Genomic DNA, 266063 nt, shown 5'->3' on the forward strand with positions numbered 1-266063 from the left:
GCAGAGCCTCCTCCTCCTTCTCCTCGCCCTTTGTTTCTGCCAGGATTGCAGGGAAAAAGGGAACGGAGGCTGGCCCCAGCCAGGGGTCCCCTCGCCAAACCCTTCCAGCGGGGCCGCGGAGCAGGGGGGAGCACGCAGAGCCCTGTCCCTGCGGAGCCCCCCAGCCCCTGCTGCCCCACGGGACCCTCGGTGGTCTCGTCGCCAGCCTTGGGACTGGGAAGCACGGAGAGAAAATGCTGAGCTGGGGCTGAGCTCAGAACGGGCGGCCCCGAAACCCGCAGGAAAAAATATTCCCTCCTCTCTCACTGCTTTCCCTGAGGGAGTTGCTTATCCAGCTTTGCAGCTCGAAAAAAAAAAAAAAAAAAAAAAAAAAAAAAGAGAAAAAAAAAGAAAAAAAAAAAGGCCCTGACGCAATCAGGCTGTTGCCATGGCAAGAAACGTTGCTGCTGCATTTCCCTCTGTGATTTACTGCGACTAGGACTTAGCAAGTTGTAGGACAAAGCAGCAGCAAGCGCCGGGATCGGCTCCCCAGCAAGGCTTGCAAAAGCTGCACGAAATCGGGGCTGGCACACATCGCCCCAAGGCAGCCAGGGGGGGTCACAGCAGCGTGGGGGACACCCCAAATGCATTTCCAACCCTCTCTGGGCAGCGAGCGAGCAACCAGCCCCATCCCAGTCCCAGTTCCCCATTGCTCCATCCCCGCTAACACCAGTGGGGAGCGAGCGCAGCGGGCACGGTGCCGTTACCCCCCAGGGGAGCAGGGGGGGCACCCACAGAGTGGATGAGGCCCAGGCTGCTCACAGGGATCTGCAGACCCCGTGCCGAGGGATCCACCCCAAAAGCCCCTTCCCCCTGCACGGGGCTGGCCCAGCACCCTGGGAGGAGGGAGGGACGCGGACCCCGGGAGCCCAAAACCACCAAATCCCTTTTGGGGTGCACCGCAGCAGGCTCACCCGTGCCAAGGACGCAGCCAGACTCTGCCCACGCCCCCCCCAGGTGTGAATTTGGGGGCATTTTGCAAACACTTCCCAGGCTGCAGAGCCACCCGGCAGCGGGGTGTGACGCCAGGGATTTGCAGTGAGCCGGGAGCAGTCGTGGTTTGGGTTTTTTTTTTTTTTTTTCCATCCTAGCTGCAAGGGCGGATCAGATCTCACGCCCGGAGCAGCTCCGCGCTGCAGCCTCGGCTCTGCCATCACCTCGGGGGCCACAAGGCTCAGCCCCCCCCCTAATTCTGACCCCGGGTTTTCAGAGGGCTGAACCGCCCCGGCTCTTGTTCGCCCGCGTGGTGGCTGCAGGTTTGGGGTCCCTTTAGGGCTCTCGGGAACATCCGACAGCGCCAGGCTCCCCGCAGAGCCCGTGCCTCCGCACCAACCGTGCTCTGCTTCCCTCATGGGGCTGGGGAGACCCCAGGGAGCCCCCCCTGGGCTGAGGCCGGGCGCCCCTCGCCCCCCACAGCCCCGTCCCACCCCTGAATCCGCACCAGGAGCGCTTCCAGGGGCCCCTGCGCCAGCTGCGGCTCCTTCTGGCGTGGAAAAAGCAGCAGCAGCAGCGCGGTTCTCTCCCACCTTCGCTCCTGTCAGCCTACCAGCTGTATCAGGGACTCATCCCGGTTATATAAGCTCCCATTAATCATCATCTAAGAGTATTTGCAGCCTCGTAGTTCTTCAGGTCAGGAGATGCTGCCTGAGGACACCGCAAAAAAAAAACTTCCAGCGGGCAAACGCCGGGTGACCTTGCGGGACGGAGGCGTGGGGATGCAGGGGGATTTTCATCTCGGTCTGTAGGGGGAAAAAAAAAAAGCTGCCAGGGTGCCAGGGACAGCATTTCGCACCCCATCAGGAGGTGAAACGGGCACTGGGTGAGCCATAGGGGTGCAGGAGGGAAGCGGGGCTCTCCCACCCCAGTCCCTTCCTCACCGCCACTCGCCCCAGGGGCTGGAGCGGTGCTGCTGCGGTGCTTGGGGCGGGGGGCTCATCCCCTCCTGCCCCCACGTATGGGGACCCTCAGTTTCCCTGCAGGAGGGCCCCAGGGCCCCGTTTTCCCCCTGCCTTCTCCTTGCTGGCCACGAGGATGCCGCCTGCGCTCCCGTTCTGCCGCCTGCAAGGGCGCGTGAACGACCCGGAGCTGCGCAGCCGAGCGGGTTTGGTGCTCCCAACTCCAGGCACGGCGACACAAACCGGGATAACCGGGACTCTGCGGGGGCAGCCACAGCCTTGGAACCCCCCCCCCCGAGCTGCAGCATCACCCCGAACACCGTGCCGGGAGCTCATCTCCGTCCCCCTTCGGAGCCCCCCTGCGCGGTGCCGGGCTGTAACCCAACCTCTCCCCAGGCAGGAATGAGACCCGACAGCCCAGCGGATTCCTGGCCGTCTGGGTCACTTTCTCCCCGCAGCTCCTGCTCCTTTTTTTTTTATTTATTTTTTTATTTTTCCCCCTTTTAGGCAGGGGAAACGGGTCGGGGAGGTCCCCCCAGGCAGGGCAGGCAGAGGCAAGGTCCCTGCCTCGAGCGGCACCGCGCCTGCCCGGGGAGCTGCGGCCTCACAGGGGAGGCCCCGATCCCGGCACGCACCGAGCCATCGGGGCTGCACGAGGACGAGGGGAGCGAGGACCCCCTGACATCCCCAATTTTTTGGGGGTTCATCCCCAAAAAGCACCCTTTGCCCCTGCGGTGCCGCCCCGTCACGCTGCGCCCTGAGCGGGGCCTTCGAGGGGACCCCAAACCGGGTGGGCTCCGCTCCCCGTCCTGCAGCTGGGCCGGGGCAGCGCCGTGGGGGTGTCCTCGCCCCCCCAGCCCCTCGCCCGCTCGTGCCCCTCGCCCCGCTGAGCCGTTACCTTGGTGCTAAAGCCGGCGCTTTGTGGAGCCGTCCTCCCGCAGCTGGCGCTTGGCAGGAGGGGAGTTCTGCTTCAAAGAGCCAATTCACGGGGGCCTCCCCGCCCCACGGGCAAGGTGGGGGCTTTCTCACGAGGGGGGGGGGTTGAGAAGAACGGGGCTGGGGCCCCACCGTAGGGCTGGGGGTGATCCCGGCCCCCGGGGCTGAGCTCGCCCCGAAATGGGGCACCGAGCATCGCACCGCATCCTGCGCGGGGCCACGGCCCCAGCAGCGCCCTGCAGCCCCCCAGGGCCACCAAAAGCTGCCACCCCCCCCAAAAAAAAACAAACCCAGGAGCCCCCCATGGACCTGAGAGCACCAGGGAAGGCAGCACCAGCCGCAGGTTCCCACCACGGCTAGCTGAAGGGGGGGGCGAGAGGATGCAGCCCCCCAGGCACAAAGCCCCGCTCTGGGCTGGAAATCCCCCCCCCCCCAAGAGCCCAACCCCGCTGCCGGAGCCCCCAAAAACCCTGGGAAGCCCCCCCTGCACCCCTGAGAGCAGCAGGACCTGAGGAACCCCCCCCCAGGGGGAGACCCAGCCCCCCCCCGGGGCTGCAGCCCCCTCCCCAGCTGCTTTTAAAGCCCTGCTGATGCCGCTTAAATCCCCTCCCCAGCTGCTGGGATCCCACTCCAGCTGGGCAGGGGGGGTGTCAGCAGAGGGGGGGGGGGCTCCTCCATGCCTGCAAGCATTCCTGCAGCTCCCCCCCCCCCACCCCCTTGAAGCCCCCCCCCCCGGCTCCGTGCGTGCCGCGGGCCTGCCCCTATAAGGATCCGAGCGGGGCGCTGGGGGGGGGCGCGGGGCTGGCGCTCAGCACCCCCTTGGCAGGGGCTGGGAAGGGCCGGGGGGGTCCGGGGGGGGCCGCTATTGTTCAGTGCAGGAGGCTCTGCAGATAAAGGGGGGGGCACAGGGGGCCAGGAGCCTGCTGGGGGGGGCACACGGTGGGATCTCCGCAAACCAGGGCCCCCCCCAGGGGCTGAGGGGCTGCAGAAAGGCCTGGGATGGGGGGGGGGGGGGGGCACGGTGCTGGGGGGGTCACGGTGCTGGGGGGGGGGGGGGTTAAAGGCTTGGCCCCAGTTTTGGCAAAGTTTTGACAGCTCCATCCTGCAGCCCTGGTGCAGTCCGAGCCCCACAGACGGTGCTTGCTGGGGGGGGGCTGCTCGTCCCCTGGGCCCCCCACCCTCTCCAGCTGGGGGGGGGGGGCACCTATGGGCACCCCAGCAGCATCCAGAGCTATGGGCACGGCTCAGCAGCCGGAGGGGGCCCTGGGGACCCGCTGCTGCCCTTCCTCCACCCCCCTCCTTCCCCCCCCCCCCCCCATAACCCCCCCCCGGCACAGTTCATGTTTTGGAAAAAAAAAAAAAAAGAAAAAAAAAGAATAATAATAAAAAAAAAGAGCGAGATCCGGGAAGCGGGGGCGCGGTTCCTGTTTTAACGCCCACGGCTCCTGAGCTCGGCCCCCCCCCCCCCCGCACCGCACGGGGCCCCCTTTGGGCGCTGCCTTTTTTTGGGGGGGGGGGGGGGGGGGTGGCAGGCAGCAGGGGGGGGGCACAGCCCTGTGGGGAGGCTCCGCACAGCCCCCCCCGAGCCCCCACCCTGGGGTGTCTGCGTGGGTGGGTGCTCGTGGGGGGGGGTGAGTGGGAGGGGTGGGCATGGGGGGGGGGGGGGGGGGCGTTCACCCGCTGCAGCTTGGGTGGCTCCCGTGCGGGCACCCAGCCCTGCCCCACCGCACCCACGGGTGCTCCCTGCCCCACGGCACCCACCAGACGTGGCACGGCACGGCTGCACCCCCCCCGGCACGGCTCAGCCCCCCCCCCCAAAATCCGAAAGGGAGGAGAGCCCCCCCCAACTCCCCATATCAGCCCGTTGGAGGCTGCCCCGTGTCCCTGCGTGGGTCCCCCCCCCCCCGGCCCCGCTGTCCCGCGGGACCCTGCACCCATGGGTGCCGCGCGGTGCCGCTGGGTGCTGAGCGCGGCCGTGGCAGCAGAGGGCAGCCACGCTACGTGCACGGCACCGATCCTGCCCCCCCCCCACACACCCCCCCTGCACGCGTGGGCCACGGCCACGCTCAGCCCCCCCCCACCCCCCCCCAGTGCCACCCCTGCGCATCCCCTTCCCTTCCCCACCCGGCTCCTGGGTGAGACCCCCAGCTCCTGGCTGCACAAGGGGCTGACCCCAGCACCCCCAGGACCCCCTGACACCCCCCAGGACCCCCCAGCACTCCCCAGTACCCCCCAGTACCCCCCAGTATCCCCCAGCACCCCCGTCCCCGCTGCAGGGCGCCTCGGGGCTCTGCACAACCCGAGCGCCGTGGCCGTGGGTGGCGTGGGAGGGGGTCCAAGGGGGGGCTGTGAGGCTGCAGGAGCCAACCCTGAGCCCCCTCCCAACCCCCAGAACCCCCCCCCCGGCCCCACGCAGAGGGTGGTCGCGGTGCGAGCGCTGGGGGTCTGCAGCCGCCCGGCGGTGCTGCAGGCAGTGGGTGGTCCCGGGGCCTCCCCAGTGTGGGGTCCAGCTCCAGACACCCCCCTCCCAACCCCCCTGCATGCAGCAGAGCCCAGCCCGAGCCCCCCCACGCCGCCAGCCCCCCACAGCCCCCCCAGCGGGCTCCATTCCCCCGGGAGGGGGCTGCCTCCCCCTGCACGGTGCCGGTGACCAGCACCACGCCAACCCCCCCGAGGCAGCCAGGAGGGTCCCGGCACCCAGCGTGGGACCCCCTGGATGGGCGCACACCCCCCGTGGAGGTGCCCACGGGAACACACACGCGTGTGCACAGGGAGGTGGGAGCACACGCCTGGCCCCGCTCACCCCCAGCTGGGCACCGGGGCTGCAGCCGGGCGCACGAGGACGCGCGGGGGGCAGCCGGGTGGGCGTGCGAGCGAGCCCCCAGCCCCACGCGTGGCACCGCGCGGCCGTGCCGCCGTGCCGCGGCGCTGACGCTCTCCCTGTCCCCGAGTGACTGTCTGCTCCGCCGTGAATCACGCCTCTGCGCCCTGCCTCAGTTTCCCCACAGGGGCCGGTGGCCCTGGGCTCCTCACGGTGCCGCAGAGGAGCCAGACGGCGCCGGGGGCCACGTCTGCGCGCTCTGCCCCGGGGTGCAGCTCCCCGAGCCCCCGCGGCCCTGTGCCCCCAGCTCACACCACCCCGTGCACCCCCGGTTCACACGTGTGCCAGGTCCTGCACGCTTGCACACAGCCGGACACGCGTGCACGTGTGCACCCCCACCTGGGCTGCGGCCGTTGCACACACGCGTGTGTGCAGCCGCTGTGCCCCCCTCACCCCCCCCCCCTCCGTTGCAGCACCCGGGCCCCTCGGCGGCGCTGCACCCACGCTGCGCCCGCTGCAGCCGTCACCGTGGCAACGCTCCGGATTTATCAATGGAGACGAATTTCGGGAAGGCTCCCGGAGAGGCGGGAGGAGGAGGAGGAGTTGCGCTGGGACGTGGCGGGCGGCCGTGGGAGCTCACGGGGACGCTGCACACGCGTGTGCGAGGGGAGCCCGGCCAGGCTGCGGGCGGGGGGCTCGGGGGGGAGCATCCTTCCCCAAAGGAAGCCGCTCCCTGCCTGGCGGCGGGCAGCTTTTCCTCTTCCTGCAGGGAGGGGAGAGCCCGGGCAGGGCGCTGGGTGCTCTGCCTCGCAGGGGGGGTGGAAAGGGGGTGCGCGAGGGGGAGGCCGGGGCTGCTGAGCCCTGTCTGGGGGGGGGGGGGAAGTGCCGCCCAGTGCTCAGCACGCAGGACAGTGAGTCAGGACGCCGGGCTCTATTCTTGGCCTGCCACTGACTCAGCGCGTGGCCCCAGGCACGGCACGCCGAGCCCCACGCTGCCACTGCGCTTCCCCTGCGCTTCCCCAGCCCGGCGGTGATGGGGAAGGGGAGCTGGGACCCCCAAAGCTGCAGCCCCGGGGTGCTGAGACCCTGCCCCGCTTGGGACTGGCCCTCATTGGGGTCCCGCTGCAGACCCCCCAGCCCCAACCCGGGGACACGGCCAGGGCGCAGCCTGGTTTTCCTCCTTCCCCTTCTCCATGGGGACCAAAGGCTCAGGGAGCTGCTGCATCAGCACAAATCCCGGGGGCACTGGTGGCACACGTGGGCACCCCCACAGCTCACGCATGAACCAAATCGGCGCTGGCAGGGAGGGAGGCGCAGTCAGTCCGCGCAGGGCTGGCCGTGACTTCGGGCATGAGCGCGCCATGCACGCATGCGTGAGCACACGAGCCACCCGTGCACGAGCACACGGTTAATCCACGTGCAGGCGCGCACTCGGCGCATGCACGGCTGTGTGATCAGTGCACGGACGAGAGCCCGATGGATCCGTGCATGAGCGCACAATTAGCTCGCAGACGAACACCCGACTGCTCACGCCTGAGCACCCAGTTTGTGCCCGCGGGAGCACCCAGCTCTGTGCCGCAGCAGGGACACCCGCAAGGCCGTGGCCTCAGGAGGAGCTGGGCAGGAGCAGAGCAAGCACGGGGCTGCAGCGTGAAACCCAGCAGCAGCCAGGCCCCCCCCCTGTTCTGCTGCCACCCCCCAGGAACGAGAGGGACTGAGCACGACCCACCGTGAGGATGCAGGAAGCTGAGACAGGGACAAAGCCTGGGGAAAGGCGAGGAGCAGGAGCTCGCTGCGGCGTTCATTGTTTGTGTTTTCTCCTTCCCTGATCCCCAAATCAGCGCTGAGAAGTTTGAGTTAATTGGCAATAAATTAAATTAAGCACGAATTCCTGAGCAGAGACTGCTCTGCCAGCAGCACCTGGTGCCTTCGCACCTCGGCTCGTGCCGCAGCGGCAGCCCCAGGTGGCCGCGTGTCACCGGGTCCCGTGCCCCAGCCAGGACGGGGACAGGGCTGGGGCCGAGGCAGCGGGGAGGAAGCGAGGCCGGCGGGGGCCATTTCCCAGCTGCTTGCTCCAGGAAACAAAACCACTGCGACCGCACGTGCAGGGCAGGCGGACGCGCTGCGTGCCCGAACGCCTCTTCCTGAGCCTCCCCTGCTCCCCGGCACAGCGGGGTGTGCCCCCCACCAGCACAGCCCCTTGAACGGGGTGGGGGGCACGAGTGGGAATTATCCTGCCCGCCCCCATGAACCGCACGAGTCCTGGCATCTCCTGCCCGTGCCCGCAGCCCCGCAGCGGGGCCGTGCCTCCAGCGCCAAGACCCCGCGGGGACAGGCACCGCTGCCCCCGGAGCGCACCCGGCGGGGACGCTCCCCGCTGCCGCTTCCAGGAAGGGCTGAAGAGGAGGCGATGGGATCTCGGGTTCACACCAGCTCAGCACTTTCGCAGCCCTCCCCGGCCCCGTCACACCCGGCTCATCGCACGCCTGCTCACACACACACACACACACACACACACACACACAGACGCACGCACCCGCTGCCGGGCCCCCGGCCAAAGCCACAACACACACACAGCGAATAAAAGAGCGAAAAGGAAGGAGGGGGGAAAAAAAAATCCAGTAAGTGAATGACCCTTTTTCCAGCCTCACCACAAAACATTCCTGACATTTTGGGCTGAGCCAGCGAGGGCGCGTGCATGCGCACGGGGCCGTGGTGTGCGCGCTCGGGGGCTCGCTGGGGGTGCTGGTGGCGGTGCAGCCCCCCGGGGCGAGGGACGTGGCGCTTGGTGCTGTGCCACTCGCAGCCCCCACCCAGCTCCGGCCATGCTGCTGGCTCTGCCCAGCCACAGAAGGATCCCGGAGAAGCTGCTTTGGGCTGAGAACCGACAAAATTAGGAGCAAGGATGAGCCACGGGGGCCAGGGGCTCAAAGGCTGCCCCGCGGTGGGCATAGGACCGGGGGCAGCTTGGCCACCACCCAGCTCGCTGCCAGCCCGGCACGGAGCCAAGCCGCAGGGTGTCCGGGCAGGCTGCGGCCGTGGCAATCACAGCCAGTTGGGATTTACAGCCCAACGGCCCAGGGAGAGGCCGGCAGCCCCAGCCCAGGTGAGCTCGGACACGGGAAATCCCCGGCGGCTGGAGCCAGGCACCCACAGTTCCTGCTCCAGCCCAGCCCAGCTGCACGGGGAAGGCACGAAGGCACCTTTGTCCTAGGGCGAAACACTGGGGTTTGGGGCTCCTGCCAAGGTCTAGTTGCCACCCAGCACCACGGACGGGTGCTTGGCCCCAGGCAGCATCCCACCGGCCACGGGGCCTCCTGGCCGCACTCCTCCTCCCCATCTGCCGGCCCAGGAAAGATCTGCGCTGTGCCCGGAAACTTGCTGACTTCTGAAAAATGGGTATTGGAAATAAAACCTCATCCGAAGTCCTGGGGAAAGCGGGCTGGCGGCCGTGCCGCGGCCGTGCCGAGCGCAGGCGGCTGGCGGCCGCGAGCAGCAGCCGTGCCGTTGCGCTCTAACGCGTTATTAATCACGGCCTGGATCAGCTCTTCCATTATTTTGCCTGGGATCGATGCTGGGCTGGCAGCCCTATAATTAACTGACTCAGCCTGTTTACCCTTCACAAAATCCTGGCAAAGCGCTGCATTTTCCCCTGCCCTGAAGTCCCCCGGTGCTGCGGCCGGCAGCCCGTGCAGCGCTCCACGCCGAGCTCCTCGCAGTTGCTTCATGGCCAAGCGGCTCCGGCAGCCACCGCTTGCTGTCCCCAAGCCCCTCGGTCCCTGGCAGTGGCTTTGCTGCCCCTTTGGTGCCGCTCAGCAGCGAGGGCAGATCCTCGCCGGGTTGACCCCACACCGCCGTGGGGCTGTGACGTCCCGGCGCTGACGCAGAACCTCTTTCTCTCGAGGCTTTTTCCCGGGGCTGCTACCTGCGTGTGGTGCCGGGGGCGGATTTGCCGTTTTGCTCTCACACCTCCACCACTTTCCCCTGAACGCCAGCCCGGCCTCGCGCCTCCGTAGCGCTGCCACCGTGAAAGCTGAGAAATGTCCCCATGCTCCGGGAGGTGACACACGTCTGAAACCAGAACGGCTCCGGCCCCCGCTCGGGCTGCAGCTCCCCGTGCTCCCCGTCACGCTGCCGGCGCTGCAGGGAGCTGCTGGGACAAGCGGTGCTGCGGGAGCGTGCACAACCCCAAAACGCAGCTGCTCCTCTGCGGCGGCTCCCAAAGCCGCGGCCGCTGGCACATTTTGGGGTCTGGGTGGCCGGGGCACACCAGAGGCTCCCCCGGGGCGAGCGAAGGAAGCGCAGCTTCACACCAGCTCGCTGTTTGTTTGTTTTACAGATGAGTCATTCCTAAAGCGCTGCGCGTCCCCATGCCTCCCCACCTGCCTGCGGGTGACTCACTGCCAGCTCCGCGCTGCTCGCCGCGACCCCCAGGTGCCACCTGCAGTGACCCCGTCCCCAGAAAGGGACCGCGGCCACGCGGGGACACGCGTGGGTCTGCTCGAGAGGACAAAAGCCGCAGCGCCCGGGCAGGAGCTCGCAGGGGGCAGAGTTCAGGGGATTTGGCTGGGTGCAGCCGGCGGAGCCGCACCGGGGCACGGGCAGCGCTGCGCGGCCGTGGGCAGCGCGGGGCCGGGACAACCTGCGGGGCACGGGGCCAGGGAGAGCTCAGCAGAAGCGGTGCCGGAGGGCAGGGCCGGGGTGGCTGTCCCAGTCATTGCGAAAGTGATTCTGGCGAGCGGGGCCTGGGAACGGGCTGCGGAGCCAAGCGCCAAGGGGGCAGCGGCTCCACCTCGCTCTGACTCAGGGAGGCCGCCCCGTGCCACCGCGCAGCACCCAACCCGCACCGCCCCGCTGGCCACTGGTGTGGGGTGGCCAGGATCACCCAGCCGGCCCCTGCCCGCTCCCCGTCCCTTCCTGATCCCACCAGGGAGCTGGGCACAGAAGCGCAGGGCACCGGTGAGACCCCGTCTGCTCCGGCCACTGGTGCTGGTGACCGGAGCCAGCAGTATGAGCCCCTCTCCCCTCTGCAGCCACCAGCGCCCACTCCCTGCCCGTGCCCAGGTGCCCCGCACCTCCTGCAGGACACTGCGGCACCCTGGCCCCAAACCTGAGCCTGTGAAGCAGCCTTGGCACGGAGCCGTGTGCCCGTGCTGCACTGGGGAGCCCAGGGCAGTGCTCAGCATCGCTGCCCGGGGGCAGCACGCCGGTTGGGCCGGCGCTGCACAGCTGGCACCACCCGAAACACCCCGGGAAACGTGCCCGAGCCTGAAGCCGGTGCTCAGGCGTGAGTCAGGGCGTGCGCGGTGCCACCCCGAGCGCCCGGAGCTGCCTCCTCCCGCGCACCCGGCCTGGCACTGCCAGAGCTACCAGGCCCCCGGGGGCTGCAAGGGACCCTGCAGGGGGGAGGCAGCAGCCCAGGGTAGGGGGCCCAAAGCCCATCCCTGCTCCCCGCAGCTTGGTGCCCGGCTCCGCTGCGGTGCGGCCACGGGCTCCACGTGGCTGCACGATGGCAGGGGCCGGCCGGGGGGTGGGGAGAGGCAGGAATCCAGGACTGAGTCACGGCTTCCTCTGCGCGCCGTGAGTCACCCCCGGCAGGCAGCGGGGAGACGCGGGGCCGGCGTGCAGAGCCCGCCGGGGAGAGGAGCGCGCACGGCTGCGTGCGAGGGCAACCCCTGGCGTGTGCGTGTGCGCGGCCCCGCTGCGCCGCCCGCGTGTGCACCCGCGCCTTGACGTCAGCAGGCGCTGGGGGTGCGTGTGTGCCTTCCCCCCCCATCCCCCCCCGGGTGCAGGCAAGCCCGGGAGTGCAAGCAGGCGCTGGCACGTGTGTGTGCGTGCGTGCACACGTGTGCGCTCACCTGCCCGGGTCCTCAGCGTGCACGAACCCAAGGTGCAGGAGAAGCTGCGTGTGCACGATGCACCGAAAGCAGCCGTGCAAGCAGCCGCACGCGGCCCCGGTGGCACACCCCCGCCGTGCCCGTGCCTTGCACGCCGGCCAGAGCCCATCTGCGGGGCTGGGGTGCGGTGCAGGGACCCCCCGGCACCCCGAGGCCATGGCTCCTCGCTCCTGACACCCCGGGAAGCTTCGCCCAGCTCCGGCTCCCCCCGTGCCCATGCTGCAGCCCTGAGCTTTCCTCCACCACGCACACAGCCCCTGCACAACCGGTGCCCCCCCCCCCAAAAAAAAATCACCTCGGCACCCCGGTGGGTGCCCGTCTTCCCCGCACAGCCAGCCCCAGCACCCGGTTGCAGCACAGACGCACCCCAAATCCTGCCCCCCCCGCCCCCCCCAGCAGCGGGTGCGCAGCCTGCGCCCACCCCTATACGTGGGGGGGGGCCTCCTGGGGGGGGGCACCCCTGCCGACGTGGCATCCACCCTGGAGGGGGGGCAAAGGCGGGGAGCAGGGCCCGGGGGGGGCTGCACCGGGAGGAGCCCCCGCACCCTGCAAACAGCGGGACCCCCCCCAGCAAAACGCGCCCCCCCCCGCGGGCACACTGCCCCCCCCCCGGGGCCTCGCCCCTTCCACGGGGGGGGGAGGGAGGGGGGCTGGGAGGGGGCTGGGACCCCCCCGAGGCTCCCCCCCCCGCTGCCGGGGATGATGTTGGGGGGGGGGGGGGGGGGGGGGGGGCGCTGCCCACGCCGCGGGAGCCTGGGCGGTTGCCACGGCAACGGCCTCCCTCGCGCCGCCGGGATGAATGGGCCGGGAGCGCGCGCGGCGGCTGTGAATGAATGAGCGCGCGGAGCCCCGCGGGACGCCGCAAAACACGGAGCGGATCCGGAGCACGGAGCGGAGCGGAGCGAAGTCCGGCCCCACGCCTGCCCGCCCCTGAGCCCCGCCCGGAGCCCGGCTGGGAACACCCGGCCTGGAGCCAGGGGGGGGCTCGGATTGGAGCTGAGCCCCCGGCACTGCGGCAGCCGGGGCTGCTCCCCCCGCACGGCCTGGGGGGAGTCCCCATTTCTGCACGCTGGGTCCAGATGCAGGGCGGCCGTGCTGGCCCCCTTATACCCCATCAGACCCCTTGCACGCCCACCAGACCCCTTACACCCACACTGCCCCCTTACGCCCCCACCAGACCCCTTACACCCACAGCAGGCACCCCCAGGACATGCAGGAAGGACCCAGAGCCCCCAGCCCCGAGCTTCCCACCCCTCCTGCACCACCCCATGGGTCCAACAGGACCCTGCCCCTCCTGGGCACCACGGGCACAGTGGGGGCTTCCTGCTCCTGCAGCACCCCCAGCCCCATCCCACACTGGGGAGGGCACCCAGGTCCCCACCCTGGTCCTGGAGTGGGGCCAAGGCTCCCCGCTCCCCTCACAGCTCGGGGCCAACGTGGGGCCCTGTGATTAACCAGGGGGGGCCCTGCTTGACTCCGAGCAGGCTGCGGGGGGCACTGGTTTGGGTGGGGGGCTCCACGGTGAGCCCTCACCCTGCTGGGTCCCTTCCTCACTGCCCGGCCCCCCCCTGCGCTCGCCCCGGTTCCCAGAAGGCAGGATGGAGGCAGGGTGGCACCGCCTTATCTTCCCAGCAGGGCCGGGGTCAGCCCCGGCTGTCCCTGTCCCCGTCCCCAGCACAGCCCGTTCCCAGTTCCCAGCACAGCCGGCGCAGGAAGCGGCGTTGCGACACGCGGGCCGGTTCCCCACGCGGGGAGGGGGCATTCCGGGGCTGCCTGGGGGCTGAGTCAGCCCCGGCCACCGCGGCCACGCACACGGAGACGTGCCACGGCCACACACGCGGTGCTTGCACGGGACGCACACGCGGGTGGGAGCGGGCACACGCAGGACACGCAGGACACGCAGGACATGCAGGACATGCAAACACTTGGGGACACAAGCATGGCACATACGGTGACAGAGCCATGACCATGCAGAGATATTGCACAGCTCCTCGGGAGCCACAAGCTCACGCACACACACACATGCACACACATGGGGGGGACACAAGCCCCCAGCAGACGCCACCCTGCAGCACAGCAGCACGCTCAGCACCCTGCAGCTGCGGCCACCACGCGCAGGGACCGCCAGCAGCCTGCAGGTCCCCAGCTCCTGTGCATGTTGGGGACATTTCGGGGGGGGGGGGGGGGCAGAGCCACCACGGCCCCCAGGGACCAGCAGCAGGGGCGTGTGCGGGGCATGCGGCCGAGCGTCGCTTGCTCGCCGGGGCTGCGTCACCCGCGCTGACGCATCGCTACCTGTGGGTCCCGCCGCTATATATAGCCCCGCGCACGCCCCATCTGCTCTCTCAGCGCGGCGGCTGACGGCTCGGGGAGGGCGAAGAGGAGGGGGGGGGGCAGCTCAACACCCCCCCCCCCCCTTCCGTGACACCGGGGCCCGGAGGCTGGGTGGCCCTGCGCCAGCCCCGAAAATCGCAGCAGCGAAGGAGGCAGCCGGGGGGGAGCGCGGCGCGGTGGCACGGTGCCACCTGGCAGGGCTGCGGCTGGCAGGGCCGGCGCGGACGTCACGCGGGCTCCTCGAGGTCCTCGTAAACACGGTGACGCACCGGCGCTGCCCTCCGGCCCCGCTCCCTGCCACGCCGCCGGGGCCACGCTGTGCATGGTGCAGGGTGACACCGGGAGACCCCCACCCACTGCCCCGCTGCTGTCACCCAGGCCATTAAGCACCATCCCCGTGGGTCCCCACTGGGGACTGAGCCTGGGTCCCACTCCCAGCACCCTGCAGGACACACTGGGGGGGTCCCCAGGTGTTGGGACACCGGGGGCTGGAGGTTTTGCTGCTGGTAGCGGCCCCTTTCCAAGAGCAAGTAGCCGAACTGGGGCTCCCAGTATGACCAGTGCTGGCTCGCAGCGCAGTGCTGTGGCCGTGGGGGTGGCTGCTGCAGCACCACGGGCCCCTGCTGCGGCTCCATCCTGGCTCCAGCACGGGGCCTCCGGAGGAGGAGGAGGCGCGTGGCCGTCCCCTGGGAGCGGGCTGGGCGGCGTGCCCCTGGCTGCGCGTCCCCCGTGATATCACCGCCCAGGCACGCCAGGCTGCCTCCGCCGGCCGCGGCCCAGGGCCAGGCTGCTGGGGGGGGCCGGGGAGGCCCCGTGGCCACGGGGGGGACCCTCTGCACCCCAGCGCGGTGCTCGGGGACACAGTGCGAGGGGACCAGCGTGCACACTCGGCACCCACGCGTGCACAGCTGTGTGCACATGCGTGTCGTGACGGCACAGCCACGTGCACGCCACTGCTTGCACGCCTGCACTGCAGCACCCCCCCCCTGCTGTGCGCACACGCGGCTGCACTGCACCCGTTGCACACATATTTGTGCACGCTGGCTGCGTGTTGTGCATGCACACCCGTGCACGGGGGCCCCGGGACACGTGTGGGGCGGAGGGCGGCTGAGGGCGGTTTGGGCGAGCGCCGTGGGGCTGGGCTGGGAGCGGTGTGGGGCTGGGACGGGACGGAGGCCGCCGGCCGGCCGGGGGGGTGGGGTGAGACATTCCTTGCGGCGCTTGTTATTTTATCTGGTTCAAAGTCAGTTCCTGGAATGTTTTTAATTCCAGGATCCCGTCTCTGTGCCGGCAGCTCCCGCCCCGGCCCCCCCTTCGCCGCCTCCGCGCCCCACGCCGGGGCTGCCTGCCCGCAGCCCAGCCCCTCGCCGTGCCCTGCGGGACCGCAGCCGTGGGGGCCCCATGAGGGGCCGTGCCTGCAGCTGCACTGGGACCTGCGTGGGCACTGGGGGGGGCCCTGCACCCCAAAGCCATGCCCGGGGCAAGGCGCCTCGGGCTGCACCCATGGGTGCCCTGGTGGTGGGAGGCCACCCACAGCCCCCCGTGCGGGGGCTGGGACTCGCCCCCGCGAGTGCGCTGGGACCCCAGCTGCCGGCAGACGCCGTGTTCCCGGCTCCTGCCAGGGACATGCCGGCAGCTCGTCGCCCACCCGGCGTCTGGCACAGCCGCGCCAGCGCCGTCTCTCGCCAGCAGCCACCAGCGGGTGCCCAGCGCAGCAGCGGGTGGCACCCATGGGGGCTGCGGGCCGGGGGCTCAGCCCGAAGCAGATAATCGGCCCCAGACGTGTGCTCGGCAGTGGGGTGTGCACACACGTGTGCGTGTGCACAAAGGTTTGCACGCAGCGTGCCGCCTGCATGCACGCACAAGACGTGGCAAAGCAGCTTGCGGGTCTGGGGGGGATGAGGAGCAGCGGGTGGGTGTGCAAGGGGCTGGGTGTGCACGGGGCTGGGTGTGCAAGGGGCTGGGTGTGCACGGGGCTGGGTGTGCACAGGGCTGGTGTGCAGCAGGGCTGCGGCCGTGGGTGTGCGCCGGCCCCAGGGGTGTGACGGGAGGCCCGTGGGAGCCGCGGCTCTCACCACCGTGGGTGTTGCCCGACGCACCCTCTGCTGCGGGGGCCGGGCTGACGGGGCTGGGGGGCACCCGGTCCAAACCTCCGGCACCCACTGGCCCCGCGTGGGTGGGGGCCTCGCTGCCCCTCCGAGGGTGCCCGGCGGACAGGGGGGCCCCCACCGTCCCCAGCCCTCTCCCATCAGCACCGCAGCCGGTGCAGGGGCTGGCGCAGGTCAGGGTCACCCCGTGGTGCTCTGAGCTTTAGGACTGAAGGCAAATATTTGCCCCAGGCCGGCGGCTGAGGCCTGGCGAGGTGTGTGCTGTGCGCACCGAGCTGTGGGCTGCACCCTGGGGGGCTGGGGAGGGGGCACCCCCTCTGCCTGGGCAGCTGCTGCTGTGGGTGTCCCACGGGAGGCACGGTTCCCCCTCAGGGGGCTGAAATACGGTGGGGGTGCAAGGGGAATGTGCACTGCTTGTATGCACGCTCATCTCTGCATGACCCTGCAGGCACAGCCCCCTCCCCTTGCATGTCCCCCCCCACCAGTGCATGCACTTGCACCCTGTGTGCACCCCCCCCCCCCGCAAGCACCCCACCGTGTGCGCACACACACGTGTGAGGCCGCACACACACACACACGGGCGCCCGCCAGCCGGTGACACCCGTCTCCCCCCCAGCAGGCACCACACCAAAGCGGCGACGCTGGTGCTGCTGCATTGCCTCATACTGGGAGGACTGGGACGAGCGCGGCCGCGCCAGCGTGGGCCTGGCCCTGCAGGGCGGGGAGCGGGGACGCGGGACGGGGCGGGGGGCGGCGAGGAGGCGTCGGGCAGGACGGGGCGCAGGGCTGCGACGAGCACCTGGACACGGGCTCCCGCCCGGCCTCACCCACCCACCTCCCCCCCCCCCCCCAGGACCACCCCCACACCCCCCGTTATCACCAGCATCTGCCGGCCCCGGGCGCGGTGATGTCACCCGGCGGCGGCGCGATGCGGCGCCCGTGTCCCAGCTTGCCTCCTGCCGCGCTGCAGACACCTCCCGTGGGTGCCGGCGGTGCAGCGAGGCTGGAGGCTGCCTGAGCCGGGCTGTGCCACGCCGTGCTGCACTGTGCCACGCCGTGCCGTGCCATGCCACATTGTGCTGTGCCATACAGTGCTGTGCCGTGTCGTGCCGTGCCGTGCCACCCTGTGCTGTGCCATGCCTTGCTGTGTTCTGCCACGCCGTGCTGTGCCACACCGTGCTGTGCCATGCAATTCTGTGCCATACTGTGTTGTGCCATGCCATGCTGTGCCATAGTGCACTGTGCCATAGCGCACTGTGTCATAGTGCACTGTGCCATATCGTGCTGTGCCATACTGCCCTGTGCCGTGCCACACCGTGCCGTACCGCACTGTGCCTCTGCTGTGCTTCGGGGCCAGGCCCTTCCCACACCCACCCCGCACCCCGTGCCACCAGCCCAGCAGCACCCTCAGCTCCCCCAGCCCCCCCAAACTCAGTGAGCTGGGACAAGGCCACGGGGAGGGGGCCAGAAGGAGGAACCCCCCCTTGCAGGGCCAGAGGTGTGGGGGATCCTGGGGGCCGCCAGGAGCGCAGCTGCTTGCACACGCGTGGGTGCTGCCGCCCTGCAGAGCCGCCTGCTGCATCCCCTGCGCACACGCGTGTGCACGCAAAGAGGCAGGCGTGAGCGTGCACACGTGCGCGTGTCCCCGCGCGTGCCCGGCCGGGCAGGGATTGCCTTAAAAGGCCTCCGCCATTTGCTCGGCGCGGCGAGCGGCTCCTCTTCCCCTTGCCAAATTTGGCGCGAGTGGCGCGGGCCGGGGGTGTCGGGGAGGGGGGGGGGGGGGGCAGCCCAGGGCTCGCACTACCCGAAATGACGTCAAAGCCGGGCGCTGGCAGCGGGCCGCCCGGTGCGGCACAAGCCACCGCAGGAACCGGAGCCACTTCCTCACCCGGCCTCGGCTTCCTCCGCAGCTCGGCCCCGGGATGCCGGCTGCCCTGAGGGGGTGGGGGGGGCTCTGGGGCTCAGTGAGCCCCCCCCCGGCCCCCTGAGTGTTCCTGCAGGGAGAAGGCACCGGCCCCAGCTGGGAAATCCCATCCGTAGGGTGCTGGTGGCCCCGTGGGGCTCTGGATTGCTCCATCCCCTGGTTTCCTCCCCCGGTTCCCTGGGGTGCGAGGATGCAGCTGGATGGGGACATGGAGGGGAGGGGGGGACAGCCCCAGGCTGCAGGGGATGCAACTTTATGGGGACCATGGCCTGAGGGGACTCCCACCCCCTCCCCAAATAACAGCCCCACAGGTCAGCCCCCGCTTCCCTGGGGTCAGGCTTTGCCCACGCACCCAGCGGTGCCCCCGCTGTGCCCCCTGGTGCTGGGGACCTTGGAGTGCCCCCGCTGCGCCCCCACACTGGGTGCAGAAGCTCAGGGGGCGGCAGGGAGCAGCGCAGCTTCACCCCGCAGCCCCCCAGGGTGGGCTCACAGCGGGCTGGGGATGGACACACCACAGGGCCGCTCCTGCCCACGGTGTCCCCAGCTGCGACACCGCAGCCACCGTCACCTGGAGCCGTGCTGCCCTGCAGCCCCGCTGTCCGTCCACAGCCCCACACGGCACCGGGGCGCACGCGGGTGCTCGGCTCACCCGGCCGTGGGACCGCAGCAGCGCTCACCACCCCCGGCTTCCTGCCCGCTACCCGGAACGGAGCCGCCGGCCCCGCGCCCCGGCACTTTCCACCCGGGGACCCAAAGGGCCTCTCCCTGCAGGAGCCAGCAGCGGGGCCGGGGGAAGCCGTGGCAGAGCCAGAGCTGACGCGCAGCCCCAGGGCCTTCCCCTCCCCGTCACCTTCCCCGGGGCGGGGGAAAGCCGCGGGGAAACGAAGCTGCTGCAGGTGGGGAAACTGAGGCAGGGCCGCGCCGAGCCCTAGGGATGGAAGCCGGGCGGCAGGGCTGGGGTTCGGTGGCTGCGGGTTCGTGGCCACCCCGCCGCCGTGACGCAGGAGGGCGGCGAGCAGGGCTGGTGGAACCGGCCGGGCTCCTGGGGCAGCAGCCCAGCACGTCGGCGGGACGGGGCCGTGCGCGAGCGGGTTGGCCCAGTCGGGTGAGCACCACGCAGTTGGGTGAGCGCCGCACAGCCCCGGGGGCCGGCCAGCCGCCAGCGCCGGGAACACCGGCCCCGACACGTCCCCATGGCAAGCAGGGAATCAGCCCGGGGACCCCGACAGCACGGCCGCACCGAGCCCGTTCCCCCTTTGCAGGAGGAAGGTGGGGAGCCGCTGCTTTGCTTCCCCCTCCGTTTTCGGGTTTCCCTTCCTCCTGCAGGGCACGGTGTTGTGTGCAAAGGGCAAAGCTTGGCACGGCTGTGCACACGCGTGTGCACCGCACAGACAGGTGAGGTGGTGGAGGTGTGCATGGGATATTGCACGCTGATGGGGGGTGTGCATGGCTGTGCAAGGAGGGAGCTGCAGGGGGCTGCACGCAGGCACGGCCCCAAACACGTGAAGGACACGGGACGCCCCCCCCCACCAGCCCCAACAGCAAGAGCAGGCGCGGTTGCATCCAGACTGCCCAAATTTATTTCAAAAATAAAAAATAAAATATTAAAGACCGAAAGCCTCGCTCTCCCCCCCGCCCCCCCCCCTCCCCGAAACACACAAAAAAGACTTTTACAGACAAAAAACACATCACATGGGTTCTCTATTTGCACAGATCTCCTGACGAAAAAATCAAAGTCGGACAAGAAAAAGGATTTCTACGGCCTATGCAAGACTATGTCAGTATTGGCTCAGTCGGGTAATTAATGTCTATAAATATTAGCCCCACGGCTTGCAGACAGCCATGACCAAGTACTGGGTTTGTTTATTCATTATTTTTTTTTTTAACTCTTTTTTTTTTTTCCTCTTTTCCTCCTTTAAGTTAAAAAAAAAATCCAACCAACCAACAGGCGGGTGGGAAAGAGCCCAGCGACTCGGCCGTTGGTCTCCGCCGCGGAGGGAAGGCGCCATTTCTTCTCCCTCCGAAAAATAAAAATAATAAAAAAAACACCCCAAAACAAAGCCCCCCCTCACCCTCGCTGCGGCAGCGGGGCCGGTGGCGCCCAGGCACACGCGTGTCCCCCCCCCCGCCGCCCGCGCGGACCGGTAAAGTGCACGCGGGGCCGAGGAGGGGGGGGCCGGGAAGGGGGGGGGCCCAGCCCCGCAGCCGAGCAATGCTACATATAGAAGGGAAGGAAAACAAACGGCCCCCAGGCTGGTGGGGGCCCCCAGCACCTCCGAAAGAGACTTCGTCTCCTCCTGCCCGCGCTGGGGGGGCTGGGCCACCCCCGCTGCGCCCCTCGTCACAGCCAAAGCAGCAGCTTGGAGCCCCCCCGGGCAGCACCGGGAGCCAGGCGCCCCCCAGTTGGGGCAGGGGAGGAGGCTGGGGGGGGAGGGGGCAGCTCCTGCCCTGGACCCTCCCCAAAACAGGGGGGTGGCTGCCCCAGCTGCCCACCCCTCCCTCAGACCCCCCCTCCCCATTGAAACGGTCCCCCCGGCGCAGCCACATCCGCAGGAGCCGGCAAATCTAGAGGAGATCTGGCCCACGAAAACAGAAAGGAGACCCCCAAGGGGGATGGTGGGGGGGGGGCAGGGGGCACAGGGGGCACCCCCTCCCGGCAGAGTCCGCGGCCCCCGGGGCTCCGGCCCGGCTCTATGCTACGACGAACTCGGACTTGATGTCCGCCTTGACCTCCGGCTTCCAGACCGAGTCCTCGAAGTCCAGGTCGAGGCTGCCCTCGCTGGAGACGCTGCTGTTGCTGTTGGTGCGGCTGGACTTGCGGTTGGGCAGCCAGTGGTAGGGGGCGCGGGCGTCCCGGCGCGCCTTCCTGCGCAGCCGCTTCTGCTGCATCAGCAGCTGCAGCCGCTCCACCTTGCAGCGCGTCGCCCGGTTCTCCGTCTGCCGCAAGCGGTCGCCTGCGGGGGCAAAAGGGGGGCACGGGGTCACCGAGGGTCGTGGTCGTGGTGTGCAGTACCCTCAGCGACCCGAAATCGGTCCTAGTAGGGCGCGGGGTGCGGGACTCCATCCCTTTTCCACCCCCCGAAAAAAGGGTTTGAGGAGCGCGGGGTCACCGAGGGTCGTGGTGTGCAGTACCCGCAGTGACCCGAAATTGGTCCTAGTAGGGCACGGGGTGCAGGACTCCATCCCTTTTCCACCCCAAAAAAAAAAAGGGTTTAAGGAGCGCGTTGTGCGGTGCTGACCCTGCTGCGGCATGCAGGAGGATGAAGATGCAGAGGAGGAGGAAAAAAGGAACCAAAGGGAACCAAGGGGAACCCGCTCGGTGACAAACACGGCTGGGGGAGTGCCAAACCCCCAGCCACAACCACAGGGACGGGGTCTTGGGATGGAAAGGGGATGGAGCAGCTCCACTGGGCCTCCTGCCTCAGTTTCCCCAACACGGGGACGTGGCTGAACCCTCAGCACCAAACCTCGTCACCCCACCAGCCCCACATGAACACAGTGGGTAAAAACCCCATTCGATGCCACCTCCAAGCAGGGCGCATCCCACCGGTCCCCAGTGCCACCTGACTGGGGCAACTGGGACCCGAGCTGGTCCCTGGGGATGGGGACAGAGCCCAGGCAGCGGGGCAGCCCCACGCAACAGCCCAAAACTGAGGGTTTTGGCATCGCCAGCTGGAGCACGGGTGGAAAACACACCAGAAATGGGGGGGGCACAGAGCAGGTGCCACCAGGTCGGGGACAGGAACTGCCCCTGCATCCCCGACCCACAGCACCTTGCTGGGAATTCCAGCACCCCAAAAGGTGCCCCGGGGCTGGGGGTGGCTTTGGCCACACAGGGTGAGCCCAGCCTGGCTCGTCAGGCACTGGGGGGGGGGGGGGGACACAGGTTCCCCCCCACCAACGCATCCCAGTGCAAGGCACAGGTGGCCCTGGGAAGCCCCGGGATGGCGGTGGCACAGGGGGGCCCCGGCCACGTCACCGAGGGCTGGGACCAGGCATGGAGCCACCCCCAGCTGGGGGGGGGACACACCCCCTAAAGGGCCAGGAGAGAAGGAAGAGAAAAAAGCAAGGGGAAAGCAAGGACCCCCCCCCCCGGTTTCAGTTCTTTTCTCTACGCAAATCGTGAGGGGGGGGGCAGGGTGCACCATTCGGGCACCTTCCGGCCTCGGGGCGCGCAGGTGTGCATGGGGGGGGCTGCGGGAGCCAGCCTGTCTGTGTCCCCCCCGCCCGGGGAAACCCACCATCACCCCCATGCTGTGACCAGGGGGGTGGGCAAGGAGTGGGAGCTGTCATTGTCACCCCCCCCCCCCAGCACTGCCTACACAGAGGGACACGGGGACAAGGATGGGGACACCGCAGCCGCCAGCGCTTGGGGTTGCGAAAAAAGCAGCACTGAGAAGGGGGCAACGGGGAGGGGGGTGCTGGGGGGGGCAGCACGAGGTGTGGGGGCGCTGCCTCAATGTCCCCACCATGGGACGTGTCCCCACAGCTGTCCCCAGGGCTGGGACGGATCTGGGGCAGCGCCGCGGTGGCAGCTGCTGGGAAAGGAGGAAGAAGAGGAGGAGGAGGAAGAAGGAAAAAACCCCGGGGGAGGAGAGGAGGCGGCGCAGAGCCCGCAGGCAGGAGGCTGCTCCCTTGGGGCAGGCGACAACCTTGGCCCCCCAGCACCGTGTCCCCAAATCCTGAGCACCCAGGGGGGCTCCGCAGGGGACCCCCAAGGCCAGGGGTGCAGGATGGGGCAAATCTGCCCTCCAGGGGAGGGTGCCCCCTGGAAACATCCCCTAATTACCACAGCTCGTTACCCAGAGCACTGCAGGGAGTTAACCCTTTATGGAAAAACGGGGAGAGGGAGCGGGGCCAGCTCCGGGCTCTGCAGGGACCCCCCCAGCCAGGGACCCAGATGGGATGGGAGGGGTCTGAGCGCGGATCCCAAATCCCCGGCGCGTCCCCATGCTCACCGCTGGGCTTGCACATCCGGATCTGGCTTTGGCACTGGACGACGGGGTGCAGGGGCGGGGAGGCCGCGGCCGCCGGCAGCGGCTCTGAGGTAGTTTTGGTGGCGAGGTCCGGGGACGAAGGGGGCGAGGAGGAAGAGGAGGAGGAGGAGGAGAACTGCGTCTGGCAGCGGAGCTGCGCCAGGGACTGGGGCATGCCCTGGTAGTGTCGCGTGGCGCTGAGGAGGTCGTTCAGGATCTGCAGGATGGTGCCGATGTCCCGCCGCGGCCGCCCGCTGCTGTCCTGGCAGTTGGGGTGCAAAGTGCCTGCAGGGAGGGGGCAAAGAGGATATGAGGACCCCCTCCCATGGGAACCCGCAGCCCCCTGCCGCCCCCAGCCCCCCGGCACTGCCCGGCACGTACCGGAGAAGGTCCCTGAGAAGACCCCAGGCGCGTGGTTGACGAAGCTCTCGATGACGGCCCCGGGTTTGCGGGAGCGGGCGCTCGGGGCAGGGCTGCTGCCCGGGGGGGAGCCGCTGCGCGTGCTGCAGTCCACCTGCAGGCGGGGAGAGATGTGGGATCAACATCCAGAGCCACACAGGACCACGTATCGCCCTGACCCCAGCCCCTCTGCACCCCCCCAAACACCCAGGAGACCCCCCCAGGCAGGGAGCAGGGCCAGCAGCCACCACCAGCGCTTGGCCAGGGGGGACGCGCAGCACCCAGCTTTGCTCCCCTACCCCAAACCTACAAACCCAGGCACCCCAACACCCCCCAAACACATGGCGGCACCCTGACCCCCCCCCTCAAAACACAACCCACGGGACCCCCTCACCCCGACCCACCTCTGAGCAGGAGGACACCACGCTGCTGTTCACCGTCTGCGTGCTGGCCCCGTGCGAGCGGAACATCCCAGCGGTGACGGGAGCGGGGTGGGGGGCGTTACAGTACACGGGGGGGGCTGGCGTGGCGGGCGTGGGGCTGGGGGCCGGGCTCTGCTGGCACGCAGGCACCACGGGGATGCGGGCGAAGCCGGTGCCGGCGCCTCCGTGCAGCGTCCGGCAGTGGGGGCTGGCGGCGGCCCCCGCCTCGCCGCGGCTGGCGATGACGTGCCGGTGCTGGAGCTGCCCGCTGCTCTGCTGGGCCGCCAGCTGGAGCTGCACGAACATCATATGGTCGCCCACGCGCAGGGCCAGGGTGAGCGGCGAGCGTCCCGACAAGAAGTCGTTGACCTGGGGAGGAGAAGGAGCACCGTCAGCACCGGCAGGAGCTGACGCACCGCGTGCGGCCACCCCGGGCACCCCGTCCCCTCCCCAGGGACCCGCGGGGCAGGAGGCGAAGGGGCGACCCCTTCCCGTGCCAGGCTGGCAGGAAGGCGAGCGCAAACCGCGTCCCCGCGCGACCCCAGCCCGGTGCCAGCTCCCTCAGCTGACAGCGCCAGGTTATTTTCCTTCCCCCCCCCCCACTCCTCATCCCGGTCCTCACCCCCCCCCCGCCCTTTATCTCCCAGCACAAAGCCGCCGTGCCCGCCCTCCGCGGCACCGATCCCGCTGCTGCCGCCAGCGCCGCCGGGCAGGGACGGGGCCGCGGCTGCCGCCCACCCCCAGAGCCGGCGGCGCAGCTGCAGCACCCCCACCCTGCCCACCCCCGGGGGGGGGGGCGCATAGGGGGGGGCTGCTTTGCCACAAGGACGGGGAGGGGGGCAGGTGAGGACATGCCGGGTCCTTGCCGTGCTCATTGCCACGGCTTCGGGCTAGCAGGCAGGGGGTGGACTCCCCCCCCAGCCCCCACTATCCCCTCCCCATAAAGCCTAATGGGGGGGGGGGGGGGGGGGGGCCAGCCCGGCTGCAGGCTCGGCCCCTGCCCACCCCGGAGGCCCCCGCCACAGGCAGGTGATGGAGCAGCTGCAGCGCGGAGCCGAGACAAGAGCAGGGCCTGACCCTGCCCAGATCACAGCGCTGGAGGAGGGGGGGGGGGGCAATCCCCACCATCTGCTGCCCCCCCACACACACTTCAACTCAGCCCCCCAGGAGGCATAAATCACCCCAGACCGCAGCCACAGCAAAACAGGGGCACCCCTCCAGCACCCCGGGGGGGGGGGGGGATGAAAGGACTGTGACCCCTCCCCAAATGCTGCCCCATCTCCCTGTGCTTTCGCGAGCACTGCTGGGGGGGGGGGGGGGTGACACCTCTCACCCCCACCACCCAGAGAGCAGAAGGGCAGAGGCTCTGACCCAGGCTGGCCGTGGGCAGGACACGGGGTCACAGCTCACGGGGATGACGCCGCCACCGCCCCCCCGGCTTCCCCAGCCCAGCACGTGCGGCACCGTGCCCAGCTCCCGGCAGACGTCACCCACCCACACCCCTCCCCATCAACATCACCCAAGGCATGGAGGGGACCCTAGGACCCTCAATCCCCCCCCCCCCCCCTCACCACCACGACCCCAACCCGAGGGCCGGTGCCTCGGGCAGAGCGCAGCCCCCAGCACCCTGCGCCGGCCCCGTCCCGGCTCCCCCGCGCCCCGCTGGCGCGGAGGCCGCTTCTGAGAAGCCGTGGGAAAAGCAGCTTTAAAAATACCAGCAGCAAAGCCCTGAGCATGTCAGGCGGAGGCTGCAGAGGAAGAGGTGGGCGTGAAGGAGACACTGCAGCTCTGGACACGGAGGTTACGGGGCGAGGGGGCGGGAGAGGACGGCGCTTGTGCACGGGGACGGGCTCAGGCACACGTGTGCGTGCACGGCACCTGGCCCTGGGAAAGGGGCCCCAGGCAGCCCCCCCCGCCTGCCCCACAGACCCCAAATCCCCTCTTATGAGGGGTTTAGGATGGAGCACGCGGGGCCAGCAGCTCCAACCCCTGAACGCTGTCCCCAGCCATCGGCCACCGCTGCCCCTGCTTGGCCACCGAAACCTCCCCGGCCCCATGGCGACCCCCAGGGAGCGGGGTCTGCTCGCAGCCCTCCCGCAAGCAGGGAGCACGCAGAGAGCCCCCCCTTCCTGATCCCAGCACCACCACCGCCCTCTCTCCATCCCGTTCCCCCCCCCCCCTCTAAGCACAGCGAGGGCTCGCTCAGCCCGTGGGGAGCCCCGCGCGCCTCCTGGGGGCCCCCTGACGTCAGCGGGCGCCCGAGGCGGCCTCACGGCTCCATCTGACTCACACCTGCCTCGGCGCCCTGCCTGACCCCTCGCCGGCGCTGGGAGAAACCAGAGAGCCCCAAACCCACGCCGAGCCCAGCGCCGGGCACTTCCCGCAGCACCCACAACAACCCCTTCCTCCCCGGGGGGTGGTGGTGGTGGGGGTCCCGCCAACCCCACAGCTCCCCCCTGCAACCTAGGCAGGGCGGCTGGAAGCTGCAGGAACGCAGCTCTGGGGCTCCCAGCACCCGCCCCCACGCCGCTGCCACCCCCCCCCGGCAAAACCAGGCCGCTCCAATGCAAACACGTCCCACCCAGCCGCCTGCTCGGCCGCCCACGGCCGGCCGGGGAGGACCCTGTCCCTCCCAACCCGCTGCGCCGCAGGGGCTGGGAACGGGGACAGCCCTGCCAGGAGGGGGGGGGCTGGGGGCAGCCGGTCCCCAAACCCCAGTGCCCGGGGGTCCCCCCGGACCCCGCCACGTCCCCGCAGGGGAACCGGCCGCGTTGTGCCGGGCTCCGGGCCCGCAGGGATGGGGCAAGTGTCTCCCGGCTGCTTCTGAGAAATGCCGATGACTCAGAGAACGCCGCATTCCCGCCTCGCTCCAACGCCTGGCCCCGCATAACCCCGGCCCCCAGCCCCAAACCACCCCCCCATGGGGCACCGGGAGCTGCCCCCCACCCAGGGGGAGCCACACCGGCCCCTGTCACCACCTCTCCTGGGCAGGGATGCCCGGCACCCCCCCAGAAACGCAGGCAAGCCGAGCTGCCGTGCTCCCTGGCAGCTCCAGAAGGTAAAGGCCAGCCCAGACCACGAAAGACCCGGGGGGGGAGGGAGCAGGAAATAAGCCCCCCCAGCCCCTGCAGGCTTCCAGGCGAGCTCTCCAGCCGGGCGCAGCTGCAGCCGACAGCTGGGACCCCGCCGCCTGCTCCTGCGCTCGCCCCGCCGCTGCTTGGGGTTTTTTCCATGCCAAGCAGGGCAGGGGGCCAGAGCCCCTCGGCCACCGTTGAGAAATCGCATTCCTCCGGCCACAGCCCCCAGCAGGGCAGGATGCAACCCCCCCCCCCCCCCATGGGACCCCAGCACGGCCACACTGGGACAGGGACGGGGCTGCGGGGACGAGAGCCGCCTGCCCGCACGGGGGCTGCGGGCACAAGCTCCCTGGAAAGTGGGGGCAGCCACCACCCCCCCCCCTTCCACATCCTTCCAGGAAGACCCCGCAGCGCCCGGCGTCACCTCCTGCCCGGCCACCACTTCCCGATGGCACCTGGGCAGGGGGTGGCAGCGCCCGGCCCCCCCACCACCCCCAGAGGAAGTCGGCGCAGCGCTCCCTGCGCTGCCGGAGGATGCGTGACGCAGGCAGCGCCGAGCAAAGCATGAATGAGAGGAGTGGTTTCCTGCCCCCCCCCCCCCCCCCCTCCCCTCCGCCCCCCCAGGTGCTGGCGGTTCCTCCTGCGCAGCCCCAGCTTCCTGAATCACCGACCCTGGAGGAACCTGCAGCGGGCAGGGAGGCGCGGAGCCGCTTCCCCCCCCGCCCGACAGGAGCCGTGCAGGGTGGTACAAGGCCAGGAGCAGCACTGCTCCCCCCCCCCCAGGGGCAAAGCACATCCTGAGCCCCCCCCCCAGCTCCAGGCACTTCCCTGGCCCCCAGCACCTCCCTGGGGTGCTGCACAGCCATACCCAACACCACCACACCCTGATGCTGGCACCCACATGGGGTCCCCCCCACCCAAAAAACAGCTCCAAGTGTGGGGGGGGAAGGAGCCAGCCCCCACTGCGGGACCCCACGTCCAAGCTCACCCTGCCCACACAGGGTTAAAAGCAGCTGCAGAAAGTCAAGGTCACCCCGGGCAGCCAAGGGCACCGCGGGTCACCAAAGGATCCCCCTGGCAGGGGTGTCCCCAAATGGGGGGGGGGGGGGGGGGGGGGCAAAGCCATGCCCTCGCCGAGCCCCCTGCGCTCAGCCCCCTCCTCCAAACCCAGCGAGGCAGCCTTAAAAAAAATATATAAAAATAAAAAAAACACAAAACCCAAAAAAAAAACAAAAAACAAAAAACAACCTTTTAAAAGCGAGCTGCGGCGCTGGCCGGAAGGGAAGGAAGGAGCTGAGCAGCAATAAGAAAGGGGCTGAAAACAAAGGAGCGGGGCCTGCGCGGCTGGGGGTAAATTCCACCTTCGCGGCAGGCAGGCGGCTGCGCGCGCACCCGCGGCGGCTCCCCCGGCCCTGGGAACGCTTCCTCCCCCGGGACCCCCCCCCCTCCTCCTTGCTGCCACCACCGCCACCCCCCCCGCCACCTCCCTCCCGCGCTCGAGGCCGCCCCAGCCAAGCAACTTCGCAGCTCTCCCCAACGCGGCCCCCGCCGGCGCCACCCCCGTGCCCCCTCCTCAGCGCAAGGCCAGCGCCGGGGCTCGGCACCGCAACGCCAGGGTGCAAGAATTTCCCCCCCCCACCCTCCACACGCCTTCAAGGCCGGGTCCAAGGGGATGGGGAGAGCGCTCCGGGAGGGGACACCGAGCTCTACAGCCCGCAGTGTGTGTGTATGGGGGGGGCTCAGCCCCATGTCCCCCCCCCCCCCCCAGGCTGGGCTCGCCGCCGACCTGCTGCGTGACCTTGGGTGAGTCACGGCACCTCCCAGGCTCTGCCCTCCCGGCCCTGCGGTGTTTGGGCTGCGAGCGGCAGCGTGGGACCTCCCCGCCCGGGTGCTGGGCACGATGACGGAGCCAGCCCCGGGCACCACCCTCAGCGCCCCCACCCCTGCCGGGGGTGCAGCCGGAGCGGGCGCCTCTGCTCGGGGAGGGGAAGAGGAGCGAGGCCGCGGCCGGCCCTCCCCACCCACCCACCCCCCCCCAGCACCCCGCAGAGCCCTTTGTCTCCCGCAGCCAGCCTCTCACCTGAGTTTCAGTCAAGCTTTCCAGGGCTTGCATCACCGACTGCTCTGGCCTGGACGCCTGGGACTGGGGAGGAGGTGGTGGTGGTGGGGGGGGGGGGAAAAAGGGGAAGAAAGAAAAAAAAAAAAAAAAAGAGGGGGGGTTATTAACATTACAAACGCGGAGAAGGAGGGGGCGGCTGTGCGGCAGGGCTGACATGTCACTTCCACTATTTCTACAGCAGCCCTGAGAAAGCTCTGAAATATTCAAGCCGGCGCCCAGCCCAACCTCCCCCGGGGCTGGGGGCTGCCGGCACCTCCCGGCCCGGGGCTTTAATAACACAGGGGGACGAGTGGGAGGGAGAAAGGAGGGGGGGGGGGGACACACACACACAGCGGGGGGCTGCTTACCATCAGGCCGGCCTCCACGGTGGGCACCAGCGTCAGCTTGCTGCCTTCCACGACCCCCAGGTCCTGCAGCTTCCCGGAGCTCAGGCGGCTGCGGGGGGAGAGCGGCCGGGGGTGGGTGCCACGGGCAAGGGCAGCGCGGCCCCGCGGGTAGCAGATAGCACGGGGGGGGGGGGGGGCACACAGCGACCCCAAACCCTGCTTGTTCCAGGGGCTGAGCCCCCTCCAGCACCCCCACCCCGAGCACTCCCAGCACCCGTCTGCCCCCCCCATGCACCCTGGGTGCAGCCACCCCCCCCCATGCATGCAGGGTGCTGGGACCCCCCCTTCCCTGCGGGGTGCAGGCGGTGGTTGGCTGGGGGGGGCTCAGCAGCCACGAGCACACCGGGCTCCCCCCCCCACCCCCTTCAAGTTGCTTGGGGCCGGCTGCGGGCAGGGGGGGGGGCGCAGAGCCCCCAAGCTGGCGGCTGCGCTCCGGAGGCGGCCGCAGGAGGTGGGGGGGGGGACGCGCTGCTGCCATCCCCCCCCCCAAACCTTTGTCAGACAAAGGACTCCCCCTCCCCTCACCCCCCAGCAACCGCCCCCGGGCTGGAGGGGGGGGGGGGGGGGACAGGACCGGAGCCGCGCCACCGCCACCGAAGTTGAGCCCAGAACAAAGGGCAGGGCCCGGCCCCGGGCCCCTCGGGGGGGGCACAGCCGGGAGCCTCCCCCCCCCCCCCCGCCCCGCTCCGCTCCCCCCCGGGGCCCCCTCGGCTCGGGGCCGAGGCGGGGGCGAGGGGACGCCCCCGCGGCCGGGGGAAGGGGCCGTGCCGTGCCGAGCCGAGCCGTGCCGTGCCCTACCTCTCTTTGTGCAGCAGAGCCAGCCGCTCCTTCGGCACCTTGAGGCGCTGGGACAGGCGGCGCTTCAGCCCCTCCACCGTCTCCTCGGCGGGCACGGCGAGCTCATAGCGGGTGCCGGTGGTGGTGTTGATGCACAGGTTCATGGGGGGCTCTCCGGGGAGCCCCTCGCAGGCGGCAGCCCCCCGGCTGCAGCTCCTGGCGCCGGGCTGCGGGTCCATCCGCCGACCTGCGGGGGCAGCGGTGCTCGGTGCCGGCGGCGGACAAAGGAGGGGCCGGGGCCGCTCCGCCGAGACCCGCGGAGGGAGAGGAGGTGGTGGGGGCGCTCGGGGCCCGAGCGGAGCCTCGCGGGCAAGGAACCGGGAGGGTGCGGGAAAGGGGGGGGGGGGGGGGGCGCGCGGGGACCCTCCCGGGAGCGAAATAAGCCAAAAATTAAATAATTAAAAAAATTAAAAAAAATATAAAAGCGGGTCCCCGGGGCCTGCTCGGTGCCTCCGCGGCTGCCTGCCTGCCCGCTCGGGCCGGGGCCGGGCCCGGGGCTCGGAGGCGCTGGGGCTGTGCCCGCGGCCGGACCCGAACCGGCAGCGCCGCCGCCGCCGCGCGGAGCCGTGGAAGCGGCGGGCGGGGGGCGGGGGCGGCGCAAAGTAGCAGCGGCCCCGGGGCGGGGCCTCGCCCTCATTCACTCCGGCTCCGCCGGCGGCCGCGACCAATGGGAGCTCGCCCAGCGCCCGGCCGCCCGCGGTCGCGGCCAATAGCGGCCGAGCTCTTGCTCCCCACGTGGCCCGGCGGGAGGGCGGCCCCGGCCGGATTCCTCCCGCCCACGCGGCCGCGAGGCCCCGCCCCCCGCCGCCCCCCGCGCGCCCTCGCGCCTCGCGGCCATTCATAAGCCCGGGGCCGCACAACAAAGGGCCCGGCACGGCCCCGCCACCGCCACCGGGCCTGGGGGGGGGGGACACGGGACAACGGCCCCGCCGGAACGGGCTCCGGGAGAAGGGCCCGGGGGCGGAGGGGTTGGAGCGGGACGCGGGAGAGCGGCGGCTGCGAGGGGGAACCGGGGGGGGGGGGGGGGAGACCGGTACCGGGGGAGGGGCCGGGTGGGACCCGGAGCCCCCGGGGACACCGAGGCGGAAAGGGCGGGGGGGGCCGCGTAGAGTCACCCGCGCCCGGTCACGCCCGCCCGGTCACACGCACCCGCCCGGTCACCCTCCCGGTGACGCCGTTAGGGCCGAGGGGAGCTGCCCCGGCGGGGCTGGGGCCCGTCCCCGTCCCCGTCCCCGCCTCCTTCCCGGGCACGGTCCCGCTGCGCCCCCCCCGGTGCAACGAGCCCCAGCCCCGCAGTGCCCCGGGCCCGGCAGCGCGGGGGGAGCCGGCCCGGGGGGCGCGGGGGGGGGGGCTATGAGTCAGCAAAGCGCGGGCGCCCTCTGCCGGCCCCGCCGCGCCTCCAACGCCCCGGGGGGGCCCACAGCGGGGGGGGGCCCCGCCGGGACACCGGGAGCCCCCGGCCGCGCTGTGCCCCGGGGCCGCTGCTCACCCGCCCGCCCCGAGCGCCCCCGGCCCGGCTGCTCCGCGCCCCCCCGCACACCGGGGCTGGGGGCCAGGGGCCGTTCGCCGGCCGGGGGGGGCACAACCGGGCGCCCCCTCCCCGGGCAGCCCGAGCTCGGGCCACCGGCCGCTGTTCCCGGTCGTCGGAGGCAAACCGCGAGTGGCCGCGGGCACCGACGGCGGGGCGGGGGGGGGGCCCGGACACCCCCAGCGGGGGGGGGGGGCTCCGCCGCCTTCACCCCCTCCCCAGAACAGCCGCTCCCAGGCAAGCGCCCCCCCGACCCCCAGCACAGCGCCGGTCAACGGAAACCGCCCGAGCCCCGGCTCCCCCCCACCCCCGACCCCCCCCTCCAAACCCAGCCCGGCCCCGACGGCCTCCCCCCACCCCCCCCCGACGGCGCTGCCCTCCCCACTCACCGTGCCCGGAGCGCGGCCCCGCGGTTCCCCGGCGCGGCTGGAGCTCGGCTGCCTCCGGCGGGGGGGGAAGAAAAAAGGAAGAAAGCAAGCGAGAAGCGTCCCGGGGGGGGGCCGGTGGCGGAGGGCTCGGGCCCCACTGCGCTTCCCCCTGCGAGCGCTGGAGCCGGCCCGAGCGCAGCCCTGACGCGGAGCTGCCGGGGAGGTGCCCCAAGTTTTATCCCGCACCGCCCGGGGTGGAGCCTGCGGGGGGGGTTGGGGGGGGCAGGGACCGGCCTGGCCCCGGCACCGGCCCCGGCCACGGCGCGGCCGCACCTGCTCCCGGGGAGGGTCCCGGCGGCGCCCCCCCCGCCGGTGCCGGGAGCTGCCCTCGGGGACCCGGCGGCGCCCCCCCCCCAGCTCCCAGCCCTTGGGGTCCCGGCTCTTGCTGCGGGTCCGGTTCTGCCCCCCCCGGGGGGGCGCCCGGTGCTGCCCCCGGTGCTCCCGGGCCGGGTGCTCGGCGCTGCCCCCGGTGCCGCTGCAGCCCCGCCTGCGGGGGGGGCCCCGCCTCCCGCGGGCGCTGGGGAGGGGACGGGACCGGGACCGGCCGGGGTGCGGAGAGACCCCCGGGGGGGGGGAGTCCGGGAAGGATCCGGGGTGGGGCTCGGGGCGGCCGGGGCTGGAGCTTGGCCCGCAGCGCCCTGGGGAGCGGAGCCGGGGGTGATGCCGCCCCCCCCCCCCCGGGGCTGCAGCACAAAGCCGGAATCCCCTGGGACCGGGGGTCGTGGCAGGCAGCCCCCCCCCCCCGGTGGGACGGGGCCCGGGCCGCTGTGTGACCCCGGGGGGGCTGCGGTGGGCCGCTCCTCGCAGACAATGCCCTGGCACCACGGGGAGACAAAGCTGGGAGAGCTGGCGGCCACCCCGCAGCACCCAGGGGGCTCCGCAGCCCCGGCCCCCCAGGCAGCAGCGCGGGGGGAGCCCGGGGGGAGCCCCCAAATCCTGCGGCCGTTCAGCTCCCGCACGCTCCCGTCCCGTTGCCCCCGGAGCTGAGCCGTGGTGGGGCCGGGAGCGAGGCCCCTCGGTGCGCACAGAGCCGCGAGGGAGGGCGTTTGGGAGCCTTTGTGGCTCAGCCCCGCGGCCCCCCGGCCGCCAGCCCCGGCCCCCGCGGGCTCTCGGGGGGGAGATGAGCTCAGGCAGCTCCGGCTCCGGCTCCCTCCATTGTTGTCCCTGGGAGAGGGGCCGAGGCAAGGCCGTGCCATTGTTCTCCCCGGGAGCGGCGGCGCCCCGGGCCCACGCTGCCGCCCCTCCTGGGGTCACGGCGCAGCTCGCTGCGTGGGCAAGGCCCCCGGGGGGCACGGGGAGAGGGGGCCCCCCTGCCACGGCTGGGCCTCGTGCTCCACGAGGGGCTGCGCTGGGGACAAGGCTTTGCCCCAGAGCCACCTCCGTGGGGAGAGGGGCCTCGCTGCCAGCCCCGTGGGGCTGCAGGGGGTCTTGGAGACCTCGCAGCCACGGGGCGGGTGCTGCAGCACCCATGGGTCCCATTGGGGGATCGCCCCCGTGCCCCCAGGGCAGGGCTTCAGCCGCCAGCTCCCGGCTGCCTCCGGCACGGCTCCGGCTCCTGCCCCGGGGTTCGTTGCCCGCCCGGTGACTCGGAGCCGGTGCTGCAGGGAGCACGTGGCGCGGCTTCGAGGATGGGTGCAGCTCTCCTCAGCCTCCAGAGACAAAAGCCGGGAGATCCCAGGATTCCCAGCAGCCCAGATTTTGTGTGTTTAGTTTATTGTGTTGCCCTGGGAATAAATCGTTAAAGATTACCGTCAGACTCGGGTATAATTGCTGTGCGGCATCGGAGGCTCCTGTCGTCTCCAGGGGGAGCGTTCCCCAAACCCCGCACGGCTGAGCAGCTTGGGGAGAGACGATCTGACGAGCAAATACCTACACAAATCCCGCTGCAGGCCACACGCAGCTCCTGCAATCCGCTTAGCTAACCTGGGCCCCGCGGATTAGTCCCCGCAGCGGCTCGCGGCCACGGAGCAGGCGGCTCGCACCACGCGGGGCACCGCGGCCACCAGGGCTGGGGGGACCCGGGGTCCCGTGGGGACACTTCCAACGAGGACCTGGCCGCTGTGCATGGCCCTGCTGGATGGGCCAACGCAGGGCAGGGCGCGGTGACGACTTCTCCACGCCCCTCGGTGCTGCTGAGCCTCCCCTGGTTTTAACTGGGAGCCCTGAACCTTTTGGGGCCGGTTCTTGGAAGTCCTGTCCCTCGAAGGAAGGGAATTCCCAGGCCTCCTTCTTTGGGGAAATCCCCCACCAGCCCCGGGCAGCAGCTTTCCTCTCTTTCATTTTTCCTCTCTCTCTCTTTTTTTTTTTTTTTTTTTTTTTTTTTTCTTTTGGAGTGAATTCCTGTCTGATTTTGCAGCTTTGGCAAACGGGGAATTTATCGCAAGTCTCTGCATTCCCCTCGCAGGCGCGGGGTCATGGGATTAGGGCAGAGCTGCAGCCTCGCTGAGGCAGGGAAAGGGGAAAGGGGGAAGGAGGGAAGCAGGGAGCTCCTCGCTCCTCGCTCCTGCGGCCGCAGAACAAAGCAGGACTCGATGTGGGATGGGGACCCTCTTCCTCCATGCTTTTGGGGAGCCCCCAGCGTGGAGCAGGGCCCTTCCCGTGGGGCCACGGCGGGGCCGGTGCAGGGTGCGTGGTGCTGAGCTCCCAGCAGCGAGTGGGAGCGTTCCCACGGGCGCAGGGCCAGCGGCAGGGCTCGCGCGGACACACCCCGGCAGCAGGGTGCAGCCGAACCGCTTCACCCCTGCCCGCCCGGTCCCGCCGGGGGGGTGGTGTGGGGCTGCCAGCTGGGGGTCCCGCTTCCCCCTCCTGGCCCCCCGAGCCCCTCGAGGCCGAGCGGCTCAGCCTTAGTCACGGCGCTGAGCGTGACTCAGGGTACCCCTTGTGCTCAGGTGAGCCACCGCTGTGAGTAAGGAGCTGCAATCCCCACCCTCCCGGCGCTGATCCGGGAAGGAGCCCCCCCGCCCACCACGGACTGAGCCCCCCCACCCATTCGGGCTGGGGGCTGCCCCAGGGCAGGCGGCTCGGGGAGGGCAGCGGGGTGTCCTTGGGCAGGACAACGGTGCTGTGTCGGTGACGCTGGTGGGGCTGTAAACACCCAGGCGTGTCCTTAGGAACACACAATCGGCTCCGTGTGCTTCCCGGCTCTCGGGGACGTGTCCTGGTGGCCCTTGGCAGCGCGTCCACGCATCGCCGCCTGGGGACACCTTGGCAGCTGGCCCAGCCTGGCCTCACGGCCGGGCCCCATCTCTGGGGCACCCCACAGCTCTGTGGGGCCCCGGTGCCTGGTGAGCTGAGCCCCGAGGTGAAGCCACCAAAAGGGGGTGACCTGGGCAGCACCCGCTGCGGGGTGCGGGAGCCTGGAGCCACCCACGGGCAGCGGTGACCCCGGCGCAGCGGGGGGCTGCCCGTCTGCTGCTGGACCCCAGCTGCCGAGCTCGTGAGCCGCAGCCACGCGGCCTGGCCCCGGCCCCGGGAAGGATGGCGAATCCCTCTGGATATAGCAGCAGCCGAGCCCAGGTGCGGGGCCATACTTGGCCGTGCCGCGGCCCCGTTGCCTGCGCTGAGGGCACGACTATTCTGGGTGCCCTGAGCTCACGGCCCCCTCCGGGACGCCGCGCTCCCCGGCCCCGCTGACGCAGGGCGAGCAGCTCCCTGCCAGCCCTGGCGCGCTGCCGGTCCCGTGGCCGGCACCACCCCCTTGGCCCGGGCTGGGATTTGATTCCTTCCCCTCGCCGGCCGCAGCACGCGGGCTTGGCCCGGGTGCAGCCTGGCTCCGCTTGGGGCCAGGCAGGGGCAGCCAGCTGGCCCCAGCGCCAGCACCGCAGGGCCGGGACGTGTCCCCACCTCGCCCCCCGCCCACAGCCAGCACAGGGCAGGGGAAAAACCTGAAGCCCCCCGAAATGTGGGCACGGGGTGGGAAGGGGCTCCTGGGTGAGGGACTCCTGCCTGCTGCAGCTGAGAGCACGGAGGGGCCCCGGCACCCCCCGGCCCCTGGAAAGCCCCCGGCAGCCTCCGCAGCGCCCAGGCTGGATGCGGCCCCGTCTGCGCTCAGCACCGCGTGGCGGCTTCTCAGCCACCGCGACATTTGTTGGTCTGCTTTAAATCACCGGCTCCAGGAGTCAGATGACAACTCAGCCTGTTGTTGTTGTTGTTGTTATTATTATTATTATTATCATTATTATTATTACAAATGCTTGAGCAAGTTGCCAGCCCAGGGGAGGGGAAGGACCTGGGATTTCGGCAGCTGAACCTGGCTCCTCGGCTGACCCGGGCTCCTAAATCAGAGGGAAATGCAACCCCCTCCGCCCAGCCCTCAGCTCCAGCTCGGGCGTTTTGTGGTCCAGCCCGGGCAAGAGCGAAGCTGAGCAAGCTCCGGCCGCGAGCCAGCACCGCCCGCGCTGCACCGCGCCTCCGCCACCATCCCAGGGCTGCTCCCCAACCCCCCTTCGCCCAGGGGCTCCCCCAAATCCCCCCAGCCTGCCCCTGCCCTTGCCTCGCCCTCGCTGACCCCAGGATGATGGGCACAGGGGTGCCCCTGGGGCATCGAGCGGGGTCACCTCGGGCAGGGCTTGCATCAGGCACCACCGCCGGCCCCGCCACCCCATCCTGCTCCTGCCCCACAGCCTGCCCCCCACCCCTGGGACTACCCATCCCATAATGCCCCGTGCCACCCCACAGTGGGTGGGGTCAGTGGGTTCCCACAGTGCATTATGGGGGGTGTAGTTTGCTGCCCCACTTTGGGGCACAGCGTTGGGGCGCAGCATCCCCCGCGGCCATCCCTCAGCCCCACGCCTCCTGCCCCATGGCCGGGGGGGAGCTCAGTGTGGCTGCCTGGGGGGTGTCCGGCTGGAGGGGGGGGGCACCATCAGGCAGTGAGCGCACCCCCAGGGCTCAAACCAAGGGTGTCTGCCCCATCCTGCCTGCACGGAGGGTGGGGACAGAGCTGGCACCCAGCTGGGGTCCTGCAGAACCCAAGCCTGTGCCAAGGGCCGGGGGCGATGCCGGTGTGGGGTCCTGCAGGGGGGGCGTGGGGCAGCCTTGGGGGGCGGGGGGTGTGGGACGGTGTGTCCCACGGGTGCCCCAACGCGCTGACACACGGGCGCACACTCAGCGCGGCGGCATCCCCACCCCTCGCGCCTGCCCACTGCTCCACTTGGAGCCGCACCAAGAATGCGGGGACCTCACCCGCGCGGGGGGCACGGTGCCAGCCCCGGGGCTGCAGGCACCCCGTCCTCCCTGCTGCTGCCTCGGGGGGGCCGGGGCTGCTCCCAAAGGGACGGGGACCCTGCGGGGTGTCTGGGCACCCCACTCACCATGGGCTCTGGCACAGCGTGGGGTGCAGGAGGGCGCAGACACGAGCACCCGTGCAGGCTCCCCAGCACCATCCCTGCCCTCTGCCGGGGCCGGCACCCACCTAAACAGTGAGGCCGGGAGGAGGAAAACAAGCCCCGAGGGCGGGTGGTGCCACAGGAAACCCCAGCCCAGCGGGGCTGAGGACAGGAGGAGGCGCTTCCTCCCGGCCTCGGCACTTCACGCGCTTGTGCACCCTCTCCGTGGCACCTCGCAGCACACTGCACTTGTGCGCGCACACACACGTGCTCACTGCATGCACAGACACCAGCACGCACTCCTGGACGTGTGCTCGTGTCCATGCACGCTCGCCCAGGCCCCCCCTGCACGCTCACCCTGCTGCTGCACCCCCTGGCCTGGCTGGACGCTGGCTCACGCCACTCACACACATCCCGTCATGGGCACACGCACCCCCTCGCTTCCCGGCCGGGCCGCGCTCTCCCCCCGGCCACAGTTCCTGTTTATGGTGATGGAGCCGCCTGCCCGGCCCCCCCTGCACCAGGAGGGCTGGCCGGGGTGGGGGGCACCGCCGTGTCCCGCTGCATGGCCCCGGTGCTGCCCCTGCGCCCTGTGCTGGATCCCGGATCCCGGTGCCACTTGGGGCGGTGGAGCTCGTTCCTGGCCGGTGGCCACGTGGGGCTGCGTGCTCCCCCCACGGATGTGGGGCCACGGCTTTATTCTGGGAAGAGCGGCAGGAAATCCTGGTGGGAATGCGAGCCGGACCCCGTGTGTCACCGGTGCTGTCACCACAAAGGAGCTGCCGGGCACGGTGCGCCGGGAGGTCCCCGCAGCTCCCCGAGCATCGCCCGAGCCGGCTCCATCTTTCCGCGGGCCCTGCCCCGTCTGCCCGCAGCGGGACCGTGCTGTGCCCATTTCCCAGCTCGGGGGAATCGAGGCCGAGGGGGAAGTGACGTGTACAGGGTCGGGGTGAGTCAGTGGGAGCTAAGAATAGATGGAGGAATCCAGCCCTGGGCCGGACCCACTGCGCCGCATTCCCCAGCACCGAGCCGCGCTGCAGGGCTCAGCTCCCCTGTGCTACCTGTGGGGAAACTGAGGCAGCGGCGGGGGAAGTGACTCACCCCACACCGTGGCCTGCTAAACACCCTGCTCTGATTAGATAATGGGCGGAAGGATCAGAGAGAGCCGAACAGCTCCTCATTAAACCTTTGTCTCCCCATTGCGCCTTCAGCTCCCAACGGAGACCTTGGGCCACGCTGCGTGGCGCGGGGGCAGCCCTGCCCCGAAACGCCGCTCACACCCACCGCGTGCTGCAGCGCGTGGGCAGGAGCACGCCCCAACACCCCAGGAACCCGCGGAGGCAGAGGCTGTCCCGGCCATAAACGGGGCTGTGGGGGCCAAACCTGAGCCCTCCCTGCCCACAGAGCCCGGAGCCAGGCGCTTCTCCCCCTCCTCGGCGCACGTGGCTGCTGAGAGCACCCATGGGACACCGAGAGCCCCCTCGGGTGTGCACGGATCGTGGGAATCCGGCATCCACAGCCCCCTGCTGGGCTGGGGGGGGTGGCGGGCAGGAAACGAGCTCCTCGATCGCTTTGGCAGCGATGGTGAAAGAGGCACCCGGGGCGGAGGGGCTCAGGAAGGCAGGAGGTGCCGTGCCACGGCTCTCCCTGCTCCCCTCCTGCCTTTTGCTCTTTTCTTTCTCCTCTGCCCTGCGCACGGTGCAACGAGTGCCCAGAACTCGGCCCCGTGGGGTGTTTACTGTAGCGAGATTCAACCCAAGGCCGAGATAGGCCTCCAGATAAGGCCAGCATCTCGGGGAGGCCAGCGGCTCCCGGGCAGCCCTCCCGCTCCTGGGGCCGGGGTCAGGCAGGCAGAAGATCTCTGCAGGCGGCTGAGTTCGGGTCAGACCGGCTGCACCGGCCCCGCCGCCACCCGGGCTGGAAAAGCCCCCCCAGGGAAGGGGAGGCCGGTCCTGGTCCCACTCCCCCCCTCTCAGCACAGCCCTGCAGGTCGCCCGTGGGTGCTCCCCGCATGGGTGCTGCCAACAGGACCGGCCTGTGGGGCCCCGGTGACGTGGGGCGCTCTGCAGGATTAGGTTTTGAGGGGAAATGCGATACGGCAGCGATAGGTTAGGCTGCAGGAGATTAGATCATCTGTGGTTTTGGGAGCACCAGCAGAGCGGGGTTCTGCTGCAACCTCTGCAGCGCCTGCCCCGCGTTGCCCATCGGCGCCGATCGGCCAAAAACGCAGCGGCACCGACCCCGCTCCCCCCGGCACCGGGAGAGCCTCGGGAGCCTGCCTGCACGCGGGGCATGCCCAGGAAAACAAGAACCAAATAAAAGCAAAAGAGAAACTTGAGAGCAGCGCAGGAGACCTCCGTGGAGCGGAGACCAAGCGTTGCCTCTCGCCTTTGGCTGCTCCTGAGAGCCAACAGAGCAAAAAGCCTCAGCTTCGGGTTATCACTGAGGTGAATTGCCAAGGGAAGGTGCTGCTGCTGCAGCCCCCGGCACAGTTCCCTTCTTCTTCCTCCAGCCACAGCCCTTGGCTGGTGCCGAGGTGTGCACAGAAAGTTTTGAGCCCCTCTTGGAGCCGCAGGGACCAGGCTGCAGCACGGGGCACGGCATCACCGGGCAGCAAACAGAGCCTGGGCACTGTGGCTCACCGGGGTCACGGCCCCTATCCTGGCACCATGGAGCTGCCCACGGCCCCCGGGGCGCAGGGTGCTCGTGCTCCTCGTGCCGTGCTGGGACCCTGCACCCCTGGGTGCCCACACCAGCTCGGGATGCTGCGGGTGCTGCAGCCGGCTGGGGCTCACATCGGGGTCAGGGCCCATCTGCCGGGGCAGGATGTGGGGCCGGACGGGGGACACAATGCGGGGAAGCGGCGAGGGGCGAGCAGGGACAGGGACATCCCGCAGCAGCGTGCACGGCCTCGCTCCCGGCACACCCAAAAACCTCAGCGGAGCCCGGCCAGGGGCGAGCGCGGTGCCAGCGGTGGCCATGCCCCGGCGGGCGCAGCGTGGCCGGAGGCATCCCCGTGCCCCGCATCCCCACACCGGGTGCTCCTGCACCTGCCTGGCCCCGGGGGGGGACGGGACCGGCCTGCAGCAGCCTGTCCGTGGGGAGCCGGGACGCGAAGGAGCTGGTCGGGGCGGCAGCGGGGTCCGCTCAGCCCACACAGGTGTGGCCGCGCCGGCGGCAGGCAGCGAAGCTCCGCGCCCGGCTGGCCCCGTCTTGCTGGGTGGCAGCAGCCGCCCTCCCCGCGCTCTCCTCCCCGGGGCAGGCACACCCTGTCATTACGCCCCACAGCAGCTGCCGGCGCTGCCCGGGAAGGGAGGGGGCGGCGGGGATGGGGCAGAGCCGGCCCGATGGGGACCAGGATGGGGACGGGAGGATGGGGATGGGAAGATGGGGAGCCCTCGCCCCAGCGGGGCAGGGAGTGGGCACGCAGCCTCACCTGCCGGGGCAGGAGGGTGCTGGGGACCCGCGTCCCCTCCCCGCCGGGGCACCCCGTAGTCTCGCGGCCCCGCCGTGGCCTTGGCACGAGGGGGGAAGCAGCCGGGGTCACGGCGAGCAGCTGCCGGGGACGTGCCCGCGGGGCCGCGGGTGCACAATGCCCCCATTGAGGTCCCGCGGGGAGGGGGGGGGCACCCAAGGTGGCGGTGGCAGAAGGGACTCCAGTGTCACGCCAGGCCTCAATCCCGGCTATTTATACCCGGCCGGGGGGCGGCCGCTCCTGCACACAGGCGGCCTTTGAGGCAGCGGGGATGAAAGCGCGGCGCGGGGGCATTCCTGAGGGCAGCCTCCCCGGCTCCCCCCGGTTTCCCTTCCCCACCCCGGGCCCCAGCCGGCGCCAGCCCCGCCAGGAAGAGCCCCACCGGCACAGGCAGCTGCGGCCGCTTCCTCCCCGCGGCCCGGCGAGGAGCGGGGGGCTCGGGGACGGAGGCGAGGGTGGCCCCGTGGTGGAGCGGGTGGTGGGGAGGCTTTGGGGACACCGGCTCCGTGCTCGCCCCGCTCGGCGGTGCTGGGTGCCAGGACCTCGGCGGTGCTGGGACCTCGTTAGGCTGCAGCCTGGAGCTGCTCAGGAGCCTCCCAGCTTTACCAAGGGCGAAGTCCCGGCACATCAAAGCTGGCGGGGGCAGCAGGAGGCAGGGCAGGAGCCTTTGGTCCCCACCAGTGCCCGGTTCCACTGCCCAGCCCTTCACAGCCCACATCGGGGTCCCAGTTGTGCACACCTGGGTCCGGCCGTGCCCCCCCCCCCCGTGGCACAGCACCCGGCCCGTCACTGCGGCAACCGCCACCAGCTCCGGGTGTATTTTCTTAACCGGGGCCGCCGTGGGAACCTGGCCGGGCGCCACCTCATTCCGCTCGGGCTTTCTGGGCCGCCTTTGTAGCCGGCGTCGAGCCCAGCTGGCAGCCGCTTCCTCCCGGCCTCCCCCTGCCCCGCACGGGTCGCAGCCCCGGGCAGGGGGTGGCGGAGCCGGGGGGGGACTTTGCCAGGACCCCCACCACGGGGCCGCATGCCCCAGCTGAGCCGGTGGCCCCCGTGCACCCCGCAGCGTTGGGCTGGCTCCGGTGAAGCCAAGCGCCAGCGGCCGCCAAAACTGCCCTGAGCGAGGGCTGCGCCCGCAGCCCCCGGGGTCCCCAAGCTCTGCCAAGGCACCTGGGAGCCCAGGGGGGCCGTGCCACCCCCGCTGCCCCGCTCCCGGCTCCGTAACTCCCCGGGGCGAAGCTCCCCGTGCCTGGCGGGGGCACCCACAGCACCCCGGGGTGCTCTCGGGAAGAGCGAGACGCCCGCTCCCATCCCGGCTTTCCCCACCGGTGCCTCGGTTTCCCCCAGGGTGCACCCGCCGCGGGCCAAGGGTTTGCTGCACTCGGCAGCGCGGCGCTGGGAGGCTGCTGGCCCGCGAGCTGCGCCGGGACAAGCAGCGTCCTGCCGGCTGCAGCGCCCGCCGGCGCTTGCACCCGCGCCCACATTTCGGGGTGAAGCTGGCGGGGAGACGGGCGAGGGCACCCCACTGCCATCTGCCGGCACAGCGCCCCGGGATGGGGCTGGGGGGCTGCTGTCAGCCCCTTGCTGCAGGGATTTTTCCCCCCACCCCGTGCTCCCACCGCCGGGACAGGGCAGCGCGCGTGGGAGGCGTGCGGAAGAGGAGCATTTTCCAGAGCTGGAAACCCAGAGGAAAAAGGCTGCAGGACGGAACGGCTGCGGCAGCGCGGGTTAATCATTACAGCAGCGCTCCCCCCGGAGAAGGAAGTGCGAGGATACGGCCTTCGAGCCACCCAAGGGCGACGTGGCCCAAGGACGCAGCCGGGCTCATGCTGGCAGAGCCTCTGCTGACCTTCCCACGCCGGGGCGCCCATGGCCACGGCCTTGGGGGGGCCACGAAGCCCCGGCAAGGGCAGGGGGGTGCTGTCGGCCCCCAGGGGGGAGCCCAGCTCCATGCTCAGCACCCGTTTCTCCCAGCAGGAGCAGGGGCGCCGGGCAGCCCCCGCACCCCGATGTTGCAACGCGGGGCACGAGGCTGCGAGAGGCCGGGCAGGATCCGAAGCACCGCGGGTTTGGGCAGGGAAAGGGGCGGCTCTGCCAGATGAGTCAGTGCCGCCGGGAGCCAGGGGAATCCTGGGGCTGCGGCGGGCTTTGGGTTGGGGTTTTTTTTTGTTGTTTTTTTTTTGTTTTTCCTGTGGAGAGCTCAAACCTTTCCCCTGCATTTTGGGATCCGGGTGGGACCGTGGAAACACCGTGTGGCCAAGCGCTGGGAGGGGACGGCAGCGGCGCCCAGCTCCTCTCGGAAATCGTCCCCCACGAGCAGAGCCGAAGCAGCGCCGCCGCTGAGGCTTCACTTTCCGAGCCGCCCCGGCCCCGCTCCCCACCCTCCAGCTGGCAGCAGGAGATGCAAGTCATGGGCGAAAGCGCCGGGTGGAAAGGGAGGACGCGGGCGTCGTGGCCCCGCTCGCGCCGTTTTCCAGCCCTGCTGCCCACCCGGGGCAGACAGAGCCTGGGCCCCGTGACGCCAACGCCGCTGCTGACCCCAAATTTCCCAGCCCACGGCCCCGCAGCCCCACCGCTCCTGACAGTAAGGTGCAGGGATGGGGAAGTGCCTCGGTTCCTGCTGTGGGGTCTCTGACACCTCTCGGACCCCAAAATGCAGCAGGGACGGGGCTGATTTTGGGCTGTGACTGGCGGCAGCTCACGGCGTGGGCAGCGGGAGCACGGGGAGCTGGGGCAGGAGGAGAGGCTGGAAGAGGCCGGGTGGAAGCCCCCTGCCCGCAGCAAGGAGCAGCCCCCGAGGTGCGGGGGGGACACGGCCGCCCCCAGGGGCTCTCAGCCATGGGGCAGGACGGAGGAGCCCCCACCGCTCGCCCCAAAATCAGACTACAAATCCCAGCAGGCGCCACGCTGGGGAGGGCCCCGGCAGGGCCGGATCCGTGCTTGACCCCCCCGCCGGGTACCCCCCAAAAGTCTCCGCTGGAGCTGGCAGGAGGCAGTGGGAAGAGCTGGTGAGCGGCCGCTGACGGAGACACTTTTTTTTTTTTTTTTCCCATCCTAAAAATAGCAGCTGGCCGCTTCCCCAGCTTCCCGGCCTCGCCAACGCTCTTCCATTAGATGTGAAAAAAAAAAATAAAAAAAAAATCAGAAATCAGCCACCTTCCGTCGGAAAGAGAGCGGCTGCGTGTGTCAGGGGAGGCTCACGCACGCCGCAAATAGAAACCGGGGACAGAGGAGAGCGAGAGGGAGCGGAAGAGGGAGCAGGGGGAGCAGGGCCGCCCGGCCCCAGTTATTCCCGAGACGTTTTAATTAGCACTCGTCCTGACTTTGAGGCTTCGCTTCTGCACGGCGCAACGCGTGACCTTTAAAAAAAAAAAAAATAAAAAGGGCGAAGAGAGGGAAAGGGAAGAAAAAGGCACTGGAGCAGCTCAGGAGCTGGGGAGCCGGCTGAGCTTCAAATAGGCTCAGCGTCAGGCACTCAGAGGCTTTTAATAAGCTCCAGAGTGAGAAATTTAACACCACAGGCCTATTTTTGATCGCTTGTGGAGGGGGGGGGGGAGAGAAAGACAAGAGAGATCGAGAGGAGGGGGAGGAGGTGGCGGGGAGAGGAGGAGGCAGCCGAGATTACATCCTGGGTGGCAGCGCCGAAAATAGCCGAGCCCCCCCCCGGGCTGCGGGAGGGCAGGCGGGGGGCGAGGGGAAAGGGGAACGGAGCAAGGGGGGGGGGGACGGTCACGCCGCACGCCTGTGCCAGGAGGGTTTGAGCAGCAGCAGGAACCCGAAATCCCCCTCGGGAGGACGGCACCGAGCGCGGAGCCTGGCGGTGGATGGTGCCGGGGGCATCCTCGGGCCCCTCGCCCCAGCCTGCTCCTTCCTGGCAGCGCCACGTTTTGTGATGCATGGGGGGAGGAAAACGAGCTCGCTGCGGACAGGGGAGCAGCTCGGGGGGGTTCCTCCTGGCATTGGGGACGCCAGCGTTGCTCTGGGGAGCCCCAAAGCAGCCGGCAGCTCCAGCAGAGCGCTGCCAGCCCCCCCCCCCCAGCCGCCCAGGCTGCGGACAGGCTCCCACCCAGCACAGCATCTGCTTCCCTCCCGCACCCAGAGACTTCCCCCGGCTCCGCACGCCACCCGCGCGTGCAAACAGCCCAGAGCAGCAGCGGGGGGGAAGGGGGCAGAGCCGGGCAGCTGCCGTCCAGCTGCAGGAAGGACCGCGAGGAACCAGCAGAGCCGACGCGATTCCTGCGGCGACGGAGCCGGGAGGCTGAGCAGAAACAGGGCGGGGGAGGCACGGCAGGAAGCCTCTGGCACAGACCTGCGCTGCCCTGCGGACGCCTCCTCCCGTGCTGCCCTAATCCCGCCGTCCAGGTGGATTACCGGCACTGGAGGTGGCTGACGGCGCAGGGAGGGAGCTATAAAACCTGCCCGAGAAGCCCGGGCTGAGATCTCCCACGGGAAGGCGCAGCACAAAGCTGGAGCTGCACCTCGGCACGGCGCCCGCACCCCCAGCTGACCCTGCCCCACGCACCCAGCCGCCGGCGCAGCTCGAGCTGCAGTTTGACGCCTCAGAAGAAGGTGACGCGCCACAAGCCAGGACTGCGTTTCCTTTTAATTGATCAGGGCGGCTTCTCCGCCTCCATTTGTCCCGCACCATCTGTACAAACGGGGAAGCCAGAACAAGTAGGACAGTCTGGGGTTTCTCTGCAGCGACAGTGGGATTCCTGCAACACACAGAGGCGGAGCTGCTTTGAACACAGAGGGGGGGCTCGGCGGAGCAGGATCCCCACCCGAGGCCTCGCTCCTGCTGCTAAACGGCTGCGAGCGACCTCAGACCTGACCTCAAGGGCCACAGAGCAGAGGGAGCAGAGACCAGAGAGACACGGGGGAGCTGCTGCCCTGCTGTACCTGCTCCGGAGAGGCCGTCTGAGGCTCCGTGACTCACCTGCCAGGCACAGCGCTGCCGCACAGAAAGCCTCCCGACTGCCAGCACGTGGGAAGAAAAAGAGATGAGGCAGAGACTTAGCAGGGCGCAGAGAAAAATGGGCCACGAGGAAAGCGGCCTCGCCTCGCCTCCCCCGAGACAGAAGCTGTTTGTTTGCAGTGGAAGGGAGTTGTACGAGGAGCAGAGGCCGCACCGCTCCCCGAGGGGCCCCAGGCTGCTCGCACGGCCGGCCCCGGGCTGCCCGGCCCAGCGGGGACCCGGAGGCAGCGGCGAGGCCCCGCTCGTGACCGCAGAGCTGCCGCCCGCTCCCGGAGGCAGCGCCGGGCCCTGCTGCCATCTAGCGGCCCCGGGACGGCTCCGAGCAGGGCCCCGCCGCGGCCCCTGGTGCTGACGGAGGGGCCGAGAGGGGCAGCCCTCTTGTCACCGCTCCCAGAACGTGTCACCGCTCCCAGAACGTGTCACCGCTCCCAAAACGCCAGGCACAAGCCCTCAGGCCCCCCTCACAGCCCGGCCGGCCTGGCTATGGCGAGGGGAAGCTCCCCGTGGGCAGCAGGGAGCAAGGACTCTTCTGCAGAGCGGGTCTGGAAGTCTCAGTGAGGACGTTGGTGACGCTTACCAGATTACTCCAGGGCTTTCACAAGGGCTTCGTTGGCTTCTACTTTAATCTGAGCTTCTGCTTTAGCAGCTTCGTCGGACGCAGCAGCCACCTCGGAAATGGCCTTCTCCAGGTTTGATTTAGCAGTCTGAGCACCAGAACACAAGGAATGTGTCACCCAGAGACCATCACAAAGCGGGTGGCTGGCCCACAGCCCTCGAGTCACCCCCCCCACCACCATTCTGCAGTTGTCAGCCCCACGCATGGGGCCCCACAGGGGCTGCAGGAGGCTGTTTAGGTGCCGGACTGGCAGCAGGCACATCATCCCCAGGCCCTGCTGGGGAAAAGCTGTTCCCAAGATGAAGAGGGGTGGGGAGGGGCCCGATCAGCATCTGTCCGAGGGCAGGGATGCGGCCTGGGGAGGGGTTCACGACTGCACGGCTTCCTCTCCCCACAGCCTGCCGGGGAGGAGCAGCCTTTGATCCCGATCAGGGGGGGAAGCTGGGGGTGAAGGCGCAGCCCCGGGTCTCTGTGCGTGCTCCGCAGGCACAGGAAGCTCCGGAGACAAGGAGAGAAGCGAGGAGTAAAACCTCCCAGCTGCGGGGATGTGCTACTCACGGCCAGGTCCAGCATGTCCATCGTCACCGCCTCTTCCGCCAGCACCTGCACCGTGGAGTCCGCGTTGACCGTGACGGAGCCGCTGCTCACTGCCAAGCACAGCGGTGTCAGGGGGGGCTGCCAGGGGGGTCAGCATGCGGGGCAGCTCTGGCAAGGAGACCCCAGGGAGCCCCAAGCTCCCTTTGCCAGAGTAAAACCTCAAAGCCCAACCTGTGACCTTCCCCGAGCCCCACAGCGGCGTTAGCCTCGTGTTAATTAAGAGAGAGGTAGAGCAGGGAAAGTTCTGCGAGGGCAGGGTGGGACGTGGTGCTGGGGGACAGGGGTGAGCATGTGATGCTGGCAGCAGGGCAACGCTTGGACCAGTGACCCTGAAGGTCTTTTCTGCCCTTTTTTATGATTCTTTGACCGAGTGGCCTCTGAGCAAAAGAAAACCTGAGCCCCAAACTGCCTCGTGCTGAGCCCCCTCTCCTGCAGCACACCCCCAGCCAGCAGGACACCCTCTGGCAGCCACCGGCCGGGAAGGGAGAGACCCCTTGAGCCAAATGGGGCCCTCCTGGTCCCACAGAGCCCTGTGACAGCCCCCCAACCCCATCCCATGCCCCACAGAGCCCCCTGACAGCCCCCCAACCCCATCTCCATCCCTCCCAACCCCACAGAGCCCTGTGACAGCCCCCCCAACCCTATCCCTGTCCCCACAGAGCCCCTATCAGCCCCCCAACCCCATCCCCATCCCTCCAGGCCCCACAAAGCCCCCTGACAACCCCCCCAACCCCATCCCCATCCCCATCCCTCCCCCCGTCCCCTCAGGGCCCGTTCGCGGCCCCCCCCCCCCCATCCCTCACCGAAGTACTTGGTGGCCGCCCCGTCCTCGCCGTACACCGTCACCACGCCGGGCTTGAGGACCTGCAGCGTGGGGACGTGAGCCGCCAGGATGCCGAAGGAGCCGGTGAGGGTGGGCACGTCCACCTGCCTCACGGCCGCGCCGTTATAGAACACCTGAGGGGGGGAGAGACACAGGGAGAGAGAGAGCACCGGGAGGGCACCGCCGCCGCCCCGGGCCCCGCCGCCCTCCGCCTCCTACCTGCGTGGGGGAGGCGAAGGTGAAGGCCATGGCGGCCGGGCCGGCCGCGGGCTCGGCGTAGGAGCGGGCCCGGGGCGGCGGCAGCGCGGCGAGGCGCAGGAGGCGGCGGGCGCTCAACATGGCGGCGGCGGCGGGCACGGGCCGGGCCGGCCAAGGGCGAGCTGAGGTGGGGGGGGGGGACGGCGCGGGGCACGCCGGGAGTTGTAGTCCGCCCCCTGCGCCTCCCCGCGCCGCGAGACTACAAGGCCCGTGGGGCGCCGGGAGGGTGACGTCACCGGGAGGGCCGCTGGGGCGTGTGGGAGATGTAGTTCTCCTGTGGAGTGTAGTCTGGGCCCCCCCCCCCCCCCCTTCACGGTGTTTGTTTTGTTTGTGGTGTTTGTTGTAGGGTCGGAGTCAGGTTGGGGAGGGAGGGGGAGGTGGGGGGGGTGCAGGTAGTGGGCTGGGCTGGGGGGGGGGGGGGGGAGGGGCTGTGGTGCTTGGGGGGTGGGCAGGGGGCTGGGGGCTATGGGGTGACCAGGGGGCTATGGGGTAAGGATAGGGTGGGTAGGGGGCTATAGGGTACGAGGCTATGGGGCTATGGAGGTATGGGGTAGGGGGCTGTGGGGTAGAGGACTATAGGGTAAGGGATTATAGGGTAGAGGGCTATGAGGGAGACAGGGTATGGGGCAGGGGGCTATATGGGAAGGGGGCTATGGGGCAGGGGGCTATGGGGCTGTTGGGTAGGGGGCTGTGGGGTAGAGGGCTATAGGGCAGGGGACTATAGGGTAAGGGACTGTAGGATAAGGGACTGTAGGATAAGGGACTATAGGGTAAGGAACTACAGGGCATGGGGCTATAGGGTAAGTGACTATAGGGTAGGGGGCTGTGGGGCTGGGGGCTATAGAGCAGGGGTCTATAGGGCAGGGGCTGCGGGGCTGGGGGCTGCGGGGCGGGCAGTGCGGGTGCGGGCAGGGCCGGGGCAGCCCCGTCCCCACGTGACGGCCGCGCCGCGCGGGGGCGGCCCCGCTTCATTCATAAATCCGGGGCCGCACCGAGCGCGGCGGCGGCGATGGAGCCCCGGCCCCGGCTCTAGGTGAGTGCCCGGCCCCGCCGCTATCGCGACAGACGGAGCTCGGCGCGATACGGGGGGGAGCCCGGCCCGACCCAGCCCCCCCCCCCCCCCGCTGCTCTCGGGGTTCCCGGGGGCTCCGTCCCGTTCCCCCCGGCGCCTCCCGCAGCCCCCCGCCCGCAGCCCCCCCCCCCCGGTGCTGCCCGCAGCCCCCTCCCCAGGCCGGGTGCAGCCCCCGGGGGGGGTCCCGGGGGTGCCGCAGCCTTGGGGGGGGGGCTCAGCGGGGCAGGATCCGTCCCGCCCCCGCCCGATGCCCAGCGAGGGGTGGGGGGGGCTGAGCCCTGCCCGGTGCCCCCGGGCGTGGGGACAGCCCGGGGGGGGGGGGGGCCCGGCCGCTGCCCCCCCCCGCCGCTGCCCAGACAATGGCCGTGCTGTTCCCGCCGGGTCGCCATGGAGACCGAATTCCTCCGTGATGGGGGGGGGAACAGCGGGGGCATTCTTCACCCCCCCCCCCTCCCCACACACCCCCTCCCCAACGGGGTTAGGGGGCCCCCAGCCCGGTCTCACCCGGGGGGGGCCGCCCCACGCGGGACCGCGGCCCCTCGGACTCCACGGGCCCAGCCGGGGGCGTGGGGGAGCCCCCGGGGGTCTCGTGGGGGGGGGGGGGGGGGGCTGGGGGATGCCCGGGGCCGGTGCGGGCTCGGGGCTCTCCCCGCCCCCCCGGTGCCCCCCGGTAACCCCTCCCCGTGTTGCCCCCCCCCCCCCCCGGCTCCATTCACATTTTTCCTTGCCCCGATTTTGGGCGGTTTTGCCGCGCCCCCCCCCCAGCCCCCCCCCCCCGGAGCACGCGGCTCCCCACGGCCACAGCATCCCCGGCACCCTGGGGGGGGGGGGGGCTCCGGACGGGGGGGGCCCAGCCCCGGTTCCCAAAGGCCGCTGCTTTCCGTGCCGGCTGCTTGAGGGGGGGGGGGGCTCGGCCCTTCCCGGCCCCTTCCCCTCCCTCGGCGGTCCCGGTGCCCCCCCCCCCGGTGGTGGCGGAGCCGCTGCGGGGCTGACTCAGCCCCCCCCCACCCCCAGCACCGCCCCCCCCCCCCCGCCCACCCCCGTTTTCGTTGCGCGGGGGGCAGCGGCTGCGGGGGAGCTGTTGGGGGGGGGGGGGGAGGAGGGGGTGGCAGAGCCCGGGCAGGATCCGTCCCCCCCCCCCGGTGTCCCCCCCCCCCGGTGTCCCCCCCCCCGGGGCCCGGCCTCCATCCTCCATCCGTGCTGACCACACCCTCCTCCAGCCCTTCATCCCCATCCCTCCCGGCAGCTCCACACCGCGGTGCGGGGCAGGGCCCGGGTGTCCCCCCCCCCACCCCATACCCGGTGCCCCCCCCCCCCATCCCATCGTGGACCCCCCCCCGTTTGTCTCGCAGCGGCCCAGGACGCGCTCGGGCTGGCTCGGACCATGAGCGATGAGCCGACCCCCTGGGACAACGCGACCGAGAGCGCCACGGTGAGCGGCACGGGCTGGGGGGGCTGGGGGGGGGTCCTGGGGGGGGGGTCCTGGGGTCTGCGTGGGGCTGGGGGGGGCCGGGGACAGGGGTGGGAGCCGAGCCCAGGGTGAGGCTGTAGGGACTGGGGTGGGACACGAGCACGGGGCGTGGGGACAGGGAGGGTCAGGATGTGGCCACGGGGATGGGGATGGGGCTGTGGGGGGGTGGTTTTGGGGGCAGCATCCTCCCGCCCCCCCCCTCCTGTCCTGCCCTCACCCCCCAGGATCTTGGCGGCACCCCCCCACACCCCATTCAGCCCCCGCAGGCACCGAGCTCTGGGCTCTCAGCACCGGGGGGGGCGGGTGTCCAAAAAAGCAGGGTCGGGGGGGTCCTGTCCCCATTCCCGCTGGGCGCGGGGGCCGCTGGCGGCTCGGCCCCCCCCCGGCTGCGGTTGCCTTGGTGAAGGCAGCTCCCCGCAGCCGGCAGCAGGCCCGGGGGCGGCGGGGGAGCCGCGAGCATCTCGGGGGAGCAGCGCTCGGCACCAGCCTCGGCAGGGCCCCCCCCTCCCACCCCCAACCCCCAGCCCCCAGCCCCAAGCACGTGTTGGTGTCCCCAAGCCCCCCCCCTCCCCCGTGTGTGTGTGTGTCCCCGCGCAGGCGGTGCCGGGCGAGGTGTCCCCGCAGGATGGCTACGTGCTGCTCCTCGCCCTGCTCTCCATCTTCATCGGGGGCACCCTGGTCCTGCTCTCCGGCATCCTGATCATCTGCCGCCGCTGCTGCGAGGCCGACCGCCGCCACTCCAGGTCGGTGGGGACGGCTGCTGCCACCCCCCCCACCCCCCGGGGCGTTGTGGCACCGCTGGGGGTCCCGCGTGAAGCCCCCGCACCCCCTCGCGGTGCCGACGCGGGGCACCTCGCAGCATCCTCTCCATCCCCGCAGGGCCAGCGATGACCCCGAGAAGACCAACACCACCTACCTGGACGACTCGCAGCCGGCCCAGGGTGAGCGCAGGGCTGGGGCTGGGGGCTCACCCCGGGGGGGGCACAGCGGGTCCTGGTCGTGGCGCGGCGCCCCAGAGCTGGGGTATGGCTGGCAGCGCACCCCCTGCGCCCCCCGGTCAGGACGCAGCCATGCAGCAAGTTTGCCCGGCCTCAGCTGGGAAGCCAGCAAGCCCCACAGAGGTGGGGAGGGGGCTGGTTGGTGGCTCTGACCCCCCCCCTCGCTCCTCTCCGTAGACATCACCATCAAAGTGGAGGACCCCGACTGCCTCTCGGCCTCCAGCTACCGGGATGTGGAGACCGAGCGCTTTCTGTCCTCCAGCTCCTCCACCGCCCGCCGCGTCTCCTTCAACGAGGCCGCGCTGTTCGACCAGGGCAAGAAGACCCAGGAGAAGGGGAGGAGGTGAAGGGCCGGGCCGGATTGGGGGGGGTTAAGGGTGGTGGGCAGGGGGCTGGGGGCGCCCCCTGACCCAGCGTGCCCGCAGGTACACGCTGACGGAGGGGGATTTCCACCACCTGAAGAACGCCCGCCTGACCCACCTGCACCTCCCGCCGCCCGCCCTCAAGATCGTCACCATCCACGAGTGCGAGTCCAGCGAGAACAGCCTGGCCATGACCCCCCGCCTGCCCCCCCCCAAGCCCGGCCTCGCCATCTTCCAGGTGAGCCCCCCCCTGGGGAGCGGGCACGGAGCTGGGATGCACCTGGGGGGGAGTGGAAGGGTCGTGGGGGCTCGGGTCGTGGGGCGCAGCGGACCCCGACCCCGGTGCAAACCCCCCCCTGAGCGAGCTGTGCCCTGCAGCCCCCCGGGGGGGCCCTGCCGCAGCCGGCGCTGCCCAGCCACACCGTGTGCCCCAGCTCGGCGCTGCCCGGGGACACCTACAACTCCACCGTGGACACCAGCTTCGCCGAGGCCAGCCCCTCCGCCTCCTCTGACTCCGGGGAGGGCCCCTCAGTGAGTGCGGGCTGGGGGCCGGGGGCTGGGGTGGGCAGGGGAAGGGGGCTCAGTGGGCTCAGCACCATCCTGCTCCCCCTGCTCTGACGGCGTGGGGATGGCCCCGTGCCCGGAGGGGGTGCTGGGCCCCCCTGCTCCGTGCTTTCAGGCCTGATGGGGGGGGTATCCAGCTAGAAATAGGCTCTGCCCCCCCCCCCGCCACATCCCCTGCCCCAGGGGCCATTTGTGCATCACGCAGCCGAGCTGCAGGAGGAGGACAAAGGAGCGGGGCTGGGGGGGGCCGGGGGCCTGTGCCTGGCTGCTCCCGGAGCCGGCACTCACAGACCCCCCCCCCCCCCCCAATGCCCCCAGTTTGCCGCAGCGCCCAGGAGTGGGAAGGGGGCTGGTGTGGGCAGTGCCAGCCCCGGGGACGCCCCCCCGGCCCCCTCCCAGGGCACCGTCCTGCAGTTCTTCACCCGCCTGCGCCGCCACGCCAGCCTGGACGGGGCCAGCCCCTACTTCAAGATCAAGAAGTGGAAGCTGGAGAGCACCCAGCGGGCGTCCAGCCTGGACACCAGAGGTGGGAGCTGGGGGGCGGCGGGGGAGCCCCCCGCAGGGATGCGACCGTGCCCCCACCCCTGCCCTGCACCCCCCCAGGGTCCCCCAAGCGGCGCCAGTTCCAGCGGCAGCGGGCGGCGAGCGAGAGCATGGACCAGGAGGACCGGGACCCCCACGCCACCGACATCATCCAGTACATCGCCCGCACCGACGACGTCGCCTTCCACCCCGCGGGCGGCCCCTTCCTGCCCTCCCCCGCCAGCCCCCCACCCTCTCTCGGCAGGTATTTTTCAGTAGATAGAGGGGACGGGGAGGGTGCATGGGGGGACCCTGCCTTTGGGGGGGCGGCGGGGTTTGGGGTGATGGGGGCAGGAGCTGGGATGGGGGCTCGGGGTGCGGGCAGGAGGCCTGGGGACCACGGGGTGCCGAGGTGCCACCACCAAGGTTGTGGGTGCTGGGCTGGCGCCTCCTCTGCGTGCGGGGCCGTCCCCGTCCCTGTCCCCGTCCCCATCCCTGCCGTGACGCCCGGTGGTGCCCGCAGGCTAGAGCCGGGCGAGGGGGGCGCGAGCGAGGCCGGTGCCCCGGAGCAGCCCAGCGCCTACCACGACATCTGGAGCCTGCGCGCCTCGCTGGAGCTCTACGCCTCCTCCGAGCGGAGCAACGACCAGGACTCGGTGCGCAGTGACGGCGGGGACAGCGTCTCCTCCGCCGGCGGCGTGGCCCCCTGCCCCTCCTCCTCCCTGGACGAGGCCGAAGGCCCCGAGGAGAAGCTCTGGGGTCGGCCCAAGCAGGAGGAGTCGGAGCCCGGCACGCGCAAGCTGTTGCAGATGGACAGCGGCTACGCCTCCATCGAGGCGCCCAGCCGGGGGGGCGAGGAGGGGCACCCCAAGGACCAGACGGCCTCGGAGAAGCGCATTTGCTTCACCAGCGCGGGGCGGAAAGGCACCATCTTCGAGAGCTTCGAGGGCCGGGAGCCGGAGGAGGAGGAAGAGGAGGAAGAAGAGGAGGAGGAGGAGGAGGAAGAGGAGGGGAGCGCAGCCCGGGGCGCGGTGGGCGGGGGTCCCCTCCGTCCCCACAGCCCCCTGGCCTGGTCCCCGTACGGGCAGATGTTGGCGGGGCGGGAGGCGGCGCCGCCCCGGCGGGACTACAGCATCGACGAGAAGACGGACGCGCTCTTCAACGCCTTCGTGCGCCACGACCCGCAGTTCGACGAGTCGCCGCTGCGGGGGAAGCACCGCTCGCGCGCCCACCTGCGCAAGCAGTGGCAGCACGCCAAGCAGTACAGCGACCCCGGCGTGCGCTACCCCGCGCTGGAGCGGCACCGCACGCCCCTGCGCCGCGGGGACAGCGCCAACTACCCCCTGGACGCCCGCTTCCACAGCCCCCTGCCCCGCATCGTCAGCGCCGGCGACGAGGAGGCGGCGGAGGCGGCCGAGGGGGGCCCCAGCGCCTCGCCGCTGCCCGACCCCGAGATCCAGGTGATCGTGGAGGAGCCCGGCGAGGTGGCCCCCCGAGCCCAAGGCCAGCCCCGAGCCCGGCGGGGACGACTGCCCCGGCCCCGGGCAGTGCCTGGGGCTGGGCCCCGGCTCGGAGCTGATGGACAAAATCACCGGCGGCCTCGAGGAGCGGCTCTACGGCCACCTGAGGAAGGCGGCCGAGAGCACGGAGCGCGCGGTGGCCGTGGCGGCCAGCGACGCCCCCCCCCGACCACGGCCCCGTCTAAGCCTGGCACCGAGGGGGCAGAGACCCCGGCAAGGGGCGCGGGGGGAGCAGCCGGTGCGCGGCACGCGGGGCGCCACGGGACGGGCGGCCCCGGCGCGGGGAAGGCCAGGCGGGCGCGTGGGGGCCCCTGGCCGTGCCCACCCCGCCGCGGGGGGCCGGCAGCGCGGGGTGGCCGAGCCCCGGTGCTCGCGGGAGCGAGGAGCCGCCGGGTGCCGGCAGGGCGCAGAGGTGGAGCAGAGCGCGTGCCAGGAGGCTGGCGCCGAGGGACTTGGCTAATAAACCCCCGAACCGAGCTGAGGCCTAATCCTTACCTCGCAGCAGAGCTGTGTAGCAGCTACGCTCTCCCCTCTCGCTGGTTTTTGGGTTTTGTTTTGGCTTTTTTTTTTTTTTTTTTATAAGCAATAAGGCCGCTCCGTCCAGCTGGGGACTCGTCGTGGGGGGAGCAGGGACGGTGCCCGCGAGCAGCCCCAGCACCGCGGGGAGCCTGAACTGGAAGCGGGGCCTGGGGCTGCTGTGCTGGGGCAGGAGGATGCTGGGGGGGGGGCTTGTGCATCCCCTGGGGGGGGTCCAGGCAAGCTGCGGCCCCCAGAGCAGCAGCATCCTGGGGGCTGGGGAGGATGGAGCCCCCCGGGGCCACACTTTGCCTGTCCCCGGTGCTGTCCCTTCCCAGCACTCGGTGACGTGAGGGGGGGGCCGGGCTGGTGCATGCCATGGGTGCCCCCCCAGCACCCCCCCGGGGGCTCAGCGCACTCAGAGGTTATTTATTGGTTTTTACAGAGGGGGATGCTGCTGCTCCTGGGGTTAGCTTTTTATTGTGTTTGTTTTGTTTTTAATTTATTTATGTTTCAATGGATGGGTGAAAAATGAAAAAAAAAAGAGAAAAAAAGCCCAAGCTGTGTTACTGGGGGGGGGGGGCTCGGCAGCGGGGCGGGAGGGGGCACAGCCGAGGGCCCCCCCCAGCACCGCGGTCCTGCCCCGCGCCCCCTTTGCATGCGAGTAAAGAGCCCAGGTCCCTCCTTCCCCTCTGCAAGTCTGTGTCCAAAGCACTAACTCCGACTCCAACTCAGCGTTTTTAAGTCTATGAACAAAGGAGAAAAAGAAGAAAAAAAAAAGAAAAAAAAGAACAACAAAAAAAAAGCTGTGACTTTGAGCTTGGTTCTCGCCTTCCTGCCCCCGCCGGGCCGTTTCCTCCCCTGCTCGCCCACCGTGGCTCCGGGCAGGGCGCGTTTCCCCAGCACCCGCCTGCGGCAGGAGGAAGGACAGCATGAAACCCACCTCTCTCTTTTCACTTTATTTCTTTTTTTCTTTAAAAAAAAAAAAAAAAGGGAAAAAAAAAAAAAAGGAAAAAAAAATACGCTGAACGCACCCATTCCCTTTTCCGAGCCCTTTTACAGCATGCAGGTTTAATAGAGTTTTGCTTTGTCTTAATACCTGTTTTTTTGTTTTTTGTTTTTTTTTTTTCCTCATCTGGTTTATTTTAAACACATCACGATGTGTAGGAATCTCTAAATATACCGCAAATATAAACAAAAAAAAAAAAAAAGAGGAAAATATATAATATATAACAGTAGTCTAAAACATAAAGTGCACGGCAATGGCTTTGCACGACTTCTACACAGCCAGGGCGGGGAGAGGGGCACAGGTCCCCCCGCCCCCCGGCCCCGTCCCACCCTTCCCATCGCGAAATTAAAAACAGAATCAGTGTCTTGATTGGCAAAGAGTGATTGGGGCGGGGGGGCAGCATCTTCGCAGCCGGAGGTTTCTCCGTCCGGGGTGGTCGGGGGGGGGGTCTCGCCCCATCAGCTCCTGGCGCTGTCCGTAGCGAGGGGGCCGCGGGGAGGGTGGGGGCGTTTTCCTCGGTTGGTTTCCTCGGTTTTTGGGTCGCAAGCACAGTCCGCTCCCAGGAGAGACGCCGGGGTGGGCGAGGACGAGGGGCGCGGGCGGCCCAGGCCCTGGGATGCTGCGTGGAGGAGAAACGAGAGGAGGGTGGGGAGGGGAGGGCAGCGGGGCCCGAACCCGGCTCTGCCCCTGGCACCTCGGGGACCCCCCCCCAGCCCCTGGTGCTGGGGAGGGGGCGAGCACTTGCCCAGCGCCCAGCCCTTCGGTGGGGGAGCCCCAAACCCGGCCCTGAAGCTGGGAAGGGAAAATCCAGAGGGGAGAGAGTGGAGCCCACGGGCAGCGTCCCTACGGGGAAGGGGCACGGCTGCCAACCTGCCCGTCCCCGCAATTCACCCGGGAAGGAATCAGAGGAAATGACCTGAGCGGGCTCTTGGGACCCCCAAAACCCCTCTAAGCTGAGCCCCCAGGGCTGTGGTCACCGAGCGGGAAGGGGCGCGAGGAGCAGCAGCTCCCCGGGGAGACCCGGAGCCGAGGCATTTGCTGGCAGCGCAGTAACTCCCCGTGCAGGTGACTCACTCCCAGCCATGAATTAAAGATGAAAGCTGCCACCCGGGCTGAGCGCGGGTCTGACAGCTGCAGGGGGAGGAACGGGCTTTTATTTCTGGCTTTTTTTTCACACCACAAAGCTGGTCGTGATCCAAACAGATAACAGAGCCTCAGCCCCACGGAGCGCCGGTGACGAGCGCGAGCGTGAGGACGGGGGTGGATGAGCGCTGAGCGTGAGTCATCGCTGGCTCACTTATGAATGAGGGGTGGGAAGAAGGGGACAGGGCTGCAGAGCGGAGGAACGAGCCGGAAAAAGGAGAGGGGGGGAGCAGGGAGGGCTCTCAGCTTCCCTGAGCACTCGAGCAGGGCGAGGATGGGGCTTGGGCATGGTCGGTGCACTCTGGTGGGTGACCTGGGCACCTCCCGGCCCCGGGGAGGGACCCCAGAAGCCCCCCCAGGAGGCTCTGCCCCACGCTGCAGCCTGGGGGCTTCACCCCCCACGGGCAGGAGGGCGGCGATGCCAGGAATAACACGGGGGGGCTCTGGTGCCGAGGAGAGGGGCGCCCCCAGACCTCCCCCTCTCCCCAGTTGGGGCCGCAAACCCCTCTGCACCCAAGGGTGCCCACCCGCCGTGGCCGTACCTGTGCGGGGCGCTCCCGGCTCACTGCTGCTTGCAGGTGGAGAGCTTGCGGATCTTGCTGCTGGCCGAGCAGGCCTTGCGCGAGGGGTTGGAGGAGGCGCTGGCTCGCCGCTCCGCCTTGGATTTGGTGCTCAGCTGCCCCGGCTCCGTCCCGTTCATGCAGACGGCCTTGGGCAGCCCCCGGCTGCGGCTCTGCCCGTTCTGCCCGGCCTCCTCCTCAGGCACCTGTCCTGCAAGGGGAGCCAGGCGTCAGGCCGGCAGCCGCCTTCCCCCCCCCCCCACACACACCACAAGGCATCGCTTCTGCTCTTGCCCCGTGCCTCCCGTCACCCAAAGCCAAGCCAGGGCTGGCTGCAGAGCCCTCGAGAACATCCCCAAGACCTCGTCTCCCTCCCAGGGGCTGCCTTTGCCCCGTTTCTCCACCCCGCAGCAGCCGGCGGTGCCCAGCAGTGGGTGCACGAGGAACCAGAGGCACCCAGGGCACGGCCGGCACAGGGCCCCAGGGCAGGAGCACCCCGTGCCCACAGCCCCAGAGGCTGCTCTCCTCTCCCCCCGGTGTCCTTCTCCCTCGAGGGGACAAGTCACAGCCCCGTGCACCCCCCTGCAGGGCTCGCAGGGGCTTGGTGGGGCTGGAGGGCACAGACCTGGTTTTTACACCGCACCAAACGATCGGCTTCACCCCCAGAGGTGCAAAACCACCCTGAACAGCACACAGGAGCTCAGGTAACCCCCCCAGGAGCTCAGGTACCCCCCAGCCCCTGGAGGGGACGTCCAGCAGGAGCACAGCTCGCGCTCCTCTGCTCAGAGCAGCCCCATCTCCCCTCCAGGAGCAGCTCGGTGCCACTCAGCACAGCAGCTGCGGGGCCGTTCCCAGAGGGATCCCCCTGCCACCACAGCCAGACGGGGCTCAGGTCACAGCCCCGGGGGCAGGGAGCGACACAGGACCCCCCCCAGCACAGCCCTGGCTGGAGCAGGAGGGGATGAGGGGGACGAGGGGACGCCACCGCGCACATCGGCCCCAAGGCCCCATGGCACCGCTGCGCATCCCCTGGATGGGGGCTGAGGGAGGGATTGGGGTTGAGGGAGGAAGGATCGGGGCTGAGGGAAGGATTCGTCAGGTTCCCAGCTCCCCCCACCGGATCCAGCCGAGGCAATTTCCTTCCAGCAGGAACGTCACGCTCCAGGGCCCTTCAGTTATGACTCAGAGGGCTGAGTGGAAGCTGAAGGCTGTAAGACGATTATGGATAATTTTCTTTAAAGGATGCTCGATCCTTTCTCCGCCAAGGCCGAGCGGCACGTCATCTCGCCACTTGCGCCAGCGATCACCCCACCGCGTGGGGAGGAGGGGGACACGGGGGGGGGAGGTGCCCGAGGGACGCAGCGGGGTCCCAGCGGGGTCCCCCTCGGACCCCCTCTCCCCTCGGTGCTGCTGCAGTGGGGCTGCACGGGTTCCCCTTGCTCTGCTCCCTGCCTGTGCCTCTGAGTGGCTGCTACAGCCCCTGGCCATGTGCAGGGAGTCCTCCTCCTCCTCCTCCTCATCATCATCCTCGGGAGGAAGAAGAAATGAGAGCCACGAGGGGCCATGGAGGGCTGTGGGGTCAGTGGCCCTCAGCACCCACCTTCCTCGCTTCTGCCTCGCCCGGCACCAGCTGCTCCCAGAGGTGCTGCTGGGCACCCATCGCACTCCTCGGGGAGGGGGGACCAGCCCCGTGCCCCCCAAAACGCAGCTCCTGCTCCTCCCGGGGCTGCAGGAGCAGAGGTGCCCGGCTGGTGTGGCCCCGAGCTGCCTGGGGGGGGGCTGCTAAGGGCTGAGAGGGGCTGAGGAGCCCCAGCCATAGCCACGGGGCCAGGAGGGAGCTGCCCCCCAGTTTTCAGCTTCCACCTCCCGACCCCCTAAAGGCTGGGGTGACTCGCCAGGAAAGGGCCAAAGCCCCCCCAGAGGGTGAGGACACGCCGGAGCCCCCCAGTTCCTCCAGCCCCCGACCCGCAGAGCTCGGCCGTGCCCCCACCGAGCCCAGGGTCCGTCCTCTCCCCCCCGACCCCAATTTCACATCTGCAGAGACTCCAATAACCCCCTTCGAAGCTCAACACTTATCCTTCCCCTCCTTCGGCTGAACTCGGGCCAAATCAATTAACATTTCTGACTGGGGAGGGAAGAAAAAAAAACCCACCCTAAACAGTTCATTTGTCTTCTGGGTGACTGCTCCCTCCTCCCCCTCCCACCCTGCCTGAAAAGAACAATCCCCCGAGTCTATTACGGCCACCGAGGAGGGAGGGGGAATTGCAGGCTAATTTTACCTCCTTCACCAATGACAGTTGCTGACGTTCAGATTAATGAAAATAAAAATTCGCCATCGGATGGAGTCTTGGCAACTGCCTGCCCCCGCGGAAGCCGGTGACCCAGCGCTGTGTCTGCTCACAGCCCCCTCCCAGCGCAGCATCAGCGGCTGAACGGGGCTAAAAATAAAATAAATAAAAAGGAAAAGGAGGGACGAGGCTTTGAGAACGCGCGTGCTCGTCCTTGCCACCTCTCCCGTTTCTTAATGGCTCCATCCAGCTCATTCAGGCGCAAAAAAAAAGGGTTCAGAATAAAACCGGAGAGCTTTGGACTCGCTGCGTTGGCCAGGCACAAACACGCAGACACGATGCGCTGCGGGGAGCGCGCCTCCTCCCGTGCCAGGCAGCACTCAAAGGCTCCAGCCCTGCCTTCATTTTCCTATTTTCCAGCCTCAGACCGAAGGAAAAAAAAAAAAAACAAAAAAAACCAGCATCGAGCTCTGCAGCCATTTGCCTCCACCCGAGGAGCGGGCTGCAGCTGAGCGAGGGGTTAATGGGAGGGGAGGAAAAAAGCAGAGCACGGCACCAAGCAGCAGCTGTGAGGGGCTCGGTGCTCCTCTCTCCAAGCAGGAGGGCAGCACTGGTGGGCAGGAGGCTTTGTGGTGTGCTCAGCACCACCACCTCCCTCCTCAGCGCTTCCCGGGCTGAGACGTTTCACACCCATCGAGGCAGGGGCACGGGACGGTCGAGGCTCTCCACAGGGCTGCACAGATCTTTAAATAGCCCCTTAAAAATAAAAGCCCTTTCTCACAGCCCCTTCTTCCCCCGAGGAAGGGGAGATTTAACGAGGTTCCCTCTTGTCCCTCCCAACCTGAGCACCTCGGAGGCGCCTGCACTGCCCCTGCTGCCCAGCAGAGCCCCGGCTGAATGGATCACTGTTTCTGCATTGATCAGCCACTTACAAGGTGGATTTTCTTTCCTTTTTTTTTTTTTTTTTTGTCTTTATTTTAATATGGCATCGCTGCTAGCAATGGAACGCTTGCGTGGAGCTGGGCACCTTCAAGGAATCCTGCAGGAAGACTCGGGGAAGGCAGATTAGGAGCTGTGCTCTGTGCAGGCTGCCCCCAGACTTCTTTAATCATACAAACCCAGGGAGCCTGCTCCTGCTCAGCCCTGTTCCTCCTTGGAGCTTCTTGGGAGCGGTGTTGCACTTTGGATGGGGGGAGTCCCACCCACTGAAGCCCCTAACCTGTAAATCACACCGATCACACCAGCCCCTTTTTTTGTCAGCCCTCCTTTAAGAGGCCTCGAGGAGTCCCGTGAGCAGCCTGACCGTCAGAGAGAGCCCTGGGTTGGGGAACGGGAGCTCAGGCGTGGTCAGGCTCCCTCCGAGCTGCAAGAGAGGGCTGCTGAGGAGAGCAGCACAGGGACATCCCGCCTGGAGAAATCCTCCTCCTGCTCCTCTGGGTCCCAGGGGCTGCACCCGGACTGTGGGGTTGGGCAGAGCCCAGGGATCCCCGTCCTGGACACATCCAGCTCAGCACATCGCCACCAGGAGAGCAGAACGCCCACGTGCTGGGTAGGGGACCTTCGGGACCCTCATAGGGGCTGGAAACGCTGCTTTACTCCTCTAGGCACCTGAGCAAGGCATGCAGCAAGCCCTGAAGTGATGGAGAGGCTAAAACCCATCACCACTCACCAGTGCAGTGAAACCAAATCACGTTCAGCCCACCCAGGCTACCGGTAACAATGGGAAATGCTGACCTAGGGGGCCACCACTAAGCCTACTGAGGGTCAGGTCTCTAATCCCTCTGAAACAGCACAAATCACACACAAGAACTTCAGACATCTTCAAACATTTTCCAGCAGCGTGCCGGTCATCTTCTGAGGAGACAGCTCTTATTTGGGATCGCTCCAAAGGAGCAAACTCCCCTGGTTTGCCCGAAGGAGCTGCAGAGCGCAGCGGTTCCCCAGGCAGGCTGACACCAGGCGCTGCCCAGCTGCAGCCCAGGTGGCTCTCCTGGGCCTGCTGGGCACACATCCACTCCAATTTTGCAAGTCTTCCTAAAGTTTCCGCTTTTTAATCATAAAGAAGTGCAAAAACCAGGCAGCAACGGGCTAACCATCACTAGAGAAGTTAAAGCATCACTAGAAAAGTCAAAGAAACCCAACTGGAACTAGAGTGAGAACAGACAGGAACACTTCTGCAGGCATGGGCTGCACTGCACAGAGTAACCCCCTCTGGAAGGGGTCACAAACTGCTCTCCTTGGCAGCACGCTGCGCCTCTCGGCTGGCCTTTGGTTCAAACACAGAGCCAAAAACTGGGGAACGACTCCCCTGCAGAACAGAGTTATCTGCTTTTGGAATAAGGCAGCTTTCTCAGGGACAGGAGGGATCCTGCTGAAGCGTGGGGGACGTGAGGAGATGAGAGGAGCTGGTCCTGCACTCCCCAGCCTCTGCCACGGCCACGGGAAGCCCACGAGGGCAGCGCTTTGGGGCCTAGGCTAAGCTCCGTGCTCCTCTTCTGTGCCCGTGGCCGACGGGAGCACAGCTTCCTCTGCAAACAGCTCCTCACAGCTTCTGCTCTCTGCTCCAAGCCCTGCCTCAGCTTCCTCCTCTGCAGCTGGGAACGCACAGGGAAGCAATGGTGCTGTTAGAGACACGCACAGCTCGCTTTCTACACCACCACCAAAAGCAGCAGGACTGTCCCGGGGGCTCTCAGGTTTGGTCGCTCGCTGCCTGCAACAGCTCCGATCCCCCCGAGCCTCTCAGCTGGGAAGCCTGGCCCGGGGCTCGCTGTGTGCCCAGCAGCCAGCCCTACCTTGTGTTCATCTCCTGAAGCTGGTTCAGAAAGGACAGTGTCAAGTTGGAAAGGGATGTAAGTGGTGCTGGCTGTGGATTTGTCAGGCCTGAATGCTTTTTCCACACCCAGACCACTTACATGTGGGCTGTTGCTGGCAGGAGCCCTTGCACAGGGAAATGGGCAACCTCTGGCCATGCAGAAGGCGTCTGGCAGGTCCTCTTCCCCCCTGCTTCTCTGCCTAGCAAGGCCCTAGCAGTCAAGTACATGCTTCAGTGAGCCCAGCACATTTTTCAAAGGATGCCTCATTCCAAAAAGCCTCCGCTAGGCTCAGAGGAAAGGTCTGGCCCCGGTCAGACTCCGGTAGCAAGTCTGTGGGATGTAAGAGAGCAAAGGACGGAGCTCTGCAGGTCACCCAGCTGGCACTGGGACATCAGCTCGATTAGAAGAGGTTATAAATCACCCGACTGCCTCCAGTGAATCAGCACTTGGAAACAGATCCTTCACTTTGATGAGACTCCCTTCATCTTGGCAGGCTCCACCTCCGACCCACCTACGTATCCGCTGGACCCTGCTGGGGATGGGACGGGGATGTCCTGGAGCACAGCGCCCCGAGGCACAGCCCTGGAGAGCCTGGCTTGAAGCAGCCTCAGCCCTTCTGCCCTTGGAAAGCTCTGCCTGGGAGGCAGATCTGGATTCAAGCTGTTGCCCCAAGGAATTTTGGGTGCAATTTGAGGCTTATTACAACTCAGGGCCTGACGCTTTGCTCTTCTGTGCTGGTGATTCAAAGAAAAGAAAAAAAAAGTAGTTTCCACCTAACCAGGAAACCAGGAGAAAAGCAAGGTCTTCAGGAATGAGACCTCTGCACAGGTCAAAACCAGACCTGGCTTTTACTTAGATCCACAGAAATCCACCAAGCCATGGTTAAGGAAAAAACTGCAGCAGTTTGGTTAGTCTTGAAGCGCAGGAACTGGGGCTGTCCTCACCACAAGGGCAGGTCAGTCCCAGCCACCTGCAGCCGTTCCCATCCCTACACCCCGTCCTTGAAGCCTTCCCTCCAAAACAGCAATTAAAGTGGGCCAGGGCACAGAGAGCACTTCTCAGGGAACTCGCAGGGTGTTGATTTCGGCACCAAGAGCAGAGGCAGGAGACCAGAACTGCTGCCTCACGCAGCACAAGCAGCACAGCCACAGGGGCCAGCAGCCTTGGTCTGCAGTCTCACCAGGTGCAGAGGAGGGACAAGGCCGAGCTCTCGATCACCATCGCTTTGTGAGAACCACACAGGAGAAGCCAGACACACCCCTCTGCTCACACACCCCTCTGCTTGCTGCTTGGCTTACCTTAAAACATTGGGAAATCCCCAATAAAAGGGCAACTCTGCAACCACGCTCCCAAGGCTGGAGCAGAAAGGAGCATCAGCACAAGGCCTGCAGCACCCTTCTCCCCCAGATGTGCCATCTCCTCTGAACACTGAGTCACGCCGGGGCTGTGCTCCAAAATAACTCCGTGAGGCTAGCAAAGCCGGCCAAAAGAATTAAGTGTGCTCGAGCAACAGCGTCCAGCAGGAGCAAGCTATTACTGGAGGAGGAAGGAGCTCAGCAGATGGGAAGCACACAGGAAGGGGCATCCTGGTGATCAAATAAAGGACCAAGGCATCCGGAGCATCGCGGCTCGCTCGCTGTGCGTCACTCTCACCACTTAATAATCAATACTCTCCTCCAGTGCTGGAAGGACGCGCTCAGACCTCACGGCCCTTCCTATAAAAAGGCTCTAGATGGACAGGAGGACAGTCGCTTCCGCCCTTCTCATCCCGGCATCGCTCCCTCCTACCTGGTACTGTGAAATCCTGAGTGTAGATGATATCATCTTCAATGTCATACAAGTCATCATCTTCATCCTCGTTGTAGCCATGCAGATCTTCCAGATAAGGCACCGCCGTCATACTTCTCCACTTGTCCTTTGTTTCTGGGCTGGGAGGTATGGGCACCAGAGTCTCTGCCTGAGCATGTTTCTTACGAAACCAACTGCAAAGAGTCCAAGAGCAGAGTTTCATCAGCACAGCTTCACTTTTCGGAAGGCACAGAGAAATCCTCGACAGTACGAGTTGGCCCCGTTCCACCCCAACACTCAAAGGTGCGTGGAGTCTGCTTAAAGAGAGCTTCCCAGCTGGTTTTACACCACTGCATTTTTTTAATTGTGTAATAATCAAGTGGAAGGTGTCAAGAAAGGCAAGTGCAAGGACAGCAGCAGCCGTGTAGCTGCTCCATCCACTGGTCCCTGGTCAGCCATGGAGGGAGCCCAGCAGGCCTGCCCTGCTGTTGGCACGTTGCTGCCCACTGCAAGGCACCCCGGGGTGCACGACATCCCCAGAAGGGCACAGACAGAGCACAGAACATTTTCTCCATCACCAACTCAGCCACAGCAAGGCACAAAACGCAAGCTGCTGCTCCCTCCCCGTAGGTCAGGGCACATTAGCGGAGCAGCCCGAGCTCCTGTCCGAGCTGTATCGCCAAAGCAACAGCAGAGAAACTTCTTTATGCTAAAGATGAGGCTAATCCAGCATGACAAGGCAAAAGGGTTTGCAGGACGCAATTCTGAGGAGTGCTGTTTGCTCCCAAGCTCCCTTTAACAGGCAGTTCTCAAGATCAGAGCGAAGATGCTCCACTCTTTATCTTTTCATCCCTCTGTCTCAAGGGACTCCCATTACCATTAAACCCAGTAGGCACAGTGCTACCGCCTGCCCACTGAAGGTATCAGCCCTAATTAAACGAGGAGCCCAGCAGGCTTGCGTCACGTCAGCACCTCCGCAGCCAGGTGGGAGGCCTTTCACAGCTTTTGTCCTCCCATAGCAGGGTCCCAGCACCCCCACAGGCGCCCTCCCCTCCTGTCCTGGGGTTTTGTTCTGCTGCCCCTGGAGGCTGCCACACGGAGGCACCTGAGGCTGCTTCTTACGCCTTGCCCCGTGGGTCCTCTGCAGGAAGGATGGGACAGGAGGCACCTGCCAGATCTGCCCTCTGGTTCCTGCAGTGGCCTTCCAGGAGTGAAACAAGAGGTCAGCCCAGCTCCCGGCCTAGCAGGAAGCGAGCAGGTCCAGCCTAACTTGATTTGGGCCAAGAGCTTCAGCAAATCCTGCGGCTGGCTTCCTCGGAGCTGCGCATGGCACACCACGCTCCTAATTCGATCATTTGATTTCCTTTACTTGGGAGACTGCTTTCATCAAGGCAGCGACTGCCAAGACAGCAAACGCAGCCGAGGCTGCTCCAGCCTGGCAGGATCATCTCGCACAGGAACAGAAGACCCAACACAATCAGCAGCTATTTTTTGCCAGGGGCACTGGAGCTAGAGGGAAGCGAGCTAAATGCCAGGGACCTGAGGAGAAAGGAACACGCAGGACAAATGAGATCAGAACGCCTGCCAGGGAAGGGAAGGTTTTAAAGGGAGAAAGCCTACAAGTCTCTAGCAGCGTGTTTTTATTTTGCTGTATTTCAGCTCTGCCTTTCTTTCCTTCTGTCCTACTTACCAGGAGAGTAAAAATAGGTTTTTATTAACAGCTGAAACCTGAATCACTGTACTCCAGTCATCACGCTCCCATCCTCTGGGAGGTGATTTCAAATACTTGCATATGCAGACATGGTAATGAGGCTATAGAGTGAGCGGTGAAATTCATTGAAGTTCTGAGAAAATCAAAGACCTCTTGGAAGGAGCCTGAAGCAATTCTTTCTGGAGTAGCAGAGTATTTCCTGGCAAGCAATTTTCCAGCAGGGGCAGGGATGCTGCTTTCTATACCGGCGCTAAATGTGATTAGTGGAGATTTGCTGTTCAGCTGAGGACCACTGGCTCCACCAAACGCCCTGATCTGGCTCGAGATGCTGCTGCCCACTGCCTAAGCCAAGCAGCAGCCGCAGAGATGAGGTCCCTCCCTCACCCTGCCTTCCCCACCGACACTAAAACACGGGCTGGATTCACGTGCTGCTGCCTGAGCAACCCCTTTATTCCCAAGCAGTTCCACTGATGTGTAGTGAGCCCATGAAGCACAAACAGGAATCGTGATCCCTCCCGTTAAGCAGCAGTGGCCTGAGTTGCTCTAATCTACGGGGAGCTAAACAGCAAGGGTCAAGGGCTGAATGAAAAAAGGGACCTGGGCTGACCGAAGCACAGTGATCCTGTCTGGTTTGCAGCTCCCAAGCCCAAATTTTGCATCAGAAGTCACCACTCAACGCTGTCCAAGTTCTGGTAGAAGCACAGTTAAAATAAGACTGGGTAAGCACAGCTGCAGCTTCCACACTTGCAGCTAATTCCCTTCCCATTCTAGGCCACCAGCACTGCAGTTTGCTTGTTTGGGGTACGGACAATTCTCTCTGAAACCAGATGCCAAGCTGCAGCTCACCATTCTGCCAGCGAGGACCTGCTATGAGCCGTTTGTCACCTCCCGTGGCACCGTGGAGGTCACGGGCACTGCCAGCCCTGTGCAGGCAGACGCAGAAGGCCCAGGGCAGGAGGTCCCCGCAGCCACTGCTCAGCTCCTGGGACATCAGGAGGCGTTCAGGTTCTCAAGCCAGGTCCGTTAAGAGCCAGCAGCAGGTAAGAGGAGCAGTGCCAGGTAAGAGGAGCCGTTTTCCCCAGCTGATGCCAGACCCAGAGGGCACGGCTCAGAGTCCTACAAACAGGCGAGGTGCTGGGTGCACAGATGGAGACCGGCGTTGCTTCCACACCAGACAGCCACGTTACGAAACTGATCTGCAAGACGTGGGCAGAGGAACCAGAGACTCCCTCCCATGCGCCTGCCACAGGGAAGTGAGACAGACCCAGATGCCTGAGCAGGAAGGGAAAGGAGAAGAGCTTGTGTCCCCCCACAGGGAGGGCAGTTACGGCGTGACACCGCAGATGAGGGATGGGAAAAGCCCCTCGGTACCCACGCTGCAGCACAGGGTAAGGGAAACCCCTCTCCCTCCCTAAAACCAGACATTGAAGTCCAGGAGATGCTCAGCACCTGCGAAGGAATCCCCAGTGGCACCAAAGGTGGGTTCCCAAGGGTTTGAAGAGCACAAAGCATCCAGCAGCCTCGCTGCAGCTCCACGGGAGGACCTTGGGTGAGCCCAGGACGGTGCCACCACCGCCTGGGGGTCAGGAGGCAGCTCCAGCCCCGTGAGTTCGTTTGCACCTCTGCTAATGAGAGGTGGAAGCGCCTTCCCTTTCCTGCTGTAAGCTCTTGCAAACGTATCTATGACTGAACAAATTAAGTGTGACACTTCTGGAGAAGGAAGGCAAGATGGTTGCCTTGGAAACTAGGGACAGAGGTAGAATTCTGCATCCACTTCATCACTTTAAGTGCTGCAGCAGGGTCAGTGAATTAGTTAGGAAATGCAGTGTACGAGCATTAAGCCCTTCAGCAAAAGCACAAGGTAGAGAGGAGACGGTGAATAATCTGTAGGGAGCAGGCTGCTCACTCCCCGGCTCTTGGCAGCATTTCTTCACCGCCCTGCACCCCCGCCCGGGAGCACAAAATACTCACGGAGGTGAGCTCAAAGTGTCAGCTTTCATTGAGCATCATCCTACCCAGATCCTTCTGGGAAGAGCGGGCGTCAAGGCTCTTCCATTGTTATTCGGGGGCAGCTTCTGGCAGTTCATAAACTCAGATGTCAGGCTGAGGGAGGTTTAATGCATTTCCATTTACCACTCCTGGCTCTGCACTGCACACGTTGCTTCCAAAGGCTTTGCAAACCTCGTCATAGACCGGGCTAAGTTAGCATGGTCCAGCTCAATTAAAACAGTGCTGAGGTGGGAATTTGATGCAAGAGTTCACTACAGAAGTGAGGAGATGAGAAAAGCATGAAGATAGAGAACGAAGCAGGTTCTTCCTGCAGAGTGCTTCAGGTCGGGCTGTCACTACAAGGGAAAGGCATCTGGAGTAGCTACAGGAACAAGGGGAGGAGTGGCAGGACTGCAAGCTATCGGTGACATCAGCTCAAACACAAAAGGAGACTTCAAGCAGCACGGGAAGGCACCAGGTAACCCTGCCTTGAGCCAGCTCCCACCTCAGCAGGGCAGCCCAGGTAGGTTGCTTTGCCTCTAGCCTAGTTCCTGCACCCCAACGCACGCTGTCCTTGTAGGAGCGCAGAGGAACCCCGGGTCACCAATGACCATAACTCCCCCTCCCCGACCAGAAAGCTAAGGACTCTAGAAATCAAGTCTCTTCCCACTAAAATGCTTTGGAAAAACCCTCTGACGACCCCTGACAGGCTACCTGCTGGCCCTCCGCTCGCTTTGTTCACTGACATAAACCAGGGGCAGGCCAAGCACAAGGGCCACGCTTCTCATCTATTTAGAGAAAAGCGAGGAGAACCAAGCGCTGCGTTCTTTAGCACGATGCTCTTCCACAAAAAGCAGAGGGACAGACACGTCCAAAGCCCAAGGCTGCAAGCTCTGCTGTGCTTGATGTAATTATTAGGATGCCACAGCAGGAGGAAGGAGGCAATTACTAATAGGGGAGCAAAGCCTGTTAAGAAGCACTGGCTAAGCTCACAGAAAACTAATAAGAGACTAAGCCTTGGAAACGCTCCTGTGTTTGCAGGTAGAGCCTCTCCTCAGCCCCTCTCCGTGCTCGGAGATTAAAGCCTCCCCAGCAGCAGCCGGGCCCAATTAGAGGGCGGCTGTGCCTCTGCAGCGCGGGGAAGCAGCTGCCCTCCGTGCCAGAGGCACGCTCCAGTTTCTCCTGCTCTCCCACTACAGGCAGAGCCTCTGGAGAAACCTCCCTGCTTCCAGCTGGGCAAAGCTGACGCAAAAGCTCCCTGCCACAAGGGAGAGGTGTAAAACCAAGTACAGAGCTGGAGAAGCAGCTCAAACAGCCGGCAGACAGCGGCACACGAGAACCACAGCGCTGAGCTGCACCTAGGGGCAGCTCACAGCACGCTTTGGACCCACGGCGTTGATAGGAAAGAAACTGCTGTCAGTGATTTGAAGTGCTTTCAGTGATTTCCTCGATACCTACTAACCTGCTCCACGGAGTTAATTCTTACCACGCTTCTCCAGTGCTCTCTGACAAAGCAGGGTTGGCCGTGTGGCAGGCTGATCACCCTGCCACCAGCTGCAATGAACAGAACCACTTCATACCAGTACGACAGCACACAGTGCTTCGCTGTATCACAGTGCTTCACTGTGCATCTTGAAGCCTCCAGTCCTCAGTGGGAGATGGGAGAAGGAAGTCAGCAACAGCAGGAGCTCTTGTTTCGAGGATCAGCTCCATTCGGGGTCCCAAATGCTACGCAGCATTTGAGAGGCCAGCCCCCAGCAGCCCCCTTCACAGCCCACTCTTACTGGGAAGCATATGCACGGGGAAGGGCACCCTCAAAAAGCAAACGCCTGCTCCTATCACCTCCCACAGCCGCTGAAACAACCAATGCACGGCGCTTGGCTGCTATTAAAAGAGCCTGCCTGCTTAATTAATTGACCAGGCAGCTACATCAGACCTGCCCCCAGCCCCTTTGATCTTAGTCAGGGGTAGCCGCAGCTGCTCCTCGGCACCACACCAGCGCAGTTCGAGCCTGGCTGGTTTTGTTCTGGGGCTCCTGCAGATGCCTCCCGTGCCATAACATCTCCCAGGGATCACCATCTGACAGCACACAGCTACCGCTGCTGCTTTTTTCAGAGAAACAGGAGGAAAATAGCGCTCGTGCTGACTGCGGGCAGCACAAAGCAGGCCCGCTGCCTTCTAGGATCAGAGCCTTGTTTTTACAAGGTTCCCAAAAGCTTTCTGGGCAGGCTTGGAGGCAGGACCTCTGCCGAGCAGCTGCGGTCCAGCAGGCAGCTCTGCATGTCCTCAGAAGCACTTCCTAGTCAAATAGCAGATAAGCTAATGCAGCCTCCGCGCTGAAGCATCCTTATGATGCTTTTTGTTCTTGTACTTTTATCCGCCCAGGAAATCTCTGCTTAGAGGCAGCATGTTCAAACAGATCCTTTAAAAAAAAAAAAAAAAAAAACCTCCTCAGAGATAACGGGGCCTCCCCCCCCCGCTCAGACAATGGCAAGGATAAAGGGGGAGGATATGGGGGAAGGAGGAGTATGACATTAAAGAGAAAAATAAAAAAAAACAAAACAACATTGTCCTGGAACAGTTTTCCACATACTGCTTCCATCTGGAGCTAAGACCAAGGGATATTTCTGTCACCAGACTGTCCAGAAGCCCAGAACTAACACACGCTCCTCAACAGCCCTCGTTCAATAACCCAGCTGTAAGGAGCCCCTGCTCCTCCGCTCCATTAGTACTAGCTGGCCTCTGAAACAAATTATCCAGAACCCTCAATTATCAAGAACCAGTCGCACTAGAAACATATTTTCAACATATTCATTATTCGCCGGTTAGCAATTCAAATGCTTTAACCGGATGCTCTAATAGGAGGGAAAAAAAAAGCCAAGGAGAGGTTGCCAGAGCACCAGCAGAGCTGGAGGAAGGATATCTAGTGACTTCCATGTGTCTGCTGTCAAAAGGAAAAATGAGTTGAGAGCAATAGCACAGGTACATTAGCATAAGAAGCAGAAAGAGAATGACTAATAGGAAGAAGCTGAACACTCACTTGTGCTGCCTTATCTGCTGTATTGAAAATCTCTTGGCTGGGTCGTATTCAAGCATCCCTGAAAAGAAGGAAAAAAAAGTCCAGGTGTGATCACAGATGCTCTCAGCCAAGTTGAAGACAGGAGGCGTAAAGCTCTGCCCTTCCCTCCCACCACCCTGCCCCAACAGCAGGCGATGTGTCCGGCCCTCCTGGCAGCTCCAGGAGCCTCTACCTTGCTCCACTGGTCACAGGGAGGGCAGCACAAAGGCCCGACTCCACCGCTGGCTGCCTGCTCCATCTGTTCCTCATTTTCCCCACCTGTGGTGCAGACATGACCTTTCCCTCCCTCACACTGTGGGGCAGACTCGTACAGCCCCAGATCGTACGCCCAAGCACGTCTCTAGGCAAAGAGCAGCAGGGTTTGCATTTCAGGGGTAACACTACTGAACTTTCTGGGGAAGAGGCACGGCATATGCAAAGCTGCTTGGCACCCCAGAAACTCCACAGTGAAGTGAAATCCTGTTCTGGAAGTACAGCTGCGAGAAGTAACAAGCAATCCTACTGTCCATCCTATCAGCCGTCTTTTTGTCCTAGCCAGAAGTTTGATTCCTGGCATCAGCTGCTGAAATAACTGGGATTAGGGTGAAGAGAGTGGAGGGTGGAAAAAAAAATAGCTCATCTGTATTCGCCCTACAAAAGAAGGGGGTGGATTACTTAAGCAGACTCATGAGATGCCCACTCTGCTCCACTATCTTTAAAAAGCACAACTCAACGGAAGGAAATAAAGGAAGTTTTGCTGTATTTGTCAGAGACGAGCCAGTGGGACCCAACAAGGCTCATCCAAGCACCCAAGATCCCTCCAATGAAGCTCCCAAGACCACATTCATCTGGTGGACGTTGAACTCCTGCTGCCACACATTACAAGCGGTTCTGCGTGTGTTGGATGAACCCATCAGTGAGCCCTGCGAGGCAGCACGAAGAGGAAGGTTTGGGGAAGAGGTAGTAACAGGAGCAGCCCATCTCCAGCAACCAGAAGAAAGGCCAGGAAGCAGAGCAGAGCTGGCAGAGCGAACGGCGGGGCAAGGGGCACTCAAAGAAGTTGCGAGGACCTTGCAGATGGTTTTCTGCAGTACTCTTGAACAATGATATTAGAAGAAAGCAGCCAACAGCGCACGCGATCAAGGCTGACTCAGAAGATCTTCCCTGTCAGCTCTGTTTGTGTCGTGTTACTACCAGTAACGATTCTACCGTAAAAAAGACAGAAAGCCACTGTGTGTGTCCCCATGGGCACTTGTGCAAGGCTCGGTCACCCAACAAGCACACGCTTCGGAAATAAGCTTTTGAGAATAATTTCTTATCTTTAAAAAGAAGGAGATTTTTCAGCAGATAAGGGTTTATTTAGATCGATTGTAGCCTATAGAGGATGGGCAGGAAAAGATGGTGCAAAAGCACTGAAGTCACCTTGCCCTCAGAAACCAGCACCGTTTCCCATGGCAATTTGAGAAGATTTATCAGTGCTGCTGACGGCACTACTAGCCTTAAGCAGGTGGCATCGCTACTGCTCAGCAGTATGAAGTAGGTTCAAAAACAAAAACAAGCCCTGGGAAGACTTCCCCAGGTTAGAGAAGGCCGGGTGCATCGCAAGCATGTGGCCACCTGAACTCCAGGCACTGGAGCCTTCAGCATTCAAAGCTTTGGACTGAGCACACCAGGAACGTGTCACTTGCCTTGCTGAGACCATAAAACCACCTCGTGGCTGAGCTGATGGGAGCTCCCTGCTCAGGAGCAGCTCCTCATTCTGGGTATTTTCTCCCCCTGAACAGAAGAAAGCCCTGCAAACAAGCAGCAGCCCAGGCTGCAGCTCCAGACCAGAACTGGGATTAAGTGGCAGGAGGTGATTAATGCTAGTGGCAGTGCCAAGAGCTGAACAGCTCGGCTGCTAGCGAGAACCACCACCAGGAGAGTATTTTGAGCTGGCCTTACGGTAAGGGTGAGAGACAGGGGAGATGCATTTGAGCCATCTTCAGCAGAGAAAGGATTGATCCTGAATGCTGCTGGCCCGCAAAGTGCTGCAACACCTGTAGTACAGCAGCAGAGTGCTTTCACTGGGCAAGTTCCAAGTTCTTCTCTATTCCAGCCTGTCTGTAGGAGTCCCTGCAGCCTTCTCAGTCCCAGGACAGCTGAGGCTGGCACGATCCTCTGGGGGTGATCCTGTGCAACCCCTTACTCAGAGCAGGGTCCACTAGAGCAGGTCACCCAGGACCATTTCCAGCTGGAGCACCCTCATCACAGCAGCTTGCTTTGGCTAAAGAAAAAATAAATATGCATCCCTCCAAAGGCTGTTTAAAGAATGACAGGACTAACAGAAATTTAAGGCATTTACCAGATGAAACCGGTGCAAGCAGAGGATAAGGCTCTAAGGTGAATTATTAAGAGGGGCCTGGCAGCACTGGTTACCACTAGCTATGGTGCAGAGCTGTATTGTTCTCAAACAAGCAATTAAAAAGGCATGAAGAAGGTAATCGAGCAAAAAAATATTTCCTTAAAGGAAAAGGGCTGCATTTCAGGCAGCGTTCAAACGAAAACAGAACATCCAATCCCTGAAAATGTACATTCGTGTGTTCGGCGTGACTCACTCATGGCAGGCCTGTGGCTGAAGTCCTGCACTGAAGAGACTCGAAGACAAAACATCATGTACTATTCACCAGGCAAGTCATCTCAGAGCGTCTGCCCACAGCAGCCACACATCTCTACCATTTACGGTAAAGATTTCCATGCAGTTTATCTGCGAGCAAAGAGACGCTGCAACGGGGAGATTCTTCAGGAGGATGCCTGACTCGCAAACCTCTGCTCCCCTGGTATTTCGGGAGGAGTCGCTGTGCCCATACATGGGAGATGATGCCCATTACAGCATCCCGGCAGCCTCAAAACCCTTTCAAATTACATCAAGCGGTAATGCGAACACTGGAGACCACAAACCTGTCTTGAGCTCCTCGTCACAGACTCCAGCCCACACGTTTTAATAATCCTGAACGAGCACAGCATTGGCTCACATGGTAGAATATATTTTTTAAGCAGACAGCACGATCTGAGGTATGTTTTTTGAGAGGCAGGAAGAAATCTAACAGCTATACTTTGAATTCAACCTGGGTTTTATTTCAGAGCAACATTTTAAGCCATCAATATAAAGCAGAAAACATCCAATTTGTAAAATGAGACGGGGATTTTTCCCTCTCCTCCATCCTCCACAAACACAACCAAGTGCTCTGACCAGAAACTCCCTCTGCAGGCAGACCTGGGAGCTTTGATGATGCACATGCAGAAGCCTTGCCGCTGGCTGAGTTATAGCCACCAGCCTGCCTGACTGCTGGCCCTGGGGACTCCCTGCTACTACAGGATTAAATCATCCCAGTCAGCAGGGTACACATCCTCTTATCCCTGTGAGGTGAGGTCACGGCAACTACACAGAAACCAGAAAAAACGCTGAGAAACCAACCCAAACCAAGCCACTTGTCCCCAGCCACAGCCTGGAAACGACCCCAGGTGCCTAACGCAGAGGCTGCAGCCTCAGAACTTCCCTTTGGTAAAAGCGGATTGCAAGAGGCAGAGCTGACCCTGCTCATTTTTCCTGCTCAGAAGCAAGCTGCATGGAGTTGGTAAGTCACATGCAGATGTTGTCAGAACCTTAGTGCTGAGCACTTCCACTTCGACACATCTCTTCTGACTGTGCACACAGAAGGCAGAGCCGTACCAGCCCTTCCCATCGGTGAGATGTATAAATAAAGCTTCATTCCTGATCAGGGAGGCAAAAAGAAGGGCAGCATCCCAAGTAACCAGCTGAAGCACACTGCCATGCAAGTCTCTTCACAAGCCAAGTGAAACAGAAGCTTTTTGGCCCTCTACATTCTGCTTTTACTAGAAAGTAGAACACACAAATAAAAATAAGCCCGAGGGGAAAAAAAGTAAAAACACCACTTTGAGGTTTCTGTTCTTTGGTGGACTGCTTCTGAAGCAAGTTCTAGTTTGTTTCCCAGCCAGCCTGGCACTCTGGTTAACGCAGCTTATAGCCACAGAGGAAACAAGCACTTTGCAGCACGCTGAACTCTGCCTCACAATAAGAAGGCAGCAAACGCTTGCAGCACTGCAGAGTGCTTTGAGCCTTTCAGAAGCACTGCAAAGGTTAAAGGCTCCAGCAAGACAGAGCTGAGCTGTGGGTGTCTGTGCAGCTCGTAGAACAGCATCAGCCAGCCATTGACAGCATCTGATCCGTAGGCTTTGAATCAGTTTCAACCTGCTGCAGCAGCAGCAGGCACCTACCAGGAAATGCAGATGTTCTGGAGGAAAAGCATGAACCAAATAAAGCACCCTGGTTTTGTCACCATAGCTACGTAGGATCGCCACCACAAGGCCTCAGCCCACGCCTTGCTGCCGGCCAGGCTGTGGGGCTGCTCAGCACCCCGCAGAGTGGAGGGCACTGGGCATCTCTACAGGGTCCAAAGACAAAAGGGGTGAGGACATGGCTAGGATGAAGGAAGCAACTACAACAAGTTGGCAGAGATGAACAGTTTTGGACAAAGGGCATCAGCTGTGAGGCGCCTTGTTTGAAGTGAGGCAGAAGGAAAAGAGATTCTGACTCCAGGTCTCACCCAGGGGATGGAGAAGGAACAGGAGGGAGTTGATCTGCTAATGAAGCATAAGGTTTGGAGCTATCAATATCCTCAGGACAAGAAAAGAAAGAACAACTGCCACGCTCATTCTCCCTGGGGGGCAAAGCTAAGTGCAGCAGAGAGGCCGATGGCAAACCCCCAACGATTTCTGCAGGCTGCTGTAGCAGACTGGCTGCCAGCCTCGACGGGCTGCTGGACTACAGGGGCAATTCCCAAGCTGAAAAAAAAACAGAAAAACGCTGCGTTTTGAGCCAGCATTCACAAGTCAAGCACCACACGTAGATCAGGACATTGTTCCCTGGGGCACAGGGCACAAACCATCAGTCAGAAGTGCCGGGCAGCCGGCAGCAGCCTCGTTAGGCTGAGCAGAGCAGCCGCGGCAGCAGCTGCAGCTTGTAGCTGTGCCTTACGTAATGCTCTGAAAGCTGCTGGGGCTGGGTACTGCTCCTTGGAACACCTGGAAAGGAGACATTTCATAACGCTGCGGGGCAGGAGAAGCTAAGACGGCCTCAAAGGACGAGGCTTGCAGGGGGTCTGCCAACCCCTGGGAGGTGGGGGGCTGGAGAGGAGCCCCCGCAGCCCGCCGGCAGCAGGCAGACGGACAGACAGCACCACCTGCTGCCACAGCCCGGCACACAGCGCCGCAGTACAGGGCTCTGCGGGTCCGGGCTGCAGCCCCTCACAGCCCCACAGCAGGTGCTACTTGTAGGGGAAAGCGCAGTCATAAATGCCTCGAAACTCTGAACCTTTTGGCTAGCCACAAAGCACGAGAGCGCCGTCCCCCTGCAGAGGACGCAGCGCAGCACACAGCCCCCGTGGAGCAGCAAACAGCCGCGTTCCGAGCAGACCCGATGACACTGCTGACGGACAGGAGGAAGCAGAGCTGACTCAGTTTCCTCACGGTGCCCCATAGCCCTTCGCCCACGCTTACCCCGAACTGCTCGCCTAGCACGAGAACCAGAAAAATAAACTTGAAACGAGGCGGCCTCATTTCATGTCTGAAGGCAGGTCTCAAGCAGCTGAGGACAAAGGGAAGGGAGCAAGCCCACGCTGAGGGCTGGGAGCATCCCTGCACCTGACTGCTTTAGAGAGGCAGCAGGAGCTCCGATCGGGATCTCCCATGTGCTAGAAGCGCGCCCAAGTGCTGCCAACCAGGCACCAAGCTGGCTGCTAAACACAGCACAACTGCTGCTTGAAGCATTCAGCTTTTAAAAGAAGCTGAGAGACTGCTCAACACTGAACCTGAAACTATTTCAACAAGTGACTAGAACAAAAGCACAAAAACCCACCCCTTTCTTCCACCCAAAAGGTGCTGTTCCCGTTTCTGCCACAATGTCTGTAATGAAAAGGGGCACTCTGCTCCACCACCCTCACTGCTGGAAATTTAGGGGAAGGGATGAGACAACTGGGACTAAAGCACACTGAGGGTAGAGGCTGATGAGGAAGGACAGCAGAACCTGAGTACTCAGTATTTCTTGTTACAGAAAGCTTGGGCAAGGAATTTAATCGAGTGTTCTCACTTGCCATTTTAAATTTAACCTTGTGGGCTTCGTCTTCAGGTTTAAAAGCTGCTGAGAGCAGGAGAAAAATAATGCAAGAACCAACTGTTTATGGAGTAGTGTCTGCAACAACTGCAACCCATCGAGGGTTTTGCATATCTCAGGAAAGTGCCAGTGTTCGAGACCTTCCAGAGTCTTACCCTAAGATAAATAATCCTACCTCCTTCCTAATAGGATCCCATGCTGTCACAGGATACTTGGAATGAAGCTCTCCCCTGGTCTATACAAGCTGAGCACTCCACGTTTTACCCATTCCTCTTAGAGTCAGCTGAGAGACTCACCTCTCAATAAGTCTGAGAGTGGAGGACCACAATCCTCTGGAATTGTGAAGTCGCCTTTCCCGATGTTTTCAAATAACTTATATATATTGTCCCCTTCGAAGGGGTATAGACCCGTTGTAATGTTGTATCTGTAAAGAAGGAGAAGCTGTGTGAGAAGAAGCACACAGAACAGGAACTTAATTCTTACGTGGCTAGGTAAATCAAGAGCAGACAAGAGTAAACTAAAGGATGAATATTTGGAATGCTTCTTCTAACTTTGTCTTCCTTTATCGCAGCCTCTTCATTCACATGAGTCAAAACCACTAAGACATCTCCCTGACAGGCTGGGACGGAAGAAACTTTTAAAAATAAATACTAGAGATACCAGCGCTTTGTGGTTTCTATTATTATAGTCGCTGCGTATCTCAGATGCCGAGAAGTGGCTGGCAGAGACTTACTCAGAGTGGAGATTGCTTTATTCAGAACTGCAAGCACTTTGGATGGGTGTCTGCTCCCCAAAGGAAGGGCCACACCGCATACACCCACTCCCCAACACCATGCAGAAGAGCAGTGACGACAGCAGGTTGCACAAGACCGAGCTGTTTGGAGGCTTGCAATTTACTGCGACTCCTGGATGCTGCACAGGCACTTACAGCGTGACCCCTGCGGACCAGATGTCTACTTTAAAGCCTGAAAAGGTATCAAGGCCATTGGCGATTTCTGGTGGCTGGAATGCTGGCGACCCTTGGCTCGTTCTGCACGTGTCATCCTCTGCAAACGGATGCAATGCCTGCAGCAGAAGAGAGCCATTAGTTTCAGATTCCAAGGCACACGAACCGTAACTGGTAGAACATTTCACACACAGGGAACACTCTGCTACTGAACATCTACTTACACATCACGAGAACGTGCTACTATAACAATTGCATGCCACTGGTGATGCTTCCTGAGCTATTCCTACGTAGCTGAGGCACTCTTGGTATACAGCTAAGTGTAAGGGGATGTAGCTTGTCACCAGACTTCAGGGTTGTCTAAAATTGATGTCTTTACCTATGAGCCTCCGGGATGGAGGTTTTGTGCTGTTACCCGCAGCGAGATAACAACGTTGTGAGAGTTACAATAAAGATTCAGCAGAGTCACTCTAGAGCACTCTGCAAGTGTAACAGAACAGAAGCCTAAACACACAATAAATCAATGGATACCACAAAGGTGACCTGAATCTAGAATGTTGTGCTTCCCACACTCCTGACTTCACTGCGGTTCTCACATACCTCTGCTACGCCTAAATCAGATATTTTCAGTGTCCCATTGGTTGTTAGCAGGAGGTTTCCCGGTTTTATATCCTTGTGGACAATCCCTTGGCTGTGCAAGTATTCTAAGCCATCTATAAGCTGACAAAAGTACCTGCGGAAATTGTTAAAGAAAAAAAAAAAAGTCAAGCACTTCCAGAGACTAAGACTGTGAATTACCAATAATGCTTAAAGCAAAGACTAATGTTATTGGATAAAGGTAGGTACACGAACACTTGACGCTGAGGAACTTGAGAGTGAGGTGTTGTGTGTTAAAAAAGAACTTTTACAGGCAGGCAGAAGTCACCTGCCAGAGCTCCGCACCAGTGCGTTAACCAGCTCAGGCTCTGCTGAGGCCCTCCTCACAAGTCCGTGCATTTTCAAAGTGTGGGCACCACGAGGCACAAACGGGCCAGTTAATTCTGACACCTGACCTGGCCTAGGCTAAATTAAGCTAGCAAAAGATGCTCTTTCAGTGGCTTAGCTGTCTCTGCTACAGGATGGGGAAAAAGAGGTTTCCTTCAGTCGGCAGAAGGTTTATGTTTCTGTTACTGGCTGGGCAAAGGTAACAGATGGTCAGAGACTGTTAGCATGGCATTACTGTAATGTAAGAAGCATTGTGCATCGACAATTGTTCATTCACTTTTTATCTCATAATATCCAGGAAACAATACCCATCTGAACGCATCGATCGCTCACTTAGACCCTCTATGATCTCAGACACCATTTAAGAACCTGAAAATAGTGACTACAAACTTGCTGGTCTGCACTGATTTTATGTAGATATAGATATTTATATAATCTCCTTCCTATACCCATTTCCAGAACTTTAAGGTTCCTTTACTTGCATGCTAAAACGGGCTTCAGATTAGCCTAACTAAACAAGCTCAGAGATCATGCTGGATGTTGCCAATTCTTAACCCAAAGACCTTTAACCTTTTTTCCTGACGCTGAACTGTTCAGCTTGCCCCATTTAGATAGGCCAAATCCTCACAGAATCCCCCACCGCACCCACCTTAGCTGAAGGACAGCTACAGCAGAGGCCAGGGAAGGCTGCTGTGCATCTCTTGCAGCAAAACAAAACAAAAGCAACAGAAGATTCAATAGCAAGATGCTTTTTCTTCCCAGAACCAAAGGGTTCTCCCTGGCAGCATTTCATTATTCTTTTTTTTGGTTTTTATCCCCATGGATGTAAAAGATGTAGTTATTAAACAAAGTTAGTTTGACTTTAAAGTGCAGGCAGCAGTCTAATGGAGAGTTGAACACGTTCAAGAGATAGCAGCAAGGAGAGGCTGATGCAGGCTAAGGAACAAAACTGCACTTACCCATGAGCCTGAAAAACTGGAAACCTCTTTTCTGGGACACTGTCCAGCATCTCCTGCATCCCACACACACAGTACTCCATCACCATATACGTGAAGGCAGAGTTAAGGAAGCTTCAAGGTTAAATACTTCCCAGGCAAAGGCTGCGCGAGGACTGCAGCTGGGGAGCTGCTGGTACCTGGTGCACACACACTTCAGAAGCAGGGCCCGAGCTGTGCCTTATGAACATGACAGAAGTCAGGCAATTCTCTGAAGTGGCTGAAAAAAAAAAGTTACCCCCCCCTCCCCAGAAGAGCTGCAGGCTGCAGCACATTCTCCCCAGCCCCTGGCTGTTCCACACCTGGCAGAAGCAAGCTCTCGTGCCCTCCTCCAGAGGCTGTTCTTCCTTTCCTGTAGGCACTACCTAATAGCTCCTGCTTACCCCGTCCCCACAGCCGTGTAGTAGGAAAAGGATCCCTGGACAGCTGGGAAGCTTTTTTTGAAACCATATGGACAAAAAAAAAAAAAAATTACAATCAAGTGCCAAGAGCTGGTGGCACTTCATAGTATTTATTCCCTTCCAGCACATTCCTTTTTTCATCTCCTCAAGTTTTAATGTTGGGGCCAAACAAAGGAAACGACACAACCGCCTGGAGCAGGAACTGCCTCTGCTCCCCTCCTCTCCCAGGGCTTTTACAGGCAGTGCTCAGAGGGGCTCAGGAACAGACCCTGAGACATCTGCTGGCTTTGTCAAGGGAGTGCACCTCCGAGGTGAAGAGCAGAGCGAAGCAGGGCTGTGGGGCAGCCCCTTCTCCAGCAACACAAAGCACTTGGTTGGTCACTAATTATTCCTGGCAGCTGCCTTCTTAACCTAAGCCTAAAATAAGTTGCTTATCTCCCAAGATACTGCCTTAACTCTTGAGGCAAGAGAGGCTGAAGAGATGGCCTGCATTTTAAGTGGGATCTGGGCTAAAGGCTGGTGCCCTTGTATAGAAGATTCCATCCCAGAGCTCAAAGCACTGCCCAGACTCACTGATTTAGCACTACGCCCCCCATACGAGCTGCTCTTCAGAGGGATGCTGAAGTACTGCGAGACTTTGTGACGGGCACGATGCCACCTGCAAATCAGCAGACACAAGAGCAGCAGGAGGAGCCCAGGTTTCATTCCTATCATTCCTTACCATGGAAGAAAGCTACGGGCTACTCGTATGGCAGTGACGTGAGAGCAGCGCTCCCAAATTCACGAAAACAACACTAATTGGAGATTTCGTAGGGTAGCTGTTGGGAAGCCAAAGCCAGCTCTCGTTCTCATCTACAAAGAACGACCTGATTTTGGTCTCGTTAACTGCCAGGCTGGTTTTTCACCCCTTCTTTTGTGACCAATCCACCTCTGGCCGGTCAGCCAGATTACAGCACGAACTTCCAGGCTGGAGCAGATCTGTTACCGGTGCCCCGAGACGACTGAAGCTCTCATCCCTGCTAATCAATAGGGTTCTGCTCCCACGCACGCTGCACACACTGGTAACAGAAGCTGTCGAGGGAGGGTGCCAGCTGGGATGCTGCTTATTGAACTGGGTTTATTTTCTGCCTGGATTAGCTCTCCATTCATCACCAGCTCCACATTCCCAGCCACAGCAGGTCAGCAGAGCAGCCCATTAAATACTAAAGGTAGTTGATATTTTTAATCCAGTCATCGCAGCTTTCCTATTAACAAAAAGATCATTGAAGGCTTTGACTCGACTTGTTAAAACACTGTCTGCCGAATAAGTACAGGACTGCAGGCTTCAGCCACGTTTATCAGCAACAGAAAACTCAGGTGAAAACACAACCCTCCCTTCTGAAGCATTTGAAACTGGGCCTGTAATGTTCATCCTGGACATTAAGACTTATTTTTAATGAGTAACAGGGAAGGAAGCGACAATTAGAAGTTGAGTGAGGTACAGGGGAGGGATGTTGCCTTGCACAGCTTCCTGCAAGGCACCAATCCAAGCGTTTGCACGACTACACAGCAAAACGAGGAAGGGAACTGACCTGCAGAGAACAGCCTAATGAAAGGGAAAGTTACCGTTCAGCTGGATCTGCTCCCAAACCCATTTGCCACGCAGCTGCACAAGTGCTTGTACTGCCGCATCCGAAAACATGCTGCACAGGCACTGCCAGTGCCAACAAGAAGCTGGAGAGAGGTTAAAGCACAATCACGGACAAATTCCCTCTCCCAGCCCCAATTCCTCCAGTTACTGCCAGAATAGAGGTGCAGAAGCAGATAAAAAACAGAAGTCAGCCTATAAAAACTATGAAAAACCAACTAGTTCCTTTTCAAACACATCTGTTAGTAAAGCAAGAAACATCCCCACGGGCTCAGAGAGGCCAAAACCCATTTCTGAATGACCACTTCGGGTTGTCATCACCTGTTACCAACACACGAGGTCTCTCTCGGGCTCTTTTTCAACACGCCTCTCCTTCAGCATCCCAGCTTCCTATTAATTAAATGCTATCTTTCTACAGGCAGTAATTGAATTACAGTCCCTTCAGTCTGTTAAGGCCACAAAACACAAGTGAAAGTTGTCATGCTTTTCATATCAATGATTTGGTGGCAGAGCATTTGATCTAATTAAAGCACACAATTAAGTTACCCGTTTTCTGAAGTACTGTAATTGGAAGGCAGTATTTAGAAAACACTGCCAAAAATAAAAGTGGCTATTTATAAGGCGCTACAACAGATCAGCTCAGGGAGCTCAGGAGCTGGCCCAAGCCAAAGGGTGCTCCCCAGAAGCGCCCAGCTGCCCACCCGCACGTCGAGGCACAGCGTACAGCAGAGGGGGGCTCAGAATACTTGCAGGACCGCGTGCTGCAGTCACACGTTGCAGCCTGAGCAATGCACCCAGATCTCAAGGCCCAGCTTAGCTTCCAGAGCTGGCGTTCTGTCTCTGCACCGTGCATAGGAGCAGTGTGCTTCCTCTCTCTCATAGCTACCACAAGCTTCCCGTCTCTCCCAGCAGTACCACGAGAGACCTTCGCACGAAGAACACAGCAGGAGGCTCTGGAGCTCATCTATCTTGGTGGGGCTGCCTGGCAGCAGAGTGCTCCAACTGCCCGTGGAGGAGGCACGCTGCTGGAGCGCGCAGCCCCTCCGCACGAAGGGAGCGAGCTGCAGGCAGCCGTGTGCCAGAGAACAAGTGATTTCCCTCCCCTCCCCTTTCTTTTGAGGGAAAGAATAAGAATGCCTAAACCATTGCCAAGAACCTAAAGGAAAAAACGTTACAGGAATTGATTTCACATAGCCTCAATCAAAACAGAGCCATCTTCAGGGAAAGGAAGCACTGCCATACAGCGCCAGCCAGGACAGGAGGCTCAGCAGAACAGATCCGCGGCTTTATTTTCATCTCTGAGCTGCTGAAGGTCACACAACGAAGCACAGGATTTCAGTGGTGGTTCCCCCCTGCTCCAGCCCCACACACATAATCTGGGGACAATATTTTTATTTCCCAACTGAGAAGCTGGGAAACTTAAGAAAGCACACTTAGTGGAAAGTATTCCAGCCATGCAATACGTTTAATACTAGGGGAAGTAATTTTAAGCTTAAGAAACATTCAGCAGGGCCTTAAAAGCAGAACTAAAATGATTCAGCACTGCAGCAGAAAACGACAAGAATTCAAACCTTCCAGCACTGTGTTGAAAAGGATATATTTTCTGCTTCTCTTCGTTGTATAATACATCTACCAACTGGATAACGTTTTTGTGCCGTAATCGTCGCAGGAGCTGAATTTCCCTGCAGGAAAAGAAAGGGGAAGAACATTAAATTTAGAAGGCTATTTCCTTACTATGGAACGCAGCGAACATTTTCTAATGGATTTTTACACCTCAAACTGCATTAGCCCCGGCTGCTTCTCCTAAGGTTACCTGCACACGCTGCCTGACAGGTCTTGTGCGTTCTTGAATTCATTAGCCCATGGTTAGCCCACGAAGATACTCACTGGGCACTGCCCAGGAATAAACCAAGAACCCTTCCAGTTAACACTACACAGCCCCTTGGCTTTCCCCGGACAGGGATCCCAGCTGGGATACACCCAGCAGCAGGAGCCCGCTGTGCTCAGCAGCACCACGCCGTGAACTTGGGAACAAAGACAGGAACAGCGCCTTCTTCCAAGCTCTAACTCGACCGAACTGCTCAAAGATTTAAATTGAATCCTTTTTTTGTGCTCAGCGTGTACTGCGAGGCTGAGCAGACGCAAAGGGAACTTTGCCACGGAACGGGCCCTCGGGTGGCTCTCCTATCAGCCGCCTCGATCTTTGTCTCTCGAGATCTTGCACTCGGCCCCAAACCACCACATTTCAGTATCTTTTTACATTAAACTCAGCCTGCAAAATCCTGCCGGCCGGCTGCGAAGAGGAGGAACAGGAGGATCAGGCCGGTCAGGTCGGGGTGGTTCTGCTCCGCGGGGCTGGGAGGCGCAGACGCTTCGCTGCCGCTCGGCCGCGGGCTGGCGCTGAGCTGCTCGCAGGCTCCTTTCGCGCTTCCCTCCTGCCACCTGGGGAGCAGCTTGGAGAAGCCTGGCTGCGTCCCAGCAGCTGGGGCTCTTGGAAGCAGAATTAGAAGGGACTCGGAGCACAGCTTCAGAAGGGGCAGCCTCTGCCCGAGCCCACGGCACACCCTCGCCCCTCGGCTCCAGCACAGCGGCGTGGGGACGCCTCGTGTCCGGTCAAAGCAGCAGCTGCTCCTTCAGAGAGCTCATAAAGTGCAGGAACATGAGCAGTTTGTTTTTTTTTTTTTTTTAAAAAAGATCTTTTAGGAACTCCTGAGCAGCGTGGTATTGTCTCGCTGCCAAAGGTCGGCCCCGGCGCTCCTCCTGTATCACACGGGGTTTTAAAAATTGGGGCACCTGCACGGAAAGGTGGGGTGGCGAGGCAGAGCTCCGCGGGGTGGTGAGTTGAAATGGCAGGCAGATTTGCAAAGTGATGCAACTGCTCTAATTATAGGAATGACCAAAAGGCTGAAGTGGATTAAATTAGCATGGAAACCTCAGCCAGCACCAGCGTGGCTCTGAGAACTTTGTGAATAACGAGGGGGGCGGCCGAGGCCTTGGGGCAGGCCAGCAGCGAGCAGGGACACCCCGTGAGGGTTACTCTGCTGCGAAGAGAAAGCTCCCAACACCGGGGAGCTTCAAACCACCCATCCCAGCAGCTCGTTGCCTGTAACACAGCTTGGAAACACCACACGGACTCCTTCCACCTTTCAGAGAAAAATAACCGTCGGTATTTCCGCGGTGCCCGTTTCCAGGAGGAGGCCGGGGGCGGCGCTGGGAGCCTCCCAGCCCAAATGCCACCCACCTCCGGGGCAGAGGCCAGGCAGCCCGCTGGGTGGAGGGCAGGACTCCTATTTTTAGCTCCTCTCGCATTCTGAAGCGCCCGAGGAATGGAGGCAGCCACACACCAGTCACCTCCAGCTCCGCTCCCAGCCTTCGCCACGCCAGGCAACGCGGGCCTCACCCCGTCAGGAGGTGCCTGCATTGCCTTCCCCCCTCCCCAGTTAACACCAGGAGGCCTCCTTTCCCTGTCACTCCTCAGACACTGCACAGCTTTTTAGGAGTGGAGCTGTCCCCAGCAGAGGGGAAGGGAGAACTGCCAGGTCCCTTAGGGGGGAGCTGTCAGACCCAGGCTCACCCGGACCCACCCAGACCCAGCAGCTCTTTTTTTTTGGGTCCCTAACAAAGCCCCCTGCCTGTCCCACACGGCTCTGGGGGTGCCAAGGAAAGCGGATGCTCTTTCCTGGACCACTCCAGTGAGGGCAGGCTCTCAGGAAGGATCCTCACCCCTGAGATCACATCCCAGCCCCTTCCTCAGACTCCTGTGGGTCCTCCGCAGGCCCAGGCTTGTAGAGTTTGGCTGCAGGTGATGCTGGATCTTTTCCATATTACCTCCAGGCCAAACCAGGCCAGGGCTGAGGGCCTGCAGCACCAATCCCAGCCAGGGAAACACTCACCCCCATCCCAAACACTCCTTTACTTGTCCACAGGCAGCTGTGCCCCCCTCAAGCCCCACTTGCAGGGCCCAGGAGCTGGTGGCACCGCACAGGGATCGGTGCCACGCCGCACGCCAGCCCTGGCACGTGCCCTAAATCCGCCGGCACCGCTCCTGCTAATTGCTACAAGGGCCCGGAGAATCACCCGCTCGGTCTTTACGCAACCCAGCTGCTGCATTATGTAGTTACTCAGATTGATTTTGTAATCCCGCGCAGCCGAAGCGAGCGTTAATTACAAATTAGTGTCCTCGAAACCCCACAAAGCAGATTAACTTACTTCTGGTCTGCTCGGTGAACGGCTTTCCCCTCCAACTCCTCTGCCCAAAAGCAGCCTCCCCCGGCAGGGCACAGGAGGCACCCCCGGGGTGCCCGACAGCCCAGCCCCCGTGCCCCTTTACAGGTCGCAGCTTCCAAAGCAGCACCTTGAACCCTGCAGGACCCCGTGCAGCCGAGAGCCCCGCGGCCCCAGGAATCCACTCAGGACCGTCCCCGCGGGCACCGGGTCCTCTGCCCGGCTCCCATGTGCAGAGCCCTGTGAGGTGTCTGATCGCGGGGCTGCTGCACAGCCAAGGCCCCCGAGGAGCTGTAATGAGCAGAGATTCAAACGTGAGTAATCGCCGAGCGCGGTAAGTACCGAACAAGGCACTTGGGACACGCTCAGAAAGTCCCAAACACTTAATTAAAATGGGAGGCTATTAGCGCACGGCTTTATTAAACTTGTGCTGCTGGAGACAAAGCCTTCCAAATTTCCTGTCGTCTTTCTGGCGGTCCCACTAAACCCCTCCTGGGCTAACTGGGGGCAGCAGGACCCACCTGGCTGACCGACCTGCCCCCAGCTCTCTGCAGTAACCGAGGGCGCGCGAGGATCCCCCGCGGTGATTTAGGGACAGGGGTCTCAGGTTTGAACCCTCAGCACCCGCACCAGAAATCCCAAATGCAGCCCAGCTGACCCCCAGGTCCCAGAGCTGTCCCTGCAGCGCATCTCTGCTGGGCACGCAGGGGGCAGGAAGCTGCACGGGCAGCAAACCAAGGCCAGAGATCAGGCTGGGGTCGGGACCGGCTCCATCTCCGCAGTCAGAGCTGCACGAGGAGGAATTTTGGGACAAACACCAGGCAGCAGCTCCCAGCAGACAGGCACCGAGCTGAGAACCCCCCCGAAGCGCTCAGCCCCTCTGCCGGGGCACTACCACGTGTGTAGCTCTGCGGGAAGATGTTAGCCCCGGCGAGCAGGCTGGTAACTCCCTCAGGGGTCCCACAGCACAGAAAACGCGTCCTTAGAGTCTCTCTCCCAACTCTTTAACTCACCCCGAGTGCAGCTGCCTGAGCCCTGCCCTGGATGAGACTGCTCACACGCACCCACGGGCACGGGGAGAGCAGGAGCCTGGCGCTGGGGGCAGAGGAAGAGATTTCTGACCTCAAGGGGCAGCAGCTGAGGGGGGGCTGGTTGTGAAGATCTCGTCCCGAGCGGCACCGCCGTGTGCAGGTAAGGGCCCGGGGAGGGCTGGGGGTGTGTGGCACCAACACAGGCAGCAGCTCCTCATCGGGAACCTGCACCAGGAGCAGGAGCTGAGGGTGTGAGCCCCTCGCTGCCTCCCTGCAGTCCGTGGGAATAGCTCCCACAGAGCCGGGGAGGTCAGAGCTGCATGGTCCTGGCCTCAGCCAAAATGGGGCGTTTTGTCCTGAAAAAGTTCATGGCTGAACAAGAAAATAAAGCAAACGGGGAGGTGGGCAGAGAGAGAAGGACAGGGTGACCAAAATAGGCACTCGAGCTGAAGCAAGCCCTCGTTGGGAGGCAACGTTTAGGATCCGGCGCCGTGTTTTGGAGCAAGGGCGGCTGAGCCAGAAAAACATCCCCAGCAAAGCAGCGCCCGGCTCGTCTGCTTTAACAAGCGGCCTTAACGAAGCCAAACGAGACGTTCCCAGGCTGCGGGCATGAATAAAGCCTCTGCAGGGTGCACCTCGGGACTCGGGAGCATTACCGGGGCTCTGATAACAGGAAGCTCCCCTGTTATTTGGCAGGGCCTTTCCCACCAGGAGGGAGAGGAGTTTAGGGTTGCAGTAGGAAGGCACCAAGCTCCCCTTCCGCAGCCACGCTGACACCAGAGAAGGGGGCAGGGTGGGACGGGGCGCCCAGAGAGACGAGAACCTTGTTGTTACTCATTAACCAGCAGTTTACTCCTAGCCTGACCCTGCGCCAGCTCGGGGAGGGCCCAGCACCGGGCCCTGCGGCTGCCCTGTCCCCACGCCTGGCACTGAAGGTTAGAGGAGGGCCCCGAGAGCCAGCGGGCCCGGTACAGGACGTGAAACATCTCCCAGCTGGGCTCGGAAACTCAACCCAGCCCCAGAAACAGAAACAAGACGCTGCTGGGTCACGGCTCCAGGCTCGGCACGCCACAGCTGAGGCCGTAACAGCCCCAGATCTCCCTCCCACCGTGAGATAACCCCTGCGAGAGGCTTGTTTGGGCTGCAGGAGGCTCCCCTGGGCAGCAGAGAGCCGCTTATCTCGCAGGGCCGCAGCGAACAGCTCGCCGTGGGGAGCGCAGCCGGCTGCGAGGCCGAAAGGGAAAGTTTTGTGTAAGAGTCCTGAGCGGAGCTAACGCCAGGCTGCTCCCCAGCCTGCTTTAATTGCTCGTGCCCTGACTAATCGGGACGGAGCTGGCACTCGGAGAGCCTTCCAAGCACGGATCTTGAGTCACCAAGAAGAGGTTGACAACCCTTGTCCCCATTTTACAGCTGCAGAAAGCGACTGAGAAGAGCCTGGAGTTGCTTCCTAAACTCATTAGTCAGGAGTGGAACCAGGAAGAAATCCACAGCTCCCTGTGCCCACCGGGTGGGGAACCAGGGATCACGTCCCGGGCACTTCCCACAGGGGTGGCAGCGCCAACGGCCACCCCCAGGAGCCCGAACACCGCTTGGTGCTGGTGCAGGCTCCTTGTGCACCCACCCAGCTAAAAGCAGCACCGTTCACCCCTCTGACATGGGATCCCAAACAGGAATCCTTTCTCAGCAGCAATACCATAAAAAAAAGACACGTTACGTGCTGCCTGTTCACAGCAGAGCTGCCCCCTTGCCCTTGAGGCCGGGCTCCCTGTCCCCGCTCTGGGCATGGGGCAGTTTAGGAGCGCCCTCAGCCCCGCGGCTGCTCAGTGGTGGAGTTTGCTGAATCCCCACAACTTCGGGGGCATTCCCACAACTCAGAGCCGTGTGGTTGACTAAAATGACCGAACTCCAGCTGGAAAACAACAGCAAAGGTCCACCCCCAGCCCCCAGGAACGTTTACTCACTTTTTCACATTTGCCTCCCCGTTGGGGATCCTGCGTAGCTTCTTCTTCTTCAGGATTTTCACGGCTCTCCTGCAGAGGGTTTCAGAGTCCAGCATCTCCTTGACTTTGCCGTAGGAGCCTTCTCCCAGCAAGTCTCCCATCAGGTACTTGCCGATGAGCTTGGCCCTCTTCCGCCGCGGCTGATAGATGACCTCGGTGGAGTCGATGCGGTGGATGAAGGTGTCCATCCCCACGGACATCAGCTCGCTCTCGGCGAACATACCCAGCTGCTGCGGCTCCTGCATATCCATCCTGGATTAAGTTCCTTCACCCGCCCTTCCTTAAGCGCTCAGGGTTTTAATCCTGCTTGTGAGTTTCCAACACTCCCTTTTACTCCTTCTTGAAAAAAAAGATCCAGAAGATTGTACAAACATGAATAAAAAAAAAAACAACAAAACAAGAACTACGAGCTGCTTCCAGCTCAGGTGGATGCTAAAAGATCCAGGCCTGCTCCAGTAACGCAAGGTCTCTTAAAAAGAATTTCTCTGTGACCAGACACGCTCAGGTTGGGACGCGCTTCGCTCCCGACCTGGTCCCACCACTAGGGTTCTTTCAAGTCACCCTGGCCTTGAACTTGGCCCAGTTTGTCGAGCGAAGTGCTAGGTCATCCTCCGGGACTTCAGGCCACCGCATGAAACCAGACGAGCGCCAAGTCCCTCTCGTGGCTTTCCATCACCAGCAGCGCGCAGTCACCGGCAGCGTTTCTGCCCGGCCGGCCTCACCTTCCACGCACGGGCACGGCGGCGGCGGCAGGGGGTGTTCAGCCGTTGGGCAGCTGGAAGCACGTTTCCTTGAAGGAGCTTTCGGGAACAATCCCACCGCCCTCGCTTCTCACGCCGACCAAAGTTTGAGGCCTTCGGTGCCTACCGAGACCTCCCAGGGGCATCCTTCAAGCACCGCGATTCCGCCTGGCACATGATGCGTGTCCCCCTCGGGCTCTGGCTGGGCTCACACAACGCAGAACCGGCCGGTGCCCCCCCCCCCACCCCCCCCCCGAGCACCGGGACACGGGCACCGTCAGCGGGACGCGGCTCCCGGTGCCCGCAGCCCCACGCACCCCATTCCCCCCCCCCAGGCAACCGGAGATGGCGGCAGGGCAGGGCAGGGCAGGGCCGCCGCCCCCACCCGGGCTCCTCTACGGCGGGCCCGGGGCAGCGCCGCCGCCCCCCGGTAGGACACGGGCGGGGAAGGGAGGGGAGGGCCCGGTGCTCCCCCCACAGCCACGGGAACCTCTCGGAAGGGCCCGGGCCGCGCCCCCCCGGCCGCCACCGAGTCGAGGGGAGGGGGGCTGGGGGCCGCAGGCCTCGTTCCCCCCCCTCCCCGCTGCCGGGCCTCAGGAACCGGAACCTGGGCCCGGGCCGGGCCCCGCCGCCGCCGCCACCACCGCGCTCCTCCCCGCTCCCGCCCGGCCTCCGGGGGATCCCCGCCGGCCGCCGCCGCCCCCGCTGCGCCCTCGGGGCCTGCTCGGAGCCCGCTCCCCGCCGCCCCCTCAGCGCCGCCGCCTCCCGCCCGCCGCCGCCATTTTGTTTACCTCCCGCCCCCGCCCGGCCCCGCCGCGCTCCCGCCGCTGCCCCCCCTCCCCCTCCCCCTCCCTTCTCCTCCTCCTCCTCCTCCCCGGCCGGGCCTCGCGCCTCCCTAGCGACCGACGTGCGCTCCCATTGGCCGCCGCGCCGGCCCCGCCCCCGCACGCTCTGCCGCTGATTGGCCGCGGCCTGGAGGCGAAGGGGAGGAGCCGAGCGGGCGGTTTTCGCTTCCGGTTGGTTCGCGGAGTTTGCGGCCCGCCCCCCTCCCCGCTCGGGCGGGCGGAGGGGCGCTCTGATTGGCCGGCAGCGCTGCCCGTCAGCCGCCCGCGGGGGCGAAGGGCGAAGGGCGAAGGGGAAGCGGTTGCCATGGAGACGGGCGCGGAAGGGAGCGGCGCCGGGCCTGGGCCTAGGCCGGGGAGCGGGGCCCGGCCCCTCCCGGCCCCTCCCGGTGCCCTGAGCCCGGTGTTCGAGGCCCGCAGCCCCCCCGAGCCCCCTGTGCCCCCGTTACACCACACTTTGCCTCCGTCTCCTTCCCCTGCCAGCGCCCCCCGGCACTCACCGCCCGGCCCCGACACGTTTTCATGCCCCGGGACAATAACGAATAAAGCAGAACGCCACAGAACGCCCCCCCCCAACCCGTCACCCCCAGACCGGGCCCAGGGAACGCTCCAGCGGCCTCTGAACTGGGCTGAACTGGGCTGAACTGGGCTGAACTGGGCTGAGGGCAGTGCCCGCGTTCTCTCCGCTGATCGGCGGCACGGGGGGAAGATTTGGACAGGTTCAGGCACGGTTGTGCCAGGGTCACGCCGATGGCCCCAAATCCCGCCGTGCTCTCTGCTGCCCGGCTCCGAACACGGCAGCTCCTCAGCCGTGCGCTCACCCGCTGGGCACACACCAGCCCTGGGCTGCCTCACGCCCCAACCCCACAGGTGCTCCCGGGACGTTGCTCCGTGGCCTGCAGGAGGTGGATTTACCAGGGATTGTGCTGAAATCACCCATATTTTTGGCTGCAGACACTCACTCCTGCATCGCCCCGGCCTTTTGGCCACTCTCTCATCTCACAAGCCTTTATTTGTCTTTCTCCTTGCTGTGTTTTACCAGCAGCACCCAGAGAGCACCGGTGGAGGATAATTCCTCCTCTTTTTTTAGGTTGGATATTAGGAAGAACTTCTTTGCCGAGAGGGTTGCGAGGCATTGGGATGGGCTGCCCAGGGAAGTGGTGGAGTCACCATCCCTGGGGGTCTCTAAAAGACGTTTCGATGTAGAGCTCAGTGATATGGGTTAGTGGAGGACTGGTTAGTGTCAGGTCAGAGGTTGGACTCGATGCTCTTGAGGTCTCTTCCAACCTAGAAATTCTGTGATTCTGTGATTCCTGCCCCGGTGGCTGATCTGAGCGGGCAGGACAGACAGACAGCTGCGTGGGACAGACTGACGGACGGGCACGGCTCCCCAGCAGCGTAACGAGGCTGCAGCGTGCCCTGAGGCAGCCCCACCGCCGGGACCTGCTGCTCCAGCCCGGCCCAGCCGTGCCCCGGGCCCGTTTTTGGTGTAATTTCCCCTAGCACCCAATGCAAATCCTCCCGGCTCCCGCAGCCGCCGTTGTGCTCCTCGCAGCCGTGCCTGCGGCAGGAGCTGCCCTCTCCCGGCCGAACGCGCACCCAGCAGCGGCCGCCTGCCCTTGGCTGTCCCCAGCTCGCTTTGGGGCCGCAAGGTGCAAAAACAGCACGGAAAGAGCTGCAGAAAACATCTCCGAGCGATGTGCGTGGTGGCTCCCCTGGGACAGCGGCTCCATGCCAGCACCACAGCCTGGGACCTGCTCCTGCAGGACGGAGCTTTGGCAGCGCTCCTGACCCAAACGCTTCTCCTGCAGGGCTTTGCTCCAGCTCTTGCTGCCTTTGCTCCCCTGTCTCCCCCCTTACAGGCGTTGGGAAGACTCCTGCCACTCGCTGGCTTTCACCAAACACCTCACAGCGAGCCACAGCCTCCGGCTGGCAGCAGGGAGCTCAGCCAAAAGGCTCACGGAAGCTTCACCCACTGCTGTGCCCCGCGGGCTGCCAGGGGCACCGGCTGCCTCTCGGTATCAGCTTGGGAGCACTTGAAGGATTTTCGGCAGGAGGCATCCAGCAAAGTGCAAACGTGTTAGCGCTGCAGACATGCAGATTGCAAGGCATCTCTGAGGGGAGATCGTTTTGGAAGGACCCTGTAAGTTGCAGAGAGCAGTGTATTTAAACACCTCAGGCATAAATCTGTGAACTTGCAGCCATCCTCCCAGCTCCATGGCACGAGGACACGGCGCTGGAAGCCCTGCTCGGGGTCCTGCTGGGGAGCAAAAACATCCCTGTACCCGTACTCCACAGCCCGGGGTCCCCAAAGGCTCCGCAGATCCCCTGGGCCAGGGGCATCTCCCCGGCCCCATCCCCACAGCACCCTGAGGACCTGGGGAGCTTTTCCAGAGCACAGGGCCTGGAGCTGGCAGCAGGGCAGAGAAGGGGGCGCAGCCGCCCCCCGGGGCTCCACAGCACCGTATTTTTCCTCCTGCTCCCTTGCAGGCTTCTCTCATGATAGCGCCTGGCTGCGTGTGATTTACTTCGATCTTGGCACCGAGTCCAAAGTGCTGGAAAGCGATCACCCAAATTCTGGTAAGTGCTGTGCTTCCCCCGCCCGAGGGGGCCGGGTTCCCAGCAGCAGGAGGGCAGGATCGATTGGAAACCGTCCACAGCAAAGAAACCCAGGCAGGAGGCAGCTCCCATGGCTTCGGCTGCAGCTCCCGGCCCGGTTGCATCAGCTGCACTCTGCTCCCGGTGCCGCAGAAAGAGGCTCCCCAGAGGTGGAAACTCAGTGAAGGACTCCCCAAACCTGAGGGGCTTTGCAGGAGGCTGCCCCCCAGCGTGGCTCCTGCCAGGTACGGAGCAGCCGGGTCCCATCCGGGCTCCCTGCTCAGCTCCAGCCTGCGCAGACGGCCTGGCACAGGGCAGTGGCTCTGTCCCCTCACCCTGAGATGCCCCTTCCTGAAGCTGCGGGCCGGCACGGAGCCAGCTGGACCCAGGGCTCCTCGCCCCGGCGGAAAGTCAGGGGATTTCCAGGCTGTGGGAAAAAAAACAGGAACCGAGTGCATGCAACACGGCCGGGCTCACCCCGGCACCGCCACGGCAGCGGCCCCATGGCATGCACGGCAGCCAAGGCTGCAGGCTCAGGGCCCTGGTGCTCTTGTTTTTGAGCCCATTATCCCAGGCCCCAGTGCCCCCAGAGGCCTGGCTGCCTGGGAAGGGATTCTTCTGGGGAAGGCAGAGTGTTTCCCAGGGGCATCCATCTCCTCCAAGGGGCAGAGCACCAGCACGCAGCCCCGCCACGGCCCCAGCACTGCACGCAGACATCCCAGCACCATGGGGGGACACCCACATGTGGGGACGGGGAAGGCAGAGCCCTACACACACCACGAGCACACCCAGCACCTCCCCGCTGCCCCCCAGCTCCAGGGCCCGCAGCTGAAAGCCCCCAACCCTGCAGCAGGTGCTGCACTTGCTCCTGGAGGGGATTTAGGGGTGCAGAGGGGACCGCAGGGTCAGCGGGTTTGTGCCTGGAACAGGAACCGGGGTGGGAAGCGGGGAGGAGGCGAGCATTGGGGCTGTGGCACCAGCTGCAGGGCTGGCAGCGGTTACAGGAGGCTGACTAACCGCCGGCTGGATCCCTGTGGGTGCTCCCACCGCCTTGATTCATTGGTATCGCACTACGGAAATAGCTCTAGGGGATTTTAAGCCCTAAAAGTGCGCAGCTAAGGAGGCTCTGGTGGTTGTTCTCACGTAGGAGAGCTCCCATCCGCACGGGGACGAGGACGGCGCAGGCAGGGCAGTGCTGCTGGTGCCTTCAGCGAGCCCGCTGGGGTGTGCAGTGAGAGCCAGAGCAGAAGGAGTTCCTAAAAGCATGATTTAAAGGTGCCAGAGCCTCTGGCATTAACCTCTGGAAAAAGAACACTTCAGAAAGCATGATGCAATTGCTGATTAATTAACGCCCGCAGATGAATGAAGTGTTCTGAGAGTAGCGCTCACGGACAGCCCCAAAAGCCCCAAAATGCCAAGTTCTGCGTTTGGGCCTGAGCAGAAGGGGAAACGTCCCTTGTGCCAGGGCTGAGGCCCTGCAGGGGCTGCCAGAGCTGGTGGCGGGGTCCTGCTGCGAGGTGCCCGCGGGCTGTGGGATAGGAGAGGCCGGATTTGGGGTTTTTGCTGCTGCTGGCTCTGAAGCTCCCCAGGACAAGGCGCTGGGCTCCCCAGGGAGCAGACGGGGCCAGCTGAGGGTGCTGGTGCCCGAGGCTCCCCGGCCGTACCGGTGCAGGCTGCCTTCCTCTGCCTTCCTCTGCCTTCCTCGAGTGCTGTGCACGAAACCCCAAACCTTTTGTTCTCACTGTCTGCTTTGAAGGCAGCTTCTTTGATGGTACGGGGCTGCTTCCCGGCTGAGCCGGCTCACGCTGCTGGGGCTCCCTGCAAACCCCAGCAGGGCCGGGGTTTTACAGGGCAACCCCGATACTTCCCCGACTCCTTAAACCCCTTCAGCACGTCCCAGAGGGGCTGCCCTGAAGGGAGCAGCGCTCGGATCCCAAAGGGTCTTGGCTTTTGCCTCCTGGGCACCCACAAACCTGGGTACCGGAGCTGTGCCCTGCTCCACAGTGGGTCCCGGCACTGCACAGGCACCGTCCCCGTGTGCCCAGCGCTCTGCTCATGGCAAAGCAGCGCAGCACACCTAGGCAGGGAGCTCATCCCGTCCCGTTCCGTCCCGTCCCATCCTGGTGCCGGGGACCTACGGCCAAGGTCTGCGCCTCTCCCCCCGCCGTGCCGCTGGCTCTGCGCCTCCCTCCCTGGGGGTCAGCCCGGAGATCTCCCGCTGGGGATGCCAGTGTGCGCAGTGGGAACGTGCTGGGTGTGACTGGGTGTGACTGGGATCGGCCTCGTTACCCCGGGGCTGACGAGGGGCAAAGACCCAACGCAAACACACTTAAAAAGTTATAAAAGTGGGCAGGAGGGGAGGAAGGCGAGCAGTGTGGGGGGGTTCCAGGGCTTTTATTTCCCACTCAGCCGCTTCCCCGTTAATCCTGAACGGGAGCCCCCCCCCAGCTCCCCAGGGGCTGCAGCACAGGGACCCCCCGGTGCCCCCCAGACCCTCCCGACCCCACTGGGACCCCCCTGAGACCCTTCAAGGACCACCACGGGACTCCTCTGGCCCCATTGGGGCCCCATTGGGACCCGTGGGATCCCCCCGAGACCCCTCAAAGACACCCGTGGGACACCCCCGGACCCCTATGCCCCATTGGGACCCCCCCCGCCTCCCCGGGATCCCCCCGAGACCCCTCAAGTACCTCCCTGGGACCTCTCCAGTCCCATTGGGACTCCCCCCAGGACCCCTCAAGGATCCCTCCGGGCCCCCTCAAACCCCCCGGAGACCCCCCCGGACCCCCTCAAAGCCCCCCGGCCCCATTGAGACCCCCCCGGGTTCCCCCGGTCCTCCTGGGACCCCCCGAGACCCCTCAAGGAACCCTCGAGACCCACCCCGGGACCCCTCAAGGACCCCCCCCAGAGACCCCCCTGAGCCCCCTCGAGCCCCCCCAGCCCCCCCCCAGGACCCCCCCCCTCGGCCGCCCCCGCCCCTTCCGCCCCGCGGGCCGCGTCCCCCCAAGATGGCGGCCGCGCGGAACCCGGAAGCGCGGCGAGGCGGCGGCCGCCGGGCGGGAGCCTGAGAGCCCCGCGCACGGTGAGGCCCGTGGGGGGGGGTTTCGGGGCCGGGGAGGGGGGTCCCCGGGACGGGAGGGGGTCCCCGAGCCGGGAAGGGGGAGCTCGGGGCTGGGGGGGGGTCCCCGCCGCGCTGTGCCGCTGGCTCCCGGCCGTGGCTCGGGGCTGAGCGCCGCGGCCGCCAGGTCTACCCGTGCAGCGCCCGGCCCGAGGGGCTCGGGAAGACCCCGGGGGGGGGGCTCCGCGTCCCGGGGGGGCTCCGGAGCTGCCCCGCTCGGCTCCGTGCGTGGCTGCGGGGGCCGCTTCTCCTCGCTAAGCAGAGCTGGGGGCTCCTGGCTGCCCGGGGCCCGGTTGGGAAGGGGCTGAGCCCCAGGGGCACCGAGGGGCCGGGGGCCTGGTGCTGGGGGGGGGGGGGGGGAGCGCAGAACCCCCCCCCGGCACCCCCGGGTGTGCGCCTGTCGCGGTGCCTCAGGGCCCAGCTGAACGCCCCTGGGGCACGGGGCTCACGCTCGTGGGCTCCCAGCCCTGGTGCTGGCGGTGGTCGCCCACCGCCAGGTTCCTAAAACCATTAAATGGCCCCGCGGGGTTTAGGAAGCTGCTCCCACCTCAAAAGGAACCCTAAAAATCAGCCGAGAGGGCTTAATCTCTGCGTGACTTCACGTCCAGTGGAACGGGACGGCCTTCTGAAGGGCGAGTTCTGCGGGGTCGCTGCGGGACCCGGGGGCCTGTGGGGTTTTTTGGGGTTTCTGTGCCGTCGTGGCGGTGAGTTTGGTGGCCAGCTGAGTGGCGTGGGTCACCCGTGGCTCCGGGACACCGGGCGTGGGCCAGCGCGGTGCCGCTCAGCCACCGGCAGCCGGACACGGGAATGCCTTTAAGTGGCAATCACGCACTGGTGCTTTTGGTTTCAGTTTGGGGAACGCTGTGTGTCCCCTGAAGCAGACTCGGCAGAGGTATTGGGTAGGATGCCAGCTGCACTCCCCCAAAGCCTCAGCTCTGTTCTCATCTCTGCTGCTTGCTCTTTTTCCATGGTTATCAATTCACTCGGTGTTTGTACTCATTTCCCTAAAACGAGACCCTGCCTTTAGCAGCTCAGCTGAGCGAAGTCTCATTGAAAGGCTTGCGTGAGCGCTGGGTGAGGGAAGAGTGCCTGAATCACCCAAACTACTTCCTTAATCATTGCCAAAGGAGCAGCCTAAAACGTCTGAAACCTCAGTGCTTAGCGGCACAGCACAAAGCCGGTGCTCGCAGCGACTTCGGGCGCTGCCCCATTTCTGTCCGCCCACTTGCCTCGTGTCAGTGCTGGAGGTAACAGAACCACGACTGGCGTCGGGGGCGCCTTGTCCAGTCTGAGAGGTGTTTTTGGCTGGGATTGTTTCAAGTGGTAGCTGGGATCCTTGCTGAAGAAGGGTGCCTCTCCCCACCTCTTTCCTTCGATGGTGTTTTGCCCATTCTTGGAATTGATCTCGCTTATGCCGGGTTTTCAGGGTGGCTGAAAGTGAAAATGTTTTTTTGTAGAGGAAAATGCAATGGTAAAGCCACAGAACGCGTTGGGAGATGGCACAGTCAGTGGATTGTGCAGCTTTTTCTCCCTTAACATTAGGTCTCAAGTTTGTTTCCCGACTTCGAAGCGTTCTGAAAGATTTCTGTGAGTCCTGCGGGCGGCTTTGTCTTAGGCATGAACTCACACCTTTGTTTGAAACCTCGCAGTTCTCAGTGATTTGCTAAATGCCGTTTCCTCCCCTACCTTTGTCAAGGTCTTACATCCTCATTCTTGAGCAGGAACAGGCTTCTGAAAAAAGCTCACTTCTCCCTTCCTTTAACGGGCAGCTCGCTGCTGTGAGCTCCCGAGCCGGGGCCGAGCGTCGCGTTTCGTCATGGGACAGGCACGGGACAGGCTGCGTCCCCCTGGCTGGACACTCGCTGAACGCTCCGGCCACGTTCGCTGCAGGGTTTTTTTGGTGCTGAAGTGTACACGGAGAGGATTTTCCTTTTTTTCCCTAAGTGTTGTGTTTAAAATCCTGAGCGTGTGGTGTGTTTGAGGGCTGTGCTTCCTGGCTGAATAGGCCTTTTTTAAGCTTAAGTTATAGATCCCTGAAATGGAGGGTTTATAATGAAAACGCTGACCCAGGTTTAAAGCTTTCTGAACAGTGACACTGTCATAAAGAGCTAACTGTGCAGCCGCTGAATACCGCGCTTTGATTTTTAATCGTGAGAGCCTGGATCTCTCTGGAAAGCCGTCCAGGCTTAATTAGGAGTTTTATATTCTGAACCATTTCAGCTTAAAACTCTTCAGTCTCTTTTGGTAACACGATCAAGATCTGTAAACACGGAGCTCTGAAAGAAACCAATACATGCCTCTTGCACGCAGGGAGCGTACGCTGAGCCTGCCTGGAGGCTGCTCTGGAATGGGGTTTGTGTGCTCACGATTAGTGGGGCAGCAGGCTTCGGGGTCCCGGAGTGTTTTGTGGCTGTATGGGGCAGAAAGCTCGTTCCCTGTGTGGCAGCAGGGCACAGGGTGTCGCGACGTGCTGGGCTCAGCTGGGGCTGGTTTCTTCCAACAAACCTCCTGCCATCGCCTCGAACTGGGGGCAGAGGCAAAGCACAGAGGATCCGGAGACCTGCGCTCCTTGGCTTTGAACCTGAGCTCTGTTCTTCCTGCTCTTCTCTTCCCCTTTAATTAAATAGTATAATCGTGCGTTTCTACCTGGCAGGTGTGCTTCTGAGGCTGGCTCAGTAGGGTTTCTGTAGGGCTTGTCTTACAGCTACGTCCTGGCGTGCTCCGTTTGCTGCCCCACCGTCGTGGTGCTGAGCTCCGGGTGCCCCCTTGCCCTGTGCCCTGCTCCTGCTGCGGTTTATCCTCATCCAGGACCTCGCTCACAGCCGGGCTGTGCCGGGAGCTGCCCTGCTCAGGGTGAGCCCCTGCTGGAGCAGAGCTGCTGCGCTGGAGAGCGGTTTTGTGTGCTCCTTGTGTGAGCTGTGTGACCTCCCAGCCGTCCTGCTGCCCGAGGGACTGGTGTGCTCCGCTTTGGGAGCGTGGCTGTGCGGGGTGCTGCGGCTTCGACTGCCTCTGAAACGTGCCGGGGTCCTTGGCAGGAGCCTGTGTATGGAGGGGCGATTTGTGCTCTGGCCAGGAGTCGTCGTATCTCCTCCCGGGGGGATGAGCAGGGGCAGACGGAAGCTGTCCTCTGGCAGCAAGCTTTACTGGAGTGTGTTTGGGTCCCAGTTTGACCAGTGGTTTGGTTCTCGAAGCGGAGCATTTGGAGACAAACCGTCGGGCTGAGCAGCCTGCGAGCAGAGGGGCTGGGGAGCAGGGGGGATGATAATATTTTGGGGCCTGGTGAGCCGAATGAATAGCAAGTGAGGCCAGCACTTCAGGCAGAACCAGCAGTTTGCTTCAGCTCTGCATCCTGGAGACAAAAGTACCTGGGGAAGATTTCAGAGGAATTCCGTCAGCGATCAGATAACGAACCGCTCTCTTTTGTCTCTGTTGGCGCTAAAGCTGCTGTGCCACTTAACTGCTTAATATTAATCCGAGGAAATTTAGGGAATGGCGCGTTGGGGCAGATGCCAGCAGCAAGGCTCCCGATGAAGCTTTTTCCCCTCTCTCATTATCTGGGCTTGCGTTTCTCTGCTTTTCTTTTGAGGATTAAGGCCATTGTGACTCTCGTGCGTATCCAAACAGCACCGAGGAGCCTCCTGGTGACGGGCAGCGTGAGCCCGGGCGCAGCACAGCCCTCGGCTGCCCCAGGCACGGGGGAAGGAGGACAGGGACCCCACAGAGCTCGGTCGGAGTCGCTGCAGTTCCCCTCTCCGTACGTGGGCACGCTCAGCCTGATCCGAGGCACTGCCCCGCTCACGGTCCGGCTGTTTCCGTGGCAGACCCGTGTGGTGTAAATGCAGCCACCCCGCTCTGCCCCTCGCACCCGTGGTCACGGCACTGCAACATCCAGGAGCCTCTGCTGGGGTTGGACTTCACAGGCAGCTCCGTGTAGGGCCAGGGGCGTAGATAAAACCCCGGCTGTGGGCTGTGTGCGAGGGAACGGCAGCGCTAGGGCTGGCTGCAGATCCCCGAGAGAGGATGGAAGTGTCTGCAGGAGGCTTGTGCTGCTGCTTGTGCTGCTGCTTGTGTGTTGGAGCTGAAGAAGAACCGAAGTGCTGCTTTCAGCACGGGGTGAGAAGGCGGCACATCCCTCTGGAGAGTGATTCCTTCCTCCAAGGAGCCTGGTTTTGCCCCGAGGGGCAGCTGCCCCTCGCTCTGCCCACCTCTGCTGTTGCAGCCTGCGCACCCTGCCCAGTCCCTGTGCTGGTTTCCAGCTTTTATTTTTTTTCCTGGCGTTTCTATTAAAGTTTCTCAGGTGCAATTTAAGTCTGCCTGACTTTAGTCTACCCATGTGGGAGAGTTCACATTTTCTCAAGGACATTTCCTTCCCAAAAGCTGTCTTTGATCCCCCCGACATGGCCTGAGCTTTGGATGCGGAGGGGCTGGGCTGGTGCTGCCTGGGACACGAAGCAATTCCTTCTCCCTCCTGTAACCCCAATCTCTGGGAGCGAAGTTAGCTCTTCTGCATGCACCGCCATCTGTCCCACGTAGATCTGGCGAGAAGCTTTGAAATGATCTCAGCTCTTCTCCTCCTTGTTTACAGACCATATAATTCCAGCAGTTAATCTGTCAAACAGATTGCTCTCAGGCTCTCCGCAGCTCCTTGCACAGCCCAGGTAAGCAGCGAGGTTTTCCCCGCTTCCTTTTCCGTCGTGCTCACGAGCCGGGTGGTGCTGCGCGGAGCTTACAGGGCTCAGTCTGTACAGAACAAATGCACCCAAAGTGCATTCCTTCTTGCTGAAAGCATTCGGGAGATCAAGGTGGCTTAAAGCGCTCGGTTAGCGTGCCCTGAAGTGGTTCCATTTTCATCACAGATACTTATTATCTCCTAGATTGATGTTATCCTGCGCTTTTGTAACTGGACTGGGTTGTGTTCCGCGTTCGCCTGAGGTTAAATTTTCTCCACTCCTCTGTAACTTTCTAATATTCCTTTGAAGTTGCTGCACCGGGCTCGCTTTGTTTTGTGCTTTCTAATACTCAGGGTTGGAGGCATTCTTCCTTTCTGCTTTCATGGAGATCAACGCCCGACTGGCGTAACTCTGAGCTGGTAAAGAACAAACTTTGTGTTCTTTGCCTTTCTTACAGATTCGCCCGTCTTTTACTTAAGAGCAGTGGAGAGCTGGAGTGAGTCACCCCCAGTATTTTCTGTTTCTGCATGAACTTCTGTCTTCTTGCTAAATTAACTCGAAATCCCTTTTCCAGGACTGCCTCAGCCACGTAACCGAGCAGTGCTGCGTTGCGCAGACCTGGATTTGCCTGAAGACAAGGAGTTAAGTCGTGACCAGGGGATAGAATTTACAAATGGAAATACTTTCTTTTTTTTTAATTTTGAATTATTTACAGGAAAAGGATCTGATGCTTCAGCCTGCATTGAGCTGTTGTCCTCAGAGGCTGTCTCTGTCCTGTTGGGCTCTGTCTGAGCGCGGTGCGGGCAGGTCCCCGCTCCCCTTCCACGCTTCTCCTGCGTCACAGCATCAGTCCCTGCTGGTGCCAGTGACAGGGGCTCTGCCTTGAAGCCTCCCCTTCTCATCGCTCGAGGGTGTTCGGCTGCAGCTCCATCCAAAAATACGGCAAGAAGAAACTTGAAAGAGGAACTAGAGGCTGGCTTGGCGACGGGGACAAAAACCGCGCTGGGCGTCCCGTGGGGCTCGGTTCCTGTTTCTCCGGGCACTTCACGTACGAGCTGTTCTCAGGAATCCCGTCCCCGGCAGCCCTGGCAGGGTGCCCGTGGTGGAGTGGGGGGCTCGGGGCTCCCGTCCTGCTCCTGCTCTGTGGGTGGGGAGCGGAGCCCCCCGTGCTTGTGCCTCCCGCTGTGCCCGTGCCTCCTCGGGATCCGATTTCTGCGGCCTTTGTGTCCTCACCGAGCGTTTAACTCACCGTCAGCAGGTTTAGCTCTGCCTGTTGTGTGCATGCCTGTGGTTTCCTAGCTGTCTTCTTTTAATGGAGAGCAATTTAGAGTAAGTTAACAGAGACTGAAAGGAACGGGGAGGAAGTGCTCGCTTCTCCTGAACGTACCGAGGGTGTTTACCTCGCTCGGTGGTAGATAGCTGTGAACCCAGCCTTACCCACAGCTCTATCCATCCTGACTGTTGCAGAGCAGTTTGTTTTGCTTTTCAATTGGAAATTGCCTGCTTCAGTGCCTATCCCACAGGTTTATGTGAAGCTCAAGCTGTTAAAAGTTGCAGTTTGTTCCCCGTAGCCCCCAGGCACGAGGAATCCCGCAGGAATCCTGCACCGACGCTGGCTGCTGGGGCTGGGCTGAACAGCGAGCCTGTAAGAAAGCTCAATAATAACGAAACTCTCTCTGCAGCTTCATCAGGGTGACTTGTAATACAACCAGACTCGTGGGGCTTTGTCACGCCGGGCAGGAAGGTTTCGTTTTCAAGCAGTGCCCGGGAGCAGGTCCAGCGCTGCCCACGGCCGCGTGGTCGCGAAGTCGTCGCCCCGAGCCTGGGAGAAAGGGGGATGCGTGCAGGGGGAAGGTGCTGCTCCCGCGGGCAGTAGAAATTCTGCAAAGTTAAAAGTCAGCAAGCATCAGTTTGGGCTGTTAGGCTGGCAGTGCAGGATGTGGAAACGGGAGCTGTGGCTCGCAGGAACTCGCTGAGTTTCGTGGTTCTGAGGCTGCCCGGAGGATGCTCACCAAGCACCTGCGGAGGCTGTTGGTGCTGAGATGGGCAGTGTCCTGCTGCCCTCCGACCCGTGCCACGTCTCCGTCCTTGGTGTTAGTCCCCTGGGACTGGGGAGTGTAAGGAGAAATGTTGAGGGGATTCATCCTTTTCCAGTTTCCTAGAGGACAAGACTGGGACTCCACGATGTCTGGGCTCCGTCACCTCTCACTGGTTTTCTCAGTGTCTCCCAGGAAAGCATCTCGAGGTTTGGGCTGTCCGTCTGTCCATCCATCCGTCCAGCTGTTCGCTCTGATCTCTTCGGAGGAATTCTGTCACATGAATTCAGCGCGTTGGCTTTCACCAGCTGACTGTTGCTCAGGCGTAGGAGTTTAAACTCGAGCAGTTTTCCTTCGTTTTGCTAATTGGGCCTGACCTATTGTGCAAGAGTTTTCCTAAGGACCTAATGCTGTTGCAGAGAAAAGCACTGCGGAGTATCTGGCCGGTGAAATCTGGTGTTGCCAAGACCCAGGATAATGCAGAGCAGGCGGGCAGAGGCTCTGCTATTGATTTTACCCTTCGTAAGTTGCTTTGGATGGAGCAGTAAGGCTGTATATTTGCTACAGCCGTTACGGGAATCACTGCTGCCGATTTCCTAGTGAAAGCTGTTACAAATTGGAAGGAAAAAAAGGCAAAAAAACCTGAACTCTCTGGTGAGAAGAGTAGAGACAGTATTTTAAAGGCACCAGAGGATATCGATGTCTCTAAAGCAAGTCTGTGATGCTGACCTTGGGTCAGCACAGCTCCCTGCCTTGTTCGGTAGCAGCTGAGCTGTATTTATGGGATCTATAAAGACGAGCCATTTATGCCGTTTGCAGCTCTATACAGCATTTGAAGAACGTCTCAAGGTTTTTTTGTTGTGTTTTTCTGTCTCTTTGTCTTCCTTTCAGCCTTGTACTACAAGCGTCTGCCTTGATTTGGAAGGCTGGAGGATCTCGGAGCAGGCTGATGGGATGGAAAACGAAGCAAGCTGTAGGCTTCTGCTTCCCTCTGCTTCATTTGGGGGGGTCTGGGTGTCGTAGCACAGGCTTAATTTATACCATCGGGCCTCTTGTCAAGTCCTCTGGGCGGAGGAGAAACACCAGGAGCTGGTGACAGAGAAGGAACGAGGCTCGGCCGTTCTTGGAGCCAGCCCTGGAGTTTCCCCTGTTCCGTGGGGTCGCAATAAACCTCTGCCTTGCCTGGCGTTCAGGCCTTTCTCTCCTCCTACTTCCTTCCTGAGATGTAGATTACAATTTCGGAGGATCTCCTGCAGACCACCAGTGGCATCAGAGAAAAATACGGAGAAAAAGCAGAAAGCAGCCCTAGAAGCCGGAGCAGAAGGCGCCAACGGGGGTGGCTGTGGGGCCGCCCCGATGGGGCTGCGTTGTGTCCCCCCGGTGCTGCTCCTTTCCTGGGTCTCTCCACAGTGGGCTGGAGGTCAAAGTCTGCATTTATGCAACCCCGTTCCCCTGCAATAAACCCTGTGCTTTGGGAGGAATATTTTGACATCTCCAGCATCCTTTGTGCGTGGAGACACTCGGTAGGCGGGATGTGAACATGGCTCTGCCCCAGGACTTCATCGGCGGCCCTTTGGGTTTGGGAGATGTTAACACCAGGCAGCCTTTGCTTAAATAACTGCCCTTCAGCATCAGCACCGAGCTCAGGTGTGTGTGGGGCCAGAGAAACCTCCGGGTAGTGCTGCTGCCCCTGTGGCCGTGCCCGTGAGCTGATTGAGGTGGCCTCTAACGAGGCTCCAAGCCTACGAACCCTCTGCAGGCTGCTTTTTGGGAACCCTCCTGCTGCCGTTTGGCCAATAAATCAAGGGGCCTGAGGCCAGTATAACAATATTAATTGGGATGCTGGGGTGCTAGCAAAGTGTTTTTTAGCTGGTTTTGCTCCTGGGCTTATGGACTATAAAGCCCGAGTGTGGATTTTATAGCGTAATAAAAAGAAACACTTCTGGTTGTAAAAGAGCGAGACTGCAGTAAATCTGTGGTGAAATAAAGCCAGAGAGAAGGATCTAGGTGATCCTGCGCCTTTGTAAAGAGCATTTCTTCTGTTAGCAATTAATTAAAACGGGCTGGGTGTTTTGGTAGCTGAATGGTCTTTTCAGGCAGCCTGGAGTTACTTCTGGTGTACAAACCTTACTCTTTGGGGGTGATGTTGTGCCGTGCTCTCCTAGAGAAAATGCACCTGAGGACAGCTTGGTCCTTGTTTTGGTGGAGCAGTCCCAGCGAGGTTTTTATTTGCTGGGCTGCAGGAGGAGGCAGAGGCCGAGCAGCCCGGCGAGCCACAGCTCTCGCCCGGCACGGGCTTTTTTGCCAGGTTACAAAACCGTGCGGGTCCCAGGGCGACGGCCTCTTTATCTAAAATAAAAGGGGGAGTGCTCTCTTAAACCACAAAGTGCTCAGCCTCTGGCAAACGATTTAATTCAGCCTGGAAGCCTGCATCTCATGAAGGCATCTGCGTGCCTGCTGCTTGCTGGAGGAGCCGGCGGCCGATCCTCTGCTCGCTGCCCCAAGTCCCCAAACCCGAGGGTTTCGCCCGGTGCCTTCCCCCCAGGTCGGTGGCAGCCCCACCACCTCCTGCTGCAAGGGGGTCGTCTGCTCCCCTTCATGTGTGAGCCCTGCTCAGAGATGTCCCGACGTGGCTCCAGCCACCCAGAGAAAGAAGTAAACACTCATTTTAATTTTGCTTTCCATGACAAATGCAGAAATAATCCTGGCGGCTGAAAGGTCACTTATTTTTAAAGGGGCTCTGACTCAGAATTGACTTTTCAGAAACTCTCCTCGTAGCAAGGATCTTGTAAATGATCAAAGCTGGTGTGTTTGAAATTGCAGCTTCAGTTTGTGCTACTTAGATTTTCAGCACCGGTAGCCAGCTTGAGGAGCATCTGCCGTCCACTTTCCTTTGCCGGGCTGTCACGCCGCAGGCTTCTGGTGGCAGCGGTCCTGGAAAGCAGAAGGTGGCCCAAGGAAGTCGCGTGCCTTTCCCTCGGTTTTTGGTTGTGCAGCTTGCTGTTAATGCTCTGTCACGTTGCAGAGAATTTAGCCTCCCCCAAAGAAACCTTTGTGGCATCTTTTCGTTACTTTGCAGGCGTTGGAAGTGATTTTGATTCTGTCCAGCCCTTCGGGATTAGTTTCCTTTGGAGTGTCTCACAGTAGCTGCCCCTCTGGAGCAGGGCAGATGATAACACTCGAACGATTGAATCCATTTAAGAAGCTGAGCATTTACTGCTCACTGGTGGATAAGATCATAGGAGGAGAAATCAGGCGCTGTGCTGTTCTGTGCCCGTGTTGTGGAGCTGTCCTGGCCTCAGAGCATCGTTGGAGCTCTCGGTGCCCAAACACCGAGCGTGTGAAAGCCGTGTGATGGTTTGGGAGGTGGTGGGGGTTTCTTCTGGCCGTGTGGGGGTGGTGGGTGAGGTTTGTCTTGTGCTCGTGGCCTGCCCCTGGCCCTGTCGGGCTGTCAGGATGCGCTGGTGCCGTGCCCCGTGTGCTGCGTGGGGGCGCGGGCTGCGTCCCAGGCTTGGTGCCTGCGCTCGTCTCCGCTGCTGCTCCTGCCTGGTTGTGACTCCCTGTGCCACTGCAGGTTAAATTCCTTACGAGGCCAAGTTAAACGTGCCAGGAGTTACCTCGGAAGCTTCAACCAGGAAACTGCACTGAAGGCGATGTCTGAGCGTGGGGCTGGTCCCTGCCAGGACAGTGATCCTGAAAGCCCATCGCGCTGGCAGCAGGGGGAACGAAAGGCAGCGGGGTAAGCTCTTGTGTTTGAGACCAGCAGCCTTCGTGCTAAAATTGCACCACCTGCTCTGACCTTTGCTGTGCACGGCAGCAGGGAAGAGCATCAGAGCCCACTGCACAACCACCATGAAGCTACCGGAGACATCGGAGCGTGGTGAGATCAGGGACGAGCTGTGCCTCCACCCGGCGAGGTGCTTTGCTCCTGGCTCAGGTGGAACAACCTTCCACCTACGTGGCTCATTTTCATCCTCGAGCAGTGAATCTGTCAGTGAGGATCCTTAATCATCTGCCGGCTGGGAATGGAGGTCGTGGCTACCTGCGAGGCTTCCAGCAGGAGGGCTGGGCTGTGTCTGCCGGTCAGGACTGAAGGTGAACAGCAAACGGCAACAGGCAGGCCAAAAAAAGACATTTTTTCCATGGGTAGCACTGCATAAACTGTACACAGAGAGCTGGGAGTGCTGGCCATGTGTGTTCCCGTCGATGATGCCAGGACTGTTTTGGAGAGAAGGTGCCCCACCGGGGGTCACATTCTTCTGGCTGTGAGAATCGAAGCTGGCACCCGCCGGGCTGAGTGAAGTGCCTGTGAGCTAATGAGTGCTGATTACTGGTGGCACGTCGGTATCTTACAGGGCTTCGTCTGGCATTCCAGCTGCTTCCTGAGAGCTCAGGCCTGCCAAATTACCTGCTACGGCAGTGTAAGTTGCTGTGAAAATGAGCAGTCTCGGGGAATCGATCAGCTTAGTCAAGAGTTTGCGCAGAAGTTCAGAATCTTTTTGTATATTAGAAAATTCCTCGAGCTAAAAACCAGCATTTGGCTGCTGCAGAACTCACGGATGAGTGCGACAACCTGCCAGACTGCGGCAGTGCTTGCAGCGAGGCAGGAGAGAGGTGTTTAGGTTCGCTGTTAGGTGAATTCCAGGTGTGGTGAGATTTGAGAACTGTTTCCCAGGAAAAACCTCTCTTGTTTGGTTAAGAGGCAGCTGGCATCTGCAGCCTGACGCCTGTTTACCGATTCCTTAGCTAGGTTTGATCTTGGCTGTGCTTTCTTTTCCGTGATTCCGTGATTCTTCCCCTCCAGCAGCCTTAACCGTGCGTTTCTTTCCCATCCTAGGACATGGTGCGGGGAGAAGAGCACAGATAAAGAGCCTGCCACCGCTCCCCAGCCCGCTCCCCCTGCCCGGAGGACTTCATGCGGCGGGACCCGGGCTGATGCCCTCAGCACACGCTGCCATGGACGGGGGGAAGAGCTGTCCGCAGCACGAGCACCAGCAGGCGGGCGACGCGCTCTACAGCGTCCCTGCCTTCCGCTCCCAGCTCGCCGTGCCGGCCATGGAGGTGAGGACCCCGCAGCAGCACGAGGCTGCCCCGGGGGTGTCCCCGGAGGGGGTCTGGGCAAGGCAGCCCAGCTCGGGAGCCTCATCCCGGTGGGTGTTTGCGGGAGCAGTTTACCAGACTTGCTAGGCAGCTGTCCAGGGGCAGGAGGTATTGATGGCGACTGCTGGAAGGTGGAGGTGACGGCTGTCTGCTTACTGCCCTGGGCGTGGGAGGAGGAAAACAAGGCTGTGATTAAAACGGCACCTCCTTAAAAGCTGGAAGGTGCCAGGCTGCCAGGGAGAGGGATGAAGAGCTTGTGCTGAACTGCAAACTTTGTTTCCCTCTCAGCTTGTCTCTGAGAGATGCTAAATCTGTTGCTAGGTCCAGCTGTGCCTTTTTTGAGAGTGGCACAGCTGAATAGGGTAGTATTTGTCCCCAAACAGCTTCTAAAATAAGACCAGATCCTTGATGCATTCGTTCTGAAAAGGGCACTAAGCAGACCTTTACCCCAAAATCACTTATGTGTCCCTGCAGCTCTGTTTGCTTCTAAGTCTTGTTTGAGTTCTGCCACATCCATGAACACACAGGTTAAAAAAAGGCCTGTCTCACCAAGGGCATCAGACAAAGTGTTGTTTTGGATACAAAAAAGAACACAAGAAAGAGAAGCTGAGAAATAGATGTGTTCTTTCCATGATGGTACCTGCTGAGCTAAAAGCTTCCCGTAAATGTTGGACACCGTGTAGGTGGGAGAGGGGCGGTGGGAAGTGTTCAGGCATTCACCTGTGCAAGCCAACTTCAAGAGAATTGGGTTGGTGCTCGCTTTCTGCAGAGATTGAAGTTAAAGGGCGACAAAAGGGGAATGGCCCTGTCGTCCTCCAGGGGCAGGAACAGGACAGGAGGCTCAGAAGCTGGCTGTAGTGCTAGGCTACGAGGGGTCGAGAGCCACGTCTGCTGGTGGCAGGCACCGAGGGAGAGAAGTCGAGTTCCTGGCTGAGAGCTGCAGGTGGCTGTGCTGGCCCTCAACCTCTGTAACCGTTCTGGTTTCTGCTTTCAGAATTCCATGCTGGCGGCCGACTCGTGGAGTAACTGCTACCCTGCCTCTTTCCCAACCTCATCTTTCCTAAGTGAAAACCAGTGAGTGCAGTTCTCCTTTATACGGCTCTATGCTCTTGCACACTCCATGATTCAACTGTTTCTTTAGTGCTTTCCTTGTTTACTTTATTTCTCGAACTGATGGGGAAATAATTGCATCACACTCATCTTGTGGCATTTCATAAACTGCTACATATTGGAAAAAGCAGCAAATAGCTTTAAAACAAAACAAAACAAAAACCAACAAAACTTTGATTTCTGGTAAACCTGGTGGCCGCTGTGCAGGAGAAACAGCCCTGCTTTAGCCTGGATTTGTTACACTAATGGAGTTCCTAAACACCCCATTAGCACAATCTAGCTGAACAAATGTCGTGCATCTGGAGCTTTATACAGATGGTGTGGACGAGGGGAAGGCATTACCGGCACCGGGTGGCAGGCTGAAGTTAGAATCTGCAGCCTGGGAGCTGGTGAAATGCTCTTAGCCCACATCTGCTGAAAAAATGTACACAGCCCTAACCGTGCAGCACGGAGTTCAAGAGTCTTTACTTTTTCCTCTGGCTGTGATTGATACTCTGCACTGATAAGCTTGTGCACCACGGTGTGAAGTGATGAGAATGGGCTCATGTGAGAAATCGTGGCTTCCTTCGAAGTAAAGCTGCCTGGTGCACAGTGAGGTGCCACGGAGCAGAGCTGTGCCAGGTCTCAAACCTTCGCGTAGTAACAGGGGTCCTGCCCCGGCTGGTGGGAAAATCATCCAGGTTACATGCCTGAAACAGCATTTTTGGAGACTCTTTGTATAATGATAAATGCTGTTCTTCCTTCTCCTCCTTCCCTTTATGATAAACCTCCATCCTGGATGAGAGGGATGGATGCTGGATATGACAGGAGATATTTGGGGCGACATAAAATGGCCACGTGCTGCCACAGTGGCTTGGGCTGGAGCTGTGTTGGGACGGGGAGATGCTGGTTGCTGGGAAGAAGGCCTGAGGGCTGGCCGACGGCTGCTTCAGGTCGCTGTGAATGCAGGGAGTGGCACAGACGCACAGGATGTGTTTTTATTTAGGTCAGAGGTGGAAGGAAGAAAAGCAAAAGAAAACCAGAACTTGGTAGCACGGGCTAGTAACTGTGTTCCAGGTACCTTAGGAGTTAGTGCAACCTCCTTCCTGAACGGATTTTAGCATCTTCGTGGAGAAGCAGAGATCCATCCCCCTGAGCACTCCGGTTCCAGGCTGGCTGTCAGCAGGACGATCAGCTCCTCTGCTCGGAGCAGTCGGACCCCTGTTGTCTCCGAATCAGTTCTGCTTGTTTCTCCTGTGCCTGCTCTGCAGAGGAAGGTAGCCAGCAGCGACAGGGTGAATGCAGGAGGCCGGCTCTTGCTGTCTGAATACCAAGAAGCTGTCCCGCAGGTGCTGAGTGGAGCTCTGCCTTGTTGGTTACTCCCCAAAGTGAGAACTGGAGAGGAGCTATCAGATCAGTTCAGTATCTTTGCTCTTAGCCAGCCCGTCTCTGATTGGAAGAGGGTGTACTTTTTGAGCATGATTCCTGTAAATTACAGTTTGTGAACCCTCAGGAGAGCTATAACAGAATTTCTGTTTTGCTGCATTGAACCACAAGATTAGATTGTGTTTGTCTATTGTGTTGGTTTTTTTTTTTTTTCTTTGACTGTTTGTTCTGGTTTTGCCCCTCACTTTTTTCTTGTGTAGCGCTGCTCTTTGCTGTTTGTTTCGACTCTGCTGGAAATGTTATAGCCTCGATCCTGCAAAGACATGCCTCCGTTTAACGCTGATGCAAACTTGTTGACTTTGCCATCATTACTTTAGGAAAGGAGACTCCTTGCAGCATTTATTTGCTGGAGAATGGTTTAGTCAAGGCCGCGCCTTTGTCTTCCTGTTTTTCATATCCTGGTAGCTGTAAAAATTACCTCTCAGGTGAAATTTTCCCTATCTGTCTTTCATGAAAAACAAAAGAAGCCTGTCCTTTTGTATTTGAAAACTGCAGCTGAACTTTTTTAGGAGGGATATTATAGGCTGAGTGTAGAAATCCCAAAAGGGATGGAAACAAAGAGGGGGATTCTAAAGGGAGTCGTAATTAAAGCTACCACGCTGTAAGAATAAAAACATCAATAGATGGCATTAGAGTTAGCCCAAGATTCTTCAAAATCCTGGTAGCAGAAGCCTGGCTTGCGAGTGGCTGTGTTTGGACACGGCTTACTCCCCTAGCAAACAGCTTTGTCCTGAGGCAGGTTTTTCCTGTTCCTTTTCAGTAGTTTCATGCTAGAGAATTTCTTTAAAAGATACGAGTGCTCGCCTCTTTGTCTCAGCTTTTCTTAACCCGAAAATGTAAACAGTGGATTAAACTGCTGAAAGAGCAAACGGTGTCCAGGTGCCCTGCAGGGAAGGGCTGGAGCTGGGCTGATTATCCCAGAAGCGCTGGGCTTCCTCCACAGCCTGGGCTCGGGGCACTCCTTGCTTCAGGGAGCTCTGGGCCAGGCCTGCTGAGCTGCTGGAAGTGGTGTCACACATCTACAGAAAGCATTTCTCAAAGCCAGGAGCAAAGATTTCTTGCAGGGTTTCTGAAACGTGCACCCCCCTTCTCTTCTACTGCTTTCGTGCACTTCTCCACTTTACCAGCAGTGAGTGGAGTACCGTGTGCTATAAGGTAAAGTAGGCTTTGAAATCATAAATTCATCTAATGATGGGGAAGAGGAGTGCCTACGTTGATGTGTAGGCAGTGGGTGACCTTGCCAGCCTGCCTCTCATCACCGGCTGCTCTGAGATGTGGAATTTGCATCTCCGGATGGGAGCCTGCACCATGGGAGCACAGAGCCTGGCTGAAACACCCCAAGGAGATCTGCCCTGAAATCACAGCATGGCCCCAGAGGGGCTTCGAGTGTGTTGGAGGTGTTGCTGAGCAGCTGGCGTGGAGCAGGCACGGTGTCACAGTGGTTTAAGCAAGTGCTGGAGCAACCACGAGCGGTGGCAGGATGGAGACCCAGCTCCCGGGAGGGACGTGCAGTGGCTCACCTGAGGTGTGGATCCCACTAAGCCTGCCCCCAGTGCGTTCCTCTGGGTCCTGCTGTTGAAGATGGGAGTTTCAGGAAAATTGAAGGAAATGATCAAATTCTTTTTCAAAAGAGCAAGGAAACAAAGTGCCCAACATCTTTCTTTTGGAGTATGTGCAATAGCCCTACCAGGCGACCCGCTGGCTGGAGTGACATCAAATGATTTGGGTGAGTCAGATGTCAGTTCAGGTTTGCCTTGTACCAAACTGTTCCACTGCTTCTATATTTAGAGTGGGTGGCAGCAAAAACCAGCAGCCTTGCTCTTTAAAGCAATTGTCTGAACTTGATATAATCCAAAGATGCTCCCCACCCAGCTCGTGATGTCCCAGAAAGATGAAAGAATTTCTGAGCCATTATTCCTTCCAGGAGGGTAGGAAGCAGCTCTGCAGTAAGACTGATGATGTTTGTTGGCTTCCAAACACCGTGCACCTTCATGGACCTGCCTTTACGTTCCCTTTGACTGCTTCAAGAGGCAACCTCCATGCGAATCGATGCCCGACAGGGGCTGATGTAGGGCTTGCACCCAGAGTAGCTTCCGTGGGGCACTTTGCTGGTAACCAAATCCCGGAGAGGGCTGGACAGGGCAATCTTCCTCTGAGGCTGTTCTCACATGCTGGCCTTGGCAGCGCAGCGAGGTTCCTTACTCGATTCTTGCTGTTAACACTGGTTTTTGCAGTCTGATCCAAACCAATCTGGCAGTGGCTTTATGCCAGCTCTTCAGACGAGGGAGGGTATCTTCTGGGTTCGTGATGGAGGAAAAAAAAAAAAAAGGCAGAGCACAGTACCAAAGGTACTAAAAGGGTGGTGGGAAATGCTGCGTGCTCAGTGGCTTTCCCAAGAGGGTCTCAGAGCAGTGAACCGGATTCCTGTTAGCCTTTATTTCAGGCCTCCACGAGAAGAAAGGCACCTTAGTTCCCAGCTTTGAAACCCAGATTAAAGGAGGCAAAGCAGCACGCCAGTGCTGGTCATGGCACAGCAGTTCCAGCCAGGGAGGCCGGGGCTGGCTTGGTTTGGTTTCCTTCCCGTTACCTTAGCTGACTTCTGGCCAGCCCCACGAGGCACTGGTGGAATGGGAGGCGATGGTAATTTTTCTGGTAAAAATAGTTTTCCCTATTCCTGGTTAGTTCGTTAAGCACTGGCCAAGCTCTGTCCTCGTGCAAGGGAGAGAGGGAGACCGCAGCAGCTTCAGGCTGAAAGCAGCCCAACGAGCCGTTCCTGTGCACAAATACATTAATTCCCAGAAACTGTGCCCAGATTTTAATTTGGCTGAATAGATTGAGGAGCCACGAGGCAGCGTTAACTTGCCGGATCTGTTACATGCAAGGGTGCTAAACCCAACACTGCTTTTTGAGGGTGTTATCTTTACGACGCAAAGAAAAAGCAGGAGATAACCTAAATCCGTATGTAAATGTGAGGCACGGCGTATGAATGAGCTGCTGGCCACACGCGGTGTTTTAATTGCTTAGTAATATTCTGGTGGCGTAGTCACTCCCCAGCTCTGCTCCTGGATGCTAGTCCTTTTTAAATTTTGCTTCTCCCTCCTCACACTGCCCTGCTGAGGCTGGTGGCTGTGGCTTCTGTGAGCTTGGCACTGCCAAGAGCAGGCAGCTCGGCCGAACCGTTCCGGTGGCTCCGGCACCAAAACGTGTTGGGTGGCGATTGCCCAAGCGGCGTGAGTGCACAGCCCTTACGGGAAAGATTACGAAGCACATTCCTTGCTCCTGCAGGAGAGGGAAAGGCTCGCGTGTGTAATAGCAAAACCAGAAGGCAGCCTGAGCGCGGGCCAGAGGCTGCCCCTGGGAAGGAGGAAGGGAATTGCTCTTGTGCAATCCGTACCTACCCGCTGCTCGCAGGACGCCAGGGGAGGGAGCGTGAGGAAGTGCTGGCGTGTGCCCTGCCCAGCAGGGAGGAATCGGAAGACCTCTGCCTTTTCTCACTTGTTAGTGCAGTCGAGATTTTGCTTTGTTACTGGGCACAATCAGCTCCATCCAGAATCCATCCCTGTCCGGGCTAACCGTTCTGTCTGGCCGTGCGTGTCCCTAACCCTCCTGTCTCTGTCTCTAAGCTGAGCTCTGTGGCTGGTGTGAAGCTCTCTGCCAGGGGTGTACAACGGGGGCTGTTCTCTTTCCAAGTCTGCGAGCTCCTGCTTTGCAGTTTTGTGACCCGAAGGAGCATTCGGGTGTGATATTTCCCTGCAACTCGATGCTTGTCCTTACGCAGTGTGATTGTCAGGTTCCATCACACCTGTCAAACGCCTGGCACTGGGACATCATCAGGCTTATTTTGCTTTGTTGTCAGGACTGAAATATTAATGAGTCCTGTGGATTAATATTTTTTTCTATGAAATCCTTCCCAGTTTACACAAATCGCTGAGAATTCAATTCTTTATCTTAACGCAGCTCTCCAGATTCTGGTGCTCCTGAGTCTGGGAAGTAGGATGCAACTTGGAGCTGTCTTATTTTGCCATGCATTTATCTCTTCTGGGTACACACCCCTTTCTAAAATCAATCTCTTGTATGTGTCATCCTGTAATTGACCCTTCACCGCTGATGCTGGAGTCTGAAGCAACCTGAGGAGTACTCAGAACTGCCAGGAAATAACTGCTTTTCCCATTTCCTTACAGGCAATATTTTAATTCCCCTCACGATTTTTATATGAATTCCATCAGCAGACAACATTTCTTGGATACAAACTATGCACCTGTGGACTCCACTGACTTCTTACCAAAAAATGGTGATTTTCCTCAGGTGAGTACATAGCTACTGATGGCTTTGGGGAAGAACTGTACTTTTGTGGCGATGGGTTTTGTTTTTCAGGGTTGTGGTAGAGAGGGGAAAAGAAAAGGCCAGCAGTGTCTTAAATTTGTCTGGCATCATGTAGGAATTGCACACAATTGGGGTAAATTCTGCTAGCAGCAATTCAGAAGCTATCCACTGTCTTGGTAGGAGCTTCTCTGTGCTAAGATTGCTTCTGGCTTTTAAAATTATATTTAATACTGAAAGCACCTGGGAGCATCCTGTTTGCAGGAGGGTGTAGGTAAGTGTGAATGTGAGAATGCTTCAGTCAGTTAATTCATTTGTCTCCTAAAACTTTCTTCACTCACACATATTGCACTTGCTTTACAAGTGGTGGATTCCTGAGCAGTGAATGTTTAAGGACTGCATCAGCTCAGTGCCTAACGAACTGAGGTTTGAGCCAGTTCCTGTTTTTTTTTTTCTTCAATGTTGGTGAAGTGTGGGAGTCAGTCTCCCTAGTTCATTTGGTATCCCTAGGGACCAGCAGGCATCCTCACCTCGGGGATCCCTCTGGGCTGGAAGATCTTTACATAGAGTTTTTGAAGTGCTTCACTTGCTTTTAGCAACATCTTCTGGTAAGATCAGTCAGTGGAGACTGGAAAGTGCAGCTTCTGTGACAGCTGACTTGAAATAAAGAAGGGACTACCTACATCCTTTCTGGGAGTTGATATAGATGTTATCGGTGTCTGTGCGTGTTCTTTGCAGTATTTTTTTTACACCCAGTGTCTGAAGATGTGTAGTGAGTGAAACTGTAGAAAGTTACCCTGCTCTGACCTATCGAGGCAACAGCCAAACTGAACAAACTCTGTAGTCCCGGCCCTCCCACCTCCGTAAGTTACTGCACTGATTATTGGGGAAGCAGATAATGTGCTGGATGCAGTCCAGCGTCCTCCCTCAGGTAGTCAAAGGGCACAGCCTGCTGTGCTTCCAGAACTTCAAAGCAGCAGCCGAGGGATGTGGCAGAGCTGCAGAGTGCCCTTCGCTGCCAGCCCCCAGCCTGTGACCTGAACACGGCTCTGCCTCCAGGCACACAACGTGAGAAGGGGCAGAGCTGGTGGTTACTGGTTATTGATCAGACAATGCAATGAGGAGCTTATGTGAAAAAATTCAGGGTAATTTTTGTATACTTAAGGTCTCCTAATGAGATTTTATCAGCAGGCTGGCTGGGGGCTCAGCAGTTGCTGACAGATTGGACCTCACAGCCTCAAAGGTGCCCAGGGGATTTCAAAGAAACCTTTCAGGTGTGCAGAACCACGGGCTGCGTTCAGAATCTCCATCTATGTTATCTACAAGTCAAATCAGTTTCATGAAAAGTACTCTTTTTTTTTTTTTTTTTTTTTATGGTCACACAAAAGCTTACCAGCAGAGCCAGGCTTCCTCTGCGTGTGGGAAGCAGCTAATCTGAACATCGCAGTTGTCTGCCCCAGGTCTGTGCCTCGGCGTGGCAGATAAGCCCAGCAGTGCTGTTGGGGTGTGTATGCAGTGGAGCTGTTGGGTTCCAACCCCTTCTGCACCCAGGTGAAGATGGACCCTTCTAGATCTTCGCTCTTAATTCTAGCCGAGCCCTGCAGCGCAGCACTAAGTTGCTAGGAACAGCAGAAGGGAGACGTGAGGATAAACTGGGGCAGTATGCATGTGCTTTGGGCTGGCATCGTGCTTTGATATATCAAGAAATGCTTCCGTAGGCCCCAGTAAGCTCCTGTGAGCTTTTGAATGCTTTTTTTTCTCTGACTGCCGAATGTCAAGACACGTGTATAAACAGAAACTCTTTCCTTTGTAATCTCTGTTCCTCCTGCATGATTCATTGAGATGCCTCAGCTTCTTGCTGTGCAGTGGATGCAGTGTCACGAACGTTGGATTATGCTGCTGAATTGATTCAGCAGGGAAGAGCAGCTTGACTGTAAAGAACTTTATTCAGAAATGCAGCACGAAATACATTTATAGCAGTAGAAAACAGCAATTTGATGCCTTTCCCCTCTTCTTGAGGGAGATGGGCTAATTCCCGCTGAGTTTTTTTTCTTGGCAAGCCCAGAGAGAGGTTTCAAACCTCCTTGGGGGTCTGATTTCTGCAGGTTTGGTTATATACATGCTGGGGATTCGAGCCCTTTGAGGTAAGCCACTGGTGTGGTAACCCAAACTCAGCTCCTTGAGCAGAGCTGCAACTCGCCCGCTGCCACCAGGAGCTGTTGCTGACCAGAGTCTTCTGACTGGATAAAACCAGATAAGTAAATGAATTATAATAGCATTGATCCTGGCCTCCTGCAGAATTAATTGTGGGAGGAACAAGGCAGAAATGTGATCTCCTCAACCTGTGCGAGCCATTTAGCAGGCTGCGATGGGAAGAGGGAGCTGGGACCTCTCTGCAGGTCTGGTGTAGTTTGGTTGATGGGTTTGATGGGAAAGGGACTTTATTACTTCTTTAACTCGCACACTTTCTAGTATCTAAGTGGTGGATCAGCTTCCTTCCCCTGCTGCGTGCGGAAATCGATCTCTGCCAGCTTGAGAAGAGCAGATTTTGGAGATCCTTTGTGAAAAGGAGAAGCAGAGCTGCTGTGAGACTGCACCCATCACAACGTGCCTGCAAAAGTTCTTTAGATTCAAGAAAGGGAATGCAGTGCCCGTCTCTGAATCCATCGCAGCCAAGCCAGTTCTTTTGCTGTGCTGTCACAGCACACGGAGCAGGCAGTGCCCTGTAGGGTCACACAAGGATCCCCATTTTAGGGGTGTTCTTCAGTCCTGCTCGGTGGCTCTCTGTAAGCCCGTGCGCTGAGCGTTACTGCCTGGGACTTTCTGGAGATTCCCACAGATAACCCAAGGCAGCGATGTGTCACCCTGTGTGCTCTGAAACCGAGAAACACTGAATAAGATTTTTGTTAGAGCTTTGTTTTCCAATATGAAACTGCTCTGATCTAGTTAGTGTTTGAGAAGAGCGGCGTCTGTCTGGGGCTGCCGCAGCGCAGACGGACGTGTGCTTGCCAGGTGCCCAGGGTGACAGTGCCCGCTAATGTGAAATAACACAAATTTTGTGCTCTTCTGTCTCCCGAAGAGGCGTTTTAGTCTCAGCCAACCTGCAGCTCAGGCTGCTTGCCATACTGAAGCGTGGAGCCAGAGCAGCCTTTGGCTCTTGTCGCCTTTGAGTTTTTTGTGGGGTTTGCTGCAAGTGCTCTGACATATTAGCGTGTGGTAAGCACTAATGTGGAAATAGGTTGATATAACCTAGGGCTCTCTAAGCTGCTAGTCATTCCAGAGAAAAGCTGATGCCTTTTTATAGGAGCCAGAATTGGAGCTTGGATCTCATAGAGTGGGCAATTAACTGGAGGCAGTGGCATCCATCTGGAGTCATCCGGGAATGTCCTGGAGCCTTTCCATCCCTTGCTTCAGCAGTATTTTCCACTTTACTGATTTCCTGCTGTCCCAGATGCCAAACTGTTAAATATTAACAATCTGCATGGAAAGCTGAAACATGCCATTCAGAAGGTGTGGGAGCAGCTTGGGTGGCTGTATATTTTCAGGTGACTGTGTAGGAAAGTACCTGTCTTTTCTGTACTTGCCTGGTGTGGTGGCAGGAGTGGTAAGTCCCACGAAACGTTGTGCTGTTATGACCATGCCAGGCTAAGGACTGAAACCAGAGAGAGAACATGAAGAGTTTGCACGCTTTGGTAAGAGATTCCTGATTAAATCTGTGGTCACTGAGCAGCCGAGATAAATCGGGTGCTTATGTGAGAACCTCGGCTGTCCTCATACATGAGCACAGTTTATTCTCTCGACTTTGTTCAGATACCAGAATCCAGCCTGTGACAGCGAGCCCAGCTGTGCTGCTGAGCCGTACCCCAGGTGACAGCGCTGGATGTGCCTGCACACAGCCTGTGTGTGTCCCTGCGTGCAGCCCGGCAGTGCTGGGCTTTCTGCACGCTGTCCTGGGGGGCCAGAGGAAGGGAAACGTCATCTCTGATGTGGGGTGAAGCTTTGGGATCCTGTGTGTGACCTGATGGTGAGCTGGTGCACGCTGTGTCCTGCGGCTGTTCGGGGCTGCTCCAGCCCAGACCCGGGCTGCAGAGGCAGTTTCTCTTTCAAGAGCTTTCCGGGGATGCACGTGATGCTGAAAATGGATTTTAAAGGTCTAAAGAGCAGATGCCTACTGATTCGGTCGAGGTGTTTGTGCAGTGAGCACTTCCTGCTGCTGGTGGTGGTGATCTGAGGATTGAGGGCTTGAGGAACCGACCCAGGGGTGCAGAGAGTGGGAGGCTCGACTTAATTCCTCCAGCGCTGCCATCTGAGTCCCCATCTTCGCTCCCTGTTTTGTCTCAGAGCTCCTCAGTCTGCTCCTCAGAACACAGACCGCTGGCCCGATGGTGCCATCAGAGGGAGTTGCCACACTTCTTAATTGCTCTGGGAATTTCTTCTTAGTTGAATCATTCACCGCTGGCCCTGGGTCTGGTGAGCAGCCCTTTCTGTGTATCGCAGCAGCCCCGGTGAATGCCTGCTGCTTGTTGGAAAAGATGCTTCATGTGCGTGGCCAGAGCAGCCGAATGGGGACTCGTTTCCTCCCCAGTATTTTTGTTTTTTTGGCTTGCTCTTGGGTGATTCATCCTTGCCGGTCTGCTGGCATTCTTTGTGTAAACAAGTGGCTTAAATTAAGGTTTAGAAAATAGTTACGAGGCCATCTTGGAGGCTGATAGCACTTCTCGATCTTGGGAACTGTTGTCTTCAGCCAGAGCCTTGCTCAGGCCTTGTGGTGTCGTCATCTTACAGAAAAAGTCCTCTGACTGCACACACATCCTTAGAAATCAAACCCTAGTGGAGACGCACGACTTGGGCTGCCCCCGCTCCCCTCCCTGCCTGCTTTTTGCTCCTCTGGCCTCACAGCCTGCGGGCTCGAGGTGCCGCTGAGCCCCCTGCTGATGTGTTGCGAAGGCATTTCTATCACAACGGCGTTATCTCGTCGCTGCTCAGAGCTGTTGGTTGCCACAACAGAGTGCTAAATCCGGGAAGTTTCAGTTCGTGCCCTGGCATCTGGTGTCCCCGGGCCAGTGCCCGTTAACCACGGCCCGTTAACGGGTTGAGCCGTTTGCAGGGTGCTGTAAGGTGCAGCCAAAGCCTCGTGGGATCCCTTTCAGACAGCTCGTGGCGTGTGGGGGCTCTTGGCCACGCGTTAACCATACACCAGCCCTCCTCCTGCTACCACCCCCTTGCAACCTCCTATTAATCTTTCTTGTTAAAGGAAGGGGGGAATTAACCTGCTCTTAAACAAAAGTATTAATTTTTAAAAGTGCTTCAGCGCGCAGAGCTGTGGTGATTTAAGAGAAATCAATGTACCAGTTATTAAATTACAAGAAGGACTCGGTTCTGACCGAGATGAAGAGTTTCCTGGAATAAGAAACCACCTGGAATTTCCTATCGCTGTCCTGGAGTGCTGTCTACGGGGAATACAGAGAGTGAAATCAATTAGCAGCCAATTAACGGGCTCTGCTGCCTCGGAAGCACTGTGAACAAGGTGCTGTACACGCTCACCTCTTTGTTTTCATACTCGGGGCTGGGCTTCTGGCCTGACTTAATTACACCTGAAAAACTCTCCAAGTGAGGTGCCTAACACCGGGTGCCGTGGTTTGGAGAAGCAGAGGTGGGGATTAGGGCAGTGCCTGACCCGCTTACGGTGAGCGTGGCTCTGCAGCGCTGGGGCCGCAGCATGGTGTTTGTCTGCTGCTGGCACGGGCTGCGTGGCTCCCCTCCTGCAGGGTGCCTGGGTGATTACACAGCAGATAGCACCACGAGGTGATCCGCCAGCAAAGGGCTGAGCACCAGCCTGGGCTCCCAGCTCAGAGCCGTGCCGGCGCTGCTTTCCTTCACCTCCTCGTGCACCAGCGGCATCAGCAGGGGCAGGGGTTTGGCTGCCTCCTCTCCTCATCGTCGGGTGAGCTTTAGGAGTAAATCCTCCTCCATATCTAAAAGGAGCTCTTGGGGTATCTCAGGTGGAGATAGCCGTGGTTAAGGGTGAGTAATTCTGCTTTTGGGACCTCATTTGCTGCCAGCCCTGCGAAGGGGTGCGAGGGCCTGGAGGAGGACCTGGCTCAGATGCCTCCTCCCTTCCAGGCTTGTTCGTTTTCATCTGCTTTGCTGGCTTCTAGTGCTGCTGTGCCCACCTTCTAGGCAGGAGAGAAGGCATGGGAGGCAACAGAAAACTGCCCTCTGAAATTCTTGGCAAGCCCTGCTCTCTGCCTCCTTCCCTTCATAAAGCTAGCAAAAGCGGGAAAAGCACTGGTCTGAAACACGGAGTGCTCTTGAAAAATGCTGGTAATATAATTTAATAGCAGACCACTGGGAGATGTATTAAAATAGATGCTTTAATTCAAAGCAGAGTTGGTCTGAGTCAGCCTGATGGAGCGAGTTTCCCCGTCTCCAGTTGTGCTGGTGGTGGCTGCGTGTCCTCCGGGTACCACACCGAGGCCTCTGTTCCGAGGGGCTGCCTCGAATGCTCTTTCAAACACCCCTCACTTCTGCAAATTGTCCCTAACGCCACTGGTCCTACCACAGCAGTCACCATGAGAAGTTTGCCTCCAACACGAAGGGTTTCTTAGTTTTTTATTTCCCTGGTCTCATGTTATTGTTATTTTTAAATATCCTCTTTGCTGCTCGAACAGCCCTCCAGCACGTGAAGCTGCCGGTTTGCAGCACCTTTAGGCAGCGAAGTGCTGCAGGAAATTCAGCCCCAAAGCCTTTGGTCGGGACAGCCACGAGCCCCCAGCCCTCCTGATCAGAGGCGCTATCCCACATCGATCTGTGCTCTGCTTTCCTAGAAGTTCAGCGCATGCTTTCAGGAAACCATCAGCACGTTCAGGAAGCTGCCTGGTAGGTCGGTGATTAAAAGGCAGTGGCTGATTACCTGTGCAGATGACCCCACGGGGTAACTGCGGGGGGTTAACGTGGTGGTTTCTGCAGGATGCCGGTAAGCCGAGCTGGTGGTGTGAGCCCTTCCCTGCCCCGATTGTCTGCAGGCACGTTCACAGATCAATTGTGGAGAGGGGAAATGCCGTGGCATGCCTTCTCCCCTAGGAAGGGTTCTTAAAATACCGGGTGGTGGTTTTTCAGTGGGTATCTCATCTCCTGTGATTATATTGCTGTGGTATTGCAAAATCAATTTGGCAGTCCCGGTATCTACGGCGATGTCACCTGTCTTCCTTTTGATGTCCCAGGTTTGTTGCCTGCATTTTGCCCCATTTTTCTACTAAGAGAAAAGGAAGAAGAAAGAAGTCACCTGCTTTTTAAAGGCTACAGAAATAACAAGACCTTAGTCTTAGGCAGACATTGGTGGTGTAATCCAGGTCACACCACGAGTCAGTCACCAGCAAGTCGCTAATTAAGACGTTTCAGAAATGTATTTGGTCTCCTCGCTTCCAACGTACCATTAAAGCACCTGTCCCGAGCTCCAGGGCACTACCAGCTGCTCAAAGACAATCAGAGTCAGCTACAACAGCAGTGAAAGCCTGCTGCCTTCCTCCACCCCAAAGCAGCTGCCCACAGAAACCAAGTGCTTCGTTTTCACCCCAGTTCCTGCAGTCGCACAGCACCGCGCTGTGCCCCAGGAGCTCCACAGTGCCTGGGGAAGGGCTTTTTGCTTTCCCTTTTGCTTTTTTCTCTCCCTTTTGCTTCTCGGGAAGGGGTGGGACCTGTGGACTGGGCGGTTGGTCTGATGGAACCTGGATCCTTGTGGCTGAGGGTTATTGGTGTGTTCACCCCTGCAGGCCCCAGCTGCCCTGTTTGCAAGGGCCGCATCCTGCAGGTGCTGTTGCAGCCCTGGGGGCCGTGTGCTTTTCTTGCAGGGGTCTCCAAGGGCAGTGCTCGCTCCTCATCCCATGGCACGAAGCAAAACCGCCCCCCTGCTCGCTTCCCTGGGGTCTCAGAGGGGCTGCGAAGCTCCACATGTAGTCCTCAGGCACTGCTCTCGGCTCCTGCTGGGGGCTTTGCTGCCTTCTCTTGCTGAACTTCTGGTTTTTGCCGAGTGCCTCGCACCCTCTCGCACCCTGGGGTTTTCCAGCAGCCTTGGGCACGGAGCCCCGGGAGCCCTCGTGGCAGCGGTGACAGCGGCACCAGGGCGCTGCTGCTGGCTGCGCTGGGGAGAGCTCACGGGGAGCTTCTGCACCAAAACCTGGCAGGGAAGTTTTAGTTTTTCTGCAGGGCAGCGCTTGGGCAAAGTCACTTCTCCTCCCACCTCTGGCTGCAGTGGAGCAGACTCCTTAAACTGGCGGTGAATGAAGCCCTTCCAGCTGACCCCTTTCTGTGCCTTTCTTTTCCCCACCAGAAATTTTGCTCCCCATCCCCATTTTTATTTTAACCAAAACTTTAGAATAAACTTTAGAAGGGAAGCCCTTGGGAAAAGAAGGCAGGGGTTGTGGGCACAGAGGTAGCAGCGATGTGCAGCAGGGAGGCAGCAGGGAGGCAGCGTGCCCCTGCCCATTTTCTAATTGTGGGAGTTGGGGTGGGGCAGATCCTGAAGACAAAAGAAAGCACATGGCTCCTTATTTAAGAAAAAGGAAAGGAAAAGGTGCTGCTCGGGACCTTTTCAGCTTCATTGTGTCACCTTGAGCCCCCCAAAACCCCTTGGGGCAGGAGGTTCTGGGGTGTTTTCTGCGCTTGGGGAAGGGGCCGAGGTGGCAGCGGGTGGCCGTGTCCCTGCAGGGCCAGGTCCTGCCCGGGTCCGCCGGCGCTGCCGCGGAGCGCAGCTTTGTTTACAGTGCATCTGTGGTTGAATTACACCACATACAGTAATTCTCATCGCACTGCCAGTAATTTCACTGACTTACCAAGCAGGCATCATTTCCTGAAAGTCAGCCCTCGTACTTAGAGGAAGTAAGAGCACTCTCCTTCATGACTAAACAGCATATGCAAATTTCCACGGGCTTAGGACAGACGCACTGGATGGCTGTCCTTTTTTCCTCCATTTTCACTCCTTTCTTCTGCATGTTAATTTTTAAAAACCCTTGATGAGCTCTCTTTCTGGCCGTTGCTGCTGTCGCTGTCATGAATGAAGACCTTCCTGCACTGCACACTGAGAAAGCTCGCCGTCCTGCTTCAGCCGTGTCCTGCGCTGCCGACAGCACACTGCATGCTGCTTTAAAATGTCCGAAATGCAGTTCTGGCTAAAGTTCCGATCCCTGTTCAAGGTAATGCTGGATCGATTTATTTTTTCTCTTCCTTGGAATTCCTGGTTTGTGTTTTGTTTGGTTTGTCCCTCCGGGCTTGCATGTCCCTTAGTTGTGTTTTTTTTTGCCACCGCAGCGGAGTTTTAGGGGAACGCTGCGTGGTGCCAGGCAGCGAGGGCAGATTTGCCGTGTTGGAGATGGGATTTGTGCCTCTCTGAAACGTGCGTGCGTTACTTGGAGCCTGCTCCTGTCGGTCGGGGCTTGTTTACTGTGAAACTTGGAGGAAAAGGGGCTGTGTGGAGAATTGATCTGCGTGTTTATGTAGCTGTAATGGCTTTCAGGAATTTTATTTTTAAACCAGATGCTGTGTACAGAAAAGCAAGGGAAATGCTTGCAAGACAGAGCACTGAACCCTTGAGATTGCAAGTTTATTGCCCCATATTTATAGACTTTGGGTTTTGGCAGCTAAAAGATTTCCTTTTAATGATTGATAGCTTACATTGTAGCTGTTAATTTTCTTATTCTGTTTTATCTGAAACCTAGCTTGGTTAACCTGTGATTGCTGAGAACCCAAACCGTTCTCGTCTGGCACTCCTTCGATCGTGTCTGTGTATTTACATGTGCCTGTGTCTATCTGATTTCTTTTGAAGCTCCTATCAGCTGGAGCAAGCAATCAGGAGCTGCTGTAAAGGAGGGATATTTGTTTCCTCTGTATCCGGATTGTTCTGGATTGTGAGCAAATAAACCATTTATAGTGAGGGCTTCATGGCCAAAATTATTTTTAGGATGCATACTGCTTCTGTATTTAGGCTTCACCTGTTCTTTCGGTATTTTTAACAAAGACTTTGCTTTGACTAAAGGAGCTGGGCTTGATCTAGTGGTTGGGAGAAAGGGGTTAAGTGTTTGTATTGTTTTATTACCCTAATGTTTTCTAGGGAATTTATTCTTGTCTCTGCTAACCTCTGGTTTGAGATAACAATAGAAACTTGTGCCGTAGCAGCATCGGTTGGCAATTATTTTGCATTCAATTTAGAAGTTCAGCAAATTATCGTTATCATTGATTTATTGAGCTACTCGCTAGAGCGTCTCCTGGTATGGAGCTCAGACAGTGATTTGTGATCATCTGCCTGCTGCTCTGGTTTATTGATCGTATTAGAATACGATGGACAGAAGCGCTGGCGAGCCCCACGGCCACCAGCTGCGCGTAGCCTCTGCGTCGGCCGCTGTTGACCCCTGATAAAATTCTCCATTAAGCGGTCACCCTGTTGTAAAGGAATCGCCCTGTCACCGCCTTATGATGTGCTGCTGTGACTCCATCCCTGACACGAGCAGTTAGTTCTGAGCTGCTTCCACGAGAGCAGCCCTCGAGGTCTCTGTGTCCGGCCTCCTGCGACAGGAGAAACGGGGAAAAGTCGGCGCTGAGAGCCGCGGGGCAGGGCTTGGCGCCCTCAGCTCGGGCGTTTGTGTCCTGGCACGGAGGAGCACGAGAATCATAAAATCAGAGAATCACAGAGGCTGGAAAAGACCTTTAAGATCTCCCGGTCACGGAGCAGGTGTGGGAGATGGGAGGTGAAGGTGGCCTCTGCCGCTAACTCTTGTGCCAAGGGCGATCTGCGGCGTGCGGGCTGGATTTTGGTTGGCTGTGCAAAATGGGAAAGGGAAAAAAAACAAAGCCCACCCCAAATAGATAGGGCCTAGTTTCAAGAATCAGTCATTCACAGAGGGTTGCTGTGGATTATCATTTGAAATAAAGATCCAGCCTCGCAGGATAACTTCCTTCTGTTACAGCAATTACATCTACACTGAGACATAAAATAAGTGCTACTGCTATGAAATCCTCTTATTTCTAAGGAGGAAAAAAAAAAAAAAAAAAAAAGCTCTTACTAATCAACTAATCAGCCTTAAGCAGGGATGAAATAACTCACTCCAAATCCTGAAGGCAGCCGTGTCCCCGGAGCGATCCCTTCTCGAGCACGTCGGAGGTTTGGGACCACGCATCGGGGTGTCAGTGGCGTTGTGCCCCTGGGAAGGGGTGGTTTGGGCTCCCTGTTTCAGTGCTGGAGATTTGGGAGGTGATCCTTCCCCTCCTGCGAGGCCTGGTGACTCCAATTTGCTCCACATAAGCCTGTGGAGTCATTAGTCAAGGCACGGTTTGCAATGACACGGATCGTAGCTATCAGCATGGCATTAAATTAATTACACCGCGTTTGGTAGTTAAACAAGGCTAATTTGTTGGGGCTGCGCTGGAAGCTCTGCGGGGCAGGGATCTGGCACGTTATGAGTTTTAGTGCTCTGTAGGTAATTCTGTAATGGGGTAAGACAAACAGGAGGCTCTGAAAGCCTGTGACTAATGCCTTGTCATACTGCAAGGGGACGGACTCGCTGAAGTCTTTTCCAGGGCTGGTTTTATCTCCCTCTGACTTGCAGGCTGAATTCCTCTTCTTTATTTCAGGCCAGGGAGCGGGGCTGGAGCTGTCACGGGGCTCGTGTGGGGCCAGCAGGGAGCCAGGGAGCGCGGTGCCGGGCTGCCTCGGGCTCTTATAGCTCACCCCGACGCTGTCCCAGCCTGGCGCGTCCCCCTCTGATGCTCCTGGAGCGAGGTGTTGTCTGGTTCCACCTGGCAGAATTTTTTGGAATGAATGAAAAACCAACCCCATCCTGCCCCTGAATTTTGAGCCTGAGAACGGGAAGAAAAGTTGCTCCGAAATCACTTATTTCCAGCCTTGGTGTGTGTGTGTGCTGCTGTCTCTTAAAAACCTCTGATTCCGGGTAAACCCTAAAATAGCTGCCAAAATACCGAGAGTAAGAGCTGCACGGGAAGCGCTGCCCGGCTGTCGATGGGCAGGGAGTGCCCTGCGTGGAGCACAGCCTAACAAACAGCCCTTTCTCCTCGAGCCCTTGGGTCTCCCCAGTTGATATTTGATGAATCGGAGGTTTACCCGTCTCTCCTGCAGTCTCTCTTGTTGCCTGCCTTTGTTGCAGCTGCCAGCTCCTGCACCTACGGCTTCAGAGCAGCGACTGACTTCTACGGGGGCCAAATGTGGCTGGCAAAGAGGTGAAAGGAACATGTCCTGATGGCTTTAAACACTGCAAAAACCTAACTTTTGATAGCAGGCAGGAGAGAGCCTGCCCCAGCCCTTGGCCAGAAGCCCTGAGGAATAACACAAGCAGGCTCAGCTGCTCCTGATTTTGTCAGGCAGGGCTAAGTGACTTTTAAAATCGTTGGCTGCCTTTCTGCTTTGTAGTAGGAAATGGCCTTTAACTGGAAATGAACAGTGATTTCTGCTCGTATCTGACACCGTGGCTCTCCTGGCAGCCGTGCTGCGGTATTATCACGCTGGTTTGGCTCTCGGCGTGGCGAAGGAAGCCCCTCAGGGAGCAGCACACAAACTTTTTCTGCCAGTCCGAACGTGGTGTGTGATGTGCCGGGGAGCTGAGCTGGCGTGGTGGAGTCAGGAAGGTGCAGTGATCTGTGCCGGAGTTTGAGGGCGGAAGGGAAAAGTGCTTCTGGCTGTCAGTTCTTGCCACCTGAAATTGGCAAAGCCAAATGAGGAGTTGATGGTGGGGAGGGGACTGAGGGCACTTTGTGATCTGGAGCCGTCATGACTCAAATCGGCGTCACCGCTGGTCGGCACGAAATAAAACAATGGTGAGCCGCCTCAGCACCGGAAAACGGGCAGGGGCAGAGCCTGACCCTTGTCCCTGAGGCACGTTCGCTTCTTGCCCAGCTTGAGGCATGTCCTGGGAAGAGGGCTGCTGGATTTGCCAAGATTTATCCGGATGCAAACGTGGGTGACACCAGCGCTCCTGCGCCCCTGCTCCTGGCAGCCCTGGCTGTGCAGAACCTGTGCTGAGGAGGCTGTAATGTTCCCCGAAGCCTCTAGGCACTGCTGTGCTATCAGCTGCGACTGAACAGCCCTGGCACCATCGGGTGGAGCTGGTTCTCTGGGGGCTTTTGTGGATGCCTGGAGTACCCGAGTCTTTTGGGTGCCGGACAGATGAGTTTTCACCCTCCTGCAGCCACGTAAATCGCACACAAGGTTGAGGTGACTGGCGTCCTGGGGAATGTACGGGGAGGTGTACACGGTCTGAGTTAATCCTGAGTGCATAGGGCAGTGTTTCCTACTTCATCAAGTAACTGAGATTTTTACACAGCTGCTCAGAACGTGTGTCTGTTTGCAAGTTATTTTCTGAGTTCTGTGGTGCATGAAGGAACAGAGCTGCTTGGTTAATGGTGAGAAATTCAAGCTTTTTGGAGGAGTAGGAGCGAGAAGGGAGCTCTCTGCTCTTCTTCCTGCCTCCTCTAACTGTGGGCATCTCTTCCCTTTCAGGATTCTTCATACCTCGACGAGCTTTCCAACAACAACTCCCTCTTCTCATCCCCTGCGGATTCCCTCTCTGACATCGCGGATCCGAAGGACTTCTTGCCCACGGATAGCCTGAACCACGTGCCAACACTATGGGATGTAAACACGTCGCAGCAGAACCAAATAGAGGTACAGGATGCTTCCTCTTCCATCCTCCCCATCAGACAATAAAAGCCTCGGGCTTCATCCCATGCTGTTGAGCTCAGGAGTGTTGAAGAGCTGGACTCGAGGAAAACGCAGTGCTGTAGCTTGTTAACTGTCCCCAGCAGCATCCAATGTATGTTTATTCTCCACGGCAAATATTTTACTAACAATGACTAAAACCCAAACTGTCTCAATTTGAGACTAATCATTTGTGTTTACTTTGTGAGTCCAAGTCCCTGCAAGCTTTTACATCTCCTGGGCATGTGATCTCCCGGCAGGCTGAGAGCAACAGGAGGTTCTGTGCATTTTCACCAGCCTTCTGCTGTTATTTTCCCTCATCTATTGGGACTGCTTACTCACTGTTGCACAACCTGGTATCAGTCACTACTGGTAGCCACCAGCTGTGGCTGGTGGTGGAACTGATACCGTACACATCTGCTCAGTCTCAAGATCTCAGCTGTCGTGGTGAAGATCCAGCCCTGCAGCAGGTTTCCTTTGTAGGTCATTGTCTTACGAACGTTGTGGGGGAAAAAGTCAACATGAGAGCTCCAGAATGCAATCCAGCACACCTGTGCTTTAGTCACTGTTGCATTTTGAGGTTTGGTTCTGTTTTTAAAGGCTGCGTTTTGCTGTTAGTGATGACTTGGACTCGGTGTTTCCATGATGAAAGCTGGCTGTTTGTCACAGTCTGGAAATAAGAGCCCTGGCAGCAGTTATGCTTTGAAACAATACCACTGAGCAGCTCAGTGACAGGTTGGGCATTGAAGTGTGGCTTGGTGGTGAGGGTCCTGGCCTGGGATTTGGGAAATCAAAGCTCCTGTCTGCCTTAGCCTTCCTGTGGGTCCTTAGGCCAGCCATGGCAATGCAGATCCTCAGATCAGACGCCGGTGCCCTTGCTGGAATTGCTGAGTTTTGATCACCCCTGCAGACCTGTGCAGCATCTGCTTGACCCTCAGTGTGTCTGTACTTAGTGGCAGAGTGCCCCTGCGCCCTTCCCCTGTGTTGGTTGAGATATCCGATGCTAAAAAAGACTGTAGTTCTGTGTCTGTGGAGTGCACAGTAAAAATTAACTGGGAAAAGCTGTTTCAAATCCAACATAAAGAACACAAATGAGAAGCAAATGTGTCGTGTAAGTGGGACTGAGGCCTCTGACCGTAGCAGGCAGCTCTCCCCGCTCCCCTGGGTGCTGTCCTTCACCCCCTGTCTTCTACCGGGAGCCCTGCCGGTGCCACTCGCTGTCCTTCGGAGCTCTTAGGTTCAGATAAGGCCAATCAGCTCCTTTGAATTCCGTTTATAAACAACTTCCTTCTGAAAAGAATCACCAGCTATTTTAAACGTTGTCTTATCAGTGCCTTCTGAGCACAGAGGTTGCTGTTTGTGTTTTGCTTTTTGTTTATTTTCACTGAGCCTGACATTTCCTGACGAGATGTCGCTGAAGGCTGTCCCAGGCTGGAGATTTCAGTTTCATTTTTGCATGGGAGGTGGGAACTTGCAGGAAGCCAGATAAAGGGATTGTTAGCTTCATTGATTGGCAACTGATTTATTATCTTTTTTTTTTAAATATTCTTGTTTTTTGTTAAAGGAGGCAAGCAAATGATTTGGGGCAAAAAAGTAAAAGGTTCCTGATTATAACGTTCGGTGCAAGGCTGGCACCCGGCTGATGTCTTGCACCAACACACAAGCAATTTATCCAGTCTTTCCCTGTCCCTTCCCACATCATCGTGCCACCGTAATTCTCCGTAAGACGCCAGGAATTTTGGCAGTTGATCTGCAGTACAGGGCTGAACGTGAGTCAGGTTTCACTGTACGCAGCCCAGGCGGATGCAGTCCTCGTCCGTTTTGCTCCAGTACATCTTATCAGCCGTGGCTGTACAGCCAGCTCTGCCCAGGAACAATGGGAGGCCTTGCTCTCTGCTGTCAGGACAGCAGATAAGTTCCTGAGACAGAATTTCAGTCTCAGATTCACACGGAGCAGAGGCAGCGATCTCTGAAGGGCTCCGATAACCGGGATGTCTCCTAAGCGCATTGGGGGCATCCTGCACGGAGACCCCCTATTGATCCCGGGTACAAGAACGGCCTCGTGGCTTGTCCTCCTTAAAAACAACCCAAAAAACACCCATGTGTTTTGTGTCATGCAACAATTGGAAGACACGTTATGGAAAAGACCGTGTCTGTATTTTAGCTTTGCCCCCTTTGTCAGCCGTTGTTGGCACTGAGTTGTACTGTAGGGGGACGGAGGAGGATGGGAGGAAAGCATCGCGGCTCGACTGCACGCTGCTGGAACGTTTCATGCTCACCGAGGGACTCTTATCTCGAGTGCCCAGGGCTGAAGCTTTGGGCGGAGTGTTGGCGACCCGAGAGGAAATGGCTGGGCTCTGAGCTGCCTTCGTGTGCCCGTGCTGGGAGAGCTGGCAGCCAGAACCAGGGGAGAGGCGTTCAGCGTCTCGTCTCCGTGTGTTAATTGCGAAGCGGGCACGGAGGGAAGAGCTACCACGTAGCTAAACATTTGCAGGAGTTAGCAGACAAAACACGCTTGCTTAATTTGAGATGAAGTTGTGAAATACCTTTACAAAAATAGTTGGGGTGGTCTGTTGTGCTTTCTCACAACCATCTCCCGAGATTTCCCGGCCTTGTTAGATCGGGGAAACAAAGCCCTGCCTCTGAAAGCTCGGAGCTCCAATTTGGGTGACCCGTGGACGTGTCTTTCTCAGCCTAACTCATTCATAGCCCTTCGGATCAGTGAACACCCTTCTCCCAGCTCAGTCCTAGGGATTGTATTTCTGCTGGGAGGAGCTGGCTCGCCAGCCAAATGGGACTGCTCATTTCCCTTGGAAGTCACAGCGAGATGGGGTAAAGGGAGAACAATGCAAAGAGGAAGAAAGTGGAGTGAGAGCAAGTCTCGGTGTGCTTGTCAGCAGCTTTACAGAGTGAGTCCAGCTCCTGCTCCATCCCGGCGTTCGCACGCACGGTGTACTCCTAGGTTAATGATTTTAGGTACCTCACCTAGAGAAAGGAGAAAATCGGGCTGTGAGGTGAGCGGGAGGAGAGAAAGGCAGGAGCTGTGTGAGCTCAGTCTGCAGCGAGATGATTTATTGCCCGGTGCAGCCCCTGGCCCCACCTGGACTGGTCCTCGCAGCATATCCCCAGCTGTGGGGTCCGTTTTTCAGTGCCCCAAACCACTGGGTCTCTGTCCTTTTCCTTGTAACACCTGAGGTGAAAAGCTGTCTGCCAAAGCCGCGTTGCTGAACGGGGACAGCAGGGGTTTGTGTTCTCCAGATGCAAAACCAGAGCTACCCAAACCTCCCACTGCCAGAGCTGCATCTCCCCCGATCCAGCAGGAGCCGGACCTTTTATTGCCTAAGAAGAAACTTTGGTATTGAGCTCAGATTTGTAGGTGGAGATATTTCACCTGCTCTCCAGATTTGTTGGCACTGAAAATAGCTCTTCCGTCCAGCTTCCTTCTGGTAATTCTGACTCAGGCTTCCAGTAATGGAGGGTGTTTTTTTCTTTCTTCTTTTTTTTTCTTTTTAATTTTTTTTTAAAAAAAGGAAATAATCAGAGTGTTTATGCTTAAGAACTTCCCATTTTTCACTTCTGCCTGTGGAGCATAGGTCTCTTCGAGCCTGGCGCTCTTGACAGGCTGTAAAGTTGAAGCGGTGCCGCTTTTGGAGTGGCCGATTGCTTTGGATGCCATGAGCTGCTGGCTTTGACCTTGCTCGCTGCCGGGAAATTCCAGGGCGATTTTGTTTGTGTGGGGGCAGACAAAGGCTCTCCTCAATTGTGCCTTCCCGGCTCGGAGCGGCTCGGGCGCTGCGAGCGGCTGTGGTGCGGCGGGCTGGCCGGACCCGGGCAATCATTAACCCGGCGCAGCGCCTGGCGCCTGCGGGCACCGGCACCCGCCCCGAGCACGACGGCCGTGGCGGCAGCCTGGCGCTGCTCTGCTGGGTCCTGGCACCCTTTGGGACCTGGGCTTCGTGGCCAGGATCTGCGCTGCCGGGGTGCTGGTCCCTGCAGGTGTGAGGTGAGCCCCCTGTGCAAGCGGTGGTGGTGGCGGCAGTCCTTAACCTGGCAGAGCCAGTGCTGAGACATGTGCTGCCGTCTGGTGCGGCTGCTTAATTACTACGAGCAGCTTTTTTAATGTTAAAAGCACAATTGCAAAGCCGGTGAGTAAATGCCTGCCTCAAGGGCACTTTGTAAGGTCGTAAAATGTCGGGGTTCTGCTGGAACGCTCGCTCTGCGCCCAGGGACGGCTTTGGGTTGCAGCCCTGTTCAGTCCCTCCCAGCGCCCCTGCTTGGATCTCCTCGGCCGTCCTTCAGTCTCCACGTTTGCTCCCCACAGTGGTGCTTTGTCTCTCCCATTGGCAAGCCCAACCCCGTGCTCTCGCTTGGACTCACCAGCTCAGAATGAAGCGTGTGCAGTGGCAGGGGGAATCTGCACGGCTCCTTTTGTCGGGGACCTGCCCTTCAGGGAGCGCAGAGCACCCCTGTGCAGAGCTGTCTGCGGAGCAGACGGGGCTCAGTGGCTAACGTAACTGCTCCAGTGCAGAGCAAATCCAGCACCCCCAGTATAAACTTCCATCAGGTCTTGACAGGCTTTGTTGGAGTCCTTTGAACGCGGCAGTGTTTGTGCAGGTAACCTCTTGGTGCGAGTGTGAGCTGGCTGAAAGGGGAGCTTCTGCCTGAGGTCCCAGGTTTGAGGGCAACATGGAGAGTTTGGGGTGACCTGTCTTAATGGCAGCAGTTGTTACAGCCCTGGCAGAAGGACTCCTGCCCCAGTCCTGTTCATGCTGCAGGAGGACACGCGTCTCTGCAGGCTTTCATCTCACACGGGGACGCCCAAAACCTTCATGCTTCTTGCAGGAATGCTTTTACCTTCGTCAATTATTCCCTGTGTTTGTGTTGACGAAGGCATGTGGGGCATTTGCAAGATTTATTAGTTTCCAGAATTACTCCCCAGGGCTTGTCATTCACAAACAGAAAGCATTACAGCCCATTGACGTCACCGCAGTGTAAGGTCTGAGCACAGAGCACAAGTGTCCTCGCTGTTGTTGTGTTTTCATGCATTAATTGCTGGAGCTGAGGCTGGAGGGCTGATGGTTACGGCTGCTCTCTGACCTGTGTCCTTTCTGTTCCAGCTGTTCTCACCCAGCAGATCGTTCGGCGGCTTGAACAGCTCCAGCGACCCCGTTCCTGCTGTCCCCAACACCCCGCTCCTCATAAGCTACCAGGTGAGAACCACAATCTGCTCCAGCAGAACCACACACCGGGCTCTGAACTCGGTACCGACACAGTGCAGGGAACAGCGACCCTGACCACGTTCCCTCCAGGGACAGTGAGACAAGAAAATCAGCCCGATGCATTGCAGGTCGCTGCCCTTTCCCAGCAGCGCCTCGGATCTCCCTTGGTGGAGCCTCGCTGCGTTAGGGGGTGACGTGTGCCTCCTGTACAGATACCTCAGCAGTCTGTAGGGGCCGTTCTTCCTAGAACGCGTGCCTCATTTTGCGATGCCAAGTACCAAGCTGAGCTGAAAGCTGGTCCAGGTCCCTTAGTCAGGGTCAGGTAGAGCACGGTTGGGCGGAATTAATGCTACCCCACAGCCCGTCTGAAAAATGATGTAAACATCTTTTCCTAATTCGGTGTGGACTAGGCCCTGGAAGTAGCTCTTAGAGCACTCGCTGGGCCTCTGGGGTGGGCTCTCGACAGTGGTTTTCCTTTGTTGCTGAAGTCTATAAATGAGATTAATTGTATCTGAAGGGGTTGTGAAGTTGTGTTGGGATGGATTAAATGGTAGCTTCTGGCACTGCGTCCATAGCTAAGTGAGAACATTAACATTTGCTCAATGCTGTGTTTCTTTTCAGTCTCAGGCTCCTGCAGAGGAGGATGATGAAGGCGATGAGGAAGAAACAGAAGAGTTGGGACAAACGGAGACCTATGCAGAATACATACCTTCAAAGTGTGAGTGTCTTGGTATTGCATGGGCATGGGAAGGGCTGTTCACTCCACTGTGGACCAGCCTAGGTATGGCATGGACCAGCCTAGGGTAGGCATGGCTTGGTTTTGGCAGTCTGAAATTTCAGTGGAACGAAAGAGAGAGGAGAGCAGCAAGGGTTGGGCTCGTCTCTTGTGTTCCCGAGGCTGCAGACTGAACGAGACTCTTTTGTAGTCAGGCTGCAGGCTGAGTGAGGCATGCGGTTCTTTCTGAGGTGCTCCATGGGAATGAAGAACTTGTTATCTGGTTTGTGTGTTGTCATTTAGCCAAGATTGGGAAGCACCACCCTGACCTCGTGGTTGAAACGAGCACTCTGTCCAGCGTCCCCCCACCCGACATCACCTACAGCCTTTCCCTGCCTTGCTCTGTTGCCGACAAAGGGTCACTCTCTGCACTACAGCTGGAAGCAATCATTTATGCCTGCCAGGTATGTGGCTCCACCTCCAGCTTGCGTGTCTGAGACTAGAAATAAACTGTTTTGTACAGGAGATGTTGAGGTGAGTTTTAAAATAACCTGTAACGCAGGTGATGAACCTTTGGAAGCGTTAGCAGATGGCATTTTAAATGCTTTTTGAAAGGATTATTTGAAACCGGGGTTTCATGACCTGTGGGGTCTGCTTCCCACGGATGCAAGAGCTCTTGACTATTGTTGCACGAGGGAGCGCTTAACATTTCTGGGGGCCTGTTCCATGAACTGCCACTTGTGAGCTCGGCCACGACACCTGGCCTGTCCTCGTGTTGTTTATCTGAGCAGGAAATGCATATCCAAGAGATAGGTGAAAGGGTTACACGTTGCTCTAAGCTCACATGAAAGTTGCTGGCAAAAGGCAAATCTTGATTAATTTCCAATTCCGCTCATCGATTTTGCAGCAACATGAAGTTTTATTACCCAATGGGCAGCGAGCTGGGTTCCTCATTGGGGATGGTGCTGGAGTTGGAAAGGGCAGGACGGTTGCGGGCATCATCTTTGAAAATTATCTTAAAGGGAGGAAAAAAGCTCTGTGGTAAGTTGTTTTCTTTTTTTTTTTCCCTCTTTTCCCGTAAGACCTTGGAGTTAGTTTGAAACTTGGAGTAAGGAATTCCTTAGTGCTGATGTTGGCTTTATAGTTGACTCATGCTGTGGCCTTGGGTAAGACGTTTCCACCTCTTTGTGCCTGTTTGCTAGCCGTGAAATGGGAATCTTTCCCCTGCAGTGGTGGCAGAGGATGAATCACTATGAAATGGCAAATTGTGTACCCTCGGAGTGCAGGGCTGAGCCTCTTCCTGCTCTGCTTGAAGTCTCTGGAGGGGTGTCTCTGGACTTCCCAGGTGCAGGCTTGAGCCCCTGGAGCATGGGGCTTTACTGCAGAATAGACACCACTTGTCATAAGTGCCAGACCGGAGTCTGCTGTAGGATCTTGCGTTGAGGTGTGTGGGCAGTTGGAAATATAACAGTTCTATACACCTACAGTTGCTTTAGTCAGAGCTATTAATCACCGTGCATGCCCCGACTGTCTCCTTAGGAGATAACCAGGCCCACGCCTTGCTTTACAGGTTCAGCGTCTCCAATGATCTCAAGTATGATGCTGAGAGAGACCTGAAGGACATTGAAGCCTCCCACATTCCTGTGCATGCTTTGAATAAGGTAGGGGAGAAAAGTCGTAATGCTGTTCTGGAAAACCAGCCCACAGCAGCAGTTAGATGGATCTGCCTTCGTGTAAAGCAGCAATCACTTCTGCCTCTGCGTGGCTGGTGGCACAGGCAATAACAGGCTGCAAGCTGCTTGCTGTTCCCTTTACTCAGCGTGCTCTTCCCAGCCTGGACTCTTGCTATTTTGGTACGCTCTCCAGAGCTGCGCTGTGAGTACAGATCTGTTTTCCCCAGGGAGCAAGATGTGTCTCCATACAAGTGCAAAGTACAGCAGGGCTCGAGCCCTTTTCACCGTTCCTGCAGAGGGAAGAGCCCCTGCTAGGTGTGGCTGTGCTGTGCTCTCGTGGGCTAACGTCTCCCAGGGTTGGTTTCAGGGCTTTTGCTTTTCAGAACGTGTGAGGAAAGGGGGAGCCCACACGAGTGCACAGCTCGGTGCCTGGCAGGGGACTCGAGGTGCATGGTGCTGAGCCTGAGCACAGGAGCACTTCCCCCGAGCTGCTTGGATCCGAATTGTCAGACTTCCTCCCAGTTACCAGCAACGAGGACGAAGTATATTTCAAAGAAACGGCCAGCAGCTGTGTAGTGGTTATCTGCAGGGCTCTTCATCACCCGTGTGTTAGCCTCTTGCCCAGGCTTGTGCTTGCCACCCGGCCGCCCAGTTCTCTGAAACGTTCTCCTCTGGTTTTCAGTGGTGTTGAACAGCCAGCTCTTGCAAAGTCAATGGAAACCACATGTATTTGACACCTCTGAATGCAGTCCATTAAGAGACTGAAAGAGATGCTTGTTTTCAGACCAACGGCCTTTAAATAGAACTTTCTTCAGATCAGGCCCTTGTTTTATTTGTTTGCCTTCCTGCTTTTTATTTTGATACAGGTGAGACCCAGGGCAGTAAGGCAGCAATCTCACCTGGCCAAAGAGAGAATTATTTTCTAGAAGCAATTAAAATAGATGGGAGGTATTAAAAATAATTAAACATTCCAAACTGTTGCTGAGAAAAGGAAGCAGCTTCACTCAGCCAGAAAATTGAAGTCCTAGTGTGGTCTCCACCTTGCACTGCGTGCATCCAGATGTGCTGACACGTTGGCAGGGGAGCTTAGCCAGGCATTTAAAGTCCCTGTCATCACCATGTCTCAGTGCCAAGTAGAAGTGCTAAAGATGTCAGCTACCAGCAGGCTTTTGTCTGTTCTGCTGTCATATTGGGTTTTGTCCCTGAAGGCAGGAGCGTGTGCCCTGCACAGCCACAGCAGAAGCAGCGGTGCTGGCTGTGGGCAGCGGCTGGGGGTGGTGCACTGCGGACAAGTGTCACAAGCACCTGCACTCCTGTTCCTTCTTCTTTCTGCAGATTAAATACGGTGACACAGCTACCTCAGAAGGAGTCCTCTTTGCCACTTACTCTGCTCTGATTGGTGAAAGCCAGGCAGGCGGACAGCACAGAACGCGCTTAAAACAAATTTTGGACTGGTGCAGGGAAAATTTTGATGGAGTTGTATCCTTTAAAAATACAAAACAGAAAAGAGGAGAACTGCATGCTTGTGGTTGTACTTCGCCAGGGAACAAAGAGCTCGGGGCCAGCTCAGGCCACTGGGAGCAGCTGTGCAGGGCAGCCTGGTGCCTGGGGTCGATATTTAAAGTGCTGTAAGCACATGCGTCCCCCCTGCTCCTCTGTCCTCCTCCACAAGCTGCAGTGCTAATTGGAGGAGGGGGGGAACACAGCTGGGATTAACCTTTTCAGCATTCTTCTCCCTCTGCATTGATGGACTCGCTCCTGGGCAGCAAGATGTACCTTAAAAGCCAAGGGACAGAGGGAGGGAGAAATGGCTTTTAGCTCTGAAGAGCAAAGGGTGGGAAAAACCACCAGATGCCATGCAGCATGGGCAATGAGTCTGTCCTGTTAGTGCTGGGACTGATCATTCAGTTGGTTAGAGAAGCCTGGGAGGTATTTTGTCTGCTGCCATCCTTGTGATGAAATATATGTGTTCTCCTTAACTGACGTTACCTTTCAGATTGTATTTGATGAATGCCACAAAGCCAAAAACGCCAGCTCTACTAAAATGGGCAAAGCAGTGCTGGACCTCCAGAACAAACTGCCTCAAGCAAGGGTTGTTTACGCCAGTGCCACAGGTGAGCTTCTCAGCATGGCGTGGGCACCGGGTGTAAACTGGTGCCAGTCACCAGTGTGCTCTGAAGGATGCCCTCGGGATGTGAGCACGTACACAGAGAGCACACGTTTGGCAAGGGCGTGCAAGGAGGAGAATGGTACTGCAGTGCTAGAGGGGAGCTAGGGTGCTGACTTCTGCCACTGCTGTTACTTGTGACTTTTTCTGCCATTACTTGTGACTTTTTGGGAAGTCAGGCTAATTTTTCTTCAGTTTAATCTGTTCCCAGCCAGCTTTTCAGCTGTATGGTGTTACCTGACCCTGGTTAGTGTATGGAGGACAGTGTTTGGAAAGGCCCTGGTCCTACTGGTGCCCTGATGGCAGATAATCATCCTTTTAAGAGTTCACTTTGCTAGAGTCATAACTGTTAGAGCCATCTACAACTGCTGTGGTTTTGCTAACAGTGAATTCTGTTCAAACAGGTGCCTCTGAGCCAAAAAACATGATTTACATGAGCCGCCTGGGGATTTGGGGGGAGGGCACCCCATTCAGAGCATTTGATGAGTTCCTGCATGCAATTGAAAAGAGGTAAGACACATCCAGCATCCCTTTCCATCTGGCTTATATTTTGTGGCAGCCTTTGGCTCAGAAAGAGAAGTGCTGGCCAGAGAACCAATCGATAGGGTTGGTTGGGTTCCTGTTTGCTCATGAAGAAACAAAAAGTCCAAGCCATCCCAGCAGTCTCATGGCTGAACACCCTGTACATGTACAGGGGCAGCCTTTAAAGAGCAGGAGAGACAGCCAGGGCGTTTTCAGAGGAGGGGCAGAGACCATTTGTCACGCTGCCCTTCCACTCAAGGAGCAGTGAGAAGAGCAGCGTGGGTCGGTGGGTCTTCTAGCTGGGCACGGTCCTCTCAGTTTCTAGAGAAAGCCAAATTACAGGACAGCAGGAGGAGTTATTTGTCCCTTTAAGAAATGGGCTCAATGCCTGCCACGTGCATGTGTGAGGGCAGCTTGAGCCAGGAGAAGTGCCTGAAGGTGTCTCACAGCTGCCTTCCTCTCCCAGGGGAGTTGGTGCAATGGAGATCGTGGCGATGGACATGAAGGTCAGTGGAATGTACATTGCCAGGCAGCTCAGTTTCACTGGGGTGACCTTCAGAATCGAGGAGATCCCGCTGGATCAGCAGTACAAGATTGTCTACGACAAAGCAGCAAAGTTGGTGAGCTGGGCCCACTGCAGCGGGGGAGACAGGTGTTTAATCGTGCTCTAGGCATTGCCACTTGTTTTGTGGGAGGGTTTGAGGTCCCTGAACATGGCCATCTCCACAAACTTAGGGTTTTTAATAAGAAAAGGGGTGCATATACTCAGTTTACATTAAAAAAAAAAAAAAAAAAAAGCCTTTTGCCTTTTTTGTTTCTGTTTAAAATTTCTGTGCTCATAAACCTGGGCTTGCAACATCATGCTAATGCAGAACGGAGAGAACGAGCAGACTTCGTTCAGCCTGACGCGGCGGCATCAATATCAACGTTAAATCAGATTATCAAACCTCAGACTGTTCTAATAACTGCATGCACAGCAGTAATGAAAAAGAAAAACGAGATATTAACTCAGCCTTTCTCGGTACTGTCTGCAGTGGGCAGAGGCCTTGATGGTGTTCCAGCAGGCGGCCGACTGGATCGGCCTGGAGTCCCGGAAATCCTTGTGGGGTCAGTTCTGGTCAGCTCACCAGCGCTTCTTCAAGTACCTCTGCATTGCTGCTAAAGTCCGGCGACTCGTGGAGCTTGCCAAGGAGGAGCTGGCAAAGGATAAGGTGTGGTATTAGGGGCTGGCTGCAGCAGCAGCAGCCATCGGTCTGACATTGCAAGTGTATTTTTGTAGTCTCCAACCAAAGAGAATTAATTATCATTCAGGTTTACTTGAAGGCAATCTCAGATCTCTTTAAGGCTGACTTTCTCTCCAGATCAACCAGAATGAAGTGCGGTGTCTGGGTTTCTGAGAACACTTACAGTAAATTACACCGGGGAGTTAATGTGGCCTCCTCCTCTGAGGCATTACCCACTGCTTGTCTGTGGTAGATGCGGGCAGGCTGACTTCAAACAGTGCTTTGGGTCGTGTTCAAGCTAGGAGAGGTTCCAGGCCTTTTACCTTCAGCACAGCCGTGTCCTTACATCCATCAGGGGCAGGGTGCAAGGAAGATGTACCCGGGACTGTTGGAAGCAGTCCCCTGAGCCCGTGGTGTGGGCCTGACGCCCGCTGTGCCACCCCTTGTGTCTCCCTGCAGTGTATCGTCATCGGCCTGCAGTCCACTGGGGAGGCTCGCACCAGAGAAGTCCTGGACGAGAACGACGGGCACCTGAATTGTTTCGTTTCTGCTGCAGAGTGAGTTACAAATCTTTGGTTTTCCTTCCTCTGGAGGGGACGCATGGGAGGCTGGAGGCACGCTAGGGAAAGCCCTGCCCTGGGGCCACTTAGAACTTGAAGTTCCACAAAGGCAGTTTCATAAAAGCCTCACCCTATGCAGGCTGTAAATAGAGAGAGTGCTTTGTTGTGTCCTCGAGGCCCCATTTCTTCAGTGTCGCTTTGAGCTAGATCCTGGATTTTTGGAACCTCCTGTGGTCCAAACCTGCATGAGCAGGCTGATCTGACTGACTGCACACAGCAAGGAACTGACAGGTGTAGGAGAGCCAGAAACGTGAGCTCAGGTGGAGTTCGTGTGGGTCTGACCCTGGAAAGTAGGGCTGTTGACACTGAAGAAACCAGAGAGGGAATCTCATGTCGTGACACAGGCTGGGGTAGTGGAAAGCTGCGTGGCTGGAGCAGCTCAGGGAGCTCAGGAGAGGCTCAGGGAGTTCAGGTTCTCCGGGCCTGGCTTTCAGCACAAGAACAAGGCAGGATGCGTGGTGCTGGTGGGGTTCTGCAGCTCCTCCCTAGCTGGAGGGGAGCTGGCTGTGCCCCAAGTGCAGCCAGCAGCAGGACTCGTGCTGCCCTTTTGGCAGAGGTTGAGGATCGCTCTCCTCATTTTTGCACCTTCCAGAACGCCAGCCCGTCCTGGGCTGCTCCTGCACAGCGGGTGATGAAAAACTGGGGCGTTGGATTGAGCTGTTCCCTCTGCAGGCAGCGGGGCTGTTACTGTCATTTGAAATGAGTTTTAATGCCAGTGAAAGCGCTGAGAGATGCCCGAGACAGCGTGTGTCCAGTCCAGGCCCATCTCCCTCCCCTGTTGATGGGAGGTTTTGTGCTGGCCCGTGTCCGTCACTCTGATGTGCCCAGTCCACTCCTGAAAAACAACTAGGGGTTGGTGACAGCGTGCAAGACAAATCTGACAACTGCTGGGATTGATTTGGTCTCCTGAACTGGTTTCTGCCTCGCAGAATTCAGAGGAACTCAGTCTGGAGCACCCCGCAGTCCCTTGGGGCTTCTCGGCTTTCAGAAGAGGAAAGCTCCGTCCCCGCTCACACGCGCTGCTCAGCTCTGTCCCCAGCTGCAGAGGGAAGAGCTGTTTGCTCGGCAGCATTGGCCAGATAACTCCGTGCCTTCTGGCATCAGCTGAGCCTCCGATTGCAGTGGCCTGGTTTTACGGCACTTCGGGGGATTTCTCGAGGGGAGCGTGCTGGGAAGCAGCAGTTGTTTAAAAGACGCCGAGAAGCAGGGGTAGAGCTGGTGCTGCAGTGAGCGCGTGCCAGCCCTGCCCTCCGTGTGCAGGGAAGGTGGGGAGTGACAGGAAAAAGAGCAAGGTTTCATGGCAGGGAGGCCCCAGACCTGAGAGTTTTCACATTTTGTGCCCAGGTCATGGCAGCACGGGGGACAGAAGGGCCCTTCTGGTGCTGTGTCGTTGCCGTCGCTCCGCAGCCAGCCCCGAGCTCTGCCCCGTCAGGGAGTGCTGCCGACTCTGTCTCCTTCAGCCCCTCGCACCAAGGGTCTTAGAGCCCCCTCCCTGGTTCCCAAGGCTCCCTCTTTGTCCCACGGGCGAGTTACCATGTCCATACCTCTCAGCTGTTGCTTTCAACAATTTTTTTTTTCCAACCAGAGCTCATCCAGCACTGCCTTCTCATTGCACCGGGGGCTCGTCCCCATCCGACACGATCAGCATTAAGCGTTTGCTCTTTTGTTTGCAGAACAGCCCACAGAAACATTTAATTTCCACCTCTTCTGATTTTCCCATTCACCTGGAACCACCACGTATCCCATGTTTTGTCACCTTTCTCTGTTTTGTGGCCAAGCGGGCCCGTGCCCCGTTAACCGAAGGACTTGGAGCACATTTTTTGGACAGCCTGGCAGCGGTCTCTGCTGTCAGACCATGGACTGGGACTGGCTGGATTTTTCAGCAGTGATGTAACAGCTTCCCAGCATAGCGTTTCCCGTTTAAAACCCCCTCTCAGCTGCTATATAAAGGTCTTGCAACTCGGGCATGGTAGCACGGAGCCCAGGCCCTGCTTTTGTCGCAGCATCTCCCGAGTGCAGCAGGGAGCCCTTGGCAGAGCGCCGTCCTCCCAGCCCTGCAGCTCGCAGCCTGCCCTCGCCGTGCCAGCTCCACAGCTGAGGGTCTGCCAGCTCAGACCTTGTTCCTGTGGCTGATTCGTGTGTCTCCAGCAGAAGCCTTTGGTGAAAAGCTCTGAGTTTGAGTCCCTGCTCTCCTGGGGCGTACCAGTGGCTGGCTGACCACGTGCTCGCAGTTGTGGTGCTGGGTTTGCCCCCTTCCTTGAAATGTGCTGCTGTCTCAAATACACATTGCTACGTGATAACCAGCAGATGTTCCTGGTAGCTAGAATAAATTTTGCATCTTACTTTCAGAGGCGTCTTTCTATCACTAATTCAGAAGCACTTTCCTTCAACCAAAAGAAAGAGAGAAAAAGGAACTGGCATTAAAAGAAAACGTAAGAGCACACTCCACTGCCCAGCATCTGACTTCCTGCCTTGCTGCTTCACCCCAGCCACTCAGCTTTTTCTTTTCCTTTTTCCCTTTTCCCTACCTCATGCATTTGCTACTCTGCCCTGGTTTCAGTTTGCCCCCCCGCACATCTCCCGTCACTGCCTCTCCTCCGGAGGGCAGCAGCTCTGTAGGTTCCCCACCCTCTCCTCCTCCTCACCCACTTCCCCGTCGCCAGCGTAGATCTGAGCCTCCACCTCTTGCCCGGTAGCTGCGCCCCTTTCCCGTAGCTGCTTCCTTACCTAGGCTGGGGGGCGGATTGCACAGGAGCTCTGGCTGCACGTTTGAAGCCCTCTGGCAGCACGGGGGGGGTTCTCCACTACTCCTTACGTACAGCGTGGCAGTGTCCTGGGGGAAAAAAAAAAAAAATCACTTCCCTGCCAGAGCTTTGGCTGCGGTTGCAGGTAAGAGCAGTTTGGGATGGGGAGGGGTGGACAGCAGCGCAGGCAGGTTGAGGTTGTCCTGGCTGGTCGCTGCTGCAGAGCAGCCTGTGCAAGCTGATTTCTGTGACCCCTCTCACGTGGCAGGGGCATGTCTTGCTGTGCTTGGAGGTAAACGGCACCCCATCTACAAACACCAAACGCCAGTGCCTCCCCGCTGCCTGCTCATTCCTCTGGGGGCAGCCGGAGCTGCAGGCTCCTTCCCTGAGGGGTTAGCACTGCTCGGGGCCGGCCGTGTGCTCGTCCTGATGTGTGCAACCAGCTTCAGCCCTGATACGAATTGCCTTGTTCTTCCTTTCTCTCTCTTCCTTTCTCTCCTTCCCCTCTCTCCCTCCCTTCCTAGCTGTCCTCCCCTGCCCAAGAAGCGTTGCCTCTCCAAGGTCAACCTTTCATTGGGGGCAGCCTCAGCTATTCCGTGGTTTCTCCTCCTCTTCTTCCTGAGCTGGCTCTTGCTGTTCTGCATCGGTGCCCGAGGCCGGGGCTGTGCCCTGACACCGCTCGCTCTCCCCCGCAGGCAAGACGAGGGGCCGCTGCGCCAAGGCGCTGAAGGGCATGTGTGACCCCGTGGGGGTGATCAAGATCAGCGACGACAGCAGCACGGACTCCGACATGGGCCTGGACAGCGACTTCAACTCCTCCCCGGAGTCCGTGTTCGAGACGGACGATGTCATCTTCGTGGAGCACACCTACAACGGCTTCGCAGCCGAGGACAGAAGTAAGGCATTAGGGCTGGCTCCCTCCCTGCTGCCGGGAGCTGGGAACCGGAGTCGCTTCATTCCTTAGCTCCTGGCACCTGGCGCACAGGAATGCAGCCGGAGGCAGCCAGACACCCCCTGCCCTGCCAGCAGCACGGCCACAGATAACGTGTAACCCATCTGGGGTCTGGCTGCGGGGTGGCAGTGTCCGGGAGCTGAGGTGAGACCACCTTCTTGGTGTCTGCTTGGAATGGCAAAGCTCCTCCCATGCCTGGGACAGCCTTACTGTCCTGGCTGGGTTTTACCCAGGGACAGTCAAACTTGGGCTCGTGAGGTGGATTCGCAATAACCCGCTGTCACCAGCGAGCAGGGAGAGTTTGCCCTGCAGGCTCCTTCCCCCAGTAAAACAGGGAGAAGCAGAGAGGGAATTTACTACGTGCTCAGCAGCTTTTATTGCAAGGCAAGGTGTCTTCACCTGCACGTCAGATATTTTGCCCAAAAGCTCTTTGGGACTTTTTTTCTCTCTGATTATTTGCATTTACCAGGTGGCTTTAAACTTTTGCCTTTTCCTGCAGGTAATTTTCACATGCTGCCTTCCCAGAAAGAGATGCATGGCCTGAGGGAACTAGAACACGTGGAAAAGATGAAGCAGGACCTCCTAGCAAAAGTAAAAGCACTGGGCAAAGAGCTACCTCTCAATACCTTGGATGAACTCATCAATCACTTTGGGGGCCCGGAGCACGTGGCTGAGGTAATCCTCCCCAATCAAGAGGATATTTCAGTGGCACTGGGTGACGGGAAGAGGCACCAGCAAAGGGAGCTCCTGCTTGAAGAGGGCTTCCTCTCCTTCCTTGCTCTCTGCAAAAGCTGTTGGGAATTAACCTCCTAAACACCATACAGGTTTGTCCTCCCTGCTAACAGCCCCTCTCTCTGTGTGGCACCTGCAGATGACGGGGCGGAAGGGCCGAGTGGTTTGCAGGCCGGACGGCTCGGTCATGTTCGAGTCTCGTGCAGAGCAGGGCCTCTCTATCGACCACGTCAACCTGAAGGAGAAGGAGCGTTTCATGAACGGGGAGAAGGTGAGCGGGGCTTGAGCCAGGGAAAACCTCCAAACGTCTGCGTGGGAGTGAGTGCATGGAGAGGGGAAGGAAAGGGAGGGTGTGTGTGCGTGCTTTTGCCTTGCCAGCCTGGTGACCCTAGGCTCTGCGTCTGTGTGTCTGTGCCTGACCTGCTGGAGCGTGACAAGAGGCCTGAGTCCCTTCAAGGGCTGCTGCTGCCTTTTGGCTGCTCCCTGTAACGGTTTTGTGAATATCCAGGAGCCTCACTCCCCCTTCTCACGTGTTGTTTCTCTCCCTTAGCTTGTAGCAATAATCTCCGAGGCTTCCAGCTCAGGTATCTCTCTCCAAGCAGACAGACGGGTGAAAAACCAGAAGCGCCGGGTGCACATGACGCTGGAGTTGCCCTGGAGCGCAGACCGGGCCATCCAGCAGTTCGGTGAGTGCTGGGGGTTCTTGCGGAGGGCAGCCCTGGAAAGGAAAGTCACACACAGTGTCCCGAGGCCAGGGATGCCTGGGGCTTTCTGTTCCATCCCGTAGGATAGCTGGCCTACACAGCTTCTCTTCCCGTACCAGGCAGGAGGTGCCAACCTCTCCCTTCACTTCTCACGTCCCTGTAGGTCGAACGCACCGATCGAACCAGGTTTATGCTCCAGAGTATGTCTTCCTTATCTCTGAGCTGGCTGGGGAGAGGAGGTTTGCATCCATCGTGGCAAAGCGTCTGGAGAGTCTAGTAAGTGCCCTGTGTGGGAGAAGTTAATGCGCCAGCTCCAGTTCTTTCCGAAGGGCTTCCATTTTGGTGTTCCTGCTGGCATGGCCCATGTAACTAGTACGAGGGATTGCATCACCCCCTGACTGAAGGCATTGCCGTGGTGGAATGCAGAAGGCCTTTAACGTCCTGGGATTTGGGAAGGGAAGTGAAGAATATGTAACCAAGGGAACAGGAGGCTTTTCGGGGAAGCAGAACCCAATTCCAGATGTTGGAATTCCCCCCACACTATTACAGGAGCGTACACCCATGAATTTCCAGAAAGCCAATGGAATAATTAACGGAATAACTAATTAGTCTGTTTCATTTTAATTCCCTTCTGATAAATCCCCAAATACTTCGGTAAAGTCTCAGTATTCTAGACAACCTCTGCCTGCCCAACAGCACATTCGTGTCCTGACCTCTTCTGAGGCTGACTGACTTGGGCCATCCTTCCCAGGTGTTTTGCATCAGCTAAAATTAAGAACTTTGTGCTTTGTTTGTCTTCCCAGGGTGCCTTAACTCATGGAGACCGAAGGGCCACCGAATCCCGAGACCTCAGCAAGTACAACTTCGAGAATAAGGTAACTCGCAGCTGTTTTCGGGGTAGCTCAGCCAAAGGGATTGAAGCAGTTGGCGAGTGCCTTCGGTAGCGGCCAGGGACGGGAAGATCGCTGCTGGCATCTACAGGCAGGACCCGGCCTAGCAGCAGCAGCACCCAGCAGCGTGCAGCCCGGGGTACAGCACCCAGGGCTGTTAGTGACCGGCTCAGCGTGCACGTCCTGGGGGTTGGACCCTTCTGGGGAGCTGGAAGGGCACTGGGGTGACCAGCCCCTGCCCCGAGCGAGCTGCTGGCAGCGCTGGGGGAGGGCTCCTGCTCTCTGGTGGTCCCCTGGGGACAGGGGAAGCCCCTGTTCCTTTGGCACAGCCCTCGGGTTGGTGGGGTTGCTGTGCAGAGCCAGCCCGCTGCTGGGCTGCCGGTGTGGGGTTCCTCTCGTGCGTGACTCTCGTCTCCTTTCACAGTATGGGGCTAAAGCACTGGACAGAGTCCTTTCCACTATCCTCAACCGCACGGAGAACAGAGTTCCTGTGCCCAAGAGTTATGACAGAAGAGAGGCCACGTTTTTCCATGGTAAGAACTTCACCAGCTCTGGGGTTTCTGGGATTTCTGCTCTCTTGCTGGCTGGGTTGCTCTCAGGGTTGGGACACTTGGCGAAGCTCAGAGAGAGGGAGCAGCACTGCTGCCTTAGCAGCTCACTGGTGAGCAGGGCAATCGGCCACCCTGCCAGGCAAAGGGGAAAATGGGCATGGGACAGACTTAGCTGTGAAGTAACGGGCACAGCAGGAGGGGAAGCAGCCCTGCAGGACTGCTGGGAACACTGAAATACTTAGGCTGCTTTCTGTTTTTTCCAGAAATGAAGCAAGGTCTCATCTCTGTGGGCATCTGCTGCAATCAGATGAAGTATGGCACCGTCCCGATGGAGAAGGGTACGTCTCAAACGTTCCCTGCCCAATGTAAGGGGGAAATGAAGGAGGCAGAGGTGTCGGGGCACAGCCTCGAGGGGTTTGCTGTGCAGCTGGGGCAGAACAAGGCACTGCTGCCATGAGGGCAGAGTCCTGCGGGGGTCAGCTCACACTGCAGAGCACATCTCCCCGCTGTGGCCTGGCAGCTGACAGCCTGGAGAAACAGCCCTTCGGGTGCTCCCCTGTGCCTTGGTGCTGTGCTGCCACCAGGAAGGGTCGGGGCTTTGCTCGTTGGGTCTCTTTCGGAGCGTGCTGGTCGTCTCCCCTGACCCGCCGTGCTCTTGCAGACTGCTCCATCACCAAGTTCCTGAACCGGATCCTGGGGCTGGAGGTGGACAAGCAGAACATGCTGTTCCAGTATTTCTCTGATACCTTTGACTATCTGATTGAAAAGGACAAGAAGGAGGGCAAATACGACATGGGCATCCTCGGTAAGGAGAAAGGGGTGATCATACCTCTTCCTGCTGCACCCTGCGGTTCCCTGCTCCTCCCTGCACTGACCACTGGCTGTTGCAGCCTGCGCTGTCCCCGTGGCCTTGCAGGTGCTTCAGTGTCCCAGCCCCACTTAGCACAGCTCCTGCCACCCCTGTGCAGGGAGAAAAGATGGGAAATTGGTTCTTACATGTGTTTTGGTCTTTCCCCATGCTACAGATTTAGCCCCAGGAGTGGATGAGATCTACGAGGAGAGCAAGGAGGTCTTCCTGACCCCTGGGCACCCGCAGGATGGGCAGGTCGTGTTTTATAAGGTAGGCAGCCTGCGCAGCTATCGCTGCAGTTTGGTCTTCTGCAGCGCTTCCCAGGCTGGGGCTGTGAGCTGCCGGGTCCCTGCCTCGTGGCTGTGTGTCACGTTTGTGTCACATTTGCCCTGGTCATGAGCTGGTCGCTGAGGCTGGGAACTGCACAGAGGAAGCAAAGAGAGGCCCTGCCCTGCTCCCACGGGGCTGCCGTGCCGCAGAGTGCAGCCTGGCACAGAGCCTGCTTCCAGGCAGCACCGAGTCTGTGCTGAGGGTGTGATTCGTGAGACAGACATCGGTGGGCTTGTCCTGCGCTCTGAACTTACAGAACCCCTGTTTGTCCCCATTTAGATCAGCGTCGACAGGGGCCTAAAGTGGGAGGAAGCTTATGAGAAGTCGCTCAAACTGACGGGATCCTTCGACGGGTTCTACCTCTCCTACAAGGTAGGTCCCTGGGCTCAGAGGTGGCTCCTTGGAGAAGGTCTGTGGCTGTCAGAGGCCCTCGGTCTGTCTGACCTCGTGCTGGGGGCTGGGAGATGCCTCCAAGAACCTCCAACGTGGAGGGGCGTTGGGAGAGAGAGGCTGTGACCGTAACCATCAGCTCTACCCCCACAGACGCGGGGCAGCAAGCACACCTGCCTGCTGGCAGAGCAGAGCCGTGGCAAGAACTTCATCCTCTACAAGCCCAATATTGGGAAGCAGAGCCAGCCCGAGAGCCTGGACAGTCTGCACAAGAAGTACCGACGGGTAGGTGGGAGAGCACCTTCCTCTGGGCAGGGGAAGCCTTACCAGAACCCTTTTAGGACTCCTCGTAGCCCCGCTGGGGGTCAGGCAGAGCTGTGGTGGTAGCATCTGGGTGTCCTGATGCCAAGCCCTGCATTTGAAGCGTGAGCTGGGTGTTGGACAGAGGAAAATCCCAGCCCCTGTCTGTAACTGGCTCTTCCTTCTGCAGGTGCTGCCTGAGGAAGCCAAGGAACACTGGGAGAGCTGTTACCAATTCTCCTTGAAGAAGTGCAACCACGCTGTCTGGTAAGGGATGTGCAGCCCAAACCTGCCCAGAGCCAGAGGCCCGTCCTGCACCCGTGGGTGCTGGGGATGGGCTCCGGGCCGTGGCTGCAGGGAAGGGCCACGCCGGGGAGGGCAGTGCTCTGCTGTGCTGATTCAGATTGATTTCTCCCCTTTGGACTGAAGGAACAGGAGCTGCAAGCTGATCCAGGAGGGGAAGGAGTGCTTCCAGGGCATGCGGCTGCGTCACTACTACATGCTGTGCGGGGCCCTGCTGCGGGTCTGGAGCAAGATTGCCAGCATCATGGCAGACATCACCAACACCAGCTACCTGCAGATCGTCCGCCTCAAGACCAAGGAGAAGAAGAAACAAGTCGGTGGGTGAAGTGTGAGGGGAAGGGAGCGGGGACAGGAGCTTTCAGAAAGGGGAAGGGGTCCAGCTGCCCAGCGCCAAGGTTCCCCTGTGGAATGGCCACGTCCCAGCCTGGAAGCTGGGGGCAGCTGAGGCACTGACGCACGTTCCTCCCCTAGGGATAAAGATCCCCGAGAGCTGTGTCCGTAAGGTGCTGGAGGAGCTGAAGCAGATGGACGAGAACGTGAAGAGGAAGCACAACCGCCTCCTCCAGGCACAGGAGCAGAGCCCGCAGTTCTCCCTGCCGCTGCACGTCCTGCAGCAGCCCCTGGACCTCACGCAGAGCGGGCCCGGGGTCCCCCTGCCCAGGCACTCCCTGCGCCAGGACGAGATCCTGGACCTGACCTACAGCCCTCCCAGCAACAGCATTCCCGACGTGGTGATGAACCCAGAGCCCGGCGCTCTGTGCTTCCCCTCGGAGCCTGTGCTCCAGCCCCACCAGCAGCACGGATTGCCCTTTGGCTTCAGCCACCTTTCTGCCTTCAAGAGCCCTGACCCCGTCCTGGAGGGGAGCGTGCCTCTGAGCTCCTCGCTGCACGAACATCTGCCTCTGCCTCACCCCGGACCCTTGCAGACACTGCAGCAGCAGCAGCAGGAAGATTTTGTCCAGCAGGACGGGAATATCAATTTCAGAGAGATCCTGGAGGACATGCTGAGGACGTTTAATGGGGCCACCCAAGACAACATGCTCCCCCAGGAGCGCCAGAGCGTGATCCAGTTCAGCGGGCCCTTCCCAGACTTCTGAGAGCCTGCTGGGTGCGCCAGGCGCTGCCCAGCCGCTGTGGATCCATATCCTTTGGTGCAGAGATGAGAGCTGGGGAGCCCTGGCTCTCCTACTGGTTTGGACTGATCCGTTTCTGTTTTTGAGGGAAGAAAAAAAAATCCTATAAAGCAAAGTTTATTTATATATAATATACAGTCAGGCATGTATAGATTTGTATATAACACGCTTGGGGGAGTCGAGTGCTGCCAGGTTCAGCTGATCTGGACTGACGGCCTCTGCTGTGTTTGGGTCCTGCTCCAAGGTCAGAGCCGTGCAGGACTGAGGGGAGGCTCCCCCTCCTCGCTGCCCACCCCCCTGCAGACTACTGAGTTTCCAAGCCGGGCCGAGCCTTCCCCAGCCCTCCAGCCCAGAGCTCTGCAGCCGCTGCCCCCCCTTGAGCTGGGCAGGAGCACGTCGGCTCCAACAGAGCTGGAGCCCGCTGCCCGACCGCTGGCTGACCTGCCTCGGCTGCTGCCAGCTCTTCCAGCAGCCCTTTGGTGCTCAGCACTGGGCTCCAAAGGGCTGTGGGCTGAAGGGAAGGTGGTGCTGGCCCAGCAGGGTCAGGATCCACCGAGATCCCGTCCCTCTGTGCAGGGCTGAGCAGGCGCAGAGGGAAGCAGAGCTGCCTGCTCCTGCTCTGCCCTCCCCGGGGATGGCAGATGCTGGCACCTCTGGGCTGCCTCGTTTGTCAGCATCCCGACAGAGCTGTCAGCATCCCGACAGAGCTGCTGAGTCAATCGGAGCTTGGCTGCACCAGGACCCCGTGGGGATTGCCTGGAGCAGCAGGGCCATGCGCCCGTCAGCCTGCCTGCAGCCCCTGGCCAGCCCGCACTTCATCCTGGCTGTGTCTGGCTGCTCTTCTCCCAGCTTCTCGCTGCCGTGCCCTGTCCCTGTACCCAGCCAGCTCCCCCTGACCGGGCCCTGCTGGTCCCAGTGAGCGCTGCTGCCCGGCCCCAAAGGGAAGAGGTCCCTGGGGAGCACCAGGGCCGCGCGGTATCGCTGCTCATGCTGCAAACCCAACCCCTCCGATACCAAAGAGCAAAGGTCTGCTTTGCAAAGCACTGCCCCAGGCAGCCCGCCTGCCTCTCCCACAGCACCCGGCCGGCGGGGCCGGGCCCGCTGCCTTCTCCCCGGGACAGAGGTCGCCTCCGGCCTCCTCTGCCACCACCCCTGCTCCAGCAGCATCGCGCCTCGGCGGGTCCCGGGGAAATTCTTTTGTTTTCTCTGCCTAACCTAAGGAGCCTGCTGGGAAGCTGCCTTGCTGTCAGGAGTGCTGCGGGCTGGGATCTCCCCTGCGAGCTTCCCCGCTGCCGGGTTTTTCTCTGCCTCGAGTCACCGAGGTGTTCCTGGGAGCTGCACCGGGACGCTTCCAGGGGAAGGACGCGAGACCTTCCCCGGCTGGCCCGGCCCTTCCTCAGCGAGGACCTGGGGAGGGAGGCCCAGCCTGGAGAGGCCTCCACTGGGGTCCCCCTGCCCAGACGAGTCAGTTGTGATGGGGCTGGAGCTCCGTGTGCCTGGGTGAGCCCCTCGTCCAGGCAGGGAGCTGCGACCCCCTGGGCTGCAGGACCATCCAGGCACCCCGTTTGCTTCAGGTCACTGGGGGCAGGAGCCGCCTGCCCAACGCTGTGAGACCGCTCCCTGCCCTTCGTGTGGGGGCTTCTCCTTCCCCCAGCTGCCATCGCCTCCCAGCAGCCCTTCGCCCCGCTGTTTGACCGTGCGAGGGAACCTCCTTACCTCACAGCCCGCACCAAAGAGGGGAGCCCCCGGCTGCTGCCCCGGGAGCTGCTGCGTCTCGGGGTGAGCAGCAGCCTGTTCAAGTCCGGAGCAGAGCAAGGGCAAGGCTCTCCCCTTCCCCGGCCTCTATTTAAGATTTTTCCCGATTCACAACACTCGTGGGGAGGCCCCGGCCTCGCCACGTCCCGGTTCGCTCGCTTGGCGCTTGCTGAATCCTCGGCACCGAGGGGAAGGGCTGCCGAGGAAACCCAGTTCAGAGAGGCTTAAACTCAGGAATCGCCACGAGGGGTTCTCGCTCCAGGCACCCTCCGCCAGCCCCTTCGCCACCATGGCCCCGAGGCTGAGCCGGTGGCTCTCACGGATGGTTTTGAAATATATGCAATTTTCCCTCCCTGATTTCTGGAGAGACAGAGCACCTTCAAGGAAGTCCTTCCCCGCCCCGATCCTGTGTTTTTGTCAGGGTTAATAATATGTAACGATATCTTTTAACTAAATTATTATGCAGTCGTCCTACTGATTGTATGTATTTTTAAATGAGTCCCTTTTCTCCTTCCCTGACACCTTTTTGTTAGCACTTTTTAATCCGCTTGTTGTTTGCCTTTGTTTTTCTATGTGTATTTATAATTAATTGAGATGTATATATGTAAAGAGATTTTTTTAGAATATGTGCCTTCGACTAATAATTCCTGAATTTTCTACTTGCTTCGGAAGGATCGTTTTTTCATTCTGCTCAGTAAAAATGGAAAGGAAGCCACGTTACGGCGGTTTCTGGAAGTGCCAGCTCTCTGTCTGTCCGTCCGTCTGTCCCCACGCCTTGCCCCTGTGGCCCCAAACCGGCGGCCCCGAGGACGCTGCCCCGAGCCTCCCCCTTCCCCCTGGGGCCTCGGAGGGGATCCTCCCTGAGCCAGCCTGGGGGCTGGCCTCTGCCTCAGAGGCCGTTTGCCTTCTCCCCCAGCTTTGCTGTGCAAAACGCTGATAAAGGAGCCCTTGTTCGGCCACGAGCTGCTGCGGTGCCGCGACAGCTCTGCCTGGCAGCACTGCTCCTGATCTTTACCCCAGACAGCGAGGGGCCAGCGGGCTCAGCACCCGGCAGCAACTCCTGCCTCACCTTGCGCAACTGCGGCTGGGCGTTGCTGCTGCAAGGCTCTGGCAGGGCCCTGCGGGGCTGGGGGGCAGCTCCTGACCGGGGGTAGGCGGTAAATAGGAGCCCCCCCAGCCTCCTCGCGGCCCCGTTTCACATGGGGGACCGCAGGGCTCACCCCACTCTGCTCCCCGCCTTCCCCTTGTGCCACACGAGGGCAGGGCTTTGCCCCGCAGCCCCATCCCCAGCTACGTGTGGGATTTCACCGTGTGGGATTTCACCACGGCCCAACAGGACCGGGTTTTGTTTTGCAGTAATTGTGTCTGGGTGGATCTTGCGCCACCGAACTGGGCACTTTGGTATTGGGGTCACTGGGATGCTGCTGCACGCCCGGACTCTTGCCTCGAGCCCACCCCGGCTCTTTCTTGCTTTAGCAGAAATCTTTCACCTTTTGGGAGCCGCCCCGTGGTTTGTGGTGCAGCGATTCCACCCAGGTGCAGGCAGCGGGGACAGATCCCCACAGGGGCTCCCCACAGCCACGCTCCTCCCTGCTTTGGCTTTTCTTGTGTGAGCCCCTCGGGGCTCCTGCTGACCCAGGCTTTGTGTGTAATTAATTCCCGTCAGCACTAATGAGGATTATCCCTGCCGGGCTCTGGTGAGCTGGCGCAGGAGTTGTGTAAGGTCTTAGTCCCCGAGCTGCAGGGGAGCAGCACAGCAGCTCCAGCCCCACCGCCCCGCACACAGACACGCACACAACCACTCATTTCTAGCACGTTTATTGCAAGGGGACATCAGGTGCTGTTTTGTGCCTACAGGAAAGGGGTTGCCCAGCAGAGGCCACTGGCCCTGTGAAGCCTTCTTCCAGCAGGTGCACGCCAAATCTTCAGGTTTGCCTCACCAGCAAGCTGGCTTGAAGACAGACCGTCATTCGTGCTGGGTGAGAAGAATCCCCAGGGAGCAGGAGGGCCAGTGCTGGGCACACGAGGCAGTGCAGGCGAGATGAGCAGATCTACAGGTAGGAGGGCAGGTCCTTCTCGATGACCTGTGAGAAAGCAGGGAGTATTGCAACGAGAGCGTCGCTGCCCCCTGAACATGCCAGAAGCCCCCCGTGCCCTGCCTGGAACCCGTGTGCTGGGTGCCACGGGGCAGGCAGAGCCCAAACACCGACCATGCGGGCAACACTTACGTAGGGATCCTCCATGGGGCTGTATCTCTTCACCACTTGGCCCTCCCGGTTGATGAGGAACTGTGGAAGCAAAGCAGAACCCAAACACGTGAGTCTGGCCCTGACCCAGGCGCTGCAGCCGTGGGGGGTGGTGGAGCGGCCGGGCAGTGGGGATCTGTGTCCTTGGGGCACTCCCACGCCCGCATCCCAGAGCAGGGCTGGGACACAAGGATCCCGCTCCCTGCAGCGCTCCGAGCGCCCCTCACCACCCCCACGGGTAAGGATGTGACCCACGCATGGCTCAGGAGGAGGCAGTGCAATCCTACCTTAGTGAAATTCCACTTTATGGCACTAGGAGAGAAAAAAAAACACAGGAGTGAGACACAAAAACCTTCCCCGCTGCAGCCAGGCCCCCCCCTGCCACGGGGCCGGCCGCTTTCCGCAGCCCCCTCCCCGCACTCACTTGCCCAGGGTGCCTCTTCCCTTGGGCTGCTCCTTCATCCACTTCCACAGGGGGTGGGCGTCATCCCCGTTGACATCGATCTTGCTGAACATGTCGAACTTCACCCCGTAGTTCTCAGCAAATGCCTTAATCTGCGCGTTGTCCCCGGGCTCCTGAGGAACCAAAACAAAGAGCAAAGCCCTCGGTGGAGCGGGCGACTCCAGGCACAAACCCTGGCGGGCCAAGGTCAGGAGGACGCCCCCCCCCCTCCCCTCCCCCCTCCCCCCAGACCCCGTACCTGCTTCCCGAACTGGTTGCAGGGAAAGCCCAGGATGCGTAAACCCCTCTCAGCGTAGCGGGCGTGCAGGTCGACCAGCTGAGTGTAGTTCACGGTGGTTTTCCCTCATTTGGAGGCCACGTTGGTGATGATGCACACGGAGCCCCTGCGGGGGGGGGGGGCGGCGTGGGCCGGGGGGCGAGGCTGCCCCGGGGGGGGGGGGGGGATGGGGGTCGTGGAGGCCGCCCCGGGGGTGTTGAGGTCGCCCCGTGGGGGGGGGGGGGGGGGGGGGGGTGAGGCCGCCCTACTTGTACCGCTCCAGGCTCACATCGTTGCCGTCGATGTCCAGGGCGTGGAAGTCGTAGATGGCCCTGGCCGAGCGCCAGTCCTCCGCCTGGGCGCACTGCGGGGCCGCGGCACGGGGTCAGCCGCCGCCCCCGGCCCCTACCGGCCCCGATCAGCCCCGTTAAGCCCCGATCGGCCCCGATCGGCCCCGATCGGCCCCGTTAGGCCCCGTTAGGCCCCGCCAGGCCCCGCCGTGCCCCCCCGCCCCCCCCCTCACCATGCTCCGTCCCGGTCCCGCTCCCGCCGCCGCCGCCGCCGCGCGCCGCAGCGCCCGGCCCCAGCCCCAACCCCAGCCCATGGCGCCCCGCCCCCTCGCCCCGCCCCACCGCCGCCTCTCCACCACTCGGCGCCCGCGGGAGGGTCCGGCCCGCAACAGACAGCTCTGCTGACCAATAGAACAGCGAGGTGGCACGGCGGAGGGGGCGGGGGCTCCGGAAGGGGGACTACAACTCCCAGCATCCCCCGCGCGGCTGAGGACCCCTCTGTAGGGCAGCCCCGCCTGTTGCGGGGGGCAGCCCGGGGGCCTCAGCGGCAGCAGCAAGATGGACGACGATGAGGAGACCTACCGGCTGTGGAAGATCCGCAAAACCATCATGCAGGTGGGGCTGGGGGGGCCGGGGGATGGGCTGGGGGGATCGAGGGAGGCTGGGGGGGATCGGGGGGGCCGGGATTGGGGGTGGGGGGGCCGGGGGGGGCAGGGACTGGGCCTAGGCCTAGGCCTAGGCCTAGAGCGTGGGGGGGGGGGGTTGGGGCCTGGGCTTGGGGGCTGGGGGAGTCCGGGGCCCAGGGGCCGGGGGGAGCTTGGGAGGGCTGGGGGGGCCGGGCCGGGGTCTGAAGGGTCCAGGCCGTGCCCCCCGGCCTCACGCCGCCGCCGCCCCCACAGCTGTGCCACGACCGCGGGTACCTGGTGACGCAGGACGAGCTGGACCAGACGCTGGAGGAGTTCAAGGCGCAGTTCGGTGACACCCCCAGCGAGGGCCGCCCGCGCCGCACCGACCTCACGGTGCTGGTGGCGCACAACGACGACCCCACGGACCAGATGTTCGTCTTCTTCCCCGGTGGGCTGCGGGGCCGGGCGGGGGTGGGCAGGGGCCGGGGAGTTGGGGGCAGGTTCCTGACCGTAACCCCGCGGCCGGGTTTGTCTGCAGAGGAGCCCAAGGTCGGCATCAAGACCATCAAGATGTACTGCCAGCGCATGCAGGAGGAGAACATCACCAGGGCGCTGATCGTGGTGCAGCAGGGCATGACACCCTCAGCCAAGCAGGTACCGAGGCAGTAGTCCTATCAGCTCGGCTATCGCGACCCGGGGGTGGTTTGTTTCTGGTTTTTGGTATTGCTTCAGGTTAACAAAAACATCAAATTTCAACCCAGAGAAAATCTTTCACCAAAGGCAGTCATGCCTTAACACAGGCTCTTGGGGTGTTTAAACAGAACAGCCGGTTCTGGCTGCAGAACAAATGGCGGGCCACGAGTAGTTGAGGGGCTGGTGGGAGAAACAGAGATACCAGGAGCGCTGTTTGCTCTCTGTATGGGTACCTGTACCTGTGCCAGCACAAGGACAGCAATACCACACTCGCAGTTGGCTGGTCCGAACACAGGTGGGGTTGTCCTAGAGCAGTGCTGCGGCCTGACTTGCTTCTTCCTCCTCAGTCCCTGGTGGATATGGCTCCCAAGTACATCCTGGAGCAGTTCCTGCAGCAGGAGCTTCTGATCAACATCACAGAACATGAGGTGAGCGGTGCTGGGGAGTGGAACACAAGTGGGATGGTCGGTCTCATGCTGAGCTGAGGCTCAGGCTGCTCTGAGAGACCTCCCCTCGGTTGGAAGGCCGGGCTCTGTAGTTCTCTTCCTTCCCTGCACGTTGCTTGTCCTGCCGCTGTGCGGAGACGGCTGCTTTCTCAGAATTTCTGGTCTTGCAGTCTCCTTCTTCTGTTGTTTACAGTTGGTCCCAGAGCATGTCGTCATGACAAAAGAAGAAGTAACCGAGCTGCTGGCCAGATAGTATCCTTTGTTTGTTCCTTCCCTTCCTGTCTGGGTGCGATGCGTGCTTGCTTTGGGCCGCCAATGAAAGCATCCGACTGTGACAGTTTATTGCTTGCTTCTGGTAGCTGTGCCTGGCCTCAGAACAAGGGGGAACCTGGGCCGCGTGCTCGCTGTGCTGGTGAAGCTTCTCCTTGACTCTGTGCAGTAAGCTGAGAGAGAACCAGCTCCCGAGGATACAGGCTGGGGATCCTGTGGCCCGGTACTTCGGGATAAAGCGAGGACAGGTAAGAAAGAGGCTGGTGTCAGGCTGCAGTGCCCCGTGGGCTGGGCAGGGGGCTGCAGTAGCACAGTACTGCAGGACTCCAGAGACAAGAAGGCTCTCATTCAAATATAAAAGCTGTTACGGGTTACTTTGGGATGTGTAAGCCAGGCAGGCTTCTGGCCAGCAGATAGCTCTGGGGACAGTCCTGGCTGCCTGTGGAACCAGCAGCTGTGACACCGGCCCCAAACTGCCACCCCCTGCACACAGTGGCTGCCCAGTGCTGCGGTTCTGTGGCCCTTCTGGGTGTGAGCGCACACGCGTGTGTTGGGCAGGGAGAACTTGCCAGCAGCTTCTCTCCCTCACGAGTTCCTTCTGCTGGCCTTCCAGGTGGTGAAGATCATACGACCCAGTGAGACTGCAGGCCGCTACATCACCTACAGGCTGGTGCAGTGATGCAGGGCTCTCAAGGTGAGGTGGAGTGCTCGGCCTTGAGTGCTCTGCTGGGGGAGGTGAGGTGTGAGCTGCTCCACATCCCAGGCTCTCTTTCTTCCAGGTGCAGAAGTGTCCTGTGACGGCTCTGATCTTCCCACCCCGGCAATTTGCAAATGCTCTGAAGTGTCTGCCTCTTCACACATGCAGTTGTTTTTCTTGGCCCAGATCCTCGTTTTCCAGCATAGATTTTGCTCTAACTCCTTATCCTTCATGAAGGACTAATGCCATGAAAAGTAACTTGAAGCAGCTGAAGCGTGCAGGGAGGAAGTGAGTGGAAAAAGGCCTTTGCTTTCCTATTATGTTTTATAGGACCTTACCTTTAATAAAGGTTTGTACTCTTAGTGCTCTTCACTATTACTGTGTTTCGTTGTCTTTTCCTGTATCAAAGCCTTAAGGCCTTTGCAAGTTCCTGTTTTTTTTCATTCTGTTTAGAATATACATTTGTTGCTGCTAGAGCTCTGAACTCCTCGTGGCTGAGCCAAGAGCTCATCCTGCAGAGCTCTGACGTGTCTGGCTGTCGTGTGCAGTTCTAACACGGTGGTTCAGACTTACCTTGTTGTGAGCTGTTCTAGCCTCTGACCTCTGTTTTGAGACTGGTATTCAAACATTGCAAAGGAGAGTTGCTTGTCCCCACCCCAATTACTTTGATTTTTAATTTGTTCCAGGTCTCCTGAGGGTTTTTAAACTTCATTTGACTTGCTGGAGCTATTTTTAGTACTTCATTACAGTGCTTAGGCCCCTGCAGCTGTGGGCATATGAGCCTGGAAGACTTTGATCTCCAGGACAGACACGGGTTGGAACACATGAGTTTTATTCATTCTGGAAGCAGGTCAACCTGAACACAGCAAAACACAAAAGGTAGTTTCATACAGCTGTACAGGCATGTCACAACAAACACTTTTTTCACGCTGAGTTTATATACAAACAGAAGGGTGCCTGTTACCTCGTGAAGCTCAAGCATAGCTTTTGTCCCTTCCCTCACTCACACTCACCCGTCATCCATCCTCGCACACACACGTGGTACCGCCCGTGGTAGCAGTTCTGATAGCAAGAAATTTCCCTTGCTACCATGAAAATGACCTGCTGGAAGAATCCAGCCATCTCGTTGAAGAGCTGTGCAGCAGATCGTCTCACAAATAGCTCTAGCTCTTCTTTGGCTCAGTTACAAACCTTTTAGCTGTAAAATTTATCTCTGGTTTCATGTACCTTTTCCCTACTGTGCTGAGATGCTTTTCCAATTAGTCTAGGAGAGCTCTGGCAATTGCAAAGCCCAGGCTCTTTCTACTGTGCTGGGGATTGATCCTCTTAAGGGATCAAACGTCTGGTCGTGGTCGATCGTCCAATTGTACAGTGCTGAGGTGTGCGTAACCCTTCCAAACCCCTTTCAGAATATCTTCAGCTGGGACTCCTCTCCCGCTTGGCTTCCTTGGCTGGAAATCTGTCTGCCTCGCCCTCACTGTCCCGTTCATGTGGATGCGCTTGGGACCTGTTGAGGTGAGGCCTGACAGGCGAGTAGGCAGTGCAAGAGCTGATTTGGTACCCAGCATTTCACGGAGGAAGGGTCAGGCTGATTATTAGAGAACTGCTTTGGATTTGTGCAATTTCTGAGGAACCGTGGACTGAGAGTTGTCTCGTGTGTGACCTGTGTGTGCCAGCCCCTGTGCCATCTGCAGGGAGCTCTTGAGCTCTGCTGATCTCAGCCCTCCCAGGGCAAGGGTCCGGCGGCACTCGGCAGTGACAGCAGGAACACAGTCCAGGTCCAGGTACAAGCAGGGCAGGAGAAGGAAGCAGCTTTTGGCTCTTTCTAAGCTTAAAATCTACTTGTTTTTCTAAGCCTCAGTGCAGAAAAGTCTCATAGCTTTAAAAAAAAATAATACTTTGGCTGGTCTTGTTTAACCCTCTAAGTTCTGTTGCCAGCAGAGGTAGCAGATTCATGTTGAAGGGTTATATTTAAAAAAACAAAAACAAAAACAAAAAACAACAAAACCTCATATACTGGCAGGGGCTGTAAGGTGGTTCAGGCGATGTCAATCCTGTGGGGATGCATCTGCCCCTTGGTGACCTGCAGCAGCTTTTTGCTGCTGCCACAGCTGAGGTTTTGGAGACCAAATGTCTACCAGAAAAAAAAACCCTGAGATCGCACAACGTGCAGCTGGGAAAGCCGGTCCCCTGAGCTTGCTCAGCCTGCGGGTTGCTCTTTGCAAAGTAGAAGAATGCCCGTAAATACAAGCAGCAGTGCAGACGTCGTTGGCAGAGCCAGGAAGGGCACGCTGCTATTTCAGTCCTGCGTTGAGTGGAAGTGCTGAGGCGGTAAACGTGGGGCTGGGCTGCGGGTGCCTGGTACAGCCGCCTGTAAACAGCGCCTGGACCTTGCCCAGCCCCAGCGAGCAGCGCGGCCGCAATGCCTGCTCTGGGGGGGTGCCACGGGGGGCTTTCAGTGGGCTCCGTGGAGCCCCTCACTCCTTGGTGGTGTTATCCCGACTGCAAGCAGTGCCAGGAGGTGTCCGGTCCTGCTCCAGGCCTTGCTGCTGCACCCCTGGTACCTGGGGCCGTGGAGCCCTTGGCCCCCTGCTCCTCGGGGAGCTCTGTCCTGCATCCCCTGCCAGCAGCCCTCTCCTCCTGAGCTGCCGCCAGCAGGGAGGATGAGCTCAGCTGGAGCCTCGCGTCTATTTCCGCAGAAGAGCTGTAGGACTAAGGACCAGCAGCAAAATTGAAGCCTGGGGAGTGGCATGGTGAAGGCCGGGGTTCCTCCCCAGTCTGAGAGAAGCGAGAGGTCCCCGTGCTTCAGCTCCATTCAAAGAAACGTGCATTTGGACAGAGGCTGGACCCAGCGGGGGCTCCGCCCTGTGGCTCCCAGCAGCTGAGGCGAAGCGGGCAGATTTTCCCCTCTGGGAGCTGGGGAGGACACGGGGGGGGGTGTGAAAGCTTCAGTCAGGAGGCAGCGGGCACCCCAAACCCTCCCGAGCGGGCTCATGGCCATGCACTCCCTGCCACCCCACAGCTTCACGAGCTTCAGGCCCACCCGTGGCGGCTCCGAGCCTTTGCCCCGTGCCCCCCCTGGTGCCCGCGTTTCCCTGCCAGGAGCTCAGGCGGGCCGGGGCCGCTGCTCACGGCTGGGCCGGGGCCTGGCAGCCGTGGCTGGGCTGGGTTGTGTCGCAGTCCCCCTGGGCAGCCCCCGGGCCGCTCTCGGGGTACTCCTCGAGGTCGCTCTGCTCCTCTCCTGGGGGGCTGCGGCAGCGCGGCGCTGAGCCCTCTGTGTCCGACTGCCCCGTGCTGCAGGTCCGGCTGCGCTGCCCCTCGCTCCCATCATCACAGAACTGAGCCTCGTCTGTGCTCGTCTCGCTTTCCTGCTTCGTCAGCTGCGTTCTGGGCCCGCCGCCTGCCGGGGGCTCCCCGTTGTCCTCCAGCTCCGAGTCGGAGTCCACTGAGCGGTCGCCAGACCCTGAGGGACGCAGGGAGCCGCACGTCACCCCCCGGCACCGGGGCTCAGCAAACCCACGGCACTGGGGGCAGGGGATGGGGTGGCTGCTGTTAGTGGAACTGGGCTCTGCCCTCCCATGAAGATGGATTTGGGCAGTCTGGGTGCAATTTTTTTCACTTGGGATCCACTTGAGTGGGTGGCGTGGTTACCTCCCGGTCCTCCCAATGTCCTTGGCCCCTTTACTAAGGTGAATTCAGAGAACAAAATGGGAGGGTGAAGCCCCCCATGTCCAAGGGCCGTGTCAGCAGCTACTGGCAATGAGAGGGGGCTGCAGCCATCGGGTGGAGGCTTCTGGCTGTGCTCGAGCATGGAGCTGGCATCTTGGGAGGGCAAAGCCCCCTGGAGCCCTTCAGACCCCCCCAGAGCCCCATGCCCCCCCTGGAGAGGAGCCACCGAGTGCCCTTTGCTTACCCCCAAACGAGTCCGTGCTGTAATCCAAACTCTCCTTCTCCAAAGGCAGCGCTAGGTACGGCGCGGCACCGTGCGGAGCTGCGGGCTGCGAGCCTGCATCGTCCTGGGGGGGAGAGGGACAGCGGTGAGGGCACGAGGAGGACAACTCCCCCCTTCCAGAGATCCCACCAAAATAACCTCCTGTCCTCGTGTAAAGGCAGCGAGGCTCCATCCTCCCACCCCTGCCTGACTCAGATGGCTCTTTTGGGACAGAAAATCACAAGCGGAGTGGGGATGCACCCAGGGATGGGATGAAGCACAGTAAGTTTCATCAGAGAGCCAACTGCGTTGGCCAGCCCTGCAGCATGGGGTGGCCCAGCAGGGCCGGGGAAGGTCACTGACGTGTGGCAGAGCAGGAGCAGCGCTGTGCCTGCCCGGTGGCCCAGTGTGGGCAGGTCGTGTGCTCCCTTCCCCTGGACTCACCGGGCTGGTGCCGCTGGCTGTCTCCTCCTTGGTGTCTGCGGTGTATTTGCTGGGGTCGGCCAGCAGCGGGGCCTCCTTGTTCTCGAAGATGGTGGAGTAGAAGATGATGAGCGCCTCGATGATGCGGGCTTGGTGGGGGTAGTCAACCAGCGAGGACAAGGAGATGGTGGCGTCCGTGGGCCTGGGGCGCATCAGTGTTGGCCCGAAGACGATGCCCAGGTTGCTCGAGGTCATCTTGTTGTCCTGTTCCACCTCCACGATCCTGGGAGGAGGGAGAGCAGCTCGTGAGAGCGAGCCAGGCACATCCTGCAGGGTGGCTGTGCCTTTCTTTACCTGCCCCTTCCCACCCTGGGGATAAAAGGGGGGCCCCCAGCCCTGCCCCGGCCCCTCTCACCTCCTCAGGTGCTGCAGGAGGTACTGGAGCGTGGCCATGTTCTCCCAGGGAAGCTCCTTCAGCAGCTCCTTCAGCTTCAGCACCAGGGTCACCACCACCTTGTCCGTGTCGGCTCCTCTGTCCACCAGCTCGGGCCCCCCCTTCCCGCTCCTGCCTTTGGCCTCGCTGCTGCCCTGCAGGCTCTCCTTGGCCAGGCCCATCAGCTCGTTGTACATGCGGAAGGGCATGATGGGCTCGGGCAGCTGCAACGACACGGGGAGAGGGGCGTGAGAGCCTCTGCCTCCAGGCGCAGCATTTCTCTCCTTTTTTTTTTTCCCCTTCTCCAAAAGCCCTGGCTCAGGGAGGGCAGAGCAGCCTCCCAGTAGATAAGAGGTGGTTAGAGAGGCCGGGATGAATTGCTCCCCGGGAGGGAGATGCAATCAGCATAGCCGGCAGCACAGGCGGGGCGGTGGTTAGGTGGAACCTCTTGCCTTGTACTCTGCATAAAGCACCCCAGGCAGCGTGTTAGTTAACCAGCTGGTGGTTTTGCAGCACCGGTGATGTTTTCAGGGTGGCTTAAACAGGTGGCTGCCGGGGATGGATTGCCTTCGCCGCAGAGCAGCTTCCCTCCAGCTCGGCGCCCTGACAGAGCGACCTAAATGGATTTCTCCGCAATGTACCGAGAGATGGGACTGAGGCTCACTGCTCATTCCTTCCTCTCTCTGCACTCTGCTTTCTCTTCTCTGGAGAAACCGCAGAGACAACTCAGAGCCTGTCTCTCCCTGCCTCTGGGCGGGGAACCCAGGGACGAGCCTTGAGCTGAGCACCGTGCCGGGGGAGCCGAGCTCTGGCACCGTGCCGCCAGCCCTCCGGAAACGCAGCACGGAGCGTTAAGTGGCGAGGCTGCAGCAACAGAGAAGCTGCTTCCTCCCCTCCTGCCTTGTGGTGGCCCCTTTGAGGATGTGGCTCTCGCAGTTTGCACCGAGCTCTGCGTTCTGCCGACGTCGGGAGGGCAGAGCCCGGGGCTGGCTGTGGGCAGAGCCGCTGGGGAGAAGTGAGCTCGGCCCCGGCCGCGCTGTGCGGAGTGACCTTTGCTGGGTCGCTTCCCTTTCGCCTGCCTGGTTCCCCAATTGCGCAGGGGAGGGAGGGTTTTGTACTTCTGTGTGCGTATTTCTGTGGGCAGGCATCTCGCTGCACCGCGAGGAGCCATGCACCGATGGCGTGCGGCTCAGCGGGGGGCAGGAGCTCAGAGGAGAGGCAGGGGGAGCGCTGCTCGGGGGCAGCCTTCTCCTCCCCACTCCACATGGATCCACATCTCCATCCCAACCCCCTCCCAGCCAGGAGGGGCCTCTTGCCCCCCACCATCAGATCACCCCGACCCAGCAGAGCCAGCCTTGGTTGTGGAGGGTCAGTTCCTGCGGGCACCTCACCTGCCTCAGGTAGAGCTTCAAGACGTTGCTGATGTCGTGAGGGGAGGCCTGGGACAGCTCCACCAGCTCCTTCCCGTTCTCAAACGCCTGGCAAAGCTTCTCCACGCGGGTCTTTACGCCGTTCACGCGGTAGATGCCCTGTCAAAGAGAGAAAAGTGGAGCTGAGGTGAGGAGGAGGGATGTTTCTCTTCAGCTTTGCCTGAGACAGCAAGCTTCTTGCTCCCATCCTGTCCTTTTGGGGTTGGAAATCCCCCTCAGAAGGTCTGGGAGATCCTGTCCCAGCTCAGACGTTGCTGGTGTTCCCCTTCCATAGGCGAGGGAGGCACGAGAAGCGGGTTCCCATGGCAGAGTTTGTTAGTACCAGGGCCAGGTTTATAAGGGGATTTTCTGGCCTCCTGCCTGCTGGTAACCTGCAACCTCTGAGCCTGAGGTCTTCGTGCCAAGAGAGAAGTTCACGTCAAGAGGAGGCAGCTGAGCCAGCGTAGCTGAAGGAGAGGGAAGAGGGGTGAGTCACCTTGGTTTTCAGCGCCCGCTTCTCAATCTCGGAGATGCACTTCTTGATGATGAAGGGGATGCCGTCCGAGCTGCTCTGAGAAGCCTTCATGAAGTCTTGCCCAAAGAGCTGCAGCTTCCCTTGGAGCTTCTTGTGCCCGCACTGGATGGCCAAGGTTTCCAGGCACTTCTTGTGGCAGGCCAGGTAGCACTGGAAAGCAGAGGGACATGCTCGGAGCTGGGACAGGGGCAGGGGGTGGAAAGAAGCTGCTGAGAGCCAGACGCAGCCAGGGGCAGAGCAGGCTGTGGGCAGGAGAAACACAGGAGAAATGCCTTCCTTGGAGACATCACGGGGCTGCCCCAGTGGAACCGACCCCAGCAGCTCGAACCAGTCCCAGCACTAAGAGCAGCAGGGAATTGCCTTCCTGGGCACAGGGAGGAGCAGCACTATGGTAATCCTGCCCCAAAATTCAAGCTGGTGGCTCCATTTCCACGGAACCTAGACCTGCTGCCTGTGGTTACCCCCAGAGCTCTGCCCGTCTGCGTGTCTGAGCTCCGGGCTGGGTTTGAAGCAGATCTGTCGACACCCGCATGAAAAGTTCCCCCACACGCCTGCTGCGGGACACGTGGCTCACATCACAGACCGAGTCACAGGACAGTGCGCGTCCAGCCAAGGTCACCCAGCTCCTGGGACGTGTCCTCCACCCATCCCACCCCCCAAGATCCCTTCCCACTTCCCCCAGGTTCACCTCCTCGCATTCTGCTCCCTGGAAGTAAACGTAGCTGTTGCACTCCCGGCACTTGGAGGGGGTCCGGAGCTTCCTCAGCCGGTGGGTCTGGGCGGCCTTGGACAAGCCAACGTTTCGGAAGGGTCCCGTCGGAGCTGTCATCTCGGGGGTGATCCCGTTGATGCCTACAAGCAGAACAGGAGGAACTCATCCACGTCCTGGCTCCTGGGGAGGCGAGGTTCGGCAGGGCTGGAGCAGGAGGGGTCGCTGTGGTGGGGCCCTCACCCCCCGGGTGCACTCATCCTTTGGCGAATTACAAACAACCCACGCTGAGATCCCAGCTCCTGTTGTGCTGCTCTGAGCAGAGCTCATCCCTTGCTAAAGGAAACGTCTTCCTCGTGGGGTTCCTGCCATTTTACCTCTCCTCCCAGCAAGTGCTCAGTTTACCTCCAGAACTACCGAATTTGGGGAAAACCGACCCGCAGTCGGCACTGCTGTGGTGTGTGGGTGGGGGGCCACGCGCCCAGCAGAAGCACCGCTTCGCCTCCCGCTGTCACCTACTCTGCTCAAAGGAGGCGGCGTTCTCGTCCTTCTCCTCCAGCTCCTCGCTGGAGGACATGGTGCCGTTGGAGGACAGCCGCTGGAGTTTATGGCTGAATTCGCCTGCCAAAACAAAACCCCCAGTGAGACCGCTGGCAACGCTGCTTCTGGTCCAAGCGCACTCTTAGCGTGTGGCTGCGTCCCACGGCAAGAAATTCTGTGCCCTGTGCTGCTGGGCAGGTCTGAGGGGAAAACGAGGAGCCCAGGGCAGCGGGGGCAGCACGTCCCCTGCCAGCACCTTGCAGGGGGGGATGCAGCAGGGCAGTGGCTCAGGGTCCCACACCCCATCCTATAGTGGCTGGGGTCAGTGCTTGTTCACCGTGCAGTCTTATTTTAAGGCAGATTTTAAAAATATTAATAAGAGGGGAAGGAACAGATGCCACCTAACTCTGACGCTCTGTTTTTATGCTATCAGAAGGGTGAAGGCTGCGTGCCCTGGGCTGTGTGCTGTACCTACCCGTGTTTGAGTCCAGACTGCTGTCGGTTTCAGAAACGGAGGTTGGCCAGGATTTATGGACCTGGTGTCCCCTCCCACCTGCAGAAGAAAACACAGACTCCGTTTGAGATGTCCTCCTGAACGCAGGAAGCAAGCCTAGCTCCTGGGAGATGCTTGAATTACTGATGGGAGCTGCTCGGTTTCCTATTTAGAGGCTGGTGAAGAGGCTCTCACCACCCTCAGGAGCACACTCAGCAAGGCAAAGAAGAGATGGGAAGATGGAGCATAGTCCGGCAGGGAACACGAGGCAGCAAAAGACAAGAAAAAGAGCCAGAAAAAAGCCCAGATCAAAATGGATCTGCTCGTGTGTCCTTGTCCTTCAGGAAATGGAGCTTGCAAGGGTTCCTTTTCCAGCCTGCTTTGCTGGTGCCAGCCCTTGGAGTCCCCCTGAGCAGGAGGAAGGGTGCTGGGTGCTGCACAGGGGCTCCCCCGCCGCAGGCTCACCTCTCCGCTCGGCCCCTGCCCCGCTCTGCTGCTCCTTGGCTCCTGCCCCCCCTTCCGAGGGGGCCCCGTCCTTGGGCAGCCCGGCCCCGTCGGGGCTGCTGCTCGTGGAGAAGTCGTTGGCATTGAAGCTGCCTTTCCGCGTCCGGATAAAGGGGGACCTGGCGGGCGGGAGGAAGGAGAAAAGGGGGCGTCCAAGTGGATGCGAGGGAAAGGGATGCGTGACAATCTCAACCGGGGGGCGATTCCCTCCCTGCCTGCCTACCAGGCGTTGTGTGACACGTAAGGCTCGAAGTCGTATTGGATATCGGGTTCGTCTCCTCGCTGCAGCTGCTTGACGTGGGAGGCGTATTGCTGCCCGGGGTCGTACAGCTTGCTGCTCTCGCACAGCGTCTGGAAGTAGACGGGCAGCGGAGCTGTCTGCATGTGCATGATCTGGTAGAAGGCGATTGTGGCCTAAAAATAACGCAGAGAAAACCAGGCGTGAGCTTTGTGAGGTGATACACGAGGGAAGGAGAGACAAGGAGCCCCCGGTCAGCCCGGAGCAGTGCTGGGTCTGCAGCCCCGACCCTTGGCTTTTTGGGGCTGCCCCCTGCCCCACTCACCAGCTTGATGACCTGGTCGCTCTGCTTGATCAGCTCGTGGATCTGCCGCAGGGAGTTCACCTTGGTGTCCTCCAGCTCCTGCTTCTGCGTGTTGGCGTCTGCGATGCAGGTCCGGTAGGTGGCCATCGCCTCTTCTGCCTGGGAGATGGGAGAGCAGGAGATGAAACCACTCGTGGGTAAGGAGAGCTGCTTCTCTGGGGGCTGGGGGGCTCGGTGCAGCCCACATCATTTCGGGCTGCTGCTGTGCTAGGACAGCAAGGAGTGAGATGCTCCTGGCAAGGTGCTCAGCCACCAACTGGAGCTGTGGTGTTCCTACCTTGTTCTTGGCCTCCTCTTCCAGCCGCCTCTTCTTGTCCAGGGCTTTGGTGGTGATGCCGCTGGTGGTGCTCTGCTGCTCCTCCTCCGCTTTCGCGGCCATGTACTTGGCCTTGTCGTGCTCCTCGCTGCGCTGCATGTATATCTGCTTGGCCTTGCGCAGGTTGACCTCTGCATCTTGCTGCCAACGAAGGAGCGACCCAGGGTGAGGACTGAGCTCTGTGAGCAGCTCCTTGCCTCCCGGTCACCTCCCGCAGCCCCTCACAGCTGCCCTGAGAGATTCGTGTGCGTGGCCACAGCCTGGGCTTGTGTCCGACACCAACGAGCTCCACTCGTGGAAGATGTGTGGAAGGAGAGGACTTCCCAAAGCTCTCCTCCATCCCTCGCTCTGTAAGAGCAGAGGGGCTACATGGCACAGCAGTGTCCCCTCCAGCTTCTGCGTTGCAGGGAGACCCCTGGGACCCCCTGTGGCATCCCCCAGGCCTGGGAAGAGGCTCCTGGCACAAAGCAGCCACACTCAGGACGGGTAAGGAGCCCCAAATCCTCACGGACATGTCTCATGGGGGTACCTTGGACCTGAGGAGCACAAACCCAGCCTGGGCTGCTCGCCTTCGCTCCTCACCAGTTTCCGCTGTGCCCGGTGCCACTGCTCCTTGATCTCCTTCCTCCGCTTCTCGTGCTCGAGGCGTCTCACCGTCAGCGGCTGGATCAGGAGGGAGAAACAATCAGCTGAACGCTTGCTGTGCTTCCCCTGGCTCTAAAGGGGCAGCCTCCTGCGGGGGTGCTGATTGTCCCGGATAGCACCGCTGGGCTCGGTTACAGGCAGGGTTTGTGTCGTGGATGGAAAACTGCAGCCTGGAAAGTGCCAGGTCCAGTTCCTAAGTAACAGCCACCCCCTGCGGGACATCTCCTCTCCCCTGTGGGCAGCCCCTGAGAGTCCCCGGGAGCTCAGCGAAGCTTGGTCTGTGCAGACAGGGGATGCTCAATCGCAGAGAGGCCTCAAGGGAGGAGGAGGACGGCAAGGAGGTGCCCTTGGGTTTTGCTGAACCTGGGGAGTTTCCCCTAGAGCCGGTACCTAACCCCTGGGAGGAGCAGGCGGCTGGCTAAGAGCTGCCCCGTGTCATCCCCTCACCTGGAGGAAGGTCTGGTGCTGCAGGGTGTTGACAGTCTGCAGAACCGACGTGCCGTACTCCATATCCTGCTCCAGGGCCAGCAAGTAGATGGACAGGAACGGCATGCTTGTCTGAGAAAGGAGAAAACGCACAGCCCTGAGCCTCGGCACCGCAGCACGAAGCAGAGAGACGCGTCCCCCGGTGCGGCGTTTGGAGGAGGAGCACGGGGGAGGCCTGACCGTGGACTTACCTCTTGGGTGATGGTTTGCTTGCAGCTGTTTGCCATCTTCTGAAGCCCTTTGGCAAACTCCATTTCTGGAAGGAAAAGGTTGGAAGTGAAAAGAGATGAAACACAAGGGTTTCCCTGCTGATTGGGTTCCAAACATCTATCAAGAGCTTCAGGAATGAAGTTCTTTTTGTCCTCGCAGTGTCTGCAGCTCCCTCCTTCCCCAGCCATCAGTCTTTGCATCTGCAGACACAGCAACGTAGGCAGAGCCCTTCCCAAAGGGGAAAAGTGGCTCGTCCCTGACCACAAACCACACCATAGCAGCTCCTGGAGCAAACTGCACGCCCCAGCTTCTTGGAGCAGGAGGCAGCCACCAACTACCCGTTGCAAACCCATTTCCAGATCAAGATCCAGAAGCTGTGGCTCCCTCAGCCTCGTGCGTGTGGCCTTAGAGGGCAGGGACCCATCCCGATGCTGCCCTGGGGCGCTGAGCCCCGCGGTGGCGATCCCACCCGCCATCCGTCCCGCCTCACCCAGCGTGGTCCGTTTCTCCAGGTACCCGATGAGGTCCTTCATGTACTTGGAGATGTTTTTGGCGTACTGGAGGGCAGCATCCACGCCTCCCTCGCAGCGCTGCAGCATGACGTCCACTTCTTCCGCAGCCGGCCGCACTGTGACGTGGGGACGAGAGGAAGGGGAGCGACGCTGAACCGGGCTGCTGCTGCTCACGAGTTTCCAGGACCACCAGCACAGCCAGGAAAACCCCAGCACCTGAGCAGAGCTGCCTCGCTTGTGCCTGCAAGGTTTCCTGACCCACTGCCTGCCTCAGCCTTGAGCTTTCAGTGCAGGCTCCTTCCTGCTGCGCTCGCTGTTATCTGTGCCGGCATCATACCGAAATGTGCCGCGGGCCTGCAGGCACCAGTGCCACCAGCAGCAACTTCTCAGCTGTGCCTCCAGAGGCTGCTCAGCCCAGGAAACGCCTTCCTGTGACAACCCGGGCTGCCAGCACCCAGTTGTGCTTCAAAGCCCTTTTTGTGCCCGTAATGAGGTTTTTCACGCTCCGCTCGCTGCCGGGAGGAGCAGCTGGGTCGTGCGCTCGTGCCGTGCTGGTGGCAGCGGCCGTGTGGGGTTAGAGCAGGCGGGGAGCGAGCCTGCGCCCTGCCAGCACCGTCTCCAGGAGCAGCACTGCCAGAAACATGAGCCCCAGCCCTGTGTAGGACACGGCTGGACTCCAGCACGGCGTCCCCCTCGCCCTTCTGACTGCTTTGGTGCAGCCGAGGGGCCGCGTGTGGCTGGGGAGCGTGGTGGCGATGGGAGGACGCCTGGTCCTGCCGGTGCACTGCTCAGCTGGGTGCCCCGCCACCCCAAATCTGCCCCCGCTCACCTGTGTCGTAGCTCTCCATGCCCGCAGGCATGACGACTCCTCCAGAGATCCCACTGTAGAGGCTCTCCATAGACTTGAGAAATTGGGAAAAGGAAAGGAATTCGTCAGGTAAGAGGAAGGGGAGTAGCCAGAGGGGCAGCGGATGGGGGGGAGGCAGCAACCCTGAGCTGCTGGAGCTCTTCTGCTGCTGCTTGAAGTCTACAAGCTACAGCAAGGCCACAAGCTGCTGGGAGAGTCCCTGGAGAAACACGGTGCTGCGTGCATGCACGGGGGTCAGCTGGATCCCTGGGTCAGGGGCTGAGCCCCCGGCACATCGAGACCCCTGTGCAGGGAGCAGCAGCACTCACCTGGTTCTGGTCGCTGGGCGGGATGGAGAGGATGGTGCTGCTGTCCACCTCCCCCATGAGGAACTCGGACACGCTGTGAGAAGAGGAACACAAACCGGGGTCAGCAATAGGGAGGACGAGCAGTGACCCCATTTGTGTCTGGGGACAGGTTGGCCCGAGGCAGGGGGAGCTGCGCTGTTTGCCGGGGTCTTGGAGGTGCAGGTGGAGGAGGAGAGTGTGGGCCAGGGGCTGGAGCTGCCTTCGGGGTCCTGCCTGGGTGGCAGCAGGAGGGGTGCCCACGCTCACCGTACATTCATGCTCCCCACAGGGTCCCACTGGTCCCCAGCCGCCACGTGGGGGCCGTGCGTGTGCGAGGGGACAGGGAGAGGGCTGGGCTCTGGCAGGGGGCGGTGGGCTCTGGGGGGACTGCTCTGTGGGACCCCTGGCCCTAAACCCTTACGTGCTGCTGAAGGACACCGCGATGGTCTCCACGGCCTTCTCGAACTCCCGCTTGTCCGTCTCATTGTTGGATTCGTAATGGAAACCTGGACGTGGGGGAAAGGCAGGAGCCCTGTCACCGTCACCGCCCGGCTGGGGGCATCCAGGGCTGCCAAAAACACACTGCTGACCGTGAACCTGCCTCGCTGCCGGCGTCGCCTGCCCCCAGAGCCCCCTGCCCGAGGCGCGGAGGCTTCCTCCCACCCAGCTGAAAGAGGAACCATCGGCAGCACCAGCGCTGACCGCGCTCTGCAGGCACCGGGGCCGAGGGGCGCTCCTGGTGCCTCTGCTGCTGGGGAGGACCCGGACCCAGACCCGGACCCGGACCTGCCCCATCCCAACCACCAGCCCTACAGCCCTCGGTGCTGGATCCCGCTCCAGCTCGGGGCCCCGCGGCCCCACGTGGGGCCAGCCCCATGGCAGAGCTCCTTCCAGCCGCGACGAGGCTTCCTGTCCCCTCGTGGTTACCGCTCGGTGTCCAGGAAGCGCGGCGGTGACGCAGTGTTGTGCTCTGCCTGCGGTTAGCGCAGCCGCCCCCCTCCCCGCCCCGGCTCTAACTGCTCTGCCCCAGCCGGGATCTGAGCTCTGTAGACCCCCCCTAAAAACAGGGGGTGCTACAAGGGGCAGGACAGGAGCCGGGTGTTTTAGCCGTGCTTGGGAACCCTCGGGCAGGGATCTGGGCTCTCATTTCTGGCACTGCACAGCCCTCAGAACACAAACACCGACACCAGGCAGCCCTGCCCGGGGTGGGGGGCACGGAGCAGGAGCAGACCCCACTGTGGGGCAGGCAGGAGGGTGTGGGGCTGGGTCCCGGCTGTCGATGCCTTCACCCCATCCGTGGGGCAGCCCCCAGATGGGCTCCCCAGGCCCCCCCATCCCCACCCAGGGCAGGAGGGAAGGGGCCGGGGCCCGCAGCCCCCTGGGCTCACCTTTCACTTTGGAGATGAGCGTCCCCGCCGCCGTCAGGGTCTCCAGGGTGTTGAGCAGGGGGTACTTGTTGATGACCTGGCGCAGGACGCGCAGGGCTTCACCCAGGCACTCGTGGGCCTGCGGCCGCTGGGACTCCTTGGGGTCTGCAAGAGAGGGGGGGGGTTGAAGCGCTGCCCCCCTGCTGCCCCCCAGCCCTGGTGCCCCTCTCCCGTCCCCTGCCAGCCACACCGCGGGCAGGGCCACCAGCACCGTGCACCCCATCCCCTGCCTTTGGGGACCCCAGGATGGGCACTGCCACCTCCTGCTCCCGTCCCCCCACCCGGGGCAGTGCCGGGCCCGGGGCAGCCCTGCCTTTTAGGCATTTATTCCTCAGCAGTAAATTTTTCCCTTGAAAGCGTTTTGGGAATTTCCTCCTCGTTTCCGCCCTTTCCTTCCCGCCGGGGGGGGGATGCAGCCGGTCCGCCCCGTGGCCGTGCCCCGTGTCCAGCCGGGCTGGATGCATCCCGGGGGTCCGGCCCCAGGACTGCAGCCCCTCGGGGGGCTCCAGCCACCCACCTGGGGCTGGGGGAGGCAGGGTCCAGCCCCAGGGGCTCAGGGTAGGGTGAGGACAGCCAGCTAAGGCGGTGATGAGCATCCCATAAGGACACATTAAGGGTGCACTGGAGGAGGGCAGCCTGGCACCCGCTGCCCAGCTGGGCAGACCCTCCCCTCCCATCCCTGCACCAGCTCAGGAAGGAGTTCCCTCTGCTTCTTCTCAAAATCATGGCTGCATCCCAAAATCACAGTCACGTCCCCACACCGTGCCCCTGAGGATGTCCCCGTGCACCAGCCCCGGCCTCTCCCCCTGTGCCACCTCGGGGACGGCCCCGTCTCAGCTGTGCCAGCGGGACAGCTCGGCCGGGAGCGAACTGGGGGTGTTGGTGATCACTGACCCCAAGGGGGACAGGCAATGGGGTGGCTGCAGGTGAGCTTGGGGCCACCTCCTCCCTGCCCTGCAGTGCCCACGGCTTTGCAGGACCCAGAGGCATCGCCCCAGCGCTGCCACCCCCGGGCCGCGCAGAGCCCCGGGTGCGTTCCGCACCAGCCGCCGGGGCCAGGCAGTGCCACGTTTTCCATGACAAGTGGGGATGCGTCAACGTATTTTGCAAAGCCAGTGCCGAAAACAGGGCACCATGTGATCCCCGGCAGCCCCACCTCGCTGCGGGGAAGACCAGAGATCGCTGCTTCCTTCTCCTCCTGGGAGCCGGGACGCCCCCAGCCCCCGGCCCCACGTCCCTCCCAGCCCTGCGCCCGCTCCGGGGCATCGCCCCCATCCCAGCGGCTGCCCTAGCGAGGCAGGGCCGGGGGTCCGGGGCCGTGCCCGGTGCCCCACGGGGGCCGGGGGCCCTGGCAGGCAGCTGGCACCGCTGCTGTGTAAACAGGAAAGCGGGCGGATGAAAATAGCTCGCAGGCAGGAAGCCGCGTTATCCTGGCTCCGAGCTCCCGGCAGCCACCCGCCACCGGCTGCCCGCTGGCTCTGCGCAGCCCCCGGGGGTCCCGGCCCCCTCCCGGCTAAGGCAGAGCCCCCCACCCACGGATCTGGCTCTGCCCCTGGGCTCGGGGTGCTCCTGGACCTGTCCCCGTTGGATCCCTCATCCCCCGTGCCCCACAGCCCCGTGCCACGGGGCGATGCAGAGCCGTGTGGCTGTGCAGGAGGTGGTGGCTTTGTGGGGGGGTCTGCGGAGCCCCAGCCTCGCTGCCCGCTGCCTGCCCCCCCCCCGGCACCCACCGTCTCGCAGCACCACGTCCCGCAGGTTCTCCAGGGCATCCGCGAAGCGCGCCACGTCCGTCAGCAGCTGGGAGATGTCCTCCACGTCGATGAAGAGTCCTTCCCCCCCCTCCATGGGGCTGTAGGACGTGGGGGTCTTGTGGCCTTTGGGCATGGCCCGGGGGGCCCCGGCGGTGAGGGGGAAGCCGGCGGCGCTGGCATGGCGGCTGAGGCTGGTGGGGCGCTTGAGGGTGCCCACGGCGCTGGGGCTGCTGCTGAGCTTGGAGCTGGTGGGGGGCAAATCCCCCAGGCTGGAGCCCGGCGCCTCCAGGCAATCCTTCCGGGACAGGTCCTGTGGGGGGGGGGGACACGGCTGGGACCCCAGCTCGGGGAGGGACGGGGCAGCTCCCCCAGCCCCATGAGCACGGAGGGACGGGGTGCTGGCTGGGGGGCTGGTGCTGGCAGGGCTGGAGGGGCCGGGCTGCGCCCCCCAGCCCTGTGAGAGCCCCCGGCACCGCTGATGGGCCTGGGGCGGGGGGATGAGCATCACGGGCAGCCCTGGGGCTGGCATTGCCTTAACCCCCCCGGGCTCCCTGCAGGTTAACCGCCTGGTACGGGTGTTCCACCAGCGACCATCGGCTCTGAAGCCAGCAGCCAGCTTGGCCCCCCCCCCCCCCTCCTTGCCCCTTGTCCCCCAACTTTCCCCTACTGTCCCCCAGGGCCCTGGGTCTGTTGTTTCCAGGCCTGTCCTGGGGGCACACAAGGACCGTGTGGGTGGCGCTGCCCTGTCCCCAGCAGCACCCACAGCACTGCAGGCCCCTGGTCCCCGGGGAGGGCCCTGACGCAGCCAGATGAGGGCAGGATCCGGCCCCACGCATCCCTTCCTCTTTTTGGGCCCGTCCCATCCCCAGGTCTGGCACGTCCCTTGTCCCTTGTTCCTTGTCCCTTGTCCCTTGCCCTGCCAGGGACGGGGACGGGGAAGGTGACACCTCCAAGGCCACTGATGGAGACGTTGCCAAAATGTGGTGGTCAGAGGGAGCCCCCATTTTGGGGGGTGAAACTGGGGGAGGGAGAACCTGGCACCGGCACCCTCCATCTGCCCCGGGGCTGGGCACAGCAGGACCCCCGCGCCCCCAGGGGCCCTCGCTGCGTGGGGAGGGGTCCCACGGCTGTCCTCACCCCCCCAGCCCCCAAGAGCCCCCCGGCTGTGACTCGAGCACACTGGGTCCCAGCATCCCCAGCCGGGCGCTGCCGCTTGGGGCCCGGAAGCCGAGTTTGGGGCGGACGCGGCGGGCGCCTTCCTACGGGGACCGGCCCCGGAGCACGAGGCTGCTGCAGACCTCGGCCGCGCCGGGAGCTCTGCCCTCAGCGGGGCCGCTGCAGACCCTTCCCCGTGCCCCCGGCCCCGAGAGCCCGGTCCCCCCCCCGCCGTCCCCGTACCGTCAGCTGCACGCTGGGCGTGCGGGGCAGCGAGTCCAGGGAGCCCTTGGGGGAGCTGCCTTTACCCGTCCTGCGGCGCCCGGCCGCGTAGGGGCTGTAGCTGTGCCTCCCGGACGCCCGGCCGAGCATCCCTGCGTCCAGCCGGCCCCCCCGCGCCCGCAGGCTGCGCCCACCCATAGGCCCCTCTCCGGGGGGTGAGCGGCAGCGTGGGGACGGGGGTGGGCGCGGGGACGTGGGGACGGGGCCCCCCTCGCTAAGGAGCCGCGGGTGGGCTCCGGGGGCCCGGTGGCCTCGTCTCTCCGGCCCCCAGAGGCATGTCCCGCGGGCTGGGGCGCAGCGCAGGCGCGGGGCGGGCAGTGCCACGGGCGCGGAGGAACCCCGGCCGCCCGCTGCCCCGCGGAGGCAAGGCGCTTCCTCTCGCCCCCCCCCCCCCAGCACCGTTGGGCTGCTGCTGAGTAAATAAATACACGGCAGGGCCGAGGCGATGCCCGAGCCCCGCGTCCCCCCCGGCTCCTGCTGCCGCCCCCCGGGCAGTCCTGGGGGTCCCTCTGCCCACGCAGCCCCACGGTCACAGCCACCACCGCTGGGCCCCCCCAGTTTGCTGCACCCCAGCCCCGCTCGCCCACCCTCCCCACGTCAGGCCCTTCGGCCGCTGCTCCATCCCCTTCATCTGGGGCAAAATCCCCCCAGCCAGGCCCGGTGGGTCCTTCCTCAGCTCCCTCCTCCTCCTCCTCGTGTCCCTCCGGCCGTACCCACCCCTCCGTCCCCGTGGCCCCCGGCGCTCACCGGCAGGGTCTGCGGGATGGGGCTCCCCGCCCGGCTCTTCTTGGAGATGGAGGGGGTCTTCATCAGCTCGCGCTTCTTGCGGGAGAACATCGCTGCCCGGGGGTGGGAGGGGGGGCACCCGGGGGTGCCTCGCTGCCAGCCCCGCTGCTACCCCGCCGGCCACATTCGCTGGAGCCAACTGTCAGGACGGCGCGTGTGACGCCGCCTTATTTCCTCATCGGCTCTGCAGGCGAACCTGAAACAGGAAAAAGCCAAATGTGCAGCGAGGGCGCGAGGCAGGGAGGAAGGGGGGATCCTGGCCACCCCCTCGGGGCTGCCTGGGGCTCGGTGCCCGCGCTCCCGGGGGGGATCTCCGAGGGGTTTTGCTGCGCCGCACCCCACGGCGGTGCGGGGGGGCCCAGGGAGGGCAGAGCCCCCCGGGACCGGGGCCGTGGGGGTCGGGTCCCGCTGCACGGGGCTGGGGGCACCGGGGCGAGCAGGGGGCTCCGGGCGCCCACCCGTGGGATGCTCCTGGTTTGACCTCCCCGGCTCAGCCCAGCCCAGCTCCAGCTGCCCCCCGGGACCCCCGCCTCAGCGCCCAGCCCCCCCCCGGCCTGTGTGCGCCCCCCGCACTGCCCCCCCCTCCGCCCCCGGCACAACCCATCCGTGAAGCCGCTCGTTCACCTTCCGCGGGGCAAAGCAGGGAATCGTGCCGGGGGGGGGCGAGCAGGGCGCGGGGCGGGGGTCCCGGCCGGTCCGGACCCTTCCCCGGCCCGGTGCCCGTCGGGCTGCTCGGGGACGGCTCCCGGGCCCCGCACAGCGGGCTGCGGGCGGCTCGGCGGGGGCTCGGGACGCCGGAGCCCCCCCAGGACCCCCGTGCGGGGCGGGCCGGGGGTCGGGGCCGCCTCGGCTGTGCCATCTGCCGGCGGCGGCGCGGGGAGCGCCCCCGGACGGGACGGGACGGGACCGGGCGGCGGCCACCGGGGGTCGTGGGCGTGGGAGGGAGGCGCTGGGGGGGGGACGCGTGGCCGTGGGTGCGCGCGGGTCCGCGCCCGTGGCTCGGCGGCGCGCCCCGGGGCGTGCACGTGTAAGGGGGGCACACGCGTGTGCGCGGCTGGGGGGGGCGCACCCCAGCCCGCGGGGGTGTCCGCGCGTGTGCGGCTCCAAGCGCGGCCCCCCCTGGCTCTGGGGACCCCCGGGACCCCCGGGACCCCCGGGGCTCGGTGTCGGGGTGCGCGGGACCCCCCCCGCGATCCGGCCGCTCCTGCCCTTATTTGGGCATTTCGGCCCCGGCCAATCAGCGCGGGGGGGCCGGGCCCGACCCCCCCCCGCCCCGCCCGGACCCCCCCCGCCCCGCCCGGTCCCGCCCGGTGCCGCCGCTCCCCGCTCCGGTGCCCGCTCCGCTGCCGCCTCGCCATGAGCAGCTCCCAGTTCAACAAGGGGCCGTCCTACGGCCTCTCCGCCGAGGTCAAGAACCGGGTGAGCCTCGGGGGGGGACGAGGGGGCCCGGGACCACCGGGCGGCGGCGAGCGAGGGGACTCCGGGGTCACCGGGAACCGGGGCGGTTTGGTGCCGCGGGAGCGTCCCGGCTGCGCCCGGGGGTCCTGGAGAGCCGGGGGGGGACCCGGTGCCACCGGGGGGCGCAGGGCTGAGAAGTCCCGGGGGGGGGTCCCGACGCCACCGGGGGGCAGAGAGCCGGGGGGCCGGGAGGATGGAGAGCCCCGGGGCGCAGAGGGAGGGGGGGTCCCGGTATGAGGGAGCCCTGACCCTGCCCGCGGGGTCCCGGGAGGGGTCTGGGAGGGACCCCGGGCCCCGGCCTCCCCCTGCAGAAGGGGCGGAAGGGGAAAGGGGAACCCGGTGCCTCCACCGGGGCTCTTCACTCCCGGCTGCACCCACCTGCCTCGGCGGGGCGGCACCGGGTGCCGGTGGCCAGCTCAGGGTGCCCCGGGCTCCCCCCATCCCCACCTCGGGCACAGGGGTCCTGCCCCGGGGGACGCAGAAGCCCCCTCCCCATCCCTGTGCACCCCTGCTCGGCTGGGCTCTGGGGGTGGCTGCAGCCCCTGCCCCATGCTGGGACGTGGTGGCAGCAACTGGTGGCACTGGGCTGTGCCCTGCCTGGTGAGCCGCAGGTTGGCCGTGGTTAACCAACCCCCCTGGGGCAGCAGGACCGTGGCCCCGGTGGCTGTGCCCTGCTCAGGACACGAGGGCAGCCCGCAGGGGTTGGGGCAGGCAGGGGAAGGGGCTGAACACCGCATCCCAGGGCTCAGCCGGGTATGGCTGCGGGACCGGGACACTGCTTGTGCCGGGCTCCCCTCCCCGTCCTCGCAGCGGATTTGTCTTTCATCACCGAGCGGGGACGGGCCCCTGCTTGCACCCGGGTTGTGCTCCACACGGGGCTGGTGGACACGTGCCGGAGCCTCGCCGGTGCCTGCTCCCGGGCGCTTCAGCTTGATTCAGCAAGACTGGAGCCAGTCGAACTGCCCCGCGCGCCTGCTGCAGGCTGACATCACCCCGCCAACCAGTCGAACCAGCGGCACCCTCCCGGCCACGCAAGCCCTCGCAGCCTGGGCTGTGGTGGGATCTGATTTTGGGCTGGTCCCGCTACGAGACCGCTCCGAGGCTCCCCTGCTGCCTCCGCTGAGAGCCCCGTGTGCAGGGAGGTGGAAGGGAATCGGTGCTGGGAGCTCAGCTGGCCGGGAAGCGGGGTTCCCCCAGCCAGCGCTCGCGTGGCCGCGGTGTCTGGACTGTCCCTGCACCCCAGCCAAGTCCAGCTTCCCCTTTGGGGCCGCAGCCCTCAGGCACGGCCGCTGTCTCCCCACGGAGCAGCACCGTGTCCATGCCTGGGACCCCTGGGGACCCAGCCCCAGTGTGGGGATGAGAGCTGGGGGCTGCCAGGATTGTCCACCCCTCAGCTGCTCCCTGTGCAAGGGGAGGGCACCCCCAGGGCTGCAAGAAGGGAAACTGAGGCATGGGTGAGGTTTGGCCAGAGACTGCAGGGCTTGGGGTCCCCCCCGGTCCTGCCTGTACGTGGCTAGGTGTCTGGTGGAGCCTGGTGAGCGGCTTGGGATTCCCTGCCATGCCAGGGGTGGGGATGGAGCAGGCGTGGGTCCCGTGGGTGCACGTGCTGAGCAGCCCTGCTGCCGTCCAGCCCCGCACAAAGGGGACAGACGAGCCTCGTGGCAGACCCTGGGCACTGGTTTGGCACAGGGAGGGCTGCGCTGGCTCCTCCCGGGCAGCGAAGGTGCTCGGGGCTTTCGGCCTCTTCCCCCCGTGATGCCTTCTCCTTCCTGCCCCAAACCAGGGTGGGCTTCGCTGTCCCTGCGGGCAGGGTCCGAGGCGATGTTGCCGGCCCGGGCAGCTGCTCTCGATTTGGGAGGAGGCGTCCGCATTCCTGGCATAGCCGCGGTGGCCGAGGAATCTGCGGCGGCGCGATGGGCCCGGCGGGAGGGAAGAGCATCGCGGGGTCGGTGACCGGGGCTGATTTCCCCATTCACCGGGGAGAAACAGGGCCTCGAGGGGGGCTGCTCCCCACGGCCCGCGTGGGCAGCTCTTCCTCTTCCCCTTCGAAAGCTGCAGAAGTCTCCGGGTGGCTGCGTGCGAGGCTCTGCGGGCTCGTGCTGGAAGCGGCCGTGCCCGATGGCAGCACCGCGTCGTGCCACCGCTGTCCCCTCTGCTGCACCAGGGATGGGGCTGGGGGCAGCCTGGCCATGATCTCCCCCAAAATCATGCATGCAGACTGAGCCCAGCCACTGGATGGGGATTTGGGCAGCTGGTGCTGGGGGGGAGATGCTCTCCCTGTGATTTCTTTGCTCCCCACCCTGGCTCTTGGTCCCCGGGCGCACCGTGCCCACCCCGCAGGGCCCAGGGCCGGGCGCTGCTCTTGCTCTGCTCCCCCCCCTCCTCAGTGGTTTCTCTGCTGCTGAATCTGGGTTTCCTGCGCACCAGGAAATTGCAGCTGATCAAATATCCCGGGGCCGTCCAAACCCCGCCTCGGCGCTGTGGCGCCCGAGTGGCGGCTGGGGACCGGCCTCGTGCTGCCGCTGTCACCGCGGCCGGGGCTGGGCTCGGGGTTGGTGCTGGGGAGCTGTCACTGGTGGGGTTCGGGGTGCACGCAGGGACGGGCAGGGATGTGCCTGAGCAGCCCCTGCCGCCCCGCCAGCTCGCCCAGAAGTATGACCCGCAGAAGGAGGCAGAGCTGCGGACGTGGATCGAGAGCGTCACTGGGCAGCAGATCGGGCCGGATTTCCAGAAGGGGCTGAAGGATGGAGTCATCCTCTGCGAGTGAGTCCCACGGCATGCACGGGTGATGCCAGGTCCGGGGGACCCCTCTAGGGCAGGCTGGGTCCGGCCAAGCCTGCGCCAACATCAGCCCGGGACGCGGTGGGAGAGGGGGGCATGGACCCGGGGGCTCCCCGGCACCGCGGGGGCTGTGGTGTTCCCCTGCTGGGGGTGGAACAGACACGGGGAGCCCCATGCGGTGTCGGTGCCTGGGCTATGGGGAGGGAGGAGCGGAGGGGACCCCCAGACCCCCGGCTCACCGCCGCCTCCCTGCAGGCTGATGAACAAGCTGCAGCCCAACGCGGTGCGGAAGATCAACCGCTCGGCTCAGAACTGGCACCAGGTAGGCGCGAGCTGCCCCTGGCCGCCGCCGAGACGCCGCGGTTCCCGCCGGGCCCTGACCGCTCTGTCCCCCCGCCGCAGCTCGAGAACCTCTCCAACTTCATCAAGGCCATGGCCAGCTACGGCATGAACCCCGTGGACCTCTTTGAAGCCAACGACCTGTTTGAGAGCGGGAACCTGACGCAGGTGCAGGTGTCGCTGCTGGCGCTGGCGGGCATGGTGAGAGCGCGGGGCCGAGGGACGGGACGGGGACACCGCGGGTGCGGCTCCCGGGAGGGTGGTCCGGGACCCCCCCCTCCTCTCCTTCCTCGCCACCTTTCCCCGGCAGGCCAAGACGAAGGGGATGCAGAGCGGCGTGGACATCGGCGTCAAGTACTCGGAGAAGCAGCAGCGGAACTTCGACGAGGCCAAGATGAAGGCCGGGCAGTGCGTGATCGGGCTGCAGGTGGGCTGCCCCCGCGCCATGGCGAGCCCCCGGTGCCCACCGGCACGGCCGGGGGGCGTCCTGCGGTGTCCCCTCTGCCCACCCCGCGGGGGGACGGGGACGGGAACGGGGCCACCGGGGGGCTGCGCCCGGCTCTCACCGAGCCCCTTTCGCACCAGATGGGCACCAACAAGTGCGCCAGCCAGTCGGGCATGACGGCCTACGGCACCCGGCGGCACCTCTACGACCCCAAGAACCAGATCCTGCCGCCCATGGACCACTCCACCATCAGCCTGCAGATGGGCACCAACAAGTGTGCCAGCCAGGTGAGGGGGGGGGGAGGATGGACGGCGGTCCTGGGGTGGGGGGGCACACGGCCGGGGAGCCCCGCGCTGAGCCCCGCCGCCTCCATCCCCTCCAGGTGGGCATGACGGCGCCCGGCACCCGGCGGCACATCTACGACGCCAAGATGGGGCTGGAGAAGTGCGACAACTCCTCCATGTCCCTGCAGATGGGCTCCAACCAGGGCGCCAACCAGAGCGGGCAGGTCTTCGGGCTGGGCCGCCAGATCTACGACCCCAAGTACTGCCCGCAGGGCGCCCAGCCCGAGGGGGGCGACGCCGCCTGCGAGCCGGGCGCGGACCCCCCCGGGTACCACTACTACCGCCAGGAGGAGAGCTGCTGAGCGGGGCCGTCCCGCGCCCCCCCCCGCCGCCTCCCAGCCTCTCAGCATCATTCCCTCATTTTTTTTTTTTTAATTTTTTAACTATTTTCTTGTTAATTTTAAAAATGAATTATTTTTCCGAGCGGAGAAGCGACGCTGCCAGCGCTCGAGAAGGGGCTGGCGGTGTTGCGCCCCGGCACTGGGAGCAGCGCCCTGCCCGGAGCCCAAACTGGAAATTGATTTTTTTTTTTTGTTGGTTTTTGGAGAACTTTTGGGGACCAAGTGCCCCCCGCCTCCAGCCCAGCCTTGGGGGGGGGGTCCCAGTGCCGCCAGGTACCCACAGCCTGGCTGCGCCCAGCCGCTGGCACAGAGCCACTGGTGGTGCTGGGAGCTACTGGGAGTTACTGGGAGCTGCCTGCGGCTGAGCCCCGCGGCCGCATCCTGCAGCGGGGGGGCTCGGGCTGTGGGCGGGGGGCTTCTTCCAGCCGCGGGGGGGTTTAATGCAGATGCTCTTATATTGAAAGGTGTTCTTTTTTTATATAAATTAAAAACGAAAAAAAGAAAAAAAAAAAAGCGTGTTTGAGTTCAGCCCCAGGACGTGCTCTAGGGGCGCCGCTCGGGGTCGGGGCAGCCCCCCCGGGACCCCGGGGTGGGGCCCACCTCACGCGCGGCCCCTTTAAGGCCGCTGCCCGTGACGTCACGCCGCGGTGCCTTTGTAGGGGAGCGGGGCGGGGCCTGCGGGGCCCTTAAAGGGGCCGCGCCACGAGACCGGCACCGGGGCGGGGGGGCTGCGAGCGGTACCGGCAGCGACGGAGACAGCGGCGGGGGTGGGGGGGGCTGCGGCTTCGCGTCCTTCCCCTTTCCTCCTCCTCCTCCTCCTCCTTCTGCTCCCCCTCCTCCTGCTCCCCGCATCCCCCCCGTTCCCCCCGTGCCTCAGTTTCCCCCGTCCCGGTTCGCGGCCGGTTTTTGGGGTGGGGGGTGGGGGGTCAGACACGAACCCTTCCCCGCCCCCGCCGCCGCCCCCCGGGGCTCTGCGGGATGTCCCCGGCCGGCAGCCCCTGATCCCCTAATCCCCTAATCCCTTAATCCCGGCACCCCCCCGGGGGCCCCGCGGCGGCAGCGGGCGGGGAGGTGAGGTGGGGGGGGGGGGGAACGGCGAGGGGGGGAGACGGGAACCGCAGGACCCGGCTGGGGAAACTGAGGCACGGGCAGCGCCGGGAGCCGGGGGGGTCGCGGGGCTCCGGGAGGGCTCCGGGGGCTCCCCCCGAGGCTGCCCCCGGTGGGGCTGGGGGCTCCTGCCCGCCCCCAACGCGGTTTTGGCCCCCGGAGCGGAGATTTGGGGGTTGGGGCTGGAGCTGGGGGGGGGGCTCCTCCCCTCTGAGCCCTGGGGAGCAGCACCGGGAGCCCCGGCACATCGCCAGGAGGCACCGGAGAGCCCGGGGCTGGGGGCTCGGGGCTGGGGGCTGGGGGCTGGCACCCACCCAGCGGCCGGCACCCCGCAGGACCCTCGCCATGGCCGTGGGCACCCAGCTGGGGCTGCTGCTCTGGAAGAACCTCGTCCACCGCCGGCGGCAGCGGGTGAGCATCGCCCCCGGCACGGGGCGGGGGGCTCCCGGGGGCGCTGGGTCCGCTGGGGATGGGGGCTGCCCCCCCCCACACCCCCACCCCCACCGCGGTGTCCCCCAGGTGCAGCTGGCCATCGAGCTCCTCTGGCCCCTGTTCCTCTTCGTCATCCTGATCGCGGTGCGGCAGTCCCACCCGCCCTTCCAGCAGCACCAGTGTGAGCATCCCCGGGGGGGCACTGGGAGGAGGCGGCGGATGGGGGCCGGGGGCTCTCCCCCCTTTGGGTGCGTGGGGTCTGGGGGCACCCGGAGCCACCTCCCCGTCTGCCGCAGGCCACTTCCCCAACAAGGCGCTGCCGTCGGCGGGGACCCTGCCCTGGCTGCAGGGCATCATCTGCAACGTGAACAACCCCTGCTTCCAGCACCCCACTCCCGGGGAGGCCCCCGGCGTGGTGGGCAACTTCAACGGCTCCATGTGAGCTGGGGGCCGGGGGGCCGGGCGCGGGGCAGGGCTGGGGGCTCCGCTCACCGTCACCCCCCCGGTGCGTGCCCGCAGCCTCTCCCGCCTGCTCGCCGAGGCCCGCCGGGTCGCGCTCCACGCCGAGGGGCAGCAGCTCCCGCAGCGCTTGGCCCAGCTCCTGCCCGCGCTGCGGGGTCTGGGGGCGCTGAGCACGGCCCCCCCGGCCCGGCCGCTGCGGGACTTGCTAAGGGAGGACGAGACCTTGGAGCGCTTCCTCCGCACCAACGCGTCCCTGCCGCCCGCGCTGGTGGAGGAGCTGCTGGGGGCTCGGCTCAACCCGCGCGCTGTGAGTAGCGGCGCTGGGATCTGTGGGTTTGTGGGGGTCCCCACGCTGCCTGACCCTGCCCGTCGCCCCCCACCCCCAGCTCTTCTCCGGGGGTGTCCGCGCCCCGCTGGAGGCCGTGGTCTGCAACGGCTCGGAGCTGGGCGCCTTCCTCGAGGGGTGCGACGCCGCCGGCACACGGCGCCTGCAGCGAGGGCTGTGCACCCTGCCCGGCCCCACGCTGCGCGCCCTGGGGGTCGCTGTCCTCTCGCAGCTGGACCTGCCCCGGCTGCTGGCGGTGAGTCCAGGCTGGGGGGCGCAGGACAGGGACCCCCCCCCAGCCTGGAGCAGCCGTGAGCCCCGCTCCCCGCACCCCCATCCTGCAGGAGAGGCTGAGCTCAGAGGCAGACGGTGCCGTGGGAGCCCTGGGTCCCTTCCTGCGGGGCGCTGAGTCCCTGCTGCGGGAGGTATCGTCCACAGCCCCCCCCGGTGCCCCCACATCTTGGCCCCCTAGCCTGGGGCTTGCCCGCAGCCCCCTCCCGCTCTCCCCAGGTCTCCTCCATGGGCAGCGTGGCCGAGCTGCGGCACGAGGTCAGGGCGCTGCGGGGCGCAGGCACCTCGGGCGCCTTTGGGGCACTGTCACGCATCGCCTGCGGGCACCCCGAGGGCGGTGGGCTCAGGGTCCCCTCCCTCAACTGGTACGAGGACAACGATGTCAAGGCCTTCCTGGACCGTGGCGGCTCCGAGCGGGGCGCGGGGACCCCGGACAACGGCAGCAGTGAGCGGGGCTGCAGCGGGGCTTGGGCAGGGACCCTCGGGGCTGCCCCAGGGGTGGGTGGCGGGGGCAGCGCGGGGGCTGAGCGCTGCGCCCCCCAGGTCCGTTCTGCAGGGAGCTGATCCGCAGCCTGGAGGCCACCCCGCTGTCGCAGCTCTTCTGGCGGGGCATCAAGCCCCTCTTTGTGGGCAAGATCCTGTACACGCCGCCTGGCCCCGCCACCGACAGCATCATGGCCGAGGTGAGCGGGGTGCCGTGCTGGGGGGGTGGCACCCACCCGGCCCCCCCTGACCCCGTGTCCCGTGCAGGTGAACCGCACCTTCCAGGAGCTGGCGGCGCTGCGGGATGCAGCGGGTGCCTGGCAGGAGCTGGGACCCCAAATCCGCGCCTTCCTCAACAGCAGCCTGGAGCTGCAGGTGCTGCGGGTGCGTACCCAAAAAGCAGGGGCTGCGGGCAGCCCAGGACCCTGGCTGGGGCTGGGTGCGAGGCCGTGCCCTGACTTTTTACAGGAGCTGCTGCTGGCGCCGGGGACGGCCCCGCTCCTGGAGGGGATCCTCAACGGCACCTCCTGGACCGCGTCGGCGCTGGCCCGGTTCCTGGCGGGGCCGGCAGCGGGGCCGGGGCTCAGCTGGCAGCAGGCGCTGGATGAAGCTGACGGGGTGGTGGGCACGCTGTCACAGCTCCTGGAGGTGCGTGCCGCCCCGCCGGCCCCACACACCGGCTGCCCGCACCCTGCTGAGCCTCTGCCCGCCCGCAGTGCGTCCGCGTGGACAAGATCGAGGCGGTGGCCACCGAGGAGCAGCTGGTGGCCCGCGCCCTGGAGCTGCTGGAGGAGCGGCAGTTCTGGGCCGCCGTCGTCTTCCAGCCCCCCCTGAGCGCCTCGGCCACGGCGCTGCCCCCCCACGTGCGCTACAAGATTCGCATGGACATCGACGATGTCACCAGGACCAACAAGATCAAGGACAGGTCTGGGGACACGCGCCCTGCCCGCGCCTGTTCCCCCCCCCGGGTCAGGGGCGTCCCCTGTTCCCCCCACCCGTTCCCATCACGCTGCTCTGCCCCAGGTTTTGGGACCCCGGCCCCGCAGCCGACCCCTTCAGCGACCTGCGCTACGTCTGGGGCGGCTTTGTCTACGTGCAGGACCTGGTGGAGCAGGCGGTGGTGCGGGTGCAGAGCGGGGCGGCCCCGCGGACGGGGGTCTACGTGCAGCAGATGCCCTACCCCTGCTACGTGGACGACGTGTGAGTGGGCGGCGGGGGCACCCCCGGCACCGCGGGACCCCCACCCTGAGCCAGCCGCCCTCAGCACCGCGGGGCCGCCGCCGTCTCCCCCAGGTTCCTGCGGGTGCTGAACCGCTCGCTGCCCCTCTTCATGACGCTGGCCTGGATCTACTCGGTGGCCATGATCATCAAGGGGGTGGTGCACGAGAAGGAGGCGCGGCTCAAGGAGACCATGAAGGCCATGGGGCTGAGCAGCGGCATCCTCTGGCTCAGCTGGTTCCTCAGCAGCTTCATCCCCTTCCTCCTCAGCTCTGCCCTCCTCGTCCTCATCCTCAAGGCAGGCCGCGGGGCTGGGACGCGGGGGACGGCTGAGTGCTGGGAGCCAGCCCCGGGGCGGGGGGGGCTCAGTGGGCTCCAACCTGCCTCGATTCGCAGCTGGGGAACATCCTGCCCTACAGCGACCCGGCCGTCGTCTTCCTCTTCCTCGGCACCTTCTCGGTGGCCACCATCTGCCAGTGCTTCCTCATCAGCACCTTCTTCCTCCGCGCCAACCTGGCCTCGGCCTGCGGCGGCATCGTCTACTTCTCCCTCTACCTGCCCTACGTGCTGTGCGTGGCCTGGCGCGACCACGTCACCTTCCCGCTGCGCGTCCTCGTGGTGAGCGGCCCCGGCCCCCTCGCCCCCCCCGGGTGTGGGGTCTGGGGGCTCAGGAGCCCCCGGTTGGGGGCTTTCCACCCACGCCGCCGTCCCTGCCACCGCAGAGCCTGCTGTCGCCCGTGGCCTTCGGCTTCGGCTGCGAGTACTTCTCGCTGTACGAGGAGCAGGGGGTGGGCATCCAGTGGCACAACCTGGCCGTCAGCCCGGTGCCCGGAGACCCCTACAGCTTTGCCACGGCCGTGGGGCTGCTGCTGCTGGACGCTGGGCTCTACGGGCTGGCCACCTGGTACATCGAGGGCGTCTTCCCCGGTGAGCGCGGAGCCCCCAGCCCCTCACAGCCCCTGTGCAACCCCAGCCCCGCTCAGCCCCGCTGTCCCTGCCCGCGTCAGGTCAGTACGGGGTCCCCAAGCCCTGGAATTTCCCCTTCCTGAAGAGCTACTGGTTTGGAGAGCCGCCCTCGGCCGGGCACCCCCCGTTTCCCACCGATCCCCTCACTGCACCCCAAGGTGAGCCCCTGCCCCCCCCCAGGGCAGCCTGGCTGGGGTGGGAGCCCCACCACGAGGGGTCCTGCCCCATTATGGGGGGGTCCTGCCCTGCCGTGAGGGGTCCTTCTGGCCGTGACCCTCCGGTGGCTCCCAGTGCTGGTGGAGGAGCCGCCTGCCCAGCTGCAGCCCGGGGTCTCCATCCGCAACCTGGTGAAGATTTACCGCAGCAGCAACCGCGTGGCCGTCAACGGGCTGAGCCTGGACTTCTACGAGGGCCAGATCACCTCCTTCCTGGGCCACAACGGGGCCGGCAAGACCACCACCATGTGAGCCGGGGGACCAGGAGCTGCGCCACCCACCCCAGGGATGGGAGCTGAGCCCCAGCGCTGGCCCCGTCCCATCCCCTCTGCCCCCACCTGGGTCCCCATGAGCATGGGCTCGGAGCACCCCGTGTGGGATGGGGCGAGCTGTCCCTGCGCCTGTCACCCCCCCCTTGTGCCCCCCACCCCTCTCCAGGTCCATCCTGACCGGCCTCCTGCCCCCCACCTCCGGCACTGCCTACGTGCTGGGCTGGGACATCCGCTGCGACATCGACAGCATCCGCAAAACCCTGGGGATGTGCCCGCAGCACAACGTGCTCTTTGACATGTAGGCAGGGCAGGGCAGGGCTTTTGGGGGGGCTGGCACAGCGGGACCCCCCGGTGACCCCCCCCTGCCCCGCAGCATGACGGTGGAGGAGCACATCTGGTTCTACGGGCGGCTGAAGGGGCTGGCGGAGGAGCAGGTGAAGGCGGAGATGGAGCAGCTGCTGCGGGACACGGGGCTGCCCCACAAGCGCCACGAGCAGACCAGGAACCTCTCGGGTGCGTGGGGCAGGGCTGTGCCCCTCCCCCAGTGGTGGCACCATGGCTTCAGCCATCCCCAACGTCCCCAACGCCATCCGTGCCGCCCCACAGGGGGGATGCAGCGCAAGCTCTCGGTGGCCATCGCCTTCGTGGGCGGCTCCAGGGTGGTCATCCTGGACGAGCCCACGGCCGGCGTCGACCCCTACTCCCGCCGCAGTATCTGGGAGCTGCTGCTCAAGTACCGCAAGGGTGAGGGCAGGGTATGGGGCTGGGGACCCCAAAGGGGACTCAGCAGGGGACCTGGCTTCCCCCTTTGTGCCCGTGAGCCCCCAGACCCCAAGGAACAGGAGCAGGGCACGAGGGGAGCGCGCTGTGGAGCGAGGGGACGTGGGGAGACGCTCGTGGCAAGGGTCCCGCGGCCAGCAGCGTGGCTGTGCCCCCCCAGGCCGCACCATTGTCCTCTCCACGCACTACATGGACGAGGCGGAGCTGCTGGGGGACCGCATCGCCATCATCGCGCAGGGCCGGCTCCGCTGCTGCGGGTCCCCGCTCTTCCTCAAGGCCAGGCTGGGCACCGGCTACTACCTCACCCTGGTGAAGCGGGAGCAGGCTGAGCCTGGCAGCACCCCCAAAAAGGTGGATCCCGCGGCCCCTCCGAGACAAAAGGGTGCCCGGTGCCTCCCTGCCCGGCTCTCAGGGCCCCGAGCCCTGGGTTTTGCCGCGTCCTGCTCCACGCTCCGCCTGCCTTTCCCTGCAGAGCAGCAGCGGCTCGGAGCGCAGCGGTGACACCGGGCTGGGCAGCGAGCAGGACAGCGAGGCCAGCACCGTGGGTAGGGTCCCCGTCCTGCCCGGGCACCCCTGGGTGCTCCGTGCCCCGCAGACCCCCTCCCCAGGGTGCACCGGCTCTGTCCCCGGGTCCCAGCCCTCCCTGTCCCCCCCAGATGTGCCCCAGCTCTCGGCGCTGATCCAGAAGCTGGTCCTCGGCTCCCGGCTGGTGGAAGACGTCGGGCACGAGGTGCTCTTCGTGCTGCCCTACAGCGGGGCCAAGGACGGGGCCTTTGGGGAGCTCTTCCAGGAGCTGGACGCCCGCCTGGGCGAGTTGGGCATCTCTGGCTACGGCATCTCGGACACCACGCTGGAGGAGGTACCGCAGGAGCTGCCGGATGGGGTGCCCGTGGCACTGGGGTGCCCCCCCTGCCCAGCGGGGTCTGCGCTGCCAGGGAGGGGGCGCCTGCTGCCGTGGTGGGTGCCAGCCCCTTGCCTTCTCTCAGATCTTTCTGAAGGTGGCCGAGGACTCCGGGGTGGATGGTGACAGGACAGGTAAAGTGCCTTGGTGCTGGCTGGAACCGGGCTTCGGGACAGCGGGGTGCAGGTGGGGGGATGCTGGAGTGAGCGCTGCGCCCGTGGGAGCAGGGGGTGCCTGCCCGGAGCACCCATGGGTGCAGGGAGGTGCCAGAGGCTGGGTCCCCCATCCCGCCCTGATGCTCTGACCCTGTTTTATCAGGCACCAGGAGAACATCCCAGCCAGGGCGAGCAGCAGGCACCGGCGAGGAGGGGGACAGCGGAGCGGCTGATGGGGAGCTGGGTAAAAGGGGGGAGCTGGGGGCCCCTGAGCTGCCCAGCCCCTGCTGCTGGGTGCCCCCCCTGCACCCCTAGGGCTGGGGCAAGGACCCCGGCACGCGGCCACCAGTGCAGGCAGGGGTGGGTGGAGGATCAGGGGGTGCATCGGGGGATGTACCCAGGCCCCTTCTCCTGGGGTCAGAGAGAGCTCTGCGTGGGGATCTGGGGGGCAGGGGGCCCGCAGTAGCCATCGTGGCTCTAGCCCTTTCCTCTCTCCTTCACGCTGAGCCCAAGGAGCCCGGAGAGGTAGGAGCTGGGGGGCTGGGGGCTCCCCTGCATGCACGGGGATGTCCCTGCCAGCAAACCGTGCCCCCCCGAACCCGGGCTGAGCCCCTGCCCCTCGCTGCTGGGGGGCCGGGGCAGGACCCGTGTGTACCCCTTGCAGCGGAGGAGCCGCAGGAGACCGACCTGCTGCGTGGCACGGCCGAGGGCAGCCGCCGGCTGCGGGGCTGGGCGCTCACCCGCCAGCAGCTCCGCGCCCTCTTCACCAAGAGGCTGCTCCACGCCCGACGCAGCACCCGGGGATTCTTCGCGCAGGTACGGCCGGAGGGAGCCCCCCCTGCAATGGGGTGGGAAGGTGCGGGGCAAGCCCTGACCCCCCCCTCCCCATCCTGGCCCCGCAGATCGTCCTGCCTGCCGTCTTCGTCTGCATCGCGCTGCTCTTCAGCCTCATCGTGCCGCCCTTCGGGAAGTACCCGCCGCTGCGCCTCGAGCCCTGGATGTACGGGCAGCAGTTCACCTTCTTCAGGTGCGAACCACACCCTCTGTCCCCCCTCCCACCCCCCCAAGATGCTGTCTCACACCTCCACCCCTTGCAGCGATGATGCCCCAGGGGACCCCGACACGGCTCGGCTGCTGGGCGCCCTCCTGGCCGAGCCGGGCTTCGGCACCAAGTGCATGAAGGAGGCGGCGGAGGCGTGAGTGGGGGCACGGGGCTGGGACGGGGCTCGGCCTCAGGGCCCCCCGCTTGTGCCAGGCTCCTGATGGGGGTCCCCGTCCCCACGGTGCCCGGTGAGCAGGACGGGGCCGTGCCCACCGGCGTCCCGCCCCGACGGCTTCTGGCAGCCCCCGGCCCCCCCCGGCCGTGCTGGAGGTGCTGCAGCGTGGGAACTGGACGCGGGCTGAGCCGTCCCCCCCGTGCCAGTGCAGCGGGCCGGGGGCACGCAGGATGCTGCCCGAGTGCCCCCCTGCAGCCGGAGGGCTCCCCCCGCCACAGGTAACCCATGGGTGCTGACGGTGCTCCGGGGGGGGTGGCGGTGGGGCCGTGTGTCCATCCATCCATCCATCCGTCTGTGTGTCCCCGGCAGGTGCAGAGGGGCACGGGTGACATCCTGCTGAACCTGACGGGCAGGAACATCTCCGACTACCTGGTGAAAACCTACCCCCAGCTCATCCGCCAAGGGTGGGTGCTGGGGACGGAGCCGTGCTGTGTGCGGGGACCCTGTGGGAACAAGCAAGCCTTTGGGACGGGCTGTGACCCCAGGGGGAGCAGGGTGGGATGCTGGGGACCAAGCCCAGCCCCGGCTGGCCCTACCTGTGGGGTGTCCCCGCTGGTGGCAGTGAGGACACCTGGGGATGGAGGGGGACAGCGATCCGGCTCGTGGCCGGGCTGTGACACCTCACTGCAGCCCCTCCTCACTCATGTGCCTTCCCCTGCCCCATTTCTTCCAGGCTGAAAACCAAGAAGTGGGTGAATGAGCAGAGGTGAGGCTGGGGAGGGGCTGGGAGGCGGAGGGGGTGGCCGTGGGATGCCGGGGATCATTTGGAAGCTCCCGGTTCTCCCCACGCGCCCAGGTACGGCGGCTTTTCCCTGGGTGCTGGCAGCTCCCAGCTCCTGCCATTGGCAGAGGAGGTGGACAGGGCGGTGCAGGAGCTGCGGGCGCTCTTCAACATCACCCAGGTGTGGTCAGGGTCTCTAGTTTGGGGTCTGTGCCCGCCCCGGGTGGGCTCTGGCACGAGCCTGCTCCTCACCCCTCGTCCTGCCCCAGGACAGCCACACGGACCGGCTCCTGGGCAACCTGAGCCGCTTCTTCGAGGGCTTGGATGCTCGCAGGAACATCAAGGTGAGCCCCGGCCGCAAAACCCAAGGGAACCCCGGGGCTGGGAGCCAGCAGGACCCGCGGCACCCGGCCAGACCCCCGGGCTGGCGGAGGGGAGCTGATGGAGACCCGGCTCCGAGCTCACTGGGTGCCCCGGGGCCGCAGGTTTGGTTCAACAACAAGGGCTGGCACGCCGTGGTCTCCTTCCTCAATGTGGCCAGCAACGCGCTGCTGCGGGCACGGCTGCCCGCAGGCGCCGACCCCGCGCTCTACGGCATCACGGCCACCAACCACCCCCTCAACCTCACCAAGGAGCAGCTCTCGGAGGCCGCCCTGTGAGTGCCGGGCCTGGGGGTCCCGTGGGGCGCCCCGCCGCTCCCTGACCCCGCTGCCCCGCGGCAGGATGGCCACCTCGGTGGACGTGCTGGTCTCCATCTGCGTCATCTTCGCCATGTCCTTCGTGCCGGCCAGCTTCGTGCTCTTCCTCATCGAGGAGCGGGTCAGCAAGGCCAAGCACCTGCAGTTCGTCAGCGGGATGAAGCCCCTCACCTACTGGCTGGGCAACTTCGCCTGGGACATGGTGGGATGGGGGCGAGGTGGGGCAGGCGTGCGGCTCCCAAGGGGCCAGACCTTCTTCTTCATCCCCTCCTGGGTTTCTCTGTGCCCACAGTGCAACTACCTGGTCCCCGCGCTGCTGGTGGTCCTCATCTTCCTCTGCTTCCAGCAGAAAGCCTACGTGTCCTCAGCCAACCTGCCCGCCCTGGTCCTGCTGCTGCTGCTCTACGGGTGAAGGGCCGGTGGAGACAGGCACTGGGGCGAAGCCCACCCGTGGGCCAAACCCTGGGACGGGGCAGGGGGAGCCCTGGGGGCTGGGGAGCGCCCCTGGGGGGGCCGTCATCCTCAGCCCCTCTTCCTCTGCCCCTGCAGCTGGTCCATCACCCCCCTGATGTACCCGGCCTCCTTCCTCTTCAGCATCCCCAGCACTGCCTACGTGGCCCTGACGTGCATCAACCTCTTCATCGGCATCAACGGCAGTGTGGCCACCTTCGTGCTGGAGCTCTTTGTGGACCAGGTGAGCCCCCAGACCCGTCCCGTCCCCCCCCGGGGCCGGCTGGCACCACCGGCTCCCCCCACTCCCTTCCTTGCTGCCCCGCAGAAGCTCAACGACATCAACCGCGTCCTGAAGAAGGTTTTCCTCGTCTTCCCCCACTTCTGCCTGGGCCGAGGCCTCATCGACATGGTGAAGAACCAGGCCATGGCCGACGCCTTCGAGAGGTTTGGTGAGTCTGGGGGCGCTGGGGCTGCCCCCCCCTGCCCAATGCCCCGCCAGGGCGGGCAGCCCCCTGCGGTGCCCCCCCCCCCGTCCTGCAGCCCCTTTCCCCTCCTCTCACAGGGGACAAGCGCTTCGTGTCCCCCCTGTGCTGGGAGCTGGCAGGGAAGAACATGTTTGCCATGGCCGTTGAGGGCGTCATCTTCTTCCTCTTCACCCTCCTGCTGCAATACCGCTTCTTCCTGCGGCTCCGGTGAGGGCCGGACGGGGGCAATGGGGGGTGGCTGGGGGGGTCCTGGAAGTGCCCCGCCGCTGTCGCCCCCAGGCCCCGGGCTCTGCAGCTGCCCCCGCTGGGGGACGAGGACCAGGACGTGGCCCAGGAGCGGGTGAGGGTGGGCAGTTCCCCACGGCACGGCGCCGTCCTGCTGCTGAAGGACCTGACCAAGGTGCGTGGCCGGGGCTGGAGCCTCTCCCGGAGCCCCCGGTGCTCCTGGAGGGACAGTGGGACGTGTCCCGTGGGCAGGGGACGCTGTGCATGTGGTGACCCCCTCGCCCACAGGTGTACCGGCACCAGCGGGCTCCGGCGGTGGACCGGCTGTGCCTGGCCATCCCGGCCGGGGAGGTGGGTGCTGGCGGCACCGCGGGCTGCGGCGGCACCGGGGCTGCTGCTGACCCCGCGCCCTCCCCAGTGCTTCGGCCTCCTGGGGGTGAACGGCGCCGGGAAGACGTCCACCTTCAAGATGCTGACGGGGGACACGGAGGTGACGCTGGGGGAGGCCTGGCTGAAAGGGCACAGGTGGGAGCGTGCGTGCCTTCATCCCCTCCACACCGTGCTCACGCTTGCTCTCATCCCACAGCCTGCTTTTGCTCCTCTTCGTGCTCATCCCTGCAGCGTGCTCATCCCTAACCTGCAGCACGCTCAGCCTTATCGCTGTCCCTGCGGCTTGTCCTCTGTCCCTGCAGCTTGTCCTCTGTCCCCGCAGCTCGTCCTCTGTCCCCGCAGCGTGCTCACCCTGTCCCTCGCCCCTCGTCCCGCAGCGTGCTGACCGACCTGCAGTCCGTCCACCAGAACATGGGCTACTGCCCGCAGTTCGATGCCATCACGGACCTGCTCACGGGCCGGGAGCACCTGGAGTTCTACAGCCGCCTGCGTGGCGTGCCGGAGGAGGAGATCCCCAGGGTACGGCCCGTGCCCCGACCCCCCCGCCTACCCCTCCTGGCCCCCTGCTCAGCCCCTCCGTGCCCTCCCCAGGTGGCTCAGTGGGGCATCGCCAAGCTGGGGTTGGAGCCGCACGCGGACCGGCCTGCGGGCAAGTACAGCGGGGGCAACAAGCGCAAGCTCTCCACAGCCATCGCCCTCATCGGCTGCCCCCCCGTCATCTTCCTGGTCAGTGGGGGCAGTGGGGGGGGGGTCTGGTGGCCATGGGGCAGGATCTGGCCCTGCCCGGGGTTGACAGCTCCCTTGCAGGATGAGCCCACAACGGGGATGGACCCAGGTGCCCGGCGGTTCCTATGGGACTGCATCCTCAGCCTGGTCAAGGAGGGCAGGTCCGTGGTGCTCACATCCCACAGGTGAGATGAGGTGGGTCCCGGGGGGGGGTCCCAGGGGCTCCCCCCGGTGCCTCACACCTCCCTCCCTCCCTTTTTGCAGCATGGAGGAGTGCGAGGCGCTGTGCACCAGGATGGCCATCATGGTCAACGGCCGCTTCCGCTGCCTGGGCAGCGTCCAGCACCTCAAGAACAGGTACGGGGGGCTGAGGGGGCGCCCCCGGCCTGGTGCCGGGACGGGTCCCTGCAGCTCCATCCCTGTCTCCAACACAGGTTTGGGGACGGCTACACGGTGGTGGTGCGGGTGGGAGGCCCCGGGGCTGCACCGGGGCCTGTGGAGGGCCTGATGCAGCGCTGCGTGCCCGGCGCGGTGCTGCAGGAGCGGCACGGGGGCACCCTGCACTACCGCCTGCCCTCCCGCTCCTGCTCCCTGGCCAACATCTTCAGCATCCTGGCGGCCCACCGCGGCCCCTGCCGCATCCAGGACTACTCCGTGTCCCAGACCACCCTCGACCAGGTGATGCAGGACAAGGGGACGGGGTGGGGGGCAGGGGGGTCGCAGCCCCTCACCCTCCTGTCCCCGCAGGTCTTCGTGCGCTTTGCCAGGGAGCAGGGCGATGGGGACCCCGAGGGGGACGTGGACCCTGGGCAGGACGCGGCCGCGGTGCCCGGCCCGGGGCTGGCGGCGTTCCTGGAGGATGAAGGCTCCCGGGAGAGCGCGGTCTGAGCGGGGGCTGTGCCTGCAGCCCCCTCCCCAGCTGTGGGGGGCCGGGGCTGCTGGGGGGCCCTGACCCGTTTTGGGCTGGGTGCTGGGCTGGCCCTGGCATCCCGGCTGTTTTTTTTTCTGTTCATGCTGCTGTGCAATAGTGAGTTAAATAAATTAAATAAATCGAATAAATTTAAAAAAATGAATAAATTGAATAAATTAAATAAATGAATAAATTGAACAAATGGAACGAAATAAGGGCTGGGGGTGGCTGCTGTGCGGATCGGTGGGGGCCCAAAAATATGGAACGCTTCACGAATTTGCGTGTCATCCTTGCGCAGGGGCCATGCTAATCTTCTCTGTATCGTTCCAATTTTAGTATATGTGCTGCCGAAGCGAGCACGACCTACGCTTCCCCCACAGCCCTATTTAAACCTCCCTCATTTTATAACTTTCAGAACACAGCGAGTTCTTTTCTCAGTGCTCACACCCCTATCCTTATAAACTCACTCTCCGAGCGCCACTACGCCTTACTTTTCATCCCAACCTGTTTATTTCCTCCTAATTTTTGTCTTTTTGGGGGCTGAGCCTTCCCGAAGCTCAGCCGGTCTCGCGCGGTGCATGCCGGGACGGAGAAATTAATTTACATACGAGGGGCGGAGCCTGCCGCGGTCCGCCACCGTCCCAGCATCCCCTGCGCGCAGGGCCGGCGGGGGGAAGATGGCGGCGGGGCGCTGAGGGGCGGCGGGGCCGCGCGGAGGAGGAAGAGGAGAAAGGAGGAGGAGGAGGAGGAGGAGGAAGGCGGCGAGCGGCGGGGGGAGGAGGAAGGAGGAGCGCGGCCCGAGGTGCCCGCACCGCTCCCGGAGCCGCCCATGGCCGCGGGGCCGGCCCGGGAGCCGCCTCCCCGCCGGGCCTGCTCGGGGCCGCGCCGAGGCCGCGGCGGGCGCTGACCAACGGGGCCGGGCCCTCAGCGGGGGGCGCCCCTCGGCTCCCCCCCTCCCCACCCTTCTCCGGGCCGCGATGTCCGAGAACAACCCGCCCCACGCCGCGCACCAGCACCCGGCCACCCACGGCGGGGCCGCCGGGGGGAACGGGCGCGGCGTGCGGAACCCCACCGGCAACCAGAACCCGCTGATCAACGTCCGCGACCGCCTCTTCCACGCGCTCTTCTTCAAGATGGCAGTGACCTACGCGCGGCTCTTCCCGCCCGCCTTCCGCCGCGTCTTCGAGTTCTTCGTCCTGCTCAAGGTGAGGGGCTCGGTGCAGACCCGGGGCTGCCCTAATCTGGCTCCTAAATGCCTCCAGCCCTCGGTTCTGCCCCGTCTCCGGAGGTGTTTGCGCTGTCTGAACCCGGCCGGCGCAGGCCCAGCGAGGTGTAAGGAGCTGTAGGGACGCTCGGCAGTGCCCTGGCTGTCAGAGCTCTGCTGCGAGCCCTGGAGGTGCAGAGGGAATCGCTGAGCCCGCTCCATAGGCGAGGCAGGGGCAGAGGCAGGTGTGGGTGTGGAAGGTTTCGTGGTGGTTCCAGGGGATCACACACGAGATGCGTGGCTGCTGGGGTGTCATTGAGTTGTGTCTCTGCTAGAAGTGAGCAGTGCACAGCCCCGGCTTGTCGCTACTTCTGTGTAGTAGTCAACACCCTCGGTTGTTCCTGGACAGCATCAAACTTCCACTAAACCGGATAGAAGCCTGCCTGCGGTCTTGTTGATGTGGGTGCAGCTCTGGAGACCTTGCACGTAAATGGGGTCTGGAAGTTGAGTCCTTCCCCTTGGGAGTCAGGCAGTGATGGGCAAAATGGCCCAGTGCTGTCCGTGGGGGAAGTGGCCTTTGGGTTAAATGCCCCCAGGGCTGCCAAAGCTCATCTCACCAGCGCCTGCTGGAAATTAAGGGTGAGGGGCAGAGGGGAGGAGAGGTAGCTAGGGAAGAACAGCACGTCTCTGCTGCAGGTTTCAAAAATTTGGCTGCTTAACACAAGAAAACATTTGGGATCTGTGTCTTATGCTGCACATAGACGTTTTCTCCCTGTCTGAGAGGCGTTCAGGATTTTAACCTCTCTCCTTTCTCCCCCCGTTGTGTGACTGGATTCAGGCAGACGGGGAGATCAGAGTGGAGCCAGTGGCCAGGCTGGCAGGTGGAGCGAGCGGTCCAGCTGGTAGCAGTTCTGTCAGAGCACACCTGAGGAAATAAAAATACTCACAGGGCACCTGCAGAGAGCACTGCCTGCCCCCTCAGGGTCAGAAGCCAGCCGGGCTTTCAGCCTGCTCCATGCAGGGAGCAGCAGCAGGAGGTGGCAGAGGGGAATTCCTGAGGCTGCTCCTGCTTTGGTGGCCTCGCCGCCGTTCTTCCTGCGCCGAGGGAGCTGTTTGTGATTTACCTTCCCCTCGTCTTCCTGCGCAGCTCCCCCGCAGACGTGGTGTTTACCAGTCTGTGTTCACAGCAAATAGGTCAGGAGCAGCGGGTGCAGGGACAGCTCGTTGAATCAAGAGCGGGCACACGAAGTGCTCCCGTGCTGCTTCCTGGGCTCCTGCTCCTTGGAGCTTTGGGCTGTGAACTTTGGACGGCGTTGGGTAACGTCGTGCTGGATTTATCAGCCTCGCTGCAGGGAGGGAGTTTTATTAGCTCGCTTTGTTTTGCTGTGACCCACAGCTGTTCCGTGAGCCAAAAAGCATCTTCCAAGTAGAACGGGCGTGCTTCAGCCTGAAAGGCCTCGCTGGTGGGTGACAAACTGCCTGAACTTGGGGCTGGACGCGCACTCTCAGAGCAAGCCACTTGATTTTTAATAATAATGTCCCTTTGCAGCACTGGCTGACGCTTTGGGGCTTTATTTCTTCTGGTGTGATAAGCAAGAATTTTCAGTCTGGTTGCCTGTAAGAGGCTCCAACAGAGACTTGCTTAAAACTCTTTTGGGACGTTACAACGTTGGTAGGACGGAAAACCAGAATCAGCTCCGAGTTTGTTGAATTAGTGGGCAGGAGCCCTCTGTAGCTTTAAACACGATGCAGGAACTGAAAGGTGCCTGCTGAGGATCGCTGACCCTGGGTGATAAATAGGGACCGTGCCGGAGGGAGCAGAACCAGGCTGACAGTAAGTCTGTCGTGTGTCAAGGGTCCAGAGCCTGCAGCAGTCCTGAACAATCCTCCGGACCCTCCTGGCACATCCTCAACTTTCAGAGGCTGACGCTTCTGCCCCGGGTTTTGTGTTGTGGTCTCGCAGCTGGTTGTCTCTTCTTGTGCAATCAGGCAGCCTTCCCCGAGCTTCAACAGGAAATGTTCGACAGGAAGGGTTTTGTGCGGAGAGGGGAATGGTGGACAGCCAGAGAAGGATGTAGTTTGTTGAACCCCATGGTTCCGTTCCTGTTTTTTTGGTGGTGTTTGGGACCTCGGCATGCGTTCGTTCTGCTCGGGTGGTTTTGGTTCCCAGGACCTTGTGTGGGGCTGGGGCTGTGGCCGCGAGCTGTGCCGGCCAGCAGGATGCGTGTACTTCGTGCAGGAGGTGGCAGGACCCCGGCCCCGTGGGCAGGCAGGGATGGGTCCTGCTTCTGGTGAGTTTGTTGGTGCTGAAACCGCAGCTCTGGTGTTCTGGAGGCCGCTTGAGCTCAGTTCATCGGCAGGTAGCTCTCTGCAGGGCTTTTATTTGCAGTTCAGAAGTGCTTCTTTCCCTGCTGTGCTCAACATCTGGCCTGACCGAGCAGAGATTAACCACAGATCTGTCTTAACGCCTCCTAATCTTCCTGCGAGAGCTTCGGTAGCCTTTCCTCGCGGCTGTGTTGAGTGAGCAGTAGATCAAAGCAAGTCTTGGGTTTAGCAAAGTGAGCTGTGGGTTGGCAAAGTTTCGTCAAGACGCTGCTTTGGCTCTTTGAAACGAGAGAGAACTCAGCGGTAAGCCGTGTGGGGCCTGGTCTGTACCCACCTGCAGTGCCCCTGGGGCTCGGGACGAAGCACTTTGCCCCAGAACACGCGGAGGGAAGGCAGCGGGCGCCGGGCACGGGGTTTTGTAAGAGTTGGTGCTTTGTGACCCGAGGCAGCGCGCACACACTGCCGACGTGCCCCTTGGGTGGCAGCCGGCCAGCGTAGCACCCACAGCACACTTGCAGTGGCGGAGAAGTTTTGGTCAAAGGCACCTTGGAAACTGGTTCCCAGGAACAGCTTCAGGCCTCTCCTGGTGCTTACCCTGGAGAGAGGAGGGCTCAGCGCGTTGAAGAGGCTTCAGGAGGACAGAAAGCACAGGGAGAGTTTTGACATTTGTCTGTGGGGCTGGAAAAGTCGCCCAGTTCTAGGCTGCCTTATTCTTTGGTGTGAAGACCACCGGGGTTGGAAAGCATAAAAGCTCTTGTCCACTTGCAGATCTGAGGTCTTTATGGGCAAAGAAGAGATGGTCGAAACTGGGGAGCCTGCGAACAGGCAGCGCTGGGCCAGGCTAACGGTGTCTGCTTTGTGTCTTGCCCTGTCCAGGCTCTCTTCGTGCTCTTCATCCTGGCTTACATCCACATCGCCTTCTCCCGCTCGCCCATCAACTGCCTGGAGCACGTGCGAGATAAATGGCCGCGCGACGGCATCCTGCGGGTGGAAATACAGCGCAACTCGAGCCGGGCCGCCATCTACCTGCAGTTCTGTGGAGCTGAGAAGTTCCCAGGAATGGTGGCCGAGCCCGCAGCTGAGGAAGAAGAGGAGGAAGAGGAGGAAATGACTGTGGATATGTTCGAAAACAGCTCTATCAAGGTAAAGGCACGCTCCCTGTGTACACGGGGGGAGGCGAGGGTTGGTTTGGGGACGAGCAGTTTGTTAATGCAGTCTTTGTGAGTAAGCTGGGGTCCCTCTGTTCCCTCGGTCACCTGGCACACGGTGTGTTCCCTTGGCTTTTCCTGTACCTCCCAGTTAGCCTCTTCTGTTTTAAGACAGAACTTAAATGCTGAGAAGCCGTCCTCTCCTGGCTTCCTTCTGGTGGCTGGGGCACAGGGGGAGCCCAGAAGGCTGGAGCTGAAGTGACTGCTAACGTGACTTGTCCACGGTTTTCCCACAGTTTGAGCTGGATATCGAGCCCAAGGTGTTCCTCAAGCCGTCCCGGATGAGCAGCACCGAGGCGCTGAGCCGCAACGAAAGCCAGGAGTTCTCGTTTAGTGAAGCGGCCACTAAAGGTATGCAGCCTCTGCGGGAGACTGTGTCCGAGTTTGAGATGCTAACTAGAGCAGGTAAAGACAACTTCTGCTGCTATCTGTGCTCCCCCCTTCCCCTGCACCTTCCCTGCGCCTCTCATCCCGGCTTTTCTGGGGCTGTGCACGGTGACCTTAAACGTCCCCAGGCTATCCCCGACGCTTTCACCTGTGGTTAACCGTGTCCCTGCTAACCACAGACCTACAGCAATGTCTTCCCTTTGGCTGGGGGGGCTGGGAGTTGGGCGGGTGCATCTGGGGGACGAGGTTTGCTGAAGCCTTCTGGGCTGGCATCATGTTTCTGCAGCGATCGCTGCCAGATAGCTCAGATGAATGCGAACCTCCCTCTCCTGAGCGTTCTGCATTTACTGTCCTCTGGAGACCCGCGGGGATCCAACTGACGGTGCACATTCCTCGCTGCATTAACAGGATTTGGGCTGTATTTTGGGGCCCTGACTCAACACCAGTACCTGCAAGAGCAAACTAATCTGGAAAGCCACCAAGCAAGTTTCAGGAGGTTGCGAGATGCAGCCTTGCTGTTCTGCGTCGTTCAGAATATGGCTCAGGAGATCGTCCTGCTGCCTCCCTCCGCTGTTTTGGTGTGAACTGCTAAAGTTTCCTAAATGCTAGAGGGAGATTCGGTGGCTTTGTTTGGTTTAAAATGGAATTCCAGTGTTAGAAAACTTTTGTCAGGGGAGGAAATCTGTTTAAAAAAAAAAGTTTAAAACGAGAAATACGACAATTGGATCCTCATTTGCCTTTTTCCCCTTTGCTCTTGCCCTGGAAGTACTGGGGTTCTTTGCTCTTCAGCAGTACTGGGTGTTCTAGCAGTGGAGGATTGTGAGGCTGGACGTGGCAATAGCGCCGTTCCCTTGGTCTTGCAGAGTTTTGCTTGATGCTGATCCAGAACTAATTAGTCCCGTGTTTAAGATGATTAAGTCTCCTCAGGCTGGAGAACATGTAAATATTTTGGGTGCAATGCCTTCATTAATAGTTGCTTAAGTTCTGTAAGAGCCCTGTTGTACAGCGCTGCCACCGCCGGGCTGGGCCTTGCTGTGCTGAATGCCCAGTGGGAAACGATCCAGAGACATGGTAGGAGAGAGAATCGTGCCCCTTGTTAACATAGCCCCAAAATTCATCTTTTCAAGTGGGTCTTAGAGCCACAAATGCCTGTTTGCGGTGTAATTCCAGCTCCTCTGTTCTGTAAGTACCCCAAGTTCAACGTTTAGGCAGAATGTGTTGCCATGGAAGAATGCTGTGTGATACCAATGGAGTAATTCTTTTGTTGGTACTTCAACGCTTCATTTGCATTTGAACTTAAAACTGTTTTTGTTTCAGTTTTAGTTTTCATTAAAAGCACCAGCCGGCATTTGCTGCCCAAGAAATGCGATCTCTCTCCTAGGCAGTCAGGGAGGTTGACTGGGCCCTTCTGTCAGTGATGTGTCAGCCTCGGTCGGGTGAGGCAGACACGCTTCTTCCATTGTTGTATCCTATTAAACGTTTTTGGTGGTGGTGTTTCAGACAGGTAGCAAAAGCATTAATTTGTAACTGTCCTTAAAAAAAAAACAACTTCAGACACTGAAGGCTTTTCTAATCTGTAGTTGCTCCTGCCTAGTTTTTGAGATTTGTAATTGCAGCAGTGACCTCTACCTCTGCGTCCAGAGAAGTGCAGTGCTAGTTGTCCTTGCCTTCTTTACTTGGTGCTCAGCAGCTGAGCTGGTGCTCAGTTTATTTTCCTGCTGTTTCCTGAGCAGTGAAGAAGGCAGAAACTGAATGCAAAAATGAGTAGCGTGGGGCAGATTCTGGATGGTGCTTGACACAGCTTGAAAACTCTGCCTTGAAGCTCTCCCGGAAGCTTCACATTAAGGACTAACATCAAGGGAATGGGCTTCGGTTTCGAGAACTCATATCGATTCATTTTAAATTGGTTGAAGAAAGCCTGGAACGTGTTCACAACTGATTACGTTTTCAAGAACGTGGTGATATGGGTGGAGGGAGTCCAGAGGTGCTATTTCTTCTTGGCCACTGTCTGTGAACCCTGCTGTTGAGTCTCCCTCCCACCCTCTCTTGCAGTGTGGCCGCAGGAGGAGTACATCGTGGAGTACTCCTTGGAGTACGGCTTCCTGCGCCTGTCCCAGAGCACGCGCCAGCGCCTCAGCATCCCCGTCATGGTGGTGACGTTGGGTGAGTGAGGGAGCCAGCCCGCTCTGGTGCACCTGTGGACGCGTGTTCCTGCAGATACCCCACTGCTGGCTCTCGTCAGGATGTCAGTCATGTCCCATCTACTCCTTATTAGTCTTGTGGAAACTATTTATAACGGCTGATGGCGCTCATTTTTCATGTGGGAGAGCTGCTTTATGGAGCCGTTACTGCTGCGGTAGGTGGTACCTTCCCAAGAGGAGCTCTCTGCAGTGCTGGAGCCTGTTTCTGTTCCCGAGCCTTAATGTTGCATCCAGTACAGGTTTCTCACGGAGGAAGGAAAGGCCTGGTGGTACTGAGGGTGCTGTTTCGGTGCAGTCCAACTGGACTGCTTTGTTTTGTGGTTTAGAGGCTTGAAACAACACAGCCCTTTGAGGCAGAGACACTGCAGCGTGTAGCAGAGCAGCAGTGCTCGTGCCCAGTGGTGAGAGCTGCTGGGTGTGCGTCAGGGACCTGCGCAGCGCTTTCTCAGCCCACTTCTGTGCCCCTGCCAGCACCAGCAGACCGTTTTCATGGGGCAGCGTTCTCTTCTGGCATTTACTCCGTTCAATTCAGAGCCGTGTTCTCAAACCTTCTCTTGCCTGTGACGTTAATTGATCTGTAATGAGCTGGTGCTGCAGCGATTGGACTAGATCGCGTTACTCGCTCCTAACCAACCTGAAGCACAGCTGGGCTGGAGTACTAAGCAGAGACTCCATACGGTTAATGGGCAGTTTCCATGTTAAATGGTTATTTACTGACCTGGGCTTTCCCATTCAGCTAGACAAATTCCTTCATAATTATCCTACTAATTTACTGAAAAATGGTTTGTTTCTGGGCTTTCGTGTTAATTGGATTTGGGGTATTTTTACCAGCTGAGCAGTGTTTGTACAGCAGAATGCACTTGGATGTTTTGTACCATCTTTGTTAGTGCCCAGAGCTGTGGGGAGGTGTTGGTGGGCTCCAGCAGCACCACGCGGAGCCCAGCTGATGGCTGAAAAGCCTCTGCAGTCCCTCTGAGCTTTACCAGAACTAATTTCTCTGGGCCATTACTTGGGGGTGAGCCTTTTGTTGCTAGGGACTCGGTCTAAGCTCAGGAGGCAAATTCCCTTTGTGTGTGTGCCAATGAGAGGATCACAGCCCTGGTGGAATTCTTAAGGCCTGATTGGCGCTGGCACTTGGCCAGCGTGGCTGTATTTGTCTGTGTGACATTTTTCCCTCCCAGCCCTGCCCAGTTTAGTTACGCTGCCAGAGGTTCAAGTGCAGGCACAGGTCTGCTGGCATGTGTGTCCTTTTAAATGATGAGAAGACTGCTTGCCTTCCTCCTCTGTGGTGTAAGATCTGAACAATCTGATTTCTGTGTCTATGTTCTGTCTAGATCCTACCAGGGATCAGTGCTTTGGGGACAGATTCAGTCGTCTGTTGTTGGACGAGTTCCTGGGTTATGATGACATCCTGATGTCAAGTGTCAAAGCCTTGGCTGAAAATGAAGAAAACAAAGGTAAGGCTTGGAAGATTCACTTTCAGCAGCTGTGCAGAGCAGGTGGTGGCTTTTCTGTGGATGCATGAATATTGTCTTCTGACTATTGATTAATCTCTGATGCAGTTCACTGCGTTACGGAGGGGTGTTACTGTCAAGGACAAAATGAAACAAATGGGAGGGGAGAGACATCTGCAAACATGACTTCCTTATTGCGCTGCATAACAACGGGGTGCAGCCGTGCAGAGGGGTTGCCTTAGATCTCCTGCCTTACATCCTAGTTCTTCAGAAGTTTGGTCTTGTTTTGTGAGGTGGTTACATTGGGGTTGTGTGGTGGTTTTGTTTTTTTTCCCCCCAGGTTTCCTTCGCAACGTGGTGTCTGGAGAGCACTACCGCTTCGTCAGCATGTGGATGGCCAGGACTTCCTACCTGGCAGCCTTTGTCATCATGGTGATATTTGTAAGTTGGCAGGAGCCGGGCACTGCCTGGACTCTGAGCTCAGCTGATCAGCATGTGGGTGAGGTTTTATGTCACAGTACAGGTCTGAGCTCATAGCTGCTTCTAAAGCTAAGCCACCGGAGCATGCAGCTCTACTGATTTTTTTTCCCCTAATGCGGGTGTTTAGTGTCCAAAAAGTGAAGCAAACAGAGGAGCGGAAATAGAATGAAATAATGGCTTTGTTGTCAAAGGAGAGATCCAGATTAGAGTCTCTTAAGTGTAATTAAATGCTCAGGCTGCCAAGACACGGGGATTGCCAAGGCAAATTTGTCCTCAGATTTTTAAGAGTGGGTCCAACTAATGTGCCAGGGCTGATCAAAGTAGGATCAAATCTCCTGTGACTACATGTGTGACCAGGCGATTGAAGATCAGTATGAGACAAGACTTCAAGTGATAACTGAGCCTGTGTTCACAGTCGTGGGTGACTGTCTCCCTTTGTGCCTGATGTCCCATTGATGCAGCTCCTTGTACAACAAAGTCACTGCCAGTGAGAGGAGAAATGGCAAAGAACACAGGGTGACCTCTGTTGGAGAAGTGCTGGGAGGAGCGCAGATACAGAATGGGAGCAAACCCCAGTTCCAGTTCTGCTGCTGTTTGGTTTGGCCACTGCTCAAATATTCAAAATCAGTCTCTTTACAAACAAATTACTTACTGTCTGTTTCACTGCAGTAATGCAAAGATTAATTGCTGTTTGTGAAGTCCTAATTACTTTTTGGGAAATTGGTCTGCATAGCTCTAACTGAGGAACGTGGGATATGCACAGCATTCAGTGCAGTGTTGGGAGTCCAGGCTCACCTGTCTGAGCCTCTGCTGTAGCGTGATTTTGAAAGAAACCCTGACCCTGTGTGGCTCTAACAGTGGCCTCTGTTCTCATGTTTCAGACTCTGTCCGTTTCGATGCTGTTGCGCTACTCGCACCATCAGATCTTTGTCTTCATTGGTAAGGATTCGCTGAGGGATTTAGGCTGATTTTAGGACAATGTGCAGCCCACTCCAGCGCGGTGTATTATGTCTATACCCTGAACTGTTGTGGTTCAGAAGAGTCCTGCATGTAGCTGAGCAGGAACTCTATCCCACCTAGATCCCCCTGCACCATGTGTCCGAGGGCTGTTCTGTCCCCTGACAAGTATCAGGGACAGCGGGCGTGGGGCAGTGGACATCACAACACGCTGCAGAGCTCTGAGTGGGGAGTGGTGCTGGGGTGGGGGGCTCCTTGGTCCCATGTTCACTTTGTGATGTGGTGTTTTCCTTCTTGCAGTTGACCTGTTACAGATGCTGGAAATGAACATGACAATTGCATTCCCTGCGGCTCCCCTGCTCACTGTCATCCTGGCCCTAGTAGGTAAGGATGTGGGCTCACTTCTTGTTTATGTGCAGCAACTCCCTCAGGGATCGGTAGGAAGTATAATTCCCTGTTCTGACCTGGCCACGGCAGGTGGTCGGTGTCTGCTCCTCACGAGGTGGAAGGCTCTGGAGTTTGCTGGCACAGTGAGCTGCGTTGTCCTTCTGTGTCCCCTGGAACAGCAGTTTGTTTGGAAGTCCCATAAACTGAACCTTTGTCCATCTTCAGTTCATTTCAGATTCCCCCTTCCTGTAATTAGCACAGTTGGGATTTTAAACAAAGCCACCAAAATCTCTGCTGGCCAGAGCCAGCTGATCCTCTGGCCTGCGTAGTGATTGCAGCCAGCAGGGAGACTTGTTTGACCGCAGCTGGTGCTTTAAGCAGAGATGAGGTTGTCCTGCTGTGTTTTTTTGCCATACAGTCATAGAGCCCCAGCTCTGGGAGGGATGTGGGATTTCTTCAAGCTGTAACTGCCCTGCAACGTGCTGACATCAGGCACCTCTCTGTCCCGTAGGTATGGAGGCCATTATGTCGGAGTTCTTCAACGACACCACAACTGCGTTTTACATCATCCTTATCGTGTGGCTGGCTGACCAGTATGATGCTATCTGTTGCCACACCAATACGAGCAAGAGGCATTGGCTAAGGTATGAGGAACTCAGTCCCATATTGCACAAACTCACTGCATATCCTCATCTCTGGTGGGGGCCTTCTTTAGATCCCTTCTTTAGATCCTTTCCAGTCCTCCCAGGAGAGCTTCCACTCCTGAGAGCTGTGTGTCTCCTCAGGAGCTGCCCTGTGTGTCACGGGGTCCAAAGTGCAATTATTTTCCACTTCAGCTCGTGCGTGGAATCACCCCTACCCTTTGTCTGCCCTTTGTTTTGTTTAGTTGAAGACCTGTTCATAGTGAAGCATGAACATGTGGATAGTGAACGTGCATGTTAATGGGGGTCTGCACCGCCCTGTGCAAAATGCACCAGCTCAGAGCAGAGTTATGAGTGAAAATAAACTCTTGTTTGTCCTGTCCATTGATGTATCCTGGTATCTGCTGCCTTTCTGTGCAGGTTCTTCTATCTGTACCACTTTGCCTTCTATGCTTACCACTACCGATTCAACGGGCAGTACAGCAGCCTGGCTCTCGTCACCTCGTGGCTGTTCATCCAGGTGAGTAGCTGCCATTTCTGCTCCTGTTCCTGCAGCCAGCTGCATGGGGGCACGTGCCATCGTGGTGAATTCAGTCCTGGTCCCTCAGAGGGCTCTGGCTGCCTGCAGTTTAAACCATTCTGTTGCTGATTGCGCTGGCTGAGCTGTTAAAAAGCGATGGAAATGAGCTGAAGTTTGGGCTTCATCAAACTCCTTGTCAAGCGGAGTTTGAGTAGCAATGTTTGCTTTTATAAGAGGTTAAAATAATCCCTGGTTTGAAAATGGAGCAATGGGAAGGGGTGGCTGTCAAACAGCAGGACTTTTTGGTCACAGGCTCAAATCCAGCCATGTGTCTGACAGTAGGCTGAGTTTTAGAAGGGGTTAGGGAAGGATTTCTGGCCCATCTCTGGATGTCTCACTGAGAATCTCCCATGCAGAAGCTGAGGAGGGGGTCGTGTCTGTGCAGTGCAGGTATTGGCAAGACCACTCCCAAACTGCTGTCTTCAGCATCCTGGTTCGAGCAGACCTCTTGTGTGTCTCTGGCTGTTGACCTGCCCCTTTCCTGCTGTGAGATGCAGACAGGGAACTGAAGATGGGCTGGAGATAAATGCCCTCACCCTTGTTCTGACCCCTACAAAGGAAGGGGCTTTGTGCTCTGTTACCTGTCTTCAGAGCTCTTCAGTTGCTCTCCGACAGCAGCTTGCAGGAGCTATGGTGGGAGGGATAAGAATTCTCTGCAGAATTTCAGGTGAGCTTCTGGACAGAGCAGCCAAATTCCGCAGTCACTGGCTTTACCAGGAGATGACAGAAGAGCTCTGCTAGGGAAGTCTAGGCTTGCAGCCCCATGAGTGACTCCTTTCCCTTTGCCTTCTCCAGCATTCAATGATTTACTTCTTCCACCACTACGAGCTGCCGGCTATTCTCCAGCAGATCAGGATCCAGGAGATGCTGCTGCAGAACCAGCAGGTGGGCCAGGGGACGCAGACGACGCTCCAGGACAACCTCAACAACAACACCACCGCCGCCCCCGTCGAGGTGGGGAGCCGCCGGCCTCACCTGGCCGCTGGCCCCGCCGGGGAGAGCAGCGGCCCGGCCGCGCTGACCCCCAGCGAGGCCTCCAGCGTCATCGCCGCGGCCACGGCTGGGAGCGACCTGAACTGGGTCGCCGAGACGGCCGCCATCGTCACGGAGGCCTCGTTTCTCTCCGACCTGAGCTCCACCCTGCTGGAGCCCAACGTGGTGCACGAAGCCATGGCCAACGGGAGCCCTCAGGACGCCGCCGCCTCCAGCCTGGTTGCCCGCATCAGGGTCAGCAGCGACCACCCGGAGACTGCTGTGGGCTCCATCACCATCGAAGTCACTTCGACGGCCGTGGTTGCTGCTGCAGACGTGCCCCCCGCCGCAGAGGCGGCGCCGGCTGCGCCCCCCGGCCCGGTGCAGGAGGACGGGGCCTCTGTCCCCAGCCCTTCCCCTGCCGAGCAGACTGAGGCCGCGCGAGGCTCAGACAGCCGAGCAAATCCTAGCAGCAAGAACTGCGCTGCAGACGGCGGCGTGGCAGAGCCCCCCCCAGCCCCTGGGGAGAACACTGATCAGGACAAACGCTCGGGCCGTGCTCTGGGGGACCGGGGGGAGAGCGGCCCTTGCCCTGCACCAGCGGATAGTACAGCCAGCTCCGGGCCGTGCTCGGAGCCAGACTCGAGGAGCCTGTCTTGAGTCCCTGTCAGTGTCCTTCTGGACTGCCAGGAAGGCATCTGGATTTCGTTTGTTACTATTTCTCACTTCACCATCATCCTTAACCCATGAATTCCTCTTAGCGGAGGCAGAGCAGCTGGGACAGAGAGAAGGTGCTGCAGTGAACTCCCCTGGGAAAAGCGCGTGCTCCTGCACGGGAGGAGAGGCTGGTGCGTGTCAGACTGCTCGGTGCCAGCTGCTCCCCGCGGGGAGGGTGCGAGGTCCCAGCGCCTGCGGGGCCTCGTGCTGCCCCTGGGGCTCTGTCCTCAGTGTCACAGCTCCTCCTGGCCCCGCTGAGGTGGTGTTTGCAGTCCAGGCGTTGCTTGCAGACATGAGCTGGTTTGTGATGAGCCACGTGTGTGTGCAGCAGCTCTGGTCAGAACAGCAGCTGCATGTGAGCAGGGGCAGCCATGCTTGGGAGAAAACTGGTAAACTTTCCTTCTCTAGGGAAAAAGAAGCTCAACACCTTCCCCTGACACTGGGGCTGCTCCCACCAGAGCAAAGCTGGCCAATAACCAAAGCAGAAGCTGCATTTTAGCCCTGTTTTGTTTTCTTTTTGTTTTTTTCCCCTTGAATTTCACTTGGTCAGGGGGTTGGGAGGTAGAAGCTGCCCTGTGCAGGTAGAGCAACCACCCCAGGAAAGAGGCAGTGGAGAAAACATCTCAGCCTTGGAGAAATGCTCGGCCTTCCCCTGCTGGGGATCTCTGCGAGGCTTCCCTCATGTGGCCCCTCTTCAGTGCATGTGGCCCCGGGCAATTTGTAGTTGATGTCCTTTGGGAACTGATCCGGAGCTTTGGTGGCTGTAGAGATGGGGAGGGGAAGGACAGCAGCTCTGGCACCTGCAGCTGCAGGGGGTGCAGGTTGTTCTTCAGTGCCTTGTCCCTGCGGAGCGAGCGGCTTTTTGCTGGCTGGACTGGTGCTGCATGAGAAGGTTTAGCAACGAACCAAAACACTAAAGCTAAGAAATTTCAGCTGATTTTTTTTTTTTTTTCCCTTGTTCTCCTGGCAAGCCCTGTGAGCCCTGTGCACACAGCTGGCTGCCTGCCCCCGGGGTGGGTGCTGGGAAGGGGGATTTGTGCTTGTAGGTAGAGCAGAGCTCTCCCAAAAAAGGGGGTCGATGCACTAGAGTGTCACATCTGGGGGGCTTTGGGGGGCATTGGGGCTGCTGCAGAGCATCCCCGGGTCTCAGCCTCACCTCCCCACCCAGCAGTCAGCGCCTGTCCCTCTCCAACCTGCCTCCAGTGGCTTCCCCCAGCTCCCACGTCAGCACCATGAGGGCTCCCAGCCCCTCTGCATCTCCCACCCAGGTGCCTCCCCCCGTTTTTGTTTTCCTGTTGTCTCAAGGAGCCCTGGGTGTTGCTCTGGGGGGGGGCGCCCACTTGGTGACCAGTGCTGGGGGCTCCACTGCATGGACGCGCAAGAGGGAGGAGAAATCCGTCGGCTTTCAAGAGGGGTGGGAGGGGGAGGGAGGGAAGCAAACCAAATCATTTGACGAATGAAGAGTAGAGTTCATTCTATTTAATTAATGTACAAAATGTGTTTGTATATAATAATAAATATTATATCTAACAGCTGCTGTGGTGCTGCCCTGGTGTCCTGCTGGGATCCTGCTGGGAGGTGACGCGTGAGCAGCCCGGGGCCTGGCCGTGGGCTCAGCACCTCAACCCCTGGGTGCCTCTCATGCTGCTGGGGGGCTGGGGGGGCCCTGCTTGCCTGGCAGGGCTGAGCCTGAGCCCCTGCCCTCGAGTTCACCAGCGCTGGGCAGCGTTTGTGCAAGTGGGAAGGCTGCAGGGAAGGAAGCCGTGCCTGTGGCACCCTCATCCTTCTACGGCCCCCCCCTCATCCCTCGCCTTTGGGCCCCGTTACTTCATCTCCTGCCTCACAGGGAGGGGAGCGGGCTGAGGAAGGGGCAAGGCCGGTGCCACCACCCAGTGCCCTGGGGCTCAGCCGGGCTTCGGCTCCCTCCTGCTGCCCCCGGGGCTGCTCCGTGCTCCTGCTCTGGGGCTCTCTTGCGGCGGGGCCGGCGCCTGCCTGTGGAGCAAGGAGAGCTGTCAGCAGGGCCCTGAGCCCCCGCCGCAGGGATGCTGCTGGGAGGGGGAGGCCAGGCTTGTTCCTCTTCGTCTCTTTTTACAAAGTGTTCCTGAAGGCTGATGGGCAGATGCCCGGCCGTTCAGCTTGGATGTGCAGTGGCCTCTCACCACACCTTAACCCACTACTTTCCCCAAAATTAAGGTCCCCCCACCCCCATCTTAGGCTGCTGACTCAGGTTGCTGCTCTTCAAAGAGCTGGGAGGAGAGACACAAACTCCCCAGGCCCTGGTGCTGGGGGGGGGAGGCAGCCTGGGGGCCTCCAGCCCTGGTCCTTGCTCTCCGAGGGGCGCAGCATCGTGCGAGACCCTCCCCAGCCCAGCCCTGTGCGAAGGAGCCAAGCCTGAAGTTGGGGTGCAGAGCCCTTGAAGCCCCGGCTGTGCTTTTGGGGTGCCCCAGGAGCACCCCCAGGCCCCCTCCACACTCACCTGTCCTCCCGGGGCCGCTCCGAGGCCGGTGCCCGGCTGCTCCTGGCTGTGCCCATGGCGGCCACCAGCTCGCTCTTCCTCACCAGGGCCGCACGCAGCTGCTCCCGCATGGCCTCGATCTTCTCCTCCAGCTCCCGCAACTCATCCCCCGTGCCCTGCAGCGGCCCGTTCCCCCGCGGCCCCGGGGTCCCCTCGCCCTCGGGGGTGGCCGTGTCCAGCTGGAAGCGCACCCGGCGCCCCTCCTGCCGCAGCTGGGGCCAGGGCTGCACCCCGGGGCTCTGCTCGGGGGCGCACCTTGAGGGGGGAGAGGGGTCGAGGTGGGGGCTGCAGGGGCATCCTGCTGCAGCCCCGGGGCTGGAGGGTGCCCGTGGGGAGGATGAGAGCCAGGGCAGGCGCCCATCCAGGGCCCTACCTCTCCGCCAAGTTCAGCTTCTGGCCCTTCTGCTCCTCCACGCCCGTGTTCAGCGCCCGGTGGATTTTCTGTGGGGCACAAGGGAGGAGTGAGGGCCCCATGGGGAGACGGAACAGGGCTGGGGGAAGGTGTTGGGGCCGGGCTCCTCCTCGCCCCACCTGGCTGGTGTGCAGCCAGTAGTTGAATTTCTTCTTCCGCTTGATGCGGGGCAGGACCAGGCGGTAGAAGACGTGCTCGCCCAGCGAGGTGAGCAGGGAGCCGCTGAGCCCGATGCAGAGCAGCACAAAGAGCCCCGAGAAGTGGTAGATGCCCATCTGCAGGGTCTGCAAGGAGAGGGACGGGGGCATTGGCAGGGTGCTGGGGAGGGGTCCCCGCAGAGCCCCCCTCTCCCCTGTGCCCAGGGCCCGGCCGCCCGCACCTCGGTGACGGCGAAGACGCGCTTGCCGCAGGGCACCATCTTGTACCACTTGTCGTGCAGGAGGTCGATGAAGCCGGCCGACTTGTAGCGGCTGATGAACTCCGAGAGGTTGGAGGTCAGCGGCGAGTTCTGCGGGAGGCCGATGCCGTAGCCTGGCCCCCGAGGCAGGGAGGAAGAAAGCAGCAATGCTAGAACCAGGGGGGCAATGGCAAGGCACAGCCCCCAGCACCCACCACTGAGGGGTCCCCCAGAGCCCCCCCAACAGCCCCAGCACGTCCCCCCTGCCACCATTCCCCCACCTTCGATGGCGAAGGGCTTCCCCACGGTGAGCAGTTTGCAGTCGGAGTCAATGGAGACCTCGTAGTCCAGCAGGGACTTGTCCATGATGAAGGCGTTGAGCTTGGGGGGCTCCGTCCTGCGCCAATGCGGGGCGGATTGGGGGGCTCAGGGACGGGGCTGCCCCCCCAGTGCGACACCCTCAGGGGGCGTGCAGGGGAGGGGGAAAGCGGAGGGGCCCCCGATGCCCCCCCCGACCCTCACTTGAGCATGGTGACGCCGGCGGGGGTGGTGGGGACGTTGTAGCGCCGCATGTACTCGTGCATCTCGGGGAAGCTCTTCTTGATGTACTCCTCGGCGCTGCTCTCCCACACCGTGCCGAAGCGGAAGCCCTGCGAGGGGTGATGCAGCTGGAAGGAGGCACCGCAGCGTCAGTACCCCCTGCCCGGGGGGATCAGAGCCCCCCCCTCCCTTCCCCGAGCACATCCCCAAGCCCACCCAGCGGCGCGCTCCCACCTTGGGGTCGTGGATGCCCGAGAGCTCCTCGAAGGTCTTCTCCCCCACCATGACGGCCGCCAGGTTGGCCGTGTAGCTGGAGAGCACCAGGAGGCAGAAGATGGCCCAGAGGTTCATGAGGAAGCGGCCGGTGCAGCACTTGGGCGTCTTGCTGGAGACGGTGCGCCCAAAGAGGATGGCGTAGCAGAGGTTGAGGGCTGAGGAGTAGGAGAAGATCTTCATGCGGTTGCGGCCGTGGGGGGTCATGCCGTAGGGGCTCTTCCACTCGTAAAGGGTGAGGAAGAGTGCGGTCATGTGCAGGGCCACGAAGATGCCCACCCACATGGTCCAGTGCAAGGGCCACATGAAGGCCCCGATAGGCGACGCCGTGTCCTTGGTCCTCACCAGGATGCCCAGGCTGGTGGAGAAGAAGGGGCTGGTGAAGTCGATGACTTTGCTCCGCGCCGAGTTGATGCTGAAGGAGGTGACGGCCATGTGGGCCGTGCCGCTGAGCAGGTCCCCCACCAGCCCCGTCCAGCGCCCGTTCTTCCAGGCCCCGTATTTCCCATCGCCCACGATGTAGAGCTCGAAGTCGAAGGGCACGTCCTCGGCCAGCTTCTCCAGCAGGTCGATGCAGTAGCCGTAGCAGCACTTCTTGTACTCCCGCGGCACCGAGCCGTTCCCAGCGCCGAGCTCCTCGAAGAGGGCGTCCAGCACGGCCGAGTCGTTGGTGCCGGGGTCCAGGCAGAGCTGCCCGGCCGGGCAGCTCCCGTCCTCGTCCACCTCCCGCGTGAAGACGAAGGGGTGCTCCACCAGCGTCACCACCCGCAGCTTGGCGCGGGCGCCGCCTCCCCCCTCGGCCAGGCTCTTGCGCTGGAGGTGTCTCTGCCAGGCGCCCTCCTCCAGCTCCAGCTTGCCGTGCCGCCAGGCGCCCATCGTCACCCACGTCGGCTGCCCCAGCGAGTCCCGCAGCAGGCTCCAGACGCGGTACTGGTGCTCCGTCTGCACCCGCGTCCCGTTCTGCACCTGCACGTGTCCCGTCCGGCCGTGGAAGGACGTGTTGGACATGAACCTGGGGGGGGGGAGGGCACAGCGGGGTCACGGCTCGGGCACAGCGGGGTCCTGCTCCGGGGAGGGGAGGCGAGGGACGGGGCTTGCGGCTGGGAGCGTGAGGTGCCCAGCTCGGCACAGAGGAGGAGCAGGATCCGGCCCTGCTGCCTGTGCCCTGCAGCTCGCTGTGCTAGCAGGGCCAAGTGCTATTAATATTTATACAGCACCAGAGCTCGGGCAGCGTGAGGGAGATCTGAAGTGACGCAGCCCCCTTGTGCAGCCGCACAGAGCCTGTCCCTGGGGGGGGGCCATGCACTGAGCCCCACAGCAGCGGCCACACCGGCTATGGCCAGGTCACCCCACCCGCCGTGCCCCAAAACCACCACAGAGGAGCAGGGAGGGGGCACGGCCCCCCCGGCAGCACCGTCCTTACCTGGAGAGGAAGCGCCCCGAGGACTCGGCACCCTCCCTGAGCCTGCCGTTGCAGTTCACCGTGGTGGGGACGAGCGCGAGGTCAGGGCGCACGGCGGCGGCGCTGGCGATGGCGCGGGACACCAGCTCCACTGCGTCCTGCACGAACGGCTCCAGGGGGGGCCGGCCCACCTCCCCGAAGGCCAGCAGCCCCAGGGGCAGCCCCTCGGTCTGCAGCTCGCCGGCGCGGAGCGGGGAGCCCAGGATCCAGTGAAACTCCTGCAGCAGCAGCCCCGACTGTTCGACCACCCTGAAGAGCAGCCGGGCGCGCCGCAGGTCGCAGCCCAGCACCAGCACGGGGCTGGAGAGAGCCTTGAGGCGCTCCCCGCGCTGCCGGAGGTAGCGGGAGGCCCTGGGCTCATCCAGGTAGCCGAGGTCCAGCACGGCACGGAGGAGGAGCTGGGTGCGGCGGGCCCAGAGGCCGAGGAAGCCGGAGACGTCCCAGGGGTGGCAGAGCACCAGGCTGGTCTCGTGCCAGTCGTTGGCCTGCAGGATGCTCGCCAGCACCTCCACCAGCGTCTCCAGCGAGCTCTGCCGGTCCATGTGGAAGTGGAAGGGGCTCTGCCGGCACACAGGGGCGGTGGCTGTCCCCAGCCCTGCTGCTGCCCCTGGGGACAGCCCAGAGCAGCACCAACCCTCGGCTCAGCACCATCCCTCCCACCCTGGGACCACCCCACTCCTGGCCCTGCTCCCTCCAGCACCAGCACGGATCGGAGCAATGGTTTCCCTCTGCCCACGCAGCTCCAGCCACGCACCCGAGGGTGTGCAGTGCCCAGGAGACCAGAGAGCTGCCCAGGGAGGAGACCCCGCTCTGAGCCCCCCCGCTGCCACCTGAGCCAGGGGTCGTGCACCTGCCCTGCTGCCAGCAGCACGCAGCCGGCCCCAGCCCCAAGCAGGAGCTGCAAGGACGCAGCAGGCGTGGAGGGCGGCGCAGCCGGCGCGTGTCCCCGCGGGAGGCTGGGGGACAGGCTGCCGCCGTGCTCCTGCTGCCTGCCAAGAAGCGGAGTCACCTTCCTGGTGGCTGAGCGGAGGCTGGCGGCTGAGCCCAGCGCGGGCGAAGGAGCCCAAATGCTCCAGAGAGTGCAAAGGGGTCGGGCAACACAGCCCCGTGTGGTGAGGGTCTGTCCCCAGAGAGGACTGGGAGAGGGATGAATCCAGCCCCAGGACTGCGGGGCCGGGGACAGGTCTCTGCTGGCAATGTTTAGGCTGTGAACCACGGCACAGGTGAGTGTGGCCATTGCACCTGGGCCAGTGGGGCTGAACTGGGTGGCACAGGAGGCTCTGGGCATGTCCCCAGGGCCCTGCTGGGGCTGGACCAGGATTGGGACAGGGGATGGGGGAGCACGGGGCTGCCAGGGGAGCTGCCTTGGACTGGGAACTGGGATTGCGTTGGGACGGAGCTGGGATGGGGGCCAGGATGAAGGTGGGAGAGAGCCAGGATGGGGGCTGGAATAGAGGCAGGATGGGGGCAGAATGGTGCCCAGGAGGGGACTGGGAAGATGCTGGGATGAGGTCAGGCTTGAGCCAGGATGGAGCTCGGGATGGCGCCGAGACAGGGACAGGAACAGCAGCAGGGTGAGGACGGGATGGGGGCGAGATGGGAGCCAGGAGGGAGCCGGGATGGGGGCAGAAATTGGGGCCGGGATGGAGCCGGGATGCAGCGAGGATGGGGGGGCCACGACAGAACCGCGATGGGGGCAAGACAGGAGCAGGGACCGGAGCCGGGACGGCGCGGAGAGCTGGGACGGAGCCGGGGGTCCCTCCCGGGGGTCCCTCCCGGGGGTCCCGCCGCCCGCAGCGGTGGCCGCGAGGCTCTTACCTGCGGGCGGAAGGGCAGCGGGCCGCGGGTGTCGAGGACGCTGACGAAGGGGAGGCGCAGGGCGGCGGCGAGGAAGTCGAGCTGGAGCAGCTCCCGGCGGGAGCGGGGCACGGCCAGGACGGCGGCCACGCCGCGCCCCCCCAGCGCCCCGCAGAGCCACCGCGCCAGCGAGCCGGGGTCCCGCGCCGCCGGGGCGCCCGCCACCAGCTCCAGGCTGCGGTTGTGGGGCAGCGCCGTCCCCCCGAGCCCCCCGGACCCCCCGGACCCCCCCAGACCCCCGGCGGCCCCGGCCAAGGCGGCGCGGACGCGGCCGGGGGCTGCGGGCGGCAGCAGCGCTCCCAGGCGCACGGCGGGGCCGGCGCGGGCCGGGACGCGGCAGGGCTGCGGGTGCCCCCCCGCCGCCCCCAGCGCGGCCGCCAGCAGCCAGAGCGCCCTCAGCCCCGCCATGGGCACCCCCGGCCCCCCCCCGGCTCCGCTCTGCGCCCGTCGGGCCGAGCCGAGCCGAGCCGCGCCGGGCCGGGGCGGGCCGGGGGCGGGGGCAGCTCCGCCGCGGCGGGGCGGGAGGGGCCGGGACGGGCCGGGAGAGGCACCGGGAGCTGCCCCCCCACCCCCCCCCGGCTCCGGTGGCCCCCCGGAGGCTCCGGGAGCGCGTGGCCGGGGGGGACCTCCCCGGGGTCGGGTCCCGCCGCACCGCCCCGCAGCCCCCCGCGGCCCCGCGGGGGTGGCGCCGCCTCGCAGGGTCCCCCCCGTGCCCCGGGGGAGCCGTCGGGGGGGGTGGTCCCGAGGAGCCGCCGCGCCTCGCACCGAGCCCGGCGCTGCGCGTTCCGCCCGCCCCCGCCCGACGGGACCCGGCCGGGTCCGGCGGCTCCTCCGGGCCGAGCCCCCGCGGGCACAGCGAGCCCCAGGCTCCCGGGGGTGAGGGGGGGCTCGGCCCGGGGCCGGGGGGCTCCTCGCTCCGGGAGGGGGATCCTCGGCTGCCGGGGAGCTGGGGCGGGAGCGGCTCCGCTGAATTCGTGAGAGAAAGCGAGCGAGAAGGGAGCCAAGTACCAGCTGGCGAAAATATTGATCACCAGACAGCTTTAATGAGTCAAAGCTAATGAATTCCCCTTGCGGGGAGCGGATCCTGGCGGCCCCGGGCAGGGGCTGGGGGGGGGCCCTGGCACGGAGCAGCCCCCGCAGCCCCCACCCCAACGTGAGCCCCGCGGAGGGGCCTGGAGCAGCGCTTGGGGGGGGGGGGCCGGGAGGGAGCGCCCCGACCTGGGGCAGCCCCCAAGGGGAGGGGGGGGGCAGCCCCTAGGGAGCCCCCGGGGCTCCACTGCTGCAGCCCGAGCTCTGTGTGCCCCGAGCACCCCCCTGGCTCCGGCTGCTGCTCCCTGCTGCAGCCGCTTCATGGTGATCCAACCCGTCAGGAGGAAGGCGGGGAGCACGAGAAGAGGAATGGGGCTCATTAAGCTAAAAGCATTATCTCAGCGAGCTGGCGTGCGAGCGGGCTGCGTGGACACTCGCGCTATTAAAGTGCACTTTAAATCAGCTGCGCTTACTTCTGGTGTGCTGAGCTGCTCGCTGCGGTGGCTGCGTGCGGGGCCGGAGCTCAGAGCACCCCTGAGCATCCCAGGCCACCCCTGTGCTGCCGCCGTGTGCCCACTCCAGCCCCAAAAAGCCCCCCGAGGGGCAGCAGGACGCGGTGCTGGTGGGGAGGGCACCAGACGATGGAGCAGGCAGCTGCTGCAGGAAGAGCATCGCCAACTGCTGATCCCTGCAGCAAATGTACCCCCCTGTGCTCCCCCTGCTGCCTCCTGCTCTGGGACCTGAGGTCCAGGGGAGCTGCAAGGGGCACGAGGATGCTTTGGGGCTCCTGGAAGCTCTGGGAAAACAGCCTCGGGGCAGGGATGAGCGAGGGACTGCGGCAAGAAATCACCTCCCTGCTCCCTGCTGGGGACATGGCAGCAGGTTATTGAGATCTGTGGGTGCCAGGGGGGCTTTAAAGGAAAGTCAGGCATCTTTCACTATAAAAAACAAATCTTTTATGTAAAAAATAAACCTAAACAAAACCCACAACCCCCGCCGCCATGCTAGTGACAATACAAAAGGCCGAGTCCCCAGAACACCGTGGAAAACAAAGTAGCTGGATCAAAATATATATAAACTGTCACCTTACCCAGATGGGAAATAGCACCGTGCTCACCCCGCCCCTCCCCAGGGGCAGCCCCGTGCCCCGCAATGAACAGCCAAGCCCGCAGACCACCCCGGACCCCTGCCCGTGGGCTGGGCCGGGCGCACGGGGGTGCAGGAGCCGCGCAGCCCCCGCTCTGTGGGAGCAAAACCAATCCCCGAGCCCCCAGCAGGGGCCTGGCTGCGGTGGGTCCGGCGGTACCGAGCAGCATCTCCCAGGGCAGGCTGGGCGGAGGGGGTCTCAAAGTGGTACCAACAGAGAGAAAACACGTTTCTGTCTGCACCGCAGGGTCGAGTAACGAAAAGAAACAAAGAGGCCGGGGGAAGAGACGGGAGAAGGGCAGGAGCTGCTCTCCGAAGGCCGCCCCGCCACCGGGACGCTCTGCCGGCAGCCGGCCGCTCCGTGGGCTGCCCCCGTCCAGCACCGAGCGGCGCCTCGGGGTGCAAACGGTCCCTGTGGTGTCCTGCACGCAGCCGGCCGGGGAGCACACGCAGCAGCCCCGTGCCCATCTCAGCCGTGTAGTCAGAGGGAGGCCAGACGGAGCAGCCGAACGCTCCGGCGCGTTCCGCCGCGCTCGCGCGCCGGCAAGGCGTGGAGCCACGCGTGCCTGCAGGTCCGCGTGCCCGAGGGCTGGCTGGTTCTTCCCCAGGGAGAGGCAGAGGGGTGAGAGGGCCGGGGGTCGCCTCTTCATTTGGCCGGTTTGGTGATGATGCGAGCGGAGAAGTCGAAGAGGTTCTTGTTGATCTTCCGGAGGGTGCTCACCTCCTCTTCCAGCTCGCTCACCTGGATCGTCAGGTGCTCCTGGTCTCCCACCAGGTTCTGTGAAGAAAAACGCGACAGGAGAGCTGCAGGCACCCGGCCTCAGCTCTGGCAGTGGAGGCTGGTGCTCCCCCGAGCAGCAGCAAATCCAGAACCAATTTCATCCCCTCCCTTCTTCGCCTCCTGTTCAAAAGCTGCACCCCCTCCCACCCCACGTGCAGACTCCGGGATTTGCCCCCCCCCATCCCCAGCTTGGCACAGCACCCCAAGGGTCTGCTCAGAAGAGGACCCCAAAGGGACCCGCACCAGCAGGAAGCGCTTCCCCCACCCCCAAGGAACTCTCACCTTTTCCCTCGTCGAGCACATCTGGGCGTACATCCTCTCGCCCTTCTCCAGGTAGCTCTCCCCGGAGTCCTGCAAGGACCGGACAGGACGGATGGATTCAGAGGACCCCTCCCAACAGCCCCCATGCTGGGTACCCCCCGCAGGAGCTGTCACCCTCTGGGGACAGACACTGACAGGAGCAGCTCTGGGGCTCCGGGCAGACAGGACAGGGACAGGTAGACGTGCTGATGAGCCTTTGGTTGTTCACGGCCCAGGACAGCCCTGCGCTGCCACCAGATGCTCTGGGGTTGGAGCCCAGCCCAGGAGGTAGAGCAGAGCCCACAGCACGGCACCGGGCTGGGAGGACAAATGACTGCACCAGCCAGGGCTGCAAGGGGAGTGCAAGGAGGGAGAATGGATTTCACTGCACTGGAGAGCAGAGTTCAGGGAGGGGAGAAGAGCCTCTGGCACATCCCTCTGTGCCCTGCCTGGCAGAGGGACCCGAGGCTCCCACCACGAGCCTGCTTGCTGGGCAGTCCCAGGCTTTAGGAACAGCACTGGGGGAAGTTCAGCAGCACAGAGAGGGCAGGAGAGAGGATCAGATGTGCACAGGAGGCAGGAGAAGGGAGCAGCCTTGTGCAGGGAAGGGCCCACGTCCTCCCAGGAGTCGGGCATGCAGCTGCTGCAGCCAGCACAGCTTGGTCAGTCCGGTGTCTCTGTTCCCTGCCTCACATAAGCCATCGAGCTGCCTGTCCTGAGCCCACCGTGGGGGTCTGCACCCTCACTGTCCACTGCACATTACTCCGTCAGCAAGAAATGCACCAGGTCCTCGCCCCAAGGGGGCTGCAGGAGAAATTCTGCGCCCTCCAGAGCCGCCACTGACCCCTTCCCCCCGGCAGCCCGCTGCCCCCCGGTACCTGCTGGTGGAGCCCGAGGCGCAGCATCACCCCCTCGCTGCCCTGCTCGTCGCTGCTCTCGGTGCCGTAGAGGTGCTTGCTGAACTTGGGAAGAGGCACGCTGGGCTTCCCATCCGGGTTGAACATGTTGGCTGGGGCCAGCACGATGAAGGCGTTTGTAACCGGACCTGGGGCGGCACAGAGGGGGAGGTCAGGTCACATCGCTGCCAGCTTTGCCTCCCGCCTGGCTCCTCGGGCAGCCCCAAGAATAAACACAGCCCGAGGAGCTGCAGGTGCCCGGGACTCCCGTGCTCACCCCCAGCACCCCGAGATGCCTCCCGGGCACCTCCCAGCCCCGGGCGGTCTGCTCGTCCTCAGCAGAGCGAGCCATCCATCAGCGGCCGGCTCACAGCTGCCTGCCGGTAATGATCTATCACACACACTCGTTTGGCAGAGATAATGAGTGCTTTAATTACTACACTTACCCGCACAGGCTGCTGCTTTCTGTCAGCAGCCCCCTCCGCCCCCCGCTGCAGGCTCACACTTGCTGCCAGACTCCCACCGCGGCCCCGGAGCGCTGCCGGGCGCGGGACCCTCCGAGACCACCAAGGCTCCCCGGCAGCACCCCCGCAGCCCAGGGGCTCGTGTGCGAACAGAGCAGCTCAGGCACTGCCCATAAATCCCCGGCCATCCGTCTTCCCCCCAGCTGAACTCGACAGCACAAAGGGAAAGGTTAAAAGGATCCAGAGCCACCTGAGCGAAGGCTGCCGCAGAGCGCAGCTCCCGCGCGGATCTGCTGCCAAGGGCGGCCGGGAAAGGTGCAGAACGGGAGGAGGAGGAGGGGGCAGTTTGCTTTTACTCTTGCTCCCTCCCTCCCAAAAAGAAGTTTGCTGCTGCTTCCGAGATAGCCGTTAGCGAGGGGAGCACCCCCAACCCACCCGCAGGGCAGGGGGGGCCATTGGAAAGGAAGGGGCGAGCCAGGCAGGGGGGACGAGACCTCACCAAGTAGCTCTCAATCCCCACGTCTGCTCCCCACCGAGGCCCTGGCCTCCAGCAGAGCCAGCCCAGCTCCCCCCACCGGTGAGGACGCCCCTCCCAGCCCCTCGGTGCCGTCCCTCTGCCCGTGCTCTGCCCCGCTCAAGGACAGGCAAACCCTGGGGAAGCCCCTGCCCCATCCTGCCAGCTGGGCACGCTCCTCCCCAGCCCCAAAGCCAGGCTCCAGCTCCTCTGCTCTATTTCCAGCACCGTCATGTGGCTCCCCACTGGTTTCTCCCTTGCCCACAGCCTTTGCCCCCTGTGAGCAGAGGGACGTCACCACCCTGAGCGCGCCAGGCTGGAGGTGGCTGTCACATCAGCTGTGGCTGAAGCCCTCGTCATCTCGGGAAGGGAACACGCCAGGAGGGCAGCAGGGCAGCAGCTCGGGACAGACCTTGCCAGGAGGTGAATCCACGGCCGGCCAGAACTCAGTGCAGGGCCCCCCCACCCCCTGCTCCCTGCGGCACAGCTCCCCCATGCAGGGGGCTCCCTGGGGGACACCTCCCGAGCCACGTGCGGCTCCCATGTGTGGATGAAGCACCCGGGCAGCAGCGGGGTGGAACTGGTGCCAGGGCTGCTGGGGAAGCCAAATCCCAGCCTGCAGGGGTTGCAAAAAGCACCCTCACCTCACGGCCCTGGCACCCAGCGGCACGGTGCTGCGGGAAGAGCAGAGGATTTGTGTCCCTCTGCGCTCTTCTGGAGCCTCGAGGAAGGTTTTAACGCCTGGCTCGCAGTGGGAGCTTGGCCACCTCTCCTGCAATGACTCACACGGCTCAGGCTTTGCCTGTTTTCACTCTTCTAGTGCTACTGGAGCAAGGCTGGATGGACGCTGCAGCAAACCCCCCGCAGGAACGGTCCTTGGCAGCAAAAGGCAAGCGGGAACGGGTCTGCAGGCAGCCTGGGTCTCAGTGCCTGCCCTGATGCAGCAGCTCGCCCACCTCTGTCCAGAGAGTGAACTTGTACTTCTGCTGCATGAGCCTCATGAGCTCGTGGGTGCCTGCTGCTGGGGGCACGGGGGTGGCTTCTCCCCTTCCTCAGCCTCCTCAGACGCTAGGGTGTGTCTGGGGGAACGGCTCCCTTTGGAAAACAAGGCAGAAGACCCTGGACTTCCTCAGCGACAGGGTAAAATCTCTGACTCAGCCTCTGACAGAGCACAAGAGGGTTGTTAACAGACGTGGGCAAGGCCAAAGCGCTGCTCCAGACAGCTAAGGCATCCCTTTAATGCCTCTACCCTTCCTGAAAGTGTGAAGCAAGTACCAGAAAAATGCCTGAATTGCGCACGGCAGCGTCAGCAGAAGCGAGACAGCAGCAGCCTTCAGCAGCTGAGGAGGAAGGGGTTGTGGAGATAAGGACATGCCTACCTTTGTGATTCATCGTCTTCAGGCACTGCTTGCTTTGGATGTCCCACAGCCGGACCGTTTCGTCGTGGGAGCCGGAAAGCAGCAGGCTGCCGTCCGTGGAGACGGACAGACACGTCACCTGGTTCCTGGAACGGGGAAAAGGGAACCTCAGGACGAGCCAAGGTCTGCCAGGAGCCCGTGGGGTGGGCAGACGGGGGCAGTGAAGCACTCGGCAGGTATGTCTGGTATCTCACCTGTGCCCTTTGAAGATCTTCCCGTTCTCCCGCTCTGTCTGGAAGGTCCGGTCCCTCTGCACCGGCTGCAGGAACGGAGGAAGGGAGGAGGGCGAGAGGGGTTGGAGGGGAAGACCGAAGGCAGCAGGTTCAGCGCTGCGTCTGGGCAGGGCGGGGGAGGCGCAGGGAAGCCAGGCCCTCCCGTCCTGCCACATCGCAGCGGGGAGGCAGCGGGGCTCAGGGTGCGCCCCGAGCACTCACCCAGGCACAGAGGTCGACCTGGAAGATGGAGCCGTCCATGCCGCCGCAGAACATGTGGTACTCGGACAGGTCCAGGGTCACGGCCATGATCCCCACGTCGAACAGGACGGACAGCAGGAGCTCCCCAGATGCGACTTCCCAGAGCTGGAGTCAGGCAGCGCAGGAGAATTAAGGGCTTAAACGTCCACCACAGGACGGGAAGGACCCCCTGCTGTGGAGCAGCACCCACATGCCCAGCGCCGAGCTGGCAGCACCAGAACCCCCACCTCACTGCAGCTGGGGACACTGAGGCACAAACTGGCCTGCCCTGAGTCACCCAAAGCAGCCTCTTTGTGACCAGGAGATGGCAATGCTCCTCGGCAGCTCCGAAACAGCCCCTGACCTGCCTGTGCCCGTCTCACCCCGTCTGGTTCCCCAGGGCAGAGCCTTCCTGCAAGGCAGGAGCAGCAGACACGGCTCCAGCTCCAGTGCCTGCCGTGCCCAGAGGAGCCAGCTCCGTGCTCTGCGTCCTGCCAGACCGAAGGGACGCCGGGGAAGGGAAATGAGGAATGAGCCCAATGCCCCCCAGGGACGAGAGGGACGGCAAAGCATGAGGAGACACAGTCTGAGGGCAGGTGCAGCGAAACCGCTGCTGTTTGGAGAGGCAAAACCCATTAGGTCTGGCAGCTCTGAGTCATCACAGAGACAGCCAAGAAACCGAGCTGCTGCAGCCCGCACGGACAGCTCTGCTGCAGCCCAGCAGAAGCCAGGCTTTAACCCTCCGGGGCCTGCACACCTCCGGGGCATTTGTTTGTTCCGAGCCGAGCCTCACCTTTGCTGTCTGGTCGAGGGACGCTGTGGCAGCTCGTGCCAGGGGCCCCCCGAAGCCGCAGCACATGTCCGTGATAGGGAGGCTGTGTCGGGACCACACGTGGCGAGGGTCTGGGATCTGGGAGGGCTCTGCCTGCAGCACGCTGTAGGAGGGAGGACCAAGAGGAGACTCAGTACGGCCGGGCAGCAAGAGCCACGCTGGGGATGCCAAGGCTGTGAGGGGGAGCTGAACAAGGCTCTGCTGCCTCGGGGACGGCTCCGTGGCTGCAAGACCAAGTGCAGAAGCTGCCAGCAGCCACGGCACGATAAGGGCCACTACAGGGGTTCCCCATCCCAAGGGACAGAGCCCTCAGCTGCTGATACCCGGGGGAAATGCTGCAGCTTGGGAATCTTGGGTGGGACACCAGGCAAAGTCGACCTGGCACTGAGGATAACAGCGCTGAACAGCTTGCATAAGGAGGGCGCAGCCTTGTCACCACCAGCAGGTTTTAAGAACAGCTCAGAGACAGGCTGAAGCAGAGCTGATTCTGCCTCCTGGCAGTGGTGGGGACCTCGTGGTCTGCACTCCTGGCCCAGATGCTCTCTGTGCCCAGCACGGCACCGTTACCTGTACAGGTTCCACACCAGAGCCAGGCAGTCCTTTGCCCCTGAGAGAAAGTGGCTGCTGTCATCAGTGAAGCAGAGGCAGGTGAGGTCCTGGTAGTGCCGGTTCAGGATGGCCAGGAGGTTCCCGTTGGAGACCTAGGGCAGAGGAAAGGGCAGGAGAATGCTCAGAAAGGAACACCGGGATGTGCCAGGGTAACTGCTCCCTGCTCTCAGCACCCAGAGCCCATCCCCAGGTAAATCCAGCAAGAGGCAGTTTGGGAGGCTCCTGCCCACAGCAGCTCCAGAACCTAGGGACAGCAGGGCAGCTTCCCCGGTCAAGACACAGGCAGGCCGTGGAGCTGTCCTGTTCGTTGTTGATATCACTGATGGCTTCTCTCAGCCTCGTTACTCAGCTGGAAGGCAGGAGATGGCTGCGGTGCTCACAAACCCGCCCCAGGGGCTGCTGCATTTTCGCAAGGCTGCGTGGTCTCAGGCCAAGGAGGGCTCCGGGGTGGAAAATGCCTTCCTAAACCCAGAGCTCTTCTTGGTGAAAGGCAACGCTGCAGGGAGGGAGGGAACTACGGAGGCAGCGCCACATAAAAGAACAGAACCAGCTCCCTCTCATTGTCTGAATTACACCTAAAAATAAAGGCAAACTGCAATTCAACAGAGAACAAGTGGTTTTGCAGAGCAGGCGAGTAACGGGGGCTGCTGGAAGCCGTCCCCAGCTCCGTGCAGCCTCTCAGCGTGCCTGCTCACCCCGCCATGCAGACACGGTCACTGCTCCTGCCAGGCCAGGCTGGCTGGAGGCACGCAGAGGGGATGCACTTTGCAGATGAGGCAGAGCAGAGACCAGCTCAGAGCACCATGAGCAAGCAACTCCCACCTGCTGCAGTCTCAGCCCCAGCGTTCCTTCTGAGGGCTTTTGTTTTTTTTTTTTTCCTCGGCGCTGCCACAGGCACATTTTTAAAAGCAAAACCTGATGAATTAAGATAGAGCCACCCACATAATAAGGCTCAGAAACATCCCCCGAGATGGAGAGCTTTACAGGTTAGATATCTCGGTCTTTAATCCTGCGGCTAAGAGCAAGCTGTGTTCTTCTATTTACTTGGTGAGGTGCTTAGAACGCAGCGTAATCCCCACGTAAACACCGCCACTAATTAAAAACAGGGCGACGAGCAGAGCCCAGCGGCCTTTGCAGGCATCAAATATTAGGCTAAAATGTGGGAGAACCTGGGCAGCTCGCTCAGCCCTGGCCAGCACCTTTGGGTGTCCCAGTGCCCTCCCCATCCCCTCGGCAGGCTGGGAGCGCTCCTCACCTCCCACAGGTAGATGCTCTCAGCGACGCCGGCCAGAATGTAGAGCCCGTTGGGAGACGCCGTCAGGCAGGTCACCGGCCCGGGGCAAATGATCTTCTGCTGGAGCTGGTCCTGGGAGCACAGAGACGACAGCGGCCGTTCAGTGAGGGTGGTGATTTGGGGAGGGGGAGAGAAATAAAAGCCTGGCTCGGGGCAGGCCTGCACCGGGCAGAGTCCTCGGCCCTGCCCCTGGATTCTGGGGTTCTGTGCGTGCCGTGGTTTAACCCGGCCGGCAGCTCGGCACCACGCAGCCGTGCCCTCACCCTGTGTCTCAGCGAGAAGCTGAAACGTCCTTGGCTTGGTGCGAGCACTGCTCTGCAGCAATAAAACACCGGGGTGTTCTCAGCACTCTGCTCACCCTAAGCCAAACCACAGCACCCTACCAGCTCCCAGGAGGAAAATCAACTCTGTGCTAACTGAAACCAGGACGGGCTGGAGAGGAGCTGAAGAAGAGAACGATGGAGGAGCGCGGTCCCTGGGACAGCACAAATCCCACCGAGTTGTTCTGTGTTTTGCCAGTTTCCTCGCACTTGCTTTGTGTTTAATCCCCCAGTGAAAAGGTAAATTGCCCTCCTGCACCCACGGAGCCCCAGCCACAAGCAGCAGGAGCAGTACCAAGAGGCAGGGGATTTGGGTACAGTCGTGCTCCACAGCTGGGGAGCCCTGGAGATTCAGCAGAAAACAGGCTAAGATTACAGCAGAATAATATTAATTAGAGAGAGAAACACGATCTGAGCTAGCTCTTGGCCTGGGGGGAGCAGAGCTGGCAGGAAGAAAGGGAGCGCAGCGAAGAAGGGGCCGTGCATGCACTGAAGCTCCCGGACTGCTGCTGCTCTCTGCAGCAAAACTGAGGGGAAGGCCCAGAAACGGGGAGGTTTTGGGTGTGGGGCGGGGGGGCTCTGTGCTGCTCTCCTGCCCTAACCGCGGTGCTGCCGGGGCACAGCCAGGGGCAGGGCAGCTCTGCAGGGCCGGGTGAGGGCTGGCTGGAGGGGTTTGTCTGTGGATTTTCCGTTTTTGGCTGAAATATGCCCAGAACATGAGAGATTTCAGGCAAAGCAGAATCAGCCCGGGGGGTTTCTCTGCGACTCCCCCCCGACATGCGGCAGAGCCGGGGGAGCTCCTGGGGGAGCTCCTGGGGCAGCCCCACGGCCCCAGCGAGGGCAGCTCCCTGCTCGGGAAGGGGATGTGAGGATGGATCCCCCCCCCCCCCACACCAAAAAAAAAAAAAAGCCTTTATCGCCGCCCCCACACGACCCCCTGGGGACCTCTCCATCGAGGGAGCTCAGCACCCCCCAAAACCACGACCCCGGGGTCCGAGGGGGGCAGGGGGGCTGCGGGCAGGGCCCGGGGGTCCTCGGGGCACCTCGGGGGGGGGGCTCCAGTGGGGGGGGGGCCCGGGGGGCTTCACCCCACAGCCCCCGGGGGGGGCCCCGCGGCCACTGAGGGGGGGCTGAAGGGGAGCTCGGCACGGATCCGGCCCCCCCCAGCGGCGGGCAGCCCCCACGCAGCTCCCCGGTCCCGGGGGGGCCCCTCCGTGCCCGGAGCCCCCCCCCCCGAGCCCCCCCGGGCCCCCCTCCCCCGGCGCTACCTTCCTCTGCAGCTCCCAGACGTTGATGTAGCTCTTGCCCAGCTGTGCCCCCAGCAGGTGCTCGCCCCCCAGCAGCGCCAGGCCCCGCGGGCCGCTGTTGCCGCCGCGGTATCCGGGCAGCGCGGAGCCCGAGTGCAGCTCCCACACGGAGCAGTTGCAGAGCGGCCCCGCCGCGTCCGACACCAGCGCCACCTCCATGGGCGCCGCCATCTTCGCGGTCCTCCAGGGCCAGAGAGAGCGCGGCGGGAGCGCAGAGCGCCGCCCTTCCGGAGAGCCGGCCAATCGGCCGCGGCGGCAGGGCGGATGGGGAGGGGATGGGGGGGAGGGAGGTGCAGCGGAGAACGCACGCACGCGGCAGGAAGCTCAGCAGGGTCTGGCCCGGTCGGGCTCGGGATGGGAGACCTTGAGGAGGATCGGGTCCCCCTGGGCATCCAGCGGTGTGGTGCCCTGTGGGTGTCCTGTGGGTGTCCTGTGGGTGCCCTGTGGGTGCCCTGTGGGTGTCCTATGGCTCTACAGGCACCCCACGGGCACCCTATAGACACTCCTGGGACTGTATAGCTCTATGGGCACCCCAGGGCCCTATAGACACCCCTTGGGCACCCTATAGCCCTATGGGTACCCTATAGCTAGCTGTGTAGGCACCCCTTGGATGCACCCTATGGCTCCACAGGCACCCTGTGGACACCCTATGGCTGTATGGGGATCCTCTAGGCACACCATATCCCTATGGGTATCCTGTGTAACACCCCATGGGCGTTCTATAGCACCATGGGCACCCTATAGACACCCTATGGCTCTATGGGCACCCCACAGGCACCCTATGGACACCCCTTGAGCACCCTATAGCCCTGCAGGCACCCTATAGCTTCATGGGCACCCCATGGCCCTATGGACACCCCAAACCTCTATGGGCACCCCATAGCCCCGGGGCCACCCCCCAGCCCTGTGTGCCCCCCCCAGCCCCCATGGGCCCCGGAGTGAAGTCAGAAACTTCAAACAGAACTTTTTTTTTTTTTTTTTTAATATTTCATCAACTTTACAGGGTTACAATTGTCTTAAATATTCTGAAGTTTAAATACAATCTGTATAATAATGTTATTATAAAATGTAAACTTTCAGTGTTTTTATTTTATTTTATCTTTTTTAATAATCAAAAGTTTCAATACCTGAATGTTTGAAAAACTGAAATATTTCACCGGGGGCTCGGGACAGTGTGCCCGAGGCCGCCGCTCTCAGAGGTAGAATGTGGTTTTTATTCTTTTTTCTTTTTTTTGTCTTTTGTGTGTTTTTTTTTTTTTTCATTTTTTACCTGAGTTAAGATATGCCCGCTGGATAAATGCGTCTGCAGCTGTGTCCATTCCTTTTTCTTTTCAAACCCCAGAGAAACTGATTTTTTTTTTTTTAAATCGATATGCAAGAAGAAAAATAAAAGGGAAGGTGATATGCGCTCTCTCCAAAAAAAAAAAGGGTGGGGGGTGGGAATAAAAATAATTAAAAAAAAAAAAAAAAAAAACAGAAAAAAACAGTGACTGTACAAATGCAAAACTCACTAAAGCTCTAAACCGCCCGGCCACAAGGAGACCCCGCGGCCGCCCCTTCCCGGGGGTTTCCCTGTGCGGGGACTTGGGCTGGATCCTAAAAGCAGCACAAGACGAGTGCCCCCCCCCGGCACCCCCGGGGCGCTGCGAACCCACCCGAGGGCATTTCCAGCATTATTTTTTTTGGGGGGGGTGCTCACAAGGCGGCTCCCTCCCTGCCAGCAAAAAGGGGCTGGAAAACCCCAAATCCCCTGAGATCGCCGCGTCCCCGTCCCAAGCCTGGGGGGGGGGGTGGGAGGCATCTGTGCTGCCGGGGGGGGGTCCGCGCGGGGCAGGGGGGCAAACCCTGTGCTCGCCGTCGAAACCTGAGGAATCGAGATACCGATTTGGGGGGGTCGGTATCAGGTCGCGATTGTGTCTCACGCAGATGTGCATGGCTGGGGCTAACGCCTGCCGGGGCAGGGCGGCCAGAAAACGTCCGAGGGAGAGGAAAGCTGAAACCCGCACGGCTAAAGCAGAGCAAAGCTTAAAATAAACGCCCCGTGCTGGGGCCGGGGGGGGGACTTTGGGGGTCCCAAAGGACAGCGGAGCGTCCTTGGGGACCCGCAGAGCACCCCACGGCCCCACCAGCACTCTCGGGACACCTCTCCAGGTTCCTGCTGCTTTAAGCGAGGGGGAGCGCCCCTGGATCGGGAGGGAGGCTGGGGACACCCGGCGGGGTGCTGGGGGCTCCCCGGGGTGCTGGGTGGCCACAGTTTGCCCCGTGCAGCCCCCCCTGAGCCGGTGCCTGGGGCATGGGGAGCAGCCGAGAAAACAGAGGTCGGCCCCGGGGAGCCGCCGTGGCCCAGCCGCCGCCACCAGATTTTCCTGATTCCTCCGGCCGGTATCACAAACAAAACGCCCGTCCCCACTGCAAACAAAACCAGTTTGCTGCTCCAAGCGTGAATAACAGATCGGGTGTCACCTCGGCCCCGGAACCTGGCCCTGGCGTAAGGGGGGAAAATGTGCCCAAACTGGATCTGCACAGTAGTATCGCCTTACGGGGAGGGGGGGGGGGGGGACAGAAAACAGCGACCTGACAACGCGGCCCGGCTCGGGGCAGAGGGACGGGCACCAAACGGGGGGATCTGGGGGGACGCCGGGGACCCAGCACGAGCTGGTGGCCTGGTCCTGGCCACCCCGTGTCCGCCTGCCCCGGCCGCTGCGGGAGCCCCCGGGAGCCCCCGAGCGCCGCTCCCCTCCCGGCACCAAGCCTGCGGCCCCGAGCTCGGGGTCCGGGCTGGGTGCTGGGGCCGGGGGTCCCCATCCGAAGCCATTTTCTCCACCGAGAACTCAAAGCAACAAGCTGAAAGCACGCAGCACGCGGCCGGCCCCGGGGGGGCCCCAAAGTGTCACCGTCCCCGGGGAGGTCCCCAAAGTGCCACCGCACGGGGCCGCGCTCCCTGCCCTGCTCGCTGCCTGCCTCGGGGACTGGGTGGGGGGCAGCCGGGGGGCGCGGGCAGGAGGTGGGCGCCCGCTCCCCGCAGCCCCGGACGGAGCCCCCCGGCCCTGCGGCGGTCCCCGGGTGAGGAGCGCGGCCAAGCACGGGCATCGCTCGCCCCGGGAGGAAAAGAAAAAGGAGGTTACGAGGTTCCCCAGCTCCTGCTTCCCTGATGAATGCTAATATATATCATTTGCATGTTAAAGTCTGATTCTTTTTTCTTCTTTTTAGAGAATAAAATAGAAGCTATTTACAACAAAACAATCAAACAACAACCTCTTAAAATCCCATATAGTGAGTGTAGTTCTCAAAATAAAGGGGGAAGAAAAAGGATCTAAATGAATAAAATATCTCCCGATTTCCAATTTTTTTTTTTTATCTTTTTTTTTTTTTTCCTTTAAAGAGTGCCAGGAGGTTTCATTAAAGCTCGCGTTGGCAGGCGTCTGTACGTCTGTCTGGAGGTAACACGAGTTAAAAAATAATAATAATAATAATAAATGTACAGTGCAAAGTGTGATGTGTGTGAGGTAAACAGGTCCGGGCCGACCGCGCGCCGCTCGGAGCGCTCGGGGACCGCGGTGGCTCCGAGCCCAGGCAGCCTTTAATGAAACCCCCGGGGCTGAAGCTTCCTCCCCTCCCTCGCCAGCAGCGCCGCGAGCCCCCCCCCGGCCCGCCGCGGCGCTGGGGGGCACGCTCTGCCCCCGTCACCTCTGTTGGCTTTGGCGAGAGGCGACGCCAGGGGCGGCGGGGGCGTTAAGGCGAAGCGTTGTTGGAGGTAGAGCTGGGGGGGGGCACGGCCAGAGCGGCCGGGGCGGCGGGGGGGGCGCTGCCCCCGCCGCCCCCTGCCCCGCCGCCGCCGTTCCCGCTGCTGCGGCCGCCGCCGTTGCTGCCGTTGCCTTTGCTGTAGGCGGAGGAGGAGGAGGAGGACGAGGAGGAGGAAGGGCCGGGCGTCTGGGCAAACAGCACACCTGCGGGGGGGGGGAGAGCAGGGCTGAGCGGGGGGCACCCAGCGTCCCGGCACCGTCCGCTGATGAAAACGGGATGAACTCCCCCAAAAGGGGACCCCGCGCGCCGCCCCGTCCCCGCCCTACCTGTGTAGACGATACCGTTGATCTCAACCGACATGCTGATGCTGTTGGTGCCGTTGCTGCTCAGGCTGCCGGAGGAGTCCTGGCGGTTCTCTGCCCAGGGACAGCGCAGGTCAGGGACCCACCGGCACCCGCCGTGCGCCCCCCGCCCAGCCCCAAGCCCCCCGCCCAGCCCCGCGGCCGCACTGACCTGGCGAGCGCGTGCCCTGGCTGTTGATGCGGATGCTCATGGGCAGCTGGGCCGTCATGGCCAGGAGGTTCTGCTGCAGCGCCCGCTGCATCAGCCGCTGCTGCTCGTCCGTCACCAGCGCCATCTTCTTCTCCGGGGGCTCCCCGGACTCCAGCTTCTCCCTCAGCTGCTCCAGAGCCACGGCTTGGGCGGCCGCCGCCACCTGCACGGCCGCCGCCTGCGCTGCCACCACCGGGTGCCCGGCCAGGGACACCGGGAGCCGGCTGGGCATGGAGATGGGGATGGGTGCGTCCTCCTCTGCGGGGCAGAGCGCGGGGTCAGGGACGCAGCGAGGTGTCTGCGGCGTCCCCAGATCCCGGGCACCACCACGGGGCCCCCCACAAGCTCTCCATGTGAGCACCGGGAGCCCAGCACCTCGCCCCCAGTAAGGACGGGGCAGGGGGACCCCAACCCCAAACACGAGGGTGGCTGGGGATGGGAGGACGGAGAGCAGCCCTGCGGAGAAGTGCTGGGGGTGCTGGGTGGGCTCTGGGCTGCCTGATGCAGTGAGGGCTGTCGAAGGGAGGGCTGGACTTGATCTTTAAAGGCCCCTTCCAACCCAAACCGTTCTGTGATTCTGCGCCATGGGTGCCAGGGTCCCCATCCCGCCCCAGAACGAGCCCTGGTGCCACCGAGGGAACCCCAGGTCATTTGGGGCTCGGGGAGGGGACCGGAACGGAGCCACCGGGTGCCCGAGGCGTGCCGGCCCCCAGCGCTCAGCTCAGCCCGTTTTGGGGTGCCGGGGAGGCCTTTACCTTTCTTGATCTTCTGGATGGGGGCGATGGAGCCGCCGTTGGTGGCCGAGGCCAGTCCCAGGGCCGGCACCGGCAGCTTGGGCGAGGAGAGGAGGCCGTGGGTGCCGCCGGGCGAGTAGGTGAAGAGAGAGCTGCCGAAACCCTGCCGGCGGCCCTCCCGCCGGTTGCTGTCGATGGCCGCCTGCAGCTCGTTGGGGTTGCTCAGCCCCCGCTTCTCACATTCGTAGGGGTACAGGTACTTCATGTACCTGCCGGCGGAAAGGCGCCGTGAGGCGGTGGCGGGGGGCCCGGCGCGTCCCCATGTCCCCCCCCCCCCCAACCCCGCGTCCCCTCCCCGGAGCTCACTGGGTGCGGAGCGTGAAGGCAGCGCTGGTGATGGAGGTGGGCAGGTTGAGCCCCTTGGTGATCTCCCGCCACAGCTTCTTGTTGATGACCTCCACCAGGCCGCCCTTCTCCGTCACCAGCATGTAGAGCATGTACAGGTCCAGCACCTGCTTGGCCATGATGGGGATCCGGTTGACGGGGGTCCCTGGGGAGGGGGAGAGGGCAGGCTCGGGTCGTGCCAGGGCCAAGCCGTTTGGGCGGCCACCAGCACCCCGCAGCGAGAGGTGAGGGGGGAGCTGGGGGCCGCAGGGGGCTGGGGGCGCTCAGGGAGCATCGGGGCTTCTGCTGCTGCCCTGCCCCTGCCCCCCGTTTTCCTCTGCACCCCCCCCTTCACTGCAGCTCGCTCAGCACCGGCCCCACACGGGGAGGAAAATGAAACTCGGAGGTCTCAGCCCAGCTGCGCGGCGCCTGGCGGCAGTGGTTGTTGATAACCTGCACGTGGGGGGGGGCTGCCCCGGCCTGCACAGGAGGGGGTGCACTGCCCCCAGGCACTGCCACAGCCTGAGCATTGGGGGGGACCCCAAAAATCACCCGGATCCAGGCTGGAAGGGGCTGGGGGGGGCCGTGCCGTGCCGTGCCGCACACACCACCCCGCGCTTCCTCCCGCCTCTCCCCGGCGCGGTGCCGGGAGGTGGCAGCAGCTGACGTGGCCTCTGGCGGCACCGTGCTGGGCTCCTTGCCCCGAGCAGCGCCGGGGCCCCTCCGCCGCCCCCTTCTCCAAACACCCCCAGGGAGGGGCTCAGCCGCCAGCACCCCCCAAAGCCACCTCCGTGGGGACACAGCGTGGTGTCCTGGGGACCTGGCACGAGCCAGACCCGACATGGACGTTCTCCCTTTGATACCGCAGGCCAAAATTTTCCAGGCACGGCCGGTGACTTGGATGCCACCCTTGGCCCTAAAAGCGGAGCCAGGTTTGGATGGAGGCTGCTCTGGACCTGCCAGAACCCCGGGACGGGGCAGCGGGGCGGGGGGGGGGGGCAGGCAGGGGGCAAACCCCAGGGGCCGAGCTGCCCAGAGGGGGACGGAGCCCGGTGGCAGCGCGGCGCTGACAAAGGCAGCCTGGGGGGGCCAGCGCCAGGGAATCGCTGCACCGAGCTCGTGGCGCAGATTCCAGCGGAGCAGGTTTGACCCCGGTTTGCAAAGAGGTTAAAAATTAACTACCCGTCTGGCCAGAGCATTAACCTTGGGTTCCAATGACACGCGAGGAAATAAAACCCAGGGACGGGCGCGGGGGGGCTCACCTCGCTTCTGCATGAAGCTGAAGAGGTCGTCCAGGAACTCCTTCCTCCTGGGGTCGCCATCCAGCTCGTACAGCTGCACAACGAGAGGAGAAAACCGCTCACGGCTCTGCCGGCAGCCCCCACACCTCTCCCTGCACCCGGGGAACCCCCCCAGCAGCCCGTCAAAGCCCATGCGGGGCCGGGGGCAGCTCCCTCAGCTCCCTGGGGAGTGCCAGGAAGCTCTGTGGAGCTCCACGGCATCGCAGGGGCTCCGAGCGTGGAGCTGTGGGGTCCCAACATCCCCGCAGCTCAGGGCGGGCGTGCTCCCAGCCTCCGGCATCCCGCAGAGCCACCGGGGTGGCAGGGGCCAGGCCGCTGGGAGCAGGGGGAGCCCCGCTGCAGCTCGGCCTTCACCTGCCCCGACCCGGCCCTGTCACCGCGCCAAGGGGCCTCCCGTGGGCCCGCGGCCACGTGGAGCCTTTGGCAGGAGGCTCCCAGGTGGCAGGAGGGAGGGCGGCTCCTCGTCGGGTGCCCGAATTCCCAGGAAACCTGACTCAGTGGGAGCTGAGCGCGGGGTGACGGCAGGAGGCTTTCGAGGAGCCCAGCCCTGCACACGTGGCTCTGCTGCAGGAGCGGCGGCGCCGCGGACACCGCGGGCGGCAGGAGCCCAGCCGGGGCACAAAGGAGCCTGGCTGGGGGCGCACGGTGCCTCGGTGCTTGTGCTGACACCTGCAAGCAGCTTCCCCCGCTGCAGTGAGCCGTGCTCGGGGTGCTCACGGTGCGGCAGAGCCACCACCACAGCCCTGCCGCGCTCCACAGCCAGGGCGCGGGCGAGCGGAGGCGTTCGCCTTGCTTAGCTCCTGGCCCCGAAACCACGGCGCTGCCCCGAACCTCGCCCGCAGGCTGAGCAGCTCCGACACCGAGAATGCTGCAATCGGCCCTCGGCTCCTCCCGGGAAGGCAGAGCCCGGGTATTTTTAGCACCGGCTGCGCTCTGGGGGCAGTGGGGACAACACCTCGGCACGGTCCCTGCCCCGCACCTGCACAGCCCCAGGGAGCCGGCGCCGGGTCGGCAGCGAGCTCCTGTGCCAGGGCGCACGCCTGTGCCACGCCACGAGACTGTGTGGGACCGTGCCTGCCTCCGTGTGCTGGGGGAGTCCGGGGCCCAAGCACCAAAACCAAGGGCTGTGAGGAGCGAGGAGGACCCGGGACGGGGACTTGGAGCCGCTCCGTGCCCCTCCAGCTGCCCTCCCGGCACGTGCCGCCTTCCAGAGCTCGCTCCCGCTTTGCAAAGCAACAAATCTGCCTCGGGAGCCCGGTGCTGAAAGCGGCTCCGTGCCTGCCCGGGGGAGGCCGTGGGGCTGGCAACCTCTCCTCCTGCGAAAGCATTTCCCGTCCTGGCCCCCGCGCTGCCCGAGGAGCAAACCCGACAAGATTGATGTCGCCTCGCACCCTGCGCACAACTGGGAAATGTTTTCATAAGCCAGGACAGGAAGATCTATGCACGGACGCTCCTCCAGCGCCCATTTATGCTGGGGCCAGCTTTTGTCTCAGGACCCCACCCTTTGTTTGACAGCCCGACACATTCCTGCCCTGATTTATGGCAGCGAGAGCTGCCGGCCCGCCGAGCGCATCGCGCCCTCCGCACGCACGCAGCGCGGGGGCTCTGCCGCCGACCCCCAGCCATGCAGAATCCCCCCCCCCGAGCACGGGAAGCATCTGGTGGCAGAGAGGGGGCTCCACGGGGGGGGGACACCGGGTGGTGCCCACTGCGGGGGGCTCCCGGCTCCTCCGTGCGCCCTGGGGCCGTGCGGACGTGGCCGAGGATGCAGCGGGGAGGACGCGGCAGCCCCCAGCCCCCCCTGTGCCGAGCCGTGCTCGCTTTTCTCAGTGACGATTTTGAACAACTGCCAGCGGGGCCGCGGGCGGCGGGGAGGGGGCTATAAATACGAACACGTCACCCCGCAGGCACGCACCGCGGGGCTGCGCACCGCACACCGGCTGCGTTTACGGGGGGACCGATCCGACCCCCCCAGAGGGCATGCCTGGCACGCGGACCCGGCAGCAGCGAGCGGCGGGGTGGGGTGAGACCCCCCCCCAAACCCTCACGGGAGGTGCGACCCCCCCAAACCCTCCCAGAGGGTGCCCGGGGGGCTGAATTCCTCGCCCGCCGGCGTCGATCAAAGGGATCAATGAGGCCGAGCCGATAACAGGGAAGGGCGCTACAGGAAAGCCATAAACCCGCAGTTCCCCTGGAAACCTTGCAAAAGCTCGCCCGGCCCCTGAGCAAACAGCCGGGGAGAGGTCAGGAGCTGTCGTTACCGCTGACCCCTTCTGAGCCCCCCCTCGGCCCCCCCAGCGGCAGGAGAGGGGCGGCGATGCCACGCGGGCCCCGGGTGCCCCATGGGTGCCGCGGTCCCCACAGCAGTGCTGGGAGCCAAGGTCCCAAGGCTGGGGGAGCCCGGGGGGAGCAGAGCAGAGCCCCCCGGCAGGGCAGGAGCAGCTCCCGGTGGCGTGCAGGATGCGGCTGATGCAGCTTTTTGGCAGAGGGCTGCTCCTGACCAGCTGAGGGCTGCTGGGCCCCCGCCAATCCCCGCTTCCTGCAGCGCCTTGGGAAGCCGCACGCCGAGGGAGGGTTTCCCCCGCGCCGCTGCCGAGTGCCTCGAGCCCACGGCAGCACCGAGCAGGGCGAGCCCCGAGCTGGCCCCGTGCCCCTGATAACGGGGACGGGCAACGGGAGGACGGGAGCTGGAGCAGAGGGTGCCGCATGCCAGGAGCCGGCATCACCACACCATGGCCGGGATGCCGCAGCCACCCACCCCGGCACAGCCGGCTGCGGTGAGCTCAGGGCACGGCATCGCCCCTCGTTTTGCCCTCCCCAAACACCCTGCGGAAACCAGAGGAGGCTGAAGCCATGGGGAGGCCGGGAGCCGCACCGGGGGTGCTGCCAGCTCGTGCCTCCTCCTGCCCCTGCAGCCCCGCTGCCAGCAAAGAGCTCGGTGCTGGGCTCAGGACCTGCCCCGCTTCTGCTTCTGCGCCCCACGTGCTGCAGAGAGGGTGCCCAGGGGGTGCACGGCCCCGCCAGCCCCGGCTCTGCCACCCGGACACCCCAACCCTGCCCTGCTGCGCCCCAGGACCCCGAGCCCGTGGGGACCCCCCGAGCCTGCGGGGCGGTGGCAGCCCGGAGCCCCCTGCGCTCCCGCTCCCGCATTTCAGACAAAGGAGCGGGGAGGAGGTGGGACGGGGAGGCAGCAGAGGCTTTCTCAGCCGAGCCAGCTGATTAAATACAAACCCAAGGAGGGAGAAAAGCGTCGCTGAGCGGAGGGGAGGGGGAGGCTGGGAAAACATCGCCCTGCAGCTCGGCTCTGCCAGAGCGGGGGAGGAAAAAGGGAAACGCAGAGGAACAAAAGTGCCAGGAAGGAGCCGTGGCAGGCGGGAGAGCTGCGAGCAGCCACACGGGCAGGGCCCGGGACCGGCTCTGACACCGCGGGGTGGCTCTGACACCACGGGGCTGCCACCAGCGCCTGGTGCCCCCGGCACAGCACCGGACCCGGTGCCTGCAGCACGGCCAGCTGAGAGCAGCACCCAGCGTGGCGCGAGGGTCACGAGCAGCCTATTAACCTGCAGAGCTCTAAAAATTGATTAGCCATTTATTAAAACATCGCCTCATTCAATTTTTATAAGGGCAGCTCTTAAATAAAGTTTCTCGGGGCCCCTCACCAGGCTGCTCGGGCTGAGAGGGACGCGTGGGTGGAAATCTCTATCCGGGGTTGGGAAGAGACAAGCACTGCCCCTCTGCCCTCCCACTCCGGACAGGGGCCTGGCGCTGCCTGGTGCGGCTCCCCGGACCCTTCCCGGCCCCACAGAGCAGAAATGGGGCCAGGAAACCCCCCCACAACCCCTGCGGGGCTTTGGCAGCAGCTGGAGTCCTGCAGGGACCCTCCCCGCACCCCGGGCATCGCCCCCCAGCCAGGTGCAGCGGGGCAGGGGTTCAATCCCGAAGGAAATGTTGGACATACGCGTTTAAGAGGATGAAAGAAAATTAACCGTCAGCTGAGGAAAACGTGCATCTGCTCAGCCGGGGGGGATTAGTGGCAGCGGGGCGGGCTGCCCGGCCCCGGCCGCCGATCGTTGCACGCACCTCTGATCCGCGGGCTCCTGCCAGGGAAAGTGCTGCTGGGGGCGAGCTCTGGGTGCTCCCGTGCCCGGCGTTCCCATGCTGAGATCCAATGGCCGAGCAGGTGCTCAGCCCGGATTTTCACCCCAAATCCTGGGGCAAAGCTGCAGGGGACGTCTGGGCACCATCTGGACCATGCTGCTTCGAGCCCTGGTGCCCCCCCTGGTGCAGCGTTTTGGGGCCTGGGGCAGCCTCACTGGGGACGTTCCCTCCGTTCCCCCAGCCCGAGCAGCCCTGCATGCCCTCTGCCAGCGGGGGGTCCCCCAGCACCCCCAGTGACGCTGCAGGATGAAGGGTTCTTGGCACGCAGCTGCTTGTGGTTACCGGCGAGGTGCCGACGGCACCGCGGAAGCCGCGGCTCTGAGACATGCCCACGTGTGTGCTGCAGCAGGGTGGCACGGGGGGACGGGGCCGCCAGGTCCCCAACATGCCCTCAGCTTCTTGGGGTCTCCTCTGGCACACGGGTAGCCAGGCTCGTCCCCGAGGACAGGAGAATGCCCCGAAGGTGCCCTGTGCCGGCTACCCCACGCCCCTGAGCAGCACCTGGCAGCTGCCGGGCTCCCCTGCGCCACCCGGGCACCGGCTGGGACGTGGAAAGGGACAGAAATCCCTGCCCACCCCCCCAGGATTTCTGGCATCCCGGTTTTGCCGGCTCTGGCCACGCGCACCCGTCCCCAACTCGTGCCGCGGGGACGCGGCCCAGCCTCGCATGCAGCGATCGGAGCTCAAAATAAAACCTGAGGAACCGAAACTCGTTCTCGTTTCAGCAGCGTGCGAAACCACGCAGCAGGCGGCCGGGCACGGCGCGGGCTGCACCGAGAGCGGCAGGTGCCGAGCCGCGGTGCGTGCCGGACCCCGGCCCCCAGCACGGCGCGGGGCCGAGCCGGGGCCACGCGGCGGCCGCCGGCGGGGCCGGGAGCGGGGGCGGCAGGGGCTGCAGGAAACGCAGCCCGGGCGCAGCAGCGTGTGCGGGTCGGGGTACGCGGCGCAACGAGGGAGGCTGCACGGAGGTGGAAATAACTTAATCTGTAAACCAGCTGCCCCGACCATATCCTCTTAGCGCGGGGCCGCCCCCGGGACACCCGGCTCCGTGTGGCCGAGGAGGGGGACGGAGGAGGAGGGCGCCCACACCGGGGCTTGTCCAGCCCTGGAGCAATGCCCGGCGGCACCACCATCACCATGGGCACCGGGGGGTTGTTCGCCCAGGCTCCCCGGCAGCGCCGTGCTCCCGGCCGAGGTGCCGGGCACCCACATCCAGAGGGTCCCTAAGGAGCGGAGGAGGGAGGAGAGGCAGGAGGGGGGCGCAGCCGAGCCCCCAGCAGGATCCCAGCCCGGCGTTTGGTGTGGATGACCGGCTTAGCCGTTCAAACCAGATTACGCGAAAATCCCGGCCCGTTGACTTTAAAAGGGCTTTCGGGACGGCGGCCCCTCGGCAATGCCAGGAATGCCTCACGGGAGCGCCGCGGGATGCGCCGGGGTCTGCTGAGATAACCAACGTGCCGAGCAGCCGCCCTGCGAGCTGCCAGCACCGAGGGCAATTAAAGGCAGGAGGGAAAGCGGCCCCGGGAGGCTGCGGTCTAACGAGGCTCCCACGTAACGAGGCTCACACCGGGGCCGGGCAGGTGCTGCCATCTGAGCTGCAAGCACCGCGGCCCGCTCCCGTGCCGCAGTTGTGGGTTTCCAGGCCCCGGGGAACAGTTGCCAAGGGGTTTTTTCTCCCCGTCATGAGGGCTCGGCGCTCGCCGCTTTCCTCCTTTCTCTTGCACGCCTGCTCGGGACGTGCGAGCCGTGCGCCGGGTGGGTGGAAGCCCCCCCCCGAGCTCCCCCCAGCCCCAGGGATGGGTAAAACCTGTCAGCAACAGGCTGACCCCCTGCAGGCGCTAAAATGCTCGGGATCGCTGCGTTCAGGGAAAAAAAAAAAAAACAAACCAACAATAAAGCAAGGTGCTGGAGCTTCCTGAGAGCAGGCAGCACGTCGAGGTGTTTGGGCAGCGAGGGGCAGCTCTCGGCCCTTCTCCTCCCCCGGGGCCGCGGCTCCTTTGTCCTGCTGACAGCGGAGGGGCGCAGCAGGGGCGGGCAGCCCGCGCCGCCAGAAGTTATTCAACGAAGAATAAACAAGAGGCCGGGGCTTTCCCTGCTCCTCCCGGCCCGGGGCGCGTGCGCAGCCCCCCGCCCGCACCCACGCCGTCGCCCCGATGCCCACCCCCGACCCCCCCCCACACTCAAGCTGCCACCGTCCCGCTGCGAAGCGCCGGCCCCGCGCTGCTCACGCTGGGGCCCGGATTCGGGGCGCAGAGGGTGAGGGGGGGAGGGGGGGTTGATTTCTTTAGAAAAAGAAAGTAATTTGTAAAAACTAGACCGGAGGGTTGGTTACGCGCCCTGAGATAACGCGTTTCGGATGCTGCTGCTCGAACGCGGTTTCCCGTAAAGCCGTGACCCGCTGGGGGCTTTGGGGCACGCGGTGCCAGCACGGCCACCGCGGGGTTCGGGGTCCGCAGGAGTGCCCCCGTGGAGGTGAGCGCAGCCCTGCGGGGACGGCGGCACCACCGGTGGGACCCCCCCCCCGGCTCGGCGGGCGTGGGGCTGCCGGGGGGGGCCGCGGAAGGGGCCGCCTGCCCAGCAGCTGTGCCGGGTGTCAGGTTCGTATCGGCCAGAGCGCGTGATGCGCGGGGCCGATTCCCTTTCCACCCCCAGCCCCCCCCCCCAGGCAGCCGAAGGGCGACCGTCCCCGTCCCCGATCCCGATCCCGCGGGCAGATAAAGAGCTCGGCTTAGGGACGGGGTCACCTCCCGCCGGAGGGGCTGCCCCCGGCCCTGCCCTGCACGCGTGCCCCTAATCCCCCGGCAGCGCCGAGCCCCCTCCCCAAAAGCGGGGTTCAGCGGGGCTGGGAATGAGCGGAGGGGCAGCGGGGGGGCTCCCCACGAGCAGGGGCTGGGGGGGCCTCTCCGGCAGCAGCGAGGGCGCGCGGGCGGCCGTGCGGTGCCGCAGGGAGCCCGCTGACCGGCCCGGCCGGATTCCTGCCGCCTGAGCTCAGCGTGGCGGGGCGCAGGGGGGCGGCGCGGGCGCTCCCCGTCCCCGGGGGCAGCCGGGCGAGGGCCCCTTTCCGGAGGGGGAGCCTGGGTACGTTTGCTGGGAGAGGTTTACAGGGTCGTCGGTGGTGCCGCGCTTCCCGTCGGCTCTATTGTTCCCTCCGGTTCCCAGCATTGTCCCCTCCGCAGGTCGGCCACCTCCCGGGCCGGGGGGACGCGGCCCCGCCGCAGGTGCCTGTCCCCCACCAGTCCCCTTCTTGGGACTGGGAGGAGCTGGGGGCTGCAGGACCCGGTGGGTGGCGGGCCCTGAGGATGCCCCGAGGGGCGTCACTGCTCCCGCACCACAGGGACAATTTCCCAATTTCCCGATTTCCCCAACAGTCTGGGCTGTCCCCCCCCGAGGCCACCAGCACCTGTGAAAACCCCAAGCGCCACCACAGCCACATCCCCCCCCCCCCCGGTACCTCGCAGCATCCGCCTCAATCCCAGCCACAGCCACGTGCTGAAGCCCTCCCGCTGCGGCACACCAAAGCCGTGCCCAGGGCACCTCGCGTGGTGCCGTCCCCCCTTTGGTCCTGCAGGAGCCCATCACAACGTCCCCAGCTGAGCCATCCGGCACCCCTCACCCTCCCAGGCCAGCACCCTGGTGGGATGGGGGTCCTGCCCCCCCGTGCTGCTCCCCCAGAGCCTAACAGGGCCAGCAGCGCTGTCTCTGCCGCTTGGCACCGCGCGGGGACGCGCCCTGGACCCCCTGCCTCGTGCCACCGGCCAAGGGACGCGGGCCGGTGTCAGCGCCGACAATGCGGGTGTCACCGGGAAGCAGAGGGAGACGCTGAAAGGGCGAATTAGTCGCCATTTAACCTCCCTGACCCCCCATTGTCCGCCCCGTGTCGGCCGCCCGCCCCGCCACGCAGCGGGGCCGATCCTGCCCGGTCCCAGCGCCGCGCTCTGAAGGCTCCCGGGGGGCGCGTGGCCGAAAGGCGCGGAGCAGGCGAGCGCCCGCCCTGCGACGGATCGGCTCAGCCGGTTCTGTCGGCTTAAGTGGCAGGGAGGGGAGAGGGAGCAGAAGGAAAAACCTGCTGCAGGACCGCCTGCTCGGAACAAACCCCCCCGGGCCCCCCCGAGGGGCCCGGGCCGCTCCCAGGGACACGCGGAGGACGCCCTGCACGGGCTCGGGGCGCTCAGCATCCCCAGCGCGCAGCGGAGCAGCCCGAAGCCCAGACCCCAGCTCCGGTTTCGAGGGCGGTTGGGTGGCTCGCTGCTTTTTTTCCCCTTTTTGCAAAGGAGGAAGTGAATTCTGCTGCAATCGCGTTTTGAACAACTATTTCGGACAACGCGGCTGCAGGCAGCTCGCGGGGCTCTGGCTCAAATAAAAAGCAGAGAGGGGTTTTTGGCTGAACGCAAACACCAAGCATTGCACCGTGCCAAATGGTCACCGCGGAGCTGGGACCGAGCTTCCCTGGCGTCCCCAGTGCCCCCCCCCACAGTGGCATGGGGGGTCTGAGCCCCCCTCCTTCCTGTGCAGGATCCCTGGCAGCGCCCCACGTGCCCATTCCCCATTTTGGGGCCAGTTCCTCTCTTTTAAGCCAAAAGCTGCCGGCCAGGAAAGGTCATTTGGAAGTCAGCTCCCACCAGCAGCGCCACGGCTGCCTGCAGCCCTTCGCCACGTATGTGTTTGTGCATGCCCTTGACACATGCTCTCTATCACACCTGACCCTGTGCAAATATTAATTCAGTGGAGTCAGTAAGTATTGAGAAAGCTCGGCCGAGGCAGCAACACCCATGCACCCGGCGCTCACGGTGCAGGCACGGCACCGGCCAGGGAGCCGGCACCGGAGCAGCAGAGCCAGGGCGGTCCAAGGGCCACCACCGGCTGTACCCAAACCTCGTGGGATCGGGGCAGCCTTCCCCGGGCTTTTCTGGGGGGATTAAAGCCTAATGGGAACGGCAGGCAGGGACCTGCGGGCAGGGACCCATCTCCCGGGGAGGGCGTGGGCAGGGTGCGGGCAGGGTGCATGAGCAGGGCACGCGGGCAGGGCGTACGGGCAGGGTGCGTGGGCAGGGAACACAAGCAGTGAGTACGGGCAGGGAATGCAGGCAGGGCGTGCAGGCAGGCTGCGTGGGCTGGGAACACGAGAAGCGCATGCAGGCAGCGCATAAAGGCAGGGAATGCAGGCAGGGCGTGCGGGCAGGGCGAGTGGGCAGGGCACTGCAGCTTCAGCACCTGCGCGGGCAGAGGCGAGAAGGGGCAGGAGCGCGGCTGAATTAGCCGTTGTAGGCAAGCCGGGGTTTAAATTCCACCATATGTAAATGATCGTCTTAGAAAGGAGATCATTGTAAGCCAAAGCAGATGAGTCACCCAGGGTTTCCACTCTCAGCCCGGCAGGGCCGGGGATTTGTGTAATTGCAAATCTGTTCCTGAAATGCGAGGCCCCGCGCCTCCGTCCCGGGTGGGCGCCGCGCCACCGAGCCGCCCCCTCCGCCGCCACGGGGCCGGGGGGCTCCTGCCCGGCCGCGCCACCCCCGGCCCTGCCAGCGCCGCGGTCCCTGGCGCAGCTCCAGCCGCCGCAGCTGGTTTTGACAGGCAGCCAGCGGCGGGCCGGCAGCCCTGGGAACCTCACCGAGAAGCTGCTGAGGCGCGCGGGGAAACCTCGCCGCTCGGGCACCCCTCCTGCCCCTGCCCCTGCCCCTGCCCCTGTGTGAGATGTGGCACGGCGCCGGCACGCGCCCGCTCCAGGAAACACCGCCCGTGGTGGTGGGGGGGGATGCTCGGGCACGGGGAAACTGAGGCAGGAGGCAAAGCCCCTCGCCAAAGGGATTTCCAGCAGGTGCCTGCGCCGGGCTGACTGCCCGTGGGGCCGGGGTGCCCTTCCCCAGCTCCCGTCCCCTCCCCGGAGCACCTGTGGGGCAAGGGGGGGGGGGGGGAGATCAGCCGGGCTCCCCCTCCCCGGGGATCCAGGTCCCTGGCTCGGAGCAGCCCCACCAGAGGCAGGATTATCACCAGCTCCACTTGACAGACCAGAGACCCAGGCGCGGGGAGATTAAGTGACTTATTCCGAGGGTCACGGAGGGGGTCAGGAGCTGCGCCCACGGCTCCCGGCGCGGCGGCCGCGCGGGCAGGTGCCTTATCAGGGCCGCGCACGCGGGGAGCGGCCCCTGCCCCCCCCCCCAACTCCCCCCCCAGGTCCCCGCGCCCCCCACCCTGCGATTGCGGCACGTCCGGCCGGCCCCGAAGGCAGCCTCGCGTTTCTCCTGCGGTTTCGGCCAGAAATAGGGCGATGGAGCAACGCTGAGCCCTTGCCCAACCGCCCCGCTCCAGGCGCGACTGTTTGCTTTGCTGACAAAGGCCTTGCTCTATTCTCTGCAACATTTTTTTTTTTTTTCCTTTTAAATAAACCCGTATTCCTGTTGGTTCAGCTGTGCCGGAGCCGTGGGGCGGCTGCCTTCTCTGCAGCCCTGGGAATCAGCCCCGGGGCTCCCAGGGAGGGGGGGGGACGCTGCCAGGTGATGCTGGTGTGCCTCGGGTGATTGGGGAGCCCCCCCAGGAGCCCCCCAAGCCAGGGCAGAGTCTGGGGGTGCCGTGGGGATGGCTCCCCCAGGATGATCCCCGTGGAGCTGTGGCCCTGGGCCTGTCCCTGCTCCATCCCCAGCTCCTGGCACCGAGGAGAAATGTCCCCTCGTCCCCCAGCCTGACTCCCATTTTGGGGGAAAAACACAGGACCGGGACCCCATGAGCTCAGCCCAACTGAAGGCAGCACCCGGGGGGCCGGAGGGCAGGGACCCCACGGCCGGGGCTGCCAGGAGGCACTCTGTGCCTGAGCTGCTCTCGCCCAGGAGAAGTCCCTGACCTCCGGCCGGGATCGGGGGATTACGGCTGCGGGAAGGCTCCCTGAGCCGATTACGGGGCTGGAGCCCTCCCCAGGAACACCCTTCAGCAGGGAGCGGGGCGAGCCGAGGGCCGGGGGCTGCCCGGCTCCCCCCGCACCCCCCAGGGGTCACAGCTCCGCGCCTCGTGGCCAACAAAACCCCCCAGGAACACAACCCCCCTCCTACAGCCCATCCACGCGCAATCCACCTCCCAGCCCAGCACCCGCTGCCTCTCCCGGTCCCCCCCCCAAGCTGTGTCGTGTCCCCCCCCCCCCCCATTTCCTCCTCGCCCCCGTTATCAGCCCGTGGCCGGCCAGGCCCTGCAATCGCCCTCCTCCGGGCGCAGAACCGCCCGGGGACGGGGCCCCCGCGTTATCTGCCCGAGCCCCCCGCCGAGGGCAGGCGGGTGGGGAGTGGGCGGTGGCGGCCCTGGGACCAGAGGGGGGGGGGGTCTGGGGGGCACCCGGCCCCGGGGACGAGGCGCCCCTTTCCCAGGAAGAGGCCCCTTCTCCCCTTCTCCCTCCCCGGGGGCGGCTCATCCGCTCGGCTCGCTAATGCGATAAAGCCCCGATCAATATTTTAAAGAAAGTAAATGGAAACCTCCCGCCGCCATTAGGGGCAGTGTGCCCCCCCCCAGCCCCGCTCCGAGCCCCCCGGGGGGGACAAATCAGCCCCGGCCCCCCCCCGGTGCCGGTATCACTTCTGCTGCCCTGCCTCCTGGGGAAGGCCCCGGCGGAGCTCACATTGTGCAGAGCTCACCATTGCTTCCCAGTCGATGAAAATCAAGATTTGGGGTTTGGGGGGTGTTTTTTTTTTTTTGCTAATCCCCCCACTTGGCCCCCGGCAAGGGACAGAGGTGGCCGAGGTGGGGCCGTTGGGGCTGGAGGCCTTTGCCACGGGTACGCGCTACACGAGGGGGGCGTGCTCTGCTTTTTAAGCCAAAATTGGGATTTTTGCACTCTCAGGACCCCAGCCCTGAGCACCGGACACATCCCGGGGATGGAACAGCCCCATCCCCCCCCCCAAAAGCCGCCGGCAGCGCCCCTCCCGATCACAGGCGGTGTCCGAGGGGCGCGGGGAGGACGCGGCTGCACTCAAAGGGCGCCTTTGAGCGAGAAATCACCATTTCCTCTGCCTCCTCGGCCCCTCTCGCCTTTCCCCCCCCCCCTTTCAGTTTTAATTGCTGGCTGAGTCATGTGAGCAGCATGAAACCACGCAGGCACCTGCCCCCAGGGCCGCGGCCCCAGCGCCGGGCAGGCGGATGGACGGAGGGACAGGGGGGAGGACGGACGGACAGGGGGGAGGACGGACGGACAGGCAGACGGCTGCCCCCCCCCCCCGAGGCTCGCTGTCCCCGTGCCACACACATCTCTGGGGGGGGGGAACCCCGGGCAGGGGGCCGGCAGCTTTGGGACAGGACCCGTCGCGATTCCCCAGCTCGCTGCAACGCCCGTGTCGCAACTCCCCGGCTTCCTCGGGCCGCCTGCAATTACCCCGCCATTTACTGGATTGCCCCATCATTTAGAGGAAAATCAAAAAAGCCACGGCTCCCAGAAAAAAAAGGCCGGCTTGTTTTTCCTGCGAGCTAATGGCAGCCCGCGCGCAGGGCGCCGTCTAGACTTGCCCATAAAGCGCAGGGAGCGGGACGGGGCCGGACGCTGGCGCGCGAGCCCCTGCGCAGGGGTTACCGAGTTGCTTTCGTTTTGCCTTTTCTTCTTTTTTTTTTTTTTTTTTTTTTTTTCTCTCTCTAACCGTTGCACTTTGAAACCCCGTATCTCGGGCGAGCTCTGCTCAGCAGCAGATAAGGGCTGAGGTTTTCGGCCCCCACGTGCCACCAGCGAGTTTGAGCCGTCCCAATTTGGAACATCTTCAGAAACCTCCCGCCCCCCCAAAAGTACCAGCACCTCACCGCAAGCCGAGCCTCCCCCCCCCACCCCCTCCCCGGGTCTTTTTAAAGCTTCTTTCAAACAGGAACAGAGCCGCGGGAGCTCCAGCACCCGGCTGCAAGGCGAGGGAGCGCGTGGCGGCGGCACCGAGCCCCGCGGCACCGGGCGCCCACCGACGGCCCCACTGCAGAGCCGGGCGAGCACCGGGCAGCTCGGTGACCCCACGAGGAGCACAACCCGCTCCTCATCCTCAGCACCAGCCTCTCCCCCAGCCCAGGCCACCAGACCCAACACAGGCACACAAGCACCCCAAGGAGAGGGGCACCCCCAGGCCCCCCGCGAGGTGACGGGGTGCACGGCCCCGGCTGGCTGCTGAATCAGCCCCGAGCTCCCCGCCCACGGGATTAGGGAGGGCGAGGAGCCGGGCAGCAGCAGCAGCAGCAGCAGCAGCAGCAGCAGCAGCTGGCTTTCACATTCAGCACAGGAAACTCCAAAAGGGGCAGGGACAGGAAACTCCGATGCCGTGGGCTGCGAGCGCGCCCCGGGTTGAGGCTCCTGGTATTAGTGGGGCACGCACTCATCTCGCCATCCGAAACAGAAAGGTCAGGGGAGGGATTACCCGCGGGGCACGGTGCTGCCCGGCAGGGCCCTTCCTCCCGCAGCGTGCCGGGGCCCAGCACCGTGCCCGATGTGTGGGGTTTTTCCCCCGTGTAGCCCAGTGCCGGGCCAGCGTTACGCAGCACTTTGCTGCGGCAGCGCCCGAGTTTTGGCAGGCGTCGAGCCTCTCGCGCTCAGCACCACCACGGCCAGCACCCGCAGCGTCACCCGGGCATGGGGACAGCCCCCGGGGGGCCGGGCAGGGGCTCACCCATCCCTGCTGCCTCCGTTTGGCTCGAACCCCCCGGCTCGAGGCGGGGAGCACAGACACGCCGGCATCGCCACCAGCCCCGGGGTCCTGGCGTGCCTCTGGGGGCGAGATGAAAGAGACGGCGGCCGTCACAAACCTCTTCCTTCCCCGGAGATGGACCGTGGCAGGGGCTCAGCCCCGCCGCAGGCTTTTCTAGGAAGGAAGAGGGAGGGAGGAGAAATAACGAGCGAGCGCCACGTCCCCGCGCGCGGGGCCGGGAAGGGACGCACATGGCGGGTGGGGGCAGCTCCGTGCTTTCCTTGGGGCCGGGTGAAGGGCCCAGAAAACCCACAGAGCCCATGCACGGGGAATCCCAGAGGACTGAGGACGCTTGGCCCGCGCTGAGCCCTGCTCCAAGCACCAGGTCTCGGTGTCCCTGTCCTGCAAAGGGGATTTCCCTCCGCAGGAACAGACGCAGCCCAATGCAGCCCGGCACGAGCGCAGCAGGACACGAGGATTGCTGCACTACCCCAGCACGGGGGTGTGGAGGCTGAGCCCCCCTCCCAGCCCCCCCATTGATGCCTCTTTTTGCCCCCGCTGCGGACCCAGCGTGCCCTTTGGCAGCCCCCCCTGCCCCGCCGTGCCGGGGGCTCCTTTGTTCTGCTGCCAGCGCCCGGGTCAGCGGCGAGCTGACCTCTGCCTGCGCAGTGGCCGTCCCCGGGGACGGGGAGGTGCCACACAACAGCTTCCCAGCCCTGCGCCTCCGCTTCTCCCCTTTACACCACATTCCCTCCTGCGGGGCCTCCTGCAGCTTCCACACCGACCGACCACAGCACCCATTTGCAGGAATCTGCCCCAAAGTGGGCAATAAAGAACTGCCACGGTGGCAGAGCCCCCCGGGCAGTGCAGGGACCGGTGCCACGTCCGAGCAGAGCTGCCCTGGTGGTGCAGAGCACCACGGCACATGGCCCCAGTGAAAGCAGTGCCGGGGTGCCGAGGGGACCCCCCTTCCCCTCCTCCAGCAAACGCACACAGCCCCGCCGCGTTCCTCGCCCCGCGGGGGGCACGGTTCGGCCGCCACGAGCACGAGGCTGCAGGCAAGCTGAGCTCGCCTGCAAGAAGAGAGGAACCCAGAAATAGCACCTTCCTCGAGCCGCGCTTCCCCGCCGCAGCAGGAAGGCCAGCACCGCGCTCACAGCCCTGTGCACGGAGCGGAGAAAACGCCCGGGGAAGGAGCAGAGCCCCGGGGACTGCCCTGAGCACCACAGCTCCCCGCGGCCCCCACCCCATTAAACCCTACGGCACGCAGGGCTGCAGCCTGGCAGCCCCCACCAGCACTGAGAGGTTCCCTGAAGCACCCTGGGGCTCGGTTAGAGCCCGGCAGTGGCGTGCCGGGGGTCTGGGGGGTGTTGAGGAAGCCCCAGCCCCGCGGAGCGCCCCTGCGGCGGCGGCAGCAGCGCGGCGGCGGGCGCATCCTGCCCGCGCTGTGTTTACATTCCTGCTGCTCCTTCCCAGCCCGTCAGCTGGGCTGGAGCACGTTCAGAGGCACGCGCTGGAGGGCGGCCAGGAGGAGCTCCCGGCCAGGCGCCGCGCGAGCAACCCCTGGCCCCGATCCAGCGGCCGGGATCCAAGCGCCCGCGCGCTGACGCGCCGGGGAAGCCTCTCCCCGAGCGGGCGCTTTGCCTCCTCCTCGCCTCCACCCGCGGAGGCAGAAGGCAGCTTTAACCTCCCCCCCCCGGCTGCTTCCACCATCAGTTGTCGTCGTGCCAGGCGCTGGAGCAAGCGGCTTTTACCCCGGGGTGCCCGGGGCACGGGCAGGGATGCTCGGCCCCTTTCGCCCGCGCGGTGTGGACGGGGCCGAGCCGCCCGCAGCCACCCGGAGCAGCCGGGCTCCAAGTCCCCAATTCCCCCGCGTGCCGTCGAGGGCTGGGAGCAGGACGTGGGCACGCGGGAGCCCGAGCTCCCAGGGAGATCGCAAGGGTCCGGGACACGCTCACACGGTGACAAACAGGAAGATCACAGCTGTGGTATCTAAAAGCCTTTTCGCAGATAAAAAGATTACGTCCCCCACTCTCTAATTACAGGAAGTACAAAAGAGAGAAACCACAAGAAGACGATGCAGCGCCGGGAGGTGAGGATATGTGCGCACTCGAGACAGCACAGGAAAAGTTTGGTGTGTTTCTGAAAGCCACACGAACGTTGTTAGAGCTACGGACGAGCCAGCAGAGCCGCTGAGAGCGCCGGGGCTGCCCGGCCACCGAGCCTGGAGGAAAAGCTCAGACGGGGCCGAATCCTGCCCCTCGGCGCTGCCTTGCACCGCGGCACCGTCCCTGCCGGGCTGGGGACGCAGGGCACCGGGGTGGCTGTGACCCACGGTCCTCAGCACGCTTGTGCCGTGCCCAAAGGTGCCGGGGGGGCTCTGCCGTGCCGGGGGAGCCGGGCACAGGCGCTCTCTCCCTCCTGGCACCGACGGAGCCCCATGGCTCCCGCCCCATTGCGCCCCGTCCACGCGGTGCCACCTCGGGGTGCCCAAGGCCCCGCAGCATCAGGAGGAGCCCAGGGCACGCTCGGGGGGGTTCCCCTGCCCCAGCACAGGGCAAAACGCTCGGAAGGCCGGGCCGTATCCTGCCGGGGAGGCCGGGAGTTGTGCAACAAACAGCCTCCAGCCCCGGCGGCCGTTTTCCTCCCCGCAGCAGGGAGGGGGGGGGACAGAAGCTCCCCTCCTGCCCGGGGTGTCCGCGCTCTCCGCGCTCCCGGTGGCCCGTTCCCATCCCGGTAGGGGTACACTGCCTGCACCCAGGCCAGCCCCTGGCAGCCGAGGGAGGGAAGGGGCTGGGGGCTGCAGGGGCTGGCCTGGTGCAGGCAGTGTACCCCTACCGGGATGGGAACGGGCCACCGGGAGCGCGGACGAGCGCGGACACCCCGGGCAGGAGGGGAGCTTCTGTCTCCCCCCCCCTCCTGCTGCGGGTCGAGGAAAACGGCCCAGCCGGGGCTCGGAGGGCCTGCTTTGTTGCACACTCCCGGCCTCCCCGGCAGGATACGGCCCGGCCTTCCGAGCGTTTTGCCCCTGCTGCTCGGGGCAGGGGCACCCCCCGAGCGTGCCCTGGGCTCCTCCTCTATGCTGCGGCGGGCCCTTGGGCACCCCGAGGTGGCCCACCGCGGTGGACGGGGCGCAATGGGCGGGGAGCCATGGGGCTCCGTCGTTCAGGAGGGCTGAGCCGCTGCCTGTGCCCCGGCTGCCCCGGCCACGGCAGAGCCCCACCCCGGCACGTCAGAGCCCTGAGAGCACGAAGAAACCCAAGAATCCCTTTGGACCTGCAGCCTCGGGGTGTTTTTTTTCCTGCTGTTTTCAGCGAAAATCCTCCCGGGTCCCCCACGGTGAGCCGAAGGACTCAGTCCCCGGGGGGATCCTGCTGGTTTCTCAGCAGCGCCAGGAGCGAGCTGCAGCGCAGGCTCCCCCAGACGCCCGCAGGGCCACGCACGCGGCCACCTGTCCCCGCGTCCCGGCGGCTCCCACCTGCTTGAACTGCTCCTCGTAGGTCCAGTCGCCGTGGTCGGGGCGCCGGCTGCGGGAGCTGCGCGTGGCCCTGGGGGCCCAGTCCGGCGGGGAGCCGCTCCTGCCCGCCCGGCGGCCGCTGCGCCTCGCCCCGGCAGTGCTGCGGCGCCGGCGGCTTGCGGAGCAGCAGGGACCCGGGGCCCGTCCGCACCGCCTCCGCCGAGCTCAGCCCCTCCTCGCCCATGTCTTCCTCCTCCTCGTAGTCCTCCTCTTCCTCTTCTTCCTCCTCCTCCTCCTCTTCTTCCTCCTCTTCCTCCTCGCCCAGGTCCTCCTCGAAGTCCTCTTCATCCCATTTGCCCTTCCTGGAGCAGGGGAGAGGTTTGCTTAGCACACCCTGGGCAGCCGCGGGACATTTCCACAAACCTCCCCGTTTCCAGGCCCCTCTCCCTGTCCCCGCTCAGCATCTGGATGAGACCCACAGCCGCCCAGCCCCTAGCACCAGCAGCGCCCTGCCTGTCCCCACGGGGTGCTCCCCAGGTGCCGGGAGGCGCGGGCAGAGCTCGGCCAGATGGCGCCCGGCCCGCTCCCTGCCCGGGGAGCTGGGAGGAGGCAGCCCTGCATTATTTACACCAGGCTGGGATCCTCTGTCACAGCCCCACGTGGCTCCTCGGGCAGAGATGAAATTTCGCCCCACGCCAGCCCGCTGCGAGGAATCAGTGCGGCGGGGGCAGGCAGCTCTGCCCCATCACTGCTGCCGCCCCGGGGCACCGGGCTGAGCAGGGAGATAATGGCCAAAACCAGTGTTTGTCCCCCAAAAGTACCGGCTCACATCCCAGCCAGGGTCGGCGCCCTGGTGCTGCTGCCTGCCCCGCACCCCGACACCCCCCCCAGCCCCCAGCTTTGGGCTCGCCGCTCTCCAAACCCCGCCGTGGGGCCGTGCCGGCGCGCGCAGCCATACTCACAGATCCTCCTCGTCCTCGGAGCCCATCTCCTGCTGGTAGCCGCCTTCCTCCTCTTCCTCCTCCTCCTCCTCGCCGCGCTCCTCCTCCTCGGAGGCCTGGCTCTCCTCCGACAGCCCCGGGCTGGACGAGTGGCTGAGGCCGGCGGCGGCGGCCCGCATGGCGGCCAGGGGCGGCCATCTGCGCCCGCTGGATGTGCGCGTTCTCGGGCTCCGCTCCTTCCTCCGAGGGCGCCGGGGCCGGGTCCGGACCTCGGCCCCGTGCTGGGGTCTGCCCCGGGGCCGGCGGGGGCTGCGCCGGGGCGGGGGGGCGGCGTGGAGCGCTGCTGCTGCTGCTCCTGCTGCCGCGCTTCCAGCGCCTGCTGCAGCCGGGCGCGCTGCTGCCGCTGCAGGTTCTCCATCACCGCCTGCAGCTTCATGGCTCTGCCGGCGGGCGGCAGGTCCCCGGCCGGGCGGGGGGCGACGCCCTGGGGGCGCGGGGGGCAGCGCCCGGCAGGGTGCCGCGCTCCAGCGGGGCGGGAGGCCAAGGCGGGGGCTTGGGGGGGGGGCGGCAGCCCTGCGAGGGGGCTGCCGGGCCCCCGGGAGGGCACAGGGGAGCTGGGCGAGGCCGTCGGGACGCAAGGCGCCCGCTGCGGCTGGCTCGGGGCGGGGAGGACCCCCCCCCCCGGGCCCCCCCCGGCTTCGCTTCGTCGCACAGCTCCTGCCGGTGCCGGGGCCGCGGGCTCGGGGCCGCTCGGCCGTCTTCGTGGGCACGGCGCCGAAGTGGTCCGCGGGCTCAGCAGGCGGCCGAGGCCCCGTGCATGGCTGCGTCCTCGCCGTCCAGGCGCGTCCCGGGGGGCTGCGTGCGGCTGGTGTCCCCCCCCCTCGGCCGCTCGTCTAGCGCTGGGACGGCTCCGGGCAGGGACCTGCATGGGGAGAAGAGCGGGAGAGGAGGAAGGAGTTAAAGACAGCCCGGAGCCTCATTAATCTCCGGCTAATGAGATAGGGAGGCCGGGCCCTGCTGCTGCAGGGGGAAGGGGCCTGCCCGCCCCGATAGCCACCGGCCCCCCCCGGGCGGCTCGGGGCCAGCAGCCGCAGATAACGGGGCCCTGGGGCCACGGGGGGGGGGGGGGGGGCACCGTGGGCACACCGGCACCGTCCCCGGGGACCCCCCCCCGGTCTCCCCGGTCTCCCGGGGGCGCAGGTGCCACGTGCAAGGGGCACCCAGGGCCGCACCGGGACCCTCGCCCCCAGCCCGGGGGGGGCTCAATCCTGGGACCCCCGCTGTGCCCCGCCAGAACCCGGTGCCACGGGGGGGGGGGGATGCGCCCCGGTGAGCCCCGTGGGGTCCCCGGGGCCACCCCTCCCGGTGGGGCCACCCGCAAGGTCACCGGCTCGGCCCTGGCCCCGCCGTTAATCCCGGCCACAAAAACGGGGCCACCCGGCGCGGTACCGGCTCAGCCCCTGCCCCTGCCCCGGTGCTTTGGGAACGGGACCCCCCCTGCCCCCGGGACTCCCCCCCCTCCGGTAGGCACCGGGTCGCAGCCGCTTCCCCCGCCCCGCAGCCTGCCCCTCGCGGCCCCGGTGTCCCCCCCGGTGGCGGTGGGGGCGGCCCGGGGCCCACCTCCCGCAGCCGTGCGGGGCTCCGGGACCCCGCTCCCGGGCACAGCCGGGGCCGCCCCGGTGCCCCCCGGTGCGAGCAGGGCTCTGAGGCCCCACCGGGACCCCGAACCCACGGGGGAGCCCCCGCCGCGCGCCCCCCGCCCGTCCCCGCGTGGGGGAGGTGGCACCGGAGGGGGGGGGGGGCACCGGGGGTCCCCCCGAGCCCCTCTGCGGCCCCGCTCCCCGCTGGACCCCACGGGAGGGGCCCGGTGCCGGTGCCGGTCCCGGGGGTGCGGGCACGTGGCGGGGCCGGGAGCTGGGCGCGGCGCTGGGGGCAGCGGGGACCGGCCCCGGGACGGGCGGAAAACGGCCGCGGCCGCTGCCCGGGCTCGGTCCGCTCCCGGTGCCCGCCGCCCTCCCCCACCTCCTCCGCCCCACCGCACCGGGCGGCGGCCGGTAACCCACCGGAGGGGGGGGGGGGGGGGGGGGCGCGGGGGGGCACCGGCGGGACCCGAGCGGCCGCCCCGGGAGGGGAAACCCCGGCCCCAGCGAGCGCCGCGAGGCCACCGGGCGGCGGGGGAGGGGGGCGCGGGGCCGCCGGTAACGGGCGGCGGAGGGGAAAAGGGGAAAAAGGGGAGGGGGCGGGGGGGGAGCCGAGCCCCGGTAACCGCCCGCGGGGCTCCCGGCGCGGTGGCGGTGCCGCTTACCGGGCGGGTTCCGGGTGGGAGGAGGCCGGGAGCCGCCAACCCGCATCGCAGCCGCGGCCCCCGGGGCTCGGGCAGCGGCGGGGGCCGGGGCTGCGCTCGGTGCCCCGCACGGCGGCGGCTGCTGGCCCCGCGGGCGGGACGGGGGAGGGGAGCGGCGAGGCCCCGCCCCGCCTCGCCATTGGTCCGCCGCCGCCGCCGCGCCCCCTCGCCGCCCCGCCCCGTCTCGCCATTGGTTCGTCGCCCCCGCCGCGCCCCGCCCCGCGCCGCCATTGGCCGAACGCCGCCGCCGCATGCAAATGAAGCGGCGCCGGGCCGCGGGGCTGGGGGGGAGCGCCGCCTGGTGGCGGGGCGGGGCGCGGCGGGGGCGCGGCCCCTTTAAGAGCGGGGAGGGGCGGGGCGGGGCCTTAAAGGGGCCGCAGCCCCGGATGCCGAGGCCCCTCCCCGCGGTTTTTTTTTTAACTATTTTTTATTTTTTTTTTAATTATTTTTTTTGCAAGCCCCCCTCCTCCACACGCACACCCCGCCGAGCACCCCCCGGGGCTCCGTCGCGCGGCCCCGCCCCCGTGACGCCACTTCCTGCGGGCACTCGGGGTGCCGGTGCCGGTGCCGGTGCCGCGGCCCCTTTAAGGCCGGGCGCGCCATGGTGCTGCTGCCGTGAGTAGGGGCGGGGGGGGGCCGGGGGTCCCGGTACCGGGGGGGGGGTCCCGGTGCCGGGGGGGTCGCGCTCCCTGGCTCGGTCCCAGCACCCCCGGGAGGGTCCCGGTGCCGGTACCGGTGGGGGGGGGGTCCCGGTGCCTGTCCCCGTGCCGGTGCCGGGGTCCCGGTGCCCGGCTGGGGACCCGGTCCCTGTCCCTGTCCCGGTGCTGGGGGGGGTCCCGGTGCCTGCCCCCCACTTCCCGGTCTCCTCCCCCCACTTTGGCCAAAACGCACCGGGACCGGGGGGACCCCGGCGAACGGCACCGGGCGGCGACGCTTCTGCACCGGGCTGAGCGCGGTGACCCCGATGGCACCGGCGGCTGGGCCGAGAGCCCCGGCGGGAGCCCCTCACCGAGCCCCGCGGTGAACCTCAGCCCGAGACCGGCCGGGCCGTGACCTTCAGGCACCTCCCGGCCCGGGATCGCCGCCACCGAAACCCCGACACCACCCTGCGGCCCGGGGGGAGCCCCGCGGGGGGGGCTGGTTCGGCGCAGGAACGCTCCCGGTGCTGGGGGCTTGGTTTGTGCTGCCGGGGGGCGAGGACGGAGCCGGACCCGCGGTGCTCGGGGCCCGGCAGTGCCCGTGGCCTTTTAACCCTGGAACCCTGCGGGATGCTGCCCGGCCCCGCCACCCGCCCGTCCTCGTGCCCCGGGGGTCTCGGGGTCTCGGGGGTCTCGGGGCGCTCAGTCCCTTCCACCGCATCCCCCGCAGGAGGATCGAGGACTGCCTGCCCCCGCTGGAGAGCTCCCCCTCCAAGCGCTTCTCTCCCTCCAAGCGCAAGCAGTACTACATCAACAAGGCCGTCCGCAACTCCGACCTCATCCCCAAGGCCAAGGGCCGCAAGAGCCTGCAGCGGCTGGAGAACAGTAAGGGGCTGGGGGCGGTGGGAGGGGGGGGCCGGGGGCTGCAGGCTCGGCGGGGACGCCGCTTTTGCCTTCCTCCAGCCCGGTACCTGATGACGCTGCTGGAGCGAGACGAGTGCGGCAGCGAGGAGGCAGAGCTCGCCCACGCCGCCACCCCCAGCATCTTCGCCGAGGCCTGCAACAACGAGACCTACGTGGAGGTAGGAGGCAGCTGCCTGTCCCCACGGTGCCCGGAGCTGTGCTGGGAGCAGCCCCGGGCAGGCTGCACCCACAGAGGTTGATCCTGGGGCAGCCGCGGCGCTTCGTGCGGTTGCTTCACACAGCCCGGCCGGTGTCGTGGTGCTGCTCCGTGACCGAGCCCCTGAAACTTGGCTCCTGTCCCCGCTGGGTGCTCGGGGTGCAGGCTGCAGGGTGCTCCGGGTGCTGTGCTGCTCATGGCCGAGCCAGAAGCAGCTGCTCTGATGTAGAGCTGGGCGTGAGGCTGGACTGCGCGGATGGACGGTGTCGGCAGCGCTTGGGCTCGCTGTAGAAACGCAGCTTGGTGTTGGCTCTGAGCGCTGCCCCTGCAGCTCCTCCCCGAGCGGTCGTGGTGGGCAGTGGGGTTGGCTCCTGGGGGTGCCGGGTGGGCACGAGGCAGCTGGTGCTCCCCGCGACGCCTGCGGTGGGGCCGGGCCCTTGTGTTGCCAGATCTGGAACGACTTCATGAACCGGTCGGGAGAGGAGCAAGAGCGAGTCCTGCTCTACCTGGAGGAGGAGGCCCGGCAGAAGCAGGAGAGGAAGCTGCCTGCGAAGAACAAAGAGAAGTGGAAAGGTGCTGGGGGGGGGGAAAGCCTCTCCCTTCCCTCCCTTGCATGCGCTTTGGGAAGGGAGCTCTTCCCCGAGGGCCACGTCCTGCTCCCTGCAGCGGTCATGGGGCTGCGCTCACCCCTCGGGTGCTGCCGGGAGGGGTCCGGCCCTGCAGACCCTGTGGTGGACCAGGGGTAGCTCATGGGGGGCTGGAGGTGGCTGCGGTGGCCAGCTGGGTCCTGGGGGGTGTCGGGCACCTCCGCGGGGCCACGGACCCCATCCGAGCCCCTTCTGTCTTCCCTCCGTGGCCGCAGAGCACCCTGCCTACACGCCCAAGGAGTGCTTCCAGCGCATCAGCCGCCGCCTGCGCTCCACCCTGAAGCGGGGCAGGATCCCCATGGTGAGCCGGGGGCCGGGGGGCTGGGGCAGGGCCCGGGGACGCGTCCTGGTGCTGTCCCCGAGCCCACGGACCGGCGCTGAGGCTGGCAATCCAGATGAGGTCCGGGCAATGAGCTCCTGCTCTCGTGGGACCCCTGCAGCAAGGGCTGGCTGGAAGCTGGCGTCGTGTTCAGCTCCCCGTGCAGGGAGGGGGCTTTCCCCGGCTCGGCTGAGGTTTTCTGGGAGCTGCAGGGCATTTTTACCTGCTGGTTTTTTGGTCTCTGTTCAGTGAGGGCTAGAGGAAACCAGGTGTGCTTGTCCCCAAGGACAGCAAAGGAGCCTTGGGGGGGTTTTCAGCCCCATCCACGTGAAGATGCTTGGAAAAACTGCAATGCCTTTTGAAAGGGGTCAAACCACAGAGTGCTCCGGGCAGGCAAACCTGCAGCACGGCCCCGTGGCCTCGCGCCGGCTGGCTCGGGAGCGAGCTGCCACGCTCAGCCGGGCCCTGGGGCGCCTGGCTCCCTGCTCCCTGCTCGGCGGTGCTGTTTCCCTGCTCTGTTTGTTTTTCTTGCTCTAATTAGAGCTCTGTCTCTAAAAGCGGCCTCAGCTCCTCCTGCCTGTTGGCTCCTGCTCAACTTGCCCTCAAATGAGACTCGTTCCTGCTGCTTGTCTCTGGGGTCACGGTGCTCCGGAGAGCTGCGTGGAGCTGATCCCTGAGTGCCAGCAGGGAAGGAGATGCGAGGCACGAGGCTGTCCTGGCCCTCGCTGCTCCACGCACAAGGGACGGTGCCAGCACTTGGCATAGGAAGCGTGGAGCTGGCAGGGCCGGATTCCTCCCTGCTTTGTGGCTCGCTGCCTCCTGCCTCCGGCTGCGTGGACGTGGCAGGGGATGGTTGGGATCTCAACGTGCTCGTGGCTCTGCCGGGCCCCTGGCTGGGCTGCAGCTCCTCAAAATCACAGCCCTGTTGTCTGCGGGGCACGGAGCCGTGTGGGGATGAGTGGCTGGGGTGTGCCACGCCGTGCCCCCTCGCCTGGCTCCTCGGGTTCGCCCTCTCAGCGGTGCCTTTGCCTTCCTCGCAGGGGACGCTGGAGGGCCTGGAGGAGGAGCTGCTGGCCTTCTTCTCGGTCACCCCGCACTCCGTCTACACGGCGCTGATGGACAACAGGTATCGCACGCTGCAGGCATTGCTGCCCCCGGGATGTGGCTGGGGGCACCTGACGGGGCTATGAGCCCAGACCTGGGGCAGCCCCACGCTGGGACCTGTGGCTCTTTGTGCCCCTTCCCCTGCTGGGCTCCCTGGGCAAGCCTGGGGCAGGACAGCGCCGGTGTGCACCACGTCAGCTCTAACCCCGTCCCCATCTCCCCCAGCTTCGAGCGACTCCTGCTCCACGCGCTCTGCCAGTACATGGACCTCGTGTCTGCCAGTAAGAGCCTCGCGTTTGTTTTTATTTTTGTTTTTGTTTTTCCCCTCCGTCGCTATCTCCCCTCTCCAGCTCGTCCTCTTCCTCCCTTCCTCCCCCGTCCCACCTCCCGCTGCGGCTCGCAGATAACCGCGGGAGCCGGGCTGTGTCCGCCCATGGGTGGCTGCTGCACGGGCGATGTTGGCTGCATGGAGCCTGCTGGGACAGCACCCGGAGCTCTGCCCCGGGACACCTCGCGTGCCCCTTCCCCTCGGTCTGGGTGGGGATGGCTGGAGGCAGGGGGCTGCTCTGGGCTCAGCCCTGCGCACACCCCGGGGGGAGGCTCTGGGCTCTGTCTCTGCGGAGGAGCCTTCGCCGCCGAGCGCTTCGTTAGCGCTGAGGAGCAGCGAGAGCTCTAACGATGCGAAGCGGAGCCCAGGGTGCCACAGGGACACCGGGAGGGGGCTGGGGATGGCGGGGGGGCTGCGGGCACCAGTGGGTGGCGAGGAGGGGATGGGGACAGGCTGGGGGGCGCGGGGTGACGCTGAGCGCTCTGCTCGCCCCCAGGTTCGGACATCGAAGGCAAGCGCCAGATGAAAGTGAGCAACAAGCACCGCGTCTTCCTGCCCCCACAGCTCCTGCTCTCAGACTACCTGGGCCAGATAAGCTGATGGCGGGGGCCGGCCCGCCCCCCGCCCGGCACCGAAACCTCCGCTCGCCTGCCCCCGGCCCCGCTCCTCGCTCCCGGGCCGTGTCCGTGCCTGTATTTATTACTGGGGTGGCCGGGCCGGCCCCGCTGATGCCGCCGGTGCCATTGGTGCCGTTGGGGCCCGGCCACCCTGCGTGGAGCCCGGCAGCGCTGCAGCTGGCACCACGGCCTGCGCGGGGCAGCGGGGCTGTTTTTAATCGTAATACAGTGTGGTTTTATGTCTGTACGGCTGTCTGCGGAGCTTGGGTGGGGGACGGGACCCCCGGTGGGGCTGCGCGGGGCAACTGAGGCGTCACCGGGCCTTGGGTGCGGGTTGGTCTGGGGGGGGGCACAATGGGAACGGTGGGCTCAGGGGACGAGGAGCCCAGGGGACAAGGAGCCCATGGCAACACTGGGCCCAGGGGACAAGGAGCCTGTGGCAATAATGGACCCAGGGACAGTGAGCCCACGGGACAAGAGGCCAGGGGGACAACAAGCCCAGGGGACGAGGAGCCCATGGCAACAATGGGCCCAGGGGACAATGGGCCAGGGGGACAATGAGCCCATGGCAATAATGAGCTGGGGACAAGGAGCCTGTGGCAATAATGAACCCAGGGACAGTGAGCCCAGGGGACAAGGAACCCATGGCAGCAGCGAGCCCAGGGGACAATGAGCTGTGCAAACAATGGGCCCAGGGGACAATAGGGGACAACGAGTGCAGGGGAACAGCAAAAGCAGTGGCAGCAGCCAGGCCGGAGCCCCCCGCGGCCCCAAAATATGGAACGCTTCACGAATTTGCGTGTCATCCTTGCGCAGGGGCCATGCTAATCTTCTCTGTATCGTTCCAATTTTAGTATATGTGCTGCCGAAGCGAGCACGGAACCTGCTGCCCCCGCGGCGCTATTTAAAGTGTCATCACGGAAAAATGTTAAGGATAGGGTGGCCGAGTTTTTTATTCGTTACTAGTCCCATTCCTGCTCCGCAGCTTCCCTCCCCAACAACACGCTCCGATTTCCTCTGTTTTCACCCCAATCTCCCCAAATTCCACCGTTTGCACCCCTCCCGCCGCCCCCGATGCCTTCTGGGTAAATCTTTATGCAAATGACGCTCCCGCTGCCTCCCTCCCAGCGAGGACCTCCGGCCCGGGCTGTCCGCGGCGCTGCCTGAGCGGCGGCGTCAGGCGCACGGCGGGCAGGCGGGGGCCTCGGGACGGCGGCGCGGAGCCCCGCGGTAGGCCCCGGTCCCCCCGGTAGGCCGCAAACCCCCCGGTAGGCCCCGGCAGGCCCTGCCATGGACCTGGCCTACGTGTGCGAGTGGGAGCGGCGGCCCAAGAGCAACCACTGCCCGTCCATCCCGCTGGTGTGCGCCTGGTCCTGCCGCAATCTCATCGCCTTCACCACCGACCTCCGCAACGAGGAGGAGAAGGGTGCGGGGGGGGGGGGAACAGCGCGCGGTTAACGCCTGGTGAGGGGAAAACACCTCACGGGTAAAGCTGCATGGCGAGGGCATCGCGACATGGCGTGGGTAAAATAAACACGGCATAGTTAAAGCATGTGGGCATCGCGATATGGCGTGGCTAATGTGACATGTCGTGGGTAAAATAACACATCAGAGTTAGAACATGTCGTGGGCAACGCGATATGTCGTGATTAACCCATGTCGTGCTTAGCCCCTGTCGCGGTTCCCACCTCCACGGAGGCTGCGTGGGGTCGGGGTGCCCGCGGGGTACCTGGTGACGGGGGCTGCCGTCCCGTTCCTCCCCCCGCGCAGACCTCACCCACATGGTGCACATCATCGACACCGAGCACCCCTGGGACGTCTACTCCGTCAACTCCGGGCACACCGAAGTCATCACCTGCCTGGAGTGGGACCAGTCGGGTGAGCCCGGGCCCCGTCCCCGTCCCTCGCTGCGGGGAGCCCGTCGTCGCCTCGCAGCCACGCGCTGAGGGGCTCTGCCTGCCCGCACCACGGCTTTGTTTCACGATTCGTTTCTTGTGCGCAGGCTCCAGGCTGCTCTCCGCAGACGCCGACGGCCACATCAAGTGCTGGAGCATGACCGACCACCTGGCCAACAGCTGGGAGAACACCGTGGGCAGCATGGTGGAGGGAGACCCCGTCGTGGCCCTGTCCTGGCTGCACAACGGCGTGAAGCTGGCTCTGCACGTGGAAAAGGTGTGTCCCGGCCCCGCGCCGCTCAGCAGGGCTGGCTGCGGTCATTAGGACTCGTGTAATTAGCAGTCATTAGCAGAGTCATGGCTGTGGCAGGGTTTTGCTCTGCGTGTTTCTGCGCTGCCGTGGGCTTCTTCCGTGGCCTTGGGCGGGTCAGGTTGGGGAGCCTGTCGAGGCAGAAGCAAAGATCAGTGTCCCAGGTCCTGCTGAGTTGCAGCATGGGATGCCTCGGTGCTCTTGGTGCTGTTAGCCTGCCTTTCTCACTCTGCCCCAATTTCTCAGGCTGTGAAATGCAGACAAAAGCATTTCGTTGCCTACCAGCAGGGCTTCAGAACAGACGTGTTCGAGGTCATGGGGTTTGATTCAGGGATTCAGTAACAGGAGCCAAAGTGTACATAGGTACGGGGCTGGTTTAGGAACATGGCTCAGGAGACAGAAAGCCTGCCAAGTATGAGTTACCTCTTCATGTTTTAAACGTTAACTCTTGCAGCAATGAGAGAAATGCCTCTCCCCTTTAGCACAGGAGAACCGAGGCACAGAAAGGGGCCGGGGTCGTGCAGGGGGTTGGTGGCAGGCTGTGGAAAGGGAGAGGGGGCACTGCTCCTCCGGGTGTGGTAGCAGCTCTGCATCTGAGCTGCTCCAGGAGCTCTGCTGAGGGCTCGGTGTCTTCCTGCTGCTGCCTGTAAAGCTGAACCCGCTCAGGGCCAGGGCAAGGCCCTTCCCCCGGGTCTCGTAGCAGCGTCGGGTGCGTGAGCTCAGTGACCTGCCTCTGGTCAGGGGCTCAGGGAGCTGGAGATGCTCTGCAGACACAAATGTCCCCGTGTCCCTGCTCTCCCTTCACAGTCCGGGGCATCCAACTTCGGCGAGAAGTTTTCCCGGGTGAAGTTCTCGCCGTCGCTGACGCTGTTCGGAGGGAAGCCGATGGAGGGCTGGATCGCCGTCACCATCAGCGGGCTGGTCACCGTCTCCCTGCTCAAGCCCAACGGGCAGGTGCTGACGTCCACGGAGAGCCTGTGCCGGCTGCGCTGCCGCGTCGCCCTGGCGGACGTCGCCTTCACCGGCGGGGGGAACATCGTGGTGGCCACGTCGGACGGCAGCAGCACCTCCCCCGTGCAGTTCTACAAAGTCTGCGTCAGCGTGGTGAACGAGAAGTGCAAGATCGACACCGAGATCCTGCCGTCCCTCTTCATGCGCTGCACCACGGACCCTGCCCGCAAGGACAAGTACCCAGCGATCACACACCTGAAATTCCTGGCTCGGGACATGTCGGAGCAGGTGAGCTGTTGCTGTTGAAACAAGCGGGAGCTCCTCGGATAACAAAGGAGAGAGCTGCTTGTCCCAGCCTGGCCTTCCCCACGTGGCTCTAGAGCAGCGATCGTGTCCTGCCATGCCCTTTGTGTTTCTCGTTGCTGTTTCTGGAGCCTCAGCTGAGCAGCCTGCACTTAAAAGGTGCGGGGTGTAATGGCTGAGCCCTCCAGTTCCTGGAAAAGCTCTCTGCAAAGCCCCATCCTTCATTAGCCTGATTATTTGCTGCTTTGTTTGCTTTATGCCCCCACTGCTGCTTGGTGCGGGAGTTCTGAGCTGTTCGGGAGGTTCTGGGGCATGAAGTCTTTCATCTGCAGGTCTCGGCTTCAAAGCAGTCCCCCTCCAGAACTCGGAGCTCTGGATCCACATGACTTAATTTAGTAGCTTAACTCTATTTGCCAGGGTATCGATAATGAGATTGTGGAAAGTTAAGTGACCCGGGGAGCCTGAGCTCCTCTCCTCTTCCCCATGGAGAGGATCGAGTGCTGTGCTGGAGAACGCTGCGTCTGCTCCAGCTTCAAAGTCAGTTCAGCTCCTGCCCTTTCCCTTTAGTCCGATGCACTGGGATGGCATCAGCAGGTCACAGATTGGAGATGGGGCCGTTTGTGGTTTGGAGAGGCCGGGGCTGTGGTAGCTCCCTGCAGAGCTCTGCCTCTTTCATTCCAGCCGGAGCTAGGGACTTCACCATTACACGTTGCTGATACAGTGCTCGGCTTTTCACTGGTGGGGGACGAGCTCATTAGGAGAAAGAGCCTCAAAATGGGGCAGGAGGAGGGCAGAAAATGCCCCTGGGTAGTGCTGTTCCCCACAGTAAGCTCCAAGTGTACAGAAGCACGGGTTTCTGTTCCGCAGGTGTTGCTTTGTGCCTCCAACCAGAACAGCAGCATCGTGGAGTGCTGGTCTCTCCGGAAAGAGGGCTTGCCTGTCAATAACATCTTCCAGCAAATCTCTCCCGTGGGTGAGTGTCAGCACCTGGTACTCTTAAAAGTAGGAGCCTGGTGTGAGAGAAAGAGCAAGGCGGGTTCCCAGGCCCATTACCACGTGGATGGGATCATCCAGAGTCCCGTATTTATTTTTTGGGTATTCTTGGTCATGTTCTGTTCCATCCGTTTGCATCTTAGGCAACAAATTGCTGGTTTCCAGGAAGTGGTTCAATTGCTACTTTCACTCAGTAAAACATTATCTGTTTTGCTGCGCAACCACTCTTCCTGCTGAGAACAGAGCAAGCTGAGTCTTCTCAAGGAAAAAAACGTGCAGCAAGCAAGTGGCTCAGTCGAGCTGCCCGGTCTGCATCTCCCTTCCACCTGATTTCAAGTATAACAAAA

At 62.6% G+C, this 266063-nt stretch overlaps 16 protein-coding genes across 21 annotated transcripts in view; 8 read left to right on the forward strand and 8 right to left on the reverse strand.

Moving 5' to 3' along the window:
- Positions 1 to 19812: 19812 nt before the first annotated feature.
- On the reverse strand, positions 19813 to 32528 carry MIDN (midnolin). Its single transcript, XM_084302708.1, has 8 exons — positions 32088 to 32528; positions 30132 to 30357; positions 29295 to 29382; positions 28909 to 28971; positions 23734 to 24120; positions 23312 to 23444; positions 22913 to 23215; positions 19813 to 20908 (listed from the first exon to the last, which is right to left on the reverse strand). The coding sequence occupies exons 2-8, from the start codon at positions 30347 to 30349 to the stop codon at positions 20646 to 20648; spliced, it is 1455 nt and encodes a 484-aa protein (XP_084158834.1). The 5' UTR covers positions 30350 to 30357; positions 32088 to 32528; the 3' UTR covers positions 19813 to 20645.
- A 12985-nt stretch (positions 32529 to 45513) lies between these two features.
- ATP5F1D (ATP synthase F1 subunit delta) lies at positions 45514 to 48321 on the reverse strand. Its single transcript, XM_084302730.1, has 6 exons — positions 48156 to 48321; positions 47917 to 48070; positions 47075 to 47163; positions 46478 to 46604; positions 45862 to 45899; positions 45514 to 45640 (listed from the first exon to the last, which is right to left on the reverse strand). The coding sequence occupies exons 1-4, from the start codon at positions 48273 to 48275 to the stop codon at positions 46482 to 46484; spliced, it is 486 nt and encodes a 161-aa protein (XP_084158856.1). The 5' UTR covers positions 48276 to 48321; the 3' UTR covers positions 45514 to 45640; positions 45862 to 45899; positions 46478 to 46481.
- An 827-nt stretch (positions 48322 to 49148) lies between these two features.
- CBARP (CACN subunit beta associated regulatory protein) lies at positions 49149 to 55254 on the forward strand. The gene is given in 11 exon segments (XM_084302690.1): positions 49149 to 49227; positions 50619 to 50698; positions 51335 to 51480; positions 51617 to 51678; positions 51913 to 52078; positions 52161 to 52335; positions 52476 to 52628; positions 52980 to 53187; positions 53265 to 53448; positions 53707 to 54673; positions 54675 to 55254. Coding segments are annotated over 10 exon segments (2598 nt in total). The 5' UTR covers positions 49149 to 49227; positions 50619 to 50650; the 3' UTR covers positions 55164 to 55254.
- A 1061-nt stretch (positions 55255 to 56315) lies between these two features.
- STK11 (serine/threonine kinase 11) lies at positions 56316 to 90921 on the reverse strand. Its single transcript, XM_084302841.1, has 10 exons — positions 89920 to 90921; positions 84302 to 84385; positions 80640 to 80729; positions 79297 to 79429; positions 78679 to 78815; positions 78047 to 78174; positions 71561 to 71618; positions 64821 to 65014; positions 57914 to 58142; positions 56316 to 56847 (listed from the first exon to the last, which is right to left on the reverse strand). The coding sequence occupies exons 1-9, from the start codon at positions 90207 to 90209 to the stop codon at positions 57934 to 57936; spliced, it is 1323 nt and encodes a 440-aa protein (XP_084158967.1). The 5' UTR covers positions 90210 to 90921; the 3' UTR covers positions 56316 to 56847; positions 57914 to 57933.
- Positions 90922 to 97141: 6220 nt separating this feature from the next.
- SBNO2 (strawberry notch homolog 2) lies at positions 97142 to 154074 on the forward strand. Of its 2 annotated transcripts, XM_084302575.1 has the most exons (32): positions 97142 to 97220; positions 108800 to 109023; positions 110057 to 110136; positions 115779 to 115902; positions 129419 to 129583; positions 134734 to 134826; positions 135457 to 135553; positions 135854 to 136014; positions 136458 to 136591; positions 137121 to 137211; positions 138559 to 138702; positions 139220 to 139337; positions 139795 to 139900; positions 140379 to 140532; positions 140947 to 141123; positions 141595 to 141692; positions 144105 to 144187; positions 145195 to 145395; positions 145951 to 146126; positions 146323 to 146454; positions 146734 to 146869; positions 147051 to 147163; positions 147691 to 147762; positions 148202 to 148310; positions 148592 to 148666; positions 148990 to 149133; positions 149354 to 149448; positions 149788 to 149880; positions 150052 to 150183; positions 150389 to 150465; positions 150628 to 150818; positions 150973 to 154074. In XM_084302575.1, the coding sequence occupies exons 2-32, from the start codon at positions 108898 to 108900 to the stop codon at positions 151596 to 151598; spliced, it is 4323 nt and encodes a 1440-aa protein (XP_084158701.1). In that variant the 5' UTR covers positions 97142 to 97220; positions 108800 to 108897; the 3' UTR covers positions 151599 to 154074. The 2 variants fall into 2 exon arrangements, with proteins under 2 accessions (XP_084158701.1, XP_084158702.1); XM_084302576.1 differs by lacking the exons at positions 97142 to 97220; positions 108800 to 109023; positions 110057 to 110136; positions 115779 to 115902 and adding an exon at positions 124898 to 125108.
- A 1117-nt stretch (positions 154075 to 155191) lies between these two features.
- Positions 155192 to 156974, reverse strand: GPX4 (glutathione peroxidase 4). 3 transcript variants are annotated; one of them, XM_084302553.1, is made up of 7 exons: positions 156878 to 156974; positions 156644 to 156718; positions 156337 to 156519; positions 156060 to 156211; positions 155923 to 155947; positions 155618 to 155677; positions 155192 to 155473 (listed from the first exon to the last, which is right to left on the reverse strand). In XM_084302553.1, exons 1-7 carry the CDS (start codon positions 156956 to 156958, stop codon positions 155441 to 155443), a joined length of 609 nt encoding a protein of 202 aa, XP_084158679.1. In that variant the 5' UTR covers positions 156959 to 156974; the 3' UTR covers positions 155192 to 155440. The 3 variants fall into 3 exon arrangements, with proteins under 3 accessions (XP_084158679.1, XP_084158680.1, XP_084158681.1); XM_084302554.1 differs by having other exon boundaries at positions 156337 to 156481; positions 156624 to 156718; XM_084302555.1 differs by having other exon boundaries at positions 156337 to 156481; positions 156878 to 156931.
- Positions 156975 to 157191: 217 nt separating this feature from the next.
- On the forward strand, positions 157192 to 159751 carry POLR2E (RNA polymerase II, I and III subunit E). Its single transcript, XM_084302725.1, has 8 exons — positions 157192 to 157259; positions 157544 to 157718; positions 157809 to 157924; positions 158311 to 158391; positions 158603 to 158661; positions 158849 to 158927; positions 159293 to 159373; positions 159459 to 159751. The coding sequence occupies exons 1-7, from the start codon at positions 157203 to 157205 to the stop codon at positions 159356 to 159358; spliced, it is 633 nt and encodes a 210-aa protein (XP_084158851.1). The 5' UTR covers positions 157192 to 157202; the 3' UTR covers positions 159359 to 159373; positions 159459 to 159751.
- A 471-nt stretch (positions 159752 to 160222) lies between these two features.
- ARHGAP45 (Rho GTPase activating protein 45) lies at positions 160223 to 177788 on the reverse strand. 2 transcript variants are annotated; one of them, XM_084302932.1, is made up of 23 exons: positions 177681 to 177788; positions 175476 to 175806; positions 173707 to 173850; positions 172740 to 172824; positions 172301 to 172373; positions 171954 to 172026; positions 171103 to 171240; positions 170594 to 170658; positions 170364 to 170474; positions 169854 to 169934; positions 169233 to 169412; positions 168917 to 169054; positions 168577 to 168767; positions 168315 to 168472; positions 167832 to 167909; positions 167336 to 167437; positions 166796 to 166959; positions 166069 to 166257; positions 165555 to 165692; positions 164146 to 164387; positions 163752 to 164013; positions 163290 to 163392; positions 160223 to 162839 (listed from the first exon to the last, which is right to left on the reverse strand). In XM_084302932.1, exons 1-23 carry the CDS (start codon positions 177768 to 177770, stop codon positions 162505 to 162507), a joined length of 3471 nt encoding a protein of 1156 aa, XP_084159058.1. In that variant the 5' UTR covers positions 177771 to 177788; the 3' UTR covers positions 160223 to 162504. The 2 variants fall into 2 exon arrangements, with proteins under 2 accessions (XP_084159058.1, XP_084159057.1); XM_084302931.1 differs by lacking the exon at positions 177681 to 177788 and adding an exon at positions 176895 to 177110.
- A 1246-nt stretch (positions 177789 to 179034) lies between these two features.
- Positions 179035 to 183799, forward strand: CNN2 (calponin 2). The gene is made up of 7 exons (XM_084302868.1): positions 179035 to 179138; positions 181819 to 181940; positions 182214 to 182280; positions 182361 to 182498; positions 182608 to 182724; positions 182883 to 183029; positions 183125 to 183799. Exons 1-7 carry the CDS (start codon positions 179076 to 179078, stop codon positions 183386 to 183388), a joined length of 918 nt encoding a protein of 305 aa, XP_084158994.1. The 5' UTR covers positions 179035 to 179075; the 3' UTR covers positions 183389 to 183799.
- Positions 183800 to 184879: 1080 nt separating this feature from the next.
- On the forward strand, positions 184880 to 197025 carry ABCA7 (ATP binding cassette subfamily A member 7; the record flags this gene model as incomplete). The annotated part of the gene is given in 50 exon segments (XM_084302565.1): positions 184880 to 184945; positions 185054 to 185147; positions 185263 to 185404; positions 185486 to 185735; positions 185815 to 186009; positions 186098 to 186178; positions 186264 to 186489; positions 186588 to 186727; positions 186795 to 186911; positions 186996 to 187175; positions 187244 to 187452; positions 187551 to 187727; positions 187821 to 188043; positions 188142 to 188363; positions 188468 to 188672; positions 188753 to 188869; positions 189003 to 189174; positions 189365 to 189496; positions 189572 to 189711; positions 189805 to 189942; positions 190139 to 190329; positions 190451 to 190523; positions 190635 to 190837; positions 190965 to 191015; positions 191218 to 191278; positions 191542 to 191559; positions 191699 to 191850; positions 191937 to 192061; positions 192132 to 192230; positions 192333 to 192387; positions 192389 to 192529; positions 192621 to 192715; positions 192985 to 193017; positions 193108 to 193213; positions 193302 to 193376; positions 193518 to 193687; positions 193755 to 193932; positions 194023 to 194138; positions 194280 to 194424; positions 194509 to 194632; positions 194746 to 194875; positions 194948 to 195068; positions 195182 to 195244; positions 195312 to 195418; positions 195661 to 195802; positions 195875 to 196009; positions 196091 to 196194; positions 196274 to 196366; positions 196444 to 196687; positions 196757 to 197025. Coding segments are annotated over 50 exon segments (6717 nt in total). The 3' UTR covers positions 196898 to 197025.
- Positions 197026 to 197643: 618 nt separating this feature from the next.
- Positions 197644 to 211841, forward strand: TMEM259 (transmembrane protein 259). 2 transcript variants are annotated; one of them, XM_084302866.1, is made up of 11 exons: positions 197644 to 198124; positions 201325 to 201591; positions 201893 to 202061; positions 204096 to 204206; positions 205579 to 205701; positions 206039 to 206139; positions 207060 to 207117; positions 207436 to 207519; positions 208034 to 208166; positions 208584 to 208683; positions 209539 to 211841. In XM_084302866.1, exons 1-11 carry the CDS (start codon positions 197897 to 197899, stop codon positions 210373 to 210375), a joined length of 2211 nt encoding a protein of 736 aa, XP_084158992.1. In that variant the 5' UTR covers positions 197644 to 197896; the 3' UTR covers positions 210376 to 211841. The 2 variants fall into 2 exon arrangements, with proteins under 2 accessions (XP_084158992.1, XP_084158993.1); XM_084302867.1 differs by having other exon boundaries at positions 201893 to 202007.
- A 451-nt stretch (positions 211842 to 212292) lies between these two features.
- Positions 212293 to 218296, reverse strand: GRIN3B (glutamate ionotropic receptor NMDA type subunit 3B; the record flags this gene model as incomplete). The annotated part of the gene is made up of 10 exons (XM_084302689.1): positions 212293 to 212424; positions 212909 to 213202; positions 213321 to 213388; positions 213479 to 213643; positions 213739 to 213890; positions 214038 to 214153; positions 214279 to 214424; positions 214531 to 215581; positions 215993 to 216591; positions 217850 to 218296. The coding sequence occupies 10 exons, from the start codon at positions 218294 to 218296 to the stop codon at positions 212337 to 212339; spliced, it is 3126 nt and encodes a 1041-aa protein (XP_084158815.1). The 3' UTR covers positions 212293 to 212336.
- Positions 218297 to 219925: 1629 nt separating this feature from the next.
- Positions 219926 to 229422, reverse strand: WDR18 (WD repeat domain 18). The gene is made up of 10 exons (XM_084302709.1): positions 229212 to 229422; positions 227585 to 227695; positions 226288 to 226421; positions 225682 to 225823; positions 224871 to 225014; positions 224631 to 224695; positions 224398 to 224522; positions 222023 to 222189; positions 221127 to 221195; positions 219926 to 220841 (listed from the first exon to the last, which is right to left on the reverse strand). Exons 1-10 carry the CDS (start codon positions 229419 to 229421, stop codon positions 220710 to 220712), a joined length of 1299 nt encoding a protein of 432 aa, XP_084158835.1. The 5' UTR covers position 229422; the 3' UTR covers positions 219926 to 220709.
- Positions 229423 to 230329: 907 nt separating this feature from the next.
- Positions 230330 to 256579, reverse strand: ARID3A (AT-rich interaction domain 3A). Its single transcript, XM_084302698.1, is given in 12 exon segments — positions 230330 to 233197; positions 233321 to 233410; positions 233508 to 233804; positions 234302 to 234549; positions 234647 to 234830; positions 235927 to 235999; positions 253228 to 253284; positions 253286 to 253568; positions 254169 to 254335; positions 254337 to 254469; positions 254471 to 255069; positions 256453 to 256579. Coding segments are annotated over 11 exon segments (1860 nt in total). The 5' UTR covers positions 254584 to 255069; positions 256453 to 256579; the 3' UTR covers positions 230330 to 232982.
- Positions 256580 to 256986: 407 nt separating this feature from the next.
- R3HDM4 (R3H domain containing 4) lies at positions 256987 to 261511 on the forward strand. The gene is made up of 8 exons (XM_084302721.1): positions 256987 to 257106; positions 257860 to 258014; positions 258093 to 258211; positions 258699 to 258822; positions 259112 to 259197; positions 260256 to 260341; positions 260545 to 260600; positions 261144 to 261511. Exons 1-8 carry the CDS (start codon positions 257093 to 257095, stop codon positions 261245 to 261247), a joined length of 744 nt encoding a protein of 247 aa, XP_084158847.1. The 5' UTR covers positions 256987 to 257092; the 3' UTR covers positions 261248 to 261511.
- Positions 261512 to 262475: 964 nt separating this feature from the next.
- The window catches only part of MED16 (mediator complex subunit 16), an 8886-nt gene continuing 5298 nt past the window's right edge, over positions 262476 to 266063 (forward strand). The window contains exons 1-5 of the mRNA XM_084302691.1: positions 262476 to 262690; positions 263035 to 263142; positions 263267 to 263436; positions 264277 to 264708; positions 265591 to 265696. Of these exons, the coding sequence (XP_084158817.1) occupies positions 262555 to 262690; positions 263035 to 263142; positions 263267 to 263436; positions 264277 to 264708; positions 265591 to 265696 (952 nt within the window). The 5' untranslated portion in view covers positions 262476 to 262554. The remainder of the gene's footprint in view (positions 262691 to 263034; positions 263143 to 263266; positions 263437 to 264276; positions 264709 to 265590; positions 265697 to 266063) is intronic.

Source organism: Netta rufina (assembly GCF_964035555.1).
Source record: "Netta rufina genome assembly, chromosome: 28".
NCBI lineage: Eukaryota > Metazoa > Chordata > Aves > Anseriformes > Anatidae > Netta > Netta rufina.

Bases quoted from the DNA above. Each gene is read 5' to 3' on its own strand.
- MIDN (XM_084302708.1), bottom strand. From the start codon at position 30,349: ATGGACCCGCAGCCCGGCGCCAGGAGCTGCAGCCGGGGGGCTGCCGCC. The intron at 28,972-29,294 runs GTAAGCAGCCCC...CCTCCTCCCCAG, and splicing joins CCGTGGAGGCCGGCCTGATG to TCCCAGGCGTCCAGGCCAGA. The intron at 23,445-23,733 runs GTGGGTCGGGGT...CCCCGCCTGCAG, and splicing joins TGGTGTCCTCCTGCTCAGAG to GTGGACTGCAGCACGCGCAG.
- ATP5F1D (XM_084302730.1), bottom strand. From the start codon at position 48,275: ATGTTGAGCGCCCGCCGCCTCCTGCGCCTCGCCGCGCTGCCGCCGCCC. The intron at 47,164-47,916 runs GTGAGGGATGGG...TGTGCTTGGCAG, and splicing joins GGCGGCCACCAAGTACTTCG to TGAGCAGCGGCTCCGTCACG. The intron at 46,605-47,074 runs GTGAGTAGCACA...TCTGGTGCTCAG, and splicing joins TGGACATGCTGGACCTGGCC to ACTGCTAAATCAAACCTGGA.
- STK11 (XM_084302841.1), bottom strand. From the start codon at position 90,209: ATGGATATGCAGGAGCCGCAGCAGCTGGGTATGTTCGCCGAGAGCGAG. The intron at 79,430-80,639 runs GTAAGTGCAGTT...CAATTTCCGCAG, and splicing joins CCAGTTTTTCAGGCTCATGG to GTACTTTTGTCAGCTTATAG. The intron at 78,175-78,678 runs GTAAGTGCCTGT...CCTTCTTTACAG, and splicing joins TGGTCCGCAGGGGTCACGCT to ATACAACATTACAACGGGTC.
- SBNO2 (XM_084302575.1), top strand. From the start codon at position 108,898: ATGCCCTCAGCACACGCTGCCATGGACGGGGGGAAGAGCTGTCCGCAG. The intron at 134,827-135,456 runs GTGAGAACCACA...GTTTCTTTTCAG, and splicing joins CGCTCCTCATAAGCTACCAG to TCTCAGGCTCCTGCAGAGGA. The intron at 136,015-136,457 runs GTATGTGGCTCC...TCGATTTTGCAG, and splicing joins CAATCATTTATGCCTGCCAG to CAACATGAAGTTTTATTACC.
- POLR2E (XM_084302725.1), top strand. From the start codon at position 157,203: ATGGACGACGATGAGGAGACCTACCGGCTGTGGAAGATCCGCAAAACC. The intron at 157,719-157,808 runs GTGGGCTGCGGG...GTTTGTCTGCAG, and splicing joins GATGTTCGTCTTCTTCCCCG to AGGAGCCCAAGGTCGGCATC. The intron at 157,925-158,310 runs GTACCGAGGCAG...CTTCCTCCTCAG, and splicing joins TGACACCCTCAGCCAAGCAG to TCCCTGGTGGATATGGCTCC.
- ARHGAP45 (XM_084302931.1), bottom strand. From the start codon at position 177,071: ATGGGTGGGCGCAGCCTGCGGGCGCGGGGGGGCCGGCTGGACGCAGGG. The intron at 170,659-171,102 runs GTGAGGCGGGAC...TTTTCCTTCCAG, and splicing joins GGAGAAACGGACCACGCTGG to AAATGGAGTTTGCCAAAGGG. The intron at 166,960-167,335 runs GTAGGTGACAGC...TTCTGCTTGTAG, and splicing joins CGCCGCCTCCTTTGAGCAGA to GCATCAACGGGATCACCCCC.
- CNN2 (XM_084302868.1), top strand. From the start codon at position 179,076: ATGAGCAGCTCCCAGTTCAACAAGGGGCCGTCCTACGGCCTCTCCGCC. The intron at 181,941-182,213 runs GTGAGTCCCACG...GCCTCCCTGCAG, and splicing joins GATGGAGTCATCCTCTGCGA to GCTGATGAACAAGCTGCAGC. The intron at 182,499-182,607 runs GTGAGAGCGCGG...TTTCCCCGGCAG, and splicing joins TGCTGGCGCTGGCGGGCATG to GCCAAGACGAAGGGGATGCA.
- TMEM259 (XM_084302866.1), top strand. From the start codon at position 197,897: ATGTCCGAGAACAACCCGCCCCACGCCGCGCACCAGCACCCGGCCACC. The intron at 202,062-204,095 runs GTAAAGACAACT...CCTCTCTTGCAG, and splicing joins TGAGATGCTAACTAGAGCAG to TGTGGCCGCAGGAGGAGTAC. The intron at 204,207-205,578 runs GTGAGTGAGGGA...TGTTCTGTCTAG, and splicing joins CGTCATGGTGGTGACGTTGG to ATCCTACCAGGGATCAGTGC.
- WDR18 (XM_084302709.1), bottom strand. From the start codon at position 229,421: ATGGCGGCGCCCATGGAGGTGGCGCTGGTGTCGGACGCGGCGGGGCCG. The intron at 225,824-226,287 runs GTAACGGTGCCG...TCCCTCCTACAG, and splicing joins CTGGTGTGGAACCTGTACAG to CGTGCTGCAGGCAGAGCCCT. The intron at 220,842-221,126 runs GTGAGAGTTCCT...TTTTCTTCACAG, and splicing joins TGTGCTCGACGAGGGAAAAG to AACCTGGTGGGAGACCAGGA.
- R3HDM4 (XM_084302721.1), top strand. The intron at 258,212-258,698 runs GTAGGAGGCAGC...TTGTGTTGCCAG, and splicing joins ACAACGAGACCTACGTGGAG to ATCTGGAACGACTTCATGAA. The intron at 260,601-261,143 runs GTAAGAGCCTCG...GCTCGCCCCCAG, and splicing joins CATGGACCTCGTGTCTGCCA to GTTCGGACATCGAAGGCAAG.